General features: G+C 42.9%; 9 protein-coding genes and 1 long non-coding RNA gene across 22 annotated transcripts; 5 read left to right on the top strand and 5 right to left on the bottom strand.

The window, feature by feature from the left end:
- Positions 1-11,616: 11,616 nt before the first annotated feature.
- On the bottom strand, positions 11,617-14,877 carry LOC146274876 (uncharacterized). The gene is made up of 3 exons (XR_014766345.1): positions 14,111-14,877; positions 13,296-13,438; positions 11,617-13,099 (listed from the first exon to the last, which is right to left on the bottom strand). It is a non-coding gene; the product is annotated as an uncharacterized LOC146274876 (long non-coding RNA).
- A 2,183-nt stretch (positions 14,878-17,060) lies between these two features.
- Positions 17,061-34,580, bottom strand: LOC146274877 (receptor activity-modifying protein 3). Its single transcript, XM_084703229.1, has 4 exons — positions 34,247-34,580; positions 23,284-23,313; positions 22,975-23,137; positions 17,061-18,787 (listed from the first exon to the last, which is right to left on the bottom strand). Exons 1-4 carry the CDS (start codon positions 34,296-34,298, stop codon positions 18,532-18,534), a joined length of 501 nt encoding a protein of 166 aa, XP_084559355.1. The 5' UTR covers positions 34,299-34,580; the 3' UTR covers positions 17,061-18,531.
- Positions 34,581-35,004: 424 nt separating this feature from the next.
- Positions 35,005-38,070, top strand: hus1 (HUS1 checkpoint clamp component). Its single transcript, XM_084703284.1, has 8 exons — positions 35,005-35,164; positions 35,433-35,560; positions 35,672-35,848; positions 36,190-36,297; positions 36,690-36,764; positions 36,884-36,983; positions 37,169-37,297; positions 37,435-38,070. Exons 1-8 carry the CDS (start codon positions 35,113-35,115, stop codon positions 37,515-37,517), a joined length of 852 nt encoding a protein of 283 aa, XP_084559410.1. The 5' UTR covers positions 35,005-35,112; the 3' UTR covers positions 37,518-38,070.
- A 5,096-nt stretch (positions 38,071-43,166) lies between these two features.
- On the top strand, positions 43,167-84,023 carry ahrra (aryl-hydrocarbon receptor repressor a). Its single transcript, XM_084703745.1, has 9 exons — positions 43,167-43,431; positions 43,896-43,988; positions 44,650-44,831; positions 72,281-72,393; positions 75,754-75,843; positions 78,180-78,318; positions 78,619-78,752; positions 79,339-79,544; positions 81,218-84,023. Exons 2-9 carry the CDS (start codon positions 43,927-43,929, stop codon positions 82,377-82,379), a joined length of 2,088 nt encoding a protein of 695 aa, XP_084559871.1. The 5' UTR covers positions 43,167-43,431; positions 43,896-43,926; the 3' UTR covers positions 82,380-84,023.
- A 3,817-nt stretch (positions 84,024-87,840) lies between these two features.
- pigm (phosphatidylinositol glycan anchor biosynthesis, class M) lies at positions 87,841-90,461 on the bottom strand. Of its 2 annotated transcripts, XM_084703254.1 has the most exons (7): positions 90,401-90,457; positions 90,013-90,086; positions 89,267-89,859; positions 89,014-89,117; positions 88,755-88,909; positions 88,484-88,585; positions 87,841-88,316 (listed from the first exon to the last, which is right to left on the bottom strand). In XM_084703254.1, exons 2-7 carry the CDS (start codon positions 90,076-90,078, stop codon positions 88,149-88,151), a joined length of 1,188 nt encoding a protein of 395 aa, XP_084559380.1. In that variant the 5' UTR covers positions 90,079-90,086; positions 90,401-90,457; the 3' UTR covers positions 87,841-88,148. The 2 variants fall into 2 exon arrangements, with proteins under 2 accessions (XP_084559380.1, XP_084559379.1); XM_084703253.1 differs by having other exon boundaries at positions 90,013-90,461.
- Positions 90,462-90,970: 509 nt separating this feature from the next.
- LOC146274881 (leukocyte elastase inhibitor-like) lies at positions 90,971-157,058 on the bottom strand. Of its 7 annotated transcripts, none has more exons than XM_084703791.1 (22): positions 156,507-157,058; positions 156,195-156,302; positions 155,466-155,690; positions 155,011-155,122; positions 154,891-154,914; positions 154,733-154,776; positions 154,415-154,648; positions 154,162-154,302; positions 153,724-153,957; positions 153,509-153,622; positions 153,136-153,372; positions 152,898-153,038; positions 152,530-152,766; positions 152,214-152,318; positions 95,141-95,320; positions 93,819-93,926; positions 92,947-93,087; positions 92,631-92,748; positions 92,390-92,532; positions 92,137-92,292; positions 91,838-92,018; positions 90,971-91,593 (listed from the first exon to the last, which is right to left on the bottom strand). In XM_084703791.1, the coding sequence occupies exons 1-22, from the start codon at positions 156,942-156,944 to the stop codon at positions 91,370-91,372; spliced, it is 3,645 nt and encodes a 1,214-aa protein (XP_084559917.1). In that variant the 5' UTR covers positions 156,945-157,058; the 3' UTR covers positions 90,971-91,369. The 7 variants fall into 7 exon arrangements, with proteins under 7 accessions (XP_084559917.1, XP_084559919.1, XP_084559915.1 ...); XM_084703793.1 differs by having other exon boundaries at positions 95,141-95,323; positions 153,274-153,372; positions 156,507-157,057; XM_084703789.1 differs by having other exon boundaries at positions 95,141-95,323; positions 156,507-157,057.
- Positions 157,059-157,347: 289 nt separating this feature from the next.
- LOC146274882 (inositol monophosphatase 1-like) lies at positions 157,348-160,655 on the top strand. Of its 2 annotated transcripts, none has more exons than XM_084703801.1 (9): positions 157,348-157,589; positions 157,953-158,033; positions 158,302-158,473; positions 158,764-158,868; positions 159,197-159,242; positions 159,365-159,473; positions 159,568-159,676; positions 159,864-160,015; positions 160,133-160,655. In XM_084703801.1, the coding sequence occupies exons 3-9, from the start codon at positions 158,340-158,342 to the stop codon at positions 160,249-160,251; spliced, it is 774 nt and encodes a 257-aa protein (XP_084559927.1). In that variant the 5' UTR covers positions 157,348-157,589; positions 157,953-158,033; positions 158,302-158,339; the 3' UTR covers positions 160,252-160,655. The 2 variants fall into 2 exon arrangements, with proteins under 2 accessions (XP_084559927.1, XP_084559926.1); XM_084703800.1 differs by having other exon boundaries at positions 157,349-157,589; positions 158,340-158,473.
- A 258-nt stretch (positions 160,656-160,913) lies between these two features.
- Positions 160,914-167,440, top strand: LOC146274883 (leukocyte elastase inhibitor-like). 3 transcript variants are annotated; one of them, XM_084703799.1, is made up of 9 exons: positions 160,914-161,687; positions 161,886-162,295; positions 162,610-162,792; positions 163,112-163,252; positions 163,447-163,564; positions 163,653-163,795; positions 163,899-164,054; positions 164,173-164,353; positions 164,813-167,440. In XM_084703799.1, the coding sequence occupies exons 3-9, from the start codon at positions 162,622-162,624 to the stop codon at positions 165,034-165,036; spliced, it is 1,134 nt and encodes a 377-aa protein (XP_084559925.1). In that variant the 5' UTR covers positions 160,914-161,687; positions 161,886-162,295; positions 162,610-162,621; the 3' UTR covers positions 165,037-167,440. The 3 variants fall into 3 exon arrangements, with proteins under 3 accessions (XP_084559925.1, XP_084559923.1, XP_084559924.1); XM_084703797.1 differs by having other exon boundaries at positions 162,613-162,792; XM_084703798.1 differs by lacking the exon at positions 160,914-161,687 and having other exon boundaries at positions 161,796-162,295; positions 162,613-162,792.
- Positions 167,441-204,584: 37,144 nt separating this feature from the next.
- Positions 204,585-253,687, top strand: LOC146274884 (cadherin-7-like). The gene is made up of 11 exons (XM_084702534.1): positions 204,585-204,851; positions 218,670-218,964; positions 224,780-224,899; positions 231,936-232,103; positions 234,445-234,632; positions 235,721-235,974; positions 237,524-237,660; positions 239,456-239,577; positions 246,763-246,880; positions 248,548-248,796; positions 253,164-253,687. Exons 1-11 carry the CDS (start codon positions 204,585-204,587, stop codon positions 253,685-253,687), a joined length of 2,442 nt encoding a protein of 813 aa, XP_084558660.1.
- An 11,786-nt stretch (positions 253,688-265,473) lies between these two features.
- Positions 265,474-282,315, bottom strand: cdh19 (cadherin 19, type 2). 3 transcript variants are annotated; one of them, XM_084702532.1, is made up of 14 exons: positions 282,119-282,315; positions 277,842-278,022; positions 277,623-277,723; positions 277,201-277,495; positions 275,752-275,871; positions 274,972-275,139; positions 273,814-274,001; positions 272,946-273,199; positions 271,433-271,566; positions 270,907-271,028; positions 270,383-270,500; positions 269,866-270,117; positions 268,163-268,707; positions 265,474-267,726 (listed from the first exon to the last, which is right to left on the bottom strand). In XM_084702532.1, exons 2-13 carry the CDS (start codon positions 277,984-277,986, stop codon positions 268,169-268,171), a joined length of 2,436 nt encoding a protein of 811 aa, XP_084558658.1. In that variant the 5' UTR covers positions 277,987-278,022; positions 282,119-282,315; the 3' UTR covers positions 265,474-267,726; positions 268,163-268,168. The 3 variants fall into 3 exon arrangements, with proteins under 3 accessions (XP_084558658.1, XP_084558657.1, XP_084558659.1); XM_084702531.1 differs by lacking the exon at positions 265,474-267,726 and having other exon boundaries at positions 267,754-268,707; XM_084702533.1 differs by lacking the exons at positions 265,474-267,726; positions 282,119-282,315 and having other exon boundaries at positions 267,754-268,707; positions 277,623-277,995.
- Positions 282,316-288,358: the final 6,043 nt, after the last annotated feature.

A 288,358-nucleotide genomic window follows, 5' to 3' on the forward strand; every position in this document is an offset into this window, starting at 1 on the left:
CAAGACCCTGTTCATCTGTTATGATTCTCAGCGGTGGATAAATATTCAGAGGGGAGTGATGCAAATTCAGGAACTTTGGATGAATTATTGATGCTCTTTTCTGAGCAAAAAGGTCAAAAGGGTTTCACACAGCCTATGGACCACACATTGCTGCTAACCCCGAGGACTGAACAGGTTGGCCATTGTTGCCTGTGTAAGTTCGTAGTAAACAAACGTTTTCTTCCCTCAGACATGTCTGTTCTCGGAGTACAAGGTTATATTTCTTAACGTGTCAAGAGTCACAACCCTTCGTCAGAACATCTGGAGACATTTCCTCTTCGTACCCTGTTGTCGCAAACAGCAGAAATCCATTTTCAGAGTGTGACAACCAGCAACAGAAGAAGCCAAGAAACATTCAACGATGAGCTTGAAGATTAGCCTTGGCTTGACAACATCCCATTATATAAAAAGGAAGTTGCTCAGAAATTGGGTTATCTTCATACACAGTCTTGAACACTCTCATAATAAGTTTACATATTAAACAGATGCAACGTTGTCAAAACCTGCATAAAGGATGGCAATTAAGTGCATGTACTGTGGTATATCTCTCATTGTACTCAACAATTTGGTTCCGAATTGCAGTTATGATTGGAACAATGAGAAACCCACTGTCTCTGGAGACAACACTTAACACCATTCAGTGTAGACAGCAATTCTAAATGTTTCTGTATTGTTTTATTGACAAGCCAATTCCAGGTCAAGTGAATGAGTGACTAATCAGAAGACACAAAAGAGCAGAATGTCAGCTGTGTGTTTATAGAGGGGCCGCTGTGATTCAATTCCACATCCCAAAGACACATCACTGAAACAGAGCGAGGTAGCCAGTCTAATTGGAATAACATAGGAATGGACAGGCAGGAAAGCTGAACAAACACCTAAGGTTACGTTCCTTCATAAACATTTACTGTCAAATAAACAGGAGCCGACCACTTAATGAACATTATGTTTGTTCAGTACAGTGTGAGGATTCCACAGCTCAGCCAAACACATACGGTATCTGAGTGACTGCAGGGCCGCAGGGTGTGTGATTGGCAGACCGGTGGGTCTGTTCACCGGGTGCATACACATGGTAAATCTCCCCCCGTGGACAAAACAAGAGAGTGGGCAGCGAGATAACAAACATTTCCTGGTGGGGCGTTTTCAAACATGGACCTATTATTACATTCATGTGCAAATGAGTCCCTGATGGGTTATATTAGCTGTCCTGGTTTTCAATCTCTCTGCAGGGACGACTGGAAAATGAACAGGGATTGATATATTTCCATTGCAAACAAACAGGAGAAAAATCTATTTTATATTCAGGTGTAGATGTACTCTGAGGATTATTGTGTAACACAAGGTTAACCTAGTTGTTGTGCAGTGGTTGTTATTTATTGATCAGTGGAGGAATTTCCTTTTCAGACCAACGTGGGAAGCTGTAGGGATGTTTGCCACATTTTCAGTTCACTCAAGAGAACGTAACAGGGAAATACATTTCTCTTTGCATTCTTGTAACATAAAACAATTTCTGAGAGACTGGTACATCACTATCGTCAGTGCAACATAAAGAGACTTGAAAGATGAAAAAAGAGTGAGATGGAACAATGACTACATATGATGAAAAACCTCAAAGTAACTTTTTAATCACTGAAAAAATACACCATTTTCTTTATAGCCTCCTGAGACAAATGTATAAAACGCATGTGTAGGTGTTCATACCGCAAATTACGCATAATTACGCAAATCCCAATGATGAGAATGCTTCGGTATGTTCAAGAACTCAAACTCATGTACTCAAGCAGTCGCCTGGAGGAAATGTTGCTCTTTACAGTAAATAAATCAATTCACGTCCATTTTGGTTTATTTCTATATATATGAAATGCCAAACAACTGACAGCTCCCTGACTAGCCTTCCACCTCCTACACTGCCTCTGCTGGCAACCTCTGCTCCCCTGCTGAGGGAATGTGTGTGTGTGTGTGATTGTATGTGTGCGTGTGTGAGAGAGAAAGGGACAAGCAATTCTGCTACTCTGTCAACTTTCAGGCCCAAATTAAAGGCACAGCTTTCAACTCTGGAGAGACCACATAAATCTATGAGTCTCTGCTCTAGTCTACTCTGTAGGTGTTGTGTAAATGTATTACTTTTGTAGCTATGAACAGAACAGCGTAAATCATAAAAGCTATGTGATAAGAAAGGTAGGCTACGATAGAGATCTGTACAGTATCCTACGAGCTACAATAAGTCAGTAGAACAGAACTGCTGATGAAGGTCTGAATCTTTACGACCTCTATGTCCAGGTGGAAAACATCTTCTTGGGTGCTGGGCTACAAGTGAGAGACACTGGGTCTAAATCAACTTCTTATAATCCCTGTGGAGGAAAGCCTCAAATCGTGGGAAACCAAACAAATGACAAATCGGCTTGGGTGGAGAGGATTTTCTTCATTTTTGTAATTAATGGCGCATGTCCAGAGTTCTGCTGAGAATCCCCTCTCTCTGACAAAGAAACAGATTGCTGCAGACAGAATTGGCAGACCGTGTCTCCGCATTGTGTTCTGAGCATCCTGTTGCATCCTAAAACTCCCCGATTGTCCAATCCTGTCAGCTCCCCGAAAGTAGGAAATGGTGTAAACACAAAAAGAGCAATTCATGGCTCATGAAAAAACTCAAAGGATTCACTCGCAGGGGCTCAGGAGCTGCGAGGGCTTCTGTTCTTCCTACGGTAGGGTAGGGGTGCAGGATGGAGAGATGCTCTAAAATAGGGCCACAGGACCTCAAGGGAAAAATAGGGGCCATAGCAATGTATTGAACTGAACCCCCACTCTTCACTGAGACTGAATGCTTTGTACTCACTGTTGACTTTTAAACAAAAGCCAACCAATTCAATCTGTTGTAGATAAGGGGTGTGTGTGTATGAGTCTGTGTCGCTCTGCCTGTGGGTGCATGCATGTCAGTGTGTGTGTGTGTGTACTTTTGTTTCTATTTTTGTGTTTATGGCTGCAGGGCAGGCCCGACCCAATAAACAAACATAACATTTCTTTCGGGGCCCCCCAAAAAACATTGGTAAAAAAAAAATTGCCAATTAAACGGTCCTTATACATTATTTTTGTTTAAGGACCCCAAAACCCTAGGGCTGGCCCTGTGTGGCTGCATCTGTGGCTGTGTGTTTGGTATGGTTTGAGTGTGTGAATGTGTATTTGCTCATGTGTATTGTGAGGACCTTATTAGCTTCTCCTCTGAAGGGAAAGGCTGAGGCTGTTACAACACGCTCTGACTGTTACAACACGCTCTGACTGTTACAACACTCTGACTGTTACAACACGCTCTGACAGTTACAACACGCTCTGACTGTTACAACACGCTCTGACTGTTACAATACGCTCTGACTGTTACAACACGCTCTGACTGTTACAACACGCTCTGACTGTTACAACACTCCGACTGTTACAACACTCTGACTGTTACAACACTCTGACTGTTACAACACGCTATGACTGTTACAACACTCTGACTGTTACAACACACTCTGACTATTACAACACTCTGACTGTTACAACACGCTATGACTGTTACAACACGCTCTGACTGTTACAACACTCTGACTGTTACAACACTCTGACTGTTACAACACTCTGACTGTTCCACACGTGGAAGAAAGAGCAGCCAGGCCTGATGCCACATCATACTTTTTGGAGAGAGAGAGAGAGAAAGAGAGGGAGAGAGGGAGAGAGGGAGAGAGAGAGAGAGAGAGGAAGTGACAGAGAGAATGGGAGAGAGAGAAAGAGAGAAAGAGAAAGTGAAAGAGAGACTTATCTTAGCTTTTTAGATAGTAAAGATAATTGAGTATTGAGTGTATCAGCCACAGCCAGCTAAATCTGTTCAAATGTAAAAGTGCTGCTTTTGTGAAGCTTGTTCTCCAGGTTGTTCTCTCAATCTTCATCTGTTGCTCTGTTTAGTTGGAGATGTTGAAAGTCTTTAGGAAATGTTGCCCAGTCGCATTTTGGTCCATCTATAGAATCCATCAGCATCCATCTGAGAACAAAACAATAAGGAACTCCTCCTTGTCTTCCTCCTTCCTCTCCCTTCTCTCGCTTCTTCTCCTCTTCTTTTCTTCCCACCTTCCAGTTTACCCTCCACCAGCGGAAATAAATTACCACCCTGTAAAGCACTGTGACAGACACAGTAATTGCACATTAAAAACAGATTAAGCAGAATTTGATGCCGTTCTCTCTTTCTGCTACTATAAATATAACTGAATATGTGTGTAATTTTGTGTGTAAGTGGTTCTGTGTCTGAATTTGTGCACCTGCATGTGTGTGCATGTGTCTGAGTGTGTGTCTGAGTGTGTGTCTGAGTGTGTGTGTCCAGACTGGGATGAATGTGTTCGGTGCAGGCTCTGAGGTGAGGAAGGGGCTGAGCGCTAAGCTTCTGCAGATGAAGTGGCGTGTTCCACTCAAGACGACAGTTTCATTAACCCAAACCCTGTACCCTCGACATGACTGATCACAGCCGCCCCAAACTCCCCTGTACACCTCCCCACGACTTTCACAAGTTAAACTAGATGGAGGACGAGAGAGAGAGCGGGGGAGAGAGAGAGAGAGAGAGAGAGAGAGAGAGAGAGAGAGAGAGAGAGAGAGAGAGAGAGAGAGAGAGAGAAAAAGAGAGTGAGAAAAACAGAGAGAGAAAAAGAGAGTGAGAAAAACAGAGAGAGAAAAAGAGAGGGGTAAGATGCAGAGTTTCCTCTGAAAATGAAGGGCACTTTTATGGACTTAGCATTTATGGCTCCTCTTTCAGTCTCCATCGAAAATGTTATGACGATGAGGAACATTTATTGTGTTTCTCATTGATTAAGGCCTCACCGCTGACCTGCTGTCCTTGAAGCAATGCAGAACTTTGGCCATCAGCCCACAATCTGTCAGTCTGCCTGCCTGTCTATTTTTCTGTGCTTGCCTGTCTGTCTGTCTGTCTCTCTGTCTGTCTGTCTGTCTGTCTGTCTGTCTGTCTGTCTGTCTGTCTGTCTGCCCACCCGCCGGTCTGCCTATGTCAGATATTGATATTTGGGGACCTTTGGGTGACATCATCATTTCCGGTGACAAATCCTCATCCTCCTTTACGCCCACCTCCACTTTCTACCCCTATTCCTATTTCATGTTCTTTTCCTCCACTTCCATCTCCTCCTCCCCTTCCTCTTTCTTCAGCAGTTGAATGTTTGACAGATAAATGCATTTCAATTAGAGAAGGTTCATTTCCTAAATGGGTTTTTACAAGGTTCAAACTCAACCCCTTGTAGTTACAGTATTTATGGGTTGTGTGTGTATGCATGTGTGTGTGTCTGTGAGTATATAGGGGAGGGGGGGTTGGAAGTGAGGGTAGTGGAGGGTATTTATTACAATAGGCAGACAAGCATGCATGCAGTGATTTGGTGTGTGTGAGTCTGTGGGAGTCTGTGGGAGCAAGTCACTGTGTCACGTTTGGCAGCTGTTATCATTCAGAAATCTCTGAGCTGCAGGCTATGTGTTCTTCTTCCACATTCTGAGTACTAAGGTTCTTTGCGTGTGACATGTCAGTATTTCTCTACTTGCAGGTAATTGTACGCTCTACAATGGGTGGGGAACAGATTGTTACCGTAATGGATATCAAAAGACCTACCCGAGAGCGATGCCAAGTTGTAAATTGCCAATTGAGACATTTCCCTCTTCAACAAACAGAACCTAGATAATGTGTTTTTGTGTATGGCCACTCTGTGTCTGTTCACACTTTGTGAACACATTATACACATTATAGTCTTAGTCATGACCTGTGGGATAAATACGACAGATAGTGTTTCACAAAAGACCAACCTTCCCTTTCAAGACAAAGCTTTTAGCAAACAGTCCTGCTTGTTTGCCGATGCTTTGAGCGTATGGTACTGAGATGTCCATTAACATCCTGTATGTCTGAGAGGCTGTAAGGTTGTGTATTGTACAGTACATCATCTGTGCTTATGCTGGCAGTACCATTAGTAGTAGGAAGAATCCAACAGAAAATGACTTGGGTCACTGACATGGGTTCTGAATATGGATGATTTCCAGAAATATCAGACTGGTCCTACACTCTATGACAATTACTGTAAACAGAGACCTCAGACACTGACTCCTAAGTATACAGGCCTATCAAACAATCACACAATACAGAGATCGTTCTCTCCTTTTGTCTCGGGTGGACCCACCTACATAGAAGCCAATCTCTTCTCAGGTAATGAAGTATTTCCCCGTGGTTCCGTGGTTACAGGCTCCCCTACTCAATCTCTCCACCCCCACACACAGTAATCACCATCTTCCCTGACTTGCCTCCACCCACCCGCTATGCCATCTTGCACAATCACAAGGAGTTAGACATCCCATAGATCACTGTTCTGAGAGAGAGAGAAAGAAAGGAGGCAGACAGAATGAGAGAGTGACAGAGAGAGACAGAGCAATAAGGGAAAGAGAAAGATTGAAGGTAGGTTTAAAGGAGCATAAAAAGCGAGGATGGAGAACATAAATGTTTTAACTGTGTAGTCAGATTAAACTAAAGACTACCAACAGATTAGTTTAGATTAACTGTTGAGTTACAGTTCAGGAGAGATATTCAGCCCACTCTTTTACCTTGCCAGATATACTCCTCCGGTTTACCACCTCTGTTTTTAATCTGTGTTCTTTGGGGAGGAGGGAGGGGGGTTGGGGGGGTCGGACACTTCATTAGAAAGTTGGGGAGGATCAGCAGCAGTGAACGACCTTCTGCGGAATTCTACGGACGCACATGACGTTCCTTAGCTAGACCTCCCCTGCCCCCACCCCCTCCCTGACAGGAAGAGAAATATAAACAGTCCGTGTGTCTGTGTGTGTGTGCTTGTGTCTGTAATGTTATGGGAAGAAGATGTCATGTGGGGAGTTTCAGGGGCTAGGACCCAGGGGAGAGGAGCTGGCAGGGCAGATTACTCATCTGTGAGAGGGGGCAACATTATGCGTCCCACACATACATTCACTTCTCTTGCTTTCTTATCTCTCTTACACACACAGCCCTGCAGGGCCACCACAGCTGGGGTGAGTGGGGGATGAGGGGTGTGTGGGTGCCACGGGAACAATGATCAAACACCACCTACTTCCTGTCACCCTCTTGTTGGCAGGTTCTTGCTCCAGACCAATGGGTACAGACCCAGAGCACATCACGTGACAACTGTGAGCCAATCAGAAAGGTTGTGATGTGATCTGATGTTCATTTCTTTGTAAGCTGAGATAGTATTATCCCCCAGTCATCTTTTGATTGACAGCTGGTCTCAGATGGAATTTGACCTTCCTGTCATGAGGGAAACCTTTCTGTCATGTGTGTGTGTGTTGGGGGGGGGGGGGGGGGGGGGGGGGCACAGCCCAGACGACTGGAGAGGAATTACAATGACAGACTTAATAATTATTCCTATCAGATCACTTCATGGTGGACATAAAAGCCCTTAATTTATCACAACCATCGTGGAACACATCACGGTGGAGAACACATCCTTCTGCTTCCCATCCGCCCTTCCTCCCAGGGCAGCCAGGAGCAGCGCCCAGGGGCCAAGTCCAAGTGCTCACCCTTATCCTGGCCAGGAACATGGGCAGGAGAACGGTCTGTTCTGCATGTTTTTATATCCTGATGAGCACAGGGAAAACATGTACGCTGTACACAGAAGGGCCCGAGAGACACCTGAGCACGGAACAAGGCCCCATGCAGGAATTAAACCCTGGACCTTGTTGTTGAGAAGCGACAGTGCAAGGCACCGTGCCACATGGGATCATTGTTACCGTCTTCTTGAGTGCCGACTTGGCGTGATGAACCTGAATTTGCTCAGTCTAAGAGGAAATCCCTTCTTGCGCACAGAGCTTGGTACTCACAGCCTTGGAATCATAAGAGTTTGTGTGTGTGTGTGTGTGTGTGTTTGTGTGTGTGAGAGAGAGAGAGAGAGAGAGTTAGAGGGAGCGAGGATTGAAACAAATAGTTCATGTCAACAACCTGATGTAAGACAATTTCCCTCTTTGTTTCGGTCAGGATGTATTACCAGTGAGCCAAGACTCGCTGTCCTACCAGCCGTCCACTGGTCAACAAGGATTTCTACCATTACCCTCTCTCATCCTCAACCTTTCCAGTCAGCTTAGTTTCAAAGTACCTTACGTGGAATCACAGACCAAGACTCCACTCAAAAGTAAACGTTTAGCTCTTCTCCTTCAGTGTTATGGGACATTCAGCCTTATTCTGTGTCACATCTTGCTTCTCCCTGCGGCTCCTCTGTTAATGGGTTCCAACACCTGCAAACAAAACTATTGCATTTATGACCATTGTTATTCAATGGATGAGTTTAACCAAAATTGGTGACCGGTGACCGAAACGTAGGCCTAGATGAAACCGCCAGGGATTGAACCACAGACCACCCACCGGCTGGAGGCCCATTAGGCCAAAGCAACATTCCTGGACAGGCTTCATGTAAGGTCAGGAGGTGATGGAGACGTAACGTGAGAAAATGCATCATCTACAGAACCATCATCAGTCACTACTCATCACGCATGGGATATGTCAAACTAGAGAGAGATGTTCACAGTGTCCGTACATGTGTGTGAGAGAGAAAGAGAGAGAGTGTGTATGTGTGTATGTTTACAGTACGTGTGCTGTTTGTTTTATGTTTTGGCCCAGTATTTAAATTTTCCACTCTTACAACCCATTCTCTGGTCAGAAATGGAAGGATCGTCATGATTTCCGAACATGACCGGAAAGTTTAATCCGTGACCAGAACTATTGAACTGTGTGACGTTTTTAAAAGCAGGTCAAGAAAGTAATTTTCCCCTCTGATGCTGCTGTCATCGTGCTGGGCTTTTGCAACAGAGTTCTGCGTAAGAGACTTTCTGCACTGTCCACACTCTATTTCACAATGTCTGACCTATGAAATTGGGCCAAAATCTGTCTTTAGCAGCCAAACCAGGCTTTTCCCTGTCCCCTGTATCTCTTATACTATTGACACTGCTGAGTCTGAACAAACTTGGTCGGAGACCGGAATAAATTGATTATTCAATGTAAACTCCTGATCATACAGCGATTGTTCCGCCACCTCCGTGTTTGTGAGGAAGGCAAGGCCACATCTGTGTTGAGTCTGATGCTGTGTCCAACAAAGACTCACTAAACAGACACAAAGGGATTATAGTGCTAGCGGGAAAGCTGCAGGCATAGCTCTCATTCTGCACAGGCAGATTCAGCTGTTTGTTGATCCACAGATGGGGCCTCATTACATCTCTCACATACGCATCTAGTGAAGATAGCAACCCAAATATTTCTGTATCATCTTGCACGATCCAAAAAATGATAGAAAATTGCCTGTTGGGGTAGTCAATATTATTGTATGTGCACTCAAGCCTTCACTGATCAAAGCAGCCTAACAGTTAGATGCTCGTCAGAGAGCCTGGAGGGAACAGCTTGTACCGGCTGTGGACAGGCTGAGAGGAGAGACTGCGTTTAGCTCCACTGGAAGCCAGTGGGTGGGTGACAGCAGCCAATAAACCTATTCTAGGATACCAATGGAGTGACTGAGCAAGGAGACCCGTCTATATCCACCCTCTGTTCAGATCCACATCTGAGGGCCCTGCTGGATGCCCCAAGGACATGCTGTCAGAGCACACACGTGTTTAGAATGGCACCACATTCATCAACATATCACATGAAGTGTGCCAGGCTGGATGGGTCTCCGATCTCTCTGTTCCTGTCTACCCCAGGCTCTTTCTCCTTTCCTCTCTCCCTGGACAGGCATGCCCTTTCCTCTTCTTCACCTTTTCATATCCTTTCCTCTCCTCCTCACTGCTTCTGCTCTTGGAACATGTTCTGGGTATATGAGCTGGGACAGATGACTGATGTGTTTGTACCAAACTGCTGAGCTTCAGCTATAGGAGAGTAGAAGAGAGGAAAGAGAGAGGAAAGAATAGGAGAATTAGATATAAATATGCATGTTTACGGTTATTATTCTAGTAATCAAACTTGAGACACCTGCCAGGTCAAACATGCACATGTTTATCAAAACTAGAGACATTTAGAAAATGTTAATGCAATTAACTATTTATCTTTTCTCACCCGTCTCAGTAAAGTGAATCAACTCTCCCTGTAGACACATATTTGCATATTATGATAAAAATGGACATGGCTCAATAAGGAGCTTTGCATTTCAATTCACTTCATTTCAATTCAATTAATGTGCTTCCTCCATGTCTGCTTCTTGGTTTCCATTTACCTCTTTGGAGCCGTATTCGGCTCTGCCAAAAACTTGTTTATCCAAAACCACCCACCACATACAGTCACATAAACACATTAACATCCAAATGCACAATCACACAGTGAGTGCCATTTGAAAAGTGGTTAGAGACAGCATCTGCCTCCTATATTGTCTCTGCACTCTGTCCTCTTCTCAATCCTTCTGATGTCTAGAAACATACTATAAACAACACAAAGGGACTGGAATTATGTTTAACAGTAAAGTCCCTTGAAGTCCATGAGCCCTCCTGTCAGTTCTATTCAACAGTGTAAAGTAAGATGGACAACTCTTTCACCTTGCAACAGAAAAGCGTGACGGATGAGTGTGAGGCTGAGTGGGAGTGAGGATGACGCTCACCTGCTCAACTACTGCTGATCCTGGTTGATAGGACACAGGAAGGAAACTATAATTGACAGGTGGATTTACCAATGAGCTGAGGTTAGCCTTGGCAAAGCCAAGGGCCACCGGCCCAGAGGGAGGGCTGTCAGTGTGAATGAAGTGGATGAAAAGTGTGGGATGTTGACAGGAAATCGTGTCTCCCATTCTGCTGTTAGCTGTAGGTGTCTGTCTGTGTCGATCACCTCTATGTCTACTGGCTTGTTTCTGATGCCGTTTCCTTTTCTTGGTTTGACAGCGCTGGATTTGCCTTCTCTTCAGCCTTAGAAACCTCTGACAAAGTTAATAACAGAAAAAAAAGCCACAATATATCTCATCCTCCCTGCTGTATTCTCATCCTCTCTCATCTTCTCTTTTCTACTCTGTTCTCCTTTCCTGTCTTCTCCTAACTGAAAGTGTTCTGTGGGATGATTGTTTTACTTCCCCAGGATCCCCATTGGCAGGTGGCAGCCCAACTTCCTGTGGTCCCTCAGTCAGGCTGGTCGATGACAGGTGCCCCTCCCAGGCCGCAGGCTAGGCCGACCTCACTGTCCATTTACAGCACACCCACAGCTGCTCAGAGAAGGCCGGCAATTCTGCATTTGTTGACAATAAATACCCAGATGGAGCAAACGCGATTCTTATCTCTGCAATAAAAGTGTGTCGAATTGAGCAAAGAACACCTGTTCACTCCTCTGGCCTAGATCGGGTCCCACCTGGGGGAGGGGGTGTAGCTACACAGGAGATAAATGTGTACAATTTTAGAAAAGGAGGGATCACTACTCCATTTTGTGATTTAAAGTGAGCAAATGTTTACTGAGGTGCTATGAATCTCTGTATTCTGTAGATTAAGAGACAGAATGCTGTTCATGTGGAGGTGAGGAAAGAAGACGAGCGACAGGAGAATTTACTGTCTGGAACAAATCATGTTGATTCACCGAAGTTGAATGTTTTTTTTTCTCAGTTCACATCAACAAGCCATGTCTGTCTGATGTCTCTTATCCCCTTCCTCAGCCCCACGCACCACCTAGTTTTTCTCTCTCTGTCGGTGCTTCTCTCCATGTTCTGGTCGATTTTCTTGCCCTTTAGATCATAGTTTATTTTCCGTTTTACTTACAGGGATTAGTTGCTAATATATTAAAGCTAGAGATTGTATTGATCTTGTGAGAGGTGGGTGTGTCCAATCACCTCATAGCTCTGCATCCAGTAATTACATAACAACACAAGAACTGCCAAATGATCCTTCAGCAAACTGAGAATTAGCTTATTGCTCAAAAAAGCAATTTAAAACGCATAGTTCATGTGAAGAGACTCGCAAACCAGAAAGTTGCCAATCTTCTTCCTAACAGTTTCGGTTGCTTGGTAACATCCTCTGATGAGGATCTAATGAGGGTGATATTGGAGGTAAATGGAGAGAAGCCACCTAAAAGGCCATTCCTGTTCTCTCTCTCTGGCACTGTATTCTCTAGAGAGAGTACAATCATAGAGTCTTAATAACTAGGAAATGTACACAAACAGACATTATTTTAATTAAAGGTACAGTTTGTGATTTTTAACCCTGATTGTCCACAATTTAGCTCTACCCTTCATAAAGTCAGATTAAGGAGTAAAGTTTGGGAGAAAGATAGCGTACCAAGACTCCTCATTCACTCCAATCAACTAATACACATCAGCCCAGAAGAAGCACGGAAGAATGAGACCAAACTCCACGTTTTGAATTACGAGGTCTGTATAAAGTATGTTCAGTTCCTCTGGTCCCTGTGCTAGCATGTTATGGTCACTCTCCCACCCTTCCCTTTCTTCTCTGCTTCTCCCGGTCATCTATCCAGGCTTCCCGGGAGGATCTGCTCCAGCTGCTGCTTGGCCGTGACACACTAGGACTCTCCGCCACACCCCGAGTTCATGCCAGGACCCCAGGCCTGGCTCTGCTACCAGCCCCGCTTCAATAAAAGCATATCTATTCAATCACTGGTGTGTTACTGAACTTGTGAACTAAGCACTGGATTACTTGCCATTTACTCCATCTGAAGTTGTTTGTATCAGCTAACAACTGCTATGACCTCTAAAACATTTTATATTTGTCCACGTAATCACAAAACTGTAGTTTTCTTGTTCTGTATGTGCTAATGCCTGTCATTTATGCATGAAGGTATACACACTATCATAAATCATTCAGTTACGGGACTTCCTCAGCAACAAAGTGTGGGGATCCGGTGGGGATCTCATTTGGTGACATTAGTGGCTAAAAAAAACACAAAATTAACACCACTAAATAGGTTTCTTGTGTTTCCTTTTGTGAACTGTTTCATTCTAAAACTTCAGTAAGCAGTTAAATGGAACCATTTTGACAATAGAACTGAGATTCTGGAAAGAACTGTTCAGGTTTGCAAATTGCAAAGATCCAATTGGAAACCTGTCCAAGGTTCCTAAAAAGTGCAGAAAGAAACTGTTACTGGAAATAGTCCAAACCTGCTGTCATAAGCTTCAGCTAATGCAATAAACAGTTTAATAGTATATAGAGCTTTCATTGTTTGAGAAAATACACTGGAGCCCACCAACTAGCAAGTTTTCAGAAAAAACTTCTTAGTGCCACTGGAGCTAATGAGCTGAGCAGACTCTGACCTCTCATGTTCTGCTCATCTCAGGTCTGTCTGCTGGATAGCCTCTTCGGTGGAGAGGAGGGAAATACAGGGTCCAGTGATGTCACAGGATATCCTGTTTAGAATAGTCAACAATGCAGTGGTCTGAGGTGCAGGTCGTTTCTCCTTCAAAATGAATAAACTGACAGTTAACAATGAGCACTGTCTTGACAACAAAATGCTTCAAGTTTATCAGACAAACATCTTAATAGTTTTGTTAAAAACGTGTACAATGGGAAGAATTCTGTAAGAGCATCATTGAGTACAAAGTTGTTATTCAGTATTTTTTGCATAACTTTTGTATCTTTAGAATTAATGTTGGTTGGATCTAAGTGTATTTGAAGCCCTAGAATGAGCATTATCGTTGGATTTGTCTGAGTGTGTTTGTCCTGTAGCTTGCTTGAGCACTAGCATAGGTTTTGATCTCAGAGCAAGTTTGAGCTGTTTTTAGGTAGCATTAGCATGGGTCAGATCTCAGTGTGGGACTGACTTAGAGAATAAACAGGAACCCTACTGGGTTTCTGCTTATAGAAAAAAGACTCCTTTGAAACCGGCCTCGTTTGTACTCTGCAATCCGGTGCAGGATGGAACGCCCAAAATATCACCACACACCACGTCAAATGGATTGTGTGTGTGTGTGTTTGTGTGGAGTACAAATTCCGAGGGATGTACTTGGATATACTATATGGATTACATTTATTTAGTGTTTAGCTGTTAATTCCACTTGCTTCTTATCATATAAGGGTCCTGTACAAGCAATCTCAAACATGTGGAAATGCTTTAGTGACTCCATCTTACCACAGAAGCATACCAAGCCTGAGGGTATTCCCTGTTGAGATGAATGACATTCATCATTGTAAGACATGTTTTTGTACGATCAATACATTAAATCTTAAATGATAGTTATGTTTGTGATGGTGCCAGAGAGAATCTAACATTTTGTACACATGCAATAAAATGTAATTCGGTATTGATGCTACAAAAATACTTTTTATATAGAGAAAGAAAAAAATCCTCCCGGGATGTTTCAGTCAGCAAGGCCATTACAAATGCAATCATAAAATGATGCAAACAGTTGCAAGATTCTGAATTATGTCCACCTGCCAAGTGAATGATACACACACAAACAAACAAATGGACACACACAAACTCTCTCGCACACCCACAGACACTCACACACACAAAATGAATTTCTCTCCTTTTGCTACAACACACATGCACTCTCTGGCTCTCTTCCGGGTTTTCTGACATTCACACACACACACACACACACACACACACACACACACACACATACATACACACACAAACACACACATACACAGAGAGACTCATGAATTTCATTATGAAATGGTGTGAGTGTAAAGACTCCCTTGTGAAAGTCCAGTGTGTCTGATAGCCTGATTTGTGGCTTTGTAAGTTGTGCTGGTGTCTGTGTCTTGTATCACTAACAGAAGACATACCACAGACCTCTACAGTCAACTGGGGTGGGGGTTAGAGAAGATTGAGGGGAGAAGTGAGGGATGGAAGAGGGATGAGCGTGTGGTGGGGGGATGAGGGGAGGAGTGAGGGATGGTGGGGATGAGGAGAGGGGTGAGGATGGAGGGGGATGAGGGGAGGGGTGAGGGATAGTGGGGGAATAAGGGTGAGGGGGGTGAGGGATGGGATATGCCTAGGATGAGATGGGAGAGAAGAAAGTTGGAAGAAGCATGACAGCATATAGGGCAAGGATGAGGAATGGGTGAGAGAGAGAGAAATGGAACAGGGATTGGGGACGAGAGAGTTGGGCAAAGGGAGTAGAGTCTGAAGGATTACAGTAAGAGGGAAATGGGGAGATAAGGTGTCATTGCAGTGGAGGACCTGGAGGGAAGGAAAGAGAGAGTGTAATGAGGATGGCTGAAAGAGGTGGGGCAGAAGGGAAGAAACAAGGAAAAGGTAGATGCGGAGGAGTGGAGAGTAGGGGTTGAGATGAGGAGTGTGAAAGAGGGGATGATGGTGGGGGAGGGTGAAGGGATGTCCTGTTTGGGTCATGTGGAAGAGAGCCTGTTACTGTGGGAAAGGGGAGACAGAGAAGTGTGTGTGTGTGTGAGTGTGTATGTGAGAGAGAGAGAGAGAGAGAGAGAGAGAGAGAGAGAGAGAGAGAGAGAGAGAGAGAGAGAGAGAGAGAGAGAGAGAGAGAGAGAGAGAGAGAGAGAGAAAGAAAGAAAGAGAGAGAGAGAGAGAGAGAGAGAGAGAGAGAGAGAGAGAGAGAGAGAGAGAGAGAGAGAGAGAGAGAGAGAGAGAGAGAGAGAGAGAGAGAGAGGGAGACTAGTTTGGCTAAATGAGAGTAACTGTAATTGGCAAAAACCCAGCCAGTACAGGTGGCATGTAGCTTACACACACACGCACAAACACATACACGCATACACACAAAAATAATAACAACAGCAATGCATCTATGAGTGGAAGCAATGAATTGTGGGTAAATAGGTAGGTGAAGGGTGAAGCACGGATGGATGGAGGTTGAAGTGAAAGAGTGAAGGGTGGTTGGTGTGATGGGTGAGACGGTGGAGTGTGGTCTCTCAGGGAGGGGTGAGGGAGGTTGATTTTGCTCCAGGCTCTAGCTGAATTGGTGCCACAGGCCTGACCAGTCATAACAATGCACACATGCGGAAGTGTGGCACTCTTCACTTCCTGTTCTGCTTTTGGTCAAAATCATAGCCAGCCCCACTTCCTGTAATTCTTCTGCCTACTCTGGGAAAGAGCTTTTATATCCTTCCTGTTGGAGCTGGCGGGGTGTTTTCGTTTAACAGCTGAAAGCTCTCAGAGTCATCCTTGAGGGCACAAGGCAGAGCGGTACGACGGTGCTCTCTGGGAACAAACTTTTGTCTGTGTTGTTTGTGTATGGAACCTCACTCACAATGACAGGGTCTCCTCCTCGAGATAAATCACATGGTCCACGTTAAGTTTGTTTATCCTTCAAATGGTAACAATAATGATCGCACTTCTCATTGTATAGACGCCGCGATTCTCTCAAACCGGAGAGCCCAAAAGCGTCAATGTCAACATCATTCAGAGCTGTTGTCTAAAGGGCAATGATGAAGATGTCCATATATGCCCGAAGGGTCTGTACCAGCTGTTAGGGAATCGGGCTATTACGTAATCAGAAGGTTGCCGGTTCGATTCCTGGTGACCCTCTGATTACTAGCCCAATTCCCTAACCGCTCAGCCACCTGACTTCCTAAAAAGGAGGATATTGAAAGGAGAGATCCTGCTTGATGTGTAGTTTCGGAAATGAAAATCCTCTGCTGACAGTTCTGTCTTCTTATAACTCCTTGTAACCTACCGATATGTCAGCCCAAGATTGCCATGTGTTAGCCTACCGTACTCCTTATGGGGTAAAGATTTATAAGAGAGAGAGAGAAACAGAAAGAGACAGATAGACAGAGAGAGTGGGAGAGAAAGAGAGAGAGAGAGAGCCAGAGCAAGATCCAGAGCCAGAGAGAGATGGGGTAAGGATTTTTCAGACTTTGACAACAACACCGCAACCACAGGGGATGCCACCTGAAAAGACACGTCTCCAAAGGAAAGAGTCGATACATGCTTCCCTCTCCACACACATCTCTTTCATTATGGAGCTAAGCCTTAAATGAGAGGAAAGACTACACTATCAGTGCTGTCATTAGACGACAGAGACATAAAGGCCCAGATAGGTAACAAGGCTTGACAAGCCCCTTACACTGCAATGAAAATCACATCAAACATAAGATCTAATTCTAGATCATTTAATTAAAACATTAAATAGTAATATAAGTAAATACAGTAATCTCAGTTCTCTCCACGCCAAAAATCCTTTCCCCTCTGAAAAGCTCAAACGCTGTCTTTGAACGAACAATTTTGGCTCTGACGGTGATGGATGCTTTCTCTCTTCCACACGCACTCACGGAACGATTTAACAGATGGATTAAATCACAATTAGCGTCAGAGAAATCTCTGCTGAGGTTTATGGAACAGGCTCTATGGGGCCTCGGCTAGTTAGCTGACAACAATCCAGACAAAAGACTAATCATAAAGTCAAGCTCAGGGCTCCTAGGTCTGCATGTCTTTTTTCTTCTGTTTTTTCATATCTGTTTAAATTTTTTGAGCCTGCGTTACTTTCTTTGACTCTAACCCCTGTGTCAATATAAGATGGTGACAAGAAACAGCGGGATAACATTAATGGCAAAACATTTGTTTACATTACTTTTGTTGACTATGACTTTTGCGTTTCACATTTGACCTGTACAGAAATATACATCAGGATTGGATAAGCAGAACATGAAGCTGTGGGCCAGTCTGATACACCAGCGCCAGGATGTCATCTACTACAAGGATATAAGGGGAATTAGAGGTGCTCCGAATGGACAGATTTGGCTCCAGCTAGATTGACCTTTAGATGCATGCAGACAGTAGTCATGGTACTTGGATACAGCCTTTCCAGACACATGGTCTGGCTGCTGGACCTGTGAAGGAGTTGGCAAAGACAGCATCAGAGAGACAGAAAGAGCATGGTGTGGAACAACAGAGAGGGGGACAGTGTGGTTGATACAGTAGACGGCACAGGTGAGGTGAAATAACTGCACGAGGCAACTCTCAATGAGCCTCAGTGAGTCTGTTTCTGTAGAGAGCTCTGCCAAAGAGAGTCCTGTCTCAGAGGCCCATCCAAGGGTCTTGTTCCCACTATGTCAGAGAAGTTATGAAGGTGAGTCCGTTCCTATCGGATCTCTGGTACATCACAACACAAAAGACAGAGGATCCCATTGTCTAACCCCATGCCTGTGGGGCAGAGGTTATCCTTTATACTGTACAAGTCTGGCTCCATCCCAAGCAGTGTAAATGTCATAGTGATGGATATCATTGGACGATGTTGTTGAATAAATGTCATTGTTTGATTGGTTGTGTTTCTCTGTGGTCTTTCAGCGCTGTGGGCCGATGAAGAGCTCCTTCCGTCTTAGGAAATGTGTCTCCTGGTGTTCATGGTCTGTGGTGTCCCACTTTCTGTTTAACTCATTAATACATATTCATGTTCTAGAATGTCAGTGGTGTTTTTAAACAAGTGGTTCTAGAACGCCACAAGCAGCTCTGGAACCAGAGAGAGAGAATGAGAGTGTGAGAGAGAGAGAGAGAGAGAGGGTGTGCTTCATCCTCATTCACCCTCACCTCCTCCCCTTCCTCCTCCTCCTCCCCTTCCTTCTCCTCCATCAGGCCATGATGTCACTGCGCTTGCTACACCACACCACCAGGGCGATCATAGCCAGCGTGAGGAAGACTGGTATTAGGATGAGGATGGTGAGGGTGTCGTCCGGGGGGTCCACCCAGATGATCCTTTCCAGGGTGCAGTTGGAGAAGAAGTGCTTGTGGATGCGGATGATGTAACTCTCGGCCAGAGGGTTGGGCCAGAAGCAGTTGATCTTGACTGCGTTGATCTCCGTGCACTGCGTGAACATGTGGTACTGACTGTGGAAGCAGAGAAAGAGAGAGAGAGAGAGAGAGAGAGAGAGAGAGAGAGAGAGAGAGAGAGAGAGAGAGAGAGAGAGAGAGAGAGAGAGAGAGAGAGAGAGAGAGAGATGATGATGGAATGAAAGAGGGAGAGAGAGGGTTAACATTATGTAACAAAACTTGTCATTGGAATATGGAACTGTGTTCTATGATTCTTTCTTTCTGCCAGTCATTCACCTGACCAAGCCAATACCTTAACCAGCCATTCAGGGCTCCTCTCTCCAAGTCATAGTCTTCAAACCACCTCCGCACCAGGGTGAATTGAGGTCAGGGGGCAATATTCAAGAAGTCTGTATCTCAGTAAATAGATGTCTTATTTAAGGGATAATAGAAGAAAAGAGCCTATTTGTGGGATTTAGCTGCTTAGCAACTGAAGCCGTGCTCTATGTTTCAACGTGCCTGAAACGAGCATTGCAGTGGCAGATATCAGCAATGTTCTTACGCTGCAAGAAGGAACTTTACAGATAGAGTATGAATTCATTATGAATTTAGAATGTTTATTTTCTCCAGAGTATTAGAACCTAGCTGTACTCAGTTTAAATAACGCTGTTTTGCTCTGCAACAGAGGCATCCTGAGTGAAACGTCTTTATTAATATAATATACGCAACGCCCCCAAAAAATAAACATTTATATTAACTGCCGTCTATACAAACTGCCTGAATGGTGAAATCTCACCATCAAGAGCACTCTATTGGTTCCCAATGTCACTCATTCACACCTCATTGGATTATACTTCAGAGCTCTCAAATCCTTCACAACTCATTGGACAGTCCCATAAGGATCCAATTTTGCATTTAAACAAGGTGTGCACTTAAACCCATTACATCACACACGGTACACAAACCCATTATACCCTGAAACACTTTGTCCTGTTTTTCACACTAGACTGACATGGAGCCTTGCTTTGGTCACGTTAGGAGCTAAGCAAGCTTTTAGAGAGCATTACATCGAACCAGAAGGTGATAAGAAAGCGAGTACAACTGTGTGCCAGATTAGGGGTGATGTTAAATCCTCAAGCTGGTAACCTGTGTGTTTGCCTTGCGTTCAACCTCTTCACCGTCTAAGCCATTTGTGTGGTCATAGAGTGCCAGTTTTACGCAAGACAGCATCAATCAGTGTCGTCAATCTCCATCCATGCTACAAATGACCTTTGGCTAAGTGCTGCAAATCAAATAAACTAAATCTAATGTATGGACTCTCCATATGTTCACTTGCCACAGTGACGGAGGGGGGTGGAGATTCATTGATTTGGGGGGTTTCTGTGAGTGGTTTGTGGACAATTCTGGAGACTTTGGATGAACCTATTGAAAACAAACGACTGAAACTGTAGCGCAGTGAACTTCACTGAATGAATAAAATGACTGAATTTAGTTGCTTTTTTATGTGAAGTGTTGCTCAGAATTTTCGTTAAATCACCCGATTTTTTCATTATATGGGCTTATAAATCTGGATAAAAATGATGTTGGCTGTTGTGTAACAATGGTCTGCTGATAAATGTTGAGTCAGAATGCAATGTGGAATCTCCAGAGGAAATTTATAAGTAAGAATCTAAGCAGGGAAAATTAATGTTTCTGCAGTTTCACATATGAAGGCTCTGCCCAAGAGGATCTTGGGAAATAAAATGGGTGAGAGACAGAGAGAGAAAGTGTGTGTATAATAATGAAAAAAGATTGTCATATGGTAAAGTGAAGAAGCTTGGCAAGAGACATAGATGTAGACAGAGAGAAGCCAAAAAAAAGAACATGAAAATAAAAGAGAGAGATGGAAATAGAGATAGAGAGGCTGGTGGTGGAGAGGGTCTCGCAGCCCTAGATACTTGGTGTCTGGGGTGCTGTGGAAAAGAGCACTGGGAATAGTTGAAACCCCTTTGAAGTGTGTTCTCAGCTGCAACAGTCTGTCTGAGAGATAAACACACACATCCCCTTGCCATTGGCTCATGTTGCCCGCACACACACTAACAAGTAGTTTTAGAGGGGAGAGAGCTGATTTTAATATGAGTAAATGTACGTTTATAAAGATCATTTCATTTCAGAAATAAACACCTTTATAACTTTGATGGACTATGGCAGAACAATCTTTAGATAAACACCCCCTTAAGATAAGTCCGGAGGGTCTAGAAAAAAAAATCCTCTTTTAATTTACAATCAATTGATTTAACCTCTCGAGCCAGCCCCCCACCTCTGCACTGCAACTGGCTCTGCAGTACTATTGTTGAGACTTCACTCTGCTGACAGTAGATTCTCATTTTATAAATGGCCACTGTGATGCCATTTTGGGCCAATTCGACATACCTCTGATGACCTTCAGTTGATATTTATTGGTTGGAAAGGCGGCGGGTGGGGGGGGGGGGGGGCTAGTAAAGGAAAGACAGAGGTAGAGGGAGAGAGAGAGAAAATTGGAGGGAGATAAGCAGATAGACAAGAGTGTGAGGGAGGAATGGAGTGACAGAGGAAGAGAAATAGAGAGATAGTAAAAGAGAACAATGGGGTGAAAGGGGGATTTGTTGGGACACAGTCACCATCAGTAATGACCATCAGTTAATGTTCGTTGGAAGGGGAGAAGCCATGCTGGCTGAAGCCCTTGCTCGTGCGCTACTAACCATGACCAAAATACACACATTTTTCCCGGCTTCTCTCTCTTGCTCTCTTTTAATTCCTGTATTTTTCTCCCTCTGTTATCAGACTCCCCAGACACACAGCAGAGTAGGGAAGTCATGAGCAGTAATGAATAAACATGTATATTTTAAGAATGAACATGAATATGACCATGAAAAGGTCCACATACTGTATCCCACACATGCTAATAAAGGTTGTGAGGGAGATGTGGGCAAAAGGAAAACTCAAAGCAGCGAGGCTCAAAACATCTCCATGAATCTATATCTTAAGCACATTTGTACTTCTGTTTCTAACATATTTCTCTAGACATTTTCATAATAAAAAATGAAGCATCTGGTGAATGTAGCATATGTGTTCATATCTAAATATATATATAATATATATAAAAAGTGGTATGTCTGTTGTGTGTATATCGTTATTGGAGGGTCTATTCTATCCTTGTAACACGAGGTTCAGAGAGGAGCAGAGAGGGACAGACTCTGATCGTTATACCCCCGAGTTTGTCAAAGGTTGCTCACAGTCCATTTTAGGAGAACTTATTTATCTTCTTCTGCCCAGCTCCCACTGGCCCTCACCCTCACTGACCTCAGCAGGAAAGAAACTAACACAGCTTTTGGGAAGCTCGCCTCCATGCAGTCAGCTCAGACAGTGACTCACAACGGAGCATGTTGTAATGGTGAAGGAGCATGCAGGTGATGCCATGATGGTCCTTTCCCACACAGAAGCACACACACGTTGATGAAATGGGGATGGGACTCTGTCTGTCGAAGCAGTATTCACTGCCACAAAAATACCCAGAAAAACTGTCTGGCTACCTGGAAACTTCACAGCTTGATGTGAGAAAAGCCACCGTTTGATGTCTTTGTTAAAGGCTTAAAGAGTGTTTGAAGACATCTGGCCCTTGAGACTGGTGGTGAGGAATGATTAAATCATTACAGGATACAGGATGAAGTGACATTCATGGCAGAGAACTGCCATACACATTCCTCCCTCAGATGGAGACAGAAACCATGGTGGAGGCTGGGGTGGTGGAGGTAGCAAGAAACAAAACAATGAACATTGAACATTGTATACTATGACAGTATTCTAAGTTCTGCATCTCAGTGAGCTGTTCTCAGAGTCCTAGCTGAGTAGCTTTTAGTCTCTCTTTCTTTGACACCAGCAACCCTGGTGCTGGGAAGATATCTAAACTCTCTGTCACCCGGGCTGTGTAGACTTGGGATTAGCAGGATCTGGGAGCAGCCATTCATGCCAACCCCCCTGGTTTCTTCACTCATGGTTTACACAGATAGTTCAGGGAGTGGAAGGGTAGGGGAAGGTCTCTATACAGGAAGGGAAGGGGGGGTGCTAATAGGGGGGAATACATACGAGTTCCGTCCTGGTTATGTCTAGGCTTGTCTGTGTGTGTGTGTGCCCTGGATGTTCTGTGCTGTGGAAGACACTGACACACTCAAACACCAATACAAACCAACCTTTACCCCTACATGCAAACACATACACACACACACATACACATCCTCATTGGTTACCTGATGAAGTGTGTAAGGTTGCACCAATTCTGGGGGTCTATGTGGGCCATCTCCCTCTTGAAGCCTTCTCCACACACCTCCATATTCCACAGCAGGTGGGTCTCGTTGCACAATGGCACCATGGACCTATGAGGGAGCAGCTCTGCGCTCAGGTTGTCTGTGGCTGAGCAAGGGAGGGGTGGAGGAGCAAGGGCATTGCAGGGAAGAGGGAAGGAGAGAGGAAGGTTAGGGTTCACAGTAAAAAGCACTCTCTTCCTCTTCTTCACAAACATCAACCCCCCCGTCTCCTCATGCAGTCTGCTTGCCTACCTGACAAGCCCCTTGCCGTCCAGCTGTTCACTGTCGAAACAAACACAGAAACAGTGACAGTTAGTAGTCATAACAACAATCTCAGTAAAGAGGTATTCACGGTATTCTGAGCCTTCTATATCCTTCTGACATACTGTATATAATATATAATGTATATAACACTTCCTTCCTCGACTTACTCCACTCTCCCCACATTTCTTTCCCTTCCACTCTTACTATAACTCTTTGCCCTTTCTCATCTCCCCTCTCTCTCCTCTCCACTGCCTCTCCTCTCTCTCTCCTTTTCCTCTCCCCTCTCTCTCCTCTCCTCTGTGCTCCCTCCCCTCTCATAGGGATAGACATGAATATTTACCACTGTCGTTGCTCTGGTAGAATAGTAATTCCCAAGCCACATCTGATTTTATCCCAGGGAGTGGAGAGGAAAAGAGAGAGCTGTGGGCTAATGGGGAGTAGTGGAGTTGCCAGAAGGGATAGGAGAAGACAGGGGAAGACACAAGAGGAGATAGGGGAGATGAGAGGTGAGGAGAGGAGGTGAGACAAGGAGAGAGGACAGGAGGAGAGGAGGAGAGAGGAGAGGAGAGGAGAGGAGAGGAGAGAGGAGCGAGGAGAGGAGGAGAGTAGGAGAGAGGAGAGGAGGAGAGGAGGAGAGAGGAGAAGAGGAGAGGAGGAGAGGAAAGGAGAGGAGGAGAGTGGTGAGGAGAGTAGGAGAGTGGTGAGGAGAGGAGGAGAGTGGTGAGGAGAGGAGGAGAGTGGTGAGGAGAGTAGGAGAGTGGTGAGGAGAGGAGGAGAGTGGTGAGGAGAGGAGGAGAGTGGTGAGGAGAGGAGGAGAGTGGTGAGGAGAGTAGGAGAGTGGTGAGGAGAGGAGGAGAGTGGTGAGGAGAGTAGGAGAGTGGTGAGGAGAGGAGGAGAGTGGTGAGGAGAGGAGGAGAGTGGTGAGGAGAGTAGGAGAGTGGTGAGGAGAGGAGGAGAGTGGTGAGGAGAGAAGGAGAGTGGTGAGGAGAGGAGGAGAGTGGTGAGGAGAGTAGGAGAGTGGTAAGGAGAGGAGGAGAGTGGTGAGGAGAGGAGGAGAGTGGTGAGGAGAGGAGGAAAGTGGTGAGGAGAGGAGGAGAGTGGTGAGGAGAGAAGGAGAGTGGTGAGGAGAGGAGGAGAGTGGTGAGGAGAGGAGGAGAGAGGTGTCCAGCCTCTGCCTGAGACCCAGTACTAAGGGGCTTGAAACATACAGCAACACAGCACAGCATGACACCTGCAAGCTAACCCCATGCTATGTGCTTGTTTGTCACGGGAGAAAGGACACACACACAGAGAGAGACACACAAACAGTAAATTCTCACTGGATAATACACTCCTAGTGTGTAGAATACACATGAGCTTGACCAAAACCATGGGAAAGCCCCTCTGGAGGGGGAGTGTTGTTGAACCAGCTAACGCTAATTTTAACAGCTTCCTGCTGCAGGATACCATCCTGTTCAAAGCAGAGGAGTCGGAGATGGGCCAGAGTGATAAGTTCAAACAACGGCAGGTAGTCATGTGACAATAGGACTTGATACTTGTTTTTTTCTTCTTCATGCAACTATAGCTTTTACAGTATGTCTATAACACATATGCTGCTGTGACAAAACACATGTGCTGCTGTATGTATAAGGTAAGATTCATTCTAATCTCAGTCTTATTACACAATACTAAATAGAGGGGAGAAGGACATGCATTCTGAGTGTTGGAGAAACCACCCAGGATGCTCCTCCTGCCGTTACACCATGTGGTGGAGGTGGTTTGGATCCACTCCCATGACCCTCAACACCCCCGGTCTGGACACACTGAGCCCCCTTGCAGAGCCAGCAGACCAGACAGTTTCTTCCTGTCGAAACCAGACTGCCACACATTGCTTCAACGATGTCACATTACACAAGGCTTCACCTTCTCCACCTCAGAGTTTTTCACTAGACAGACAGTCCATATTAACATGTATCATCCCAGTATGAGTGGAATTCAGTATGCCATGACAACATGACAATATTATCTGTGAAATGCATGGTAAACTATGGATTTCTGTGTTTGTGTGTGTGCCTGTCTGTGTGTGTACAAGGGTGTGTGTGTGTTTAAGAATGGGTGTGTGTTTAAGTGTGTACAGCATGTGATTGTGTGTGTGGTTCTAGGCCTTCTAAAGGATGCAAGGTTCTGATTCTGATGTGTGTGTAGATGAGATGTGGGTGAAGCTGGCGTTTTCCATCTTGTGACACATCCCAAGCCCCCGCTGACTCACGTGGCGGTGTCCCCCCCTCCCCTCCAGGTTTGGCGAGGGCGTTCGCATTGCAGTGTTGATGACAACATCCGAGAAGAAGACAGCGCTTGGTCACACACCAGCAAACTAACGAGCAGCCCTCAGAGTCATGTGACTGCTTTACATGCACCCAGCCGGGTGTGTGTGTGTGTGTGTGTGCATTGTTGGTGGGTTGCTTCATTAGACTTAGGCTTTGACTGTCTCGGTTTCTTTTCCCCACCACTGGCAGAATTCACTCTGAAATTCAACCAAAGGTACTCGAGGACTTTGATTTCTTAATTTGTCGTCTCTCGAACAAAACCCAGCAAGAGTTCTCCAAGAGGAGGACAGGAGTGTGCTACAGAGAATAGTTCCTTTCTAGTGACCATGTAATCCACTTAGGACCAGCCTCTATCAGCAGCTCTCTGCCTCAAAGTTGGCACCAGGTATCTGAACATGGCTGGGTTGGCACCGGAGCTGTCGATGGATCCACTTCCCCGTGCCAAGTTGAGCACAGAGACGGACGTTCCACGTGCCTCCTCATCCTTCACGTGTGGCTCCGGACTCATCCAGGATGCCCCTCCTGCCGTTACACCATGTGGTGGAGGGGGTTTGGATCCATTCCCATGACCCTCAACACCCCCGGTCTGGACACACTGAGCCCCCTTGCAGGGCCAGCAGACCAGACAGTTTCTTCCTGTCGAAACCTCGCCTCACTGTCCTCTCGTCTCCAAAGAGAGAGAGCCTCTCCTTGAGACATGAATATTCATACTCTCCAAACTGGCAATCACTTCAGGCTGAGGATGTGAGTGAGTCTGTGTGTGAGCATGTTGAGTGCAGAGCAGGCATGTGTGTGTTTATTGTGTGCTGTGGAGCAGGCCTCTGCATGAGTGGTTCGTGTGCTGTGTAACAGACGTGTGTGTGTGTGTTGTGAACAGGAGTGAACGGGAGTTCACAACACACACACACACACACAGTGTTGCAGAGAGGCTGGTTATATCAGCTCTGAACTGACACAGAGGAGGTGGATAGTGAGGTATTGGAATAGGTGTTTGACAAACGCATATGCAACGGAACAATTCAGCACATAACTGAAAAATACGTCATTCTGTATAAAATAATGAAACATATTTTTTAATATAAAAGTGCTCACAAAAGAAAGGGGATATTGAGGCGAGTGAGTTCAGTCTGGTCAGTCTGATAACTCTCTCGCTTTTCTCTCTCAATATCTTCCCCAGTAAAGAACTCAGTGACAGTGTTTTAATATTCAGTGTTCTCTCTGTTAGCAAGCTTCATTAGCCCAGCTAATTCCTCCAGAGTGAAACTTCTAATCTGCTATGCATTTCCTGCAAGACTGGCAGGGTTAACCAAGAGCTGGACCTCTAAAAGTAATCAGCAAGGGACAGAATGTCCAGATGAAGAGAAAGAGAGAGAGAAAGAGAGAGATGGTATGAATATGTGTAGATATGTCTGTATGTGTGTGTGTGTGTGTGTGTGTTCGTACGCATATATGTATGTATACTGTACATTATGTTTGTTTTGGCAATTTTCAAAATATCTCTTCACTTGCCAACTAAATTTAGATTTCAATTGATAGGGAGGAAGAGATGGAGAGGGAAACAGAGAAACAGAGAAATAGAGCGACACAGAGAAGGACAGAGGAAAGGGGGTATAGAGAGAGACACAGACACCGGAGATTTCTGTCACAGAACTTGATTAATCTGCGCTTGACTGAGCTTGCCTGAACTTGCCATGTGAAAAGAGACCAGTGGAAAAGGCTCAAAAGTGCAAATTCCACCCATCCGAGATCTCCCAGCAAACTTAAGCAAACGCTCATAGGATTTTAGGTCAGGTCAGACTTCTCTAGAGTCTACAAAACACCCCCCTCTCCCCCTCCGCCACAGAGTCAACAGATGAAACAGTTGTTGTGGTCTTAGATGTGTATCCATACGAAGCAGCAAGTTCACCTCTCCCTATGCAGAGATATAAGACCACACACTCACTATTATATTTTGAGATTCAGCTATTTTTGTACGTTGCCACCTTGAACAGATGTTCACTAAAGTGAGTGACTGACAACACCTGGATCTGAGACAAGCAGATGCCACGTTCCGTTGGCCAAAATCTTTGAAAAGGTGTACAGTCCCGCTGCCAAAAATGTTATAAAAAATACACATCCTAATCTTAGTTGTTGTTGTTTCTCCTTGCTGTCGGAGGGAACATAACTTTGATCAAATGTCTGCTATCATCAGAACTATTTCTCAGGCTAAAGAGTACAACTATTCCTCTCTGGTGTACAGGGAACATTGCTTGGCCCTGTTAAGTCACTCAGCTTTAATTTATCTCAGCGAGCCCTTTAATGTGCACTTGATTTAGCTTCTGCGCTATTGCTGGGTAGGCAGGCTGGCACTTAGTGGCCCGTTGAATTGGCTCCACTGCGCCAGGCATGGCGAATCAATCTATCTCCTGGCTATTGTGAGTGAAGATGAAAAGGTTTTTTGTTTCACCTACTGTAACCCCTCTGGGGCCTACTTCTCTCTACCATAACCTTGGCTACCCTTCACCCTCGTGCTGTGAACAAGTGGGGAGGGGGGGGGGGTTGCCCCTGCCTGTGTTCAATGACCAGTGGCAAAACTCAAACCTGGAGGAAGACAACCAGAGAGGATCGATAACAACATACCTATCCAGGAGACACAAGAATCTGGTTGGCTCGGTGTACATGGGAACATTACAGAGGAGGGTACAGAGAGAGAGAGACAGAGTGAGAGAGCATAGACCTGACTCGACAAGGCCATGTCTCCCACAGAAAATGATTTTTTGACTGACTTGCTAAGTTAAAGCCTTTGACTTTTGAGCCAGTGTATGTTTGCAGATCTCGGAGTTTGCTACTCATCACACAAGCGCTTGTCATCAAACCAGCTTAAGCCCTGAGCACAAAGGATCGGTTGACAGTTATTTAAAATCTCTGTGCAACAGCCTGGCAAATAGTCTGTCCTCACTGGGTGTCACACGACACAAAATGACAGGAGCGTTCAAAGTATTTTTGAAACGTGAATTCCTCTTATTGTTGCAGTTCAGTTCTTGCCTGTCACCAGAATGAGGGAGAAGGTGAAGGTTTGGGTGAGGAAAAGGGTGAGGGGGTCTAAGTGTTTTGATATTTTGATATGTTCTTATTGGCTGTCTATACAGAAGCCTTATCCTCTCCAGAAGTCCTGTCTGTTCTTAGATCTCCTTCGGAGTCAGTCTTTCCAGGGCCCTTCCACAAACGCAGAACCAAGACCTCAACTAAAGACAAGCTCAGGATGAGGTCACTAGGGCTGCTCAAGGAGATTAGTCTTGGAGGGGATCATTTTAGATTTCAAATACAGCTCATCCTGGAGATAGCTTGATGGTATAGGAAGCAGATTATGTCCGGTAGATGGTCAAAGTACGCACAAGGCACAATACGTTTTTACCTTCTAAAATTATATTGGTTCTTTTTATGATAACCTTAAATATAATAAAAATGGGAACAGAATAGAATTGTACAGTCTGTTCAATAAGAAGTGAGTGTAGAGTGCTTTAGAGTGCATTGAGAACATGGATAAAGTGTACTAATAACCCAGGAGGTCTCCTCCCCTTCCCTCTCAGACACACCGTTGTGTTACACACACACTGTAATTTTCTAAATGGTATCCCACTGAGAAGCTGGGAAGAATACCTCATACTGTGACTCACACGTAGCAGGGACAGTATTCTGTTGTGATAGCAACAGTGACTGATGGATCAAGGTCAGTTGAAGCTGCCCAAGGTCTTTGCGATGACTGGTGGCACCTGGGTGACACCAGGGACGCCTGAATGTCAAGTCAAGCAGTATCTACTGTTAGACAAAGAATACTCCGTCGACTTGCAGGTCTGAAACAAGGCAGCCTCACCTCTCAGCATGTGTGAGCATGTGTTTGAGTGTGTGCATTTTGTGTTTATACGGTATACAGGATGTCGATTGACAGACTGACTGACTAAATCACTTGCCTGGACAATTTACTGACCGACTGTTTGAGGGTCTGCCTGATGTATCAAATACATATTGTATTATGTATACGAGGAGGAGGGTCAGCTCAGGTGGACATCATGATTGACACCCCACATCCAAGGACAGAACGGAAGATTCCACTGAAGTCCCACAGAAATGGAAGGGTCCAAGTGGGATACTGCATGAGGGGAGCAGCGGAGGGGTAGGAGGGACTGAAGAGTGACACGGATGTGACAGACAGAAACAGACCCTGGCCACTTGGCAAACAAACACCGGAAAAGGGGTTGTGATGGAGGGAGACAGAAATAAACTACATAGCCGGAGGAGGGATAGAGAGAGAGAGAGAGAGAGAGAGAGAGAGAGAGAGACAGAGAGAGAGAGAGAGAGAGAGAGAGAGAGACAGAGAGAGAGAGAGAGAGAGAGAGAGAGAGAGACCGAGAGAGACAGAGAGAGAGACACTTGAATGAAGTCATGTGAATGATGGTCACATACTGCAGGAAGGGACTTTCCAAAAAGAGTGATGGGCCATTTTTAAACAACAGCTAAAGACAGCTTGTGTGTTTGTGTGAATGTGTATGTATGGCCTAATCAATGGAGACTGTTGAAATTCTATAAATACAGATAAATAACGTGGTGATAGCATGTTGAGTTGGCAGGAGAGACTCATTCTAAAGACTTGTTCTAAATCTCCCATGGTTACATTTAACAGGCCCTGCAGCTTTACACCAAAGGACAACTATTTAATTCATGACAAAAGAAAAAAATAAAATATATCTTGCAGCTTCATTTGTGTGTTCTTTCTTTTTTTCCCTTTTTATTTTCTTGGTTTTCGCACATTTTCAAACACCCCTAAATGAAACGAGTGGACTGATGTTTCAGAAAACAAGCCTTGCTTATTTGAATCAACCAAGGCAGAATGTTTACCAGCTACGTGCAGGACGCGAGTAGAACAACTTCAAATACCAGACAAGACCCTTTAGCAATGGCATAGTTACATCAGACAATGGCAACACTTCCCCTCCCAAAACTGTAATGAATCAGGAGAGGATATCCGTATGAATCCTTATACTTGTACTTGGATATAGTTACAGTAAGACATGCGTTGCTGTTGTCATGGCTTTGCTGATGCAAATAGATCCTTATGACCTGAAGTCAAAAATGATGGTGGACGGAGTTACGCCAGGTAAAATCCAACTATTGATAAACGGCCTCCGTCTTGGCTGGTCTATCTGGACTGAACTCTCTGGAGTGTAACTCTGGCCTCCAAAACTTCTTTCCTGCTGTCAAGGAGCAATAGGGGGTAGCAAGAAAGAAAGAAAGGCAGAAAGTGTGATAATGAGGAAGCAAGGAGACAGAGGGGTAACAGGGAGAAAGATGGAGAGGAGAGGCAGAGAGAGGCAGATGTGAGGGGCAGAGAGAAGAGAGAGAGACAGGGAAGCTAAGAAAAGAATGAGGGAGTGGGAGAGACACATAAATCAGAGAGAGAAAGAGATCCATAAGAGGAGAGAGACATGGAGGAGAGTAACAGCGAGAAATAATGAGAGAAAGAGAGTATTTGAGAGGAATTAGATTAATTAAATAAAGATTTGGTGTACCGGTATTTCCTTTACAAATAGCCGCTCTGTTGAGGCTGTAAAAAGATCTGTCATCTCTATGAGCTGTCAGGAGCGTGTCTGCAGTGAGAGACTTGGTGGAGAGACTTCTGCTCTGCTGTTTATCTTTAAACTGATAGCCCTCGACTTTTGACACCGACCCAGAGACAGAGAGAGAGAGAGAAAGTGTACCAGAGAGAGAGAGAGAGAGAGCTGGAAGCACTATCTCTGTTTCCATGCCTCTCCGTTCTGCATAGCCCTGTCACAGATTATATTTTGCTATTGTGGCTCCTGGTGCTGTAACTGAACAGGTGGATGTAAGACCAGTGACATGGGAATCTTCTCTGCTGTTAAAGAACTCTGCTCCTCTCTGCTGTTCTAGAATGCTACTCCTCCCTGCAGCTCTCAAACCCTGCTTCTTTCTACTGTTGTAGAATGCCGCTCCCTTCTGCTGTTCTAGAAACCTGGCCTTTTTTAGCTGATACAGCCTATCTGCTCTGTTCCTGCTCTCCGGCGGTGGTGCGTGGGTTTACGTCAGATGGATGAGCCCTCCTGCTGTGCTGCTGGGAGTCTGAGAGGGGACGTCTGACTTCCTGCAGGGCTGCTCTGGTCAGACACATCTCATTATCAGAACAACGCTGACCCATTAACTCTCACACACACACACACACACACACTGCACACTCGCCTAGCGTTCACACACCTGCTCACCCATGCCCACACCAAGCGGATCTCTTGATTTATAGCCCCTGTCATGCCTGGAGGACACACCTGGGGCACAGAAGAAGAGGGGGTGGACAGGACTGTACTCGGACACTGTGACCGTGACTAAGGCTGAAGACTATGAAGAGGAGGACAGGTGAGAGCAAGGAGGAGTAGGAGGAGAAGGGGTAAGACATGCAGGGAGGAGGAAGGAGAGGAGGGGTCACAGCCTGAGGGGAGGGCAATGAGGGCGAAGATAGAGGACCCAGTTCTAAAATGACAGGGCTGGCAAGGAGAGTCCGAGCACTGCTCCCACAGTCATGAAGTTCAGGGAATAGGGACAGTCTTCTAGCCATATCTAACATCAAGTGTGTCACAATCAGTCAATCACAAACCTTTCTTCAAAGCTCTGCAGCAGATGCTTACTTGACAATCAAATTACCCAGAGAGCAGGGATTCTTGTTGTTCTTTCTGACAAGACGAAATATCCTGCATGAAAGGTTAAAAAGGTGTCTTGTCTTCATGGGACTGAGGTAAGAGTTTCCTGACAGTCCCAGGGCATTCCGTCAAGGCAAGACAGGGGCCAAGTTCAAGCGGTCAGAAAGCATGAAAATTGAATGAGGTCTTTGAAAGATGAATACGGGATTTTTCAGGATTTTACCTAAACTTTCTGGGCTAACTACATGGAGGAGTCAGTCAGCAAATCCATCTCCAGAAAAAACTAACTGAAGAAGATTGAATAAAAACTCCATCCAACAAATGGCCGTAGCATCCAAGTTTAAATGTTTTTGTTCACTTTTTTTCATTTTTTATTTATTTAACCTTTACTTAGAGGTTTGATGGACAATCATAAAACAATAACAATTAATAGATGAATATATTTCACCAAAGCTCTGCCAGGGATTGCTAAAGAGAATTTTCTGCAGTTCCGAAACCTACTAAGAACAAATAAGACTTGTTCTTTCATGCAAACTGGACCACTTAATGTTATCATATCACGCAGTTGTGGTGCAATTACATCATGTAATATAACATGCGCAATAATAATAATAATATAATGTTAAAAATAATTGCCCTGTGTCCCAGTTCTTGACAGTGAGCACATCCTCACAGTGTGATTGTTGACAGGGCTCTGTATTTAGACATGTCTTCTGGCAGCTTCTACAGGACATGGCTTGACTCCAGGGGAGTATGGGGCAGGCTGGACCCCGACAGTAGAACTGTGACCCATGCTTCCCCGATCAGCCCTGCTCTCATCACTTAGGGGTCTTACACTCTGGATATATATATATATATATATATATATATATATATATATATATATATATATATATATATATATATATATATATATATATATATATATATACCATTTACAGTACTATGGAAATATATATATATATTTCCCTGGTACTGTAAAAACAAACTGACTAACTACTTAAGGGATGTTGTATATCCGATCCTTTTGTTTTTAGAGGTACCATGTGTTTTTGTTTTAGCGGTCGCAGGATCAAATCCCCCCTGTTATGTACATAACTTTGGATTAAAGCGTCTTAAATGAACACATTTTATTGTTATACTTTTCTACAGCCTTCCTTGAGGTAATTCCTGATCTGGCATGGCTGAATTGGTGACAGCGTGTTCCTTACTAGACAGCTGTGAAGGTTCTGGGCAGGTCAAACTTGTGATTTCCCAGTTCAAGGAAGAGAGAAAGGATTGGTAAGGAAAACGTCTAAGTCTGTATATACCAGAGATAACAGTTTCCTTCCCCAAGGAACAGTCAAACCTCTGAGAGGTAACTTCCCTGACGGTGATTTAAACATAGACTGTGTATCATTTATAATGGTATATGTGGTCCAGCAAATGCATATTTTATTGTTTTGAGAACACAAGTCTTCAAATACTCTTCATTCCCTCTGCATGGGAATTATCACCAAATCCACACGAACAATCCATGTGTGTTCTGATAAATATAAACGCTTACCTACGCATAAGTGTGAACGGCTTTAATTACAGCTTCACACTGTCAAAATAATCACATTACAATTCACTTGTCAGCTACATGTCAGCTACCTCAGCCCTGTCACACGCGCTCTGTTGCTCCTTATAATTCCTGTGATGTACTGCTTTAAATACTATGAAATCAAAAGGGAATGTTACATTAGCAACTTGACTATGTAACCAGTCCGGCAGGACCTATTTTATTACATCCTCAAAAAGCATAAAATGACTTACTAGCCTTCTGTATAGCCCACGTAAATTGATTTTAAGGCCTATGACAAGAATACGTTCCTTTAAAAATCGTTTTATCCAGTAACTCAAACTCACTAGCCTATGTCAAAATAAATCAAATGTCAAGTTTCATTATTCAAGAAAAATAAAATGGAGAGAAATACTCACCCAATACTGCAATCATAAAAAGTTTGAACACCGCGAATGCATTTGTATCCATCACGTTGAGAGAGTAAAGCCCTGCACAATCGGATGCTTAATGAAACCTCAGCTTGGAGACCAATGTCTGTAGCAAACCATAGTTATCCAAATTAACTGGAAAACCGCACGGTAAAGTTTCTCACATAGTTTAAGTGTTTTAGTCTTGTCTCAAGAACCAATGACTTGCTCCGGTCAGAGAACTCGGGTCGATCTCGGCTGTATCTTTCTTGCCCCACACAGACCTCCTTGTGTGATGCGCGTCCCCACGGTCCACGGTCCTTATGCAAGCCTTCACGGTAGAAGTCTATTGAGCTCCCTTGCATCCTTGCAGAGGGAGGGGAAGACGTAGAGGGAAAGCTAGGAGGACAGAGGACAGGAGAGGGAGGCGTTTAATTATTACTTTTTTTCGAAATCAAGTCTGTAGGTAAGCTTATTTTATATTTTAAATAATTATATGCCTTTTCTGATATCGTATTTCCAAGCTGACATCATTATAATTACTTAAAAGCGCCAGACAATTACAATTGCATGATACTAAATGTATAATAATATGACTTAGGTGATGTCATTACTTTTTTTACAAATGTATTCTGCATTAGCATAATCCATAGTTAAAACTTTCAAAAAAATGTGCTTGGAATTCATTCAGAGTCGAGTGAGCGCCATCTTCTGGATTTCCAGAAATGGTTTAAATACACGCGGTACTAAAGATAGTTACTTGTTTCCGCGGGCTGTTATTAAAGACGGATCATCGGCGGTCAGAAACGTTTTATTTGAAATTACAGCAGGACGCACCAACACTAGCCATATTAGGAGAACTGACTAACAATACAATGAAGTTCCGATCAAAAATGATTGATGTTGGGTGTTTGAATCATTTCACGCGTAAGTATGACAATGTTTGGTGAGCCTCAGTGGTTCAAGCTAGGTACTGTAACTGCCACATAAATACACTTTGACGTCACTTAGCTAGAGTTACTAGTAGCTAATAGTTCTGGTATCTGTGATGGGTATAGAAATGTTTCTTAAGTTCAGATACATGGCTCTGTGGCAACTAGATGTTTGTCGAGAATAAACGACTGCTTTAAGTATTGTAGATGTTGACAGTCACTCAGCTAATTATGTTCACGAGTCCTTGTTGTTATTCCACCAGGAGTGGTTAATACCATATCCAAACTAACGAAGACATGCGTCCTGCGACTGACGACTGACAAGCTCTACTTCGTCCTCTCCGGCAAAGTAGCCAGTGGAGGAGTTGGGATGTGGTGCGAGCTTTCACAGGTGTGGATGGAAAGCCAGCTCTTTCGCAATGAAGCTTTGGTCTGTATTACAGGGTAATACAGTAATACTATTCTAACGTGTGTCAAAAACTGTGTTGGTCTCCATCCTCAGGCCAACTTCTTCGATGAGTACCAGCTGGAAGGTGTGTCCGCTGACGCCAACGAGATCTGTCTGGAGATGGCCCCAGAGAACCTGTCCAGAGCCCTGAGGACAACGCAGAACGCCAAGACTGTCAAGATCAAACTGACCAAGAAGCACTGTCCCTGCCTCACCCTGGCTGCAGAGCTGGTGAGACACCTTGACATGCGATGAGATCTGTTTCACCCAAAAGGGTCAACTGGAGCTTAGCCGTCTGTCTGTGTGAATAGTGTATACAAGCTCCCAGTCTACCAGACATGGATAAAACCTAGTGCTAGACTAAAAACTTTTTTTCAATGGAAATCTTCATAGAATGTTTCTCGTACTTTAGGACTAGGATGAATCCATGTCTGGGAAAGTATTTTGCCTCCTTTCTCGACTCTGCTTTCACACCTCTCCTTCCATCTCTCTCACCCTCCACACAAACCCCTTTCTCTTTCCTTGCATCCCTCTTTCATCCTTTTTCTACTCCTCCCTCTCTTATTTAACAGCCAACACTGTCCAGCATCAGTAGAGTAGTCACCCATGACATCCCAGTAGATGTGATTCCCAGAAGATTGTGGAATGAGTTCAAGGAGCCCAGTATGCCAGACTTTGACGTAAGTACATCATCAAACCTTCTCAAAGGCTAGTTAAATTGACTGAAGCAACATTGAGCTTCATATTATTGTTGCTTGCTTTCCCACAGGTACACTCTTGCACTTTTGAGGTTGATGTTGTTTAATTGTAACTTGTTTAACTACATGCTATTATGTTTCTTCCCATTGGCACTTATTTGCTTTTAACAAGGTAGGCTTCATGTTTTGGCTGCCCACAATATTTTGGGGGCTATCTTGTTGTTCATGATCATTGACCTATGCACTTTTGTAAAGCTCTCTCTTGGAAGTCGCTTTGGATAAAAGCGTCTGCTAAATGAATACATGTAAATGTACATATGGCTAATAACAAAAAAGGGTTGAGATCATTGATGATGTATGTGAATTCATCTCAGGTCAGTATCTACATGCCACCACTGAAGACTATGAAGAATGTTGTGGACAGAATGAAGAATCTCTCCAACTTCCTGGTTAGTGAAGCACAGCCACATATATGATCATATAATTAAGCTAAATATGGGTTGGGTTTCCCTGTCAAGAACAAAGCATATTGTCCCCTGTAAGGTATGCCTGATTGTCTGTCTGTCAGGAGATAGAGGCCAACCTGAGTGGAGAGATGAACCTGAAGATTGAGACAGACCTGGTCTCTGTTACAACCCACTTCAAAGACCTCGGGAACCCACCCTGGGGTAAGAGGGCAGTGAGGGTGGTTCGGTGACTACCGTTCAACCCTCCTAAGGAACAATGGAGCCAATCGAAATCACTCTGAGAGATTCCTGCTCAGGGCACAGAAACACAGTTAGAACCTATGTGGAAGTTTAAGCCATTCAGATCAGTTAAATGTGGGTTTGTTTATTTCGGTTTCCTGCACCAGGTGAGGACGGTTCTCAGGAGCGGAGCCAGAGCAGGGATCCAGAGCTGATGGCCCGCACACGGGTGGACATCAGGAAGCTGCAGCAATTCCTTATGGGACAACAGGTCAACCCCAGCAAGGCCATGTGTAGTAAGTGTGTGTGTGTGTGTGTGTGTGTGCACCTATTTTGATGGATTGAAGAAAGCTCCTCTAAAAGAGAGCGAAGGAAGGAAACAGGGATATATTTCAAGAGGACTGAAACATTGTTTTATGCTTCTTCCTCCAAGACATCATCCATAAGAGGATCATCCACCTGATTCTCCTGCATGAAGACGTGTCCCTGCAGTACTTCATCCCTGCCGTGGCCTGAGCGCCCACACTTCTGGCTTGCCCCCAGGACACTCACTTGGCCTGATCAGATGGTCCCGATGCCCAAATGTTACACTTCTAGTTTGTCATACTAGCACTTCTAAGACTAGTTTGTTTGTCTTATATTTCTGGGCTTGATAAGTATTCGAAATGTTGTTTCAAACTGTCATTGACAGAGGTCTGCTTCTAACCATAGGTCTTTTCTACTGAAATTAATACTTTAATGATGTCATTCCAACAGTATTTTTTGTTACTATGGGAGTGTTTTGTAGATAAGATATTTAACAGTTTTATGTTCCTATGTTGTATTTTAAACACTTTCAATGAAATGGGCAATTGCCGTATCACTCTACATGTCCGTATTATGTATTTTTTATATATACAATACATTGCATAATTATTATTAATGTTGTTGATCGCAATTTGTCATTTGACTGGCATTCAATTGGTATATCAAATTGATACAATAATTAATTAATGCCTCTCCAACTTGTCCACCAGATGGTGCAATGTGATCAAATAAATATAAAATATTTTCTGTGGCTGAGAACTTGGCATGTGTCTGTGTGCGTTTCCTGGGTTTGAGTGTGAAAATGGTTTTGGAAAGGCATGGCCAGGACTGAAGAGTCCAATCTCCCCCTCACAGTTTGAATGCAGTGATCCTGTAAGGCTTTAACCTTGCATGTCTGGATTGAAGGTACTCTATAAGCTGTGTAAGCAATTTTATGCATTTAAAGCAGCTCGAAGTGAATCCAGCCTTTTATCCCATTGATGCTTCTGTTTTTGGAGCTTGTGAGATTGCTTCTGCCAAACTATAGTTCCTTTATGTCCTTCCTAAATGTCCTTCCCAGTTCAAGAGACAGAATCACTTAAAAACTATTGAAAAACAGAGCACATTCTGTTGCAACCTGACAGAAGTCCTCACGGTCAGTGAGCATCATTCCCCACAATGCATCTTACATGTGTCTGATTATCTGGTGGACCATGTTGGGTCATTACTTCACGTGTCCTCATAGTCAAGTTGGGTTTGCTTAGTAATAGCATAGTTGTGTTTAGCAAATCTATTTGTATTGCTAGTTATTTTTGACAGTTTCCATAGTGACTGGCGCGACTTTCAGGCATCACAGTTCCTGTTAATGCACCATGTGGTTATCTTTATGACTGTAGTATTTAATGATGGCGACTATTCACTGTCAGAAGTCACTTCCTGCATCCCCAATGTTGTCTATGGTCTATGGTTTCTTCTTGAGAGCTTACAGGACCATGTTGGAAGCCTGAAGACATTTGGACTTGGTTAGTCTCTTCCTGACATGTGGGGGACAAATGGAGTATTGAGTCACTCATCCATATACATAAAATATTCCAACAACTGTATGATAATCATGTATATGAGGAGTTCTTGTTACTGTTGTAGCTTATCCAGATTTCAATTGGGCCTAACACTTAATGCTCACAAGGTCTCCTCCTCTCCTCTTTTCCTCTCTTCTCGTCTTCTCCTCTCTTCTCCTCTCCTGTCTTTTTATTATTTCTTCCCCTCTCTGGTCATCAATCTGTCACAACACAGGAACAACAGTAGCCTGACAAACAAATCATCCGTATAAACAACAGACGTGACACCAGATGACAGGAGAGCGAGAGAGAGATTGGTGGAGGCTGAGACCCTCATGGAGACTCCCAAGCCAGCCAGAGAAGAAAGCTCCTTTCCAATCCCCTTTAATCTGTGTGTTCTTGCTCCGCAGGTGCTCCACCATGTAAAGGGGTTAGGGGTACATGCAGAGCATATCACAGCCTCCCAGCAGAGGGTGGAGTGGTGAAAGCTATGTCAGACTCCCAGAGAGGTGCCCAATGGGTTGGCATGGTGAAGGTAAGATGTTTGCTCTTTAAAGCTTAAAGAGTACAGTGTGTGTGTGTGTGTGTTCATATGTGTGTAGAATGTAAATGTATGCATTCTAAAATGGGTGTGTACAAGAGCTCTAGAAAAATTGTTTGCAAGAGTTCTAGAAAGTGTACAGTATACTCATTCTAGAACAAGGGGAAGAACAAGTACCGCAGGTGATAGCAGCAGAGGTTTCAGAGTGAACCCACTGACCTTTCTTCTCTGGCTTAACATTCAAACACTGACAGGTCTGGGAACACTACTTTCATAAACCAAACGGTCTGGAAAGAAGGGTTCTTTTGTCTCATGATATGAACGATATGGTTGTGAGTGTGTGGGAGGGTCTGTCAATTGCTAACTTGGTCTAATCTAAGCAGCTTGACTGTCATCTGACTCAGGAGCCCATCCTGGAGGTCATTCAGAGTGTGTTTGTGGTCTTGTTTAACTTCCCTGATAGTAAACTAAGAATAATTGACACTGTGGGGGGCTTTTCTTGGCCCCCACAACTTCTAGGGGGGTTTGGGGTTATGGTTAGAATTACAGAAAGGTTAGGGTTAAGATTACATGAAGGTTAATGTTAGGGTAAGGATTACATTAAGGTTAATGTTAGGGGTTCAGGTGAACATGATTTTGAATGGGAGTGAATTGTTGTTGCTCACTAGGATAGTAAATCAAACCTGCGTATGCATGTGTGAGTGTTTCTAGGTGCGCTACACATTTCTCTGTCTCTCCCTGGTCAAATCTCTGGATGATAGAAAGCTTACCCACACTCTAAGGTCTGACCTCTTAAGCTGTAGAACAGATAAGAGGTTCTATGTATTAACCATGGCTCCTCACCTCACCTGACCTGACCCCCCCAGCCACACCGTCACTCCCCTCTGCTGCCTCTTCCTGCAGATTTCTGGGTGAGAGTTCTGCTGATTTCTTTTGTGCATGTTTGAGTGTGACTGTGTGTGTGTGTGTGTGTGTGTTACAGATTAAGTGTAGGAAAGGAAGGATGGGGGGAGAGGAAGCGGTCAACCTTTTGCTGACCTCACCGTGACTGTAGAACCACCTTGAAAACTCGTAGGCAGCAGTCTCCAGACGTCACATGACCACACTGCATCAGGATGGATTTTTGTTGGCATTAGGGGTAGTTTAAACTTCAATGGTTTATAGTCTAGAAAGCAGTTTTAAGTGTGGACGGTAAGCAGGTAAGGTTAGGAGGTCAAGTTTACTATCAGAGAATGTGAGAAATGCAGACTATTATGTTGACTTTGTAAATTGTCAAAGCCTTGAAAGTCAACTGCTGCATGGGAGTGGTTTGAGGTGGTCATTGTTCAATGGAAGACCACCGTCAGCCATAAGGTGTAGCTTCAACAGTCTGTTGGAGAGGACCAGGACCCAAGCAGTCACCATGTAGAAGCCCCCCCTTCCCACACACCCACTGGAGCACGGTAGCCTGAAGCGGCGGAGCTTCGATCCGCTCAACAGAGACAACTGATGAGCGGAGCTGGGCTCACGTGCAAAGGCTCGCCTCAGCCACAACCAGTGGGGCTTACATCTGGGCTAAGGCCGGGCTAATCTATATGGCTGTGGAGAGGGATGTGATAGGATTTACATCGACCCTGAAGGCTTCTGTGTGAGCAGCTGCAGCAGCAGGGCAGGGATGGGTCTGACAGGACTGTGCGGTTGCGCTGCGACTTCTGCCCCCTCATCCCCTGGCGCAACTCGAAATCTGATAATTACCAAGGAAACATATCAAACAAATGGATGCGAGCCATCTGGTTGTATTGGTCGTTTTTTGTAGACTGGGATGTTCGTTGACCGAAACCACTGCTGTCCTGCTCTCTTCACAAAGGCTATACTGGTCACCTTCCTTCATGTGTAGGATGAGTTGTACTAGAGAAGATGACTTAAGAGAAAGGATCCAAGCCATCTGCTTTCAACAAGTAAACCCTAATTTTATTACGTGAGATCCTATAATTATAAATACATTATACATTTATAAGGACATCAAAGGTCTGTATTTGAAATAGTTGGAAGCTTTGATTGATTTGTGATGTTAAGATTGCAACTTGTTCTAATGTGAGGTACTTTATGGAGATTGTTAGAAGCATTCACACAGATGAGTTCAGTTTGTGTGCTGTCGGTTTCTCACTTTTGTACCCATCCACATTATTTGATGAATAAAATCTCTTGGTCTCTCTTTTCCTCTCCACTCTCTTCTTTTCCTGGACCCGGACACCAACCTGAAGAGCTTAATTTCATTTTCATTATAATCTCACCGACCCAGATGCTTGAGGAAATGTGTACATTGAGACATGTGAACCATGGAACAGACAAACACTGTCAGATTGATTGGCTGCCTGTTTGTGAATGGCAAGCTGGTTGGCTGGCTGGGTTGGAAGATGTATCACATAGTGGAAGAGAATATAACTTTCTTATACATACACACACACATGTACACACACATACTGTATATACAACACCACCTTCCAACCCAGTCCATGAATGTCCCCAACAAGACACCCTTAACTAAGTCCCTGATCATTGTGATTTACTGTCTGGATCTGTCTATACAAGTCACGCACTCTAAGTATTCTAAGTATTCTAACTGTAATCTGTGAAATGATCATCTAGCCCATACATACGTTTGTAAAAGGGTGTAGGCGTACACGAGGGGGAGCGCGCGCGCGAGAGGACTTGACAGAATTCCATGACAGTAACCGATGAACAGATGAATCACTATGTGAGTCCCTTTTGAAGAAAAATTTCGTTTAACTTGTCAATATCAATTTGAAATCATGCAGACCTTGGCTCGAATAAGGAAAGACACCATATGGAAAAATTGTATAATTTTAATATTCTCAGGTAGGCTTATAACATTCAAACAACAACAAAATAATTGTAGGCTACACAAAAATGTATGTTGTTTAATGTAGGAATGTCGCTATAATCAAACAAATGATTACTGACATGCTTCTCCGAACAGAAAAATGTATTAAAAGATTAACAAAGAGATTAACCTTTCCGAATGAAAAGTGCAACAAATTTAATGATAGCCTAATTGACTGATGTAGGCAACAGTTAAATCCCTCCAGCATCTGTGCATAAGGGAATCCCTCTTAATTTGACCGCCGGATGAACTCGACTGATCGGATTTGCTCCCCATTTCAACTCCAAACGTTTTTTTATTATTATTGAGAACTAGTAACCTTTTCACCGGTTTTTGTTGTTTCAACTCGATAACTAGCCTAGCCTATATAAAACTATAGGCAAACTGTGTTAAGAAAGACACAACAACACATTAATCTGTTGGCTAGCCTACTACATTTTAAAGCCCACATAACGTACACAATAGGCCTATCCTGAAATAGAACGTGTCTATTTTTAGATATTACACGCACCATTAATAAAAAGACATATCCAAGTAAGACGTTTTCAAGAATCGCAATAAGTTCCATGGAAATTATCCGCTGACATTTCTTTTAGAAATATAGGCTAATATTACAAAGGAATCGTAGGTTGCTCTTAAAATATCCTTCCCGTTTTGGCTGTTGCGTTCATCTCCGGAGCGGTGTTCCTACCAAGAACAGCTACAGATTTGCTGTGCCGTACCTCGCGTGTGATCCCTCCCCTTGCCCTACAGAAATGGTGTGTGTGTGTGTTTGTGCGTGCGCGTGAAAGAGAGAGAGAGAACTGCGTGGCTCACTTGCCGTGTGTGTGTGTGTGTATATGTGTGTGTGTGCGCGCGCAGACTGTTTGCGAGGCAGTGGCGTTGCGTGCGAAGAGCTCGACATGTCATTCAGAGGAATCCGCCACCTGAAACGCAAGGAAGTGAAGGCGACTCAATTGGGTATAAAGCATCAACATCTGCCCTGAGCAGTGCAAACTGATGAAAACATCAGGTCAGAACTCGGGTCGAGCAGTCGCTATACTTTCCCGAGGAATAATAACAAATATCACCGTTTTATATAGTCTTATCCAGTCATAATATCTCAATTCAACTGAATGACATTACCAACACTATACTGGAATTAAACAGTACACCTGCTTGGTAAGTGTTTCATTTTAATAATTTAGATTAGTTCTTTGAATTGGAAATGGGCAACTTTTCATTAGCCTACATAATTTGTTTACTTAATGTGAGGAATACTTTATTTATGATTTGGCGTGGCTTTTGGTTGTGTTTTGTGCTGTTTACTGCTGCGAAAACACATTTGATTTACTTACAGCGCTGTTTTGATAAATCGCCTTATATTTTTTATGTGTAGCCTACCCTAGGATTATAGAATAGGCCTAGGTACCCTATTATTTCTCTGTATTTTAGCACGAGACTTCTCTCCTATAAACGGGGCTCTTAAGGGCATGCCATTTTATTCTTAGCCTAAGACAGTGTTTCGTGTTTCGTGTTTCGCTTGATGTCACTAGGCTACGTTACGTTTATCTGTGTTACTAATGTGTACAGTGTTCAGCTCTTTATCGTTACGGTGAAAACTTTTCTCCATCCTCTATCTGTAGCGCACCTGTTACCTACACGGAGCGCAAGACCATGATTCCGCCCGGCGACTGCATGTACGCGGGCCGGAAAAGAAGGAAACCAGTCCAAAAACAGTTAAGGATCTTTTCAACTTTCTTCTTCTTTTTCGTCTTTAGCATTATCTTATCTGTTCATCCTAACTGGATGGACGTCTAGTTGTTAGTATGAGCTCCACGAGATCTGATTCAACACTTCAGTATTCTCCTCCGTTCTCTACCAGTTACAAGAAAAGGCTTTGTTGGAAATGCATCCCAACGTTAACATAACATCTCCCTTCAGAATCGTGTTGTTAGATGGCTTGCATATGTCATATGATCCTTATGAACGGTAGCGTGCGTGAGGGGCGTGGGAGGTCACTGCATGAAAACCGAACCCAGAGCACATATGGACAGACAAACACAGTGGATAGACAGACCCAGTAGTGTAGTCCTGGGTATACTGAGGTACATGGATGATACCAACTCCTTTTCACAGATGTACACTACACACATATTTGTGGACACAATACCATCTGAATAAATAAAACCTTACATAACATTAATAAATCAGTGGTTGGAATATAGAGAATTCTCCAGTTACCACAGCACCAGGAGAGACCAGCAAATCTCTCCTTTGCTTTTGTCATTAGTAGCCAGCAATTGGAAATTGAGAGATTTCAATTTATCGAGAACATATTGCAAGAGGCTGAGAAGCATGATTTGGAAAGGAATTAACAAAATACTTTGTGCTCCTCAGGAAACCGACGTCTGTGAGTGAAAAGACCAACCCGTCGAAGCGCCACCGAGACCGCCTGAATGCCGAGCTGGACCGCCTGGCCAGCCTGCTGCCCTTCTCCCCAGACATCATCTCCAAGCTGGACAAGCTCTCCGTGCTGCGCCTCAGTGTCTCCTACCTGCGGGTCAAGAGCTTCTTCCAAGGTAGGAACACCCCACCCTCTCTCTGTGTGTGTGTGTGTTTGAGAGAGTGTGTCTCCGCAGAACAATTCTCGTGTCGTGATGTGTGTGTGTGTGTGACTGTGACAGTGTACTGATGCTGTAGAAGTGGTGTGTTATCTGGAAGACTTTAGAGCAGCCTTAAGGTTTCTGTTTGTGTGTCATTTACAACTCACAACAAAGGGACAGACAACAATCCACAAACACACCCTGAGGCTTAAATGTGTGTCACAACAACAACTAATACCACAACAGCAATATTAGACTTCTTGTCAGACTTCCTGTCTGACCATGGAGCCATGGAGTTTTCTGAGTTGAAAGGAAAATGCTGCAGATGTTACAATGAGTCCGTCAGTTATGGAAATCTGTTTTTAGTGCCTCGTAGTTTAATGGCTATTTTAACATTCTGGAGATCTGAAGAGACTCGTAACTTTCTCAGAAGTCGTCATGCAGCCCAGCTGAGCCCGAGTCCTGACACAACCCTAGCAGATGAGGCTGGAGCTGCAAGACAGTTTGACGATTTACTGTCATCTTACCTTGTCAACAACGGATTACAAATGATTCCTTTTCCACCCCTTTCTTTATTTTATCTTGTCTCCCTCACTTTCACCCCAGTCTATGCCTTTGTCTCTCTCTCTGTCTTTCTCTTTCTCACTCCTTCTCTCTATCAGTCTCTTTACCTGGCTTGTCTCCCTTTAGCTTTATGCTCTGGATTTTGCAGTTACATGAGTTGAATGATGTAATGGCACTAGAAGCTAGCTAATGGTCTAAAACACTCAGGAACAGGATGGTTGTTATCTTACACTCCTGGGCTGGGTTCCTTGGTGCAGCCCAGACTGACCCAAGAGGGAGGAGTCGGCACAATGCACAGCAAAAACAGATCAGACCTGGGCTCAGAATGTCTGGCTTCTCTTTCTCTGGCTATCCTCTTGCTCTCTCTCCCTCTCTCTTTCTCTCTGTCTCTGTCTCTGTCTCTGTCTCTCTCTCTCTCTCTCTCTCTCTCTCTCTCTCTCTCTCTAATCCCCTCGCTGTTCCCTCCAACCACGTTGCAGTCAAATATTTATGGGGCACTTCAGAAAACATTTTGCAGTGCTCAGCCTCCATGGCACATGTGTCAAAACAGAGTTGTCAGGAGCAGCTGGATGAGAGGGAATCTGGAGGTGAGCTGGCTGTGCTACCCTCCCCCCTCCCTCCCTCCCTCCCTCCGTCCCTCTATCCCTGCATAGGCTCTACTAAAAGCTGAAAGGTTACATTCTGAGGGGCACTATGGGGCAAAGTAGAACATGTAATACACATTACAGAACTGAATAAGGATTGTTACTTTGTTTTGAGAATGAGCAACACAAAGATCACTTCTCCCAGCCTGGGCTTGACTGGTCATCCTCGTATTCTGACACACACACACACAAACACACACACACACTCGTAGACAGACACACACATACACAAACACAGCAAAACAGTGTGAATACATTACTTTAACCTCGTGGGAGAGAGCCATCTTATCCATCACAGGTAATCATGAGGCAAGTTAAATATGTCTCTTTTAGAGGCAGGAGAACCTTGATCGAGGAATGAGAGAAGGAAAGGGATGAAAGAAGAGGAGCAATGGGGAAAAGTCGTAGGCACAGGAATGAGAGGAAAAAATGAGAGATGAGAAAGTCCAGTCATTATAAGATGGATACTGTTTAGAAGTGAAGGGAGCAGAGTGGAAGTCGTCAGCAGTGGTCTGCTAATCTGAAAGTGGTGACCAGATTAAATCATTAACGCATGTCTAAAAAGATCAATTGAGCACATTACATGAAGGATCTGCATAAAGGATCTGAGCATAATGTCTGAATAATCCTTCTGAGTCTAGTCTGGTCATACTTTATTAGTTAGAGGTTCTCTCTCTTTCAATGCAGATTTATTGCAGGTCCAATTACAGTGTTATCGTTTTTTTTGCTCTCCACCAGAGGTGAAGTTTGAATTTTGACCACTAGAGGGAGAACAAGAGAGAGAGCAAGTGTAAGAGAGAGAGAGTGTAAGACAGAGAGACATCCACGATGTTTTATGATATTTGGAGGCTTGCGTGAGAGTCCCCGGGTGGAGCACGGGGAACTATGTGTACAACATAGTATGGAAATATAGCCAGAGGCCGTGTGTGTGACATAGAAAGAAACTGAAATACAGAGAGAGAACTAGGAACCAAGGCAAATACAGGGACAGGCAGAGTCAGAAGATAAGGCAGAGGGTGAGGCAGAGTCAGACAGAAAGGTAGAACAAACTGAAGTGAATGAACATGGTGAATCAGTTATTGATGTGATGATGATTATGGAGACAGTCAAATAAACTGTCTAGAGTCCAGACATTATTCTGAAAGCGTAGATGCCTGCTATTTGAACTTGAGAAATGTTCTGCTTCATCCATCCATCATGTTCAGCACTAAGTCCACAAGCCATCCTCCAGTGTCCAGAGCAGCTGCTCGTCTATGGACTATAAACCGTGTTAGGTCAGGATTGTATAAAATATGGATTGTCTGAACTGGCATCCAATACAGAGTGCAGTTGTAGATCCAGATTGTACATTACCCTGAGTGAAGGAACTTGATCATTGTCCAAGTGTATCCTCCTTTGAGCCTTCGTACTGGTCAGTGACGGTGGGGATTTACAGAGGATGTCAAAGTTTTAAACCAAAGACAGACCACAATCTCAGCCGACTTTCAGCAGACCTGGAAACAATCAAACATGTTTAGGGTTCTCTACACTGTTCCTGGAAACAGACCTAGTGTACTTTGCAGTAATGTGGACATGCTGTATGTGTATGTGTGTGTACCCTACAGTATGTGTGTATACTGTGTGTGTATTTTACAGTAGGTGTGTGTGTACTGTAGGTACATATCTGTGCTGGTGTTCCTGCCAGGCGGTGTTATCCTCTCTCATTTAGTGTAAGGTCACTGTCATGGCGTTAATTAGGGTCCTGGTTAAATATTTACAGGCTGGATTAGGTAGCTGCCTTCCTTTGTCTTTCTGGCCCACTTCTTTTGATGCTCCAGCTTCACTCCCCACTGTCTCCTCAGCACCGCAAAAACACACAAACACACTTACACACTTACACACACAAGCACACACAGGAACACACACACACACACACACACTGCATGCTTCCATCACTCAACTTGAAGCTGCTTACAGTGATAGTTTAGCAAGGATCAGCTCTTTGGAGACAAAACCTTAGCTAAAGACAATCAGAGCAGAAGTTAAGAACATAAATGGCTTGGTTAAAGACCACATGGGGTCTGGAGCTGGGGACCTGAGGGTCTCCACAGCGTCTGAGATGTTTACTTCCTGGAGCTAGGCTGGCTACAACCATCTAGGGTATCTGTGAAACCACTTAGATCCTTAACATGTTGAATGTATGTATAGTTATTCTGTATTACACACCAGAATGCTACTGTTTGAGCCATTCTCCTTTATTTCTCCTCATCCTTCATCATCCCAGCCTCTCTGCTCTCTCTCTCTCTCTCTCTCTCTCTCTCTCTCTCTCTCTCTCTTTCTCTCTCTCTCTCTCTCTCTCTCTCTCTCTCTCTCTCTCTCTCTCTCTCTCTCTCTCTCTCTCCTCTCTCTTTCTCTCTCTCTCTCTCTCTCTCTCTCTCTCTCTCTCTCTCTCTCTCTCTCTCTCTCTCTCTCTCTCTCTCTCTCTCTCTCTCTCTCTCTCTCTCTCTCTCTCCCAACATCTTCTCTCCCTCCCTGCATCCTGACATGAGGCTGCTTTTCCGTTATCAGATCTTCTTTTCTAACAGAGCCCAGACGTTTTACTGTGAGTTGGAATAAGGGAGGGAAGGAAGGAAGGAAAGAGTGTGGAAGGAGGGAGTATGGAAGTCAACAGCGCTTGTGATGAGGATCAGATGGGTTTTGAAGCCTGGCCTGGCCTGGCTGGCTAACACAACACAGACCTCCCTATCAGTCGTGGAGATCTGGCCTAATGCTAACAGCTAGCAGCTTCTTGAAATACTGTGTGGGTTGGATTCAACAGAATACTAGCTTCCCTACAGTGCATCCCCTTGGGAACTGAGACATGATATCGGAATGCTAGCTGAAACCTCAGCTGCTGAAGTGTTTCAGAGAAGGGAAAGAAGATACAATATGAGTAGGCAAAATGGGAGAAAGAGAGAGAGAAGGAGGTAGAAGGAGCGTCAAGGCTGAATAGTGGGGATGGCGTTACAGACTATTTTGACTGCGTGGTCTGAGGATGTGTAATGGAGGCTCCGTTTTGACAGTCGTCCGGTACCTTGTTTGGCTGAGCCGTGGTCGTTGCGCCACTAATGTCTGATCTATCATGTTTCTCTCTGCTTATCAACACTCTGGGGCACAGCTATCTCATCTTCCCCTCTCTCTCTTTCCATGTGTATCTCTCTCTCTCTCTCTCTCTCTCTCTCTCTCTCTCTCTCTCTCTCTCTCTCTCTCTCTCTCTCTCTCTCTCTCATATATATATATTTCTTTATCCCTATTTGCTTATCTTTCTCTCTTTCAGTCTCTCTCCTTCGTTCTCTGTCTCTCTATCTATCTGTCTCTCTCCCTCCCTCTACCCCTCTCACATTCTCTCTGTCTCTCTCTGTCTCCCTACCCCTCTCACAGTCTCTCTCTGTCTCTCTCTCTGTCTCTCTCCCTCTTTCTCTTGATCTGCTGACATTGCAGTGCAAGGAGCTGACAGTCAGAGTCACTTTCCAACACTTCTCTCCAACAGAGAATGACGTACATTTCGGGTGGTCATTTCTATTTGAGAGTCTAATCTCTTAATCCGATCTCAGAGAGTGAACACCCCATACACCCCATACACTCTGGATTGGATATCCATGTTCCAACTTCAGTCTGACTGGACCCATTCAGAATCTGATCAGACAGATTGTAATAGTCTTGTTGAATGTGTGAGTGAGTGTGTGTGTGTGTGTGTGTGTGTATATATATGTGTGTGTGTGTTTGTGTGTGTTTGTTGTGAGGTGACATGGCGTGCAAACTCACTTCCCTCCTGTAATGACATTGTAATCTGATTCTCTGCTGTGGTCATGAGGTTTATTCAGTTAGAAAGCAGGAAGACATGAGAGATGATACATATGACTGAGGTAGGAAAGGAGGGAGGGAGTATGCATATTATAGTACACTCCCCCCCCCATGGCTGTCCATCATCATGGGTGCTGATATGAGGCAATGAGAGATGAAGGAAGTGCATGCAACACTGCCAAGATCACTAACCTAGCCTCACAACAGCTCTGGGTACAGGGGGTAGTGTGTTTGTTATTTGTAGTTCAATAAAATCTTGCAAATAGAAGCTGTTTCTTTGAACTAGTGTCCAAGCTTGACTGGAGACAAGGTACTGCAGACTACTTACACAGGAACAAGGAAGAGAATGGAGCAAGATGAAGAAGAGGAGGAAGAGGAAGAAGCGGAAGAGGGGGCCCTCTCCAGGAAGGAACCGTCTCCTCTCCTCACACTGCATCCTACGTCAGTGCTACGTCTAAAGCCAGACAGAACACAGTGTTGTAACTTCCTCCACACACGCTATGCTATATTAGCTACCCAGACACAGCAAGGACTGGGTTCAATTCCATTCAAACCACATTCAGGAAAGGAATTTTAAAGTGGAAAACCAAAATTCCTTATCCAGGAATACCAAACACACGGTTGTGAGGGACATGAATTTGCAGAACATCAAAAATAAATAAGTGGACATGATTTGGACAAATGGACCTTTTTATCAGAAGTACTGGACCCGTTTGGAGGGGATTCTGAGCCACTGAGACACAATGACGCCTTAGCGAGGCTGTGAGCAAGCTGTGACCTTGTGTCCAGTGAACTGTGTGTGACCATGAGCTGGCCAGTGTGTGAACCCTGTCCCCTCTGTCTGGAGAGAAGTGGCCCAACTCTACAAGAGGGAGCGACGCAGCAACACACTTCCTGTATGGATGCATCAGGAATAAATTAAATGTAAACACCTTACGCAATGTAAAAAAGAAACACTGTCTTCACTCTGTGCAAAAAAAGATCTTCAACTAAGTTAACAAAGATTCTACTAATGTACAGAACTGACGTATTTGCTTTACTTTGCATATTGTTCTACAACTAACTGTTGCATGCATGTGTGAGTGTGTGTGGGTGTAAACATCCAGCTCTTGTGATGAGATAGACCTTCTATTACAATTTGCTAAATGCAATGCATCCTGTATGCCGGGTATTAGGGTCCTTATGTGCTAATAGTTGTTTGGGCTGGTGAGTGAGGCAGTGGATGGAAGCACTAGATTATAATGTGTTGTAGCAGCAGAGAAGGAGAGGGGTAAGGGGATGTTGCCCTGTAGGTACAGCTGTCACAGTGATTCTCTGTGAAATGGTCACCTACTCTGAAGGCAACAGACAAAGCCGATGAAGGCTAAACCAATTGACCTTTCCTTTGTTGCTCGCTGCCTGTTTAACATCCAATCACAGAGGCACGCAACCGGAAACCAACCAATGGGATCACTGTTTGGTAACATGTCCCAGTTCATCACTATCACATTACATATAAATGAGGTAAAGCCACTATAGTAAATCCTACACTCTTGGAACAAACAGGATTTTCTCCCACTGAGACGAAAACATATTTGCATAATTTATTATACCTTTCCTAAATGTAATTCAGTGTTTCTAGAACTGTCCAGTATAGACAGAAACTCACACTCACATGCACGTAACCTCAAATGCACACACAAAGACACACACACATGTACAGTTGTGGCACATGACGCTCTGTTCCCAAGGGAGGCTTCAGCGCACACACAGTTGAATGTCAAATGTCACAACAAAACAGGCCTGTCAGACCTTCCACTATGGGATGTCAAGGGTTGCCTCTGGTTACACGCCCCGCTCCAACTCTCGTCATGTCGGATTTTCTGAACGCTTTCATCAGAGAGGTCACTCTGGGAAACAGCACCATTTTTGGGGGGAATGAAATGTGTACTTATTACAAACAACAACTTATAACAAAATGTGTTATTTTGATGTACAGTAATGTCTAATGTTTAAGCATAGACTGGAGTGTTCCCTGGGCCAGCTTTGTATAATATTATTTATCTAATACCCAACCATTGCTATAAGGAAGTACTGACAAAGGCTGTATTGTAATGTAGCAGTGGTATGATACACTGTATCGCAATCATGGGAGACAATTCAGAAAACAACGGATAAGTGCGTCCGTGTATAATGTGCGTGTGTGCATACAGGGCCCTAACAGCTCTCTCATTTGGGTTGTGTCAAAGCTGTGATGCTCCCTTTGTCTTCCACGACCCTTTATGCCACGGACAGAGCGCTCGCTTCACTGAGCATGCTCAAGGAGGGTCGCTGGGGCCCCTGAGGGCCCCAAAGGGCCATAAGTTAGAGTGGAGCCTCACTCAGGCGCCTCTGTCCCAACAGCAGATGCCTGACTCTAACAGTTGATGATGGGGGAAGCCGAGAGCCCGACATGGGGAGGTGTGTGTGTGTGTGGAGGGAGGGAGGGAGTGGGGGGACAGACGTCTTTGTTGGACCAACACTATTGTTGGAGACTGTCATCTATGATCAGGGTCTCTGCAGCCCTCGACTCTCTCTTCCTCCCTCTCAAGGGAAAGTAGAGAAAAGGAGGGATGGCAGGTGGGAGAGGGGTGGAGGAAGGGAGAGGAGAGGAAAGGAGAGAAGAGCAGAGCAGAGGAGAGTAGAGCAGAGTTTTAATGAATGCTCCAGTTCTTCTGTGTAAGGCTGGTTGCGTGACTAGGTCTTGGCTGGGCCCTCCTGCCCCCCAGGCACTGTTAGTTATCCACCAGAGGAAGGTATGTGTAAAGTATTCAACGGTAAACATTGGTGCTCTGCTCTGCATGGAGACAAATACAAACACACACACACACTCACACAAACATACTGTACGCGTACCATATACATAGATAAACACACACGCAAACATACATAGTGTACACACACATAAACACAGATTCTTACACACACAAACACATATATACAAGGTCAGTAGTGGGGAAGGGATTTCCAGCCCCCCCCCCCCACACACACACACACACCCCATTGGGCTTACTGATGACATCATGTCCCCAGGACCACCAGGGAGAAATGATTGTGGGGTCGGGGTTAGGGGGAATCTTTGGCCTCCAAATGGTTGACACCAGCATGGGGGACTGCAGAACAGAGATATGCACAGCTACATTGTTTAAAACACACACACACAAGCACACACACTCTGTCACACACAAACACATACCATACGGTTAATTTGAGGCCACGGTTCCCTCTGTGGAGTCCATGCTTGTGACTCACTCACAGTCAGAGATAGACACAGAGTGAGGGGGATGTCTATAATAGCTTCAATTGACTGTTCCAGTTGTGTTTGAAGTCTTATTAGCTGCTACAGTAAATACAGCCTGTCTGCTTTGGCTGTACACCACAATCAAAGAACACATTCATACTCAGACACACACACACACACACACACACACACTGCAATTAGATCTACTAGAGAGCCGGCTGTTCGCACGCAAGCTTGTGTAAATGCTGGGAAAATTAGCTAGAGTATGTCATTAATGGGTTAAGCTTGGAGATCTATGTCCAGTCACGTGGTGCTGGCATGATGCTGACACACATGCAGACTCGCACACACACATGCACACCCATGCAAGTTCACACAGACACATGCGCACATCCACACAACCAAACATGATGGCATTGGGAAGCATACACTCATATGATGTTCCTGAAACTTGGGCCTAGACATATACCTGCTTTTGGGCCTGGGCCTGGGCCTGGGCCTGGGCCTGGGCCTGGGCCTGGGCCTGGGCCTGGGCCTGGGCCTGGGCCTGGGCCTGGGCCTGGGCCTGGGCCTGGGCCTGGGCCTGGAAGCGACATGGGCAGACCACAATCACCATGGTTTTTCCATGTTACGCTCCCACTGATAATAAGATGTGACAGCAGCCAGGGAGCTTGTGTGCGAAGCTGCCATTAAATTAGAGTGTTTCAGAGAGCCCACAAATGAGCCGCCCTCCAAGAGTGAGGACACAGACACAAAGACACAGAGACGCACAGACACACAGACACACAGACACACAGACACACATACACAGAGAGACACAGACACAGAGACACAGAGACACAGAGACACAGAGACACACAGACACACAGACACACAGACACAGAGACACAGACACAGAGACACAGAGACACAGAGACACAGAGACACACAGACACACAGACACACAGACACACAGACACACAGACACAGAGACACACAGACACAGACACAGACACAGACACAGACACAGACACAGAGAGACACAGACACAGAGACACACAGACACACAGACACAGAGAGACAGAGACACACAGACACAGAGACACACAGACACACACAGATTCATATTGAATTAAAGCCAAAATCTTGACTTGGCCGCATGTGACAGACTTTTATCTCAGACGCAGGTCTTTATTTCTCTCATTGTAGAACCTCTCATTGTAGAACCTCTCATTGTAGAACCTCCCATTCTAGAGCCATTATTTCTCTCTCTCTCTTAAAGCTCTCTCTCTCTCTCTCTCTCTCTCTCTCTCTCTCTTTCTGTATCTCCATCTTTCTTATTCTTTCTCTCTGTCCCTTTCTCATTTCCCCTCTCTTTCTTAGTTATATGTGCCCATTTTTGGAAGGGCACGGACGGACAGGATCTTTTGTGTGTGTATACAGTAGTGTGGACAATGGTGGCCTTTGTCTTATTGGCGCAGCCAGAATTGTAGCAGCCCAGACAGTCATTACCATGTCATACCCTGTCTGACCATCACACGAGAACACACACACGGCCCTGTGGTCACATGGAACCCGTGGAAATCCTGGAAGAGAAAAGAGTGTAAACAGCTCCAACACAGCCATTAACCATCAGAACTCTCTCTCCCTGTCTCTCTCTGTCTCTCTCTCTCCCTGTCTCTCTCTGTCTCTCTCTCTCTCTGTCTCTCTCTCTCTCTCTCTCTCTCTCTCTCTCTCTCTCTCTCTCTCTCTCTCTGTCTCTCTCTGTCTCTCTCTCTGTCTCTCTCTGTCTCTCTCTCTCCCTGTCTCTCTCTGTCTCTCTCTCTCTGTCTCACTCTCTGTCTCTCTCTCTGTCTCTCTCTCTCCCTGTCTATCTCTCTGTCTCGCTCTGTCTCTCTCTCTCTCTCTCCCTGTCTCTCTATGTCTCTCTCTCTCTCCCTGTCTCTCTCTGTCTCTCTCTCTGTCTCTCTCTCTGTCTCTCTCTCTCTCTCTCTATCTCTCTCTGTCTCTCTCTCTCCCTGTCTCTCTCTCTCCCTGTCTCTCTCTCTCTCTCTCTCTCTCTGTCTCTCTCTCTCTCTGTCTCTCTCTGTCTCTCTCTCTCTGTCTCTCTCTCTCCCTGTCTCTCTCTGTCTCTCACTACCCACAAGCTGAAGGGACAGGCTAAGGCTATAGAAGTCTGGTTGAGTGGTAGTATGTGTGTGTGTTACTGTCACAGAGAGTAGAAACCAACAACATTCTTAATTCAGAAGTGGTTTCTGAGGTAACAACAGAAGAATTGCCTCTTAATTATATGCTGACCACACACACACACCAACTACACACTGTCACAGACACATATCTTTTCTGCATAGCATTGTGCTGATCAGCCTTACCTGGTAGAATCCCATCTCATATATCTTGTATTTGAATTAATTTCACGCAGTGGGATTCATCTTACCACCAGCTGCTTCCCTGAGCTGAAAGTATGTGTGTGTGTGTGTGTGTTGGGCTGATCTGACAGTGGCATATAAGATATTCTGACTAGCTTTTGGCTCTTTAAGATAGTGTGTGAGTGTTAATGTGGGTGTGTGTGGGTGTGTGTGTGTGCCGGAAGATTGCGTGACTGTAGCAGACTAAGGCTCTGACCTCAGTGTAGTGGTTATGAAAACGATGTGTGGAGCAAAGCAGAGCCGCGCAGAGCAAGGGATAGAAGAAGAGAGAGGCGAAGATCAGAAGAGAGGAGACCAGTACTGCAGAAATTAGAGGAGTGCTTTCCTCTAAACACACAAAGGAACATAGAAGCACACACACACAAATATTTCCCCCCAAAAAAACGATCAGCTGTACGGTAGAGAGAAACTCCACCACACACGCACCATCAGTGGCAGCCCAGAGGCATCCAGAGGGAGGGTGAGGTGTTACTGAGCAGAGCTGATGTGTATCTCAGGGTGTAATGGACTAGGACAGGAGGAAGACCCAAACAAAGTGATATCCACACAGACACGGGGGGAAATACGAGAGAGATAACGTGCTTGGATGGAGGAGGATATAACAGCAAGTGAGCATAGGATTATTATAGAGAGAGGGAGTGGATTCCGTTTCAGGGAATCACAAAACTCTGAATATCACGAAGAGATTTCACAGCATCTGTTTTGATGGCAAAAATTAATGAATGGTTGAATGAACAGATGCCACACACAGCCTGATGACATATTTAAATTGCGCATTTTATAAATGTATCAAATCTAATGCTGTGTTTATGTGCATGTCATATCAGCGAATAGAAAATATTGCATGTCAACAGCGATGATCAACTCTCAACAGTGGCACGCTCAGTACCTTGAGGGAGGAGGAGGGGTGGGGGTGGGGGGTGAATGAATGTAAATATTGACAGTGACATAAAGGCCAAAGGAGAAGTCCCCAAACCACCGTCATCTCTCTCTCTCTCTCTCTCTCTCTCTCTCTCTCTCTCTCTCTCTCTCTCTCTCTCTCTCTCTCTCTCTCTCTCTCTCTCTCTCTCTCTCTCTCTCTCTCTCTCTCTCTCTCTCTCTCTCTCTCTCTCTCTCTCTCCCACTCTCTCTTTTTCTCTATCCCTGACCCGCAGAGGGATGAGCATGCTTCCAGCCAATTAAAGCTACAGTCTGCGAGAGCACTGTGTTTGCGTGTGCATGTGTGTGTGTTTGCATGTGTCTGAAGTACCCAGTGGAAGCAACACATTAGAAAGTGAGGTTGTGCCAAGGCGTGCTGTGGAACCTTCTGTGCCCGGGCCTCTGTGCCTCCCGTCAGTCAGAAAGCCGCTGTGCAGGGTTGGCTGCTTCGCTGGCTGTGACACCAAATGGGCCTCTACAGCTGGCTCCTACTCAATAACTCATGCCACGCTTTCTATTTTCCCCAGCCCCAACATGCCCAACTGAGCTTTCTGTGGAGCTGTCGAGTGGGGCAATGGGATGTGCTGGTGCTGGTTTGGAGCAGGGACGTGCACAAGTGAGGAGAGACTCACTGGTGTCCATTGGTGATGACATCACTGAGTCATGCACTGTCGTTACAGAACTCCAGTCCGTTCTGGGCCATGGGCTACGCTTGGAAGGGTGTGCGCATGTATGTGTGTGTGGTTATGGTTGTAAACACAAAACAATAGGATTCTCTCCCTTTGGTCTAACACAGGAAGTGAACGTCGCCAACTTTCTATCCCCAGAATGGTTCCGTTGTGTCTATCTGAACAGAGAACAATGAGACCGACACACATGCTTCTCCCATTGGCTCTCAGACAGGAAACTGCACCAATATTATTTTGGAGGTGATAGCCCACTAAAGCCCAGCTGTCTGTATCCTCAAGTTTCATTTCAGATCAGGGCTCTGAAAGGAACAAGCTGTGAGAGCTGATAAAACGCACCGAGGGGAAAGTCATTTTACATTATCTTTGATTGAATTTATAGTTTCTTTATTAGCCAAATCTTTCTCACACTGGGAATATTCTGTGCAAACAACATAAAGAACCAAATCCCCGATCAATATGGACTAAACTATGTTTAGACCTTCTGTAGAATTAGGGGTGAAACACATTTTTCTTCAAACAAAAAGATTACAAATAAACTATATAATAAATGTTGGAAGCCAGGATTTTAATAATAAAATTGGAGTTAGAAGAATCAGTTCTCTAAGCCAGCCTGATTTTTGATCCAATAGCTCACCACAGAATGCTCACTCCAGTGGAACTTGGGCTGTGATTGGTTGGTGGTCGAATTAATATGTTTTTGGACTGTGTATGACTGTTTGTCATGATTGTTAATAAAGGACATGAGAGGAGAAGGGAGGAGAAGAGAGAAGAGGATGAGAGTAAGTCGGAGGGGAGCGGAGAGAGTAGTAGAGGGGTAGTGACCTTGCTTGCGTGCCTGGTCTTGTTTTCGATAGAGACCACATGTTTGGACAGTGTACAACACCCTCTGTATAGCGGTTTGTAAATCATGATGTATCATGTATTTTATGTATTTTTGGAGGTGTGGTGAGTTAAGTTGAGATGCATGTGGATGTGTGTGTGTGAATGTGTGTTTATCGTCTAGTATAAACACCACTGCCTTCACTGGACATCCGGGTAGATTTGGACAGAAGCTGTACTTCTTAGAGAGTGTTAGAGAGTGTTTATTAGAAAACAAACTGGTAATGCTGATTCACAAGTGAATATAGGAAAGGACGAGAAGGGAGGGGAAGGGGGTTAGGGGCAACAATTAATACCCATTCATAAAACTCTCCAGTATTTCCAGGCCTGTTCTGCCTGGGTGGATCTCCATGGCAGCTGTCTGCCATCAGACTCAATTAAAAGCCAATTAAAGGGGCATTCCGCTTGGAAACAGGGATGTCTTTGTAGTGATGTTTGTACAGGTGCTGCACATCACATGCTGTAATGGTATTAGATTTACACCCAAGGACTGGCGTAGCCCACGCCAGTTTCTATACCCTCCACACACACACACACAGACACACAAACAAAACACCCGCGCACGCACACCAGAAGCAGCCTGACGGACTGGTTCTGTGGGTATGGACGCTGACATTGGCCTGTCCTCACCTCTCCCTTCAAACCATCGAGCTGCATCCTCAGACCTTGAGAAGAGCTGGCTTCATTCGGATGTTTGCTCTGACTTGTTCTGACAGACAGAGAGATATCCTTCAGGATCAATAAAGTGAGTGAATTGAAATGAGTGGAGAGAGACAGAGAGGAGGATGGAGAGAGAGAGAGAGAGAGAGAGAGAGAGAGAGAGAGAGAGAGAGAGAGAGAGAGAGAGAGAGAGAGAGAGAGAGAGAGAGAGAGAGAGAGAGAGAGAGAGAGAGAGAGAGAGAGAGAGAGAGAGAGAGAGAGAGAGAAGAGAGAGAGAGAGAGAGGAGAGAGAGAAAGAGAGTAATAAAACATGGACATGAGTAGCAATGCAGGTAATGTGTGTCAGAGGACAGCGGGGAGTTAACAGAAATGACAGGTGAATAAATGGTTAATCTCCATTAATGCTGTCACGCCATGAGATTGAACATTCTCCAACCCAGCCTCAGGCTTTGAAGTGAGGCTCTCCAGGGAGCTGGGATTGGGATGTGTGTGTGTGTGTGTGTGTGCATTTGTGTTTATGGTTGAGGCACTGCTATTGGATACTGTGTATGGCTGTGGTGTTTATACAGAGTGGGCGGGGCTGGGAGTATATAGCCACGCCCCCTTGCACGCGATCCCTGGGAGATCCGTGCAGGTGGGGGATTTACCCAGCACGCCACACACACACACACTTGATATAGAGCTGTCACAGATAACACAGATCAGCTGACATCACAATGAGACACAGCACACACACAAACACAAACTCATTCATGCTCACACAAGCATACGTGCACTCATACAATACACATTCCCATGTACTCATACCAACACACACACACACATCCATACAAACACACACGCACACCATCTGCACCAGAGGGAATTGACCGGCAAGCAAGTGCATGCTTCTTCCTCCCTCCCTCTCTCGCCCCTTCCCCTCCCCTCTCCATCCAGGCTGTCTAACAGGGTATGGCTCCGCCCCTCCTCCCACCACCTTGTCAGTTAGACCCAGAAAGACAAGATTTGATTGTGTTTTACCCCCTTGAATTATTGAATCACCCTTGGGTCACGATTATGCCCTCCAAGAGTGAGACTGAACTGACTTTAAAAAATAAAGCCGAATGATGAGAGCACTTAAATGACAGTGATATGGTCGTGGTGCACTTTAAAACCAATGAACGGTGAATCTAAGATCCCTATCAGCAGATGTGAATGGTACTCTAGTTGTCATACATTATGAAAGAAAAAGACCCGCCCCCCCCCCTCTCTCTCTCTCTCTCTCTCTCTCTCTCTCTCTGTCTCTCTCTCTCTCTCTCTCTCTCTATCACACACACACACACATACACACACACACACACACACACACACACACACACACAGCAGCACCATGTCTCAGCTTGTTAGCATGATAGGTGGGGACTGTCTAACCACCTATTGTGACAGCCAGAGCTAAATATTAAGACATACAGAAGCTTGGCTGTCTGGGGAGTACAAGACAGGCGGGCAGAGAAGAGGAGAGGGAAGGAGAAAGGGAGGGGTGAGGATGGTAGAGGGAAGGAGGAGGGGAGAGGATGGAAGAGGAGATGGAAGGAGAGGAGAGGGAAGAAAGAGCGGAGAATCTCCGGATTCGAATGTGTTTTATATTCCTTTCATTTTAAATTCAAACAGGTTGCATTGAGATGTAGCCAGCATACGCTCACCATATGGTTCAGAGTGTTAACTGGACCGGTCCCGCCCTTCCGTGTTTAATAAGAACTGTGGGCCCGCTGCACTAAGACCTGCCAAGGGCTCTGTGAAACCTGAGTTCACACCCAAAGGGACCCACATGTGGACACTTCCCATTCAGGTGGAATCATTCCATGACCGCTTGGGTCTGAAGTCTTTTCTTTTTCTCTCGTAAGCTTTTATATTCTGAAGTTGGGTATGGATTCCAACACAGGGTTTATTGGTTGGGGGAAAGAACAGGCCTTTTGTGTCTTCCTCGTGCCTGCCCTGGCCCAGATGTCTGCAGTACGGACAGCAGGATTAAAGTGTTCTGAATAAAGACCAGGCCATGGAGTCTGATGGTAAACTGAGGAGAGGTGGAGGCTTCAACAGACCACACACCAGGACAGCGTGACTAACCAATGTCCATCTCGAGCAAGAGAATTGATACAGTCGCTGTGTAAAACAGCGTCCTGTTCTCAGATGGTCGGCCTGTTTTTTCCTGGTGTAGGTCTACTTCTGCCTGGCTTTCCTAATCAAGTGTGCAGATGTGTGTGCGTGTGCGTGTTGGGGGCGAGGGGGGTGCTTCCTCTATGGCTCTGTGGTTCTGTGGCGGTAGATAGACGTCACTGGTGTCACAGGTGAATGATTGTTTCCATGGTGACAGGGCATCACAGAGGATTGTGGGCCTACTGGACTTCCTCTAGTGAAGTATCATAATCAAATACAAAATAACTTCCTGTGTTGAGCTATGATGTCATAGGGGAAGTGTGCTGTATGTATGTTTAGTAATTCAGATATAAGTTAAATAAATCCAGTTTTACAGGATATATTCTACCAATGCTTCTTCTCTTTGTTACTTTACACAACTCTGTTCCACTCGTCTCTGCTACTCTGTTCTGCTCTGTTGCAGTGGAAAAGCAGCCTATGCAATTAATAACTGAAACTCAAGACAGACCACAGCAAAAAGAAACAGGTTTCAGACCTCTCAACATGTAAAGCATGTAAACTTGGCACGGCAGAAAATTGTTGATTGTGGGCTACTGATGTGACCAGTTTGAGGTTTAAACGTTCCATTAGGTCTTCGCACGCTATCCCTCTTGCCCCTCCCACTCCTCTCCCTTCTCTCCCTCCCCCTCAGTACTCCCCTAGTCACATGAGGAACAGTTGCACCAGTGTTGGGTGAGGATGTGGGTATTTGCAGCATGTGTGTGTGTGTGTGTGTGAACCTCTTGCCAGCACAGGTGGTGGAGCACTGCTATGATGTCAGCCAGATCAGTAATGCTATACCATACCGTTTCTTTTTTTTTTCTCCATCTTTCTTTCTCTTCCTCTTTATCAGTCTATCTCTCTCTTTCTCTTGGACTGTTTCTTTCTTTTTTTCTCTCTGTCTTGGTCTCTCTCTTTTTGCTGATCTGGTTCCTGCAGGGTAAGAAAGACAATAAAGATTATAACACATGTTACATCCCCCCTCCTCCTCCTCCCCCCTCCTGTTCTTTTTTCTTTTTTTTTCTTTTCATCTCTTCTTCTCTTCCTCCGTTTATGGAGCGTCTCTCAGGCCCAGCCTCCCAGGGATTGCGTGAGTTTCCGGAGTGACACAAGCTGTATTTTTGAATTGTTCATACATCTTTGCGAAATCAGCAATGTTCCCTTCTCCTGGAGACACACTGAAGTGATTGGGGAAGAAATTCCTGTGGTCTGGTCGTAAATCAAACTTCCGCATAGAAGCTACTAGTGGAGTGACATACTGTGTAGCAACTCACCAGAACAGTAAACACACATTCTTGTTCACGTGCTAATTTCTCTCTACACAATTTAAGTAAATATTAGATCTGGACACTCCTGTTTGTAAGTCTTTCAACTTTTATACTTTCCTGAAAACCAAGTAAAGGGCATTCTTTACCATGTTTTATCCTGTCTGTCAAGCTAATTTCTTCAAATGATGCATCACTTTTCAAAACCATTAGGCTTACAGTGCCATGACAGACTTAAGATGGTTGTATCATCTGTAACAAGTCTGCATGTTATTAGTCAACAACATCAAGAGTATCAGCTGTAGCTTATTTAAGCCTAGCTTTCATTTCCCTTAGGTGTCAAAATTCTGTTTTCAAAATAGCTTATCTTAATTTATTCCTACTTGGCGTGCCAGGTCACACAACCTAGCTGTGTGTAAGATAAGCACCCAGTTAGCTGAGACTAACCATAAGTCTACCCTTTTCTGCCCTTTCTGCCCTGCCATGGGCCTGCATTTGCCACTGATGGGAGAGTTAGCCAACCAACCAGCTAGCATAGCCCAGCCCTGGGCTCATAATGGGCCCAGTTCCAGTTCCAGAAGCCACAAGCCTCTGCTTCCTTTGCCTCCAGATGCCCAACAACACGGCTGTTTATTTGCGCAGGAGGTTTGCTGAAATTCATTACCGCGGTAGTGATAATTACCAGTGTTGTCTACGTGACACGTGCCGTGCGGTAAAACCCTAGATAAATGTACCACTTATCCGTTTCCCCTGTTGCCTCTGTCGCAGTGTAATACCAGTGAGGTCCCTCAATCCTTCCTGACATGATAACTAAAGATGTGTATACAGTGGGGATCGAACCCGGGTCTCCGGCTTTGATCCACATGTTCCTAGTGGCCTGTTGGATATTCTAAAGGCAATAGGAAGGTCTAAATGTGTCAAGTATTACCGTATTATTGTGTAATTTTTTACTTTTCATCAATGGTTAAAGAAAAAACACCTGAGACAAGTGGAATAAGAGGTGACTCACACATGCACCGCACTGCATTATCATGTAATGGTTCACCTCCGCTTTCTGCCAAGCCCAGTCAAGGGATATAAACGTCCGAGGGAGGGAAGGGGGGGAAGGCGTCCAGCTCTTAGAACTGTGGCGGGCTTTGCCAAAAAAATCTTAATATTAAATTCTCCTGGTAATTGCTCCATTCACTGTTTTGAGAGACTGGGGGATGTGAAGCGGAGAGCAGCTGGAGGCTGGAAGGCAGAGCCAGGTTTCCACAGGGCTGCGGGGGCCATAGCGTGACATGAGGCGGGTGGAGAGGGCAGAACAGTGGCTGCTCAAGGTTACTCCTACAAATACAACCTTGACACACAGACATGCATACACACACACATGCATGTGCACATGAATACACTGTCCAGGATACAGCTGCAGGCTATAACAACTGACAGGCCTTGAAGTGCTTATACACACACATACTCACACACACACACACACACACACACTCTAGGCACATGTCCGCCCTATATGCCCAAACCAACTTCTAACTGGTATGTTTTGGCTTGTAAGAGTGTGTGTGAGAGTTTGTTACATGATGGAGGGTGTCAAGTGGGTGAATTATTATGGTTCAGTGCAGAGGGCTCCCCTCTGCAAACTGACAAGCTCACTGTCATAAACCAGGCCAACTCTGTCAATGGCAGGAGACAGGATCAACCTCACACCGTTGCCAAGCACCACACAGCCTGACTCATTAGCCGTTCAACCCGGTTTAAATAAACAACCGTAAACAATAAAGGAGAAAGAAAGGGAGACGGAGGAGGAATAGAAGGGGGGAGGGGACAAGACTGACACTGAGAAACCAATCGGACAGAGAACTGACACTGAGAAACAGAAAAAGGGGAGAAAGAGAGAAGAAGAGATGAAAAGGAGTACAGATGTGTGTAGGAGGCTGTCTATTGACCTCTTGGGTAACAAGCCTCCCCAGGCACACACACACACTGACACACACACAGACACACACACACACAGACACACACACACACACACTGACACACACACAGGCTTCCGTGAGAAGAAGGGATCGTCTTCTTCGAGTGGCCGAGTCAACCATGTGGCAGTGAGATCATCACCAGGCTCAGCCGCCTTGCACCACCAAAACAATACCTAAATCCCCTCGTCCTCCCCCTCTTTCTCCTCGTTCCTCTCCTCCTTTTCCTTCTTTCTCTCTCTTCACGTCCCATCTTCCCTTTTTCTCAGCCTCACATCTTTGAAGATTAGGATTGTGTGATTATTTGATGACTTTAAAACTTTAAAAGGCTCCTTTAAACACAGATTTAAGAAAAACAACTCAGAGATAAGACTAAGGAGGCGTTTTTGTTGTGGAAAATGTCCATTCAGTTTGGACTGACTTGATCTTTGGGTTCAAGACAAGTGGTTCTGAACAGAGCATGTGGCAAATTCCTCAGTTTATTGGCTGGATAATAAATACAAACACAAACCAAAACAAACAGCTCCTGACACAGTCACACTCTCACATGCTAGCTCCAAATGCCTGGGAAAACATTAGTGTAATTTAGTGTGTGTGTGTGTGTGGTGACTGGGGCTTCGTGACTCTCTTGAATTTTCCCCTTTTAGCGGGCTTGCGTGACCTGATGGTTGCTCTGTAAAGTGCCCCCCTGCCCCCAACCTCCTGCAGGAACATCACACCAAATGGAGGGGGGGTTACAAATCCTTTCATGCCCCCCCCCCCTTCCTCCCTCTGCCTTACATACTAATGAAGTGATCGGCATGAACTGGAAAACTGTGTGTATAAATAGGGATGAAAAGCAACATGCAATTAACATGTTTAGATATCTGACACACACTGGAGAACATAGGAACCCCGAGGCTCTGTATCATTTACACTTCCGAGTTCCATCCAGCAGTTGGACTGGAGATCTTCCACGGTGATTTAAGGAGTGTAGGTTCCGACTGTGAATACGTCGTGGGACATTTTCGGACAGATTCAACGTTTGGCAGACCTGTCAGATCTTTTACATTTGAAGTTGAGTTTCAGTAGAAGCAGCCTACTTCACACACACACTTAAACACACTAACCCCAACCCTAGGAAATGTAATTAAATGGGTGCAAGATGGTTGATACGTGTCCAGAGTTCGAGGATCAAGTGATGGCGATGCTCCGGATCATGTGTTATTCATGTTAATCATTAGTGTCAGTCAGCCTGCTTCATCCTGGGTGTTGTGTGTCGGATGCATTGTCGCCCAAGTCTCCACTGCAGACCTGTGAACTAGGTAATTCAGGGCGCTGTAACTCTGCTAGATGCCAGGCCCTGGTGGTATCTGTTTCTTTGTATCTCTCTTTATCTTTGTCCTCTCTCTGTCTTCCTCCCTCTTTCTCTCCATCCTATTTTCTCTCTCCTATATAATTGATCTAGGTCATGTTGCTTACTCATTGGAAACCTGGGTCAAAGACAATTACTTTAGGTAAGCTGGATTTGGACCATGGACAACAGAACTAATACAAAGTATTGCAATTGCAAAGTTTTGTAATATCAAAATGTAAGTAGTGTAGTGTAATGTGGTGTCCTAGGATAAACCCCTAACCTTGATCACCTAAGAATAATTCAAGACTGACCCCAAGTTCAGATCAGTAGTCATAAAGTTGTATTTATCAACTTATTGTATATCATGGTCTTGTTGGCTGACTGTGGCTGTCATTGAGAATGTCACGCAAACAACATGATAGCTGACAGTGCTAATTCATTAAGCTGTGCGCTAACACGCTAACCCTGGAATATCTGATTATCCTTGGCCGGGCTCCCTCTCTCTGCAACCTCAGCCTATTAGCACCCCAGCGGGCTAACGGTTGACACTGATGTAAACATACAATGCATGTCATGCAACAAGCCTCATCCCTTTTAATGAATGAAACTAAAGGGACAACAGTTCTCTTTTGTTTTTATTTGCTCTGTGATAGTGCTAAAGGAACTGGAGCAGGCTGCATGAAGGCCAATTGACAGAAGTCTATTGAATGCTAACATTATGGTTAGCATTGCGTCTTGAAACTGCATTAGCACGGGTTCTAAAAAGAGGTTCAGTGTTAGCGGTTAGCATTGAACATTGCGTGCTGTGGCAGCATTAGCGTAGCTCCCCTCGCTCACCCATATCTATTCACCTCAGAAGGACCATCTGTCCTGTATTACTCCCCTCAATGGGCCGAAACGAGACTATAATCTATTTAACTGATTTTCTCTGTTGCTTTGCAGGCTGACTGAAAAATAATATCCAAATATTGCTCCCTGTTGTTGCTGCACCTCCTAGGCTTGCGGCCAAGGTGGGACTCAAACCCAGCATCAAAGACATTAGCTAGCTGGGTAAGCCGAAGGTGCGTAAGCTCAGGGAGTCAGCTAATGTGTTTAGGCCTTAGGCAGAGTTAGTGATCACGCAAGTCTGATGTTGAGCAGTGAGTTCAAGAATCCTGTTCTGAAGTCATTGCCCATTGAGGATTTTCACAAAGTAAACATAAACTTATTATTCTCTTTTCTGTAATTCCCTATGAATCCCCAGCTATTTGTCTCTCTTTTTGTCTTTTCACTCTCTCACTCACTCTCTTTAGAGATCTCTCTCTTTCACTCTCTCCGCTCATGCTCTTTCGTGCAGGAATGCGGCTAAGCATTTCTGCAACCAAAATAGAGGGCTTCACAACTAATGATTATTTCCAGAGTTGTTTGACTTGTCTGACGTGTTTCCCGCTCTCCTCTGTGGCCTCTGCAACCCCCAGATCACAGACCTCCAACACAGAGGGACAACCCAACCTGCAATAGATTTCCCCCTAGCACCACCCCCACTCTTGAGAACTGAAAGGGGGTGGGGAGTCTGGGATACCATGTCAAGACAGCTGTCAAGATCCACAGACCTGTTCATATTGGGAAACCTTAGAGGACCGCTTGCCAGTTCCTACTTAACAGTAACCGTAAATATGGGTACAGTAGGTCAGATGATGATAGTGCTAAGACTTTGAGACCGTAGCCCCCCCCCCCCCCGGCAAGAACATGTGTAAATAAGTGTTCACGCAACCCGTTTGGAAAAACATCTGTTTCAATCTGAAGAGGGCGGGGATTTGTTGGTTTTTTAAAGAATCTGTATAAAAATAGTTTTTCATTTCCAAACATTGCTCTAATTAAACTTGAAATCAATTACATTTGGGTTTATAGCTTCACAACCACAGTGTGGCTTGCACATGTGTGAGTACAATGTGCTGTGCTGATATTAAAGACCTTTTATTGGGATTATTTACAGTCTGTTCAATCCCCTTTGAAATAATTAAATAAGCTGTGCTTTGTTATGTTAGCACATAAGTAAGTAGAGAGTTACAGCTGTAAATTACTTTATTGTGGCCAGTGGTACAACAATGTTGCAATTTAAAGACCATTAAGATTTGAATTTGAACCAGTGAATGCAGCTCCACCACCACTCTGAATCAGTATAAAAGCTTAAAATATCTTCAGTTGGGAATTTAGCCACACACAAATATTGTACACAAACTAGGTTAATGGAAGTTTATGGTTGATGGTAGATGGCTCAGAGACAATACAACGTGTGAGGTCTTAAGCTGGTTTTATACAACTGTAAAACCTAATCTCTGTCTTTCTTTCTCTTTCTCTCTCTCTCTCTCTCTCTCTCTCTCTCTCTCTCTCTCTCTCTCTCTATCTCTCTTTCTCTCTCTCTCACACACACACACACTCACACATATCCTCACACACACTGGACTAGGACCATAATTCCTTGACCCAATGTGACATCCTCTACTCTGTGAAATGCAAATGACCTGGGTTAATTCTTGCCTGTTGATCGGGTCTTTATCTGTGTCCTGCAGTCTTTGAGTCTGGACGCAGTGGAAACCAGAAACAAATGATTCATGAGAGGATGTTTGAATGAATGCATCAGAGGAAGACTGGCTTTACTATTAGGTTAAACAGTCCCACTACTACAGCCTATAGCAGCCAGTCAGAGTGGCGTTGTGACAATGGGCTTTCAATTAGGGGAGGCAGATTTGAGTGTGTATGTGTGTGTGTGTCTGTGGGTGTGTCACACACTGGGCTATCCTGATCTGACCTGGGTAGTAAGGAGCAGCCATAATTGATAAAAAAAACTGTTTATCCTTTTACAACGTATCGGTACCCATACCAGACCACCACACTATCTATACAAGGTTAGAATATGAAAAATAACTGTTGACTTAATAAACAAACACAAAATGACTGTCCCAGTAATAGGGGTAATTTGACACAAATACCAAATATGTGGTCGTCACCCACATATCCTTAACTGTGCCTAAGCTATACTGTCACTTCTAAAGTCGGTCTTGTTTTTTATTCACCCAGCGCAAGCATTTGTCACATTTAATAAGTAATAAAAAAGATGAATTATGAGGCGAGATCTGTTTGGGGAACAACAGCTGAAATTTGTGGTATTGGGTAATTTGACATTACATGGTATTCAGTTCCTTAGATGCTCCTGTTATCCAGTTGGATCTCATGTCAAACAGCAGTTTCAGTAACAGAAGTGATGTAGCATCAACAAGCTGTTAACCAGCAGTGCCTGAGGGGATGACCTGACAGCACTGTCAGGTAACTCTGCCAGTCTGTGCCAAGTGAAACAGAGCGAAGGAAACAATCGAGGTTGTAGCCCAATTCAAATGTTTATACACTGATGTTTTCCATGCCATAGGATCCCTTGCCTGTGCTGCATGATCTCTAGTTACAAATTGTGCTCTTGTTTCAATCTTAGAAAAAAAAGAGAGACTGAGAGAGACATTTGGAGCTGTAGCTGTGCTCTCCATGTAATCACTATTGATGATCATCTGTAGTGACAGATGAAAAGTGGAATTTCCTTTCAACACAACTCCGTTTTTCAGACATCCGTTAAGTGAGCAAGATGTGGGACTCTACTTTTGTTTGACTTTTTATCTGGTCAAAGAGAATGATGGATCTCCAATTTTGTGAAAACAGACCATTTAGTTAAATGTATTTGATATAGTCATACTAAGTATGGCTAAATCGCACATCCAAAAACATATGTGCATCCTTTTCCTCCAGAAATGTAGTCAGATATGGGGATTATAGTTTCATCGTTCCAACCCCAACCCTTGGCCTCAGGGTGATGACAGAGTTACAGAAAAGATTACATTGTTGTGTCATTAAGATGCAATGCAGACTACAGCTTCCGATAAAAAATATACAGAGAAGTGGAACAAAAACTGAATTAGCTGCTTCTTCTTCTCTCTCTCTCTCTCTCTCTCTCTCTCTCTCTCTCTCTCTCTCTCTCTCTCTCTCTCTCTCTCTCTCTCTCTCTCTCTCTCCCTTTACAGTAAACCCATACTTTATGTCACCCCCCCACCCTCCACCAAAAAGTCAGAGAAGAGTTTTGGATATTTGATACGAGACATAATGAAGAATTAGGTTCCATTACAGACCAGGCTTAACCTTTGCGCAGCACATTGAGCCCATGCCAGCAGTCATCAATATTTAACAGCTGTTGTTATTATGAAATTCTTTATAGACTAATGTGGCTTGCCGGCTTGCACGCAAGGCTTTGGCTGCCTGCCAGTGCTCTGTCAGGGGCCGGGCCTGAGATTGACAGACGGTTAGCTCGCGTGACAACCAGGCTTTGGTCAGCCAGCTCCCTACACACTCCATGGCTGGCTGCCATGTTAAGACACACACATGTGCGTGCGCACACAGACTCTCTCTCTTTCTCTCTCTCTCTTTCTCTTTGGTGTTTCTCTTTCTGCAGTGGATTTCCTGTACAGGGGGGTGTGGGGGGGTGGAGGGGGTGTGTGGGGGGGTGGATAGGCCAAGGAGGTGGCTGTCAGCCAATCCAGGCTCTTTCCCTCCCTCCCCCTTCCTCCCCTCAGCCCATTGCCTCGAGTAAGGATATGTGTGCTCCCTGTGCTCACGCAAGCTCTGTCAGGGAGCAGAGCAGGGTGATAGAGAGAGAAAGAGATAGAGATATTTATACTTTGAGCACAAATAGTAGTGTGAAGACTTGCACAGGAAAATAGCTCTGCTTTCCCGTCCTGTCTGAGTAAATCTACAGCATGTATCACCAACTGTGAACCACAGTGTCAGCATTGTATTATTAGTCTCAGGAGATCCATGCGTGATCCACACAGATGGAAGCAGATTTTTGCCTGGCTCGCGGCACCATCTAAAAAGGATACCCTTCTTTGTCCAACCTTCCAAACCAATCATTCTCACCCTAATGTTACAGTATTGTTATGGAGTCTTGTCTGCAACACCTTACATTAAAGTGTTGTTCAACCCTATCCCTTCTCTCCCCCAATCCTGTCCTCTCTCCACACACCCATCCCTCCATCCCTCTCGCTCCACACCTCTCCTCACATCATTCTCCCACCCTCCCACCCTCACTCCACCCTTCCATCCCTCCCTTTCCATCCTTCCCGCTCCTTCCCGCTCCTTCCCGCTCCTTCCATCCTTCTCCCTCCATCCCTGTCTCTTCACCCCTTTATATCATCTTGTTATTTGTAGTTTGTGTGTTGTGGAACATTTCTCAGTGCGTGTTAAATTGGCCATTATCTCCAGAAAAAGAACATGCCACCCGGGCAACGCTCGAATTCCCCGCGATGGAATATCATGACATATCACGCAATCTCTCTCTTTCCCTCTCTCTCTTTCTCTCTCTGTCTCTCATCTGCTTCCTGGTTGCTATTGGTTAGGAGAGGAAGTGGGTTAGATAGCGAAGGGTGCGTGACGAAGAGTTCTTCCTACGACACGCTCCGCTCGCTTTGTGGCTCCACACATGAGTTGAAGGCAGTTCCATCATCCTCCCCCCGCCATACTCCCTCGACCCCTCACCTCCTCATCAGTACCACCCCTCCCTCCCTGCTCCGCACTCTGACCCTAATGCACTCAACCAGCACGACCCCACCTCACCGTTCAGTATCCCCACGACACCCCCTTGTCCTTTTCTTTTTCTTCATCCCTCCATCCCCTTGTCTATCTCTCCATCCCCTCCTCTGTCACCCCCTCTTTGTTAGACAGGAGCTACTGAGACCAAAAGGGCTGTCTGAGGTTAACACCCCACTTAGCACAGTCGACTCAACAGATGCCACCTCCAGCACGCACACAGTACACACATACACGGTTCACTGCTCATCATTTGTGTTCATTGACAGCCCTACATGGGGACTTCTGTCAGACCTTATATATCCATGAAACATACATGGGCCAGATATATAGATGGGTAGAAAGAAAGACAGACAGAAGATTTAACTTGATGGTCTGTTCATGGTCTGACTGTAGTGTGTACTGTAACAGAACAGGCACTGACTCCTGCAGTACCAGACTCAAATCTTGCTTTTTATTGGGAGGTCAGGCTTCTCCTCTGCCTTCTGGCCCTTGTCACCTCACACTAAACACACACACACACACTTCGCCATTAGCCTCTCTGTTTTCTTATAGAAAGAGTGAATAAGAACAGTGTTGGCTGGATAGGAAGCCCCGTCTCCATAATTAATCATCTGTATATTTGTCTTTCCTGAGCCCAAAGTCCTCTCCAAGTCTGTCGTCAGAGCAGTGTGTATGTGTGTGTGTGTGTATGTGTGTGTGTCACTCAGGTAGAAACTTGAATTTCATCCTGTGGTTTCCTTTAGTCGGAAGAATACAGGTGATTATAAGGAACAACCCTGTCTCCAAGTGCTAGAATATGCTGACATAATACTGTGGGTGTGTGTGCTTGAGTGGGAGAGAGTGAGAGAGTGGGAGGGATGGGAGGAAGAGAGAGAGAGAGAGCAGTTTACAGGGTACTTATCTGGATCAGGTCTTGTCCATGTTATTATGATTGGAGAAAATGAAGTGAATGATAAAGACCAGGAGTAAGGATGAGATTGCGTGCATCAGCAGGAATTAAGCTGAGAGTGAACAGTGCAAAGTCACGGAAGCTTCTGCCACTGTTCAGCAGAGAGGAACGAGAGAGCGGGGAAAGGTGTGAGGGGGAACAGAGAGGTAGAGGAAGGGAGGGGGAAGGGGGGAGGAAGAGGGCCTTCTAACACCCTGCACTCTCTTTCTCTTTTTCCACTGCTCACCTTCTGGGACAATTCATTGATGTGACCATGTCTTCTCTCTCTCTCTCTTCGTATTTACAGCTAATCATGAGAAAGTTCCAAGGAAGCACACCGGCGCATCTGCCAACCCTGAGCCCAGGAAAGAGAGCCTTCCCCTGGGTAACAACATCACAGAGAGTGGCCTCGTCCTGGAGGTAGGCATGGCACATGGGTGGAATGGGTGAGGGAGGGTGAGTGCGTGAGAGTGGGGTAGGATTGGGGTGTGGAGTTAAGGTTAGCTCTCAGCTCTCTGCCCTGGGTCTTGTGGCCAGAGAGGAGAGTTCTATGAGACTCTGGACTCCCTGTCGGGATGTGTAGCTGAATGGACATTGTGGTCAATGCAGAAACAAGAAGACTCTGGCTCTGTCCAAGAACCACCAGCCATACACTTCTGTGGACCAGACACAGACACACACACACACATATGGTCATACGCACACACACACACACACCGCAGCATCGCCTCTGAGGATAATGAGTCAGTCCGTAAGTGCCCAGTGGCAATAAAGGCACCCGGGTGACCATGGCGACGTGCCGCCTCATTGCGTGACTCGAGAAGCGACCGATGCCAGGGGCGTCTGCTGAGCGTGCAGTGATTACCATGGCGATGAAATCCGCAGGGAGTGGGGGGTTGGGGGGGGGCATCAGGCGTGGAGTGTTTTCCTTCTCATTCTCAGAACGAGGTGCAGATCTGTGTGTGTGTGTGTGTGTGTACCAGGAAGGTCTCAATGTTCACTGGGTTGTGACCCTGACATACTGGCTTTGATCTCTGCCTGAGAATGAAACAGGAGAGAGTGGACAGGAAAACATGTGATGTTTGGAAAGAAAGATGTGTTTACGGTCTCTCTCTTTACTTTTTCTCTCTCTCTGTCTCTCTCAGTCTCTCTGTCTTTCTTTTGTTTGTTCTTTCCCCCCCCCCCCCCAATTCTCCTTGTTCTGTGAGTGTATTTGGGGTGATGCGTGCAAGCTGCCTCTTAAGGGCTGTAAGTCAAAGCTTTTACCCCCCACCTCCACACCCCCAGTCTCAAGCAGACGATTAGGGGACACAGGGAGGGGCTGGGTGTTTGAAAGCCGTCGGGGCTGTGCTAGGCTCCAGACCTGTCCAGCAGCCGCTGTTACACTTTCCATGACCTCACCCTCACAGACAGGTTGAGGGGCAGATAGGCAGGCTGGGGGGCAGACAGGCAGGCTGGGGGGCAGACAGGCTGGGAGGCAGACAGGCAGGCTGGGGGCAGACAGGCTGGGAGGCAGACAGGCATGCTGGGGGGCAGACAGGCAGGCTGGGGGGCAGACAGGCTGGGAGGCAGACAGGCAGGCTGGGGGCAGACAGGCTGGGAGGCAGACAGGCAGGCTGAGGGGCAGACAGGCAGGCTGGGGGCAGACAGGCTGGGAGGCAGACAGGCAGGCTGGAGGGCAGACAGGCTGAGGGGCAGACAGGCAGGCCGGGGGCAGACAGGCTGGGAGGCAGACAGGCAGGCTGGAGGGCAGACAGGCAGGCTGGAGGGCAGACAGGCTGAGGGGCAGACAGGCAGGCCGGGGGCAGACAGGCTGGGAGGCAGACAGGCAGGCTGGAGGGCAGACAGGCTGAGGGGCAGACAGGCAGGATGGGGGGCAGACAGGCAGGCTGGAGGGCAGACAGGCAGGCTGGAGGGCAGACAGGCTGAGGGGCAGACAGGCTGGCTGGAGGGCAGACAGGCTGAGGGGCAGACAGGCTGGGGGGCAGACAGGCTGGGGGGCAGACAGGCAGGCTGGGGGGCAGACAGGCTGAGGGGCAGACAGGCAGGCTGGAAGGCAGGCAAGCAGAGGGGCAGACAGACGTTCGTGCAGACACCACAGAGACTTGTCACGCACAGGCGGCAGTATTTCTGCTGAGCAGTACTGGGTTACTACATCGCTGGGGGAGAGGAGGGCAAGGGGGAAGGGGGAGACAAGGGAGGGGGAAGAGACAGGAGGGATGGTTGAGGCTAAAAGGGGGGGGGCTGTGAGAGTTGCAGAGACAGGGGTGTATGGGATGCAGACAGGGAGAGAGAAGGCAGAGAAGAAAATGTGTGGGTGAGACGGAGTTGGCGAGGGGTGGGGAGAGGGGAGAGGGCGTGGACGAGAGGGGCATGTAATCAGAGAGGAAAGGGGGAGAGGTGGGAGTGGGGATCAGAGAGGAGACTTTGTTTACTGGGTCATGGCCCCTCCAGCCTTCTGAAGGGTGTGCCGTTTTAACCTGTCAAACACTGTCTGTGTCCACACTGCTAGACTGTAGGCAGAAGAACAGAGTATTCGTTGCCCACACACATACACTCGCCTTTGCACACACACAAACAGGCACACACATGCACATACACACAAGCGCACACACACGCGCGCACACACACACGCTTGTCTCAGTAGAGGTGCCTGTGTATTAGTGGTGAGTATGCCTGATTAACCAGGATGAGAACAAGCAGAGAGGGTGAGCTCACTCATAGGGTGTGTGTGTGTGTGTGTGTGTACATGTGTGTGCATGTGTGTACATGTGTGTGCTACTGTGTGGTTGGTTGAATGACTGACATGGTAGGAGTGGAGAAGAGGAGTGTGAAAGCAGACCAAGTTCTAAGCCACAGTCAACTACCACACCACACTATTACACTGCCTATCCATCATATACCATACTACACCCTACACCCTACACACTCACAAACACTGGCCTCTCTCTCACTCTCTCTCTCTCTCTCTCTCTCTCTCTCTCTCTCTCTCTCTCTCTCTCTCTCTCTCTCTCTCTCTCTCTCTCTCTCTCTCTCAGACCTGTAGAGTATCAGTGTAAAGTGGAGGTGACAGCTTCTGGCAGCACAGGAGCAGCAGTCACGCGATCGGCAGAGACTTGGAACTAGCTCAGACACAAACACACACACAGACACATGCACACAAACACACACACACAGCTGGTATATTGATGAGGACGTTAATAGCTGTTTAAGGAGCTCGCTCCTTACTCCTCTCTCTTTCACTCCCTCCCTCTGTTTCACTTGTTCTCATCCCCCTATCTGCCTCTCCCTCTCCATTCATTTTTCTTCTTTCCTTCTTGCTTTACCTCTCTCTCATCTCTCCATACTTCTCCTCTCTCCCCCCCCCCTCTCCTCCCCCTCCCTTTCCATAGGTTCAGATGATATCAGTGTGTCGTTTGAAGCGTGCTCCTTCCTAATCTCAGCTGTGTGTGCTGGAATTTTTTATTGGTACACTTTGTTAATGTCGCCCTGTGTGTGTGTGTGTGTGTGTGTGTCCTTTGTGGCTCATGAAACCTGACATTGTGGGGAGTTCAAACCATAAGCCTTAATGAATCTTACCATTGCCTTCATGAATAATAATGTATGCATTTGAAATGATTCTGGTTGTAATAGATTAAATGTAGATTGTAATGTCTTTGTTAAAAGTACTGTTCAGCGGTGTATCAACATCTGCACTTCAACGGAATCTGAATCTTGAATAAGACGAAACTGAAGTGAACTGAATCTGAATCTAATCTGGTTTTGATTCCCCCTCTCCAGTCTCTGACAGGCTTTGCCCTGGTGGTGAGCAACGATGGCATGGTCTTCTACGCCTCCTCCACCATTGTAGACTATCTGGGCTTCCATCAGGTAACACTCTTCTCTTTATCATGCATCCATCCATCTATCCATTCATCTATCCATCCATCCACACATACAAACATGTATCCCCTTCCTCTCTCTCTTCCTCTCCATCACTGAGAAAATGCCATGTGGCAATAACCAAACCGTATATATTCATTTTTTTCCCAAGGCAGAGGCCACAGGGCAACCAGCATTACCATATTTACATTGCACACGTTACCCACAGTTCAATGAGTAGGCCTCCAGGTCAGCAGGTAGTGACCAGGGCAACAGTCAGACCCCCATCCTCCTCCTTTCTCTCCCCTCATCTTAATTATTGATGCCGTCTGTCGTACTCTGCTTAAATAATTTCCCATCACAGCCATGAACAAAGAGCTTCACACTGATACACACACACACTTACCCCATGCCAAAGAAAGAGAGAGAGAGAGAGAGAGAGAGCGTTTAAACATAGAGAGGGGAGATTATTCTGCAAGAGGTTTTCCATTTGCCTCACCAGACATTAAAATGAAATGAAATCTAGAGGTCTAAAGAGGCTGCTGTGAAGCCTGGCCTGCCTGTCTGTCCATCTGCGTGTCTGCCTGTCTTTCTCTGCTTGCCTGTCTGTCTATCTGCCTGTCTGCCTATCTCTTTCTGCTTGCCTGTCTGTCTATCTGCCTGTCTGCCTATCTCTCTCTGCTTGCCTGTCTGTCTATCTGCCTGGATGCTTGTCTTTTATGTTGCCTCTCTGTCTGCCAAACTGTAGTTTCAGCAGGATTTTACCACTCAAACAATATATATCTGTAAGAAACACACTCACACACACAGAAACAAACACACACTCATGACATTCCCAGTGCCTTTGCACCACAAGAAAGCTGAAAAGCACAAGGCAGAAACAGCCTGTAGCCTTTGATCCCGTTTGTTATGCTGTCATTATCCTTTACAGGGAAACACACAGGGGCTAGGGAAAATATCACTTATTCTCATTTTCTTTTATGAGAAAATCTCTCACGCACTCACACGCACAAGTCACCCGATCCGTCTGCCGAACCGGGTTTGGGTGGGGGAGTGGGTGGGGGTGGGGAGGGGGTGGTGAAGGAAGGGGGTGATAGAGGGAGGGGGTGGACCCTGCATGGTAGGAAGACAATATTGTTTTGGGAGGCAACCGTTCAAGAACTCTCACGTGTCTCCGGTATGGAAATTATATAGAGGGGGAAATAGGAAGGTTGAATATTTTAGTGGGAAGCTGTCATTCCTTTGACAGAGAGCAAAGCTATTGCTGGAAAGACAGCAAGGCGCTGTGAGGGCTGTGTGTGTGTGTGTGTGTGTGTGTGTTGAGGGCTGTTCAGCTGGTCTAGGCTCAGTAGCTCTTCAGGAGCTGGTGTCACGCGATGTTTGGAAAACAACACTGCTCCCGTTGGCCCCTAGGCCCTGGGACTGTGCATGAACTGTAATCTGCCTGGAGCACAGAGAGGGAGAGTGTGTGTTCAGATAGAGAGGCAGAGGATGTGAGTATGGGAAAAAGAGAGAAAAGGAGGATGTCCATGTAAGAAAAAAGAAAGGGTGTGTGTGTAAAAGAAAGTATAAGAGAGAGAGAGAGAGAGAGAGAGAGAGAGAGAGAGAGAGAGAGAGAGAGAGAGAGAGAGAGAGAGAGAGAGAGAGAGAGAGAGAGAGAGAGAGAGAGAGAGAGTAAGATAAAGAAAGATTGTGTGTGAGAGAGAGAGAGAGAGAGAGAGAGAGAGAGCGAGAGAGAGAGAGAGAGAGAGAGAGAGAGAGAGAGAGAGAGAGAGAGAGAGAGAAAGAGACCTTGAGGAATTCCAGAAGGGGTATCTAAAGAAAGAAGATAATGTTAAGATCATGCTATAGCAACCGTCTGCTCTCTGGATGCCCTAGTGTAACATGACACTGGTTTAAAGCTCCACAGTGGATAGGAATCTGAATGTATGAATTCCCCCAGCCTGAGTCAACGTTTCCTGTTCCGTCATTCATTCAGTAATTCTTATGAATTTCATCAGAAGATAGTTTTTTACAAATTGTACAGCTACTGATGGCTTTGTTGATTACACCGAATGTGGGTTTGAATGTCGTCCTGTTGAACAGGAACATGCTCCTGTGCGTCTTAGCTGTCTCTGTGGTGGGGGGGGGGGGGGGGATCAGGCAAACTCAGGGAAGGGGTCAAGTGGCGAAGCTGCCGTTGTTTGCAAACACAATAGAGTGGACCTTGATCCAATTTGCGGTCGGCACAGCAGGCATCTGTAGTGGTGTCTGTGTCTCCTCAAGGCTTTCCTTTTGATTATGATCTCTCTTAATGATGTGAATTTATCTCTTTCTCTCTTCTTCTCCCCCCCCCACCCTCTCAGACTGACGTGATGCACCAGAACGTGTTTGACTACATCCACGTGGACGATCGCCAGGAGTTCAGGCGTCAGCTGCACTGGGCCATGAACCCTCCGCAGCACAGAGGAGACCCACAGGACCCCCAGATGGCAGCAGGCACCGGTGGGTGAACTACCGAGGGGAGGGGAGGATGGGGGGGTTCTGGGGGGTTCTGGGTCAACTCAGTCAGATAAAGACGCCTTGTCATCTATGTGTTATTGCATTACCTTATGGTGATTAAACCTCATTGGGTCTGGTCTCTCAACTTATTTTTTTCTCTCTCTCTCCCTTTCCCTTTTCATCTCTATCTGCCTCTTTCTCTCTCCCTCTCTCTTACTCTCCATCTCTCAAACCTTCCATCTCCAAATATCTTTCATGCTCTCTCCATTACTCTATCCCTCCAACTCGCTCCACTCCCTCCAGGTGAGGACTATGTGGTGAACAGCCTGTTCCATTCTCAGGAAGCAGGGGGGGTTCCTCCAGAGTTCTCCTCCTTCCTCAACAGGTGCTTCATCGCCAGGGTTCGCTGCCTGCTGGACAGCACCTCTGGCTTCCTGGTGAGTGGGACTGTCCTGGATGCCTGACTTGACTGAGCTGGACTGAACTAGATGAGACTAGTGTCAGAACCTGGTCTTGATGTTAGAGCTTGGTTTGAGTCCTGAGAACATACTACCCTTAATTAGCTTGACTCTGAAGGACCCATTTGGCAATATAATAATATATGTTTTTAATTGCAGTCAACATGACTATCTTTAGCCCACGTCCTTGTATGCTAGAGTTACCAGGGCCTTGGTTTATGGACATAGGACCAGTCCATTTCCACTTCTGGTTCTGGTCCAGTTTTTTAGGCTCCCTGAAGGGATTCCAGCGTGACCCGTCGTTCTGACCAGAGTGGTTTGGACAGTTGGTGGATAGCTGCAAGGCCCCACATTAGCAAGCTCAGAATCTCCCGGTTCCGACCGCGATGATGGATCCAGAGAGTCTGGTTAGAACAGGGTCAGGGAGGTCCTGCTGTCATCAGACCCAGTCACGTGCTGGGCACAGGGCCCACATGGACCCAGACAGACACAGAAACCTTGTCAGATTTTAGGATGATAATTTCACTATATTCTTTGCCTCTCCATCTTCCTCCCCTCCTCCCAGACCATGCAGTTCCAAGGGCGGTTGAAGTTCCTGCAGGGCCAGAAGAGGAGGTCTGTTTCGGGGGCCCTGATGCCCCCCCAGCTGGCTCTGTTCTGCGTGGCCGTGCCTCTTCTGCTGCCCTCCATCACAGAGGTGAAGATGAAGACGATGATGATGAGGGGCAAGCACAAGGGGGGGTCCGGGGGGATCATGGCTCTGGAGCAGGGGTAAGGAGATGGAGGGGATGGGAACACACACACACATACACTCATAAGCACACCCAGGCACACACAAGTTTAGACAGACATTTACCCCAATCTCTCTGTTTTGTCACACACACGTGACACATTCCTCACAAAAACAGTCCCTGAACTTCACACGCCCCCTCAAAGCAGCTCTGGTCAGTTACAACTGTCAGTTGATGTTCAGTTCGAGGAAGACGCTGATTATCAACTGAAGCGTCATGCTTCCACACTGAGGGACTACAGCACTCACAAAAGTTGATTTGGAAGGCTGTCAGCCAGTCAGTCAGTCAGTCAGTCAGTCAGCTGCAACAGAAACAAACCATACCCACTGGTGTACAAGTGTGTTGAAAATGTAAGATTGACATGAACACAAACCAAAGCGCAAATCTGAACAATGCAGGAGAATAGCGTGTGTCTTATAGAGCCCAACAGAGCTCCAGCTGTATAGCAAGTGACCCACAAAACATAACAGTCAGTTAGATTGAGCTAATATGAGTGGACTGGTTTACAATGTGTTGTTACACAGACTCAGAGGGACTCACTGAGAGGAAATACCATCCACCAGACTTTGATAGAACTCCAAGTGATATTCAATATCAAAAATATTATGTGTAGTCCCTGTTGTTGTTCTACCGTACAATCTGAATCAGTTTTACGGCTCAGAAGAGACCTGACTCTTCAGAGGACGGGTCCAACAGACATGACTCAAAACTGGGTGAAATCCCCAAACAATGATAAAAAACAGTTTCAGAACTGGATAGATTCAGGCTTCAGTGAGATAGCCTCATGTTAAACAGGTGCTTGTCGTCAGCTCTTGGAACTGTAAAAAAAACAGTGTCTGTAGCGATGATGTGTGTTAGAAGTGAATCATTGCTCAGAAGAATCCCTAAATAGGGCTGGGTGGATGACATAATGTTCTCCCCAGGGCCTGACCGTTAAGCCAGAGAGAGAGAGAGAGAGAGAGAGAGAGAGAGAGAGAGAGAGAGAGAGAGAGAGAGAGAGGGGGGGGAGGAGAGAGAGGTGGAGAGAGGAAGATACAGAAACATAGAGGAAGACAGGGAGAGATAAAGAGAATGATTTAATGTTGATTCCTCTCAGTTTTATGTTGTGTCCGTCAGTCCTCTAGCCAGAGTGAAACTCATCTGCACTTTTGGCTTTGGACTGATTCCCCAACAGATCTGGCTGGCAGCTTCTGCTGCTGAGAAAGATTAGTCCTTGAAATAATCCACTGGACTGACGTTAGGGGGTTGTTCTGTTAGTTCTCTGGTTCTGGGAAATCATGGTCAGTTAAAGAAATTGTTTACGTGCGGATCACTCCAATAAAAATATTTACAAGGGATTAAAAAGATAAGGTCTTTTAATACAGAAGGGCAATGTCAAGAGGTTAACTGGCATGAAATACTGACCACGAAAGGGATTATCCAGATACAGTATTGATTAAGAAAACACAAATGATAAAGGTGATGATGATATCTTCATCTGCTGAGAAAAGATGATTCTAGAGGAATTACAGAATACATTGGACATTACACATTAACATAGGGTCTGTGTCTAATGTGTTGTCTTTCTCTGTCTCTCCCCTCTTTTTCTCTGTTTTTGCTTTTCACCATCCCTTCTCCTTTTTCCTTCCATCCATCCCCCTCCCCTTTCTGCAGCGAGCGAGAGGAGCACCTCCAGAGACACTCTGTTGGCGGGGGAGGGATGGAGGAGGGAGGGGGCGATGAGCTCCTCTCCTGCTCGACTCCCGGGGGGGTCCAACGCGGCCACCACGCCCCCTGGACCCCCCTCTCCAAAGACAACCTCAAGTACAAGAACGAGGGCTTCTACAGCCAGGAGCAACCCCTCAATTACTGCAAGTCCTCCGTAGCAGCACACAAAGGCCTCAACCCAGGCCTGGAGAACGGTTGGCCACTCAGGCCCAGCTCGGGATCCTTACGTGGGGGGCAAGGAGTGGGCTACGTCCCCTCTAACCGGTTGGGGAAGGTGAGCCACTACGGTAAGCCCTACCGGTTGTCCCCGGGGTGTCACGGAGGCGCAAGGGGCGGGGATGTCTATGTGCCTAAACTGTATGGGAGCCTCCAGAGCCCGGAGTCGGACGGCGGTTACTGCGTCGAGGTCATGAAGAGCGAGAACGACTACGGAGGCGGATGTTACGACTCCCGGTTCATGCCTACGGAGATGCCCATCAAGGTGGAGCAGGACTCGGACTCTGAGAACGGCTGCGACACCTACGGGCGCCCTTGGCCGTGTCGCGAGCCCGTGGATCGTCGCTACGGTAACGCCGGCCATGAAGGCAGCCTCCAGATGAAGGCAGAGGCAGACTTCTACGAGCAGTACTCCCCCTGCCAGCGTGCCAAAGCTGGCATTAGCCCGCAATTCAACAACGGGCACTACCACAATATCTGCAGCAATGGTGTTGTTAGCGCTGGTGGGCGTCCGTTGAAGTGTGTCCTCAACAAAGAGCACAGCTCCCAGTTCAGCCCCCAGAGACTGTCCCATCCAGACCCCCTGTGCAGCAGCCAGACCATCAACCTACTGGAGGCCCATCTGTACACCGGCGCCCCCTTGGAGTCCCCCCTCCACAAGGCCTACCAGGAGGACTACAAGTCCCAGGACTACAAGATGACTTACCAGGAGTTCAAAGGTCACGGACTGGTTCACACCATCAAGCGGGAGCCAATGGACTCGCCACCCTGGTCTGATGGTGGCCATGACATGTGCGGGAACATGACAGGACATGCTCAGCGGAACGCTATAGCCACCTGTGTGATGAGCGCAGGCCAGCACAAAGCCAACCCTTACGCCTATATGCAATAGATAAATACGCAGCTATGTCCTTGAGGAACACAGGTCCAGTTTCTTAGGAGAAATCGCTGATCTGACATCACTGGCTAAGCTGATGTATAGACAATGAGATATTGTTTCAACCATCCACTGGTGTTAGATCAGAGATTACCTCAAGGAAGGAAGGAAGGAAGGAAGGAAGGAAGGAAGGAAGGAAGGAAGGAAGGAAGGAAGGAAGGAAGGAAGGAAGGAAGGAAGGAAGGAAGGAAGGAAGGAAGGAAGGAAGTTGTAATCAGGGTAGACAGTATGAACTGTACAATCAATCCTTGTTCACCAGCATTACACCAATTAAGTTAAATCCACTAACTACCAATGTTGTCCATGGCTGATATTGTGTTTTAATCTGATACATTAATTAAACTAATGAATTAAGTGGCCCATGCATTAACGATTACATGAGGTGCGGTAATAAGTACAAGCTTGAAGGGACAGGCTGGAGGTTTTAGGCTGAAGAAAAATGCTTCTTTTTGTTTAGAAGGTCTTCAGGACAAGACTCAGGTTCAGAGACGTTCAGTGTTGACACAATCACAGAGCGAGGTGGGAGGGGTTGGGGGTCAATCGATTTTTTGTAATTTTGTTTATTGTTGCTGAGCATAAACTGTAATTACTATTCAAAGCACTTTTTGATATAGTCATGATGATGCAAACATTTTCTAGTATCACGTTTAGTTTTATCTTTGTGTTTGTGTACACCTGCCGTTCTGTTGGCAGTACAAACATATGAAGGGCATACTGTACAAAGTTTGGTGTTGTGTGTTATATTCCCATCGGTCAGCCACATTTTAAAAATAAATTTATTTTAACACAGGTCTTCCCCAAAGAGGGTTTTGCATGCTTTTATTGAACAATATTGAAGGACATGGTACCTGTCGGATAGAGAAGAGAGTGTGTGTGTGTGTGTGTGTGTGTGTGTGTGTGTGTGTGACTGTACAGTCACCTGAGATCTTAAGTATTTTTCATGTTTTAAGATTATTTGAATTCATAGTCTGAAATCTATGCGCACAAAACCGTTCCGTGATCCTCTGTCACGTTCTTGTCTTGTTTGTTTGTAATATCATGGTGATTACATTAACAAATGACAGATTACATTTGTACATTTTTTGCGTCTTTGCCATTTTGTCATTGGATTTACAATGCAATAGTTATCATGGGGCATCTTTGAGCCACTCCTCAATTTCTTAGTGATAATAATCAATCACTCATCAACAATCAATACGTAAAAACTACTGTTCAGCCATCGATTATGATGTTGCACTATTGGGAGAGAGTTATCAGTACAATAGACCTATCTTCCTCCAGACATGATGTCAATTTGACACGCACAACTGTACACTTTTGACAATTAAAAAATATGTAAATACATGTATTTTTTGTGTGCATTGTTTATTAAATTCAGTCAATGTCCAATGATGGTTGCTATTTATTGTCTCAGGCAAAAGTGTATATTTAAAGCAAAAATGTGTCTGCGTGCTACATTCTTTTTCTGCTCTCTTTTTTGATAGATATTAACAAAGGCAAAGGAGTTCTCTTGTGAACTGTGTAGCTGCTAGGCAGCCATCTTGTCTTGCTTCTGTATGTTCTTTGGAAAAAAATAATCATATAATAAAAGTATTTCCAGAAGAGTCCATACGTCTGCTCTCCGTCTGTTTTCTTTGCTTCATTGTTGTTAGAAGCAGTACAGCAAGGAAGATTGACTGCACCAGTGGGTTAGCTAAGATGTCTTGGTTGACAACCCTGCAGGGGATTAGGGATTCATAGTGACCTTTCTGTGACCCCTGGTATGGTGACCTGCAGTTGACCTATGACCGTTACTAAGACACTGGTAATGCCAGTGCTTACACATCAGTTCAGTCAGTTCCTTTGACCAAAAGCAAAAGTGTTACAGTAAATGTATAGATGGAACAAGCCATGTTACTGTTCTCTTGTTACTTGATGTACAGTAATTACTTGACATAACGCATGTTATGTGTGACTACCACGTACAGTCAAACTTCCTTAGCGGTGGATTTATGTGTCTAAGACATATAGTGCACCACCACTTCAAATTAAACATCCTTCGGAGAAGCTACGTAAGTCTTCCTGGTTGATAGATTAACACTATGATTAACCAACCAAATCAGATGGCTTCCAGACTAAATCTGAGCCTTTGCCCTCAAAATAAAGCAGGCCCAGGACCAATGAGAATAACATAGTGACCTTGTGAGACACTTCCAGAAGACTTGAGACACAGGGGCCTCGCTGATTCCTGTGTAGAAAGGATGACAAAACGAGGGGTCAACAACAGTCTATTTTGATTCTGAAAGTAGCACTTGACTATAAAGCCAAGGGAAAGCTGTGTGTATTACTGTCATTATGGTCTGTTGAGGTTACAGCTTTGTGAGTCGGTTTGCAAACTGCTCCAGCTCAGCTATTAATAAATGGAGGGAAATCCTCTCTAACCCTAGCTTCACCCCTTGACCCCAAGGCTAACATTAAAGCACGACCTCCATTCACCTAAACACCCACAAGGGATTTTCCGGGTCAAAAGGTAACTGCTGGAGTTCACAAGGAAATATCTTGAAATGAATGAACACCTTCATTTTGCTGTTGCCATTGCAAGTGCATCTGTTTATCTATAACTTGTGTAAAAACTTTTATGCAAGTAGGTAAGTCCACTGGGGGGAAAAATCTTGTTCAATGAACACCGACCTGGGAGAGAGGTTTCCATTGTGCTACAATGTAGATCCATCTTCCAGAGGACAAGCAGGCTTTTCTCACCATACAGGACTTAAATTAGCCATCCAGGCACCCTGGCCTGAGGAAAACAGGTTTATGCTCTTATCGTAACAGACTGGATACATCATTTAGCATAAGTTTAGCATGGCTGGCTACATCACACTGTAATACCTGCTTCTGAACAGACCCGTATCATCTCCCAGTGTCACTGAGGTAGGAAGAGGATCAGTCAATGTGATCAGAGGATTAAACACACACACTCACATGCCATGCACCCACGCAGGTACATGTGTAGACACACACACACACATACATACTTCATTTGTATGTATGCACTGTGAACACACAAACCCTCTCAGCCAATCCCCTCTGTTGTTGCATGCTAGAGGCTATTCAGACAGCTTAAAGCTGTGTTACCAACCTTCGCACTCAGTCCCATACCCTTCCAGGAAAAATGTCCTGCAGGAGCCATAATCCAGGACCCCTGGTGTGCCTACACTCTCTCTCTCTCTCTCTCTCTCTCTCTCTCTCTGTCTCTCTCTCTCTCTCTCTCTCTCTCTCTCTCTCTGTCTCTCTCTCACAAACACACACACACACACACACCCACCAGGGAGGTACAGGATGTCACCAGCGTTTTGGTTAGGTGACGGAAGAGTTCTGGGAGTGTTGGATGTGTGTCATTGAAGAATATGGAATATACGAGATGAAGAGCCTTCTCTAAAACCTCTATTGGGTTAAAACATTCTCAAACAAAGGAGCAACAATCTCACAGGAGAAAAACATTTCACAACGACCGGGGTGCCAAGATATTGTTTTGAAATACCCAGCAACTGAGTGCTGTTCATCTGTCTGTCACAGAAGATCTTCACAGCATCTGTGAGACAGGGAGAAGTGCTCCCTGATGTGTTCCCCCAACTGTGTAGTCCTCTCCACTATGTCGGAGGAGATATCAGTCACACACACACACACACACACACACTACTCCCTGCCGTGGTCTATGTGAGTATCATCTCCTCTGTATGTAAGTGACTATATGAGGGTAAATGTGAACGTGGTGGAAGACTGTAGCGTTGTTTTAAATGTTTAATCTTTGTCAGCACGCAGGCAGCCAGAGAGCACGCCATCAAAACAGTTGAACATTGGAGAGAGGGATGGGGAGAGGAAGGAGGGAGAGGGATGGAGAAGAAGGGGGGAGAGAGAGAAGAAGGGGGGGAGAGGTTTAGGACTAAACCATGGTGCAAAAGGGAGTGTCTGATGTGCACTGACAGCTGGATAACAGAATGAGGAGCAGGAGGGGGGGGGGAACAAGGGCCTGAGTTGATCTACTAACAGACCCATCCATAGTCCTTTAACAGGAAGGTTGCGTGACCAGTCATACTCTTTCATTCTCATTAACGGTAATTGGTCACACCCACTTCCTCCTTGGCTCCAAACCCCCACACTTCTCCTCGCCCCTGCCTCCACCCCTTAGCCCCTACCCTACTATCCGCCCCCTAACCCCCACCCTATTCCTGAATTGATAATCTGGGACCTTAAGGGTGATGATGGCTGGAGCAGACCTGCCTTTCCCCACAACATACATGCACCATCGACGAGCAGATGGACAGTAGTCTAGTAGTCACGCAACCCCTTAACCATACCCCCCCCCTTGCCCGCCCAAGAGATTTCCTATGGAGTGTTTACTGTATGCTGAGGTCTATGGACACTGTGTTGGAGGTGTACTGAACAGAAGTGGCAGTGTGTGTTTGTGTGTGTGTGCGGCGTGTTGGGTGGCATCAGATGGCATATTAAATAAGGGTCCTCAGAGAGGGGGTCGAGGACAGTAGTGCTGCGCATACTCGGGACATCTAGGCCACGGCTGAAACACACACTCTCACACACTAATGTAGTAGGTCAATTCATGCCTTAGGTCAGCACCGCTGGAAGTGATTCATAAGTTCCTTAAAATAATGAAGCATACTAAAAAAATCTATAATTCAAAAGTATGGAGGAATCACTGCGTGTTAATCTGCAGCATGGATTAAGAGAAGCTGCCGTGTATGTTTCAGTGTTTTGGGTTGAGTGGATGGTCCACTAGGCCGATTACACTGTGGGGCAAATAAGGACAAAACAGCGTAAATCCCATCCAACTAAACAAGGCTGGTCATTATGACACCTACTGGTCATCACAGGTAACTGCACCTTCAAAAGTAAACAAAACAGCATAAAAAAACAAAAAACTTATACAAGCATATATATTGAGAAATGTATAGTTATCTCTTAAACATTGATAGTCAATCCATAAAATATATATTTTTTTAATATAGGTGGTTACTAATCTTATTTGCATCTTGACAAAAGCAATGCAAGAAAAATATATTTATGAAAATAGGGCATCTTGATTTAGAGAAATAAATGCAGTCAGGAGTACAGGTGGTCCATCCAATAGGATTGGGTCAGATGTGCTTCTGTGCTTTCAGGATTCAAATAAACCTGGGTCATGATTCTGATTATTTAGCAGTGTACTCTGACCCCATGCTTGAGCAATCCCATAGAAGGCAAAACAATTGTGCTCCACTCAAAGCTTCAGGAGCGGAGGAGCAGTTGAGCAAAGGATCTCTGACCCCCTGCAGAGGGGCATCAATGTCAGAAGCTACAGAGAAATGCTTTGGGAGACAATCATTATTTTGTGTTGATGCAGTAAAGCAGTATTGCCATGGAGTACATCAAGAGGCTGAGCTGTAGTATCAAGAGTTTATTCAAAAAATAAAAACCTTTTCGCATTCTCACATTGGAAAAGTTGGTTTGTTTTGTCCATGTTCATGCTATACCACCAAGAACATATAGCTAAAGTGTTACAGTGCAGACAGAAAAGAATATGTCACTAGACTTGTGTGCAACATATGAACCCATCCTTTTTTAAAGATCCTCCCCGTTTAGTTCTGCTCCTGCAGGTTCCATTCTCCTCCTCCAGGTCAGATCTATAATCTTCTACAGGCAGGCATGGTGCTTGAACTGACCCAAGCTGGTGCACTAAGTATGACATCATTAGTCAGTCTTCTGTCTCAGAGCAGAGTGCTTTGCTTGGTAGTGGGAGATAATCTGGTCCATGATGAAACAGTTTATAACCAGGAAAAGCAGTCCAGCCAGCCATATCTCCCGGAACGTGTTGTAGCCCTCAAACTCCAGGAGGTATGCCGGAGCCAACCACATAGCCTGGGGCAGACACAGAAAGCACTCGTTTCACACAATCTAAAGATGAAGGAGTCGATAGCTGTCTTCAGACTATAGAGCCCCAGAGAGCTCAAACAGGCCCTTTCAATGCAGAGACATGATATACATCTATAGTCTCTATACATTCTATATTTGTCATTAAAACAAACCTGTCCAGCAAACCAAAGGACCAGCAGCCCAACTCCCTGCTTTACGGACATCCTCAGACGTGGGATGACCACAGGAAGTAGACACAGGTACCACAGGAAGTACTGCAACAGCATGACACAATACACAATCATCATGCAGTCATCCATCAACATCTCCATGTTGAGGATATCACGAAGCATCAAAAGGAGCCTTTAACATAATAGCATAGTCAATGTGTTAATAGCGAATTTTCATCAGGTCTATCCAAGCATATAGAGGTAGGAGTGGTACCTGTGAGGTGCAGACTTTGTTGAAGGACACAAAGATGGCGGTGTGCAGGAAGAAGCAGAAAGGCAGGTCAGAGTAGAAAGCCAGGGAGACCTGGAAGAGGAGGAAGACCTGGGGGATGAAGGCTGCCAGTCCCAGATGCAGGCTCCAGGGGCTGTCTGCAAAACAAAACAACAGGGGTGGAGGGCACCACACAACAGGTTTGTCTAATAAAAGTCTGAAATTTGGAAAAAAAAGCTTTAAAAAAAAGCCCATGTCAAACCTGCAGTAAGGTACAACATGTAGAAATATGGGGAGAAGTTGTGGCGGATGTCTCTTCTGGTCAGGTGGTACAGGTAGGTCTCAAAGAGGAAGTTCCAGCCATACCTGTACAATAGAATATAACAAGTAGGAACAGAGTAGAAACTGAAATGTAAATAAATGATGCTGCTTCTGTACCAGCAGAGTTCATCTACCATATCAGTCAGTCTAGGAGGAGATCGTCATGGATGGAGGGGATAATGATGGATACTCACGTGTAGTAGAACAAAGCAGTCAGCCCACAGAACACTCCTCCAGCTATACCACTGAAGAGGAGCAGATCCTTACAGAAAAAAAGTCTGAGCAACCCCACCCCTCTCCTCCACCTGTTCTTCCATCTCCCCGCTGTCCCAGTCTCCTCTCCACCCTTCCTGATGCCCCATTCCTTCTTGTCCTGCCCTTTTCTTGCTCCCAGAGCTAGAGAAAGAGCTATAGGCAGGGCATAGGTCACCGGGTAGATCTTCATATGTACCGACAAGCCGTACAGAGCCGCCGCAGGCCCAAGACGCCTTCGCTCCAAGCAGAGCAGCGTTCCCAGAACCAGGGCTGCCAGGAGCGACTCGGCGTTACCTCGGGTCGACACCCCGGCGGGCAGTGGATTGAGAAGCCAGAGAGAGGTGACACGACTGGCAGTCTCGCCATCGGACCCCCGTAGACAAAGGAGGTGGTGGAGGAGGAGGCCGGAGAGGAGGTCACAGGCCACGAAGATCAGCTTCCCGAACATGGGGTTGAGGTAGATATTAGGGGTGAGAAGCCAGGCTAGCAGGGGTGTGTAGCGGTAGGTGGGACGTCTGTACGGAGATTCACCCTGCACATCAGAGACAATTTAGCATCTTTTGACACAGGTTATTTGGGCTACTGGTCGGCACAATTGTGAAATAGCCATTGCCTAAAAATAGCGTTCATCCAGTGAGACGCCACAGAAGACATTTCATGTTGGTGACATTAGTTAGCTCCTCACCTGAGTGATGAATCTCGCTGCATCCGTGAAAACATGGTAGTCTATATCAGTGTACTTGACCACCATCGTCTTGTCTTGATACACGCCATAAAAAACCAAGACCAGACGTACAGCAAGGGAAACAGTGAAGAGAACATGTTTCTTCATGAGAAAGGATATTCCTTTTTCCACAACTGAAGCCATATTCAGCCTTCTGACAGATAAGACTTTTACTGTACACTGGCGGAGGGGTCTGGCTAGCTAGCTAGCTAGCACTGATTTCAGCCACTGCCTTCATTTGTAATTTTCAGATGATAATTTGGTTTCGTCAAATGGACAAATATAGCTAAAAACAAGCAGTACACTATAGGTGTTCATTATAAATTCGACATACAATAACGGTGTTCACATTTTAAAAAGTTGTTCAAAGACTTTCTTGTATCCACCACTAGTTGAAATCTCGCTAAATGGTGAGCCGAGTCAGGAACTATTTATACGAGGGACGAGGAAGCGCCACATGAACGACCAATCAGAATTACATTCCTAACAGTAACTTCCGCTCTTAAACAACAGGTGAAATAATAGATAAAAATATATATGATAAAAATCTTATATGAATCTTGGTCAGCGTCTTAGAAAAAGCTTACTTTAAAAGAAAACGGTCAAGTATTTTGGTTTTTGGGGGGTGAATTAGATATGTTAACTTTGAAGATGCCCTTTTAAGATGGTGGGTGGTAGTATTGTGCTACGTAAATGAAATGTACAGAGGACCACATACCGTAGAATGTAGCTTAAGTATTCATTAGTATTCATTTCTATAGGCCTACTGTTTGTATACTTATAAAAACATAAAAACCTAAAGTTTGTACAGATTCATGGTGACAACTTGTAGTAGGACAAAACAAAACAGAAAGACACAATTACACCTCATTCACTATTTACTTTTATAATATTGCATAAACTGATTTCAGACACACTCTCAGGTTCTTCAGAATACAAATGAGTAAGTTTATTACAACTAAAGACCTTGCGAGGATAATTGCACTTTCGTCATAGTAAAGCCAGTAATAGTAAGGCAAATCTGATAACAGTATAGTGTAACATGATGAAGTGTATAGTACAGCTTCAGACCAGTTAAGGTGACATAACTAATTACTTTTGGTTATATTATTGTTAGATGCAGCAAAAAATCCATCAATATAATAATATATAACACTTCACACTATATTTTATATTTGACATATTCTTATAACTGACATGGTAAGAATGCAGTGCAAACACATATCTGAAATAAACATCTCTGCCTGTCATCAAATGGTTCCTTCTACTGACAATCATTGCAATACACCCCTCGGAATTGTTCCATTCTTTTCAGGGTCTAGGGGGAGCAGTAGCGCCCATAGAAGAGGACACTGTTGGTGGGGTTGTGTCTGATGAAGAAGAGGAAGGGGTGGTCAGCGATGAAGGAGGCTGGCATCATGGCACAGCGCAACATCATGATAGCGGCCGTGGCAGCGGCAGCTTCTGTGCCTTCCTCGTTGACCTCAACAAAGGCTTTGTGGATGACTTTGGACAGGACAAGGTCGTTGCTAGGGGACATGCCTGTGGGGAAATGGGTAGAAACAGGATGTTATCATTTGAATAATCCACTTGGTAAAGTGCAGGTTTCTTACCTAAATCCATGTATAGTTGATTAAATCGTCAATAATGAATCCATTCATTTATAATGTTTAAAAGAACAGAGAACGTGCAGAGAGGAAAACGTATAAGGAAGGAAGAAAAAAAAGAAAAAAAAAAAAAAAAAACAGAAGGAAGAAAGAAAGAAACACAAAGGCGTAGGCCCTACCAGAGAAGTCAGCAAGGCCCTGGTCGAAGGCATCTGTCATGCCCATACTGGTCAGTTTGGCTCCCAAGTCCAGGGTCTGCTCCAACTTGAACCTGGGCAGGCCCACCTGCACTTCCTGCATATCCATCATGTCTGGTCTGGTCCATTCTATAAAGTTCTCATAGCTCAGATTCTTCTCAAGCTGGGGGGAGGGAGAGGCTTTCATTGATACAGGTTCATTACTGGGGAGGGAAATCATTTGTGAGAGTATTCAAACCGAGTTCAAGGCAGCTTGTAGAGAAAGTGATTGTTCTTCCTACCTTCGTTAGACCTGTGATCTCATTGGGCAGCATGATGAGCATGCTCAGATCTTTTCCAACATAAGGTAGCTCCAGGATCTGACAGTTGGCCTCAGGGATGAAAGTCAGGGGGAACTTTGTCTTCTGGTACATCATCTTCACTGGCTTGCTCTCATTCTGGAGGACAACACCAGAATGATATGGATGGTGTTAATAACAGATTCATGCAAAAGAGATAGAAAGAAAATAATACAAACTCAATTTGTGGCCTTACTTGGTTGAGCTTGAACTGGGTGTCTTTTGTGTTAGTGTCCTTGAACTTCTTCTCCCAGCTGCCTTTGAAGTAGATGGCGTTGACCAGCACCAGCTTGGTCATTTCATCCAGAGTGCCCTCCTGCAGAAGGTTCTGGATCTTATCTAGGGAGGAGAAAACCATAGAATCAGACCCACATTTTTCATGATAACTGGCTATTCGGTAGAGTAGGGTACAGTGAATACAGCTACATCCCAGTCACCTTGCGTCTGTTTCTCTACCCAGCCGTTGATGTTGAGTCTGGCCCCCTCATAATTCTTCTGGAAGTCCACAGTCTCCAGCTCTGCATCGTAGTGTTTCCTGGTGTCTCCTACAAACTCCTGACAAACACAAACACACAGTAGTGAGAGAAGGTTCATAACGTTCTCTCTGAAACCTACACTAACGTTATCTCTGAAACTCATTTTTAACATGGACAAGTTGAATCCCTGTGTTTATCAAACTGCATATTTCACACATTCTCTTGGGCTCTCCCTCCCTGCTCTCCCTCCCCTCTAAATCAACACATGGGACGTTACCTTGACAAACTGGTAGGTCTGCTCTCCGTAGAGCCTGTTAGCCAGGCTGAGGGCATAGGGGGCTTCTTTCTTGTTCAGCTGAGCCATCAGCTTACTAAAGGCCACGTGCACATCATCCTTTGTCTTGTGAAGGTGCAGGGACTAAGTCAGAGAAGGAATAGGAGTCATCTTCAAAACGGCATATATGTTTTTGAAGATTAGAGGTTTGGAACTCTGTGTGTGTGTGTGCACTTAAGTGGATGTAAACAGCATAATAATTGCCAGCAACGTCCAACTTTTAGAGAATGTATATTAATAGAAGAGATAGTGTACAACACATTTCCTCTTCATGGGTGATAAGCAACGTACAGTGTGCCGCATGACAGGCAACAATTCCTGTTTATCAAGCCACAGCTCTCTGATGAAATGCCAACGGAACAAATAGCAGGCGGCCATGTTAAAATGGCTGAAAGAAAACGTAAAGAAATAGGGTACACATGCAGTCCCAGTCGACCTGTTAGTAGATGTTGTTTCCTGAGAAACCTGAAGAAGAACAGCACAGAGGGAGATATTCTGGACTATTTGTCCAAATAAATTAGATTAAGTGAGCAGACGGTGTCCTGTGTCTGAGACGCTTGGCAAACAGCCATGGAAGAACCAATCCTCTCTGTGTAGCCATGACAACATGATATGACAAAGATGTTGTAACCTGAGAGACACTTTGAACAGCTTACCTTCACCAAGAACCCCACCCTCACCTCAATGTTAGACACACATGCAGGCCCCCCTTAACGCACACTTCAGGCCCCCCTTAACGCACACTTCACCTTATCTCCCAACGCCCTTTCTCCCCTGGTTAGTCATAGCTGTACTCTATTTTGTGTAAAAGTTACCATATTGACCAGAGCCTGAGGGAGCTGGGCTCTCTGGACCTGCTGTTGCATCATCTGCTCTGGGCCTGCTGCATGTTTAGCCTGCTTTGCTTTGCTGAAGCAGAGCACCTAGTGGTAGAAGGGTTATGATGATGTTATGGCGATTTTGAGTATTCAGTCATTGAAATGTATCTTGGACAGTAGACATTGTTCAATTGTGTTGGACATTAACAGGGTGTTTGGGATGTGTGTCTGTTTGTGTGTATGTACATGCATATTGTGTGTTTATAAGATCTGTGTGTGTTTGCGTTTTAGAAATAGAAACCAAGGCCTTTAAAGTTGAGTTGCTCAACAAGTAGCATGATGGTGTGTGACACCTTCCATTGAAGTGTATTCAAAGGAATCCACTCTGCCCCACCATACCTTCCCTGGCCTCACCAGAGACACTCCTTTTACAAGTCACACCCACAACATTGCCTCACCACAGCTGGGTGTGTGTCATTGTGTTCTTTGATGGGAAAGAGGTTTGGAAATATGACTCTCTGAGAGTGTGGCTCTGCCAAAGCATGTACAAACACACAATTCTACCCATTTGCAGAGTTTGAGATATAGTATTTGAGGGTGAGTAGTTAGTGTTTTTATAATGCTATCTTTCAGGATCAGACTTAAGTACGAAGGTAAACCGACAGTGAGGAGGAACAGACAAACTGATAAGGTTTGATTGGTTTACAGCTTGTAGCTTGGCCTTTATAGCAGGGCGTTGCTATAGTAACAACTGCCCTCTTGTTAAAATCACATTTGAAAGAGACAGGACTATATTTGCTGACGGAGTGACTCTACGGTGAGTCATAAGGGATAAACAGCACTGCATGTCTATCTGTCTTTCTCTCACATCAACTCTACAGTAGAAGTGGAAAGTTTCGAAAGACTTGTGTCAGGGTTGGCCCCATTTCTGGTTTCTATAGTGACTGAAACAACAGAGGGACGCCCATTGCTGACATGGCAGAGTGTTATAACGTACAGACCTGTGTGAATCTAAAACATTTAAAACCTTCCTTACTTATGATGAGCACACCTGGGTCAATGCCATGACCTAACGGTCCATGGACCAAATACTTTTTTTAGGAATTGGGGTCCAGTAGACTTCACATAACAATCTCTGCATGCCCTAACACACAATGTTGTAATAAAGTAGGTCCAAGCACCACAATAGTCACGCTAGATTTTGTTGTCATAACAAACATATTATAAGAATAAATGTTGTGGCCTATCCTTAGATACCTACACATTGATACAGACATGCTGTTAGACTGAAACAGACCACCAAAGCCTACCAGACCCACCTCGGACATTTGTGTGGCCGTGTTGCCCCTGGCGCCGAGTAGCACCATGGCCAGAGCTGAAGAGATGCTGAGGGGAGAGAAAAAGACGTTTCCTGTTGGGGATTCCTCTGCAATCTTCTGGAACAGGGCCAGGGAGAAGTTGGCATTTGCCTCAGACAGGGGTGATGCCATGATGATGGGCTGCTGATGGCAAGGATGGAGAGGGGGGAGAGAGAGAGAGGTTAAGGGTGAGGAACCATAATACTACACAGGATCTGAAAAAAGTGTAAAGACGTTTTTAAACCATTCAGGTTTCAAATTGAGATAGTTAGACTGCAAAAGCAAAAGGCTAAAAATAACAAGTAACATGTTTTTATATATATTGAAACCACCTTTGTTTTACAACTTAAATAACTATGTTCCGTTTCTACAGTTTGATCGTGGAATGGCCGTAGTCCTACTGTTGCTCAGCTATCTATTTGAACAAAGTTCAAGCACTGTGGCAAAAAAAATGTCCGTCTTGAATACTCACGTATGAAAGGCTGTCTTTCTTAATAAATGTCAGAGAAGCTCTTTGGTCCAGAGGTTGCTAGTGTTCTTTCAAGAGTCTGGTACAGAATATGTAGTACAACCAGCTACCCATCTGATACTATTTACATCATGGGGGACACGCCCAACGCTATCATAAACTTGCTTCCGCATTCTCATCGTGTGCGTTCGACGGCAAGCATAGTGTATAAAACCGTACTGTGAACTGGTGTACTGGTTTTTATTATACCATCATTACAACACTCTGGGGCCCTGTGGCTTTTCATTAAATAATCAAATCAAAACATAAAAATAGCCAACAACCAGAAATACATTTTATACATTTCATAGGAACAATAATGTATCTACTCTTAATGCTGCGTTCAGGTTCTTCTTTACTGCATCAACACTAAATAATGGTTGTCTCCTTAAGACTTGCCGAGCAGAGTAGTTTATTCAGTCAGATCTGGAAGGACCTCCCCAGGTTAAAAAAAAATGCTAAGTATACTAAATCTTAGCATACTTGAGTATACTTTAAGTCTTAGAGCCGTTACCACAGAGGTCACCATTTCTGACGGCCGTCAGAATGTGTGACCCATAACAACAACAAAATATTTTTAAGAATGTGTGTTCCCACCTTAACTGCTTCCCAAAGAAATTAAAACTTCGAACGATAATTTTGGGTAGTTATTTCATCCCTTCACATTAATCTGGAGCGATGTTTTCTGATTTGGAGTAATCACAGAGCAAATACAACACCATTTCTGACGGCCGTCAGAATGTGTGACCCCCCCAAAAAAACGTTGTATTATTTGGAGCGCTCGAGGGGGCTCCAGAATATGTGACTCCTCTGTAACTTCTTGAGAAAGTAATTAACACGATTCCGTTTGGTAAGGCTTAGGCTAGGTTGGATCAGACCACGTATGTTGATTCTATGATTTAGGTTTACAGGGTAATAATTATCTTCGAAAGATGGTTAGGGGTAGTTATTTAATCGATTCACACTAATCTGGAGTCATTTTTTCATATTATGAGTCGTCATAGCGCCATTACCATAGACTCATAGAGGTCACCATTTCTGACGGCCGTCAGAATGTGTGACCCAAAAATATATATATTTTTAAGAATGTGTTCCCATCATAACTGCTTCCCAAAGGTATTCAAACTTGGAAAGATGGTTTGGGGTAGTTATTTCATCCTCCATAGAGGATACCATTTCTGACGGCCGTCAGAATGTGTGACCCATAAAAAAAATGTTTTAAGAATGTGTGTTCCCACTGTAAGTGCTTCCCAAAGGTATTAAAACTTTCAAAGATGGTTTGGGGTAGTTATTTCATCGATTCACACTAATCTTGAGCCGTTGTTTCTGATTTAGAGTCGTCATAGAGCCAATACCACACAGGTCACCATTTCTGACGGCCGTCAGAATGTGTGACCCACAAAAACTACGTAAAAAATATTTTTTAAGAATGTTTGTTCCCACCGTAACTGCTTATAAAATGTATAAAAAATTCGAAAGATGGTTTAGGGTAGTTATTTAATCGATTCACACTAATCTGGAGCCATTGTTTCTGATTTAGAGTCATCATAGAGCCATTACCACATAGGTCACCATTTCTGACGGCCGTCAGAATGTGTGACCCACAAAAAATATATGTTATAAGAATGTGTGTTCCCACTGTAACTGCTTCCCAAAGGTATTAAAACTTTCAAAGATGGTTTGGGGTAGTTATTTAATCGATTCACACTAATCTTGAGCCGTTGTTTCTGATTTAAAGTCGTCATAGAGCCATTACCACACAAGTCACCATTTCTGACGGCCGTCAGAATGTGTGACCCACAAAAAATAAGATGTTTTAAGAATGTGTGGTCCCACCCTAACTGCTTCCTGAAGGTATTACAATTTCGAAAGATTGTTTGGGGTAGTAATTTCATCGATTCACACTAATCTGGAGAAATGTTTCTTACTTAGAGTCAGCATAGAGCCATTACCAACAAGGTCACCATTTCTGACGGCCGTCAGAATGTGTGACCCACAAAAAAAAAAGATGTTTTAAGAATGTGTGTTCCCACCGTAACTGCTTCCCAAAGGTATTAAAACTTTCAAAGATGGTTTGGGGTAGTTATTTCATCGATTCACATTAATCTGGAGCCGTTGTTTCTGATTTCGAGTCGTCATAGAGCCATTACTACACAGGTCACCATTTCTGACGGCCGTCATAATATGTGACCCACAAAAAAAAAGATGTTTTAAGAATGTGTGTTCCCACCGTAACTGCTTATAAAATGTATTAAAAATTCGAAAGATGGTTTGGGGTAGTTATTTCATCGATTCACACTAATCTGGAGCCATTGTTTCTGATTTAGAGTCATCCTAGAGCCATTACCACATAGGTCACCATTTCTGACGGCCGTCAGAATGTGTGACCCACCAAAAAAATAAAACGATTTTGTAAGAATGTGTGTTCCCTCCTAACTAATTCCCAAATGTATTAATACTTCGAAAGATGGTTTGGGGTTGTTATTTAATCAATTTAACACTAATGTGGAGCCATTTTGCCGATTTAGAGTCATCATAGAGCCATTACCACATATAGGTCACCATTTCTGACGGCCGTCAGAATGTGTGACCCACCAAAAAAATAAAACGATTATTTAAGAATGTTTGTTCACTCTGTAACTGCTTCCCAAATGTATTAACTTCGAAAGAGGGTTAAGGGTTGTTATTTCAACAATTTAACACTCATCTGGAGCCATGTTTTCCGATTTAGAGTCATCATAGCGCCATGATCACAGAGGTCACCATTTCTGACGGTCGTCAGAATGTGTGACCCACAAAAACTACATAAAATAAGAGTTTTAAGAATGTTTTTCCCACCTTAACTAGTTCCAAAATGTATTATAATTTCGAAAGATGGTCTGGGGTAGTTATTTCATTGATTCAAACTAATTTGGAGCCATTTTTTTAATTTAGAGTCGTAATAGACTCTTTACCATAGAGGACACCATTTCTGACGACCGTCAGAATGTGTGACCCACAAAAAAAATACATTAAAAAAAAGGATTTAAGAATGTGTGTTTCCACTGTAGCTGCTTCCCAAAGGTATTACAACTTCGAAAGATGGTTTGGGGTAGTTATTTTATCAGTTCACACTAATCTGGAGCCGTTGTTTTTGATTTAGAGTCGTCTTAGAGCCATTACCACACAGGTCACCATTTCTGACAGCCGTCAGAATGTGTGACCCAAAATAAAAATAAAAAGATATTTTAAGAATGTGTGTTCCCACCGTAATTGCTTCCCAAAGGTATCAAAACTTCGAACAATAATTTGTGGTAGTTATTTCATCCCATCACATCAATCTGGAGCGATGTTTTCTGATTTGGAGTCATCACAGAGCCAATACAACAGAGGTCACCATTTCTGACGGCCGTCAGAATGTGTGACCCACACAAAAAATAATATTTTAAGAATGTGTGTTCCCACTGTAATTGCTTCCCAAAGGTATTACAATTTCGAAAGATCCTTTTTTTGTAGTTATTTAATCGATTCACACTAATCTGGAGAAATGTTTCTTACTTAGAGTCAGCATAGAGCCTTTACCAACGAGGTCACCATTTCTGACGGCCGTCAGAATGTGTGACCCACAAGAAAAAAGATGTTTTAAGAATGTGTGTTCCCTCTGTAACTGCTTCCCAAAGGTAAAACTTCGAAATATTCTTTTTTGTAGTTATTTAATCGATTCAAACTAATCTGGAAAAATGTTTCTTACTTAGAGTCATCATAGAGCCATTACCACCGAGGTCACCATTTCTGACGGCCGTCAGCATGTGTGACCCACGGAAAATAAATGTTATAAGAATGTGTGTTCCCACTGTAACTGCATGCTTCCCAAAGGTATTAAATCTTTCAAAGATGGTTTGGGGTAGTTATTTAATCGATTCACACTAATCTTGAGCCGTTGTTTCTGATTTAGAGTCATCATAGAGCCATTACCACACAGGTCACCATTTCTGACGGCCGTCAGAATGTGTGACCCACGAAAAATATATGTTTTAAGTATGTGTGTTCACTCTGTAACTGCTTCCCAAGGGTATTAAAACTTTCAAAGATGGTTTGGGGTAGTTATTTAATCGATTCACACTAATCTTGAGCCGTTGTTTCTGATTTCGAGTGGTCATTGAGCCATTACTACATAGGTCACCATTTCTGACGGCCGTCAGAATGTGTGACCCATAAAAAATTTTTTTTAAGAATGTGTGTTCCCACTGTAAGTGCTTCCCAAAGGTATTAAAACTTTCAAAGATGGTTTGGGGTAGTTATTTCATCGATTCACACTAATCTTGAGCCGTTGTTTCTGATTTAGAGTCGTCATAGAGCCATTACCACACAGGTCACCATTTCTGACGGCCGTCAGAATGTGTGACCCACAGAAGATGTTTTAAGAACGTGTGTTCCCACCGTAACTGCTTATAAAATGTACTAAAAATTCGAAATATGGTTTGGGGTAGTTATTTAATCGATTCACACTAATCTGGAGCCATTGTTTCTGATTTAGAGTCATCCTAGAGCCATTACCACATAGGTCACCATTTCTGACGGCCGTCAGAATGTGTGACCCACCCAAAAAAAACAACGATTTTGTACTATTGTCTGTTCCCCCCATAACTACATCCCAAATGTATTAATACTTCGAAAGATGGTTTGGGGTTGTTATTTAATCAATTTAACACTAATGCAGAGCCATTTTTCCGATTTAGAGTCATCATAGAGCCATGACCACATAGGTCACCATTGCTGACGGCCGTCAGAATGTGTGACCTACCAAAACTACATAAAACATATTTTTTAAGAATGTTTGTTCCCACCGTAACTGCTTATAAAATGTATAAAAAATTCGAAAGATGGTTTGGGGTTGTTATTTTATCAATTTAACACTAATGTGGAGCAATTTTTCCGATTTAGAGTCATCATAGAGCCATTACCACATATAGGTCACCATTTCTGACGGCCGTCAGAATGTGTGACCCACCAAAAAAATAAAACGATTATTTAAGAATGTTTGTTCCCTCTGTAACTGCTTCCCAAATGTATTAACTTCGAAAGAGGGTTAAGGGTTGTTATTTCAACAATTTAACACTCATCTGGAGCCATGTTTTCCGATTTAGAGTCATCATAGCGCCATGATCACAGAGGTCACCATTTCTGACGGTCGTCAGAATGTGTGACCCACAAAAACTACATAAAATAAGAGTTTTAAGAATGTTTTTCCCACCTTAACTGCTTCCAAAATGTATTACAATTTCGAAAGATGGTCTGGGGTAGTTATTTCATCGATTCAAACTAATTTGGAGCCATTTTTTTTAAATTTAGAGTCCTAATAGAGCCATTACCATAGAGGACACCATTTCTGACGACCGCTAGAATGTGTGACCCACAAAAAAAATACATAAAAAAAAAGGATTTAAGAATGTGTGTTCCCACCGTAGCTGCTTCCAAAAGGTATTAAAACTTCGAGAGAGGGTTTGGGGTAGTTATTTAATCGATTCACACTACTCTGGAGCCATTGTTTCAGATTTAGAGTCATCGTTCCATTACCATAGAGGATACCATTTCTGACGGCCGTCAGAATGTGTGACCCACAAAAACTACATAGAAAAATATTTTTTAAGAATGTTTGTTCCCACCGTAACTGCTTATAAAATGTATTAATACTTCGAAATATGGTTTGGGGTTGTTATTTGATCAATTTAACATGAATGTGGAGCCATTTTTCCGATTTAGAGTCATCATAGAGCCATTACCACATATAGGTCACCATTTCTGACGGCCGTCAGAATGTGTGACCCACAAAAACTACATAAAATAAGAGTTTTAAGAATGTTTTTCCCACCTTAACTAGTTCCAAAATGTATTATAATTTCGAAAGATGGTCTGGCGTAGTTATTTCATTGATTCAAACTAATTTGGACCCATTTTTTTTATTTAGAGTCGTAATAGACTCTTTACCATAGAGGACACCATTTCTGACGACCGTCAGAATGTGTGACCCACAAAAAAAATACATTAAAAAAAAGGATTTAAGAATGTGTGTTTCCACTGTAGCTGCTTCCCAAAGGTATTACAACTTCGAAAGATGGTTTGGGGTAGTTATTTTATCAGTTCACACTAATCTGGAGCCGTTGTTTTTGATTTAGAGTCGTCTTAGAGCCATTACCACACAGGTCACCATTTCTGACGGCCGTCAGAATGTGTGACCCAAAATAAAAATAAAAAGATATTTTAAGAATGTGTGTTCCCACCGTAATTGCTTCCCAAAGGTATCAAAACTTCGAACAATAATTTGTGGTAGTTATTTCATCCCATCACATCAATCTGGAGCGATGTTTTCTGATTTGGAGTCATCACAGAGCCAATACAACAGAGGTCACCATTTCTGACGGCCGTCAGAATGTGTGACCCACACAAAAAATAATATTTTAAGAATGTGTGTTCCCACTGTAATTGCTTCCCAAAGGTATTACAATTTCGAAAGATCCTTTTTTTGTAGTTATTTAATCGATTCACACTAATCTGGAGAAATGTTTCTTACTTAGAGTCAGCATAGAGCCTTTACCAACGAGGTCACCATTTCTGACGGCCGTCAGAATGTGTGACCCACAAGAAAAAAGATGTTTTAAGAATGTGTGTTCCCTCTGTAACTGCTTCCCAAAGGTAAAACTTCGAAATATTCTTTTTTGTAGTTATTTAATCGATTCAAACTAATCTGGAAAAATGTTTCTTACTTAGAGTCATCATAGAGCCATTACCACCGAGGTCACCATTTCTGACGGCCGTCAGCATGTGTGACCCACGGAAAATAAATGTTATAAGAATGTGTGTTCCCACTGTAACTGCATGCTTCCCAAAGGTATTAAATCTTTCAAAGATGGTTTGGGGTAGTTATTTAATCGATTCACACTAATCTTGAGCCGTTGTTTCTGATTTAGAGTCATCATAGAGCCATTACCACACAGGTCACCATTTCTGACGGCCGTCAGAATGTGTGACCCACGAAAAATATATGTTTTAAGTATGTGTGTTCACTCTGTAACTGCTTCCCAAGGGTATTAAAACTTTCAAAGATGGTTTGGGGTAGTTATTTAATCGATTCACACTAATCTTGAGCCGTTGTTTCTGATTTCGAGTGGTCATTGAGCCATTACTACATAGGTCACCATTTCTGACGGCCGTCAGAATGTGTGACCCATAAATTTTTTTTTTTAAGAATGTGTGTTCCCACTGTAAGTGCTTCCCAAAGGTATTAAAACTTTCAAAGATGGTTTGGGGTAGTTATTTCATCGATTCACACTAATCTTGAGCCGTTGTTTCTGATTTAGAGTCGTCATAGAGCCATTACCACACAGGTCACCATTTCTGACGGCCGTCAGAATGTGTGACCCACAGAAGATGTTTTAAGAACGTGTGTTCCCACCGTAACTGCTTATAAAATGTACTAAAAATTCGAAATATGGTTTGGGGTAGTTATTTAATCGATTCACACTAATCTGGAGCCATTGTTTCTGATTTAGAGTCATCCTAGAGCCATTACCACATAGGTCACCATTTCTGACGGCCGTCAGAATGTGTGACCCACCCAAAAAAAACAACGATTTTGTACTATTGTCTGTTCCCCCCATAACTACATCCCAAATGTATTAATACTTCGAAAGATGGTTTGGGGTTGTTATTTAATCAATTTAACACTAATGCAGAGCCATTTTTCCGATTTAGAGTCATCATAGAGCCATGACCACATAGGTCACCATTGCTGACGGCCGTCAGAATGTGTGACCTACCAAAACTACGTAAAAAATATTTTTTAAGAATGTTTGTTCCCACCGTAACTGCTTATAAAATGTATAAAAAATTCGAAAGATGGTTTGGGGTTGTTATTTTATCAATATAACACTAATGTGGAGCCATTTTTCCGATTTAGAGTCATCATAGAGCCATTACCAGATATAGGTCACCATTTCTGACGGCCGTCAGAATGTGTGACCCACCAAAAAAATAAAACGATTATTTAAGAATGTTTGTTCCCTCTGTAACTGCTTCCCAAATGTATTAACTTCGAAAGAGGGTTAAGGGTTGTTATTTCAAAAATTTAACACTCCTCTGGAGCCATGTTTTCCGATTTAGAGTCATCATAGCGCCATGATCACAGAGGTCACCATTTCTGACGGTCGTCAGAATGTGTGACCCACCAAAAAAATAAAACGATTTTGTAAGAATGTGTGTTCCCTCCGTAACTACTTCTCAAATGTATTAATACTTCGAAAGATGGTTTGGGGTTGTTATTTGATCAATTTAACACTAATGTGGAGCCATTTTTCCGATTTAGAGTCATCATAGAGCCTTTATCACAGAGGTCACCATTTCTGACGGCCGTCATAATATGTGACCCACAAAAAAAAAGATGTTTTAAGAATGTGTGTTCCCACCGTAACTGCTTATAAAATGTATAAAAAATTCGAAAGATGGTTTGGGGTAGTTATTTCATCGATTCACACTAATCTGGAGAAATGTTTCTTACTTAGAGTCAGCATAGAGCCATTACCAACAAGGTCACCATTTCTGACGGCCGTCAGAATGTGTGACCCACAAAAAAAAAAGATGTTTTAAGAATGTGTGTTCCCACCGTAACTGCTTCCCAAAGGTATTAAAACTTTCAAAGATGGTTTGGGGTAGTTATTTCATCGATTCACACTCATCTTGAGCCGTTGTTTCTGATTTCGAGTCGTCATAGAGCCATTACTACACAGGTCACCATTTCTGACGGCCGTCATAATATGTGACCCACAAAAGATGTTTTAAGAATGTGTGTTCCCACCGTAACTGCTTATAAAATGTATTAAAAATTCGAAAGATGGTTTGGGGTAGTTATTTCATCGATTCACACTAATCTGGAGCCATTGTTTCTGATTTAGAGTCATCCTAGAGCCATTACCACATAGGTCACCATTTCTGACGGCCGTCAGAATGTGTGACCCACCAAAAAAATAAAACGATTTTGTAAGAATGTGTGTTCCCTCCTAACTAATTCCCAAATGTATTAATACTTCGAAAGATGGTTTGGGGTTGTTATTTAATCAATTTAACACTAATGTGGAGCCATTTTGCCGATTTAGAGTCATCATAGAGCCATTACCACATATAGGTCACCATTTCTGACGGCCGTCAGAATGTGTGACCCACCAAAAAAATAAAACGATTATTTAAGAATGTTTGTTCACTCTGTAACTGCTTCCCAAATGTATTAACTTCGAAAGAGGGTTAAGGGTTGTTATTTCAACAATTTAACACTCATCTGGAGCCATGTTTTCCGATTTAGAGTCATCATAGCGCCATGATCACAGAGGTCACCATTTCTGACGGTCGTCAGAATGTGTGACCCACAAAAACTACATAAAATAAAAGTTTTAAGAATGTTTTTCCCACCTTAACTAGTTCCAAAATGTATTATAATTTCGAAAGATGGTCTGGGGTAGTTATTTCATTGATTCAAACTAATTTGGAGCCATTTTTTTAATTTAGAGTCGTAATAGACTCTTTACCATAGAGGACACCATTTCTGACGACCGTCAGAATGTGTGACCCACAAAAAAAATACATTAAAAAAAAGGATTTAAGAATGTGTGTTTCCACTGTAGCTGCTTCCCAAAGGTATTACAACTTCGAAAGATGGTTTGGGGTAGTTATTTTATCAGTTCACACTAATCTGGAGCCGTTGTTTTTGATTTAGAGTCGTCTTAGAGCCATTACCACACAGGTCACCATTTCTGACGGCCGTCAGAATGTGTGACCCAAAATAAAAATAAAAAGATATTTTAAGAATGTGTGTTCCCACCGTAATTGCTTCCCAAAGGTATCAAAACTTCGAACAATAATTTGTGGTAGTTATTTCATCCCATCACATCAATCTGGAGCGATGTTTTCTGATTTGGAGTCATCACAGAGCCAATACAACAGAGGTCACCATTTCTGACGGCCGTCAGAATGTGTGACCCACACAAAAAATAATATTTTAAGAATGTGTGTTCCCACTGTAATTGCTTCCCAAAGGTATTACAATTTCGAAAGATCCTTTTTTTGTAGTTATTTAATCGATTCACACTAATCTGGAGAAATGTTTCTTACTTAGAGTCAGCATAGAGCCTTTACCAACGAGGTCACCATTTCTGACGGCCGTCAGAATGTGTGACCCACAAGAAAAAAGATGTTTTAAGAATGTGTGTTCCCTCTGTAACTGCTTCCCAAAGGTAAAACTTCGAAATATTCTTTTTTGTAGTTATTTAATCGATTCAAACTAATCTGGAAAAATGTTTCTTACTTAGAGTCATCATAGAGCCATTACCACCGAGGTCACCATTTCTGACGGCCGTCAGCATGTGTGACCCACGGAAAATAAATGTTATAAGAATGTGTGTTCCCACTGTAACTGCATGCTTCCCAAAGGTATTAAATCTTTCAAAGATGGTTTGGGGTAGTTATTTAATCGATTCACACTAATCTTGAGCCGTTGTTTCTGATTTAGAGTCATCATAGAGCCATTACCACACAGGTCACCATTTCTGACGGCCGTCAGAATGTGTGACCCACGAAAAATATATGTTTTAAGTATGTGTGTTCACTCTGTAACTGCTTCCCAAGGGTATTAAAACTTTCAAAGATGGTTTGGGGTAGTTATTTAATCGATTCACACTAATCTTGAGCCGTTGTTTCTGATTTCGAGTGGTCATTGAGCCATTACTACATAGGTCACCATTTCTGACGGCCGTCAGAATGTGTGACCCATAAAAAAATTTTTTTAAGAATGTGTGTTCCCACTGTAAGTGCTTCCCAAAGGTATTAAAACTTTCAAAGATGGTTTGGGGTAGTTATTTCATCGATTCACACTAATCTTGAGCCGTTGTTTCTGATTTAGAGTCGTCATAGAGCCATTACCACACAGGTCACCATTTCTGACGGCCGTCAGAATGTGTGACCCACAGAAGATGTTTTAAGAATGTGTGTTCCCACCGTAACTGCTTATAAAATGTACTAAAAATTCGAAATATGGTTTGGGGTAGTTATTTAATCGATTCACACTAATCTGGAGCCATTGTTTCTGATTTAGAGTCATCCTAGAGCCATTACCACATAGGTCACCATTTCTGACGGCCGTCAGAATGTGTGACCCACCCAAAAAAAACAACGATTTTGTACTATTGTCTGTTCCCCCCATAACTACATCCCAAATGTATTAATACTTCGAAAGATGGTTTGGGGTTGTTATTTAATCAATTTAACACTAATGCAGAGCCATTTTTCCGATTTAGAGTCATCATAGAGCCATGACCACATAGGTCACCATTGCTGACGGCCGTCAGAATGTGTGACCTACCAAAACTACATAAAACATATTTTTTAAGAATGTTTGTTCCCACCGTAACTGCTTATAAAATGTATAAAAAATTCGAAAGATGGTTTGGGGTTGTTATTTTATCAATTTAACACTAATGTGGAGCAATTTTTCCGATTTAGAGTCATCATAGAGCCATTACCACATATAGGTCACCATTTCTGACGGCCGTCAGAATGTGTGACCCACCAAAAAAATAAAACGATTATTTAAGAATGTTTGTTCCCTCTGTAACTGCTTCCCAAATGTATTAACTTCGAAAGAGGGTTAAGGGTTGTTATTTCAACAATTTAACACTCATCTGGAGCCATGTTTTCCGATTTAGAGTCATCATAGCGCCATGATCACAGAGGTCACCATTTCTGACGGTCGTCAGAATGTGTGACCCACAAAAACTACATAAAATAAGAGTTTTAAGAATGTTTTTCCCACCTTAACTGCTTCCAAAATGTATTACAATTTCGAAAGATGGTCTGGGGTAGTTATTTCATCGATTCAAACTAATTTGGAGCCATTTTTTTTAAATTTAGAGTCCTAATAGAGCCATTACCATAGAGGACACCATTTCTGACGACCGCTAGAATGTGTGACCCACAAAAAAAATACATAAAAAAAAAGGATTTAAGAATGTGTGTTCCCACCGTAGCTGCTTCCAAAAGGTATTAAAACTTCGAGAGAGGGTTTGGGGTAGTTATTTAATCGATTCACACTACTCTGGAGCCATTGTTTCAGATTTAGAGTCATCGTTCCATTACCATAGAGGATACCATTTCTGACGGCCGTCAGAATGTGTGACCCACAAAAACTACATAGAAAAATATTTTTTAAGAATGTTTGTTCCCACCGTAACTGCTTATAAAATGTATTAATACTTCGAAATATGGTTTGGGGTTGTTATTTGATCAATTTAACATGAATGTGGAGCCATTTTTCCGATTTAGAGTCATCATAGAGCCATTACCACATATAGGTCACCATTTCTGACGGCCGTCAGAATGTGTGACCCACAAAAACTACATAAAATAAGAGTTTTAAGAATGTTTTTCCCACCTTAACTAGTTCCAAAATGTATTATAATTTCGAAAGATGGTCTGGCGTAGTTATTTCATTGATTCAAACTAATTTGGACCCATTTTTTTTATTTAGAGTCGTAATAGACTCTTTACCATAGAGGACACCATTTCTGACGACCGTCAGAATGTGTGACCCACAAAAAAAATACATTAAAAAAAAGGATTTAAGAATGTGTGTTTCCACTGTAGCTGCTTCCCAAAGGTATTACAACTTCGAAAGATGGTTTGGGGTAGTTATTTTATCAGTTCACACTAATCTGGAGCCGTTGTTTTTGATTTAGAGTCGTCTTAGAGCCATTACCACACAGGTCACCATTTCTGACGGCCGTCAGAATGTGTGACCCAAAATAAAAATAAAAAGATATTTTAAGAATGTGTGTTCCCACCGTAATTGCTTCCCAAAGGTATCAAAACTTCGAACAATAATTTGTGGTAGTTATTTCATCCCATCACATCAATCTGGAGCGATGTTTTCTGATTTGGAGTCATCACAGAGCCAATACAACAGAGGTCACCATTTCTGACGGCCGTCAGAATGTGTGACCCACACAAAAAATAATATTTTAAGAATGTGTGTTCCCACTGTAATTGCTTCCCAAAGGTATTACAATTTCGAAAGATCCTTTTTTTGTAGTTATTTAATCGATTCACACTAATCTGGAGAAATGTTTCTTACTTAGAGTCAGCATAGAGCCTTTACCAACGAGGTCACCATTTCTGACGGCCGTCAGAATGTGTGACCCACAAGAAAAAAGATGTTTTAAGAATGTGTGTTCCCTCTGTAACTGCTTCCCAAAGGTAAAACTTCGAAATATTCTTTTTTGTAGTTATTTAATCGATTCAAACTAATCTGGAAAAATGTTTCTTACTTAGAGTCATCATAGAGCCATTACCACCGAGGTCACCATTTCTGACGGCCGTCAGCATGTGTGACCCACGGAAAATAAATGTTATAAGAATGTGTGTTCCCACTGTAACTGCATGCTTCCCAAAGGTATTAAATCTTTCAAAGATGGTTTGGGGTAGTTATTTAATCGATTCACACTAATCTTGAGCCGTTGTTTCTGATTTAGAGTCATCATAGAGCCATTACCACACAGGTCACCATTTCTGACGGCCGTCAGAATGTGTGACCCATAATTTTTTTTTTTTAAGAATGTGTGTTCCCACTGTAAGTGCTTCCCAAAGGTATTAAAACTTTCAAAGATGGTTTGGGGTAGTTATTTCATCGATTCACACTAATCTTGAGCCGTTGTTTCTGATTTAGAGTCGTCATAGAGCCATTATCACACAGGTCACCATTTCTGACGGCCGTCAGAATGTGTGACCCACAGAAGATGTTTTAAGAATGTGTGTTCCCACCGTAACTGCTTATAAAATGTACTAAAAATTCGAAATATGGTTTGGGGTAGTTATTTAATCGATTCACACTAATCTGGAGCCATTGTTTCTGATTTAGAGTCATCCTAGAGCCATTACCACATAGGTCACCATTTCTGACGGCCGTCAGAATGTGTGACCCACCCAAAAAAAACAACGATTTTGTACTATTGTCTGTTCCCCCCATAACTACATCCCAAATGTATTAATACTTCGAAAGATGGTTTGGGGTTGTTATTTAATCAATTTAACACTAATGCAGAGCCATTTTTCCGATTTAGAGTCATCATAGAGCCATGACCACATAGGTCACCATTGCTGACGGCCGTCAGAATGTGTGACCTACCAAAACTACATAAAACATATTTTTTAAGAATGTTTGTTCCCACCGTAACTGCTTATAAAATGTATAAAAAATTCGAAAGATGGTTTGGGGTTGTTATTTTATCAATTTAACACTAATGTGGAGCAATTTTTCCGATTTAGAGTCATCATAGAGCCATTACCACATATAGGTCACCATTTCTGACGGCCGTCAGAATGTGTGACCCACCAAAAAAATAAAACGATTATTTAAGAATGTTTGTTCCCTCTGTAACTGCTTCCCAAATGTATTAACTTCGAAAGAGGGTTAAGGGTTGTTATTTCAACAATTTAACACTCATCTGGAGCCATGTTTTCCGATTTAGAGTCATCATAGCGCCATGATCACAGAGGTCACCATTTCTGACGGTCGTCAGAATGTGTGACCCACAAAAACTACATAAAATAAGAGTTTTAAGAATGTTTTTCCCACCTTAACTGCTTCCAAAATGTATTACAATTTCGAAAGATGGTCTGGGGTAGTTATTTCATCGATTCAAACTAATTTGGAGCCATTTTTTTTAAATTTAGAGTCCTAATAGAGCCATTACCATAGAGGACACCATTTCTGACGACCGCTAGAATGTGTGACCCACAAAAAAAATACATAAAAAAAAAGGATTTAAGAATGTGTGTTCCCACCGTAGCTGCTTCCAAAAGGTATTAAAACTTCGAGAGAGGGTTTGGGGTAGTTATTTAATCGATTCACACTACTCTGGAGCCATTGTTTCAGATTTAGAGTCATCGTTCCATTACCATAGAGGATACCATTTCTGACGGCCGTCAGAATGTGTGACCCACAAAAACTACATAGAAAAATATTTTTTAAGAATGTTTGTTCCCACCGTAACTGCTTATAAAATGTATTAATACTTCGAAATATGGTTTGGGGTTGTTATTTGATCAATTTAACATGAATGTGGAGCCATTTTTCCGATTTAGAGTCATCATAGAGCCATTACCACATATAGGTCACCATTTCTGACGGCCGTCAGAATGTGTGACCCACAAAAACTACATAAAATAAGAGTTTTAAGAATGTTTTTCCCACCTTAACTAGTTCCAAAATGTATTATAATTTCGAAAGATGGTCTGGCGTAGTTATTTCATTGATTCAAACTAATTTGGACCCATTTTTTTTATTTAGAGTCGTAATAGACTCTTTACCATAGAGGACACCATTTCTGACGACCGTCAGAATGTGTGACCCACAAAAAAAATACATTAAAAAAAAGGATTTAAGAATGTGTGTTTCCACTGTAGCTGCTTCCCAAAGGTATTACAACTTCGAAAGATGGTTTGGGGTAGTTATTTTATCAGTTCACACTAATCTGGAGCCGTTGTTTTTGATTTAGAGTCGTCTTAGAGCCATTACCACACAGGTCACCATTTCTGACGGCCGTCAGAATGTGTGACCCAAAATAAAAATAAAAAGATATTTTAAGAATGTGTGTTCCCACCGTAATTGCTTCCCAAAGGTATCAAAACTTCGAACAATAATTTGTGGTAGTTATTTCATCCCATCACATCAATCTGGAGCGATGTTTTCTGATTTGGAGTCATCACAGAGCCAATACAACAGAGGTCACCATTTCTGACGGCCGTCAGAATGTGTGACCCACACAAAAAATAATATTTTAAGAATGTGTGTTCCCACTGTAATTGCTTCCCAAAGGTATTACAATTTCGAAAGATCCTTTTTTTGTAGTTATTTAATCGATTCACACTAATCTGGAGAAATGTTTCTTACTTAGAGTCAGCATAGAGCCTTTACCAACGAGGTCACCATTTCTGACGGCCGTCAGAATGTGTGACCCACAAGAAAAAAGATGTTTTAAGAATGTGTGTTCCCTCTGTAACTGCTTCCCAAAGGTAAAACTTCGAAATATTCTTTTTTGTAGTTATTTAATCGATTCAAACTAATCTGGAAAAATGTTTCTTACTTAGAGTCATCATAGAGCCATTACCACCGAGGTCACCATTTCTGACGGCCGTCAGCATGTGTGACCCACGGAAAATAAATGTTATAAGAATGTGTGTTCCCACTGTAACTGCATGCTTCCCAAAATCTTTCAAAGATGGTTTGGGGTAGTTATTTAATCGATTCACACTAATCTTGAGCCGTTGTTTCTGATTTAGAGTCATCATAGAGCCATTACCACACAGGTCACCATTTCTGACGGCCGTCAGAATGTGTGACCCACGAAAAATATATGTTTTAAGTATGTGTGTTCACTCTGTAACTGCTTCCCAAGGGTATTAAAACTTTCAAAGATGGTTTGGGGTAGTTATTTAATCGATTCACACTAATCTTGAGCCGTTGTTTCTGATTTCGAGTGGTCATTGAGCCATTACTACATAGGTCACCATTTCTGACGGCCGTCAGAATGTGTGACCCATAAAAAATATTTTTTAAGAATGTGTGTTCCCACTGTAAGTGCTTCCCAAAGGTATTAAAACTTTCAAAGATGGTTTGGGGTAGTTATTTCATCGATTCACACTAATCTTGAGCCGTTGTTTCTGATTTAGAGTCGTCATAGAGCCATTACCACACAGGTCACCATTTCTGACGGCCGTCAGAATGTGTGACCCACAGAAGATGTTTTAAGAATGTGTGTTCCCACCGTAACTGCTTATAAAATGTACTAAAAATTCGAAATATGGTTTGGGGTAGTTATTTAATCGATTCACACTAATCTGGAGCCATTGTTTCTGATTTAGAGTCATCCTAGAGCCATTACCACATAGGTCACCATTTCTGACGGCCGTCAGAATGTGTGACCCACCCAAAAAAAACAACGATTTTGTACTATTGTCTGTTCCCCCCATAACTACATCCCAAATGTATTAATACTTCGAAAGATGGTTTGGGGTTGTTATTTAATCAATTTAACACTAATGCAGAGCCATTTTTCCGATTTAGAGTCATCATAGAGCCATGACCACATAGGTCACCATTGCTGACGGCCGTCAGAATGTGTGACCTACCAAAACTACGTAAAAAATATTTTTTAAGAATGTTTGTTCCCACCGTAACTGCTTATAAAATGTATAAAAAATTCGAAAGATGGTTTGGGGTTGTTATTTTATCAATATAACACTAATGTGGAGCCATTTTTCCGATTTAGAGTCATCATAGAGCCATTACCAGATATAGGTCACCATTTCTGACGGCCGTCAGAATGTGTGACCCACCAAAAAAATAAAACGATTATTTAAGAATGTTTGTTCCCTCTGTAACTGCTTCCCAAATGTATTAACTTCGAAAGAGGGTTAAGGGTTGTTATTTCAAAAATTTAACACTCCTCTGGAGCCATGTTTTCCGATTTAGAGTCATCATAGCGCCATGATCACAGAGGTCACCATTTCTGACGGTCGTCAGAATGTGTGACCCACCAAAAAAATAAAACGATTTTGTAAGAATGTGTGTTCCCTCCGTAACTACTTCTCAAATGTATTAATACTTCGAAAGATGGTTTGGGGTTGTTATTTGATCAATTTAACACTAATGTGGAGCCATTTTTCCGATTTAGAGTCATCATAGAGCCTTTATCACAGAGGTCACCATTTCTGACGGCCGTCAGAATGTGTGACCCACAATAACTACATAAAATAAGAGTTTTAAGAATGTTTTTCCCACCTTAACTGCTTCCAAAATGTATAAAAATTTCGAAAGATGGTCTGGGGTAGTTATATCATCGATTCAAACTAATCTGGAACCATTGTTTCTGATTTAGAGTCATCATAGAGCCATTACCACATAGGTCACCATTTCTGACGGCCGTCAGAATGTGTGACCCACCAAAAAAATTAAACAAATTGGTAAGAATGTGTGTTCCCTCCGTAACTACTTCTCAAATGTATTAATACTTCGAAAGATGGTTTGGGGTTGTTATTTTATCAATTTAACACTAATGTGGAGCAATTTTTCCGATTTAGAGTCATCATAGAGCCATTACCACATATAGGTCACCATTTCTGACGGCCGTCAGAATGTGTGACCCACCAAAAAAATAAAACGATTATTTAAGAATGTTTGTTCCCTCTGTAACTGCTTCCCAAATGTATTAACTTCGAAAGAGGGTTAAGGGTTGTTATTTCAAAAATTTAACACTCCTCTGGAGCCATGTTTTCCGATTTAGAGTCATCATAGCGCCATGATCACAGAGGTCACCATTTCTGACGGTCGTCAGAATGTGTGACCCACCAAAAAAATAAAACGATTTTGTAAGAATGTGTGTTCCCTCCGTAACTACTTCTCAAATGTATTAATACTTCGAAAGATGGTTTGGGGTTGTTATTTGATCAATTTAACACTAATGTGGAGCCATTTTTCCGATTTAGAGTCATCATAGAGCCTTTATCACAGAGGTCACCATTTCTGACGGCCGTCAGAATGTGTGACCCACAATAACTACATAAAATAAGAGTTTTAAGAATGTTTTTCCCACCTTAACTGCTTCCAAAATGTATAAAAATTTCGAAAGATGGTCTGGGGTAGTTATATCATCGATTCAAACTAATCTGGAACCATTGTTTCTGATTTAGAGTCATCATAGAGCCATTACCACATAGGTCACCATTTCTGACGGCCGTCAGAATGTGTGACCCACCAAAAAAATAAAACAATTTTGTAAGAATGTGTGTTCCCTCCGTAACTACTTCTCAAATGTATTAATACTTCGAAAGATGGTTTGGGGTTGTTATTTTATCAATTTAACACTAATGTGGAGCAATTTTTCCGATTTAGAGTCATCATAGAGCCATTACCACATATAGGTCACCATTTCTGACGGCCGTCAGAATGTGTGACCCACCAAAAAAATAAAACGATTATTTAAGAATGTTTTTCACTCCGTAACTGCTTCCCAAATGTATTAACTTCGAAAGAGGGTTAAGGGTTGTTATTTCATCCATTTAACACTCATCTGGAGCCATGTTTTCCGATTTAGAGTCATCATAGAGCCTTTATCACAGAGGTCACCATTTCTGACGGCCGTCAGAATGTGTGACCCACAAAAACTACATAAAATAAGAGTTTTAAGAATACATTAAAAAAAAGGATTTAAGAATGTGTGTTCCCACCGTAGCTGCTTCCAAAAGGTATTAAAACTTCGAGAGAGGGTTTGGGGTAGTTATTTAATCGATTCACACTACTCTGGAGCCATTGTTTCAGATTTAGAGTCATCGTGCCATTACCATAGAGGATACCATTTCTGACGGCCGTCAGAATGTGTGACCCACAAAAACTACATAGAAAAATATTTTTTAAGAATGTTTGTTCCCACCGTAAATGTTTATAAAATGTATTAATACTTCGAAATATGGTTTGGGGTTGTTATTTGATCAATTTAACATGAATCTGGAGCCATTTTTCCGATTTAGAGTCATCATAGAGCCATTACCACATATAGGTCACCATTTCTGACGGTCGTCAGAATGTGTGACCCACCAAAAAAATAAAACGATTTTGTAAGAATGTGTGTTCCCTCCGTAACTACTTCCCAAATGTATTAAAACTTCGAAAGATGGTTTGGGGTTGTTATTTGATCAATTTAAAACTAATGTGGAGCAATTTTTCCGATTTAGAGTCATCATAGAGCCATTACCACATATAGGTCACCATTTCTGACGGCCGTCAGAATGTGTGACCCACCAAAAAAATAAAACGATTATTTAAGAATGTTTTTCCCTCCGTAACTGCTTCCCAAATGTATTAACTTCGAAAGAGGGTTAAGGGTTGTTATTTCATCCATTTAACACTCATCTGGAGCCATGTTTTCCGATTTAGAGTCATCATAGAGCTTTTATCACAGAGGTCACCATTTCTGACGGCCGTCAGAATGTGTGACCCACAATAACTACATAAAATAAGAGTTTTAAGAATGTTTTTCCCACCTTAACTGCTTCCAAAATGTATAAAAATTTCGAAAGATGGTCTGGGGTAGTTATATCATCGATTCAAACTAATCTGGAGCCATTGTTTCTGATTTAGAGTCATCATAGAGCCATTACCACATAGGTCACCATTTCTGACGGCCGTCAGAATGTGTGACCCACCCAAAAAATAAAACGATTATTTAAGAATGTTTGTTCCCTCTGTAACTGCTTCCCAAATGTATTAACTTCGAAAGAGGGTTAAGGGTTGTTATTTCAAAAATTTAACACTCCTCTGGAGCCATGTTTTCCGATTTAGAGTCATCATAGCGCCATGATCACAGAGGTCACCATTTCTGACGGTCGTCAGAATGTGTGACCCACAAAAAAATACATTAAAAAAAGGATTTAAGAATGTGTGTTCCCACCGTAGCTGCTTCCAAAAGGTATTAAAACTTCGAGAGAGGGTTTGGGGTAGTTATTTCATCGATTCACACTAATCTGGAGCCATTGTTTCTGATTTAGAGTCATCATAGAGCCATTACCACATAGGTCACCATTTCTGACGGCCGTCAGAATGTGTGACCCACCAAAAAAATAAAACAATTTTGTAAGAATGTTTGTTCCCTCCGTAACTACTTCTCAAATGTATTAATACTTCGAAAGATGGTTTGGGGTTGTTATTTTATCAATTTAACACTAATGTGGAGCAATTTTTCCGATTTAGAGTCATCATAGAGCCATTACCACATATAGGTCACCATTTCTGACGGTCGTCAGAATGTGTGACCCACAAAAACTACATAAAATAAGAGTTTTATGAATGTTTTTCCCACCTTAACTGCTTCCAAAATGTATTAAAATTTCGAAAGATGGTCTGGGGTAGTTATTTAATCGATTCAAACTAATTTGGAGCCATTTTTCCGATTTAGAGTCATCATAGAGCCATGACCACATAGGTCACCATTTCTGACGGCCGTCAGAATGTGTGACCCACCAAAACTACATAAAAAATATTTTTTAAGAATGTTTGTTCCCACCGTAACTGCTTATAAAATGTATAAAAAATTCGAAAGATGGTTTGGGGTTGTTATTTTATCAATATAACACTAATGTGGAGCCATTTTTCCGATTTAGAGTCATCATAGAGCCATTACCAGATATAGGTCACCATTTCTGACGGCCGTCAGAATGTGTGACCCACCAAAAAAATAAAACGATTATTTAAGAATGTTTGTTCCCTCTGTAACTGCTTCTCAAATGTATTAACTTCGAAAGAGGGTTAAGGGTTGTTATTTCAACAATTTAACACTCCTCTGGAGCCATGTTTTCCGATTTAGAGTCATCATAGCGCCATGATCACAGAGGTCACCATTTCTGACGGTCGTCAGAATGTGTGACCCACCAAAAAAATAAAACGATTTTGTAAGAATGTGTGTTCCCTCCGTAACTACTTCTCAAATGTATTAATACTTCGAAAGATGGTTTGGGGTTGTTATTTGATCAATTTAACACTAATGTGGAGCCATTTTTCCGATTTAGAGTCATCATAGAGCCATTACCACATAGGTCACCATTTCTGACGGCCGTCAGAATGTGTGACCCACAATAACTACATAAAATAAGAGTTTTAAGAATGTTTTTCCCACCTTAACTAGTTCCAAAATGTATTATAATTTCGAAAGATGGTCTGGGGTAGTTATTTCATTGATTCAAACTAATTTGGAGCCATTTTTTTAATTTAGAGTCGTAATAGACTCTTTACCATAGAGGACACCATTTCTGACGACCGTCAGAATGTGTGACCCACAAAAAAAATACATAAAAAAAAAAGGATTTAAGAATGTGTGTTTCCACTGTAGCTGCTTCCCAAAGGTATTACAACTTCGAAAGATGGTTTGGGGTAGTTATTTTATCAGTTCACACTAATGTGGAGCAATTTTTCCGATTTAGAGTCATCATAGAGCCATTACCACATATAGGTCACCATTTCTGACGGCCGTCAGAATGTGTGACCCACCAAAAAAATAAAACGATTATTTAAGAATGTTTGTTCCCTCTGTAACTGCTTTCCAAATGTATTAACTTCGAAAGAGGGTTAAGGGTTGTTATTTCAAAAATTTAACACTCCTCTGGAGCCATGTTTTCCGATTTAGAGTCATCATAGCGCCATGATCACAGAGGTCACCATTTCTGACGGTCGTCAGAATGTGTGACCCACCAAAAAAATAAAACGATTTTGTAAGAATGTGTGTTCCCTCCGTAACTACTTCTCAAATGTATTAATACTTCGAAAGATGGTTTGGGGTTGTTATTTGATCAATTTAACACTAATGTGGAGCCATTTTTCCGATTTAGAGTCATCATAGAGCCTTTATCACAGAGGTCACCATTTCTGACGGCCGTCAGAATGTGTGACCCACAATAACTACATAAAATAAGAGTTTTAAGAATGTTTTTCCCACCTTAACTGCTTCCAAAATGTATAAAAATTTCGAAAGATGGTCTGGGGTAGTTATATCATCGATTCAAACTAATCTGGAACCATTGTTTCTGATTTAGAGTCATCATAGAGCCATTACCACATAGGTCACAATTTCTGACGGCCGTCAGAATGTGTGACCCACCAAAAAAATAAAACAATTTTGTAAGAATGTGTGTTCCCTCCGTAACTACTTCTCAAATGTATTAATACTTCGAAAGATGGTTTGGGGTTGTTATTTTATCAATTTAACACTAATGTGGAGCAATTTTTCCGATTTAGAGTCATCATAGAGCCATTACCACATATAGGTCACCATTTCTGACGGCCGTCAGAATGTGTGACCCACCAAAAAAATAAAACGATTATTTAAGAATGTTTTTCACTCCGTAACTGCTTCCCAAATGTATTAACTTCGAAAGAGGGTTAAGGGTTGTTATTTCATCCATTTAACACTCATCTGGAGCCATGTTTTCCGATTTAGAGTCATCATAGAGCCTTTATCACAGAGGTCACCATTTCTGACGGCCGTCAGAATGTGTGACCCACAAAAACTACATAAAATAAGAGTTTTAAGAATACATTAAAAAAAAGGATTTAAGAATGTGTGTTCCCACCGTAGCTGCTTCCAAAAGGTATTAAAACTTCGAGAGAGGGTTTGGGGTAGTTATTTAATCGATTCACACTACTCTGGAGCCATTGTTTCAGATTTAGAGTCATCGTGCCATTACCATAGAGGATACCATTTCTGACGGCCGTCAGAATGTGTGACCCACAAAAACTACATAGAAAAATATTTTTTAAGAATGTTTGTTCCCACCGTAACTGTTTATAAAATGTATTAATACTTCGAAATATGGTTTGGGGTTGTTATTTGATCAATTTAACATGAATCTGGAGCCATTTTTCCGATTTAGAGTCATCATAGAGCCATTACCACATATAGGTCACCATTTCTGACGGTCGTCAGAATGTGTGACCCACCAAAAAAATAAAACGATTTTGTAAGAATGTGTGTTCCCTCCGTAACTACTTCCCAAATGTATTAAAACTTCGAAAGATGGTTTGGGGTTGTTATTTGATCAATTTAAAACTAATGTGGAGCAATTTTTCCGATTTAGAGTCATCATAGAGCCATTACCACATATAGGTCACCATTTCTGACGGCCGTCAGAATGTGTGACCCACCAAAAAAATAAAACGATTATTTAAGAATGTTTTTCCCTCCGTAACTGCTTCCCAAATGTATTAACTTCGAAAGAGGGTTAAGGGTTGTTATTTCATCCATTTAACACTCATCTGGAGCCATGTTTTCCGATTTAGAGTCATCATAGAGCTTTTATCACAGAGGTCACCATTTCTGACGGCCGTCAGAATGTGTGACCCACAATAACTACATAAAATAAGAGTTTTAAGAATGTTTTTCCCACCTTAACTGCTTCCAAAATGTATAAAAATTTCGAAAGATGGTCTGGGGTAGTTATATCATCGATTCAAACTAATCTGGAGCCATTGTTTCTGATTTAGAGTCATCATAGAGCCATTACCACATAGGTCACCATTTCTGACAGCCGTCAGAATGTGTGACCCACCCAAAAAATAAAACGATTATTTAAGAATGTTTGTTCCCTCTGTAACTGCTTCCCAAATGTATTAACTTCGAAAGAGGGTTAAGGGTTGTTATTTCAAAAATTTAACACTCCTCTGGAGCCATGTTTTCCGATTTAGAGTCATCATAGCGCCATGATCACAGAGGTCACCATTTCTGACGGTCGTCAGAATGTGTGACCCACAAAAAAATACATTAAAAAAAGGATTTAAGAATGTGTGTTCCCACCGTAGCTGCTTCCAAAAGGTATTAAAACTTCGAGAGAGGGTTTGGGGTAGTTATTTCATCGATTCACACTAATCTGGAGCCATTGTTTCTAATTTAGAGTCATCATAGAGCCATTACCACATAGGTCACCATTTCTGACGGCCGTCAGAATGTGTGACCCACCAAAAAAATACAACGATTTTGTAAGAATGTGCGTTCCCCCCGTAACTACTTCCCAAATGTATTAATACTTCGAAAGATGGTTTGGGGTTGTTATTTTATCAATTTAACACTAATGTGGAGCAATTTTTCCGATTTAGAGTCATCATAGAGCCATTACCACATATAGGTCACCATTTCTGACGGTCGTCAGAATGTGTGACCCACCAAAAAAATACAACGATTTTGTAAGAATGTGCGTTCCCCCCGTAACTACTTCCCAAATGTATACTTCGAAAGATGGTTTGGGGTTGTTATTTTATCAATTTAACACTAATGTGGAGCAATTTTTCCGATTTAGAGTCATCATAAAGCCATTACCACATATAGGTCACCATTTCTGACGGCCGTCAGAATGTGTGACCCACCAAAAAAATAAAACGATTTTGTAAGAATGTGTGTTCCCTCCGTAACTACTTCCCAAATGTATTAATACTTCGAAAGATGGTTTGGAGTTGTTATTTGATCAATTTAACACTAATGTGGAGCCATTTTTCCGATTTAGAGTCATCATAGAGCCATTACCACATATAAGTCATCATTTCTGGCGGCCGTCAGAATGTGTGACCCACCAAAAAAATAAAACGATTATTTAAGAATGTTTTTCCCACCTTAACTGCTTCCAAAATGTATAAAAATTTCGAAAGATGGTCTGGGGTAGTTATATCATCGATTCAAACTAATCTGGAGCCATTGTTTCTGATTTAGAGTCATCATAGAGCCATTACCACATAGGTCACCATTTCTGACGGCCGTCAGAATGTGTGACCCACAATAACTACATAAAATAAGAGTTTTAAGAATGTTTTTCCCACCTTAACTGCTTCCAAAATGTATAAAAATTTCGAAAGATGGTCTGGGGTAGTTATATCATCGATTCAAACTAATTTGGAGCCATTTAAAAAAAAAATAGAGTCGTAATAGAGCCATTACCATAGAAAACACCATTTCTGACGGCCGTCAGAATGTGTGACCCACCAAAAAAATAAAACGATTTTGTAAGAATGTGTGTTTCCTCCGTAACTACTTCCCAAATGTATTAATACTTCGAAAGATGGTTTGGGGTTGTTATTTTATCAATTTAACACTAATGTGGAGCAATTTTTCCGATTTAGAGTCATCATAGAGCCATTAACACATATAGGTCACCATTTCTGACGGCCGTCAGAATGTGTGACCCACCAAAAAATAAAACGATTTTGTAAGAATGTGTGTTCCCTCCGTAACTACTTCCCAAATGTATTAATACTTCGAAAGATGGTTTGGGGTTGTTATTTGATCAATTTAACACTAATGTGGAGCCATTTTTCCGATTTACAGTCATCATAGTGCCATTACCACATATAAGTCATCATTTCTGGCGGCCGTCAGAATGTGTGACCCACCAAAAATATAAAACGATTATTTAAGAATGTTTTTCCCTCCGTAACTGCTTCCCAAATGTATTAATACTTCGAAAGAGGGTTAAGGGTTGTTATTTCATCCATTTAACACTCATCTGGAGCCATGTTTTCCGATTTAGAGTCATCATAGAGCCATTACCACATATAGGTCACCATTTCTGACGGCCGTCAGAATGTGTGACCCACAAAAAATATATGTTTTAAGAATGTGTGGTCCCACCTTAACTGCTTCCTAAAGGTATTACAATTTCGAAAGATCGTTTGGGGTAGTTATATCATCGATTCACACTAATCTGGAGCCATTGTTTCTGATTTAGTCATCATAGAGCCATTACCACATAGGTCACCATTTCTGACGGCCGTCAGAATGTGTGACCCACCAAAAACTACATAAAATAAGAGTTTTAAGAATGTTTTTCCCACCTTAACTGCTTCCAAAATGTATTACAATTTCGAAAGATGGTCTGGGGTAGTTATTTCATCGATTCAAACTAATTTGGAGCCATTTTTTTTAAATTTAGAGTCCTAATAGAGCCATTACCATAGAGGACACCATTTCTGACGACCGCTAGAATGTGTGACCCACAAAAAAAATACATTAAAAAAAAGGATTTAAGAATGTGTGTTCCCACCGTAGCTGCTTCCAAAAGCTATTAAAACTTCGAGAGAGGGTTTGGGGTAGTTATTTAATCGATTCACACTACTCTGGAGCCATTGTTTCAGATTTAGAGTCATCGTGCCATTACCATAGAGGATACAATTTCTGACGGCCGTCAGAATGTGTGACCCACAAAAACTACATAGAAAAATATTTTTTAAGAATGTTTGTTCCCACCGTAACTGTTTATAAAATGTATTAATACTTCGAAATATGGTTTGGGGTTGTTATTTGATAAATTTAACATGAATGTGGAGCCATTTTTCTGATTTAGAGTCATCATAGAGCCATTACCACATATAGGTCACCATTTCTGACGGCCGTCAGAATGTGTGACCCACAAAAACTACATAAAATAAGAGTTTTAAGAATGTTTTTCCCACCTTAACTAGTTCCAAAATGTATTAAAATTTCGAAAGATGGTCTGGGGTAGTTATTTCATCGATTCAAACTAATTTGGAGCCATTTTTTAAATTTAGAGTCGTAATAGAGACATTACCATAGAGGACACCATTTCTGACGACCGTCAGAATGTGTGACCCACAAAAAAAATACATAAAAAAAAAGGATTTAAGAATGTGTGTTTCCACCGTAGCTGCTTCCCAAAGGTATTACAACTTCGAAAGATGGTTTGGGGTAGTTATTTTATCAGTTCACACTAATCTGGAGCCGTTGTTTTTGATTTAGAGTCGTCTTAGAGCCATTACCACACAGGTCACCATTTCTGACGGCCGTCAGAATTTGTGACCCACAGAAAAAATAATATTTTAAGAATGTGTGTTCCCACTGTAATTGCTTCCCAAAGGTATCAAAACTTCGAACAATAATTTGTGGTAGTTATTTCATCCCATCACATCAATCTGGAGCGATGTTTTCTGATTTGGAGTCATCACAGAGCCAATACAACAGAGGTCACCATTTCTGACGGCCGTCAGAATGTGTGACCCACGGAAAATAAATGTTATAAGAATGTGTGTTCCCACTGTAACTGCATGCTTCCCAAAGGTATTAAAACTTTCAAAGATGGTTTGGGGTAGTTATTTAATCGATTCAAACTAATCTTGAGCCGTTGTTTCTGATTTAGAGTCATCATAGAGCCATTACCACACAGGTCACCATTTCTGACGGCCGTCAGAATGTGTGACCCACGAAAAATATATGTTTTAAGAATGTGTGTTCCCTCTGTAACTGCTTCCCAAAGGTATTAAAACTTTCAAAGATGGTTTGGGGTAGTTATTTCATCAATTCACACTAATCTTGAGCCGTTGTTTTTGATTTAGAGTCGTCATAGAGCCATTACCACACAGGTCACCATTTCTGACGGCCGTCAGAATGTGTGACCCACAAAAAAATATATGTTTTAAGTATGTGTGTTCACTCTGTAACTGCTTCCCAAGGGTATTAAAACTTTCAAAGATGGTTTGGGGTAGTTATTTAATCGATTCACACTAATCTTGAGCCGTTGTTTCTGATTTCGAGTCGTCATAGAGCCATTACTACATAGGTCACCATTTCTGACGGCCGTCAGAATGTGTGAACCATAAAAAATTTTTTTTAAGAATGTGTGTTCCCACTGTAAGTGCTTCCCAAAGGTATTAAAACTTTCAAAGATGGTTTGGGGTAGTTATTTCATCGATTCACACTAATCTGGAGCCATTGTTTCTGATTTAGAGTCATCGAGCCATTACCACATAGGTCACCATTTCTGACGGCCGTCAGAATGTGTGACCCACAAAAACTACATAAAAAAATATTTTTTAAGAATGTTTGTTCCCACCATAACTGCTTATAAAATGTATTAAAAATTCGAAAGATGGTTTGGGGTAGTTATTTTATCAGTTCACACCAATTTGGAGCCATTGTTTCTGATTTAGAGTCATCGAGCCATTACCACATAGGTCACCATTTCTGACGGCCGTCAGAATGTGTGACCCACCAAAAAAATAAAACGATTTTGTAAGAATGTGCGTTCCCTCCATAACTAATTCCCAAATGTATTAATACTTCGAAAGATGGTTTGGGGTTGTTATTTTATCAATATAACACTAATGTGGAGCCATTTTTCCGATTTAGAGTCATCATAGAGCCATTACCACATATAGGTCACCATTTCTGACGGCCGTCAGAATGTGTGACCCACCAAAAAAATAAAACGAATATTTAAGAATGTTTGTTCCCTCTGTAACTGCTTCCCAAATGTATTAACTTCGAAAGAGGGTTAAGGGTTGTTATTTCAACAATTTAACACTCATCTGGAGCCATGTTTTCCGATTTAGAGTCATCATAGCGCCATGATCACAGAGGTCACCATTTCTGACGGTCGTCAGAATGTGTGACCCACAAAAACTACATAAAATAAGAGTTTTAAGAATGTTTTTCCCACCTTAACTGCTTCCAAAATGTATTAAAATTTCGAAAGATGGTCTGGGGTAGTTATTTCATCGATTCAAACTAATTTGGAGCCATTCTTAAAAAAATTTAGAGTCCTAATAGAGCCATTACCATAGAGGACACCATTTCTGACGACCGTCAGAATGTGTGACCCACAAAAAAATACATAAAAAAAAGGATTTAAGAATGTGTGTTCCCACCGTAGCTGCTTCCAAAAGGTATTAAAACTTCGAGAGAGGGTTTGGGGTAGTTATTTCATCGATTCACACTAATCTGGAGCCATTGTTTCTGATTTAGAGTCATCATAGAGCCATTACCACATAGGTCACCATTTCTGACGGCCGTCAGAATGTGTGACCCACCAAAAAAATAAAACAATTTTGTAAGAATGTGTGTTCCCCCGTAACTACTTCTCAAATGTATTAATACTTCGAAAGATGGTTTGGGGTTGTTATTTGATCAATTTAACACTAATGTGGAGCCATTTTTCCGATTTAGAGTCATCATAGAGCCATTACCACATATAAGTCATCATTTCTGGCGGCCGTCAGAATGTGTGACCCACCAAAAAAATAAAACGATTATTTAAGAATGTTTTTCCCACCTTAACTGCTTCCAAAATGTATAAAAATTTCGAAAGATGGTCTGGGGTAGTTATATCATCGATTCAAACTAATCTGGAGCCATTGTTTCTGATTTAGAGTCATCATAGAGCCATTACCACATATAGGTCACCATTTCTGACGGCCGTCAGGATGTGTGACCCACCAAAAAAATAAAACGATTTTGTAAGAATGTGTGTTCCCTCCGTAACTACTTCCCAAATGTATTAATACTTCGAAAGATGGTTTGGGGTTGTTATTTTATCAATTTAACACTAATGTGGAGCAATTTTTCCGATTTAGAGTCATCATAAAGCCATTACCACATATAGGTCACCATTTCTGACGGCCGTCAGAATGTGTGACCCACCAAAAAAATAAAACGATTTTGTAAGAATGTGTGTTCCCTCCGTAACTACTTCCCAAATGTATTAATACTTCGAAAGATGGTTTGGAGTTGTTATTTGATCAATTTAACACTAATGTGGAGCCATTTTTCCGATTTAGAGTCATCATAGAGCCATTACCACATATAAGTCATCATTTCTGGCGGCTGTCAGAATGTGTGACCCACCAAAAAAATAAAACGATTATTTAAGAATGTTTTTCCCACCTTAACTGCTTCCAAAATGTATAAAAATTTCGAAATATGGTCTGGGGTAGTTATATCATCGATTCAAACTAATCTGGAGCCATTGTTTCTGATTTAGAGTCATCATAGAGCCATTACCACATAGGTCACCATTTCTGACGGCCGTCAGAATGTGTGACCCACAATAACTACATAAAATAAGAGTTTTAAGAATGTTTTTCCCACCTTAACTGCTTCCAAAATGTATAAAAATTTCGAAAGATGGTCTGGGGTAGTTATATCATCGATTCAAACCAATTTGGAGCCATTTAAAAAAAAAATAGAGTCGTAATAGAGCCATTACCATAGAAAACACCATTTCTGACGGCCGTCAGAATGTGTGACCCACCAAAAAAATAAAACGATTTTGTAAGAAAGTGTGTTTCCTCCGTAACTACTTCCCAAATGTATTAATACTTCGAAAGATGGTTTGGGGTTGTTATTTTATCAATTTAACACTAATGTGGAGCAATTTTTCCGATTTAGAGTCATCATAGAGCCATTAACACATATAGGTCACCATTTCTGACGGCCGTCAGAATGTGTGACCCACCAAAAAATAAAACGATTTTGTAAGAAAGTGTACAATTTCGAAAGATCCTTTTTTTGTAGTTATTTAATCGATTCACACTAATCTGGAGAAATGTTTCTTACTTAGAGTCAGCATAGAGCCATTACCAACGAGGTCACCATTTCTGACGGCCGTCAGAATGTGTGACCCACGGAAAATAAATGTTATAAGAATGTGTGTTCCCACTGTAACTGCATGCTTCCCAAAGGTATTAAAACTTTCAAAGATGGTTTGGGGTAGTTATTTAATCGATTCACACTAATCTTGAGCCGTTGTTTCTGATTTAGAGTCATCATAGAGCCATTACCACACAGGTCACCATTTCTGACGGCCGTCAGAATGTGTGACCCACGAAAAATATATGTTTTAAGAATGTGTGTTCCCTCTGTAACTGCTTCCCAAAGGTATTAAAACTTTCAAAGATGGTTTGGGGTAGTTATTTCATCAATTCACACTAATCTTGAGCCGTTGTTTTTGATTTAGAGTCGTCATAGAGCCATTACCATTACAGAATGTGTGACCCACAAAAACTACATAGAAAAATATTTTTTAAGAATGTTTGTTCCCACCGTAACTGTTTATAAAATGTATTAATACTTCGAAATATGGTTTGGGGTTGTTATTTGATCAATTTAACATGAATGTGGAGCCATTTTTCCGATTTAGAGTCATCATAGAGCCATTACCACATATAGGTCACCATTTCTGACGGTCGTCAGAATGTGTGACCCACCAAAAAAATAAAACGATTTTGTAAGAATGTGTGTTCCCTCCGTAACTACTTCCCAAATGTATTAATACTTCGAAAGATGGTTTGGGGTTGTTATTTGATCAATTTAAAACTAATGTGGAGCAATTTTTCCGATTTAGAGTCATCATAGAGCCATTACCACATATAGGTCACCATTTCTGACGGCCGTCAGAATGTGTGACCCACCAAAAAAATAAAACGATTATTTAAGAATGTTTTTCCCTCCGTAACTGCTTCCCAAATGTATTAACTTCGAAAGAGGGTTAAGGGTTGTTATTTCATCCATTTAACACTCATCTGGAGCCATGTTTTCCGATTTAGAGTCATCATAGAGCTTTTATCACAGAGGTCACCATTTCTGACGGCCGTCAGAATGTGTGACCCACAATAACTACATAAAATAAGAGTTTTAAGAATGTTTTTCCCACCTTAACTGCTTCCAAAATGTATAAAAATTTCGAAAGATGGTCTGGGGTAGTTATATCATCGATTCAAACTAATCTGGAGCCATTGTTTCTGATTTAGAGTCATCATAGAGCCATTACCACATAGGTCACCATTTCTGACGGCCGTCAGAATGTGTGACCCACCAAAAAAATAAAACGATTATTTAAGAATGTTTGTTCCCTCTGTAACTGCTTCCCAAATGTATTAACTTCGAAAGAGGGTTAAGGGTTGTTATTTCAAAAATTTAACACTCCTCTGGAGCCATGTTTTCCGATTTAGAGTCATCATAGCGCCATGATCACAGAGGTCACCATTTCTGACGGTCGTCAGAATGTGTGACCCACAAAAAAATACATTAAAAAAAGGATTTAAGAATGTGTGTTCCCACCGTAGCTGCTTCCAAAAGGTATTAAAACTTCGAGAGAGGGTTTGGGGTAGTTATTTCATCGATTCACACTAATCTGGAGCCATTGTTTCTGATTTAGAGTCATCATAGAGCCATTACCACATAGGTCACCATTTCTGACGGCCGTCAGAATGTGTGACCCACCAAAAAAATAAAACAATTTTGTAAGAATGTGTGTTCCCCCGTAACTACTTCTCAAATGTATTAATACTTCGAAAGATGGTTTGGGGTTGTTATTTGATCAATTTAACACTAATGTGGAGCCATTTTTCCGATTTAGAGTCATCATAGAGCCATTACCACATATAAGTCATCATTTCTGGCGGCCGTCAGAATGTGTGACCCACCAAAAAAATAAAACGATTATTTAAGAATGTTTTTCCCACCTTAACTGCTTCCAAAATGTATAAAAATTTCGAAAGATGGTCTGGGGTAGTTATATCATCGATTCAAACTAATCTGGAGCCATTGTTTCTGATTTAGAGTCATCATAGAGCCATTACCACATATAGGTCACCATTTCTGACGGCCGTCAGAATGTGTGACCCACCAAAAAAATAAAACGATTTTGTAAGAATGTGTGTTCCCTCCGTAACTACTTCCCAAATGTATTAATACTTCGAAAGATGGTTTGGGGTTGTTATTTTATCAATTTAACACTAATGTGGAGCAATTTTTCCGATTTAGAGTCATCATAAAGCCATTACCACATATAGGTCACCATTTCTGACGGCCGTCAGAATGTGTGACCCACCAAAAAAATAAAACGATTTTGTAAGAATGTGTGTTCCCTCCGTAACTACTTCCCAAATGTATTAATACTTCGAAAGATGGTTTGGGGTTGTTATTTTATCAATTTAACACTAATGTGGAGCAATTTTTCCGATTTAGAGTCATCATAAAGCCATTACCACATATAGGTCACCATTTCTGACGGCCGTCAGAATGTGTGACCCACCAAAAAAATAAAACGATTTTGTAAGAATGTGTGTTCCCTCCGTAACTACTTCCCAAATGTATTAATACTTCGAAAGATGGTTTGGAGTTGTTATTTGATCAATTTAACACTAATGTGGAGCCATTTTTCCGATTTAGAGTCATCATAGAGCCATTACCATATATAAGTCATCATTTCTGGCGGCCGTCAGAATGTGTGACCCACCAAAAAAATAAAACGATTATTTAAGAATGTTTTTCCCACCTTAACTGCTTCCAAAATGTATAAAAATTTCGAAAGATGGTCTGGGGTAGTTATATCATCGATTCAAACTAATTTGGAGCCATTTAAAAAAAAAATAGAGTCGTAATAGAGCCATTACCATAGAAAACACCATTTCTGACGGCCGTCAGAATGTGTGACCCACCAAAAAAATAAAACGATTTTGTAAGAAAGTGTGTTTCCTCCGTAACTACTTCCCAAATGTATTAATACTTCGAAAGATGGTTTGGGGTTGTTATTTGATCAATTTAACACTAATGTGGAGCCATTTTTCCGATTTACAGTCATCATAGTGCCATTACCACATATAAGTCATCATTTCTGGTGGCCGTCAGAATGTGTGACCCACCAAAAATATAAAACGATTATTTAAGAATGTTTTTCCCTCCGTAACTGCTTCCCAAATGTATTAATACTTCGAAAGAGGGTTAAGGGTTGTTATTTCATCCATTTAACACTCATCTGGAGCCATGTTTTCCGATTTAGAGTCATCATAGAGCCATTACCACATATAGGTCACCATTTCTGACGGCCGTCAGAATGTGTGACCCACAAAAAATATATGTTTTAAGAATGTGTGGTCCCACCTTAACTGCTTCCTAAAGGTATTACAATTTCGAAAGATCGTTTCGGGTAGTTATATCATCGATTCACACTAATCTGGAGCCATTGTTTCTGATTTAGAGTCATCATAGAGCCATTACCACATAGGTCACCAGTTCTGACGGCCGTCAGAATGTGTGACCCACCAAAAACTACATAAAATAAGAGTTTTAAGAATGTTTTTCCCACCTTAACTGCTTCCAAAATGTATTACAATTTCGAAAGATGGTCTGGGGTAGTTATTTCATCGATTCAAACTAATTTGGAGCCATTTTTTTAAAATTTAGAGTCCTAATAGAGCCATTATCATAGAGGACACCATTTCTGACGACCGCTAGAATGTGTGACCCACAAAAAAAATACATAAAAAAAAAGGATTTAAGAATGTGTGTTCCCACCGTAGCTGCTTCCAAAAGCTATTAAAACTTCGAGAGAGGGTTTGGGGTAGTTATTTAATCGATTCACACTACTCTGGAGCCATTGTTTCAGATTTAGAGTCATCGTGCCATTACCATAGAGGATACCATTTCTGACGGCCGTCAGAATGTGTGACCCACAAAAACTACATAGAAAAATATTTTTTAAGAATGTTTGTTCCCACCGTAACTGTTTATAAAATGTATTAATACTTCGAAATATGGTTTGGGGTTGTTATTTGATAAATTTAACATGAATGTGGAGCCATTTTTCCGATTTAGAGTCATCATAGAGCCATTACCACATATAGGTCACCATTTCTGACGGCCGTCAGAATGTGTGACCCACAAAAACTACATAAAATAAGAGTTTTAAGAATGTTTTTCCCACCTTAACTAGTTCCAAAATGTATTAAAATTTCGAAAGATGGTCTGGGGTAGTTATTTCATCGATTCAAACTAATTTGGAGCCATTTTTTAAATTTAGAGTCGTAATAGAGCCATTACCATAGAGGACACCATTTCTGACGACCGTCAGAATGTGTGACCCACAAAAAAAATACATAAAAAAAAAGGATTTAAGAATGTGTGTTTCCACCGTAGCTGCTTCCCAAAGGTATTACAACTTCGAAAGATGGTTTGGGGTAGTTATTTTATCAGTTCACACTAATCTGGAGCCGTTGTTTTTGATTTAGAGTCGTCTTAGAGCCATTACCACACAGGTCACCATTTCTGACGGCCGTCAGAATTTGTGACCCACACAAAAAATAATATTTTAAGAATGTGTGTTCCCACTGTAATTGCTTCCCAAAGGTATCAAAACTTCGAACAATAATTTGTGGTAGTTATTTCATCCCATCACATCAATCTGGAGCGATGTTTTCTGATTTGGAGTCATCACAGAGCCAATACAACAGAGGTCACCATTTCTGACGGCCGTCAGAATTTGTGACCCACACAAAAAATAATATTTTAAGAATGTGTGTTCCCACTGTAATTGCTTCCGAAAGGTATTACAATTTCGAAAGATCCTTTTTTTGTAGTTATTTAATCGATTCACACTAATCTGGAGAAATGTTTCTTACTTAGAGTCAGCATAGAGCCATTACCAACGAGGTCACCATTTCTGACGGCCGTCAGAATGTGTGACCCACGGAAAATAAATGTTATAAGAATGTGTGTTCCCACTGTAACTGCATGCTTCCCAAAGGTATTAAAACTTTCAAAGATGGTTTGGGGTAGTTATTTAATCGATTCACACTAATCTTGAGCCGTTGTTTCTGATTTAGAGTCATCATAGAGCCATTACCACACAGGTCACCATTTCTGACGGCCGTCAGAATGTGTGACCCACGAAAAATATATGTTTTAAGAATGTGTGTTCCCTCTGTAACTGCTTCCCAAAGGTATTAAAACTTTCAAAGATGGTTTGGGGTAGTTATTTCATCAATTCACACTAATCTTGAGCCGTTGTTTTTGATTTAGAGTCGTCATAGAGCCATTACCACACAGGTCACCATTTCTGACGGCCGTCAGAATGTGTGACCCACAAAAAAATATATGTTTTAAGTATGTGTGTTCACTCTGTAACTGCTTCCCAAGGGTATTAAAACTTTCAAAGATGGTTTGGGGTAGTTATTTAATCGATTCACACTAATCTTGAGCCGTTGTTTCTGATTTCGAGTCGTCATAGAGCCATTACTACATAGGTCACCATTTCTGACGGCCGTCAGAATGTGTGAACCATAAAAAAAATGTTTTAAGAATGTGTGTTCCCACTGTAAGTGCTTCCCAAAGGTATTAAAACTTTCAAAGATGGTTTGGGGTAGTTATTTCATCGATTCACACTAATCTGGAGCCATTGTTTCTGATTTAGAGTCATCGAGCCATTACCACATAGGTCACCATTTCTGACGGCCGTCAGAATGTGTGACCCACAAAAACTACATAAAAAAATATTTTTTAAGAATGTTTGTTCCCACCATAACTGCTTATAAAATGTATTAAAAATTCGAAAGATGGTTTGGGGTAGTTATTTTATCAGTTCACACTAATTTGGAGCCATTGTTTCTGATTTAGAGTCATCGAGCCATTACCACATAGGTCACCATTTCTGACGGCCGTCAGAATGTGTGACCCACCAAAAAAATAAAACGATTTTGTAAGAATGTGCGTTCCCTCCATAACTAATTCCCAAATGTATTAATACTTCGAAAGATGGTTTGGGGTTGTTATTTTATCAATATAACACTAATGTGGAGCCATTTTTCCGATTTAGAGTCATCATAGAGCCATTACCACATATAGGTCACCATTTCTGACGGCCGTCAGAATGTGTGACCCACCAAAAAAATAAAACGAATATTTAAGAATGTTTGTTCCCTCTGTAACTGCTTCCCAAATGTATTAACTTCGAAAGAGGGTTAAGGGTTGTTATTTCAACAATTTAACACTCATCTGGAGCCATGTTTTCCGATTTAGAGTCATCATAGCGCCATGATCACAGAGGTCACCATTTCTGACGGTCGTCAGAATGTGTGACCCACAAAAACTACATAAAATAAGAGTTTTAAGAATGTTTTTCCCACCTTAACTGCTTCCAAAATGTATTAAAATTTCGAAAGATGGTCTGGGGTAGTTATTTCATCGATTCAAACTAATTTGGAGCCATTGTTTCTGATTTAGAGTCATCATAGAGCCATTACCACATAGGTCACCATTTCTGACGGCCGTCAGGATGTGTGACCCACCAAAACTACATAAAAAATATTTTTTAAGAATGTTTGTTCCCACCGTAACCGCTTATAAAATGTATAAAAAATTCGAAAGATGGTTTAGGGTAGTTATTTCATCGATTCACACTAATCTGGAGAAATGTTTCTTACTTAGAGTCATCATAGAGCCATTACCACATAGGTCACCATTTCTGACGGCCGTCAGAATGTGTGACCCACCAAAAAAATACAACGATTTTGTAAGAATGTGCGTTCCCCCCGTAACTACTTCCCAAATGTATTAATACTTCGAAAGATGGTTTGGGGTTGTTATTTTATCCATATAACACTATTTTGGAGCCATTGTTTCTGATTTAGAGTCATCGCACCATTACCATAGAGGATACCATTTCTGACGGCCGTCAGAATGTGTGACCCACAAAAACTACATAAAAAAATATTTTTTAAGAATGTTTGTTCCCACCATAACTGCCTATAAAATGTATTAAAAATTCGAAAGATGGTTTGGGGTAGTTATTTTATCAGTTCACACTAATTTGGAGCCATTGTTTCTGATTTAGAGTCATCGAGCCATTACCACATAGGTCACCATTTCTGACGGCCGTCAGAATGTGTGACCCACCAAAAAAATAAAACGATTTTGTAAGAATGAACGTTCCCTCCATAACTAATTCCCAAATGTATTAATACTTCGAAAGATGGTTTGGGGTTGTTATTTTATCAATATAACACTAATCTGGAGCCATTTTTCCGATTTAGAGTCATCATAGAGCCATTACCACATATAGGTCACCATTTCTGACGGCCGTCAGAATGTGTGACCCACCAAAAAAATAAAACGATTATTTAAGAATGTTTGTTCCCTCTGTAACTGCTTCCCAAATGTATTAACTTCGAAAGAGGGTTAAGGGTTGTTATTTCAACAATTTAACACTCCTCTGGAGCCATGTTTTCCGATTTAGAGTCATCATAGCGCCATGATCACAGAGGTCACCATTTCTGACGGTCGTCAGAATGTGTGACCCACAAAAACTACATAAAATAAGAGTTTTAAGAATGTTTTTCCCACCTTAACTGCTTCCAAAATGTATTAAAATTTCGAAAGATGGTCTGGGGTAGTTATTTCATCGATTCAAACTCATTTGGAGCCATTCTTAAAAATTTTTAGAGTCGTAATAGAGCCATTACCATAGAGGACACCATTTCTGACGACCGTCAGAATGTGTGACCCACAAAAAAAATACATAAAAAAAAGGATTTAAGAATGTGTGTTCCCACCGTAGCTACTTCCAAAAGGTATTAAAACTTCGAGAGAGGGTTTGGGGTAGTTATTTCATCGATTCACACTACTCTGGAGCCATCGTTTCAGATTTAGAGTCATCGTGCCATTACCATAGAGGATACCATTTCTGACGGCCGTCAGAATGTGTGACCCACAAAAACTATATAGAAAAATATTTTTTAAGAATGTTTGTTCCCACCGTAACTGCTTATAAAATGTATTAAAAATTCGAAAGATGGTTTGGGGTAGTTATTTCATCGATTCACACTAATCTGGAGAAATTGTTTCAGATTTAGAGTCATCATAGAGCCATTACCACATAGGTCACCATTTCTGACGGCCGTCAGAATGTGTGACCCACCAAAAAAATAAAACAATTTTGTAAGAATGTGTGTTCCCTCCGTAACTACTTCTCAAATGGATTAATACTTCGAAAGATGGTTTGGGGTTGTTATTTTATCAATTTAACACTAATGTGGAGCAATTTTTCCGATTTAGAGTCATCATAGAGCCATTACCACATATAGGTCACCATTTCTGACGGCCGTCAGAATGTGTGACCCACCAAAAAAATAAAACAATTTTGTAAGAATGTGTGTTCCCTCCGTAACTACTTCCCAAATGTATTAATACTTCGAAAGATGGTTTGGGGTTGTTATTTTATCAATTTAACACTAATGTGGAGCAATTTTTCCGATTTAGAGTCATCATAGAGCCATTACCACATATAGGTCACCATTTCTGACGGCCGTCAGAATGTGTGACCCACCAAAAAAATAAAACGATTTTGTAAGAATGTGTGTTCCCTCCGTAACTACTTCCCAAATGTATTAATACTTCGAAAGATGGTTTGGGGTTGTTATTTGATCAATTTAACACTAATGTGGAGCCATTTTTCCGATTTAGAGTCGTCATAGAGCCATTACCACACAGGTCACCATTTCTGACGGCCGTCAGAATGTGTGACCCACAAAAAAATATATGTTTTAAGTATGTGTGTTCACTCTTTAACTGCTTCCCAAGGGTATTAAAACTTTCAAAGATGGTTTGGGGTAGTTATTTAATCGATTCACACTAATCTTGAGCCGTTGTTTCTGATTTCGAGTCGTCATAGAGCCATTACTACATAGGTCACCATTTCTGACGGCCGTCAGAATGTGTGAACCATAAAAAAAATTTTTTAAGAATGTGTGTTCCCACTGTAAGTGCTTCCCAAAGGTATTAAAACTTTCAAAGATGGTTTGGGGTAGTTATTTCATCGATTCACATTAATCTGGAGCCATTGTTTCTGATTTAGAGTCATCGAGCCATTACCACATAGGTCACCATTTCTGACGGCCGTCAGAATGTGTGACCCACAAAAACTACATAAAAAAATATTTTTTAAGAATGTTTGTTCCCACCATAACTGCTTATAAAATGTATTAAAAATTCGAAAGATGGTTTGGGGTAGTTATTTTATCAGTTCACACTAATTTGGAGCCATTGTTTCTGATTTAGAGTCATCGAGCCATTACCACATAGGTCACCATTTCTGACGGCCGTCAGAATGTGTGACCCACCAAAAAAATAAAACGATTTTGTAAGAATGTGCGTTCCCTCCATAACTAATTCCCAAATGTATTAATACTTCGAAAGATGGTTTGGGGTTGTTATTTTATCAATATAACACTAATGCGGAGCCATTTTTCCGATTTAGAGTCATCATAGAGCCATTACCACATATAGGTCACCATTTCTGACGGCCGTCAGAATGTGTGACCCACCAAAAAAATAAAACGAATATTTAAGAATGTTTGTTCCCTCTGTAACTGCTTCCCAAATGTATTAACTTCGAAAGAGGGTTAAGGGTTGTTATTTCAACAATTTAACACTCATCTGGAGCCATGTTTTCCGATTTAGAGTCATCATAGCGCCATTACCACATATAGGTCACCATTTCTGACGGCCGTCAGAATGTGTGACCCACAAAAAATATATGTTTTAAGAATGTGTGGTCCCACCTTAACTGCTTCCTAAAGGTATTACAATTTCGAAAGATCGTTTCGGGTAGTTATATCATCGATTCACACTAATCTGGAGCCATTGTTTCTGATTTAGAGTCATCATAGAGCCATTACCACATAGGTCACCAGTTCTGACGGCCGTCAGAATGTGTGACCCACCAAAAACTACATAAAATAAGAGTTTTAAGAATGTTTTTCCCACCTTAACTGCTTCCAAAATGTATTACAATTTCGAAAGATGGTCTGGGGTAGTTATTTCATCGATTCAAACTAATTTGGAGCCATTTTTTTAAAATTTAGAGTCCTAATAGAGCCATTATCATAGAGGACACCATTTCTGACGACCGCTAGAATGTGTGACCCACAAAAAAAATACATAAAAAAAAAGGATTTAAGAATGTGTGTTCCCACCGTAGCTGCTTCCAAAAGCTATTAAAACTTCGAGAGAGGGTTTGGGGTAGTTATTTAATCGATTCACACTACTCTGGAGCCATTGTTTCAGATTTAGAGTCATCGTGCCATTACCATAGAGGATATCATTTCTGACGGCCGTCAGAATGTGTGACCCACAAAAACTACATAGAAAAATATTTTTTAAGAATGTTTGTTCCCACCGTAACTGTTTATAAAATGTATTAATACTTCGAAATATGGTTTGGGGTTGTTATTTGATAAATTTAACATGAATGTGGAGCCATTTTTCCGATTTAGAGTCATCATAGAGCCATTACCACATATAGGTCACCATTTCTGACGGCCGTCAGAATGTGTGACCCACAAAAACTACATAAAATAAGAGTTTTAAGAATGTTTTTCCCACCTTAACTAGTTCCAAAATGTATTAAAATTTCGAAAGATGGTCTGGGGTAGTTATTTCATCGATTCAAACTAATTTGGAGCCATTTTTTAAATTTAGAGTCGTAATAGAGCCATTACCATAGAGGACACCATTTCTGACGACCGTCAGAATGTGTGACCCACAAAAAAAATACATAAAAAAAAAGGATTTAAGAATGTGTGTTTCCACCGTAGCTGCTTCCCAAAGGTATTACAACTTCGAAAGATGGTTTGGGGTAGTTATTTTATCAGTTCACACTAATCTGGAGCCGTTGTTTTTGATTTAGAGTCGTCTTAGAGCCATTACCACACAGGTCACCATTTCTGACGGCCGTCAGAATTTGTGACCCACACAAAAAATAATATTTTAAGAATGTGTGTTCCCACTGTAATTGCTTCCCAAAGGTATCAAAACTTCGAACAATAATTTGTGGTAGTTATTTCATCCCATCACATCAATCTGGAGCGATGTTTTCTGATTTGGAGTCATCACAGAGCCAATACAACAGAGGTCACCATTTCTGACGGCCGTCAGAATTTGTGACCCACACAAAAAATAATATTTTAAGAATGTGTGTTCCCACTGTAATTGCTTCCGAAAGGTATTACAATTTCGAAAGATCCTTTTTTTGTAGTTATTTAATCGATTCACACTAATCTGGAGAAATGTTTCTTACTTAGAGTCAGCATAGAGCCATTACCAACGAGGTCACCATTTCTGACGGCCGTCAGAATGTGTGACCCACGGAAAATAAATGTTATAAGAATGTGTGTTCCCACTGTAACTGCATGCTTCCCAAAGGTATTAAAACTTTCAAAGATGGTTTGGGGTAGTTATTTAATCGATTCACACTAATCTTGAGCCGTTGTTTCTGATTTAGAGTCATCATAGAGCCATTACCACACAGGTCACCATTTCTGACGGCCGTCAGAATGTGTGACCCACGAAAAATATATGTTTTAAGAATGTGTGTTCCCTCTGTAACTGCTTCCCAAAGGTATTAAAACTTTCAAAGATGGTTTGGGGTAGTTATTTCATCAATTCACACTAATCTTGAGCCGTTGTTTTTGATTTAGAGTCGTCATAGAGCCATTACCACACAGGTCACCATTTCTGACGGCCGTCAGAATGTGTGACCCACAAAAAAATATATGTTTTAAGTATGTGTGTTCACTCTGTAACTGCTTCCCAAGGGTATTAAAACTTTCAAAGATGGTTTGGGGTAGTTATTTAATCGATTCACACTAATCTTGAGCCGTTGTTTCTGATTTCGAGTCGTCATAGAGCCATTACTACATAGGTCACCATTTCTGACGGCCGTCAGAATGTGTGAACCATAAAAAAAATGTTTTAAGAATGTGTGTTCCCACTGTAAGTGCTTCCCAAAGGTATTAAAACTTTCAAAGATGGTTTGGGGTAGTTATTTCATCGATTCACACTAATCTGGAGCCATTGTTTCTGATTTAGAGTCATCGAGCCATTACCACATAGGTCACCATTTCTGACGGCCGTCAGAATGTGTGACCCACAAAAACTACATAAAAAAATATTTTTTAAGAATGTTTGTTCCCACCATAACTGCTTATAAAATGTATTAAAAATTCGAAAGATGGTTTGGGGTAGTTATTTTATCAGTTCACACTAATTTGGAGCCATTGTTTCTGATTTAGAGTCATCGAGCCATTACCACATAGGTCACCATTTCTGACGGCCGTCAGAATGTGTGACCCACCAAAAAAATAAAACGATTTTGTAAGAATGTGCGTTCCCTCCATAACTAATTCCCAAATGTATTAATACTTCGAAAGATGGTTTGGGGTTGTTATTTTATCAATATAACACTAATGTGGAGCCATTTTTCCGATTTAGAGTCATCATAGAGCCATTACCACATATAGGTCACCATTTCTGACGGCCGTCAGAATGTGTGACCCACCAAAAAAATAAAACGAATATTTAAGAATGTTTGTTCCCTCTGTAACTGCTTCCCAAATGTATTAACTTCGAAAGAGGGTTAAGGGTTGTTATTTCAACAATTTAACACTCATCTGGAGCCATGTTTTCCGATTTAGAGTCATCATAGCGCCATGATCACAGAGGTCACCATTTCTGACGGTCGTCAGAATGTGTGACCCACAAAAACTACATAAAATAAGAGTTTTAAGAATGTTTTTCCCACCTTAACTGCTTCCAAAATGTATTAAAATTTCGAAAGATGGTCTGGGGTAGTTATTTCATCGATTCAAACTAATTTGGAGCCATTGTTTCTGATTTAGAGTCATCATAGAGCCATTACCACATAGGTCACCATTTCTGACGGCCGTCAGGATGTGTGACCCACCAAAACGACATAAAAAATATTTTTTAAGAATGTTTGTTCCCACCGTAACCGCTTATAAAATGTATAAAAAATTCGAAAGATGGTTTAGGGTAGTTATTTCATCGATTCACACTAATCTGGAGAAATGTTTCTTACTTAGAGTCATCATAGAGCCATTACCACATAGGTCACCATTTCTGACGGCCGTCAGAATGTGTGACCCACCAAAAAAATACAACGATTTTGTAAGAATGTGCGTTCCCCCCGTAACTACTTCCCAAATGTATTAATACTTCGAAAGATGGTTTGGGGTTGTTATTTTATCCATATAACACTATTTTGGAGCCATTGTTTCTGATTTAGAGTCATCGCACCATTACCATAGAGGATACCATTTCTGACGGCCGTCAGAATGTGTGACCCACAAAAACTACATAAAAAAATATTTTTTAAGAATGTTTGTTCCCACCATAACTGCCTATAAAATGTATTAAAAATTCGAAAGATGGTTTGGGGTAGTTATTTTATCAGTTCACACTAATTTGGAGCCATTGTTTCTGATTTAGAGTCATCGAGCCATTACCACATAGGTCACCATTTCTGACGGCCGTCAGAATGTGTGACCCACCAAAAAAATAAAACGATTTTGTAAGAATGAACGTTCCCTCCATAACTAATTCCCAAATGTATTAATACTTCGAAAGATGGTTTGGGGTTGTTATTTTATCAATATAACACTAATCTGGAGCCATTTTTCCGATTTAGAGTCATCATAGAGCCATTACCACATATAGGTCACCATTTCTGACGGCCGTCAGAATGTGTGACCCACCAAAAAAATAAAACGATTATTTAAGAATGTTTGTTCCCTCTGTAACTGCTTCCCAAATGTATTAACTTCGAAAGAGGGTTAAGGGTTGTTATTTCAACAATTTAACACTCCTCTGGAGCCATGTTTTCCGATTTAGAGTCATCATAGCGCCATGATCACAGAGGTCACCATTTCTGACGGTCGTCAGAATGTGTGACCCACAAAAACTACATAAAATAAGAGTTTTAAGAATGTTTTTCCCACCTTAACTGCTTCCAAAATGTATTAAAATTTCGAAAGATGGTCTGGGGTAGTTATTTCATCGATTCAAACTCATTTGGAGCCATTCTTAAAAATTTTTAGAGTCGTAATAGAGCCATTACCATAGAGGACACCATTTCTGACGACCGTCAGAATGTGTGACCCACAAAAAAAATACATAAAAAAAAGGATTTAAGAATGTGTGTTCCCACCGTAGCTACTTCCAAAAGGTATTAAAACTTCGAGAGAGGGTTTGGGGTAGTTATTTCATCGATTCACACTACTCTGGAGCCATCGTTTCAGATTTAGAGTCATCGTGCCATTACCATAGAGGATACCATTTCTGACGGCCGTCAGAATGTGTGACCCACAAAAACTATATAGAAAAATATTTTTTAAGAATGTTTGTTCCCACCGTAACTGCTTATAAAATGTATTAAAAATTCGAAAGATGGTTTGGGGTAGTTATTTCATCGATTCACACTAATCTGGAGAAATTGTTTCAGATTTAGAGTCATCATAGAGCCATTACCACATAGGTCACCATTTCTGACGGCCGTCAGAATGTGTGACCCACCAAAAAAATAAAACAATTTTGTAAGAATGTGTGTTCCCTCCGTAACTACTTCTCAAATGGATTAATACTTCGAAAGATGGTTTGGGGTTGTTATTTTATCAATTTAACACTAATGTGGAGCAATTTTTCCGATTTAGAGTCATCATAGAGCCATTACCACATATAGGTCACCATTTCTGACGGCCGTCAGAATGTGTGACCCACCAAAAAAATAAAACAATTTTGTAAGAATGTGTGTTCCCTCCGTAACTACTTCCCAAATGTATTAATACTTCGAAAGATGGTTTGGGGTTGTTATTTTATCAATTTAACACTAATGTGGAGCAATTTTTCCGATTTAGAGTCATCATAGAGCCATTACCACATATAGGTCACCATTTCTGACGGCCGTCAGAATGTGTGACCCACCAAAAAAATAAAACGATTTTGTAAGAATGTGTGTTCCCTCCGTAACTACTTCCCAAATGTATTAATACTTCGAAAGATGGTTTGGGGTTGTTATTTGATCAATTTAACACTAATGTGGAGCCATTTTTCCGATTTAGAGTCGTCATAGAGCCATTACCACACAGGTCACCATTTCTGACGGCCGTCAGAATGTGTGACCCACAAAAAAATATATGTTTTAAGTATGTGTGTTCACTCTTTAACTGCTTCCCAAGGGTATTAAAACTTTCAAAGATGGTTTGGGGTAGTTATTTAATCGATTCACACTAATCTTGAGCCGTTGTTTCTGATTTCGAGTCGTCATAGAGCCATTACTACATAGGTCACCATTTCTGACGGCCGTCAGAATGTGTGAACCATAAAAAAAAAATTTTAAGAATGTGTGTTCCCACTGTAAGTGCTTCCCAAAGGTATTAAAACTTTCAAAGATGGTTTGGGGTAGTTATTTCATCGATTCACATTAATCTGGAGCCATTGTTTCTGATTTAGAGTCATCGAGCCATTACCACATAGGTCACCATTTCTGACGGCCGTCAGAATGTGTGACCCACAAAAACTACATAAAAAAATATTTTTTAAGAATGTTTGTTCCCACCATAACTGCTTATAAAATGTATTAAAAATTCGAAAGATGGTTTGGGGTAGTTATTTTATCAGTTCACACTAATTTGGAGCCATTGTTTCTGATTTAGAGTCATCGAGCCATTACCACATAGGTCACCATTTCTGACGGCCGTCAGAATGTGTGACCCACCAAAAAAATAAAACGATTTTGTAAGAATGTGCGTTCCCTCCATAACTAATTCCCAAATGTATTAATACTTCGAAAGATGGTTTGGGGTTGTTATTTTATCAATATAACACTAATGCGGAGCCATTTTTCCGATTTAGAGTCATCATAGAGCCATTACCACATATAGGTCACCATTTCTGACGGCCGTCAGAATGTGTGACCCACCAAAAAAATAAAACGAATATTTAAGAATGTTTGTTCCCTCTGTAACTGCTTCCCAAATGTATTAACTTCGAAAGAGGGTTAAGGGTTGTTATTTCAACAATTTAACACTCATCTGGAGCCATGTTTTCCGATTTAGAGTCATCATAGCGCCATTACCACATATAGGTCACCATTTCTGACGGCCGTCAGAATGTGTGACCCACAAAAAATATATGTTTTAAGAATGTGTGGTCCCACCTTAACTGCTTCCTAAAGGTATTACAATTTCGAAAGATCGTTTCGGGTAGTTATATCATCGATTCACACTAATCTGGAGCCATTGTTTCTGATTTAGAGTCATCATAGAGCCATTACCACATAGGTCACCAGTTCTGACGGCCGTCAGAATGTGTGACCCACCAAAAACTACATAAAATAAGAGTTTTAAGAATGTTTTTCCCACCTTAACTGCTTCCAAAATGTATTACAATTTCGAAAGATGGTCTGGGGTAGTTATTTCATCGATTCAAACTAATTTGGAGCCATTTTTTTAAAATTTAGAGTCCTAATAGAGCCATTATCATAGAGGACACCATTTCTGACGACCGCTAGAATGTGTGACCCACAAAAAAAATACATAAAAAAAAAGGATTTAAGAATGTGTGTTCCCACCGTAGCTGCTTCCAAAAGCTATTAAAACTTCGAGAGAGGGTTTGGGGTAGTTATTTAATCGATTCACACTACTCTGGAGCCATTGTTTCAGATTTAGAGTCATCGTGCCATTACCATAGAGGATATCATTTCTGACGGCCGTCAGAATGTGTGACCCACAAAAACTACATAGAAAAATATTTTTTAAGAATGTTTGTTCCCACCGTAACTGTTTATAAAATGTATTAATACTTCGAAATATGGTTTGGGGTTGTTATTTGATAAATTTAACATGAATGTGGAGCCATTTTTCCGATTTAGAGTCATCATAGAGCCATTACCACATATAGGTCACCATTTCTGACGGCCGTCAGAATGTGTGACCCACAAAAACTACATAAAATAAGAGTTTTAAGAATGTTTTTCCCACCTTAACTAGTTCCAAAATGTATTAAAATTTCGAAAGATGGTCTGGGGTAGTTATTTCATCGATTCAAACTAATTTGGAGCCATTTTTTAAATTTAGAGTCGTAATAGAGCCATTACCATAGAGGACACCATTTCTGACGACCGTCAGAATGTGTGACCCACAAAAAAAATACATAAAAAAAAAGGATTTAAGAATGTGTGTTTCCACCGTAGCTGCTTCCCAAAGGTATTACAACTTCGAAAGATGGTTTGGGGTAGTTATTTTATCAGTTCACACTAATCTGGAGCCGTTGTTTTTGATTTAGAGTCGTCTTAGAGCCATTACCACACAGGTCACCATTTCTGACGGCCGTCAGAATTTGTGACCCACACAAAAAATAATATTTTAAGAATGTGTGTTCCCACTGTAATTGCTTCCCAAAGGTATCAAAACTTCGAACAATAATTTGTGGTAGTTATTTCATCCCATCACATCAATCTGGAGCGATGTTTTCTGATTTGGAGTCATCACAGAGCCAATACAACAGAGGTCACCATTTCTGACGGCCGTCAGAATTTGTGACCCACACAAAAAATAATATTTTAAGAATGTGTGTTCCCACTGTAATTGCTTCCGAAAGGTATTACAATTTCGAAAGATCCTTTTTTTGTAGTTATTTAATCGATTCACACTAATCTGGAGAAATGTTTCTTACTTAGAGTCAGCATAGAGCCATTACCAACGAGGTCACCATTTCTGACGGCCGTCAGAATGTGTGACCCACGGAAAATAAATGTTATAAGAATGTGTGTTCCCACTGTAACTGCATGCTTCCCAAAGGTATTAAAACTTTCAAAGATGGTTTGGGGTAGTTATTTAATCGATTCACACTAATCTTGAGCCGTTGTTTCTGATTTAGAGTCATCATAGAGCCATTACCACACAGGTCACCATTTCTGACGGCCGTCAGAATGTGTGACCCACGAAAAATATATGTTTTAAGAATGTGTGTTCCCTCTGTAACTGCTTCCCAAAGGTATTAAAACTTTCAAAGATGGTTTGGGGTAGTTATTTCATCAATTCACACTAATCTTGAGCCGTTGTTTTTGATTTAGAGTCGTCATAGAGCCATTACCACACAGGTCACCATTTCTGACGGCCGTCAGAATGTGTGACCCACAAAAAAATATATGTTTTAAGTATGTGTGTTCACTCTGTAACTGCTTCCCAAGGGTATTAAAACTTTCAAAGATGGTTTGGGGTAGTTATTTAATCGATTCACACTAATCTTGAGCCGTTGTTTCTGATTTCGAGTCGTCATAGAGCCATTACTACATAGGTCACCATTTCTGACGGCCGTCAGAATGTGTGAACCATAAAAAAATTTTTTTAAGAATGTGTGTTCCCACTGTAAGTGCTTCCCAAAGGTATTAAAACTTTCAAAGATGGTTTGGGGTAGTTATTTCATCGATTCACATTAATCTGGAGCCATTGTTTCTGATTTAGAGTCATCGAGCCATTACCACATAGGTCACCATTTCTGACGGCCGTCAGAATGTGTGACCCACAAAAACTACATAAAAAAATATTTTTTAAGAATGTTTGTTCCCACCATAACTGCTTATAAAATGTATTAAAAATTCGAAAGATGGTTTGGGGTAGTTATTTTATCAGTTCACACTAATTTGGAGCCATTGTTTCTGATTTAGAGTCATCGAGCCATTACCACATAGGTCACCATTTCTGACGGCCGTCAGAATGTGTGACCCACCAAAAAAATAAAACGATTTTGTAAGAATGTGCGTTCCCTCCATAACTAATTCCCAAATGTATTAATACTTCGAAAGATGGTTTGGGGTTGTTATTTTATCAATATAACACTAATGCGGAGCCATTTTTCCGATTTAGAGTCATCATAGAGCCATTACCACATATAGGTCACCATTTCTGACGGCCGTCAGAATGTGTGACCCACCAAAAAAATAAAACGAATATTTAAGAATGTTTGTTCCCTCTGTAACTGCTTCCCAAATGTATTAACTTCGAAAGAGGGTTAAGGGTTGTTATTTCAACAATTTAACACTCATCTGGAGCCATGTTTTCCGATTTAGAGTCATCATAGCGCCATGATCACAGAGGTCACCATTTCTGACGGTCGTCAGAATGTGTGACCCACAAAAACTACATAAAATAAGAGTTTTAAGAATGTTTTTCCCACCTTAACTGTTTCCAAAATGTATTAAAATTTCGAAAGATGGTCTGGGGTAGTTATTTCATCGATTCAAACTAATTTGGAGCCATTGTTTCTGATTTAGAGTCATCATAGAGCCATTACCACATATAGGTCACCATTTCTGACGGCCGTCAGAATGTGTGACCCACCAAAACGACATAAAAAATATTTTTTAAGAATGTTTGTTCCCACCGTAACCGCTTATAAAATGTATAAAAAATTCGAAAGATGGTTTAGGGTAGTTATTTCATCGATTCACACTAATCTGGAGAAATGTTTCTTACTTAGAGTCATCATAGAGCCATTACCACATAGGTCACCATTTCTGACGGCCGTCAGAATGTGTGACCCACCAAAAAAATACAACGATTTTGTAAGAATGTGCGTTCCCCCCGTAACTACTTCCCAAATGTATTAATACTTTGAAAGATGGTTTGGGGTTGTTATTTTATCCATATAACACTAATTTGGAGCCATTGTTTCTGATTTAGAGTCATCGCACCATTACCATAGAGGATACCATTTCTGACGGCCGTCAGAATGTGTGACCCACAAAAACTACATAAAAAAATATTTTTTAAGAATGTTTGTTCCCACCATAACTGCTTATAAAATGTATTAAAAATTAGAAAGATGGTTTGGGGTAGTTATTTTATCAGTTCACACTAATTTGGAGCCATTGTTTCTGATTTTGAGTCATCGAGCCATTACCACATAGGTCACCATTTCTGACGGCCGTCAGAATGTGTGACCCACCAAAAAAATAAAACGATTTTGTAAGAATGTGTGTTCCCTCCGTAACTAATTCCCAAATGTATTAATACTTCGAAAGATGGTTTGGGGTTGTTATTTATTCAATTTAACACTAATGTGGAGCCATTTTGCCGATTTAGAGTCATCATAGAGCCATTACCACATATAGGTCACCATTTCTGACGGCCGTCAGAATGTGTGACCCAAAACAATAAAAAGATTATTTAAGAATGTTTTTCCCACCTTTACTGCTTCCAAAATGTATTAAAATTTCGAAAGATGGTCTGGGGTAGTTATTTCATCGATTCAAACTAATTTGGAGCCATTGTTTCTGATTTAGACTCATCGTGCCATTACCATAGGATACCATTTCTGACGGCCGTCAGAATGTGTGACCCACCCAAAAAATAAAACGATTATTTAAGAATGTTTTTCCCTCCGTAACTGCTTCCCAAATGTATTAACTTCGAAAGAGGGTTAAGGGTTGTTATTTCATCGATTCAAACTAATTTGGAGCCATTGTTTCTGATTTAGAGTCATCATAGAGCCATTACCACATAGGTCACCATTTCTGACGGCCGTCAGAATGTGTGACCCACCAAAACGACATAAAAAATATTTTTTAAGAATGTTTGTTCCCACCGTAACCGCTTATAAAATGTATAAAAAATTCGAAAGATGGTTTAGGGTAGTTATTTCATCGATTCACACTAATCTGGAGAAATGTTTCTTACTTAGAGTCATCATAGAGCCATTACCACATAGGTCACCATTTCTGACGGCCGTCAGAATGTGTGACCCACCAAAAAAATACAACGATTTTGTAAGAATGTGCGTTCCCCCCGTAACTACTTCCCAAATGTATTAATACTTTGAAAGATGGTTTGGGGTTGTTATTTTATCCATATAACACTAATTTGGAGCCATTGTTTCTGATTTAGAGTCATCGCACCATTACCATAGAGGATACCATTTCTGACGGCCGTCAGAATGTGTGACCCACAAAAACTACATAAAAAAATATTTTTTAAGAATGTTTGTTCCCACCATAACTGCTTATAAAATGTATTAAAAATTAGAAAGATGGTTTGGGGTAGTTATTTTATCAGTTCACACTAATTTGGAGCCATTGTTTCTGATTTTGAGTCATCGAGCCATTACCACATAGGTCACCATTTCTGACGGCCGTCAGAATGTGTGACCCACCAAAAAAATAAAACGATTTTGTAAGAATGTGTGTTCCCTCCGTAACTAATTCCCAAATGTATTAATACTTCGAAAGATGGTTTGGGGTTGTTATTTATTCAATTTAACACTAATGTGGAGCCATTTTGCCGATTTAGAGTCATCATAGAGCCATTACCACATATAGGTCACCATTTCTGACGGCCGTCAGAATGTGTGACCCAAAACAATAAAAAGATTATTTAAGAATGTTTTTCCCACCTTTACTGCTTCCAAAATGTATTAAAATTTCGAAAGATGGTCTGGGGTAGTTATTTCATCGATTCAAACTAATTTGGAGCCATTGTTTCTGATTTAGACTCATCGTGCCATTACCATAGGATACCATTTCTGACGGCCGTCAGAATGTGTGACCCACCCAAAAAATAAAACGATTATTTAAGAATGTTTTTCCCTCCGTAACTGCTTCCCAAATGTATTAACTTCGAAAGAGGGTTAAGGGTTGTTATTTCATCAACTTAACACTCATGTGGAGCCATTAAAAAAAAAAATAGAGTCGTAATAGAGCCATTACCATAGAGGACACCATTTCTGACGACCGTCAAAATGTGTGACCCACAAAAAAAATACATAAAAAAAAAAGGATTTAAGAATGTGTGTTTCCCCCGTAGCTGCTTCCCAAAGGTATTACAACTTCGAAAGATGGTTTGGGGTGGTTATTTTATAAGTTCACACTAATTTGGAGCCATTGTTTCTGATTTTGAGTCATCGAGCCATTACCACCGAGGTCACCATTTCTGACGGCCGTCAGAATGTGTGACCCACAAAAAAAAATATGTTTTAAGAATGTGTGTTCCCACTGTAAGTGCTTCCCAAAGGTATTAAAACTTTCAAAGATGGTTTGGGGTAGTTATTTAATAGATTCACACTAATCTTGAGCCGTTGTTTCTGATTTCGAGTCGTCATAGAGCCATTACTACACAGGTCACCATTTCTGACGGCCGTCAGAATGTGTGACCCATAAAAAAGATGTTTTAAGAATGTGTGTTCCCACTGTAAGTGCTTCCCAAAGGTATTAAAACTTTCAAAGATGGTTTGGGGTAGTTATTTCATCGATTCACACTAATCTTGAGCCGTTGTTTCTAAATTTAGAGTCGTCATAGAGCCAATACCACACAGGTCACCATTTCTGACGGCCGTCATAATATGTGACCCACAAAAAAAAGATGTTTTAAGAATGTGTGTTCCCACCGTAACTGCTTCCCAAAGGTATTAAAACTTCAAAATATTCTTTTTTGTAGTTATTTAATCGATTCACACTAATCTGGAGAAATGTTTCTTACTTAGAGTCATCATAGAGCCATTACCACTGAGGTCACCATTTCTGACGGCCGTCAGAATGTGTGACCCACAAAAAATATTTGTTTTAAGAATGTGTGGTCCCACCTTAACTGCTTCCTAAAGGTATTACAATTTCGAAAGATCGTTTGGGGTAATTATTTAATCATTCACATTAATCTGGAGCCGTTGTTTTTGATTTAGAGTCGTCTTAGAGCCATTACCACACAGGTCACCATTTCTGACGGCCGTCAGAATGTGTGACCCAAAATAAAAATAAAAAGATATTTTAAGAATGTGTGTTCCCACCGTAATTGCTTCCCAAAGGTATCAAAACTTCGAACGATAATTTGTGGTAGTTATTTCATCCCATCACATCAATCTGGAGCGATGTTTTCTGATTTGGAGTCATCACAGAGCCAATACAACAGAGGTCACCATTTCTGACGGCCGTCAGAATGTGTGACCCACACAAAAAAAATATTTTAAGAATGTGTGTTCCCACTGTAATTGCTTCCCAAAGGTATTACAACTTTCAAAGATGGTTTGGGGTAGTTATTTCATCGATTCACACTAATCTTGAGCCGTTGTTTCTGATTTAGAGTCGTCATAGAGCCATTACCACACAGGTCACCATTTCTGACGGCTGTCAGAATGTGTGACCCACAGAAGATGTTTTAAGAATGTGTGTGCCCACCGTAACTGCTTCCTAAAGGTATTACAATTTCGAAAGATCCTTTTTTTGTAGTTATTTAATCGATTCACACTAATCTGGAGAAATGTTTCTTACTTAGAGTCAGCATAGAGCCATTACCACCGAGGTCACCATTTCTGACGGCCGTCACAAAGTGTGACCCACAAAAAAATATATGTTTTAAGAATGTGTGTTCCCTCTGTAACTCCTTCCCAAAGGTATTAAAACTGGGAAAGATGGTTTTGGGTAGTTATGTCATCGATTCACACTAATCTTGAACCGTTGTTTCTGATTTAGAGTCGTCATAGAGCCATTACCACACAGGTCACCATTTCTGACGGCCGTCAGAATGTGTGACCCACAAAAAAAAAATAGTTTTACGAATGTGTCATAGAGCAGTTACCACATGGGTCACCATTTCTGACGGCCGTCAGAATGTGTGACCCACAACAACTGCTTCCCAAAGGTATTAAAACTTAGAAATATTCTTTGTAGTTATTTAATCGATTCACACTAATCTGGAGAAATGTTTCTTACTTAGAGTCAGCTTGGAGCCATTACCACACAGGTCACCATTTCTGACGGCCGTCAGAATGTGTGACCCACAAAAAAAGGTATTAAAACTTTGAAATATTCTTTGTAGTTATTTAATCGATTCACACTAATCTGGAGCAATTTTTTCTTACTTATACACATTCGGGGCTTAACCCAAACCCAGGACAGGATCCTTCACACCAAATTTTTGGGCATTCATTTGAGCGCAAAATAGTTTTTTGAGCTCTATGTAAAATAAACCGCTGCTGTTTTCCAATTGGTAAAAACTTTGTCTATGAATGTGATGTCTTTATCATTTCTGGCTCCAAATTGTCGACAGGGGAAGCAGAAACATGCATGTAGCTTGACTGAGTATTCTAACCAAGTTTGAGAGCGATGCCTAGGACCTTGGATGAAAATGCGCATGGGGTACGTTTGCAGAACAGGCCGCATTGGATTCAAACCATGCTCGCCTTTCACCCAGCAGCGGTAACGAAACTAAGGGGTAAGGGCTACATAGCCCTATGAAATGGGACACCACTTGGTTACAAGTACGTCATCTAGCACGTATCGATGTCTCCAAAGCAAGTAGTGTTATGCACTGATATTAAACGAAATTCGCTGCTAATGGAGTTTAGTTTAAACTGTAGACATGCTAGTCAAAGAAATGCGGGACTGTTGTGCAATTCAGCACTGTAATATTAGCGTATAGCCCTAGGTTTCAAGTAAGCTCCCGACCTCACTTGGTTTTAACCCCTTAGGCCGAATCCCCCTTCCCCTTACCCCTTCCCCTTCGTTTTGCGCGTTCCCGTGAGAGCTAGTGGTGTCCCAATACTCTTTTTGAGCTAGGGGAAGGGCTAAGACTAAGGGGTATACACCCCTTAAAACCAAGTGAGGTCGGGAGCTTACTTGAAACCGAGGGCTATGTGAAAACTGCGCGACCGGCAACAATGGCGGCCAGATCATCCAGAGAGTCCGCTAAATATAATATTTTCGGCTTAATTAATTGATAAAAAAATTATGACAGTCTTGTTTTGTGTTATATACAGTCATGAACATATATATTTGCAACCATTTTCCTAATTGAAACGTTTCTAAAAATGGCTAGTTTGGTACGCTAATATTACAGTGCTGAATTGCACAACAGTCCCGCATTTCTTTGACTAGCATGTCTACAGTTTAAAGTAAACTCCATTAGCAGCGAATTTCGTTTAAATCAGTGCATAACACTACTTGCTTTGGAGATATCGATACGTGCTAGATGACGTACCTGTAACCAAGTGGTGTCCCATTTCTTAGGGCTATGTAGCCCTTACCCCTTAGTTTCGAGGGCCAAGGGCTAGGGGTAAATTAAGGGGAAGGGGGAAGGGGGAAGGGGAAGGGGTAAGGGGGAGTATTGGGATTCGGCCTTAGTCTTAGCCCTTCCCCTAGCTCAAAAAGAGTATTGGGACACACTAGCTCTCACGGGAACGCGCAAAACTAAGGGGAAGGGGTAAGGGGGAGTAGTGGGATTCGGCCAATACTAGACTTATACAATACAATACTGGTCTCTATTCCTCCAAATTTCCTGGGAAAATTAGGAACACAATTATTTTAATGAAAATAATTTACCTGTTTGGTATATTACACAGAAGAGTGGAATTAATGGAAAAAAAGTAACTATCTTAAAATGTGACATCACACATGTGAAGGATGGCAAATTAAATAATGCCAAAGTCACAAGAGCCTGTCTTCAGAGAATTGTAGACAAAAATAACTCTTTCATAAACAAATAGGCCTGTACTTTGTACTGTACAGTTTTGATACCTGTCTAATTTCCAGCAACTGTGTAAGCTCATTACAAACGTGGGGTGGGATCTTCTTGTCCTTGACAATCTTCTCAATTAGATTGTAGTACTGATCCATTCTTGGCTGTGGGAATATACATGGACATAATGAGTCATTTATTTGTATGGACTGATAATCATAATTTATTATATTTATAACATGCTTTTCTCAAACCAAAGCACTGATGGATTGACACACAAAGAACATGACACACATATATAGGTGTCACTGTACATGCTCAGACACTTAAAACACATACACAAACACACAATAAAAAAATTGTAGACAGCCTTACCTTGGACTTGTCATGGTCCAAGTCCTTACCAACAGTGGACAGAATAGTGACCACACAAGAAAGTGCTATGTTTTCCTTGCATTTCAGTAGTTTCACAATGCAGTCGTGGATGATAGCTTCTGTCACCATCTTCAGCTTAAACAACTCAGAAATGAGTTTGACGTTTCCTACAGCCTCAGCTTGAACCTCAGATGTTATCACTCTTATTTCCTCTCTCAGTCGTATGCGGTCCTTATTCTTGATCAGATCAGAAGAAAGTTTTAGTATGCAAAGAAATTAGTATGTTTTAAAGTCATGTATTATTTCATCAAGTATTATTTGTGCTAGACTGATTGTCTAATGTGTACTTATGCAAGGTGATGTCATACATCAACAGTGGCCTCCAACTCTTTCTGCTTCTCCCTCAAGACCTCTGTCTTGTCTTTGTCAAAATCCACCTGGCAACGGTTTAGCAACAATTTGCGGAAATTCAATGTCTTTCCTGGATTGTCTGAACTGGGGACTTTACGCTGGGTGAGAGACAGAAAGAGAGAGCAAGAGAGAGAGAGGATTAAAATATAAAATGGGAACACATGCACACACAGATAGCCAGAATAACATACCTACCCCCATCTGGGATCTGCACATGTTGGCATACACCTCTGAGTTGTCAGGGTCTGAAATGGCCTTTTGATAAATCAGGTCTATGATGCCTTTCAACCTCTCTTCCGTGTTAATAGGCAAGGTCCCAACTTCTTTCATCACCTGTTGAAAGTTCTCTCTGTTCACGTGAATCAAGATGTCTTCCATTTTGGCAAACATCTCCTGTGTCTTCACCAACTCAGGGTTCTTGGGCTCTTCCTCCTATACGGGGCAAAAAACATGCAGGGAGTTTGCCATCAATCACTTTTTGCCACCAAGGTGGGAGCCAAAGTTCAATCAAAGTTGTTCAAATAAACCAACATCTGTAATCCACCCGTCTGAGGCTTTCCAATGTTACCTGTCTGTCTTTCAGCAATTGGTGAAGCTCAAAGAGGACATGCCTGTCAGGCACAGAGGAATTCTTTTCCTTGACGATTATCTCAATGTGCTTGTGGTACTGATCCATTCTGGGCTGTGGGAATATAAAGACATAGCTGTCTTTTGTTGACAAGCAAGGCACACACATGTACACACACCAACAATGAGTAGACAGACTTGTCTTTAATGTTTTACCTTGGCCTTTCCATGGTCCAAGTCCTTTCCGATGGTAGAGAGCATAGTGGAAAAACATGCAATGGATATTGCGTCCCTTCTCGTCATCAGCTTTAGTAAGAATTCATGCATTTGGGCCTCTGTCATCATGTTTAGCTTGAAGAACTCACAGATGAACTTGATGTTTCCCACTGCTTTGTCTTGAAGCTCAGCAAATGCCTCTTCCAGTTTCTCTCCCTGCAGGCTGCGTTGCTCCTTCCGAGATGACATAGATAAAGGCAAACTTTTTATATTTATATAATACTGCAGAACTACTTTCTAGTTCTTATCTGTACTTGATTGATTATGCTTGACACTAATGAGGCATGATTATCAAAATGTAAACCAGTCTAAGGGTTTAAAGTATTTTAAAAACCAAATACATGGGAAAAAATAACAAGCATATGCACAATTCCATACATCAGTGGCGACCTTCATCTTGTCAAAAAACTCTTCAAAACACTCAGTGTGTTTCCTCTCAAAGTCTACAAGGCATCGATTCAGCATCAGCTTGCGGAAATTCAATGTCTCTCCCGGTTTGTCTGAGCTGGGGACTTTACGCTGGGTGAGAGTGAGAGAGACAGGGGGGGGGGGGGGGGGGTTACTCCTGGAAGCAAGACATACTATAACACATGACATAGACATGGAGAGACAGCCACAGTATCAGTCTAACCAGCTGCAAACATTTGCACATTTGTGCGTAAGCCTCAGAGTTGTCAGGGTCTGAGATGGCCTCCTCATAGATGAGGTCTACGATGCCCCTCAGCCTCTCCTCCGTGGTGATGGGAAAGGCCGCCACCACTCTCATTAGTTGCGGGAATCTCTCAGGCGTCAGACGGCCCAGGATGTCCTCCATCTGTGCAAACATCTCCTTTGTCCTCACAGACTCTATGTCCTTGTAGTCTTCCTGAAACAAGCCAAGAATCGCATGAATAAGGATGCTTCAGAGATACCCCAGATTCATTACAATATCTTGTCACTGTTTTTTTACCAGCTCATGTTCCTCCACTACTCTATCAGCAAGGGAAGACAGCGCTAAAGAGAGAGGGACAGAATCCAAAGATCTCTGTCAAACTGTGTAGTGTTGTGTTATGAATAGGAACCTATTCATGAGTAGATAGTAAGAATGGTGTGAATGGGGATGCTTACTGTGAGGTTCTAGCAGATGTTTAGCTGTTGAGGAAACAGACAGATAAAAGTGACTGTGAAGGAACCTCCCTCAAACTCATGTGTACTCACACACCTGCAAATAAACACACTCACACGCACCTTCTAAGAAGAAATCCTTGAGTACAATGTCGAAGCCCTTTTCAAGTTGCTTTTGCAGTTTGTAGACACTTCTTTGCACCGTGCCAAAGGCAGAGGTGATGCTGGGTATCTTCTACTAGCAGTCACAGACAGAAAGACCAACCACTTAATTGTACGACATGAGTAACAGAAGTTTGTCACACATACAAAATGGCACTATCTGCTTTACTGCGCCTGAGTAACCAGCCAGGGACAAACCAACAACATTCTGAAGAAATTATAATTCAGCCTTGCCAAAAATACTGCCAAAATAAGGCCTCCCTGCTTGTTTGGGGGTATACCACCTGAAGGAGTTGCATTTATGAGAGGTTAAAATACCAAACTTTTGGGGTAAAAAATCTTGCTCCACCGGCAGGAGAATATTTTAGATAAAGTAAATATATCTCTTCAAAAGAGGCCTCTGCACATGCACGCACCTGGAAGAAGTGTGGGCGTTCATCTAAGGGAGCCAGTGGCTTATGCTCCGCCTCTGCTCTTCTCAGTTCTACAATCTCCGCCTCCAGGGTTTGCAGGTGACCCTCAGCCTCCCTCAACATGGCCCCCTCCTGGGCTTGGATACGTTCTCTCAGTTCAGAGGTCGTTCTCTCCACCAACTCCGTCAAGAACTTCTCACAGTCCTCCACAGTAACTTGGGAGGAACGCTGTTTGGAGAGAAATCCAACTGTTAGAGACCATAGTGGTTCATCCTTTTAGCAACTGTCGAGTAGAGAGCCGTGTGGATTATCTGTTTTGTGTTGGTGCCCTCTAAACCATTATAGATTCCTTGACAAATCACTGATCTAACATGGATGTTGTTGTTTTTATTATTGTTAATATCCCACCACCACCATCCCTTTTTGGAGGAATTTTGTATTTATTTCAAGTACTAATTCAATACAGCAACATGCTGTATTGATGCAAGATGCAAGCTGCAGCATGCCAGGCACTGTCAGAAAGTACGGCAAATGAATGAACTGCTTAGAGGCCTCTTGTAGAGAAATGTATGTTTTTTGCAAATAAAGCATGACTGGATAGTTAACAGCTGTCTAGGGAAAGTATGCAGTCAGCTGTTCAGTTATGTTAGATCGAGATTGCCTTCAGGAAGGGAGTGAAGGGTGCATTTTCATAACTCATACAGAACCACACCTTCTATACACAAGTCTGACCTTCAGAGATTCCATCTCATCTTTCAGGTTCTTTAGCTCGTCCTCTCTCTCTTCAATTATGTCATTGTACGTTCTGGGGGGGTCACTCTTTTTTTTATGCCGGTGACCCTACAGTGGAAGGGAACAAGTGATTAGAATTGAACTTGGCAATAGCATGGTCTAGGTAGAAATTTGAATACATTTGACTCACTAGCTATAACACATTGATGCTCCCACACAGAACAGATGTTTTATTCTGTTCATGGAGTGGACTACAATACAGTTCCAACAGCTTTCGCTGTTTACAGATAATGCACCACAATCTAACCACACCTTTTTAGACTTCTTTACTGAAGCGGGTCCTGAGTTGTCCCCCTTGGGGTGACCATCAGCACACTCTGTGCGAACATTGAGCTCGTCCCTGAGGACAGGGGGACAGACACTCCTTTGAGTCAAAGGGCTGCCCTTCCCAATGACTGGTGGTTGGTTGTGAAGGTATAAGTCGGTTTTTGAGCAGAGCTGAGTATCATTCTTTGCAGGGGATACACATTTTTCTCTTCCAGTCTCTTCAGTTACCTTGGTGGCAGGTTGTAAAGTGGATTCCCGACTGCACTGAGGGCAGCAGCTGTCACTTTGATCAAGCTGAACCCAGTACTCATTGAGACAGACCTTACAGTGAGTGTGTCCACACTGGGTTGTTTTAGGATCCTTCGGTACATCCAGACAGATAGAACACTTCGACTCATTTAAAAGCTCTCCTACTTCAGCCATTGGGCTGCAGAAACCACTAGTTTACCTTATCGTCAGGGGCAGCCTACATACAGTCCAGCCTGTGGTTCTGTGAAAGGCACACCATATAAGTTTCAGTTTTCTTTCTGGGAAGATGAATGTCTTAAACAGACAGTGCACAGTGGCCTAGCCAAATCGCCTGTGTCAAAATCATAGTCAAAATACGAGATTCAAGAAGTTAATGTTTGAATTATGATCTTCAATTCTAAGGAGAGAAACAAGCAAGAGTGATCAATCAGCTTTGTTAATATAAACACACTAGACACCCTGTTACCATTTTTCTTTGGCGTAATCATTTCACACATGCCGGTAATTTTTTGCGTAATTATTCAACACATGCCGGTATGTCTAATAAAGGCTTACCAGGCTCTGGAAAAGCGTTCGTAGCCTGCCGTGGCGAGCGGTCTTAATTTATTTTGTTTACAGTAAGCTTCCTGGTGGTAGGTGGGGCTTGATTTCGTTTAATCATATTTTACCCAATGATACATTCGCTTCTCATGTCACCGACGTTGGTGGACCAATAACAGAGCCTGTTTAATATATTGGACATTCTCTGCCAATAATCTATTCGTTATACTCACGCCTAGCCTTGACCCCAACGCACAGTAGTCATTTACACAAAGTGAAGTAAGTTGTCTTGAATTATTGTAATTTTCACAATCGTTGTCACTTACTGTTATTACTTAGCTTTGTTGTACGGAAGTGCGTTTTGCATGTAGAAGCATGACGATCTTGCAAAGTAAATTAAGCTAGCGGTATCAGGGTTATTACTGGTATTTAGTATATTTGGCTAGCTACTACAGCTGATTAGCTTCTGCTGTAGGCTAGACTAGTACCAGAGCCTGTTTAATGACATTCTCTGCTAGTATTAGAGATTCGATGTCACAAGTACCTATCTATCACGTTAACTCGTTCAGTTCAGCTGACAATATTTCTCATGTGTGTGCGCTAGTCTAGACATATCCTCAGTTGTTAGTTGTGTGGCTTCAGGTTACGATTTCTGTCACCATGGCTGACGAGTGGAAGGAGTGCATGGACCACTGTTTGGAAGTGACCAAAGAAGCGGGGAAGGTTAGTTCGTTTCAAGTCTGGGACACTGAAATGCTACTGAGACTAGACTCACACAGTACATCCACCGTGTTATTCCAACATGTTTCTCTCAGCACATAAAGGTTGAAGATTGAGTTGAAGCCTAGCTAGATGCAATCTAAATGGTACGTCTGTGTTACAGATACCTCCATTTAATCAGCATTCAGCAACGTAGAGTGCATAGACTGCATTAGTCAAATTGTAAGATTCCCATTAATCTGAGCAACACCTTTCCAACACTAACCTACAGGCTGATGCCACTATTTCCTTCACTTTGCGGCTTGTCAGATGATCCGCGCAGCGCTCCAGAAGGACATAGCCATCATGCAGAAGAGCTCTCCGGTGGATCTGGTGACTGAGACGGACCAGAAGGTGGAGAAGCTCATCATCTCCTCCATCAAGGAGAAGTATCCCACACACAGGTATCCCAGACCCTCAACACTTCAGCAACACTAGAAAACACCACAGTAGAACATGCTCACTCATGGTTCTTCCTGTGTTTCTTACATTTTGAATTGGGGTAAGGAAGGTGAGGTGGGAGTGATTACTAATGATGTATTACTTAGTCGTTGAGCATTCATTATCATAAGCATACAAACAAACATTTTTAGCCAGAAACAGATGTTTTAAAAAGGAAGCCCTCTCCCCTGTATGTCTGCCTAAAGTGTCTTTGGTCTCTGATGCACTTCCCCTCCTCTCCTTCTTCCTCCAGTTTCATAGGGGAGGAGTCAGTAGCCGCTGGTGCCCCTAGCATCCTGACAGACAACCCCACCTGGATCATCGACCCCATCGATGGGACCACCAACTTTGTACACAGGTGGAGGAGGGTGTTATGACTGGTTAGGCCTTGGACATTAAGTACCCTCATCACTATCTGGGGCTCTTCAGTGTGTTCATGTGGGCATTAGCAGCACTGCGGTGTGGCTATCTTTAATGAAGCTCCCCTTAGAGCTGACCCCTAGGTCTGGGAGGAAGAGGAGCCGCTAATAGAAATGGATTCTGACGCTGCCCTGATCCTTAAGGAGTTGTAGCCTACCACCCTCCAACTTCTTGACTATATATTCTCTGTGGAGGATACACCTATTCCATTTCGTTTTATTCTATTCCACCTTGCAACTTTGCGTTACCCTTCTTGTGTTTCTCAGGTTCCCTTTCGTGTCTGTGTCAATTGGCTTTGCTGTGAAGAAAGAGGTATGTTAAGCATTTATCATGTGTGAGGACATCAGTCCCCATTGACTGCTTCTAAAAGTCACCCCTTGGTAAAACTGTTCAAGTTTTTGACTCCAGGCTGTTTTTGTGTTGGTGGAATTCAGATAGAGTTTGGTATCGTTTACAGCTGCATAGAGGATAAGATGTACACTGCTCGGAAAGGGAATGGAGCGTTCTGTGATGGAGTCCCCATCAAGGTGTCTGGGCAGGAAGGTAGGGTGTACAGTAGTCCTGTTTTAAAAGAGAAAAATACATGTGTAACTGAGGCGTTGTGTAAGTAAGTTGACTGTTTTACTTTGTTGTGTAGACATCACTAAGTCCTTGGTGCTCACGGAGATGGGTTTCAAGAAGGACCCTGAGCACTTCAAAACAATGATGGCCAACATCAAGACCATCCTCTCCATTCCTGTCCATGGGTAAGCAGGGCAGAGCTGCACACCTGGGACCTGTATCATAATTCATTCATTGAACGTAATGTTAAACTTAATTTATTGTTTCTGGGGGAGTTTGTGTCAATTTGTGGGCTGCCATGATCTCTTTCTGCATGATCTTTCAATCAGTCAACCCATCGACCAATAAATACATTGATTAATACAATCCTAGGATTCGTTCACCGGGCAGCGCAGCGGTAAACATGTGTCTGGTTGCGTGCGGCGCGGCGGACGCCTACTACCACATGGGCATCCACTGCTGGGACATGGCAGCCGGCGCCGCCATCATCAGAGAGGCAGGCGGAGTCATCACGGACATCTCAGGTGAGCAGTCACTTTGATTCAGTTTAAGATTCACTTAAACTCAATACCTCTCCTAAATGTTTCCTGAGTCGAGGAGCTGTGTTCATGAGGATCTCTCTGTGGCCTGTGTGTCCACAGGAGGGCCGTTTGACCTGATGTCCAGGAGGCTGATCATCGCTAGCAGCAGGACCATCGCAGAACACATCGCCTCTAAAGTTACTGTTTTCCCCTGTGGACGGGATGACTTGGAGGACTAGAGACACACACACACACACTATATGTATGTTTACACGGTTTGTGATTGGCAGGTCCGGATTCAAGTCCTGCATAACTTAAAGTTGTGATATTGACCTCTTGTTAGATGCTGTGTGCACTTTTGGGAACATGTCAGTGTTTTCAGGTTGTTACAGTTCATATATCAGCTGTACCTCCTAGTCGGCTACTCCAGGGCTTTGACTTGTTATTTATATGTTTTGGGGCTTTTTCTTAGTCAATCTTTTGTCTATGTCAATGATGTCAGAGGTGACAAAATCACCTCTATCCTGCAGAGCTATGTACAACTCATACTGTACTTCAACAAGATATCAGTGAAACAAAGTAATCCTTGCAATTCTCCACTCCTGTGGCTCTGGAAATGCACTCTTAAATCAATGTTTTAGTATTGAAATTGGTTGTTTCTTACTCTGGATTCCTGTGTATGATAGAGTGAAGTATATTCTTAACTTATTGCAGCCAATTGCTTTTGTGTTTGCAGGAAATGAAAGTAAAATGAAAGTTCAGAAAGCCATTTTAGTTTTTCAGGTCCGATAATATCGGTATTTAACAGCAGCTTCCTTACCTTGTAACAAACTATGGTTTGATTGAAAGAAATATTGATGAGTATTCTATTCACACAAGGGACACCATGGGGATGGGCTGCTGATGGCAAAGACGGAGAGGGGGGAGGAGAGAGAGGTGAAGGGTAAGGACCCATGACAACATAACTACAGGATCTGAAAAAAGTGAAGACGTTTTTAAACCATCCAGGTTTCAAATTGAGATAGTTAGCCAGGGAGTTAACACTTCTCACACGTAAACAATCCTACTGTCAATGTTTGCATTAGCAAAAGGCTAAAAATAACGAGTACAATTTATATATATACTCTGGCAAAAAAAAAAATCCGTCTTGAATAGGTGACTCACGAATGAAAGGCTGTCTTTCATAATAAATGTCATGCTCTTAGGTCCAAAGGTTGCATGTTGTTCTTTGGTCCAGAGGTTGCTCATGTTCTTTCAAGAGTCTGGTATAGCATACGTTGTACAACCAGCTAGCCATCTGATAACAGGGGCGTTCGACTTCATGCAGCGCCGTCGTCGCCTGCAGCCCGGCTGACTTGAAGTAGCCAATAGGTGCGTTCGACATGGACTGTGGCTGCATGAAACGACTGGCGAGAGTAGCCGATTGCAGTCGGGGACGAGTTCAAATGGCTCTGTGAAGTCTGACATTCTTCTCGTGATTTGCTGCGTTGACTTCATCATTCCCTGGGAAAATTGGGAACAAAATATTTTTTATTTTACTGTCGTATACTATACAGAAAAGTGGAATTACTTGAAAAGTGGAACTACTGGAAAACTGGAATTACTGGAAAAATTGAGTTGCATACCTGCAGAGCCGGAGAGCTGCAGTTTCAAGACCGGGGAGTTCGGTGGCATTGTATGTATGTATGTATGTATGTATGTATGTATGTATGTATGTATGTATGTATGTATGTCTGTATGTCTGTATGTCTGTATGTCTGTCTGTCTGTCTGTCTGTCTGTCTGTCTGTCTGTCTGTCTGTCTGTCTGTCTGTCTGTCTGTATCATGAATCATTTTGACATTTTATTCTACTTTTCTTCTTTTTATGTTGCAGTCCCACTGTCATCCCGGCCTCCAAATTCCTTGGGAAAAAGAAAAGTGGAATTACTGGAAAAGTGAAATTACTGGAAAAATTTAGTTGCATGTACTTGCAGAACCGGAGAGCTGCAGTTTCAAGACCAGTAGTTCGGTCGCATTCTTCTTTCGCTGGGCTGCGTATTTATTTGATTGGAGTTTTGGTGCGCATTACTCGCTGCTTTCACTGGGCTGATGCGTGTTAGCTGATTGGAGTGGAGAAGTCTTGGTGCGCTATCTTCCTTCCGAACTTTAGTTAATCTAACTCCATATGGTTAGCTGGTTGTATAGTCTACTACTACGTCTTCTATACCAGATTCTTGAACGAACACTAACTAGCAACCTCTGGACCTTCTCCGACATTTTATTAAGAAAGACAGCCTTTGATACGTGAGTATTCATTTTTTGCCAGAGTGCTTGAACTAGTTAGCTGAGCAACAGTAGGACTACGGCCAGTTATTTAAGTTGTAATAAAAAGGTGGTTTTAATATAATCATTTTACTCGTTATTTTTAGCCTTTTGCCAATGCAAACATTGAGTGTAGGATTGTTTACGTTTGAGAAGTCTTGACTCCCTGGCTAACTATCTCAATTTGAAACCTGGATGGTTTAAAAACGTCTTTACACTTTTTTCAGATCCTGTGTAGTATTCTGGTTCCTCACCCTTCACCTCTCTCTCTCCCCCCTCTCCATCCTTGCCATCAGCAGCCCATCATCATGGCATCACCCCTGTCTGAGGCAAATGCCAACTTCTCCCTGGCCCTGTTCCAGAAGATTGCAGAGGAATCCCCAACAGGAAACGTCTTTTTCTCTCCCCTCAGCATCTCTTCAGCTCTGGCCATGGTGCTACTCGGCGCCAGGGGCAACACGGCCACACAAATGTCCGAGGTGGGTCTGGTAGGCTTTGGTGGTCTGTTTCAGTCTAACAGCATGTCTGTATCAATGTGTAGGTATGTAAGGATAGGCCACAGCTTTCATTCTTACATGGTTGTCATGACAGCAAAATCTAGCGTGACTTGTGGTGCTTGGACCTACTTAATTACAACATCTATTCTAATACACATTCTCTAAAAGTTGAATGTTGCTGGCCATTATTACGCTGGTTACATACACTTCAGTGCACACACACACACAGAGTTCCAAACCTCCAATCTTCAAAAACATATATGCTGTTTTGAAGATTACTCCTATTCCTTTTCTGCCTTAGACCCTGCACCTTCACAAGACAAAGGATGATGTGCACGTGGCCTTTAGTAAGCAGATGGCTCAGCTTAACAAGAAAGAAGCCCCCTATGCCCTCAGCCTGGCTAACAGGCTCTACGGAGAGCAGACCTACCAGTTTGTGAAGGTAACGCCCCGTGTGTGGATTCAGAGGGGAGGAAGAAGGGAGGGAGGGCCAAAGGGATTGTGTGAAAGACACAATTTTTGATGCACGCGGGGACGCAACTCGTTAAAAATGAGTGTCCGTTTCAGAGTTAACGTTTGTGTCCGTTTCAGAGATAACGTTATGAACCTTCTCTCACTACTGTGTGCGTGTGTCAGGAGTTTGTAGGAGACACCAGGAAACACTACGATGCAGAGCTGGAGACTGTGGACTTCCAGAAGAATTATGAGGCAGCCAGGCTCAACATCAACGGCTGGGTAGAGAAACAGACGCAAGGTGACTGGGATGTAGCTGTATTCACTGTACAAAAAGCCAGTTATCATGAAAAAGGTTGGGTCTGATTCTACGGTTTTCTCCTCCCTAGATAAGATCCAGCATCTTCTGCAGAAGGGCACTCTGGATGAATTGACCAAGCTGGTGCTGGTCAACGCCATCTACTTTAAAGGCAGCTGGGAGAAAAAGTTTGAGGCAACAAGCACAAGAGACACCCAGTTCAAGCCCAACCAAGTACGGCCCCAAATTGAACAAAGTTTGTGTTCTTTTCTGTCTACTTCTTTTGCATTCATCTGTTATTAATCCCATCCATATAACTCTGGTGTTCTCATTTCAGAATGAGAGCAAACCAGTGAAGATGATGTACCAGGAGACAGAGTTCCCCCTGACTTTCATCCCTGAGGCCGACTGTCAGATCCTGGAGCTACCTTATGTTGGAAAAGATCTGAGCATGCTCATCATGCTGCCCAATGAGATCACAGGTCTGACGAAGGTAGGAAGAAGAAAAACCTTCTCTACAAGCTGCCTTGAACTCTGTTTCAATACTCTCACAAATGATTTCCCTCCCCACTAATGAACCTGTATCAATGAAAGCCTCTCCCTCCCCCCAGCTTGAGAAGAATCTGAGCTATGAGAACTTTATAGAATGGACCAGACCAGACATGATGGATATGCAGGAAGTGCAGGTGGGCCTGCCCAGGTTCAAGTTGGAGCAGACCCTGGACCTGGTCGACAAACTGACCAGTATGGGCATGACGGATGCCTTCGACGAGGGCCTTGCTGACTTCTCTGGTTGGGCCTACGCCTTTGTGTTTCTTTCTTCCTTCTGTTCTTTTAAAATTGTCTTCCTTCCTTATACGTTTTTCTCTCTGCACATTCTCTGTTCTTTTGAACATTATAAATGAATGGATTCATTATTAATGAATTTATCAATTAGAAATTGATTCAGGTCAGACACCTGCACTTTACCAGGTGGATGACTAAATGTTTGCTAAATTACTAAATGGATGATTTAAATGATGGGAGTCAGGTGGCTGAGCGGTTAGGGAATGGGCAAGTAATCAGAAGGTTGCTGGTTCAATTCCCGGCTGTGCCAGATGACATTGTGTCCTTGGGCAAGGCACTTCACCCTACTTGCCTCGGGGGAATGTCCCTGTACTTACTCTAAGTCGCTCTGGATAAGAGCGTCTGCTAAATGACAAAATGTAATTTAAATGATAACATCCTGTTTCTACCCATTTAACCACACAGGCATGTCCCCTAGCAACGACCTTGTCCTGTCCAAAGTCATCCACAAAGCCTTTGTTGAGGTCAATGAGGAGGGCACAGAAGCCGCCGCTGCCACGGCCGCTATCATGAAGTTGGAGTGCTGTGTCATCCCAGCCTCCTTCATTGCTGACCACCCCTTCCTCTTCTTCATCAGACACAACCCCACCAATAGTGTCCTCTTCTATGGGCGCTACTGCTCTCCCTAGACCCTGAAAAGGATGGAACAATTCTGAGGGGTGTATTGCAATGATTGTCAGTGGAAGGAACCATTTGATGACAGGCAAATATGTGTTTATTCTGGATATATGTTTGCACTGCATTCTTACCATGTATTCATCAGTTATATGCACATGTATAATATAACATATAGTGTGATGTGTAATATTACAGCTGCTGCCAGAATATACCACTATTTGATTAATGGATTTTTTGCTGCATTTAACAATAATATAACCAAAAGTAAGTAGTTATGTCCCCGTAACTGGTCTGGTCTGAAGCTGTACTCAACTGCACCAACAGTATACTGTTATCAGACTTGCCTTACTATTACTTGCTTTACTATTACTATGAAAGTGCAATCATCCCCACAAGGTCATGCGTTGTAATAAACTCACAATTACACCATTTGAATGAGGTGTAATTAATATTTACATTTAGCAGACACTCTTATCCAGAGTGACTTACAGTAGGTACGGGGACATAACCCCATGGCAAGTAGGGTGAAATGCCTTAAAGACACAACGTCATTTTGCATGGCCGGGAATCGATCCGGTTTTTATCTAACGTATACAAACAGCAGGCCTATAGAAATGAATACTTACATTCTACAGTATGTATACTGTGGTCCTCTGCACATTTAATTTACGTAGCAAAATACTACCACCCAGAATCTTAAAAGGGCATCTTCATAATTTAGATCTGTTTTTGTTGGGTCACACATTCTGACGGCCGTCAGAAATGGTGACCTTTGTGGTAATAATAATAATAATAATTATGAGTCTAATAACTCTCCGTTGGGCTGTGAGTATGGGGCGTGTTTCAACCAAACTCGTAAAACGAATGCCTCTTCACTCAATTGGATAGACCTACAACCAATCAGAGCAACGTAATATGTTGTTTGTTGAAATCAAATTCAACCCAAGCGCTCTTTGGTGACGTGGTTGATTACGTTACTGTTGATCATCTGTCCATCATCGTATAAAGCCCGCCCTGACAATTTCATTGGTCCAAACAGCTCCTGTTCGGGAATAGTTTTTCCCGACCATTTTTTTGTGTGGGCGGGGCTAAGTTGGGCTGGCAGCCAGGCTAGTCTGTTACAGTAGTGGTAAAGGTGTTGGCTAAGGTGAACGCCTCTAAAATTACTGTGTTTCTCTGTGGAAGGGATGACTTGGAGGACTAAAGTACAAGACAGACAGACACACAATATATATGTTTACACTGTTTATGATTGGCAGGTCTGGGAAGTCCTGCATAACCTAAAGTTGTGATATTGACCTCTTGTTAGATGCCTCTTGGATTTTTGTTGAACATGTTAGTGTTTTCAGGTTGTTACAGTTCATTTATCAGCTGTACCTCCTAGTCGGCTACTCCAGGGCTTTGACTTGTTATTTTTATGTTTTGGGGCTTTTTTTTTGTCAATCATTCGTCTGTCAGTGATGTCAGAGGTGACAAAATCACCTCTATCCTGTAGAGCTATGTACAACTACATACTGTACTTCAACAAGATATCAGTGAAACAAAGTCATCCTTGCAATTCTCCACCCCTGGGGCCCTGGAAATGCACTCTTAAAACTACATTTTAGTATTGAAATCGGTTGTTTCTCACTCTGCGTTCCTGTGAAGGATGTGTATAGAGTGAAGTATATTCTTAACTTATTGCTTCCTATTGCTTTTGTGTTTGCAGGAAATGAAAGTAACATGAAAGTTCAGAAAGCCATTATTGTTTTTCAGACCAATAATATTGGTATTAGCAGTAGCTTCCTTACCTTGTAACAAACTATGGTTTGAATGAAAGAAATATAGATGATTAGTCTGTAAATAACAATGTGTAATAACCATGGTATATTATTTCAGTCAGTCATCTAATGTACATTTTGTGTTTGAAAATCAGGAAAAACATTTCATTTTGTATTTGTTGTCTTCTATTTTTAAAGCATATTGATGTTTTTTTAGAACCAACTTTGCTGCCATTTACAGGGGTGTGATTCTGTTGTGGTGGTGGGAGGGAGGAGAGAGGAGTGTTAAAGTGTTGAAACAAGTGTGGATGAGTTACGCAAGGTGGGCGAGACTGGCACTGGAATGTCAAAATGAATCTTAATGTTGAATTGATCTCTTTGTCTGATTCCTACCATCACTGCTTTCTTCTCTGTTCTCAGGAAACTGAAACAATGATTCAATATGTTTCCCTCTGTCCCCCAGGAGTCACTGCATCTCATGTCTGTAAACACGCTCCTAAGCCTTATGTACAAAAAGGAGATAATGCCACTGTTGCTGCTGTATCAAATGTGAAGGCGGCATACTTGCTCTACAAGTCCCAAATTATTTTATTAGTCAAACACATACTGCAGAAGTGGATTTCCTCCTCAATAAAGCATACAACCTAAATATGAACATATGGTGAGAATTATTCCAGTTGTTTGATCAAATTATTCCTGTCCAATTCAGCAATATTTAATGACGATATATAATTAAAGATAAATGACACTACACAGCTTGGTATAACATTTACATTTAGTCATTTAGCAGACGCTCTTATCCAGAGCGACTTACAGTAAGTACAGGGACATTCCCCCCGAGGCAAGTAGGGTGAAGTGCCTTGCCCAAGGACACAACGTCATTCAGCACGGCGGGGAATCAATCCGGCAACCTTTTGATTACTTCCAGCCATCTGATTCCAGATATAACTGTATTCACATCTTGTCAATCAACATAGCCAGGCTTAAGAGAATATCGATGATTAGAACCTAGATAAGATATGGTATTTGTGTGTACACAAGTGTTTATGTGTGTTTCTATGTGAGCTACAAAAGAAGTACTCCAGAAATCCTTATCATTCAGGCATGATCATTTAATGGGTTTTGAGAGTCTAATCAATTATTTTGTTCTTCTTCAAGTTATCAATGTGCAATCATCTGTGTAAACACATGAAATTAAGCGTGTTTCCCCTTATTCTAATATTACATTATTATATGTAGTGTGTCATAGGAGAAAATATATCGAAATGATGGTCTGATGATTAGTTTTATTGTGAGCTGATTTGGATTTGAAACATAAAACACACAGTGAACAGTGCAGAAATGTTATGCTGCAGTGAGATTCCTACTTTTCCACAAGAGGGCAGTAGTATATCACTTAAAGTTGATCTTTGCCAGGAGAACTAAGGCTCTAATCAGTGAGTTTGCAGGCCGTTTAAGAAATGTAAATTTTAACCATTATCATCGAGTTATTATTAGTTGGAGTCTTTTTCATTGTAGGAAAGTGACGGAGAGAAATACTTTTAATGCTCGTTATTGAGACGTTCTAAAAACACTTGATACAGGAAGAAAGAAATAAAGAGAGAGAGAGGGTATGGAGTGAGAGAAAATGAGAGAGGGAAAGGAAGGGAGAATAGACTGAGAGTCGGAGTGAAAGGGAGAAGGGGTGGTATTATCAAGTTACATTACTCACAACAGGAGACTCACATATTTTTCCTGCTCAAACGTTTTTCAAAAACTATCCTGGACGCAGATATTTGATTTTAATCCGACACACTGTGTGATGTCAATGAACGCTTTGAAATATTTGCTTTTCAAGTATGAACACATCTTCCACTTGTCGGCATCTCTCTGTAGTGTAGATGAAGTCTGTGATGTTGCAACAAAGATGTTGCATGTCTTTTCGATGACACATCCAGTTACTCTGATCAGAGGCCATTCCTCATCCTGCAGCTCTCTGCTCATCCACACCATCAAGAGACTTAGCCAGGTATCTGCTATAATCAGGTGCAGGTGCTTTATTCCCAGTCAAAATGGAAATTGCTTTTTTTAGTCAAAAGGTATATTTTTTGATTAAGGCAATTGAGTTGGGTAATTTGTTTTATATGAAGCACCTGAGTGTTGGTGGGAGGGGTAATTGTTCATTGAGCATGGTTTACCATTGACTGCATAATGAAGACAATATCTACATGTGAGTAAATCTCAGATAAGCAATTGAAGGATCAGGGACTTCCATCAAGAGGAGCAGCAACAACAGTGCCTGAATCAAAATAACAAAATGGGTGATGAGGAAAAAAGGAGAGAAGGCAGGGGAGGAGGGGGGAGAAAAAAAAACGAAAAACAGGCATTCCGACTCGACGCCAAGCAACAGAGAAGTCCAAGAAAATGTGCAGAGTCCAACTTTCTGGTTCAGTGGACCCAGAACTAAAGCTGACTGAGGGAGCTGCAAGTCCTAGTGGGCCTACTGTACTCCAACAGTGTAAACATAGCTCCCCAATAATCAAGGGGATGTGTGAGAGCCAATTAACGATGTTATTCTTGTTATCATTATCCATTATCATCAGTGCTGCTACTCAGCGTCCCGCCAGGGCCCCTGAGATCTACTGCGTACATACTGTGCTCTGCCTAGATCAACCCGGTTCCCATGCAGTACATTTGGGAGCTTATCATTGGGCTTACAGGGCAGCACAGTGACTTGAACCCAGGAAAACCCTGTAGCTTTTTAACTTTTTTGTGTCTTGTTAGTTTCTTCCGACTTTGGCCAGTGTCTAAAGCCATTGATATGCAAAGTACTAGCCTATCTGAGACCAAGCCAAATAAATGAGCTTGTCCTGGCCACCAGCCATGCTGACTTTGGGCTTGAAGTCCCAGTTGTTTTGCTGTTTGTTTTCTCTGAAAGCTGAGCAGATACATATTAGTTACAGGCTGATTTATGCAAGGACTTGGTCAATATAACTGTCCCTGAGTGTGAGTAAACAATCAATAAAGCCACTATTAATCAACTTCAATATTTTTCTTACTTGTTGAAATGTGTTTCCTATTCATATCTGTATGCTTTTATTACGCTAAACCTGACTGAATCACTCAGACACCAAATCCAAATATCACTATGTTAGTGATCCTACCCGCATAAGAACTATGTTAACTCCCTTTGTTGCTATGAGATGTCTGTGACAAGCTAATGCATGTCTGTTTGCCTATGTTTGCCTAAGTGGTCCATTTTGTGAGAACGTTGATGAATCAGTCTCCTTTGTCTTGTCAGTCCAGTTCCATCGACCCATTTAAACAAACGCTGCGATTCCGCTTTTTTAAACCCAAGATTTAATTATCTTTATTGGACCTGTGACTTTACCCCCCCCTCTCTCTGTTCCGAGAGAACACGTTTTTTTACACGGTTGAACTTTCCCTCCCCTTTCATCGACTGTCCCCCACCCGCAATCTCACAAACCCAAGCTGTCCAATTCATTAGGGACCGATACCTGGCATACTAGCATCAGCTGAAGGTGCACCACACACCACAACAGAGGCTGCTATGCTGCTATCGGAAGGCATGGGTAGGCCAACGTTATCGACGCTCTAACGTGATGCCCTATCTCCATCGATCACTGCGTCATTCAAGCTGTCTGAAATGTGAGGATGGGGAATCAATACATTTGCCGGTGCCGGTGGGAGCGTTAGTAATAAGGCTTTGAGACTGGTAGCGGACAGATCCAATTCTGTAGGGAAGTAGGCCTACCTCATCTAAGCAGAATTTTTTTTTCCTGATAGTTGATCTAATTATTTACAATCACCCTGAATTTGCTATTTAGGTTTTACATTTGATTAAAACTATAATATATAATTCAGATTACCACAGAGTAAAGATACAGTAGGGTTTTTTTGCACATCATATCATGTTTCAATAAACACAAGAACCCAACCTTTTTTTTAAACATTAAAATAATGCTTTGTGATTGTTCAGGGCAAGGCCTTAATCATAATACATATAGGGGGGGACACATCCCCCCCCGATATTGAAATCTGGTCAAAATGTCCCCCCCAATATATTGATACAAAAATATAAATGTCCTACGCTACGACAGGTAACCATGCATGCTGTCCGAAATGATCATTAAAAAAAAAAAATCGCCCCCCCCCCCGAATGTTGACTCCATGGCTACGGCCTTGGTTCAAGACATCCGGAACTCAGTCCTGTACAGTACTCATCATGAGTATGGTACACCAGTCTACCATATTTTGGTTCTACCATTACATAGATAACAGCTGTGTTTTCTTTAAATGTATTCACAATTGTTTATGTTTACATCAAGAATGGAGTCCACCAGTGCTGGATGACAGTTTTAACCATCGCTGGGAAGATACAAAGCACCCTTGGCTCTGACAACAAGAGAGATCTGCATGCGGTACAGACGTGCATCCCAGACTGACACATTGTGCTGAGTGCAGTGTGTTTAAAATATGTCTTTAACTTATCTCGAGCAAACAGTAGCACACACAATACCAAGACTGACATTATGCTAATACACATCCATCATGCCAAAAGGTGTTTGCTCTCATCTCTGTCAGCGATGAATTCTCCTGACGTAAAGAAGTCAGCCATCAACTCTGGTTGTGAGTGGGAGGCCTGTGAGCCCATGGGCTAGCTAGACCATGTCATTGTTTTCCTATTCCACAGTGTGTTGAGACAACCTGTTCTCCCCAGCCCTGGGTGGACACACACCAGAGGGGGTTGTTACACATGGGGACGTGGGCACAACCGGCCGATAGGGCTGCCCAGGGTTTGGAAGCAAAGCACCCCTTCATTTGCATAATCTGCTCATCCCAATGCACACATTTGCTTGTTTGGGATTTTTTCCAAAGTAGTCATTGGTGTATTTCACGTGCGAATCATCTTACAAAGTCAGTCTACTTCCTCAGTGTGGGCTCAGAACAGAGGCTCAGAACAGAGTCTCAACATATGTGGGTGAGAATAAAAATGGCCGTTGTCGCAATGGCAGAAATTCAGAGTGAGTTAAAACAGAAAATTACTGCATCAGTAATCAGGACTCAGTGTGCTTTAACCTCAAACGATATCAGTCATTCCTCATCCAAGTTCAAATGGATGCTTATACAGATGGTCAATAACTTGATAATAGCGTAAAGTGTGACTTCCCCAGTATCTCGTGGGTAGAGGGCATGTGGGTGATTGTGCAGCGGGGCATCGTCCAGGGCACTACTTCTGCTTCTTCCTCTCATAGATCCCCTAATGGATACTGCTGCCGTGGGATTTAGGGATGGGCAGGTTGCTCACCTGGTAAATAGGCAGCGCTTCCTAAGTCCATCCTCCCAACCGATCTTGTCTGCCAGAGCATGTCCACTCTACCGCCAGCAAACAAGCACAGCAGGGTTGTTTTTCAGCACTCTGTTCCAGTCTCAGATGATGTGCTGTTTCGAGGTGATTAGGAAGACTCCTTTTCAACTTTACTTTGACTTTACACAAAGAGCCAACAACAGAAACAAAAAAGCATTACCTGATAATCAATGTTTATGACTTTAATGAAATATAAATGTTTTTGTCCACCATCAGGCTGGGTGGATGCCACAAATCCAGTGAAAATACGGTTTCAACTTAAAACGACAATCTCTTCACACACACACACCAAGGAACACATACACATACTCATAAACCTGTTTATGCTATTAATTGGAAGTAAAGCCCAGAGGGTATAAGTGACAGGAAGCAGACCTGCCTATGGCCACTGGCCGGACCGGTGCTGGAGAGAGACAGCCTCAGAGAACCAGTATGACTTTGTGCCAAGCTTTGGTTGCTTGGATACACAGCAAGCCCTGTAAATTCTAATTAGAAATAATGTGATTCACACCCTCTCCTCCTCAACTCTTTCCCTCAAAGTTGCGGTACTCACAAGAGTTTATGAGGTGGAATGCAGAACACATTTAAAAAACATAAACCCGGATCAAATTCAATAAAAACAATATAACAGAAATAACAAGAGAGCATTCACAGCTATGAAGGCCCCACGTCTGTGGGAGGAGCAGCCATGAGGTCAACCTAACAAACTCTCTATTAGTTTGTTCTCCACAGGCACTGCTTGTTAGGGTTCAGATCATATTCCAGAGTTATTAGATAAATTGCTCGTATGAATTTGTAGACCGCCCTTTAAACAAACTGTGATAAAACTCTCCTTGAATTTTTTCTGAAAGCTGGAAAGGCACCCTTGGGATGGTTGTTCTCCCAATGATTAGGGCAGGCTGAACTTTTCAAGAGAACGCTCCTTGAGTTAAGTCCCCCTCCCTTTCCAGTACAGAGTGCGCTAGGCTGATCTTGGAGGCTAATTGGCCCCGGGGTTGGACAAGCAGTGTTTACCAGTGGTCCTTTGAGAACGGGATGAACTGGTGGAGGGAGAGAGGACGGGTGCAGACACGCCTGTGTAAGCTTCCAACCCCAAGCCCACTGTGAGGCCCCCTGCTGTGTACCTCACCTGGGTGAAGAGAGAGGGGGGGGGGGGAGAAACAGTCTCTGAGGTGTTTTTGATGCTTGCTTGCTTGCTGCAATTAGACAGGACTTATGGGATAAATGTTGGAATTTTTGTACCGACATGGTCACTGTCCAATAACTGTCCACTGTACCCCTCCCCCCCCCCACAATATACATACGGTTCAAAAAATCTTCCTGTATTCTTGTTCATAGCATTGTATGTGTTTTAAAAAAAAATATTTTATCATAAAATAGACTAGACTTTTACCTAGGATTTAGTCAAAATGTCTGTCTTGACTTGATTGCTAGTTGTAGTTGAGGTCAAGGGTGGATAAATGTCTTTTTTCACAAATTCATTGGACTCACATCTGCTGTAAATTTTCCAGCCGGCTCTGTTTTGAAATGGAGCGTTCATTTCAATTACAGAGCCTGAGTTCGAAGCTACTGAATTCTTTGCTTGTCTTGCATCTTTTCCGATTGGATAGGGAAGCAGGTGAGAATACACAGAAATGGTGTGGGCTCAAGGCGCATGGCATTCACAACCTATGAGAGACAATCAATTAAAAGCAAATGCCAGGAGCACCAACTGAATGCTAAATGTCTCCAAATAAAGATAGGGTGAATTCGGGTAATCAGGGACACCTAAACTCCAGAGCGTTTTCTTACCTGCTATGACAATCTCTAGTCCACAGAACTTTACCCCTAGGTTTAGCATGGATGTTATGTGACTGAATTCACAAAACGTGATTGGTGTGGTGTCACAGAAAGGGTCAGGGCACCGGAAGCTCCGATGAGAAAAAGCATGCACAACACGTCCCAGATTACCCAAATTCACCCTATTAGTTGGGAAAGTCTGTTCATTTTAGGGAATCAATGTCTTTGTAGAATTATGATAGAAGTATTCAATGGAAGCAAGTCATTTCTGCTTCAAAGAAGCAGAATGAAACTTGCATTTACTTCTTTCTAAACCTAAACAAGGTCATCTAAACCTTCGCTTGGCAACTAGATGGCAAGGTAAGTTTATTTGTAAAGCACATCTCACAATGGCTATTCAAAGTGCTTAAGAAAAAGTTTAATTGGACAAAAGAAAAAAAATAACTTTCAAAGGAATAGATTACAAAATTAACGGGAGAGAAACATGAAAGATGAAACAATGGTGAAAGTGAAATGCTTTGTTAGTCAAAGGTATGGGGTTTCATTCTAGATTTGAATACGAATTGAACCGGCAACCTTCTGAGTAATAGCCCGATGCCCTAAACGCTCAGCCATCTGACTCTGACTAGGATGTTCAGGAGCTGGCAGTGTCCTCAGACTGTCCTTGTTCCTGTATCGGTTGTCGGACATTTGTGGGGTGAAAGAAAAACAGATTGAAGTGCACCAACCTTGATTTACATTGCAAGCAAACAAGTCCAATACCCTAATTTGCATAAAGAGCGAGACAACAATGGTTGATAATGGACAAAAGCTTGGCAGCTTAGCTGCTGGATACTTTTAGACTTTGTTTGTTTGTGTGGCGGGTTAGTCCACTTTCCTGTTGCTAATACCTAATTAGGCAGATGAATATTGATCGAAGTGTTGAAAGTTGACCACTAATCTCCCATCTCTCAGGATGGGTAAGATCAATAGTTGAGTGTAATGAGAAATTCAGGTTGTTTACCGATAAAAACAACAGAATTCATTTTAGGGTGGATGCATATTTGAATTATGAAAGGAATAAGAAAAGACAGATATTTTAAGTACTTCTATAAAATGAGAATGAAAACTATTAGTCGAACATAGATTTTTAAAGCCATGGGTGTTCTAGAGTTTCTACCTCTCTTGTTATCTCTTCAACCAATAACATGAACACATGTACACATACACACCTACACACTAACAAGACTAATGTGACTTAATTCCAAAGTCAATTACCACATTCCGTACCCAGTTGCCACCAGTGTATAAAACTAAAGGACGTAATTCGATCAAATGCTAAACTGGAATAAATAAAACGACTTCTATCTTCAGACTAACCACCAACTTGAACCATGAACTCATATCCTCGAGGGTATCAAGGACTGCGGGTTCTGTGCTTAGAGAAACATGGGAACTAGGATGGGGCCATTTGTTAGAAAAAAAAAGCTAATGTAAGGGGGTGTAACAGATGTGGTCTTGCTCCGTCCTGAAGGCTTTATGGACCCTGCCTGGTCCCGAACACGCCACCACTGACTGCCAAGCGCAACCATTACCAGCTACGCCAAAGAAAAGCTAGCTGTTTGTTGATGCGGGTGGCCTGTTACATACCTGAGGAGTGAGTTTAACTGATTTACACCGGTTACACAAACAATAAAATGAACACAAAAAATTGACTCTAACCTTAGAATACTAATCGGTCTGATAGCATGTCAAACTCCAGAGCCTTAAGTCTTTAGCAGAACATTGTTAGACCCTTTTTACTGGGGCACTGCCCCAAAAAAACATTACAAAACTAAAGAAAGTTTCTACATGATAGGCCTACCAATTTTTTGACTACAACATAAAAACAATTTAACATTAAGCTCAAAAAACAGTATTTGCAAATACTCAAATGAATGCGAAAGAAATGCTCACTTGCATTAACTATTGATGTCCCTGCCAAAGCTGATACCAAACTTGCGTCCCTGAACTATTGTATAGAGGGTTGAGCAAGGAGAGTTTATATAGCCTAATTAATAGTGCATTGTGTGCAGCAAGTTTGGAAGAAAAAAACGGATATGAATAGGGGCCTGTGCCCCAGTAGGGCTTTATGTCTAACAACGCCCCTCGTCTTTGGTAGAAGCAATTACAGTGAGGGGCTTGTAGTTTCGCGCCTGATACCCGACATACGGTTAGCATACGGTTAGCATGCTGCTTAAAATGTTTCTTTCAGATCTACCCCCCAATCCGTATGGACCTTTTTTTGTTCCCGAAGGTTTAACTTTTGATTAAACGTGTCTCTAAGCAACCTCCTTCTTTGTTTAACACATAGATTAGACCTTTGTTTATCTGACTAGGTTTGGTCACGTAAATCATCATATCACTCTTTAGATTTCCTATGCAACAGCATGTGCCATCAAGAGCTGAAATAGGCTCAGTCTCGAATCTCACATCAACATTCCTAAATAATAAATTCCTACATTTAGGCCTACATCACAGGAGGAAATAAACGCCAGCATAACCAACATACTTTATTTACTGAGTTAGTAACTTCCTCTCACCTGTTCTCGGAAGACAAGCTCTCTCCTGGCCCTGGCCTCGGAGGAGGAAGCCTTCCACAAAACAGATCTACTTTCCCCACTGCTAATTTGCACAGCTAGGTTAAGCTTATGTAAAGGAGATGCATCGCAAGTACTTCGGAGAGCCCCCGGAAACCAACACTTTCCCCTCTTCCCTCCCCTTTGACAGGCGAGTGACAGCTTTTTAAATGCAAACTGTCATTAACACACACAACCCTGCGCGACACCTGCTTTAATCACAGCAACAAAGGCTCAGCGAGTGGCCGCTCAGGAGCCCCCTCTCCCTGTGATATTGAAATGACGGGGGAGGTACAGTGCAGGAAAACAACAACATCAAAGAATGCGCTGCATACAGGGAGACGTGGCGCCGCGCGGCTCCTTCCACACAGTGTTAATCAGCCTAATTTTCAAAGTGATTAAAGAAGAAGACAGCAGGGAAAAAAAGGAAAAGAGAGAAGAAAAAAAAGAATGGCGTGGTATAAAAGTTGGTGAATTCACTTATAGTTGTGTGTTATTGACTCCCCTGTCCAGAGAGTACAGTCTACCTTGAACTAAGCAACCATGCATGCAGCTGCCAGCTGAGTGCTGTCTAGATGGAGGATGCACTCACTAGGTTTTGGGCACGATCCTGTGCTCTGGTTTCAGGGCAGCGTGCTACCCTCCACCCCACCACCAGCACCACCGGCACCATTCATTACATATTTGACTCATACGTCCTCTGGCATTGTGGGTAATTTTTCTCAGCAGTACAGCCCTGGCCGGCGAGCAGAAGTGGAGGGAGGGAAAGAGAGAGAGAGCGAGAGATAGAGAGAGAAAGGGGAAGGAAGGGAGAACTGAAGCAAGATAGAGGGGAGAGGAGGGATTGCAGAAAAAGACGATGAGAGAGACAGAGTTAGAGCACAGAGAAAGAGTGGGGGAGAGCAGAGAAAAAGAAAGAAAGAAAGAAAGAAAGAAAAAGAAAGAAAGAGTGTTTGTGCCTGTGTGTGTTTTTGTGCAAATGAGTTTGTGTGTGCGTGTGAGTTGTTGTTAAGTCGTGTTACTATAACTTTGGGACCAATGTAACTGCAATTATTAGACATCTGCTGCCATCCCCCGAGAGAATAAATCAACAGCCACTCTGAGTAATCAAATTTAATCACCCAGGCACCAGTCTACTGGATGTAATTAATGGACACAGCACATAACATATATCTGTGAATGACTGCCATGAGTCCTCACCCGTAAATAACGTAATAAAATGTCACAGCATGTTCTGAGGCTATCCGTGGACTTCCACAAGCCTCACTGCAGGCAAAGCAAGAGAAAAACAGGGCTTTTATATAAAACCAAAATGGATTTGGAATACAGAGCAAAGTTCAAAAGCAGAACCATGCAGATATTGTTGCTATTGTTTGTGCCAGCTTTCAAACTTGCTGTACCTGTCCTTCAAAACTTGGTAAAATGCATATCTGTTGTGTTTTTATTTGAAAGAAGAATCAATTCAGGCCTTGGAAACGGAGTTGATTTTTACTGCAATTCCATTACTTTTTCGTGTTTCATCCAAAACATCTGAGTCCTTTCTCAGTTCAGATCAGATCTTTATCTACCACCAAAGTTCATGCTAGCTAAGCCTTGAGTCATTGCAATGAACAATATTCACATCTTTATCTAACACTGAAGTTCATCTTTTGTGCTCGCTAAGCCTTGAGTCATTGCAATGAACAATGTTTATAGTAGGAAATAGCCACGTGTTTTTGTGATGAGGTAGATGATGTCATGTCTGAGACGAGCATCTAACAAAAGACAAATCTCGTCTTCAAAAAACTTGTGAAACATGATCAAGTATTCACTTCTATGTTAATTAGATTCCCTCAGGTGTTACTGCAGATGTTAAACCCAACAGGACATTGCTGGTACTGAGCGAAGAGAACAAACAGGCCTTTCCTGTGCCTGAAACATGGTCTATTTCAGCTGGGCACACAAATCCCCACAGACTTTCATCAGATGAGGATTTTGTGGATTTTCTGCAGAGCGGATGAGGAGAAATCCCCAAATCCCTCAACAAGACGATCCTGATGACATTTATGAATGGATCTGGGCAAACATACCCGCACGAAACAGGAAGTTAGTTATTAGCAAAATCGGAGGAATTGGTGCAGTTTTCTTTTTAACATAAATAACACAGTTCATTGATGCATTTGATGAAGCATGGAATGTGACCCCCCCCCCCCCCCCCCCCAACACATTCTGCATACTAACAAGATGTTAAACACATGTTTTTGCATGATGAACTGACTGAAGATACCTCCTGTTGACTACAGCCTTCACCATGGGGCTAGCTACTTAAGTGACCCGATGGGCCACCAAGCGTTTCTGGAAGCGGCATTGATGGGGAGTATGTTCTGCCACAGGGAGACATATCTGGGTTCATACCAACACGTCTACTCCTTTGGGCATTTTAATATTAATGAGTTGATGTGGCACAAGTCAAAGCCACTTAAGCAACCAGTCTGTACGCATGAGTGACACTGCAGCTTGACATGAGCAGTGAAACAAGGGTGTGGGTGAAGGGGTTCGGCTCCCCATCCAGGTCACGGGACCGTGGGCTGACGCCGAGAGACAGATCCACATAAAATATGTAGAATGATTCATGGGAGGAAGGGAGGAGCCCTCTGGCTGTACATCATGCCCAAGTCACCTTGATCAAGACCCCCCTTCCTTCTTTCCCTCTCTCTCTCTCTCTCTCTCTCTCTCTCTTCTCTCTCTCTCTCTCTCTCTTTCTCTCTCTCTCTCTCTCTCTCCCTTGCTGTCCAAAACTCCACTGTGGCCTACCTCCATTAGTGCTCATGCTTTGCACTCAGAGCATCTTAAGAACGTTCTAAGAGCGCTCTAGAACGCTCTTAGAACGTTCTTATGAAGATCTTAGCGTTAAGAGCTTCTTAACAAATCTGGGAAACCCGGCCAAGGTCTCTTCATCTCCACCCTGACATCATCCATCCTCCAGCCTCCTGGCCAGGGTTCAGGACCGGTCCGGACGCCCTCATCAATGTCGCTTGGCTGAATAATCTGGATGTCAACAGTCTGGGTACTTGCTCACTTTTTTCCAGGCTGTTCTGCAGATGGATCCGCTGTGATGTTCATGTCTGTGCCAGCTGTACCCTCTAGCTAGAAGTTGTGTACAAATGCACAGTTCACGCACAATGTAAGTAAATAAGCACTTTGCATTAAATTTGTATGAACCATGCGTGGGGTTGATTTGAGTTCGCAATGATCCTGTTATTATGTTAAATTAGGATATAGTTCATGCATGTTAGAGTGAACATTTCATATTCCCCCTCTAGTCCTTCAGCCTTTACTTCTCCTAGAAAGCATCAGGCTTACTCCGAGTCTTTGTTAAGGAAACACAGTTTCTCTCCTGGGCCCCTGTTTACAGTTTTTAGCAACACATTATTATGCATCAAAAGATTTTGTCAGCACATTTATAGTTGTTATTTATTCAGTTTAGTTTTACATGATGTTATTTTTGGATGGAAGAAGAGGAACGGCAGTTTCCGATCTGGAACACAAAGGGAGATATTTTAATGATAGTACACAGCCATGGGTCAGTATCACTATGGTGGCACGTATTGAAGTCTTGGTCCGTTTCTTAGCCAAATGCAGCGGTAAGCAGAACACACCATACTCCTCCCCAAGGTTTAATTGTATTATGTTCCTTTTCACCCGCTCTCCACGCACTTTATACAAGTGCTGCGGATGACAACCATTTTACTTCATTTTCCCTTTTTGGTGATTGATAGGGCAGAAGAAATGATGATTAATGTCTGAAGTAAACGCAAAGCATTCATTGTCTTCACATGAGCTCCTCTCTCCCCTCAACCTCATCTGTCTCTCTGTTCCTCTTTGTTGTTTTCGTGGTGAACTTCTAACATTAGAAAACTCCAGAGAAGCAATTACTGTCTCCCAGCATTTCAGCTTTAGCGTCAAGCCCTCCATGTGTCAATTATAAAGAGGAAATTGTCAAAACGAAAAAGGAAACATGGGCCACAGGGCCTAAAGAAACCACTGAGAAGAACTGAAATTATTAGTAAAATGTACCTACATATGGATCAATTAAGAAGTTTACATGTTTATTCCTTCACATCTCAAACCGTTACCGCTCAATATCATTACCAGAATTCATTACTTCCAGATGGGAACCAATGATATCGCCAATTGTGGCTAAATCATCTACTTGGCCTTTGAAGGAGGAGAGTTCAATCTAAGGAAATACCCTGCGAAATGAAATTAACAGGTGAGAATTACGCAGTAGTCGTTAGTAGACATCACCTCAGGACATTCTCGTCAGATTTATGTGAAATTATTTCGGTGATAAAACCAGGATGTGCCGCAACTCGGCACACACTTGTCCATTCATGTAATTAACTTGAGCGTTCCTGTTAGCAGTGGCGGCTAATAAGCTCCGGCGGGAACACGGGGCGGCAGGTGAACCCATGGCCCAGGAGATGTTAAACACAGATGAATAGATGCCATAGCACACGCTAGTACCACTAAATCAGACAAAACGAGCCCAGGAACAGGACGCAAATTGCAGTGGCGGTGAGAGCCTGATAGGAGGGTAAATGGACAGGCTTCTTATCGTTATTGGAAACTCGTAACCTCTCGCATGCGAGTTTACCTCTCCAATCTATCACCCTGTAGCCCGTCGTAGGCTACATTCATGGAGTTTCTGTATTTGGAGAGGTGGCGTGAGGTTAAACACTGACATCTTTACATGTGAACAAGTACCTGCTGTTACACAATATCTTTGATCACTATGGTTCTATGGATGGTCAACCAAAGGAGAATTATTAGTTTACTGTACACTTCTTTTTTTTTTTTACCTCTGCAACCATGCTGACATGACCATTCAGAGTATGAACTTAGTGATTATAACTTAGTTGCGTAGTGACTAATTGGTTGGTAAGTATTTGGAAATGGGATTGAAGTTTCATTGTTGTGGAACAAAGATGTAACCCTGAAACCCCAGAAACTTCATAACCACTCAATTATCTGTCTTTTGACTCAAATAAACTGATATAAAACTATCAGTAGACAGTAGCAAGATGAAAGTGTTTTTTTTTATTTTTTACTTGCGCAAAAACACACAACTCAAGATCATGAGGCAGTGGCAGGTGAGTGTGTCAGAACAATCCCTTTGTATATTTCATGGAATATTGCCAGTAACTTTGGTAAGTCAACCCAATCGTTTCGCTTTTTTCACTGTCTTTTTTCTCTTTGATGTAAATAATAAAAATGTTAGATGTTGCCTTCCAGCTGCCCCTGTGTTTGTCTGAAAAACAAGAAACAGATTTTGGAAGGTGAAAAGATGGAGAAGAAGAGGTGGAAAGTATACTTGATGGGACTGTATGTCTAACCTTAAGTCCCTGCAGGAGATTCTTTGAAAAGAAAAAGGTTCCAGGTAAACTCCCTCAGGTAAACTCACCTTCTACAGGGTTTTTAGAACCCCAAATTCTATGTAGATGTCTCATTTTTATCTACACTGGAAGTTTTTCTTGCACGTAATTAATGTGAAATAATCAACACATTGCCATGTCTCTGATCTCTACAGCAGCATGGTGTAAAATATAAATCGTAATAGTTCATAGCCTTCGTTCCCTCATGACTCTCATGCCTTTACCTCTGTAAAGGATCCGTCCTGTTATTTTTCCTGATATCCTCCCCTTTTCGCTCCTCCTCTTCCTCCTCCCTCTTTCAATCTCCCACCGTCCTTCAGATGGACGGTCTGCAGGCCCTGCTGCAGTAATTAAGCTGCAGCGGTATATCTGGGGAGATCCTGGCAGCGACCATGGAAAATTAGACTGTGGGATAATGAGGGGTGAGGGACATGTACTGACGCTCCACACTGCTGCATTAAAATCAAAGGACTTTCACAGCTAATTGGAGATGGGTTAAACTGCTTGGCCCGCCCCCCCCTCACCCCCCCCCCCCCCATTTCACCCCTAGGATACAGCTGCCGTGCTTGGATTGTGGTTCTGTTGGCCTTTTTCCTTATCAAGTCAGTATTTTGTCTCTATTCTGGAGATCTGTCGTGGATAACACAAGGTGGCTTGTTCTCAACGCATCATGGGGCGAATGTATACATTACATGTATTGTGCTGTAAATACTTCTTGCAACGTTCACCCCCTCCCCCCCACCCCACCTACATCTCATTCTTCCCTTATATAAAGGGGTCAGACTGTGGTCTTATACTGGTTCTGTCTCATGAAAAGGAGATGGATAAGATTCATGCGGTGTTGAACAGGTTGGCTCTTTGGGTTTAAAAAACGAATCTTCAAACCTGGTGTTTTTGTATGACAAGACTGAGAACACCCACTGAGAGTAGGATACTGAGTTAGTCTTCCTTGCTACATGAAGGGGCCCAGCAAGCTGTCAGATCCTAATGTAGAGACATCTAACCTACTGCATAGGAGGATTAGATCCTCAGGATGAGGCTGAGAATTAAGAGATTCAGTCTTGAGATCTTTTTTGAGGACATGGAGACGTGCAATGAAACAATACCTTGTCACCCTGAGATGATGCCTCTTCACTATCTTCTGGATCCGTATTCTCCATTCTCAGACTAGATTCTCCTTAGGATGTGTCAGTCAGCGCTAAGTTATGGTTATATATATTTTTATACCATGCTACTGAACGCACTGGACTGGTCATTGCTTGGTTCACGTCTCCACAAGTTTGAATTCCAGCACATAACATTTAGACCCACTATCAAGAAGTTGTCATGACTCCCATTGGTAACGTTGATATTTAACTTTTCAAATTAACGCCAGTCTACCAGTGTGTTTGCCTGCTGCTGAGCACGTAACCCGGAGTCTCAGTCAAGCATCTACCACTGCCGACACCGTCAGTCATTAGTGATGAGTACAATAGGTTCTGACAGATGAAAGGAGCCAATTACTGCAGGAATGATATTAAAATCGGAGGTTTTGTAAACCTTGAGTGTGTTATGAGGTTGACTCCGGGAAACCTGCACATTCTGAGGAAAAAATATGTTTTAGGCATTCTCAGGTTGGTGACAGCTTTATGAATAAACTATTTCAGTTTTAGGAAAGGCTCTTTTTATTCACACCTATCCTTCTTTTATTCTGTCACACAATCAAAGTGTACATCAAACACACAGAGAAATAAGCCAGGTGATTTTTTTTCATTTGTTAAAAATGACGGCTTTGCTATATTCTTTTACCAATGTTGGTTTCTGGAGGATTCTTGAGAGGATGGAATTATATTCCACATGTCAAAATATCTTACAATCAGGACAAACGCTTTTGTATGGATAGAGAACACTATTCATTAGACAAGCCAGAATAAGACTTTCATAATATAAACAAACCCCATACAAACAAAGTCCATACCCTTTACTAATGTGCTTCAATGTGATTAATCAATTAGTTTATTTCTTTCCTCGACAACTATATTGAACAACGAAATAAGTAATTTCTTCCGATTTTCTCTTCAAAAGTTCCACTCTAACCAAGCCCTATTTTTCAATATTATTTCCAGTTTTCAGACCACAGAGTTTCTGGCGTGTGAGAGAAGCTTGGCTTGTGATAGTTAGGCTGAGGCAGGCATGTCCACTGGGATGGGCTGGAGAGGACAGAAGCACAGAGGAGATCTGAGGGGTCTTGCTGCTGTTCACAAACCAAATAAAGCTGGCTAGTAGATAATATTATACTTCTTGGTTCCTTCGGCCATTCAATGGTGGATTGTTAAACCCATAGCAATGATTTCTTACAGTACATGGTGTTGTTCTTCTGTAACATAAAAACAAGGGATTTCACTTTCAGTGTCTTCAGAGAAGTGACCCTGCTACAAGAGATGGATGGCCAATGTCCCTCTTTGAGAGTAAACATGTCTTGCTATTGATGTGTGTGTGTCTGTATCTGTTGATGCCTGTGCGGACTTTCCACCCAGAGGGAACTCCTAACAGCAGCATCGCCGTACAAAACACACACACAATAGGCCCAGACTATCCATTAACCCAGCAAAACCATCTTGTTGTGTGTGGCAACGATAACTTCTGCTTTCCATAATCACACTCATGGAAAAACGGAGCAAGAATTGATGTTCAAAAATCTGAATGAGACAAAAAAGGACAGCAACTGCTGTTAGTCAACTCCCTTCAGCTGCATTGTCTCTGGTAATGAAATTTATGAGACTGAGAGAAAGAGAGAGAGAGAGCCTTCCGAGACCAGAGATCCCTCTCTGCCAACAGATGTTTGTGGAATGAAAGGCCTAGTTGAAAGGAAAAGAAAGCTGGTTAGGGAGAGAAAGAGAGAGGGAGTGAGAAGGAGAGAGAGAGAAAGAGAGAGACAGAGAGAGAGAGAGAGAGAGAAAGAGAGAGAGACAGAGAGAGAGAGAGAGAGAGAGAGAAGGGGGGGGGCAGAAAAACAGCAAAATTGCAATCTTGAGATGGAAGGAATGTGGTTGAATGCATTCTTTATTTTCGACAAGGGGTACAGGGACAAAGGGACCGGGGCTGATTTCTACATTGTAAATGTATTAGAGTGCCATCTCGCCAGCCCAGGAACGCTGCGTCAGGATCTAGAGTTAAACAATGTCGCCCGCCCTTTATCTCTGTGCCACACTCTCCGGAGGACCCCGTGGAATAGACTTGTTAGCGATCCCCAGAGGAGAACAGCCCAAGAAGCTACTCTCATTCAAGTGCCAGGGGTTGAATCCTGCTTGAAATATGCTCAAATCCAAGTTCACTCCAGTGTGACTACTTGTCACTTGGCAGAGACCTCCACAGTCTGCTGGTTTGTGGAAGAATGAGGAAAAGAGCTGCTCCTCATTTAGATCCTTTAATCCTTTTAATTTTACAATGTTATTTGCACTATTGTGCCCTTATACACCTTCTTCTACACATGAGCCAGAGGTAGGTGCGTGTATTTGTTTGTATGATAGAGTGTAAAGTGAGTTCTTAGTTCCTACCTGACTGACTGAATGTGTACTAAGCATCCCTTGTTGATCAAATACTGTAGCTATTTTTTTCATTCACCTCACACTGAAATGAATTTGGCATCAACAACATGACTTTGAATACCTTATTCTAGACCAATAGGCCTACATTAAAAAAATGGTTTTGGCATTAACATGCCTCACGAGATTACTGCTTAGTCTACCTTTGTTTTGATTAAAAAGACAATAAAATACACTTGACTACACTAAAAAGAGTATGAACATGACTAAAACTAACAAAACTCAAATGACAGCTTTACACAAAGACTAGACTAAAACTAAAATTAAAACAGGCAGCCAAAAACAACACTAGTGAACAACCTTAACTGGAAAGCACATTGAATAACCTACAGCACAAAGAAACAAGGACACAGAGTGCAATACCTCCAAACCAACGTTCTCCTGTTTGGAAGCAGATGTCCTTGTCTTCAACTTCATTCACATACCCCGCACATTGGCCATGTCAGGGTTGGGTGAAATTGGGATTTTTACTTTTAATAAACTGACTAAGATGGCTTCCATCGACCTTCAGGTAAGACAAAACATCAGCGTGGACAAGAATCGAGGAGATAAATGGCTACAAGAGGTTGAGACAGCGTCATTCTCTCTTCTCAGCTCTTGCCTCTGTATGGACACTAGTTAAAGAGCCTTTCTTTGCGGCGCCTGGGGTGTCTCTTTTGATCAAACTCACTGAAAACACAGTTTGTTCCCGCAAGGGACAGACAAGTACAGGTGATTGACATTGCCACAGCTGTGTGACACTGTGAGGCACTCTTCCATCATCTCTGCGATGTTATTATCACTTAATAGATGAAGCAAATGAAATCCGACCACTCTGTTTTCAACACGATCCACATCTGCAGAAACACAGACGCCAGAACAGCACTAGTGGCACGCAGCGATTTATTGAATACAAGTTACAATGACAGTTAGATAACACACCCAATCGACAAGTGAACAAAATACAATTTTGAAAACGTAGGCGTCTGGGAGAGAGGAGGTGTATAAAACAAGAAAGAACACATCGGGGCTTTAATTACAATAATGAAAAAGCTGAGGAACAACTGTGGGTTTCAGTGTGGAATCTGGAATGAACACATTAGCGGCCTCTGACAGATGAGTTCTAATTGTTACCTCTGGCAAAGGAAGAGACTTCACACGAGAGAACAAAAGACACCCTTCCAGCACCTGGCTTGATGCAATGTGAGGATGACCTTGGTGCATCGCTCTCTCCAGAAACATCCTTAAAGAGTTCATCCTGACCAACTCCCCAACTGCAGTCTTCTAGGTGTCTGGCTGATAGACTGATTCATTTACCTCTGTCACGATTTCAGGCTGCCGCGACGGTCGCTCACACACAGATAAATGTTCTCTTGTTTCTCTGTCCCTTTGACTTCGTGCACTTTGCGAGTCTCTTTGTTACGTCCTCTCCTCCTGTCCTTGAGCGATTTCCTCATCACAGTTATCGTTTTCATGAAACAATTACTTTTTGGAGGTGACTGTGGATTTTGTATTCAAATAGATGCACTGCACCTGAATTGTAGGTATTACTTGAAAGAAGATTTGGAAGTTTGTGCCATAATTGTCACCACTTTCGTCAAAGGAAGATGTGTTTATGTGTCCATGCCTGTCAAGACGTAAAACAACATGAAATGTTTGTCTTCAGAATGTGTGTAAAGTAATGTCTGTCACTGTTTCTCTTCTGTCCTGTCACCATGGCGACCTTGTCTGCACCCAGCCCATTGCCCTCCTTGCCCCCGTTGCCCCTGTGGCATTCTGATTGACGTCTCAATGATGCAAACAAACAAACTTGCAGAGTCAAGAAACCACGACTGTCTGCCTCTCCGCCTGAAGAAATACTTAAGATGGGATCTCCTTATTTCCTCACTCAACATGTTGACACACCCCCGCCCCTTCTCTCTGTGTTTAGAAGGATGGGTGGAAGAGGTGAAAGCTTCACTCTTGTCAAGGGGAGGGAAATAGAATCAGTGGGCAGTCAAGTCATCACTCAACACGGTCAAGGTTCCCTTTAGCCAACCAAGGCCGGAGCCAGATAAAAAAAACATCCATTCAGATTCAGTTAATGTGAATCCTTGACTTCTTCTCTGATGCTTCCTCTCTTTGCTGTTAATGACAATGCATTGATGGTCTTCTCTGTCTGTTCAACCCATTAAAAAGGGGTGTTGTTGAAGATGAATTTCCCTGATAGACCTTCCACTATCAAAGGACATGAACAGTTATCCCTGCACACGCTTTATATGTATATATATATATATATATATATATATATATATATATATATATATATATATATATATATATATATATATATATATATATATATATAAATACTGTACATATATATTCGTATGTTTGAGATTTGTTAACAGAGTTAACCGGTTAGCAAACCTTAAATTGCTTCCATGTTGTGAGTATAGTGTGAGATGAGCTTGTCTGTGTTTGTGTGGGCTTGGGTTTGGGGGGTTGAGTTGGGGGGGGTTGTGCTAGATGAGCCATTGATCCCTCCCAGAATGCTGTCCCTCTGGGTCCCCCCTCCCACACCTCCCCTCTTTCTCACCTGCCCTCTCTCCCCCACCTCCCCTCTCTCTCCCACCCCCCCCTGCCACCATTGACTTCCTGCCCAGACGTTCTGCTGTCATGGCAGGCCCTGACATTTAATGATCCTTTGATGGAGTAACGTCACATTTATCACCGGTCGCAGCCCTACGTGAGAGAGCACTGTCCGAGCGGTGAACACACGCCAGGAGAACAAACACAGCGAGGAGAGCTGCCAGGAGGGGAGCTACCGTGTGCTGAATGACAACAGAGCTGAACCCATCAGGAGTAACATAGAACTAACCCAGTCTGGAGTGATATAGAACTAACCCAGTCTGGAGTGATACAGAACTATCCCAACAGGAGTGATATAGAACCCATCAGGAGTAATGTAGAACTAACCCATCAGGAGTGATACAGAACTATCCCATCAGGAGTGATATAGAACTAACCCATCAGGAGTAATATAGAACTAATCCAGTCTGGAGTGATATAGAACTAACCCAGTCTGGAGTGATACAGAACTATCCCAACAGGAGTGATATAGAACCCATCAGGAGTAATGTAGAACTAACCCATCAGGAGTGATATAAAACTGATCCAGTCTGGAGTGATATAGAACTAACCCATCAAGAGTAATATATAACTAACCCAGTCTGGAGTGATATAGAACCAACCCTGTCTGGAGTTATATAGAACTAACCCTGTCTGGAGTGATATGGAACTAACCCTGTTTAGAGTGATATTGAACTAACTCTGTCTGGAGCAAACACTGTATTCCATGTCACAGGTGTGTCTGAAATGAATTTGATTTGTTTTCTAAACACTCAAGCTACTTGGACTGTATACCAGTGTCCACTATACTTACATTGGCCTAGGACTGATTTGCCTATGAAAGGGTTTTAAATGCCTCAGCTAACAGGATAATGTCCAACAGTCAGCTGAAAGCCAAGCCCATTATCTGAACCCTTCTCAGTTCATTATCTGAACTCTATCCTCTTAGCATAGGAATAAAAGTAGCTCATTACAGAACCGAGGGTTACACCTTAAGCACTGGCGAGTACAAAGACATCCAGAACACTCTTTAGCCCAGAGCGCCCGGCGCGTGTCGCCCGAGTGGTGGAAACTGCTCTGTAAGTTAAAACAGGGACTACTCTGAGTTGGGGTAATTATGCATCGCTCCCTGTGACATATCACTGCACAGAAAAAGCTGCTTCTCTAATTTTCCATTTTCTCTGCAAAAGAGAAGGCGAGGCTAAACAGTGGAGGGGCTTTGGAGGAGATGTGTTAATTTACAAAAGGCTCGAGGAAGACTTAATTAAGCCAGCTGCGGGATGTGGAAAAAAAAAACGCTGAGTCCTGGAGACACAAAATATTTATTCATCAGCATATTAATGTTTAATTCCTTTTTTCCTATTTTTAAATGGAGGGAGAATGGAGGAAAGCTTTGAACATTTGACCCTATATGTAAAAGTATAGGCTCAGTAAGGATTGCCTTAGGGAGATTCATAGTCATAAAAAGTCCATTAGGAACTGGCGGGGAAGCAATGCACCTATGAATATGTAGCACATCTCTTTTAAATCCTCTCAAACACCTCCTCCTCCGCCGTGTAATGGTCAATCTGAAGGAGCGGTTTTAATCTCTTCTCCATTAAATATGAGTTCAGGAAATTGAAGATTAGGTTAGTCGGGAGCTAGCACTCTTTCTTTCCTTTGTATATTTCTCTAAAGCCTTTGATTGTATGTTGGCGTGTGTGCGTGTGTGTGACCCTGTGTCCCAGACTAGTTTTCCTCATTGTGGATGGGTGTGTTTGCAGTCCACAGATTTCTTCAGACTTCTCAGGATAACCATAAAACCACCCATAGTCCCAATCTGGAACAAAGACGATACATCGAGATGGTTATCAGTCACGTTTGGCATTTGACATGAATTACAGCTTTACCAAACCCTGTGGTGATCTCACTCACTTAACCCTCCAGTTGATAATTGCTCGACATGAGGGACACATGACATTTACCATCAAAGTTTCAACTGGACTGAACTCAGAAATGCAATACTGATATTGGAAGCTTACGCTAATTACATTCTATATCTCACAGCAATGCACTCCTGGCACTGTTGGAGCCATAAGAATGGGAAATAAAGATAAATAGATGGTAAGAGATGCCTGATGACAAGACTAAACTGAGCCAGTGGAAATAGTGTGTTTTGTTAGACTCAAGCCTAATTACATAGCAACAAATGAGTTGTCAATCCTGAGAATGCATTGTGTGTGTGTATCTTTGGAACCCATCAAGTCCACCCAATTAGAAGCCACGATGAAAGAGAGAGAGAGAGAGAGAGAGAGAGAGAGAGAGAGCGAGAGAAAGGAGAGAGAAAGAGAGACAGAGAGAGAGAGAGAGAGAGAGAGAGAGAGAGAGAGAGAGAGAGAGACAGAAAGAGAGAAAGTAGAGAGAGACGGAGAGAGAGAGAGACAGAAAGAGAGAAAGGAGAGAGAAAGGAGAAAGACAGAAAAGAAAGAGAGAGAGAGAGAGAGAGAGAGGACAGAGATGGCAGCAATGAACGGACCCCTCGTTCAGCTAATTCATGATTGCCAATTAAAACAGAATAGCGAGCAAAGTTGTAAAGCTGTCAGGAGGGGGCCAGATGAATTACCCTCTTCCTCTTTGAATGATGGATGCTTTCATTTCTCTACCTTATCTTATTTATTCTCAAGGTGGGGGGAGATGGGGTGTAAGGGAGGATGTGTGTGTGTGTGTGTGTATATATATGTGTGTGTGGTAGGGGGAGCTGCAACCATTTAGTGTGTGTCGCTAATGAACAAGGCGTTGAAACTCTGACAGTAACTTTTGCACAGAGTTTGTTTTCTTCCCAGTCACCTCTCAGATGATGTCAGCTTGCCTAATTAAATCACTGATCTGAGTCCCACGCTGCACCGTACCTGAGACGTGCACTCTTAAACGCCCTCCTCTGAACTAAAATAACCACCTGCTGTAAAGTGGCCACCATTACTAGTCACCTAACCAGTTCAAATGATGGATACATTTATTTATTTCATTGCTGGCTGAAATATCATTTGTAGGGCTATTACAACCAAGTTTTCAAATTGTCACAGTACTCCAGAACATTGTGTGTTCATGTACCGTCCATAGCCTTCCCAGGAGAAACAGCAACCAGCTATACAATTAATCTTGTCATTTCTGAGAAAAAAAAGTCACCCACTGGCCCAATCCCCCCCCCCCCCCCCCCTCCTTTGGATAATGTTGGAGATGACAGCAGTAAATGTTGTGTGAGAACAATAGTGAAATGTAGGCAAGGTATCGTGTCCTGACAGTGTCTTCTGCCCCATTAGTCAGTGTTGCCTCACTATTGATGGTCTAATTAAAACACGTCAGCATGAAGCACTGAAATATGTCCCCATCTTTTAAGGCTTGAATTGATAGCTTACATTAATTTCCACTTTCTCAATATGACTTTTAATTTCACTGGCAAAATGTGAACTTGTGTCTTCACATGCACTCCCCCCCTCCCACCCTGCTCACAGGACCATACATCAAAGTCCAACCATGACAGTGTTCATCACCTTTGCCTTAGTGATGCTTTCCACAGACATACACACCCACACACTGGAACTTGGTGTTCAGGGAATATCAAGTCTATGTGCTGCCAAAGTGCGACGCAACTGATGGTTTGTTGGAACGGTTATTTCATAGCATTGCGTTCTCTCCTCCCTCACTGTCTCCTGCAGGTCAAAGGGCCAAACCAACGAGGCCCCTCCACTTAGAAGTCTGGCTCCCCCCGTGTTTCCATTAAAACCCTGTTGTATCCTCTAGATGAGATCGCCCCCCTGGCGGATTCATGAAGCCTAAGATGAAGACACCTTGCTGACCTCATTGGCCAGATTTATTTATTCTCTATCCATGTGAGAACGCCCCCCCCCCCCCCCCCCCCCCCCATCCTCTCAGATGGTACGACTGTGACCCTGCTCTCAGGGAGATACCCAGGGAGAGAGAAACAGGGATATTTCTCTATCCTGTGGAGAGAGTCTGGCTCCAGAGGACAGCTAGCTTGTCTGGATGCTTCAAGGGAGGAAGGGGGGATGGGGGCTCGGTAGGTCAAGCCTTTTGTAGCAGATTAAAAGAGGCTGTCACCAATGTCAGCTGTCCCGGGAATTGATGAAGTGGCACCGGAAATGAAAGCTGTGACGGACACGGACCACCCAGTCAAGCCGCCCCTCGTCCTGCCGTTCCCCGCTCCTGACCGCGGCCTCATCCAACCGGCCGCGTGGGAGCCCCAGGAGGCCCCAAGTCAGCCTAAGCCAGTGTGGCCCACACACACCCCAGGCCCCCTCAGTGGGAAGGGGGCTCTGAGCCAGGCGGAGGTCCTCTACCACAGCACCCCTGGGGGCCCTGGCTCAATCAAGTGCTGCCAGCCTGGAGCGCTGATCCACAGCTTAACTGCTGAGGGAAATTCTGATGTGGAGAGAGACAGGAAGTGCTGGACCCCTGTCTAACGCTCTCTTTTGCTCTCTTTCTCTCTCTCTGTCTTTTTCTGCTTCTAAATTGACTTTGCCCTCTAGCAGCGCATGGCTTTTGACATATGTGAAAGTTACTGTTGGAGTTTGATTTAAGAGGGGTTAGAGAGACAGAGAGGGAGAGTGAGTGAGTGAGAGAAAGAGACATTGAGGGAAAGGATTGAAAGGGAGTGGATGGCGTTGATGCTATGAGTTAGAAGCACTGTTTGGCTTTGTTTGAGAAATGCTATGTTATTCCTATTGACACCCAGAGATGCTAATCTTTGTGCAATTCCTGTTTTGTGTCTGAATTGCTTCCATTCATCAGGGACAATGTATTAATGAGCATGTGTCACCATCCTGCTAGGAATAGGCTGGTACATACTGATGATAATAATGCATCCAAACATCTCTCTCTCTCACTGTCTCGCTGTCTCTCTCTCTTTCTCCCTCCCCTGCAGTCCAAACAAATATGATCCTTTCTTCGTTTCACAGATAAATATAGAACACGTTTTCATTAAAGAGAATCACGTTTCCCACGAGAAATGGGAAATGCTAACGTATGAAACCCTCGCAACGGTCTTTACTCTCTCATGACATCTGCAAAAGAGAGTTAGTTGGTGCTATGTGTCATCCCTGGCCTGACTCCTTCCACTCATTAGAACCAGTCATTCATCCTGCCTCCACCGTCTTCTTCAAGTTCATCAGAGATCCTCGACTACCTGTTTTGCTCTGGTCCCTCTGTTGACACCACAATCATGTCACGGGGAATTGTGCCTGCAGACTTGTATGGGACACAGCTCTATTTGGTGTCAGATTGTATCCAAGGGGGTCTTTTGTGAGGCCAGAAGCAGCAGGATAGTTGGAGCTCTGCCTCCGGGCCTGTTTGTTGTTCTCCTTTGTCCCAGAGCGAGAATGAGAGACCTTGTTAGTTTCCTCTGCGCTGCGGTGGCTGGAATCCCTCTGTTTTGTCCGTGCATACAGTGCACAGGTGTCTGTGAGGCTGGGGAGGAAGGATGTGGAGGGAGGAAATGGATGAGAGGATGGGGAGTTGGGAGGTGGGAGGAGGGAGGGGGGTGTTAACAAGCTCTTGGCCAGCCAGGCAACCATGAGGACCGAGGCCCAGTGAGGTGAGTGTGAATGCTACAGGCCTCTGTGTTTTTCAGCCCGACCAGTGAAGCATGTGAACACACATTTCTCCTCCTGGGAAAAGAGTCTTGAATGACAAAGGCCCGATATTTCAGTTGTTTCTCTCGTTCCCCCTCCTCCACTATCTCTCTCTGTCTCTGTTCTGGCTCTCTCTCCTCTATTTTTCTTCTATTCACCCCGCCTCTTGAATAACGCTTACCTACAAAACACATCATTTCTCTCCTCTCTCACAAAGGGAGCGTCTGGAGGTGACACACATCAAAGGCCTGCTGTCAGAATCTCTGGAGCATCTGTTGCGATGTCTCTCTGACACGTCCTGATGGAAACCCCGAGCTCTGCAACGACCCCAGCGCCAAGCACAACAGGAGGATGAAGAGAGCAGCAGATTGAATTATCATAAGCTATAAAGGGAATAAAATGTGTTTGAAACCCCCACCTGAACTCTGAACAGTTCTACTGTATATAGTTGGTGGGCAAACATCAGGTTTCCACTGTGCAAATAACGATATAACCAATATTTACATTCTCCTGGCAGGCGGTATTTCATCCTTTTCTTCAATTTTACAAAGTCAAGTTTTTTTCATAAGATGCAAATCCCATTGTCTATTTGGCAAGGCATGTCAGAGCATTACAGCATGTGAAATTTAGACTTTAGAGGCAAGTTTTGAAAAATGTGCCATTGGAGAGGTGTGCAACTTTAATAACTTCTAATTCTTCATAAACTAAATGTTTACTCTCACCACTTCCTTCCTATGGTGTCTTGTTTCTTGTGTGTTCAGGTAGCTCACTGTTTTGTCAAGTATGTGAGTTTTACTCAAGCTGTCACAGCCATCCATCTCTGTGACACACACGTGAGGGCACACACAGACCCACATGATGCACGCATGCAAACTTACACAGGCCTACACACCCAGACGCTCTCACACACACACACACACACACGTCCCCACACAGGAGCAGAGACAGCGCTGCTCTGTCATTAGGATTCGGATCAGGATCCTGTCTCTGCCGACACAAACAGAGGTGAATGAACACGTCTGTCCTCCGCTCTGGGTGATTCTCTGTAGCTGCTTGCGACGCTCCGCCTGGGGGAGGGGGACCAGTGGATGACCTGCTATCTCCACGTACCTCCAGACTATCTCAACCATTCATCAACTTTCTCATCAACTAATTTCCATGATGTCAATACCAGGGGAAGTAAGAGGGTGTTGGTTTTTGTGTGTGCGTGTATGTGTGTGTGCGCGCGTGCATGCATGTAGTGAAAAAGATTATCTTGAGTATCAGAAGATGTTGACATAACAACTATTAACTATGTAAACCCCATATTAAACAAGATTGAGCTTTCCATGGGTAAAGAATGTCATGGGTTCACATCTTACATAGTAATCTTGCAACACTCATTTAATACAAATGAGCAAGATTGTCCTTGAGGAGAGTTTGTGCTCATATGTGATGTTAACAGCTGTGGTCACCAATCATATTAGCTGGAGACTGAGTCATCAGTTTGCTGGCGGTCATGTACTAGGCTTGCCATCGGCTGTGGTTTGCTGTCCAACATTTAGAGGGACCAGCATATCCACCTTAAGGCAGGGTAGAGCGCTCGTCATCCAGAATTTCATGATGCCTATTCAACATTTTAGATTTCAGTCAAGTGATTAAAATGGAAAAATAATACGTAAATAAATGTATGGATCCTTAACATTTTTGTCTTTGTATTTTCCTGTACATCTAAGGGTGTAGGCAGGTCAGCAGCATGGTAGAGGATGTAGGCAGCATGGTAGAGGATATAGGCAGCATGGTAGAGGATATAGGCAGCATGGTAGAGGATATAGGCAGCATGGTAGAGGATATAGGCAGCATGGTAGAGGATGTAGGCAGCATGGTAGAGGATATAGGCAGCATGGTAGAGGATATAGGCAGCATGGTAGAGGATATAGGCAGCATGGTAGAGGATGAAGGCAGCATGGTAGAGGATATAGGCAGCATGGTAGAGGATATAGGCAGCATGGTAGAGGATAAAGGCAGCATGGTAGAGGGTGTAGGCAGCATGGTAGAGGGTGTAGGCAGCATGGTAGAGGGTGTAGGCAGTTCAGAAACATGGTAGACAGAGTTTAATGCCTCTCTAACCCAGTGTGCTCGCCGGCCTGAACATGTCATTTGAAATGAGGACATCAAATATCTCTGGATCGTTCTCTCTGTCCAGAGCTTACACAGTTTGCACCAACCCATCACTCTGAGCCCCCTTCTGCAAGTCAAGTCCTGAGCTGCAATTCAGCAAGATTTCCAGACCTCCCTTAATCTATACGAACCCGAGGGGAGGAGGAGAGGCCAAGTTAAATGAGTGTAATCTGAATGAGTTTTTTTCTGGAACTAAGGAATGGCGGTTGGCGCACGGGGGAGTGAATGATCGTATCCTGCAGCTACCGCTGCCTCACTGACAATGAGGACATGACCATATCGATCAATATGCTGAATCCACTTTGATTAGATCCACCATTAGAACATTTGATCCCCTGAACCTCTCACAGAGCATCTTATGAAAATGTAATCGCTCAATATTTAATGGATGGACGATTAGTCTCGAAACCACCCGGTTTCTGAGAGCTGACCAGGAGTTTTTGAGGCCTGCTTCATGCAGATGCGTTTAGGTTCCATGTTTTTGCGTTAATGCTGTCTGGTGAGTAGAAGAGAGGGGGGAGGTTTTCCTGTCGGGGGGGGGGGGGGGGCTTTGGGGGGCAGCTGTCTTTGTCTCAAGAACATCAAGGTCCAAGGCTGCCTCCCCTGCCTGTGAGCTTCACAAAGCAGCTGAGAGACCAGTCGCCGACAGACCAGCACTGTGAAAGCAAGCCCCGTCTGTCCATCCTTATTATGCAGACACCAAACACCTTCTGATGTGCCTTCACATCAATAGGAAAACAATTAAGCGGTTTTATATCCACAATTTGTAACAGGCTCTGTGTGCGATTAGTACTGTCTGGAAGGTCCACCATGTTTAGGCATACGTGGAAACAGGTGCCAGCCTCGAGTTTGTAACATCAGATGAATAATTATCTACATGTGCAGAAAATGCCAAGTCTCTTTACGATGACATTTTTCTTATCAGTGGCAAACACTGAAGGAGTTATGGGGCAGTCTCTTTTTTGGAAAGTATGGAAATAAATAAACAACCGTGAACCTGTTCCATTGAAGATTTTAATTATACCAGACTTTATTATCTATGATAGCAGCTGATTTGTCTTGTATATTTCCAGTGTGTTGTCATTCTAGTTAGTAATAGAGTTATTCCAGACATTACTGGCGCATAAATGACGGTTTCCATGCAATTGGAACAGTTGACTGAAAACAACCAGAATTTAGGAAAATCAATAAACTATTTAGTTTTGAAATTGTCCAATCATTTCAACAATCATCTGTTTGAAGCAACAGTGAGAAGTGTTTATTAAAAAAGGAATTCCAGCCTTCATTTAGATAGCTAATAGTCATATGGATTGTGTAGCTTTAAAATGTCTTTGTCTATCTATCCATCCATCCATCCATCCATCCATCCATCCATCTGTTCAAACCATCCATCCATGTATTGCCAGTTTTCCTACCTCTATCTCTTTCCTCCTGGTGTTGTTTGTGTTTTGCTCTCGTCAGACTTTGAACAAAGAGACAAATCAGACGAGTTCTCCTGGAGGGGGCTGGTGTGTGTGTGTGTGGGGAGGGTCAGGGGGGTGGGGTTAAGAGTGAAGGGAGAGTCAGCTGGGCAGGAAGAGGCGGGGTGGCCCGGGGGGTTGGGGGAATGGGTAGTGGCAGGCCGAGCACCACATCACTCTGGGCATCTCCTGACCCTGTGTGAGTGATGGGGAAGAGCTGACTAGTACAGCTCCCAATGTCACTCTGCAATTAAATAACTCCCACTGCTGACCTGCCTCCTCCCCCTCCCCCTCCCGCTGCTCACACTCCGCCCTCTCCCTGTTTCCCTCTCCTCTCTTTTTCTTATCACTCTCTCTCCCTCCCTTACTGTCCGTCCTCTCCGTCGCTCTGGCTCGCCCATCTCGCTCTGTCAGTCTCTCTCTCCTCTCTCATTGTTTTTAGTACAACACTCTCTGATCCCTCTCGCTTTCTCTCTCCATCCAACTCTGTTTTTTTTCTTCCCCTTTTGTCTTATCATTGCTCAACTTCTGTTTAGCGACAATATCCAACCTTGACTCCTTTTTCTGTTCATCTTTAGCAGTCCATCCTTTCCCAACACACACACACATAAACGCGTGGGTGTTGTTCTTTCTCTGTCTTTATTTACCTCCAGTTTATCTATTCTCCTTCACTGACTCACTCCTTTTACGGGCTCTTCCTCCTGGTTGCGTCTTGATTCAGGCTGCTGTCCCCCATCTGACAGACAGGGGCTGCTCTTTCTATTAGTTAGGGTCACCTGCTTCACTATCCATACATCACAGAGCACAGCAGAAGATTCCAGAAAGAAAAGAGTGACAAATAGATGAGTACGGACTGCCACGAATATTGTAGAGCAGGGACAGGAATGTCCTGGAGGCTGCCAGCAAGCCTGCAAATAGAAAAGCACCGAACAAAATGCCTTAAATATAATAATTGTTCTGTTGGATAAACATTTAGTTTCTTTCACAATTGCTTTGAGGTTGACCTTTTGATACTTTACTACATTCAGTGAGTCCGTGGAAACTTAAAAACGTGATTGCAGGTGTATTTCAAGAAACGTCAGTTCAGTGCAAGTGACAAAACACATACTAATGACACTTAACTCCCCAATTTTCTTTTCACTTTCCTGGAAGCTGTTCTCTCCTAATTGGACATGCTACAGTAGGCTACTTGCAAAGCTACTTTCTCTGAAACAAAATATTGTTCTTGTTTCGCACATTTAATGCCCCCGACCTCCACCCCAACACCCCCCCCTCCGATTGGACTGCGACATCTGGGCTTCATTAGACTACGTTCACATAGTACGTAAACTGCAGTACTGTACCAAGGTTATATTTAATTGGAGACAGTTCTGTGTATTCATTTACTGCATGTTAACGAGGGGTCTGGAACAACATTGTGTCTAATATTGGATTATTTTAGAAGATGAGCATTGCATCAGCAGGGTCAGTCTCCTCCCGCAGTATCTGCAGCCCAAGGAGATGTTTTACTAATTGGATAAAAAACAAACCTTTGTTGTGACACAACATATTTATAGTTTGGAAATGAGGGATACTAAAAGGATCAATTTCAAATCTCTGAGACAGGCCCCATAGGTCAAACTGGAGGTGCAATTAATGAAAATGTAGGAGGATGTTCTGTTACAAATGTATGTTTCTGTTGTCCTTGTACATTAATCAATAATTTTAAGTCTTGATTAAAATTCAGTAAGGCAATCTTAAAGCCAATTAGACAAATAGTCAACACTCCACTGCAAGTGAGTTGAAACTGCATTTTTAAATAAAATGACATTTTGAAAATAGGAGCCATGCATTTTGGCTAGGAGTTATGATAGTTGTGATAGATGGAAGCGAGAAATTGGTAAAGTAAATGTTGATGTCCTACCTTGATTTTCAAGGTCATTGATGACTTTGTTCAACTTTGTGCATTTTATTGTAAATAAACACATTTTATTTCAATTGATTGTGGCAAGGTCAAGACCTTCCTATAAGAGTCTTGACTTCATGTTTCATACTATAGGCCTACATTTCAGAAGAACTCTCGTTATGACTGCATGTTGCCATGTCAATCTTAGCCTGTTGCGTATGTTAAGCCATTGCTTTGAGTTAACACGATTGTGCGTTACCAGCTGAGGTTAAAAGTAAACCACTGAAGGTGTCAGAAGTATGCTTCCTCGGTGTTTGGTATTTCTAGTGGTTTCTGGTGTTCTTCTGGGCTTTTCTGCCTCAGTGTTTGGTGTGTCCGCGTGTGTGGGAGTAGCCAAACACCTCGCAGCTGGGTGCCACCGAACGGAGCAAGCACTGGTCAGATACTAGCGTTCGGAACAACTCAGAGAGCATCGGCTCGTTTGAGTGAGTGACTGTGAGAGGGCGTGTGTGCAAACGAAAGAGAGAGCAAGAAAGGGACAGAGTGAGAGAGAGTATAGCTGATCGGACTTGAGCGCGGAGTGACTGCGCCGCATCTCACTGCTCGTGCTTGTGTGCGCATTTACGCGCTGTTTGGTTCGTAGTTCAGTTTCGTCCTAATTACTCTGTATGCGACCAGGAATAATTCCTACGATGCTCACAAGTGGTATGCCGCACGCATTTGAGGGACGCGGTGAAACCTCAACTTTTATCACTCAAAACCAACCTCGGCTGCCAAATGTGTGATGAAGTTGAATCCTTTCTACTCAGTGAGTACATTCTAAACATATGTTAGCATGTGCGTGCAGTTGCTGCTCGCAGCAGTTGCGTTTCAGCGATAGATCAGTTTCCCATAGAATTTACAGAAGTTGTTGTATGGTTAGTTCATGAAAAACGGTTTGGTCGCTAATTCTGTAATTAGTATTCAGAAGAGGTTTCCTGCAGCGGTCGGTCGTTAACTAAGATGTTGACTAAGGTTTTCTGTGGAATGTTTTGCCATCATGGGTCTTTGAAATCATATATCCAACTCCCCTTTCCTGTACGATTACCTTCCAGCTGACCCTGAGCTGTTATGTTGATAAAATGTTGTCAGTCTAGTGGAGGATTTCGAATGGAACAGTCTAGGTTGAATATACAGTAAGAATGAGGTTGATCGCTCTACGCATGCAACAAGATGATCTTGGAAAACAGGTGCGTCTTTGTTGTATACTGAAATAAAACAGTATTACATACAAATTGAATGACAAAAAAACTTTTTTATAACGGTGTATGGTTTATTTTGTACTCCGCCCAATGGCATTTAGTATGATCAGGCGTTCTTGATACTTACAGAAGTATGAAGGTAGCCTAAGGGGGAGGTAGACGCTTTTTGAGAGGCTGAGAGCTATTTGAATTCTGCTCGTCTGTTGGCGGTAAGATAGACTAGAATTGAGTTCCCAGGTATCCCAGCCTTGATGCTTCCGTGGGGCACTCAAGCATGACAGGATTGTGTGCAAAACATCCTGCAAACGTACCAAGGACTTATTCTGTCTTCGTTTTGGATTAGAGAAACTATACTGCCTTTAAGGGGAGAGCTGAAAGTAGATCTAGATGGGTGTTCAACACGGAATAGTTACAGCTCAGATTTTAAGATATGATATTAATGTACGTTTTCATGCTCTCCAGCTATAATTGATTAATTTCTTCGCCAATAAAGGGTTGAATTAATAAGCAATGCTTTCATAATTGGAAAATGAATTAAATGAATGAATGTCGCTTGAGATTGGAATCTTTATAGTGTCATGAATCAGCAGTTATTTTGCCCTACCAAATTAATCAGCTAATTTTTGATTAGAGCAATGCTATTAATCACTGCAAAACCTCATTTCAAACGTTGTTTACTGTTGCAGGTGGACACATTACAATTTAAAAGATTAATTAATGAATTCATTTATTTGTATTTGTTTGTATTGGCTAATAATGTATTCATTAATTCATATGGTAGGTTGCACCTGACTTTTAGATTTTCTTTATTTGTACTGGACTCACTAAATACTTAATCTCTATGTCTTCACTTAGGCCAATTGTTATATGTATTAGCTATCATAACCACCTATTGTATGTTGCCATGGTCAAACCAAGAGGATCACGGAACTCGAATTACAGTAAGAGCTTGGTTATAGCACACCTCGTCATGTACCATCAAAAATTGCTCACAGACCGCACCAAAACTTTAGTAGTACTAAAGTCTGAGTCATTCAGGGAGCCTTCTTCCTTGGTTTGAATTCCCATATTGAATTGGGGTGAGATATACACTATTTTGAAGGATATGAAATAAATAAAGTGAATGATTGGTTACTAAGCAGTTGCAATCCTGTTTCTGGTAAATGGGATTGGGCCCCTCAGTGAGAGACGAAGGGATAGAGAGAGGAAAGAGAGAGAGAGAGAAATTGAGAAAGAGATAGAGAGAGAGAGAGGAGAGAGACAGATGGAGGGGGAAAGAGAGAGCAATATAAGGGAGAGACAGGCAGAGGGGGAAAGAGAGAATGTGAAGTAGAGAGAGGGGGGACAGAGAGAGTGGGAAGGAGAGCGAGAGAGAGACAGAGGGGGAAAGAGAGAGTGGGAAGGAGAGAAATTCAGAGAGCTATGAGAAAGAGAAGGTTTTTTGGTGTTGCTACGTCTTTGCAAGGACAAATAAAACAAATCAAACTCAAAATTAAATAAGTTTAGAACGCAATTCATCGTATCGTCTTTTAAAAACCTCACAAGATGAACACAGAGAAGGAAGTCTCAAAGCTAAAGACTGAATACAGCTGCCGAAATCCCCCCCCCCCCCCCCCCCCACTCCCCACCTTCCCTCCTAGTCTTCAGTGATGCAGATCACATCAAGCTCCTGACTCCCCGGACAACTCACTCCCAGTTCCCATCTATATGGCTATGGGTTAAGCACAAACAAGGGGCATTAATTCTAGACTCCACCTCAGCCTCACCCTTTGCCTAGCTTCTCCGCCACGGAGTTATCATCTAACATAGCCCACCTCCACGGGCTTGACTCTGCCTCAAGGTGGACGTGCTCCACTTTCTGCTGCTTCCATTAACTTGCCATGCAGAGGCATACTTGTGTGTGTGTGTATGTGTGTGCGTGTGTGGGTGGTTCATTTGTGTCCGTCTACTGTATGTTTGTATGTCCAATTTGTATGTTTGTGTGCAACGTGTGTGTATGTAGGTATATCATCTGCCTGTGAATTTCGTGTGTGTGTGTGTGTGGGAAGAGTGCAGACCCTTTTTTTATCAAGCACAAAGGCAGGTTACCCTGAAGGTTTTCTTGTCTAATGGTTTGTCTGTGTGTGTTTGTGTGTTTGCGCACACACCAGCTGGGGACAGACATGTCAGAGAGGTGGGAGGGGTCTTCAGAAAAAATGGCCAATGCTGTCATTGGGTATTTGAGCATTGTTGTTAGAGTTATGGTTTTCAAACCTAGATGAAGTAAGACGTCTTCCTGAAATGATTTGTTGAACTGTGACATATTTCTAAAATGCAAGCCATACATGATTCAACCCCTTTTGTAAATCTAGAGTACCTATGGCAAAGCCTGGTGCATGACTTCCACAGGATTTGATGGTGACACATTTTGCTTGGAGGGGAAGAACAGACAGCCAAATGAGTTTTTCGAGAGTGTGTGAGGGAAAGAAGAGGTCACAATGTGCCAAGGCTATTATCTCCATTGCCCAGGCACCTGCCAATACTATTCGTAGAGGATAGGAAAAAGAGAGGTCAGTGAGGAAATAAATACATGTGCGGTCAAGCTCTCAGTTTCTCAAGAGTCTGTTTTCAGCACCTTCCCTGCAGACTGTGTGTGGTTTCTGACCCCAGCACATCCTCATTCAAAGTCATGACTGGAGCTGCGATCTTGTTACCCTCCCATGTTTCCTCTGCTGCAGTCACCTGTGGATTTAAAATGATACCCAACATACCGCTATTGGCAACACTTTCAAATGATCTGTTACCTAGTTACTCTTCAGTATGGTTATTGCACAAGTGGAAGTTGGTGTGGGGGTGTTTGGAATTTGGAGGGGTAAAATGATGAGTCTACATGCTTTGCAGAAGAACTGTACATAAATCACCCCAATAAAATAAGCTTTAAAAAACAGAAATCGTCCTCTGTCATGCTGTGTTGTGACTACACCTCATCCTTTAAACATGATATGAACCAGTTGGATCCATGTGTCTCACTGTGCTCTTCGTTGAACCAATGCTTGTGTGGCTGGTGTCTGAGAGACAGCTCTCCTAGCCTCGTCCTGGCTAGTGGGCCCCGGGGTCAGGGGTCAGGGGCGCTTAGGTCCATCATGTTGCTGACGGCTCCGATTTATTTTTAATCTGGGGGATGTTGAGGTCTCGCCACGCAGATCCTGTGGCTTGTTAGGTGTTAGTGGTGAGCTTTCCTGCCCCCTGCTTTGCACTCCCATATAAAAGAAATGTGACAGAATAGCGACCTTGGTGGATTTGCAGGAGAGGTGATGGGAGCCCTGCAGAACGACACTAATTGATATTCCAAACACCTGCTATTGTTACCCTCTACGGGGGAAAAACTCTGCTTGTGTGTGCATTGAAAAGGCAGGCCAGCTCCCCCCACTTATGTTCTAAGTAACATTTGACCTTATTCAATTTACTTGATTTATGCATGCAAGGGTGTATACAGTCAAGTTCCCCAAAGGATGTGTTGATTGTATTTACTATATTTACTGTCTATTCATTTTTTGCCAATTCCTTTTATCATTGCCGAAAAAATGTCATTATCGATGCATCAGCAAGCACATTACTTGCTGTCGAAAGTGGCTGCGGTCACAGAGGCAATTTTGCTGACAGAGATTTCTCCCTCTCTCCCCTTCTCTCCCTTTGCTTCTCGTTTTCTCTCTCTCTCTGTTCTGATAGGTGTCAATTACTTCACCTCTACAGTGAAGAATCAAGCTTGTCCATTGCCATCGACCTCCCCAAAGCAGCCTTCAATGTCAACCTTCTTCAGAGTGGAGGGAGATACCACATAGTCTTTCAAGTTGCCACACCGAGGACCACCAACCACCACAGCCGACAGTACAGCTGGACTTCCTCCTCCAATCCCAGCTCTCCAATCCCAGCCCTCCAATACAGTCCTTCAGGGTTGTATTCTCTCTGAGTCATCTTGTTCTCTGGAGAAACTGAGATTCACTACATGTGTGGATAAGACTCGTTTTTTATCCTGACGTTTGTACTCCCCCGTTTGTTGTTTTTTTTTAACCGGTTGATCTGGAACTGGAGCAGCTTTTGGGAAACGGGGCCCAGATGAGGTGGTGTGGCTGGGGTGTGTGGAGAGCCTCCGTGACTCTCCTGGTTCTGCTGCTCCCCCTGTGGGAGAAGGCCTGCTGGGGGGTGAGCTCCATCTCTGGGGCCCTGGAGGAGGGGGAGTCCCCTGAGGATAAGCCCCACAGGCCTTGGAGCTCTTCCCTAAACCAGCGGGATGGCCTCCGCAGACAGAAACGCAGCTGGGTGTGGAATCAGTTCTTTGTGCTGGAGGAGTACACTGGCAATGAGCCGCTGTACGTTGGCAAGGTACGTGTTCACATCCCTGTTTTGCTCGGTAATCACATCTCAGTGGATTTGCAGCTTTGTCAAAACATGCCGTCGATACTGTTGCCTGTGTTTTGAAATCCTGAACAAATTTGGAAGATTTAATCAGAGAAATCACTGAGAAGAACCTGCAACCCATGCAGTTAACTCTCCGAAACATATTTACATATTTATTTACAGAGTTCAATTCAGCAGATGGTACATATTAGCAGCCCTGTTTGCGCTCTTACATGCCTAACTTTAGATTTTCTATTTTAAATTGTTACACGCAACATAGCAACACATTGGACATATGTCTCAATACAGCCACTATCTACTGTATTGTACTTGGTGTGCCACTGTAACAATAACACCTGCTGTGTCATATCAGGAACAAGCAGCACAATGTGAACCTATTTATCCATTACATTATTTATTACACATACCGTTCATTCACTTTCAGGTCATACAGAACAGGTTTGGCTTCCAAACTGCACATTGAATGTGCAGTTTTTTTTACATGGATGAAAAGTTCTGTTGATGACACAGAAGTGGTTCTAGAATGTTTTTGTCATTGGCCTCCTCTCGACAGACGCATAGTTCCACATAGAAACATTGGTTCCTCAAAGTGTTGTTTCAGCACCACGTAGCAGACGGACAGCTCCTTCACTCAGAGTTGGCTGGTCTCTCAGTGTTGGCCAGATGGGTCGTGTGTGGGCTCTTGGATCCATGCATCCTTGAGGAATTTTCTAGTGTTAATATCAGATCAGATCTCATCTTCCAGCTCATGTGCAGGATAATCTTCCAGGCCTGGGTGTTATTTACTGGGTCTGGACTCCAAGACACATTTGCTCCTCGATTCTGAACTAGATTACCGCCTGCAGCAGGAGTTTAGAAGGGGGTTGGTTCTCACAATACTCTCCAGTCTCTTGCCTCCTATCTCTGTATGCTGGAGCAGGAAGCAAACCAACATTAGCATATTTATGAACATTGTTATGGAGATAGTTATAGACATGGTTAAGGATTGAGGCGCCGTCCCTTCCTGAGTAAGCATCTAATGATGTCAACTCAGTTGCAAAATATTATTGATGTGTTTTGTCATGTATATTGGTGTGCACTGCATCAACAATCAGGCTGAATCTGCATTTAACCTTTGAAAGAACTCCTTTTTTATATACATACACTTTGAGGTGTTCTTGTGTAGGCCTTATTCTGACATTTTAAATTAGCATGGGGAGGTAAACCAAAGGTACGACTGATCAGGCTCAGGCTATTCCGGCAGGTTCTCGTCCCAAGAGGCAATGTTGAAGATCCACTTCCATTGCTGAACTCATATTGAACAGTTACAACTAAATCTCACATGCAGGGATGTGAGACAATTACAACACCCTGATAAACCTTTCCCTCAAACACCTAACATGTAGGGAGTCAGGTGGCTGAGCGGTTAGGGAATCGGGCTGGTAATCAAAAGGTTGCCGGGTTGATTCCCGGCCGTAATGTTGTGTCCTTGGGCAAGGCACTTCACCCTACTTGCTTCGGGGGAATGTCCCTGTACTTACTGCAAGTCGCTCTTGATAAGAGCGTCTGCTAAATGACTAAATGTAAATGTAACATTCCAGATGAAAGTTTTAAAATAGAACAATGTTGGTTCTACAAGGTTTTTTAGAGTGTTATGTCGAGATACAAAAGTCCAAACCATTCTGCTCCTGCACATATTTGATACACTTGATATTACTGTGAATTTATTGGTGTTGGGTGGCTCCGCCTCTTCCCTGGCCCAAATCCCCCCTCAGCTCATGCTGACCCTTTCACACCCCTGACAGATCAGATCTATTTATTCCCAGAGGCCGTGCGAGTTGCCTGGGAGCTGTCACATTACTCGTCCTCTAAGATCGCGCTTGTCACACGGCGTGTGTGGCATGGCAACAGCACAGTGCTGCGGAGGCTTGTATGCCGTGACCTCATGGCGTGGAGTGAGGGACGAGCTGACCCCGTGTCTTGTCATAGAGAGGAACTTCCTGATACGCAAGATAGTTTGATATGTGCTTTGACTCGGGAGCACAGAATAGCAATTCCAATTCAGATCATTTATAAAGTGTTATCTTGGTTGGATTAATCCTGCATGTCATCGACATTTTGTTACAGAGTTTCACAAGACTGCAGTAGTTTTGTCTGTCCAAAACAGTATCGAATGTAATCAATAATCCATAGTATAATCTTAATTCAAGGACTAAACTGTATCTAGCATGATTCCCTCAGCTTTTTTAGGCCATTTGTGGGAATGAAGAAAAAAAACGAGTAACGATGGAAATCTCAATTGCAATCTGGCATTTGAGTGCAAACAATGTAACAGCCACCACATGGATCCGGCCATTTGTGTAACCAGAACTGGAGGGAAATATGATGTAATGGGTAGGAAATGAGAAGTCATCACTTTGGCCTGGCTGCTCCCTCTGCATCTGCAGTCTGTTGGGCTTTAATGCATTCTGTCAGATTCCGAATTTCACAACCAAATGTCTCATTATGCCTTGGCTCTCTGCCTGGGGTAAGTGCACTGGCCTGAAATCAGCTGCAGTCACAGTAAGCCAGAGAAAACATACATTAAAGTCTCACAAACTACACAGACTGAACTGAAAATTGGTGACACATTTTTTTGTTGAGAAGTGACATGGCAGAGTTGCTCATCCTCTTAAGCAGGCATACGCTGGTAAATACGACTTGATTATCATTTTGCGAAGGGTGTTCATGTGACAAAATATTTGCGACAGTTTGAATGAGACGATCTGTAGCTGGTGCCAAATTAGGGATCTAACTATGCATGCTGTGAAAGACAAATATAAAACAGCACTTTTTGGCTAATTGACTTATCATTTTTTTCAAGATTTTATTAGATTTGTTTTGCCTCAGCTGCATTTCCAAACACAAAAAGTGTTCAGAACCTCTGGCTTCTCCAGAAACAACTTTCAATGACGTCTATGTGTTATGTTGTGGCTCTGTTGACAGCAACCCACTAAGACTGCTTCAGCCATCCTCGTGGCTCTGTTCACGATTCACTGAGTACAGAGATTTTCCCATCATGCCCGAGGCAGAAGATCTCCTCCTTCAGATCAAATGGTTGGCCGAGGAGCACATCAGACCGGACCCTTGTGTTCCATCTTGTGCTTCTTTACAGAGCCATGTCCAAGACTAACCGTCCAATTAACCGACATACTTATTTTTACTGTTCATCCTCTAATGGCAGTGTTTGGGCAGCAGAGAATTTTGTCTTCCTGCCTAGCACGCAACATCATGCCCCATGCTATAAAGAAGCATTAGATTACATTAACTTTACAATAAGTACAGGGACATTTCCCCGAGGCAAGTAGGGTGAAGTGCCCAAGGACACAACACCTGACTCACAATGAAGCACAAGATTATGTGTGATGGTTGACTTGGTCCATTATCGAGTGCCCCAAAAACGTTGATGCCATGCTTGAAGAGTTGTTGCATGTATAGTTAAATGTGGCTGCCACATGAATGACTGGTCTGGTTTCTATGGACAAAATCTGGTAATTGGGTCACAGAATCATGTTAATAAATCATTGGTTGACAAATGTTTTCCCTTCTTGGCCGTGCTTTTCCCATCGGGTGTCTGACACTGTGTGCTGTAAGCCTATAACGACAGTCATTCAATTTAGATGGGAATGAAAAAAACAAACTAAAAACATCCTGCAACATGTGTCACAGGCATTAAGTGTGGCCCTCGCAGGCACTAACATCGGAACATGCAGTTCCTGTACTAGCGCGCCAGCTAGCTAACTCATTAGCATTCTGTTAGGGGGTTCTCTTTCAAATGGATTAGCATCAGCGCACGGCGCTACCACAGAGGGGGTCACTCTCAATAGCTGCTACTCACTCTCCATACCTAAGCACAAACAGACCAGCACAGCTGGCGATTGGGCAGAGAGCAGCATGGCTAGGCTGGGAGGACTGGATGCAAGCTGACAGGGGGGACAGTATACACGAGGTACCCAGGTAGGAGATCAGGGGTTGGGGGTAGCTCAGTGCTGAGGACCCCTGGGGACCTGGGGAGGCCTATCTGTGGAGCAAAGCATCAAAGTGGATGAAGACGGAATGAAGACGTGATGCAACTGGCAATCAGTCAATTTTTTCAAAACAGAGAAAACATGTTTGCATGATGTCTAATTGCAAGATTGGACATTTGCATTGTAACCTCTTATTCACGATACAGTATGTCAGTAAGCACTTAGCAGTTAAAAACTCTAGCAAACTCTTTGGAGTGTCAGGGTAGGTTTGATCTGGTCATAGTGGGAAGGTTTGATCTGGTCATAGTTAAATACAATACTTTATGCCGAATGACCATATTATCATGTTTGGGTACATTGATTGAAAACATTGAAGGGTGCAGACTTCAGTTACGATTTAGATTCTTCAGTTAAGTTTGAGTAGTTCTTGGAAATGTTGATGATGTCATTTCTCTGCCTTTGGTACAGTCCTCTGGGTTTATTTCTCTCACTTTATTGTATTCTTTGGGTGGGTTGCTAAGAAACAGAGGTATGAAAAAATAAGTAAAATCATTGTTGAAATGATTGTACCATTCGGGTTTGTTTGATGCCCTTGTTAACAGTGTTTCCTCATACTGCATGGGTGCAGCAGATAGACATTCATGGTGTTAATGTAAAATAGCTGCTTGTTAATTCATCACCACACACACACATTTCAGTTTTCAACTGTGTTTGGAAGTTTGTTTTAGATGTTAGGGTATTTCAACAATACAGATCTTTTGAATTATTAATAAGGTGGCCTCAAACAATGTAGAAATGATTGTTTGAATGAAAATGTTTTTTGGGGGTACAAACACACACACTCCACCTTTTGTTTTCCAATACAAACGGTTTGGATTTTAACAGACTTTAGATAAAGAGTCATGGAAGAGATATGATGATTGTCTCAGACCTGCCTGTGGAAATTAGACTGATAAAGTAATCTGATCCATTTATATACATGATCCAGATAGTATGAATTAGAGGGAGTCAACCTACATTGTCAACTGTGTGTCTAACTTAATAGGACAAGTCAATAAAGGAGGGCGTCCATTTTCATGAGAGCAGTAATTAGATTACAGTATTGATGTAGAAGAGCTGATGAACGTCTTTTTCTAATGAAAGCAGTCAGATCTGGGTGTATCGAATATCAGTTAACTGGTAACTATTTTCATTTGTTGTCTAATTTACCATATTACAGAAGAGACTCTGGAATAATGATCCAATTATTTAAAAGGAAAAGGATTTAAGGCAAGATGCTACTGTACTCTGTGGTGCACACAGCGATTCATACAGGTTTTCAAAATACAGTAATGTATAGTTTTGACAGTTAGTCTAGTTTTACTCAGCTGAAGACAAACACACTTTCATTCTAAAAGGTTCCTGTATATTCTTTAGGAATCCATCGCTATGAGTTATCATTTGATCCTTGTAGCTTAAATTCAAATATGCTCCATGGTTGTTGGATATATTTCTGAGAATTCATTCTATTCTTAGCTCATTCATTTTCAGCTAAGGTGATGACTCTCTAGTCTTGACAGTGTTAAATTATGCCCCTGGCTGACACAGTGCAAAGACTACAAAATGATTCACAGCTGGGATGGCCTGTAGTCCACAGTAAGGTGCTTTGAGCATATGTGCTGGAAATGCATCAGAAAGGATGTGGAAGTGGAGAGAATGATTCACTGTGTTTGTGTGGACAGGACTGAATGTATTCACTTCTGGTGGTAGTGTGTTCTCTCCCAAAGGCGCTCTCAAGCTGAGGTTTAAGGTAGTGTATTGTTTGAAGTGCTACTGCTTTTGTGAGACGCTTTTAATCCCCTCAGCTAGAGCCACTGTACTTGGCACCAGCACTGAGAGACTGGCATTGTCCTTACATCCACATCACTACACCACAGGTATCAACTTTCACCAACATTCTCTAAGTATTAGAGGTTCCGAAATGAAACATTTCACCCAATTTATAGTCTATTTTCTCTGAACGGGGGAACGTCTTCTATCTCAGGACAAAAGACAGATATGGATTTTAAGCGAACTTGATTGGATGGAGGCCCGTAGTGTTCTATTGCCACCTTGTTCTAGCCCCCCCGCCCCCCTATGTTCCAGTACGTTAGTCACAGTGTGGCTCATGCATGTGTTTACCCCTGGGGGATCTATGATGGTAATGTATGTATTGGATTCTCCGCCGTGCCTGGTCCATACGCACTATCCAATCAATATCTTGTTTCAGTTTCTATTTGACAAATTAGTGACTTAATGAATCTAATACAAGCTGGTTGAAATTAGACTGAGCAGAAGTCATTGATAGAGTACAGTACATACATTACAGTATTATATGCACGCAATGAGAGGATGAACAGGAGTTCAAGTTGGTTCTACCTTGATAAAAAAAGAGTTGAGTTAATGACGGCAATGTCTGAAACCTCTAAGTTATTTTGTAAAGTAAAGTAAGTACTTGCACAGAAGTAAGAATGTGATCTGAGAATGTGTTTTTAATCTTTTCAAATACTTAAATGTTGATTTAGCTTTTTGCATTTTGACCATTGGGCTAGTCCCAACACATCAGAATCAGCTTTACTCGCCAAGTAAATTTGCATCGACAAGGAATTTACTGTGGCCGGAAGGTGCATACGGTAAACATATACGAGTTTTAAATATATAATATAGAAAATATAAAATGTAGAAAACTGACAATAGTATCTGAGATAATTCTAACCACTACTATACAATGATTTTTTATAATTTTTTATATACAATACAAATAAAATAAGATATAAAGAAGAGTGCAATGTGGAATTTGTGGAATGCACAATGTGATCCAACATCCACACTCACTGTCCCGGCAGATTCAAATAAACACAGAGTATTTGAAAGGATTTTTAGTACTAATTGATTGACGTTGTTCTTCCTTCCACCTTCCACAGTATTGTAGGAGAAGGCCAGCCTCATCTCCAAACCTCTTCACGCCTCAGCTATGACTTTTACTAAAGGCCACTTTCAACAAATGTCAATCGCCACCGAACATTGGTAAATAGTTTTAGTTCTGACCAAATTTCAGAGCACTGACATACATGCTAAGGTTGCCATTAGGGTAGAAATACCACAGTTCACACCTGAAGAAAAAGGGCATTTTAAAATGGAACATGTCTCCAGTGACTTGATATGTTTATTCAGTTATGGGTTGATGTTTTTCCAAGACTCTTGTTCAAAGTTGTGTAAATGTTGACAGTCTTGACTTCTGACAGTCTTGACTTCTGGTGAATCAATCACCACACACCGATGCAATGAAATTTGAAGTGTAAAGATAAACAAAAGCAGAAATGTGCTTCTACAGTAAATGTGTAATGGCATGCAAAACTAGATACCTAAGTTGGTACAATTATTGAAGATATACTTATTCTTTTATAAACAATTGTTGATAGGTCCATGTTTAACTTTTGTAATGTTTTGCAAAGACCCTGCACTTTATACAGTTCCATTGAGTACAAAAAGTAATGTTCCAATTCAAGGCTTTGTATTTCCCTTCGATTAGGAATTCCCTTTTTCAACCTCATGACATCCTTCCCTCACAAATACTCGTCTGACAAAATGTTCTCTACGTGGATGATAAAGTTGCCTGGCTCTTAGAGGAAACTATTGATATAATTGCTGTCAAGTGGTTACAGGGAAGTTCTTGTCGACACAAGAGCCCTTCAATGAACAGGTTTTTAATCTAAATAATCTGTGTCAAGCTTGGCTATCACAACATGTTACCTATGAAGAGCACTCGAGAGACTGTGTGCGAACGCCAAGTGTAAACAAACACCGGCAATTATATTTTAGCCCTTGTACATATGTAGATACATTATTTACATAGAACACAGAGATTGTTTGTATTGCCTGTTGAAGAGAAGGATTGAGTAGTTGAAGTAGTCCTTTTGGCAAGGACATTAGCGTTAGCAGATTGTAGCTACGTTGTTCACATATATGTTGTTAACAAAGACAACGACTACAGAATTCCTTATATCAAAACGGTTAGAAATGTTTTAGTCCTTTTCATTGCATTTGAAAAGCAATGTATGTTCCAAAGACCCATTGTTGTAGATGTGGCTTCTTTCCCTAATTTGAATGAATGGAGCCATTATAAAAAGTGTCAAAGGTCTGTCTAGACAACTTACATTTCACCTTGCCAGATGCAATGAGATGATGTTGTTCACGTCTGAAGGAGTGGCATGGCCAGTCATTGCAGCATAGGCACTCTCACACACACCTACACATGCACATAAGCCTCCACATGCACACACACACACACACACCTACACACTCACACACACACACACACACACACACACACACACACACACACACACACACACACACACACACACACACACACACACACACACCTGTATCATCCATTGCCTATCTCAGCCTTCAAATAAAGACTTTAGAGTAAATCTCATCTCATGTTTTCACAGCAACCATCTGGCTGTCTTTAGAGTTGCCCTTGACATGTGTTTGTTAATTAAAGACATGTAGGAGTGGGTGTCTCCGAGGCCTTTAAATCCACCTCCCCCCATTCCCCCCCCCTCCCCCCATTCCCCTCCCCCCTGTCGCCTCAGTCTTGTCATTATTGCCACCGTGACAATTCGTCATCGCCGCCAATGAAAGTCATCAAGCTGGCTTTCCCTTTTTTCCTTCCTCACAGTATCTGACATTGGGCTGACTGCCCCCATCTGTACATGCTCACACACAGAGGACATGAATAGGCGTCAAGCTCAAAGGGGGAGGGAATCAAAGCTCTTTCCCTCACTAACAGGCTCCTTAGATACAATCTTTGTGACCTTTGTTCTGTTCTGGGAGCAATACGGGTCCCAAACTGACAGCTCACTGACATACACTTTTTGAGTGAGCCTACAGAGCGCTTCCATGAACAGAGTTGCAATACAAGAACCTGGAATTTGCATTTATATTATTTTCCTCTATTGACAAACCCTCATTCTGCTCCAATAGTAGGAGCATCATGTGCTAGACTTCAAGTGGATTAGGAGGAGATGAGAGAAAAGGAAATTTCAGAACAAACAGCTCATGACACCAAACAAACCACCAGAGTAATGAGAAGACCTGAGAATTGAATCTTGGAATTCATTTTATGGACACAGTTCATGCCTCCCCCCAAAAAGCCTTCTGCTGATGGTGTTGCAGGTAAATGATGGATACATGGGACAACTCAAAACCTTCAGTAACATTCACTGGGCGCACTGTGTTGTGTAAATACCCTGCTTGTGCTTCCGTGTTTGGTGGATATTTTCTCAGTTTCTCATTGTCCATGATCCAAGTTTTGTATTTGAAATCTTAGCTATATATTAACACCCTCCCTCCCCACCAGCCAAAATTTCATATTCATTTCTTATTTATTTTTTCCCTTTAGTAACTGGGCTGTGTTCCTGAGTTATTAAGAGGATGCCAGCAGGTGCACATACTGTATGAACTCTTCCGAGGGAGAGGGAGAGGAGAAAAATGCATAAATGGCAATCAGAATAGTGAAAATCATTGATTGAACGTTGAAACGTTTTGACGTTGATTGAAAGGCGATTCGCTCATGTGCTCAGCAGCAGAGATCAGTGAGGCTTGCATTACCCTCACTGGGGGGCTGGTTGTGTTTACTTCCCCATGTATCCTGTGAAAGGAGTCATATCCAGATTCTTTGTAGCTACTGTCAAGCATTTATTCACATGGTGGAGCCAGCCACATGGAGTCAGAGGGCTGATAAACGACCTTTTAACTCACTTGAATCGGTTTATTCAGAGAAGAAAGTCTTTTTTTGTGTTTGCTTTAGAGAGAGGGAAAAATACTTTTTTGTGATTCTGTATAATTTTTGGTACAGTGTGAATTGAAATGTAATTTTAAAGTGTCTGTGTTGGTGTGTGGTAAGGAACATGTGACCAGGCTGACGAGTGACTTTACAGTTTGACATGAAGTTAGGTAACACTTAATAATCCATCTTGATAGCAATCTTTCCTCTGAAGAAGGGCGTTAATTGGTCTAATCCTAAGAATTCCCAATAAATATTCTCTCTCTTGTTCGGACAATCGAAATCAGACACATTTCTCAACTCACCTCAGCTTTCTGAATCTTTGCCTAGTTTCATTTGCTAGTCAAATCAGTGTTTTACATCTTTAAGCCATGACGAAGAAATAGGTGGACTAACACTAAAGGAACTGAATGCACAGCCTCTTCATTAAACACTCGGAGCTGATGGCTGGTGGCTGTCCCAGATAACTCAGCCAGACAAACGGCTTGTCTCTGTCTGACACGTAGAATCCCTACACTAATTTACTTGATGCATCATAGAGGCAATATGTTCCTCATGATAACCTTGATGGTACTGTTTGATGGATATTACTGCAATTGTGACTCTCTGTGGCCTTTCTCTATTACCGCACCTCGGTGTCTGGAGCGACAGGTCACTTTATTTGAGTATGAACCTAATTCACCATGAGATTCTATGGTGTTATCCCTCACACCCAGAGAGACAGGCCCGTTTCTCCACCTCTCCATCACACCTCAGTCTTATAGTGGGAATGTGCCATATGTTGCTATATCTCTGTAATGACTGGGTGTACAGTAGCAGTCTGATGGATTACTGATGGATGTTTTTGTGCAGTAATGCTCTAAAAGGCTTTGGTTGGTATTGATACAATCAATAATTAATACAATGATATCGAAATGAAAAGCGATGCTGGCTTCAAGTCAATGCTGGTGTCACAGTCCTCGTCATCAAACAAAAAATGATGTTTACATGAGGAGACTCAGAGCACATAATTGGAAATTAACTTAATTACATTCTAACTGCATGTGTCTCCCAGATTGAAGAAACATGGGTAGGAAACAGATGTGCAGTGTGGTTTTTGGCTGAGGAGATATCAGCATCCTGGTGGTATGTATTTGTTTGTGTGTTTGTGTGGGGGTGCATGTTTGTGTGTGTGTGTGTTTGGAGTTATTGAGCATAAAAGACAATTGCCTCTATAGATCCCGGCAGAGTAAATAGGAGAGGATGTTGTGACTCCCGCCACCCCGACTCTTTCACTGGGCCTCATGCTTATTTGTAGACTCCACTTTGACAGTGGGTGACTACATTGGCATTGTTGTATTGTAATCGCTGCAACTATGTGACGAGAGGACAACAGGAAAGCCTATACCACTGGTTCACAATATTGCTTTCTCACCCATACATCTGTTTGACACCGTAGAGAGACAGAAATATATTTTGAGTGACAGCGGGGGAGGCTGTTTCTGTTTGACTCTCCACCTTCAAAACGTTAAGCTCTGCAGCGGGGAGAGGCACCGGAGCACACCAGGGCAGCATCACAGACGCTGTTTCTTTTAAGGTTTTTATTTTGGGGTGTTTGTGAAACATTTTACAATTCTTGTGGAAACCCCATTACACTCGACCGTTCGAACCGTGCTGCGAAATGTTTCTTCAGGGCGATTGTTGATTAAAGGCCTGTGAGCAGCAGTGGAGACTGTTTGGCTGTACTGGAGCCAGTGTTGCTCATAGGATGCTTCTGGGTATGGACTTTGTATCTGTGCTTGGCTCAAAACTGTGTACACAGTCCACTGAATGGAAGAAAACACTGCCTCCTCCTGAGAGGGAAATGATACAAAAGCTGAAACAAGTATCCAGCCTTTTTTATTTGTTTTTTTATTTATATATTCAGTTTTCCCCTTTTTTATTGCCAAAGGCCTCCTTTCTTTCTCCATTTCTTTGTATCTGCACCGTAAAAAGGAGAAATGCATCAAGTGCAATTTTACTTTAAGTACTGTCAGCCATACTAGATTGCTAACAGAGACATTCTTACACACATACTTCTTATACACATATTAACTATAAGACACTGAAAATTGCATCCATCGGGACCAAATTTGCTGAAGCAAAATAGGTCAAAAAGAGGTACAGCAGTGTTCCCCATATTACCCAGAATACATTGCAGTGGAAGTATCATTCTGTTTATCCCTGAAACGGGATTTAATGAATTCTCTAGAGAAGTGCCAATCATTAGGGCCAAAAATATTCAAAAAGGAAAAAAATATTATGGTTTAAACTTTACATTAGCTGCTGTCTTTTTTCAGAGTATTACGGTATCTCCTGCTTCTCCTACAATCTGACACAATTTCAACAAATTCCAGGCCCAGTCCCGTGTAGACAACCACACTCTAACCTAGCTAAGAACATCACATAAATAGGACAGTAAATCATACTTTCAAGTCACGCACCGCCATTCAACACCACACATTGCCTTATCGTTATCATGATGGGATGCGTGCCCCATATTATACTGTGCACAGTAACCAGGTGCAGCATTGAAGTTCTATCAGGCTGCTCACCTGTACAGTTTCCGCTTTCTTATTCCACGCCCCCGAGGTAAACAACACAAACACAAAACCAGTGTGATTGTCCCGAGGGAGAGATGCCTGAATACAGATTGACGATAAGTGTCAGCCTTGATTCCACTTCTGGTTTCCTCTCAGATCTGACTTGCTCCAGCCCCTGTGCTCTCTGGCGTGTTTTTTAAGCAAGGCTCGCCACTACGGCCCACTGAGCTATGCTCCCCTCCAGGGAGGCAAAGAGAGGAATTATAGAAAAAGCTATTTACATTTTTGCAAGAGAAGCAACAATGGTTCTAGATGAAAGTCCAGCGTAACGAGAGAGGAGGTTTCAAACACCACCTGTAAATGAGCAGCGATGGTTCAAAAACGGGCGAGATTAAGGAAAAGGGGTGGAAAATGTTCAGCTTGGGTATTCTTTAAATAAGACGTGCTGGGACATGCAGTTTTTCATATGCTGCTCTTACTGTTGATTAGATCTGAATATAAAACTCTGGAGGGCAGTAGTTTCCACACTGTATCTGACTGCTGTACTAACATAGTGGAGGAACTGAATTACAAAGAGCAAAAAAATATAAATTATACAGGCAGCTGAACCCAGCGAAAGCCGTCAGAAGACTACATATAATCGTAGGACCTCTGACCCTCAGTTGCGTGCTTTGTTGGCTGACAGCTTTGTCCTCCGTGGTATTTACCGGGACAAACTGCCACGGTTGGCTTGGCCGAGATTAAATGTTGACTCTCGCCACCGCAAGACAATTTGCCTCAAGTTTTCTCCTGACAGCAGCATTAGGTGAATAAACATACTGAGGCCATTTTAAGAGTGGCAATTGAAGCAGTTTGAGGCATGAACATGAAACTAGTACTGTCATTATGCCAGCCAACCTGTAATCTATTAAGAGTCTGATGGATTTCTTTAAAGACAAATGTGGGTGATCTAGGAATAGTTTCCATGAATTAAAATTACATACAGAGTTGAGTGACTCACAGACAATCTCTTTTTATTCAAGACATTGAAACAATGTTATTGACTGTCTGGTTTTGGCTGCGGTAGCATCATTGACAGCGTTTTGTTTGAGAGAACAACCTTGAACATCACCAACTTCGGAAGCATTCAACCAGACAGCAGTTTACTGGACAACGTTGCTGTAAAGTATGTCTCACACAATACTTCTTTTCACAGCACTGCCAATCTTCATCTCGGTTGTGAAAAAATGCAATATTTTGTATTAGCACCGATGAATGAACAATGAATTCATTTACATTACAAAAAATATGACTTCTGTTTAGGACAACAACAACACACTTGGCATGTCTTTCTGTCATGACAGAATGTGTCAGTTCGTTTGACAACACCAGCCTCCAGGACATCTGTCACACCCGCTTTCTTTTGTGCTCTCTCTCTTTGCAGCTCCACTCAGATGTAGACAGAGGAGATGGCAACGTGAAGTACGTCTTGTCAGGGGAGGGCGCTACGTCCATCTTCACTATCGATGAGAACACCGGTGACATCCACGCCACTAAGCGTCTGGACCGAGAGGCCCAGGCCTACTATACTCTACAGGCCCAGGCGGTGGACCGCATCTCCAACATCCCCGTTGAGCCCAAGTCGGAGTTTGTGGTAAAGGTCCAGGACATCAACGACAACGAGCCAAAGTTTCTGGACGGGCCGTACTTGGCTGGAGTGCCGGAGATGTCTCCCCTAGGTGAGCCTGTGTGACTCTCCCTCTCTTCACCTCCACTCTCGTCTTTCTCTCTCTCCCCATCTCATTCTCTCACTTCCTCCCTCTCTTCCTCAACCAGCGTCTGTACTGTCTTGCTTTTCCCCTCAACAAATCACCCCTTGTCGCTCTCCTTGTCACATTCTATCTGTTCTCATTTCTCTCTCTCCGTACACTTCACATGTTAATGACTACTGAGACGGCAAACTCTGTCTCGCCAAAAAATGAAATTGCAGATGATCGTGTTTCGTCTTTCAGGCTATGATATCCGTTACCTTGGTCACAGTAATAGGAAGCAAGATTAGCACTGAAGAGGTCATCTCCCATGCTGTGCACATCTCATTTTATCAACCATACTTTCTATTTACATACATATGTACGTATGCTGTATATATATATATATATATATATATATATATATATATATATATATATATATATATATATATATATATATATATATATACATATGTATATCGATTATTTATTTTTTTCACACAAGTTGATTGTTAAGTTTTCTATACTTTCAGATTTGTTGCTATTACACATAGTGTAATTAATAGCTTTGAAGATCAACTACTTGTCCTGTTCAAACAAATACAACACCTCAACAGTGCATAGACTGTGAGTCCAGAGATGCTAAGATAGTTTAAATCCAACAGGACATGTTTGGAGCACCTCCTTAGGTATTTCACCATGGAAACAAAAGCTTAGCTCATGCAGCCGAGGGACCCTGGGAGCCAATCCTGTCAGAATGGAAAATGTGGATTAAGGCTTCATTTAAAATGCATGTGACAATCTGCCAGGAATGGAAAAACAGCCGCCACATGCCCAGTGGCAGACAATGTCTCCCGATCTCAGGGTTAAGTGATATGACAGCTGCAAACACATCCAGGCTCAATATTAGACACAACAAGACGCGATGAGGGGAGGAAACATCCCGGCCCTACGTCCTCCCCTCAGTACAGGATGACATAGGCCAAGATGATGGGAAACTTAAGGGACATGGGTCGATTGTGGCATTTTTCAGTATCTTTGCTCATTTGAAATGAAAGCCATTCCAGACTGGAGGAGGGTGGCAGATCCAGGGAGTGCTTTGCTTGTGATTTCGGCACTGAGATCTCATAAGGATTAAAGCGCCTACAGCAAACGGATGGAGTGTCTGTGTGTGATGGGTGGGGGTGGGTGTGGGGGGGGGGGGGGGCAGTACAAGGACTCAGGCTTAAGGAACTCATGGATTAGAGTACAAGGGCTGGAGAATCTTGTGTCCAACCGGAGATAAGAGAGAATCTTAACGCGTCAACGCCACAGAAGAACGCCAAGGGAAGCAGACAGAGCAGAGCCCCAGGTCGCTCTGGCGGGGTTATTTACTCAGCCCAGCCCTTTGAAGGTCTTCATCTCCAGTTGTTTGAACAACACGTGAATAATGCATGTTTCGCCTTTTTGTAAATATCTGCTCAAAGCAATTATCAGAGCGGTAAAGCACAGAGGGGTCCTGGAACCTTGTGTGCTCAATATCTCCTTTATAGATGTCTTTAAATCATTAATGGGCAAAGACCTGGACTGTTGATGAATGGCTTCAATTTAGAGGAAATCATGAATTGAATTAATTAAGTAATTAGGTGGTGCTCGTCCACACACACGGAGACCTTAAGGCCTGAGGATTTTGGAGGGCTTTTGTCTTAATCACGCCCGGGATGTCAAATAAAAGACAAGAGGGCTTGAGGACGGTTGGCTGTGTGACAACCCTGAGCCTGGGCATTCTCCTGTTCCAGGGAGGAGGACCCAGGGAGCGGATTGAGGGCTCATTACAAGAATAGGGAATGTAATGTCAACCCAAGGCCACAGCTTTTGAATTTACTACCCAGAAGTCCTCTATCCACCTGTCATTGTTCCTGTCTAATTCATGAGGCCCCCCCAGATCAAGGATGGAACAGTCGTTTAATACCGGGAGAGAAAGGGGGTGGGGGGTGTTTTGCTGAAGTTGACAGACAGACGAACTCCAGAAAGCCATGGTAATGCGACAGTTGATTCCCATTATTATTTTCTTGTGGTTTGAAATTCGGATGTGGTAAATGTAATATTTGAGTTAAACTTTTAGATAGTGTGTTGATTTTGGAAATGTTTAAGTGAAGATTATGAAAGTATTGCCACCCTTGGAACAAAAGAACCCAAATCTCGAGCACAGCAGGCAATTATGAACTCTAATGGTAACAAAAAGGTGAATTTTGTCATTCACTTCCACTCAGCAAATACTGTAACTCGACTCAGAGCAATAATCCCTGCTTATCTGAAACAGGGGGGCACTGGTGTGTGAGCGTGCATGAATGTAATCAACTTATCATGTATGGCAGTGTTCAATACTCATTAAAGCCTTGCAAAATTGGTGAGCTTAAATGGCTTCCTTGATAGAGCTTTCTTTAAATAGGCAATTATCAGACACAACTACACGTTGAATACCCTTTTTGTTATTACGTTGAAAGTGAGTTTGTTTAAAAGTCGCTCTTCAGTGGTCTCAGACTTTGCTGACTGTTATGTATGTACAGTTTTTTTGTAATAAACAATACGGTGCAGACTAAACATTAAAGCTTAAAAACATGACATTAAATAGTCTGAAAGAGATGACTAACAAGTTAAAACTTTGGAATGTGCAGAAACGAGAATTCAAAATGACAGTTGTGTCTAGCGGTTTCTATCTGTGAGAACATCGCTCTCCAATTCAAATGTGATGTGGTATATTTATTTTCATTACTGTCAAATGACAATTGTTCTCCCAAGAAGCGGAATTGATTAGGAAACACTTTTGTTGGCATTCTCTGAAAATAAATGAAAATATGAAAATTTGATCAATCATAGCAATGAAGATGGACAAATAAGGAAGTGACACGGACAGGAGAAATGCGTAAGTGGAAGATGGTGCTAGACTGGAACCGTGTAATGGATTCATATGTCAGGGTATTTATCAGTTTGAGACAAGCACAGATACTTGATGCCTGTCTTTTCTTATATTACTGTTTCTGTCGAAAACCCGGAGCAATCTTCAGTTACTAAACAGCACATAAGCCACACAAAGCATAAACACAACCACAACACAGAAACCTTGAGCAAGCCATAATCCTCATCAGAGTCTAGATTTTGTGATAAATCCAAATAATAATTGTGAGCCTTCTGTAAAACATTTTCAGGTAACATACTGTACGTCAGTGGTACGCTCTTTAATACCTTACTGTAGTCAATCGTTAACCTTGATTGTTTCAAAATGTTGTCAGAAATGTAGGCGTTAATATAATCTAAGGCTCCACATGGAACCAAACCTGTTTAAACTTCTTCTGGTATAAAAGGCTATTTCCTACTACCTTCAGATTCAGGGCCAAGCCTGTTAATTTTGGTTTATAGCTCCAACGGGGGGCCCTAATCTTCAATTTCCATGATCACTTCATTCTGTAAAAGCTTGTAAAATACAGCTCAAGCTAGAAAGAGGGATTTTTTTATTAGGGTGTTTGCCACAAAATAAAATATAACCTACTTATAAGACGGCACTTTCCTTTATATGCTTCAGTGTAGGAGATTGCGTAGCTTGCATGAGTGGCTAGTTATTAAAGTGAAATATACAAACATAAAGAACCTATTCATCTGATAATGTTCCAAAAAATGTTTTTATTTCAAGGTTACTTCACCAGTGATGTCTACCAAGGATAACGACACGTTTTGATAAGCAAAGGGGCGTCAGCTTTTATACGGCCGTTGACGTCAAGTCTGAGTCTTCCTTGGCTTGATTGTCTTCCTCAATCTATTAGACAGCAGGTCTTGTACTAAAACAGCTCAAGAATAGATCATCGTTTAAAAAATATTTTAAAACAGAAGAAAAAGCATAGAATAGAAAAACATTTTGACTTTTTGGTCAGACATTTTATTCTTGTGATCTTCGTCAGATGTTAAAAAACATCACATTTCTAATAATGTTGATTTTGGTTAACCTGTAAAAACACTTTATAAGCTGAATGCACTATTGCACTAACACCATATTCAGCTTTTTTTTTTTACCATGTTTTCTCATATTAGCCAAGTAGCCAGTGGCCAGTGTCAAATGCCTCTGCTGTGCGGGATGGTTGAAATGGACCTGTATTTTTGTATAATGTACCATGAGTATAAGCATATCACATACTAAGGCTAAGACTATAACCCTGTATTCTATTGTTTTGCTTACAATGCCTTAATGAAGGTCCTCCTAAGCCTTTGAAAAATCTTCAAAAACTATAATTCAATCCGAGTGGCAACTATGCGTTTCTATAGCCACTGCTAAACTGTGGCACTGAAGCCAGACCCTCGCTCTAATGGTTCCCTTTATTAATGCTACAGGTGAATAGTCTGATTAGGTTGATTAGCAGAACTGTTCTAGGTGGGATTTCACACAGTACTTATGCCTCTGTTCCCTCTAGACTGCACTCTTAACCTCAATCATATCGGCTGACATCCTGCTGAGTAAATGGACGGAAACGAAAGACTTGAGGGAAAAATATTAGATTTTTCGGGTTGGAAAAAGTCCTAATCAACAATCACTTCAGAAATCAAATCCCATTGTGCTGTGTTGATATGGCTAGTAGGACAGTCTTGTATATTAGTGCAGATGAACAAGGACAGAGTGACTCAGACCTGTGCAGTATCAATCTACATAAAAACTGGTTTAAAGTTCTGACTGTGGGTTGCCAGAATGCTGAATTTCAGAAAGATAATGGAACACAATAGTGAAGAACATCCTACACTACTTCCAGTGCATCCCTCGCCTTCCTGGTTAGTCAACATCCTTCACCACCCAACATAAGCTTATATTGTTCTACATTGTTCTTCACAATACTATATCATTTGTCAAATTGTTCTCTGTTATGGGAGATCTAAAACCCTCCCCACTTGTTGGGATGATATCAATCAGTGACCGGAATGATGAATGACACCTTAAAAGTGTTGACTTGATTTATTAGAGCGAGCTCGGATCAATCAACCATCAACATATGAACGGAGCTAGTTCAGGCATGGCACTCGGGCAGCGCGCGTCATCCGCTCGTTAACTACACCTGTGTTAGCCAACACAGTCATAACGTCTGATAAGGCGGCATTAAAAGGCCGCTTGGATATGCACACACTAACCCCCCGTTGCTGTATGATCTGTGCTACTGCCGCCCTCCCCCACCCCCTTCTCCCCCTCGCTGTCTGTATGTTCTATCATCAGGGGGATTATATCTCTAGTGCTTACATCTCTATTGCTTATATCTCTAGTGCTTATATCTCTATTGCTCCCTGCCTCATATTTCATGTATGTATGTGTCGCATCGAGGGGGCAGGGAGTGCTTCCCTTAGATCATCTACTCAAGTCAAACCTATTTCTATGTCATGGTTATCAATAAATGCTCTAATACGTGAGTGTTTTGACTGAACTAGCACTTGGTGGTCAAATGAATGAAATGGGTTGGTTACAGAGTGGCTAATATACACTGGAGTTCAGTTTGAACATAGGTTCCATAGAATAATTCCTTACTGGGCACAGAATGTTGTCAGCATATTCGTATTCTTGAAAGGTCATTCCTGACAGCATCATAACTCATTAATGCCTTGTCTAATACTCTCTCCTCCCTTGCTCCTGTCTGTCTCTATCAAGAGGGACCCCAAGTTATATATGGACCTTGTGTAAAGTCCCCTCACAGACTAAAGCCCTTCTTACACAGAAACTGCACATCAACACTAGAACCCTCTCACTAGGTATGATGTTGTCTTGTAAACTAAAAAAGCCCCTTCTGTTACACAGGAACCATGGTGGTCCAAGTGGCAGCCACTGACGCAGACGACCCCACCTATGGGAACAGTGCCAGAGTGGTGTACAGCATCATCCATGGCCAGCCGTACTTCTCTGTGGAGCCCAAGACTGGTAGGTGCAGCAGTGATGACCTCTAAGCAATGGATTTTTGGGGGTGATTTTCTTCCAAGGGAGAAGCCTGACATTCTACTTAGTCTGGTTTCTTGTATGTTTATCTCGAGGGCCACAGTGGGAGTGCACCCATTTCCAAGCCCTGTAGATAGAACATTCAGCTTAATTATGACTCCAGGCTAGCTTCATTTCCATCCCTGATCGACAGTATTGATGGTGTGAAGTCATGTCCTCAGTTTAGAGTTTGGAGATCTAGTACTGCAGCACTGCTGTCGGTGGTTTATTAATTACAGGTCTGTTTGGCTTCTGGACATGCTCAGGAACACCTGCTGAACTATTGTCTTGACATTTTTGCTTGTTTTTCCAAACTCAGTCAAGCTGTTTTTTAACACCTGGCTTCTTCAGTGAAAATATTTCCCCGGAAAGCAGTATGGTACCATTTATTGTGTTTATTTATTTTTTACCATGGCTGCTATATGAAAGCAGGGTCTTTGTTCCTTGGTACAAAGTGTGGAAAATGGTGGGAAAATGCTTTTTCAAAATGCCCAAGTGCTTCTCTCCAGGTATTAAAGAAACATGAGGCTGGGAAAGAACTCTGGGGGTGATACAAATATGAGTTGGTTTTAAGACTCTTGGGGTGGTTGGTGTATAGTGTATGCTGGTGTGTGCAGCTGTTGTCCCCCCCCCCCCCTATATCTTCCTCCCTGGCTCATTAGCCACTGTCCCGCTGCGGCTTGTCTGCTTCATGCAAAGCCCTCTGAGAAGAAAACTACGAAAATATGGGCCATCCCATAATATTTGGCTGATCGCCGTCCGTTTCCGTGGCACCTCACACACCAGAGATCTGACCACATGCTGGGGTTGTATAACAACTGTTCCGCCTCTAAGACAGTTAGTGTGTTGCAGCATTGATGAACCATTATTGCTACACGGACCTCTTGTTGAGTGAGTCTTTGAGATTATTATTACTCACCTGCAGATGAGTTCTCATGCACTAAACACTTTTAATAAGCTTTTAATGCTTTATATCAAGTGCACTGTATTACTATGTAATTAACTTCTGTTCCTGCCCAGTACTCTGCATAATGCAGCATAGTTACATGGCATAGATGTTACTTTGTTTTGTGTTTGGACCTGAAGTTTAAAGGCTTGGTCTACCTTAAAAATAACAGATACTAGTCACAGAAAACTTGTAACTGTATTTGAAGAAAGGCTTATGACTGACTCCTGATAATGAAGTGAAACTTTATTAAAGTAAAGCCACTTCTTGTAATTAGCTTAAGTTTTCCATTAGCTCATGAGCCACTATTATAATTACATAGTTCCATATGCTATTGTAGGTGGCCTTCCCATTCTGCTGATTCTTTGACTTGCAAACACATTAGTTGATAGCAGAATATGCTAGCTCGAGACTGTTTCGTTATTCGGCCTGCTGTGAGGCCACTCATAATACTGATTTGAACACTTTAATGCTTCTTTTCAATGATCTTTAACTAAGTTACAGATATCAATTTAGCTCAGCAATGACGCTCAAGTGAAACCCCTTGACGTTAATACCAGCTGGAGTGAAGGTGTATGTTCAGGTTAAAGATGTTTCACCAGCATGTCTTCCTCACAAAGACCCATTACTCTTACAGAGTGGCTAAGCTAAGCGATGAATGCTTCAAGGGACTTGCCATGCTCTTCACATACTTTTCATTTTATTAGCTGAGTAGCATTCAGTAAATGATTAAATCTTAAGTGCTCAACCTGTGCCTGTTATTAGTAATGCAAGGTTTTAGGTTCACAGCAGTAAGCATACCCTTCTTATGTTTGTCTTATGTTGTTTAAAAAGTTATTGTGTTAGAAACTGAAGCCAATCAATTGAAAGTTGCAATGAGAAGAATGAGAATTCTAACAGTCAAACCATTGGATAATGAATGTGTCCTTTTACATGGAAAGAGGATATAATCAATGTACTTTGTGCTACGCTTATCTTCCCATGTTCCTCGATAATCCACGTTGGAATATCAAAATTCCACATTGGAATATCGAGGAGAGAATTTGACTAAGTACCTTCTCTGAGGCACACCCTATAAGCTCTGCACTACCATACTGCACTGTCAGTTAAGTGTTTAGAAGTAGTGGACAGGGAGCTGGACGTGACACCTGGAGTTTGGGTGTGTGGGTGTGTGGGTGTGTGGGTTGCACCCTGTCTCACATTGGTCCAGCAAGTCTCTTTACTGGGTTTCTTAATCCCAAATTGAATCCGCAAGGTGCCCTTGGGATGGATGCTTAATCCTGAATAGCTCCAATAACTTCCAGGCGGTAAACGTAATGAATAATGTTGTGAACAACATACATAGGTTGCCCTTAGTAACCTTGTATGCCTCCATTTTGCAATGTGGAAACTCGTGGAACAGAAGCACACATTAGTGGCGAAAAGTGAAATTACAATGTATGCACTGGTCGCTGCTTGATAATGGATGAAAGACACTGAAGAATGAAATGGTGTGTGTGTCATGACACCCACTCAGAGGCACACACACACACACACACACACACAAACACAATTTTGAGGCAGATATGCCCAGTGAAGCATATCAGCCTGGATAGAAATGCCTACCTTTCCACAGAACCTGCACGTCCCAAATGATGAGCGGGAGCAAAAAAGCCAGACGCCCGAGTGAGGATTAATGATGTTTTGAGGGGCTATTTAAGACAGAGTCTGCGTGTGTCTCCGTGTGACGTACACGGCACTCCTGAGACGGCTGCCTTTCTGGATCCAGCCACATCTCGTCTGTCTGCCGCCGGTCACTAGAAAGGAGATCATTTAATTAAAGAAAAAAAAACACGCTCAAATAAATGAAAAGGCCAAATCGGGTCTATTTTCCAGGTGCTCCGTCAGCTCATTGTGTAGCATGCCGAGATACCGAAGGGACGGTGTGGACACCTGTAATCCCATTCTGATTAAGATATTGGCATGGCCTTTACAGAGCTTTACGGTGGGGTGTCGTCTAATCTGTTCAGATCAGAATGTTTTTTTTTGCTTGAACGCCACTCTGAGCTGAGCGCCTCGTCCCTGGACTGGATCCTGCGTCTGCACGCTCCAGTGACTGAGAGACACTGCAGCAGATAGGAACATGACCTAACACCATCCAGACTGGTACACTGCTCCGCTATGTGTCTGAGGCCCCAATCAGACTGAGATACCGTGTACAGACAGAGAGATAAATAGAGATTTGTCACATCACTGGGTTGTTTGATGTACTTTCGAATTGGAGGATGGCTGTATTAGCGCCTTTCATTATCACATGAATCACTTAGGTCAGTTGAGATGGCACACTTCACTACTCCACTTTGTACCTTTTTTATACATTTATGCAACAGTAGCCAGCCCTGGAGAGAGGGAACTCCTTTGCGGCAAGCGCAGCACAGCCAAGTCTGAAACTTCCCAAGTTAGCTCTGCGGGTTACAATTATGTAAGATGTTCCAAAAATTGGCTGTATTTGAAAGACAGGCCATTTTGGCATTGAATACAAACTACCAGGTGCCAGTTATTTCTTTCCATATGGTCCGTTTCCACGGTACCACAGGATCTTGTTCTATGTAAGTGGGCCACCTGGAGGTTCAGGAAAACACACTGCTCTTGTTTAAGTGTCCATCTCCCCTCTCTACTACCTCTCATACGGCTGCCTGGACACAACAGCCAGGGGCTTTCTCCAAAGCTCCCCCCATCCCCCAACCCCGCTCCCATATCCCAACACACACACTTTTATTTCCTCTTCCAAAGACAAATGTCAGGGATGTAGGCTTTAGCAGGGAGCGTGGCCCACTCTTCTGCCGCCAGCATCGGGAAGACAGCTAGATAAATGCGCGGCTACGGCGCGTCTGCCTCCCTCGCACCGGAGGCACCGGGAGTTGCGTTGCAGCGCGGGGCCGTGCCGTGCTGGCAACAGAAGGATTTTAATCATCGCCTCTCCCCAGGAATGACACCAGCGAGGCACGGGGTACAGAGATAGAGAGCAGAGGGGGGCCAGGCACCCAGCAGACAAACAACAGCCCTGAGAACATAGCCGCACGGATTAGCCATGTCTCTCTGTGAGAAATATGTGTGCTTCTGGCCAGGCGGGGAGAAAACACATTGCCGTTATTTTTTTTTCTTTCTTTCTTTCCTTCTTTTCTTTTTTTTTTTCGGCGCCGGAATCAGGATTCATGGCATCATTAAACAAGACAATATCTCCCAGGCTCCAAACGCAGAGCTGATATTAAATAAGTATATCAATTGTATGTGAAGCCCATCTTTGGTTAGTGGGATCATTCATTTGTCTCTCTCTCACTGCCGGCTGCACCCCCCCAACAACTCTTCTGCTGGCTTGATCTCAAGTTTGAGCCTGTTTAGTTGCTGGAGTTGTTGTTGTTTAAATATCAACCATTAGGCAACTTTTCTCTGGCAGCCTTTACTCCGAATTTTTAAAAGACTGCTCTTTCAACCTCTCTTTCACTCTCTTGTTTTTGTCCCTATGGTGATGCTGTGTGAAGTTGAAAGGAGAGAAAAGCTGTGTTCGTTTTGTACCTTACCGGGATTGAGGGACCTCAGTTGGAGTGAAGACTTGAAGCATGCTCTCTCATGCATGTCAGTAAACAGGGTTCACAGGTGTCACAACAGCCGACACTGTTGATGCTCTTTAATTGGCTGCGAGGTTGCTCTGTGGAGGAAACATCCCCCTCCCAAAAAACAAGGGATGAATGGATGGATGGAAGGAAGGATGGATGGATGAAGGGAGGAGAGGACGCCTGCTACAGCAGAGGGCTGGATCTGCACATCCACACAGACCTTCTGTAGACAGATGCTTTGATAAATCACATGAAGGGTGCTGGCTTTAAAAATAACCCGACTCCTGGCCTGACATGTTGTGACTCCTTGTCCTGAAAGAGCAAGCAGAGGAGTACGCAGGCAGCTGAGCCTTCACCCTGCTGCATCTCAGCCCCCCTGCTGTTTATTAGCTTCAGCCATATGGAAATGACATGTTTTTGAGGACAGCGACAACACTGCTTTATTGACAGTTGTTATCCAGTAGCTGGCATGTGACAAAGGCCTTGGATAAAAAGAGGCGGACAGCTCGCTCTAATTTCTCTAATTGAACGATTTAGTTAGGCTGGCCAATAACACTTTTCAGCTCGAGGGCTTTAATGGTATTGATAAAGACAGACAGAGAGAGAAAATGAAACACTTAATAGGATGGTTTATTTTGCTAGCACAACACAGGTTTCTTGTCAAGATAACCAGGTACTTCGGCTCCTTGTTCCTCTTCAAGCATTTAGACCTCATTTAAGAGATTTATTTGTCCTTCTTTCCGGGTATCCAGTTTGTTTCAATTACAAAACCTTGTGAAAGTGTTGCCTTTTCAGCATTTTGCCTTTTGAACTGCAAATGAGTCAGTCCATTTTAGGATACGAACATCAGAGCTCTGAATAAATATGCCTTTCTGATTTTTTTCCCTCCAAATTCCATTATATTTTGGAAAGGAATCATAGCATACCTACCGAAGTCCCAACATCAGAAGTGGCTATGAGCCTGCTGCTGTGGACAATACAACACTCCTCTACTCATCTCCTTTAAAACATGGTCTTAGAAGAGAACCTTTGTTACGTAATTCAACCCAAATGTACTATATCTTACCCAGTTACATTTATTCATTTAGCAAACGCTTTTATCCAATGTGACTTCCAAGAGAGAGCTTTACAAAAGTGCATATGTCACTGATCAAAAACATTGCGGGTAGCCAAAATATGAAACATACATTGTGAAAAGCAAATAAGTGCCAATGGGAAGAAACATAAGAGCATGTATTTAAACAAATTGCTAATTAAACAGCATGAACCTCAAAAGTGCAAGAGTGTACCTGTAGGAAAGCAAGCAACAATAATATAATTCCACCATTGCAAGGCCAGACAGGGAAAGTGCTGGGATTGGGAGCGGGCGCTCTTGAGAGGTGGGACCACCAGACGGTTGTCAGAAGAAGACCAAAGGTGGCGGGTGGGGGTGTAAGGCTGGTTAAAAAAAGACATTTAATTTTGTCACGGTTGGAGGAGTTACAGAAATCCCTTGGCATCCTTGACTTATAATCACACCTCTGTAAATAACCACAACTCTGTAAAGCACCAGACATGGACTACTGGAGTCAATCACCAGCTAGGTATTGTAGTAGCATGTGGATCATGTATGGTGGTCCCAAATATCTGGTTTTCCTCGTATTTTGCTGTGTTGAGTCAGACACCCAAAAATACTAAATTGTTGTGCAGTCTTTACTGTAAAAAAATTATTTGCACATTTTTATAATGACTTTAGTCACATTCCTATTTATCAGCCAGATGGTCAATTATGATAGTGGTTTTATGGTTCTTTCTGGACTTTTTCCATTGAAAATAATCACAGACATAGTAATTCTGGAAACCCGAAAGATCAAAACAGCTCTATATACAACTTCAATCACAGAGATCCTTACTGGGGTCCAATTCAATTTTTCCTAAGATTCTGAAAAAGGATAAAAGTTAAATAGAGCAAAAGAAAACTGATTCATTTCGACAGGAACTCTGATTTGTATTGTGAGTTATTTAATGGGTAATCCTTCATGTTCTGCAGGACTCCCCAATAAGTGCTTTTAATGAATGAAACAGAAATGTGTTGTAAGCCATTAACTCTGAAAGCAACAGCAATTCCACAAGAGGGATAAGGACAATTTATTGCATAAATGCTTTGTAGTAATTTAGTGGGATTATTTTGATTGCCATCTTTTGAATTGGGGAGATAACATTTTGATTTCCTTTTCATTAGTTGGGATATTATTTCAAAAGCAATCAAAGAAGTGTGTGTGTGTGCATGTAAATGTGTGTGTTTACTTCTCTCTAACTTAACACAATGTATTTCTCTCTATCACTCTCTCCCTGTCTCCTCTCTCTCTCTCTCTCTCTCTCTCTCTCTCTCTCTCTCTCTCTCTCTCTCTCTCTCTCTCTCTCTCTCTCTCTCTCTCTCTCTCTCTCTCACTCTCTCCAGGCATAATCAGGACAGCTCTGCCCAACATGGACCGTGAGACACGGGACCAGTATGTTCTAGTCATCCAGGCCAAGGACATGGTGGGGCAGATGGGTGGTCTGTCGGGCACCACCTCTGTCACCGTCACGCTCACGGATGTCAATGACAACCCACCACGCTTTTCACACAGTAAGATCACCCTCTCTCCTCCTCATTAGCCCTTTTGCTGTCTCTCTTTCCGTCTCTCTTCCCATCTCTCTCTCTCTCTCTCTCTCTCTCTCTCTCTCTCTCTCTCTCTCTCTCTCTCTCTATCTCTCTCTCCCCCCATTATCTCTTTTGTCTATGTGTGTGTCTGTGTGTGCATGCAAGTCTGTTCGTCTATCTGTCTGTTCATCTGTCTGTCTGCCTGTCTATATGTCTATCTGTCACTAAGGTTTCTCAGATTCCTGTGGACCTCATCTGACTGTTCACTCTAACTGACCTTGACAAGAGGTTGTCAAGAAGCTTTGACAAGAAGTAGACAGCATACATGCAGTACATGGTATGAGGAGCACATGTACCGTTAGAGCAAGACTAAATCACCCCTCAAACACAGTTCATCCTTTGAAGTGTGCCCTATGTGTAATATCCCCTTCAACCCTTCAACCTTTTTCCAACTTATCTATTTGCTGGAGTGTTTTCAGCAGTTTTTCGCAGGGTAGACTTCAAATGTAGTCACCCAGGGGTGTTTGCACCTTTGCCCCCACCCACCCACCCACCAAACCAACTCCCTCATTGCCCAACCACTCCCACCCCCTCCCCACAGTATCTTCCCCTTGCTCTCATGGTCAGAGAGGGGTGGCAGCAGTGCAGGTGGATAAGCTAGGATCAATCAGGCTACTTTTTTTGTCATCAGCCTATTTCACGGACTGCTAATGGGTTCCAGGGCTGGCTTGGGGATTCAAAGGAGCGAGGTGCTTCCCATGATAATCGCTTTACTACTGATAGCCCTCACTGAACAACCGACCTGCTGCTGCCTCTCTCCCTGCCTCTCTCCCTGCCTCTCTCCCTGCCTCTCTCCCTACCTCTCTCCTTGCCTCTTTCTATCTGGCTTCTTGCCTATCTTCTTTCCCCCCTGTCTCCCAGCATCCTCCCTCCTTCCCAACCTGCCTTTCTGCCTCCCTCCCTCCCTTTCTCTCTCCCTTTCTCTCTCTCCTCTCTCTCTCTCTCTCTCTCTCTCTCTCTCTCTCTCTCTCTCTCTCTCTCTCTCTCTCTCTCTCTCTCTCTCTCTCCATCCCTCTCTCCTTCCTTGCCTGTCTGCCTGCCTGCAGCACTCACCACTGGACTGCATTGAAGTCAAGTCAATTTGCAGGACCCCGGGGGGTGAGGCAGGTTCAACATTTCGCACAACAAGTCGTCAATGATGCTTTAACCCAGCACCATCACGCTGGGAAGAAAGAGGCTTTAGAGGAGCGCAGCCCCCGATGCCTCTCTCACACCCCCCTCTACCGTCCTTACGAGGTTATAGGTCAGAATCGATAGAGCATTACAGTGCATCTCAACTGATAGACTGTAGTGGCGATATCACTTTCTCTCCCTCTTTTTCTCTCTCTATCTCTCGGATGAAAGGATATAGAAGGAAAGACAAGGGTGAGGGCATTGGGGGGCCGGGGTGGGGGGGCGGGGTGGGGGGTGGGGCCGAAGGGGGAAAGGACTGAATTGGGAGGGAAGAAGACAAGCGCACAGGTTGAAAATAGAGGCTGGAAAGCAATTTTTGGGGGATGGTTGGGGTGGGTTCGGGGGGGGGGGGGGGGTCTTTTAAGGAACTGCTATTCCACGGTGAATTAAAAAGCCATTACAGAGATTACACAGACGCAAACAGTGTCAGGCTCATTAGCATTTAGACGGCGAGGGAGGGATCTACTGGGGTGGGGAACACGGAACATTCTAGTAATGAGCTTCACCATGATGATTGGGAAGATTATGATTATGAATATGATTCCTTTATTCTTATGAGAGGGCTTTAACATCAGAAGGTGCAGACAAAAGCTTTGGAAACATTTTGTAATTTTTTTTGTTGCGTTTAATAGAATCTTACAGTGGACATTTCATCCAATGAAACATTATTACTCTGGAATCATTGATTTGTATTGTTCTTGGTTTAAAATGTTTTCCATAGATATTCATATTACTCCAAGAATTTTCAGGGGCTCTGATAGTGTTCATTTGGATGTGAATGCATACCATTGTCACTAAAACTAAATTGTGCTAAAAGCTGATTCAAAAGGTTGTTATAAAGATGCTGAATTACAGTTGTCATTGAATTATGGAATGCCTCACAATTTTTTTTGTAATTTACTGTATATACTTTTATTATTAATCCCTTTTTTGTTTAGTTCTTTTGGAAGAGATCCAGCTCAGTCACCTACGTCTGTCCCCCAGTGTGTATGGCAATGTAACACTGAATTCTGAGAGATGCTGAACATGGCTGAGGTGTATGAAGACAAAGGAAAAACCACAATCTGTAACTTGAATCTCTCCTCTCCTTCAGAGAGCTACCAGTACACAGTACAGGAGTCCCTCCGCGTGGCGTCCGTGGTGGCAAAGATCAAGGCGGTGGATGCAGACATTGGCACCAATGCTGAGATGGACTACAAGATAACGGATGGCGACGGCCCAGGCTTGTTCAACATCACCACGGACGAGGACACCCAGGAAGGAGTCATCCTTCTCCTCAGGGTACAAACACCTTCTCCTTCCACATCTGTCACACCTACTCTCTAGTTCTTCAGGCACCTGTGGGCGAGCGACAGGGGCCACACCCTGGACTGAGAGAGGAGCCAACACACTTCAGGAGTTGTGTTGATTCTGTGTGAAATTTGTGGTGTCCAGTCAATCATTTCTACTGGTGCTGGTAATCAAGGTTTTTTTTGGTTGTTGCTTCTTGTTTTTCAAAGGGTTGGACCGGTCTTCTCAGTGTTTTGACATTTTGTTCTCCTCAACTGAGAGACTATTGTTAGCTATCTGCCCCTATTGTCAGGGATTAAACATAGCATCTATTGTGTGCACTGAACTGCTGGTTACTCCCTGACTTTACAAAAGAGAGGCTAGTCTCAGACAATGCATGTCTCATCAAAGTCCTTCTGCATTGGCCACAACATATCAAGAGTCCAATAATCCAAACAAATAAGAGCGCATTATGTCAACACTTTCTCAAAAAAGGCCTTTGACAATAATGTGTGCCTTTTCTTGCAATCAATAGTTTGCCTTCACACCACCACAGTAAGTCAATATAAAAATGTCTGGATGAAAGATGTGTTTGGTGGGTTCTGATCATGTGCAAGTCAAGGTTGCCTAGAAGCTTTGGATTCTACAGTCAACATCATTTTTATTTGTTCATATATATTTTTCTTACTGTTTTCAAGTTTGAGTGCATCGCAAGGCCACAAGAATGGTAAACACATAGACATGTTTTTATGACTTTGTCCTTCCATTCTACTGCAAATAGTGCCATTAAGCTGCACTCTGAACTGTCCAATCAGTGGGTAGCATAATGGAAAGTTAGTGAATGGATCGCTTAGGAGCCAATCATGTCCTCCCTTACGCTTTCATGTGATCAGGTATAAATATTCCTCCAGGGGCAGTCATGAGTTTTTATGGGCCCCTTAATAATCTTTAATACAATGTAGAGACAAAGGATCAGAAAAGGTTAGATTTGTTGAAGAATCTTCTATTGTCTTAACACTACATGTGTTGAGGAAAAAAAGCCAACTGTTGTTGACACATTACTTTTTTCTCCCCTTCCCCCATCTCAATGCCGTTTGCAGCCATTAGACTTTGAGACAAAGAATAGCTTCTCCCTCCGTGTCGAGGCCACCAACCGGCACATCAACACCAACTTCTTGAGTGCGGGTCCATTTAGCGACACCGCCACTGTCAAGGTGATCGTCGAAGACGTGAATGAGCCACCACTCTTCTCCTCACCACTCAGTAAGATGGTGGTATCTGAGGATGCCAGAGTGGGAACATCCATCGGGAAGGTGTCTGCTCATGACCCCGACAACTCCAACAGTGCCATCAGGTAATCCCTGTACTTCAGGACTTGTGGAGTAACTCACCATTACAGGCACCATCTCTCCGTTGTAACTGTTATTTTGATCTGAAGTGGCTGACTTAATGTTTTGTGAAGCAATCTAGCGGCAGTTGACTTTCCTTCAGCAGCTTAGCAAAACATTCTACCTGTATACTAGCCCGCTGTGTTTCAACATATACTTTTCTACTATGTGTTCTTGACCAAAAGACACCACCACTTACAGAAGTACTTCTGACAACGCTCATTTGCTTATATTCAGGCTTTTCTTTTCATCCATAAGTGGATTTGTTCGTTTAACAGTGCCATGGGAGTTAGAGTTATCTACAAAACACAGAGACAGACAGCCAAGATCCCTAGATCCCTCTGTGACTGCCATGAACCCAGGACAGATGGTGTGTGTATTCTGAGCTCTGCAACATGAGCAAAAGTAAAATGCCATCTTCAACAGGAACAGAGCCTCCTGAGGGTCAATACTCACAACTTGTGCTTTGGCATTTCAACCACAAAACAAGCCCTCCAAGAAGCAATATGTGGGGTGTCTTTCACAACACTCCTGGCCATTATGCATTAATTGAAAGAATAGTGGGGCTGTATTCACGCCTGGACCGTACGGATTATTCGTAATCTTAATCAGAAAATCAAATTACACCACCATTGTGGTTGAAAATTGCTTCTTTTTTCTGTCGTGACTGCTATCAGCTTCTGCAGTTCAAGCCACTACTTCTGTTGAAATTAACATTATTGTGGAACTAATATGCAACCCTGAGTCAAATTACATCGAATAATACCCCTTGGATATAGGCTAATTGAAGATGTCATTTTCTCCACAGAAATGGGAGCCGCACAGTGCCTAAATGGTGTTTGTTTTGTATTCAGGAACTTATAAAAGTGGATGTAGATCAGTTTCCATCACAATTAAAAGTTTAAATTTTTACAAAGGGATTTTTTTTCCCTGTCAACCCAACCCACACACATTCTGCTAATCTGAAATGAAATAATGACACTGAATATTAGGTTGCACCTGGACTTGATGATGATGAGATAATAGCCTGAGAAACTAGCAGGAATCAGAAATGATAGAGAACAAACCATGATGGTGCATGTTAATACAATCCACTAATGGTGCTGATGAACTGGATCCAAATGTTCTCCAAATTGTATATTTGGCTCATGTTTTAAAAGATAAAAAGGGTCATTGATCTAAAGAATGTTCAGAAGGTGATGCTGGGATTGTTAAATCAATAGTTTTGTGCTCAAGCCAAATATTTCATACACCCTTATAAAAAAGAACAAGTTCTTAAAGTTCTCTGATAACACTGGCTTACTTTCAGTTGAACCCATTTGGGTTCTTTATAAAACCCCTTATTAGTTTCCCTTTTTTTTATAGAACCTTTGTTCGATTAGGCGGTTCCGCTTGTGATTCCAAATACATTGACATGAGTTTTTTGGAGGGTTATGTATTCTGTGGAACCCCTTCATGATTCTACGGTAGAACCTAGTTTTGATGCTGACGTGGTGTCTCTCCATCGTTCTCCAGGTACTCAATAGACAGGAACACAGACCTGGAGCGGTTCTTCAATGTGGACGCGCTCAGCGGGGTCATTAGCACTGCCAAACTCCTGGACAGAGAAATCAACTCAGTCCACAACATCACCATCTTTGCAATGGAAAGCCGTAAGTCCAGAAGATTCTGTCGTCCCCTTTCAATACATGAACTGGAGAGCAAACGATCGCTCTTTTCGATGTACAGCGCGGTGGCACAGTGTTAGCAGCAGACCCATCCAGACATACACAGCCATGCCTCGTGTCAGGTGGCCCTAGTCACAGTTGTCAAGTTGTGACTCCTCTGTGTCATCTGGTCTGGATGATTCCAGTCTTCTCATCCTGCCATACAGACAACTCAGTCTCCCATCCTCCCATCCCTCTGTCCCTCTGTCATCCCCCCTCCCCCGTCACACTCCCCCCACCTCTGTGCTTACATTAATACAGGCAGGCGTGCGCCCAGGCATGGGGGTCATGCGGGGGCTGCTGGGGAATGTTAATTTGGAAGCGGAGGGGGAGGGAGAGGGGAGGGAGAGGGGAGGTCGCCCTAACCTCCGGGTCTCCCTGAGCCGTAGTGTGTGCTAGGTTGGGAGGTGCTGACTAAGGCCGGGCCAGCTCACCCATTGGTGAACTATGCTAATGTGACGTGGCGAGGTGTCACCACATTTCGCCTTTGACTCGACCCTTCTCCGCTTCAAGGACGAAGACTGCTCCTCTCTGTGTCTCTCCCCCACCGTGTCATTTCACAGCCATGCAAGCACACATGTCGCTACCCGGACCATAAACCCCCAGGCCCTTGTCTCGAGGCACCTCAGTGTGCCTTAGAAAGGGCCTAATGTCACAAGATCAGCGATTCCCCCTCAATGCCTGTCTATTGGTTTAAATTAAGTCTTGTTTGTACCATGAGGTAAACTCAGCACATAGATCTGTCATCGTCACAAATAGTCCCCTGCTCTATTTTGTTCTTGCATTTCAAGTAGGATACAACTTTAAAAGACTCTTCAGAGAATGGCACGCTCTGATGCATGGAGATCTTCCGTAATGACTATGTGGAATGTAGCTGTCATTCACAGACGAGGTGTGGCCTCTGATACACACAGTGACACTTCTATCTCAGCGAGCAACTTAAAGGTCCAGAAAGTACACAGCCGTTTTCCTCTGCTCCGAAAGTCATATATTTATAGAAAATTGGCTGTTAATGTTCCTAAAGAGGGCATGAAGGGAGAGAGAGAGACGAAGAGGGAGAGAAGGAGAGAGAGAAAAGGACAAAGATAGACATTGCTGCTGGCAGAGGGATGTTGTGCACTTGCGCTGTGGTCGCTCAGATTTCACCCCTTCTTCCTCGAGCCCCCACGCCAACCACAACAAGCCTATGGCCCGGGGGCGTCACGCGGGCTTTTTATTATCGTCAAATCAGCCACCCCCGAATGTCAGCGACGTGTCAGTCCTCGTCAGGCAAGGCAGGGACGCCAGGCCAAATCATCATCCTGTCCTCCCAGATGAAGCTGCAGCCATTTTGGCCATCAGTGTGTGTGAGCCAGGGTGCCCAGCCCCCAGGGTGCTGGATGGCTTGTTCTACACGGGCAGCTTCTATGCCGCATCAACCAGGCGACGGTTCTAATAAGCTGCCTGATCACTTTGGCTCCTCGCTCCCAGGCCCGCCAGCTGATAGCAGAGAACATTGCATATTCCATCAGAGCAGCAGTTTTGGCTTAATTTGCCTCGTTTCGCTCGACCTTTGTGATTAATTAAAAAGGCATGAGGAAGATCAATATCCCGGAGAGTGGATGAGCACAAGCAAGAAGTTAAGTCAGGGGACGTTTTTGTATTGGGAAATTGGCTGAAATGCACTGATTTGAGCATGTCTCTCTCTGGCTCTCTCCATCTACCTCTCCTCCTCTTCTCTCTCTTTCCATCTCTTTTTCAGAGGATCCAACCCAAATTGGAAAAGGTGTTGCTGTCATTACTGTACTGGACATAAATGACAACGCCCCTGTGTTCGCCATAGAATATCAGACCATTCTCTGTGAGAATGCCATTCCTGGGCAGGTAAGAGGCTGTCTGTCTTATCCAATATGGTGGTGGGGGGACAAGGGGCTGGGGGATGGGAGGCTGGTAAGAGGCTGTTTCCTATTATCCAGTATGGTGGTGGGGGGGGGGGGGGTAATGGGGTGGTGGATTTATACTGCATTCACAAACATTACTGCTGCACTCTTCGTGTTCATCCTCCACAATGAGCAAGATTTATTATCCTGAGCGTTTTCCCCCCCACCTCCAAGGAGCTCTGCACTACTCTGCAAAAATCTCTGAAAGTTTGTCGCTCGCCTTTATCCGAGTATGATGCCAGTGTTTCAGGCCACCTGATGTGGTCTTAAATAGCTTGTGATTTCTCTCCTGCGCTGGAGGTCATGTCAGGGAGACAGAGTCATTTGTTTGAGCCACGTAGCGCAGATCAAATTGCAGGTATCATCTGTGTTCGTACACTTCGTTGGAGATGGTTCCCCCTCATCTCTGCCAGATGAATTAATGTCTGTGTTTGAATTTCCCTGTGGCTCGACTCCACAATGCTATCACACACCAACATGATATTTCATGGCAGGGTGGCATTGAGTGTCTGCCCTGGTCTGATTCCCTATTCGCGGAGTGTGTGTAATTAGCGGATCTGTGTGCTGGGCACTGGGGTGGAAAATGCATCATAACAGCGTACGAGGCGAACGAGGAGGAGAGGGAAGAAGGCACTCAGAATTCAGGTTCTCTAAAGAGAGGCGTGTCGGGGCTCCCGTGAGAGGTGCCCCCTCCCTCTCCCCCCTGTGTTTAGCCCTTGGTCTCATCATCGCTACATGACTCGTGCGTCCTCTCTGCCTATTTGTCTGCTCCTGGCATCTGGAAAACACAATGAGACGCAGCATAGGAATAACCAAAATTGATTAGGATGATGCATTTGTATTGGAAATTGGAAGTCAGGGCCCCTTTTAAGTATGTTATTTGCCAACTGCCCCACTTTGTTGTTAGTCATCTTGTTCACGGAAGGCTGCACCTGAAAGGCGACATGATGTCATCTGCGAAATGAGGGGTTTTTTCCAGGCGGCCATGTTTCTTCTGAGCCGCAGGTGAAGAGGCAGAGTGGAGGGTGTACACCCCTCTGGACTGCACGGGGACTCATCTTGACCTGATTTGCCTTCAGCTCTGTCATTTTCACTGCAGGGGGGTGGTGCTCTGCTCGTGGTGTTTAAACTTCTGCCTCCAAGCTCCCAGAAAAAAAAAAAAACATCTAGTTTAGCCAGCATTCAAAGCCGTAAACTGTGGACTCCAACTCTGTAGACCTTTACAATGGATTGCCCACAGCTTGTTGAATTTCCTCAGCCACATCTCTTGGGGACTGTGTGTGTTGTGTGTGTAGTGTGTTTGTGTGTCATGTGTGTATGTGTATATGTGTACAATATTCTGCAACACTCCACGTGAGGATTTGTTATATTTTTTTGTTTCCATCTCGTTACCCCGGTTGTGTTTCTAGTATTCTGTACCTTTTATAGGAGTCTTGCATCACTGTCCTACTACCCTTTTATCTTCTGCTTTTAATAGAGAGCTTTCAGCTGCTCTTTTAACCCAGCCAGTATATCATATACATATGTCCTTGTCACTTGTTACACGGTGAAATTGGTTTGCTTTTACACACTATCATCTCCTTCACTGGGGTCAAGAGGGTGAAGTTGTAAACCCTAGCGATAGAATTTCCTCTGAAGGGAGCTGACGATGGTCCCACACACGCGTCCCTGGGAGAGATGCTGTGTAAGAAGGGTGGCTGAAGGTCTGAGCTTCCTGGGTTGTTGGACCCAACTCTCGGTAGTATGGTGAAGTCACATGCCAAGCTTAAAATCAAAAGGGTGAAACTTTGTTTTCCACTGTTCAAGTGTACTCTTTCATAATACCACCATGGTGATGGAATCAGTTTGTTTCATAACCGCCGTCTTGGATATTTCGGAAGTTCCAAGATACGACATGACTGTCGTTGTGTCTGAACGAGGCATGAAGGACAAGAATGGCAGACATCTGTCCTTCCACTTCACATCATACTCTGAACCCCTGTGCAACACTGTCTACCACACACATGACGGTCTGCTTAAGACCCTGCCTTGTTTTGCCTGTGGCGTTATGTAAATGTACACCTAATAAACACTCAGACACACATTCAAGAAACAGAGAAAAAAAAGCGTTGACATTTTGAGTGCAAAAAAAGCATTTGAATAACAACTATACATCAATGTGGTAAAATGGGTGGACTGGGTGAGACTGTCCGTTGTCCTATCTCCCCTGCTAGACCAAGACATCCTCATTAATGTGTCTTTCTCTCTCCGCGTTCACTTTGGGGATGGGCCGCAAGCTCCAACCCTTCCCACAGACGGCTCCACACGCGAAACATCCTCACCTCGGCCAGCTCAGCTCCAATCCAGGACCGCCCACTTACTTTCCATGGCCTGGCTCGTTGGCACAGCTAGCTCGCTACGGCTCGGATTAAATAAGAAAGGCAGATATTTCAGGTGGGGGGGGGTCAAGGCGGAGGGTGGGGTTGGGGGGGGGCCCAAGGCGGAGGGTGTGGGCCGGCGCTGCGGCGCTGTACGGGCAGATTAACAGGGAGCACGGAGGTTGGAATAACCTGCCATCTTTCTGGCTTAATTAGGGCCGTCTCGTGGCGCTAGCCCTCTCCTGAGACTCCACTTGTTACGGATCAGCGCTGCGTCTGTCTCCTGCCATAATATTAATTGATATTAAAACAGTGGGGGGAGGGGGCAAAAGGGAGATCGGGGGAGGGCACAGGCACAGGGGCCGAGGGAGGGGGGAGGTGGGGTCGTGTAGATACAATCATCCCCATCAGTGTAGCCATTACATACATGAGTGGATTTTCCCTGGCACTATGATGGCCCCAATCTGCCACCCTGCCCTTCATGCTACCCTCCTCCCCTTCTGCTACCACCTAACCCGCCCCCAGTGGGTCCAGCAAGGACTCTTGGTCAGCATTTAGTTGAGATTAGTTTGTTAGTATTTAATGTTACATTTAAGATTATTGTTCCAAATAGGTGGTTGGAATACAGGTACATATTGGTTTGTCAAAAATAAGACTGATGTCAAGAGATGTGTGTTCCACGTTGCCCCCAACCCTTCTTTGTAATTATCAGTTCATTCTAGGTGTTTTTTTGAGGTGGGAAATGAAATCAACAATCATACCACAGGCAATGGGGGGGGGGGGGGGGTTCAGTGGGTGGTGATTGTGTAAACTTGTGTGTGTGTGTGTGTGTACTTTTGGAGTGTGGGTGTGAGGGGGGGGGGGGTGAGCAGATGCGTGAGTGTGTGTGTGTGTGTGTGTGTGTGTGAGAGAGAGTGGTGTTCTATATAAAGGCAGCACCTGGGTGTAGGATCCATGTTCACCCTGTGACAGCAGGAGATTCAGCGCTGCAGTGCAGGTGCTCCAGAACCTCTGCTCAGGGCTGTTCTTCATTAGTATTTGAGGTTTCATCTTGGTTCTAGACCAACTCTGACATCATTTTAGATAATCAATAGAGAAATCCACGGAGCTGACAAATAGAAATGAACGGAGATTGAAAGGCGACATTTGTTGAGAGCTACGTATTGATTGCAATCAAACCCAGCATCTGTCAGAATTAGGGTCCTCAGCGGGGGGGGGGGGGTAGGTTGTGGGCTCTGCTCGGTGATTTGTAAGTGCTGGCTGCCACTGATGTGCTGGGTGTTGTTGTGGGTGTTGATGTTGCCCATGGGGGCATGAGAGACACAGACAGCAAAGGGTGTGAAAACCACAGCACCCCCATCCTGAGCCCCCTGCCCCCTTTGACAACATCACGCCCCCCTCCCCCCAGCTCTCCTCCAAACTCACACCCATCACCGCAAGCAACTTGCCGCCCCCTCCGCGTCTCCATGGCAACAGCCGGTTGTCACTCAGACACTCCGTCGCTCACTCGGATTCGATTATATTCACACTGTCAATCTAACTTTGAATTACTGTGCCCGTTATCTTGTTGTGGTGCGCTCCCGTCAATAGACAAACCCTTTCAGTGTCCAGCCTCATCTATATTTGGAGAAAAGAGATTGCTGTGAGGTAAGGCACGTCAAAGACTTTTGTGCTGACCGATCCTGTCCTGATCCGTCTGTGGTTAACGCCGGGGTCATGACCTCCCACAGAGAGACATGAACGGCACATAGATTAAACATACCAACCTGGTGCTACGTGCCGTGTCCAAGAGGGTCCAAGACAATGAAACCACCCCTTCCTCAAGTTCTGGGGGAACTTCTGCGCAAAGAAACAACAATTACTGTACTTATTGCAGCTGAAAACGAACCATGCAGTTGGTTTAGAGCCAGATCCCACTCTATAAGTCTGGAGCCCCAACCACACTTAGAGTGCTCATGTCCTAACACTAGCAGATAAGGGCCTGCTTTGCCTTATCTGCCTTTGTTGCTCCAGGCAAACTGTGAGGTCATCCTACATTATGGGAACCAATTTATCTGTCATTTCTATAAGTATGTTGGGTAGCAGCAGTATGACCTATATGTGTGTGTGTGTGTGTGTGTGTGTGAGTGGGTGTACTCTGTGAGTGCATGCTAGCCAGTGAACGTGTGCTCCCATGAGTTTATGCTAGCGAGAGTGTGTGTTAGTTATGTGTGTGTGTGTGTGTGTTCTGGGCGCGGGTGTGCAAACAGCCCTCAGCTTTCCCACGTGTGTTTACTCACTTCTCTTCCAAAAAAGTAACAAATGAAACCACGGCCACCCCTTTAACATCTATTACATCTGACACCCAGACTTGTGTAAACTCAAAACCCCTTTAATTCTCTGATTTATCTGGCTGCTCTGTCTCCTGGCTGACAGGCGCCATTCAGCTGGTGCCGTTAATGTCTCTTCATGGGAATTTATGTTCACAGCCCTGTCTTTCTCCTTCCGTATCCTATTCAGCCCATTAGAGGATTCAGCGACCAAAGCCCCATGAAAAGGGTTTGCCTGGAAGCGCCGCTAATGAAAGGAATAAGATGTTACAGAGTGGTTGAAACAAGGTTGGATTTACGATTTTCGAGCTGTATGAACTAATTTGTTCATAAGGTCAGATGCAGTCTGTATCAATAGATACATGTGTACACACATATACTGTATGTGTGTGTGTGATCTATTGTTAATTGGTGAACCTTGGTGAGGCACACCCACCTGATGCTAAACACACATTGCACTGCTCAGGCAGGGGAAGATGGGAATGAATTGTCTGTTCAGTATGTTCATCTGAAAAATAGCATCTTTTATGATGGACTGCATAGAACATGTCCATCTGCTCTAATGATTCACACAACATGATCAACAGCCCAAAATATGTCAGTTATGTGGGATTAGTCAGGAGGAATGCGTACATATGCTAGAGCTAGTGTAGATAACATGTGCTCCGTCAGTCCATGGAAAATATTTGAATCTGACAAGAACTATGTGGAGCCAAGAAAACCGGCCCGGTTTCTGTTTTGTTGATTCATTTATGTTTTTGTTGAGTATTAGAGTGTAAATTATTCATCAAATTTCACTGGATTTTGCCAGTTTTAATTGGCAGACAGTCTCCCCAACCTACTCAGAGTCCTCCTACCTGACAGTCTATAGACACAAGCATTTAATCACAGATGGCATGTGATAATCCTGGTCGACCACTGCGATGCACTCTGCATGGAAGCCAGAGTGTAGCCATTGAAGACAAGGCTTCTGTATCACGTCTACTTTAAATGCAGGCCTGAATGTTGTGACTATGTGATAATTAACTGTGAAGGGCTTTTAAGATAGCTCTTGGACGCTCTCCCTGGGTTTTCATGGTCTTGGGAGAGGTTGGGGTTCGACATTCTCTACATTTAGAGTGTGTGATTAGAAGAACAGAGGGACAGCTGTTAAGTCTGTGAGATGTGCTGGCATCATACTGGAACAGTATGAAACAGTGTGTTTTTGACTCTAGCTGTGGCCTGGATGTTTGTTCAGAGGTTATTGGTTCTGGAGAAACAACTCTTTGCACAGATATGTGCCAGCATTGAGATATTCAACCATGGTGGATTTGCTACTGGATGTTGTTGTCTAGAAGTATACTTGTAAGGTATAACATTGCAGCTAAGAGATTCTTTAGCAGTATGATCAATGAATGTAATGGGAGTGTTGAAGGTCTCTCATGGCCAAGCTTTTCCTTACGATTTTTAGGACTTACTTTCAAAGCAAACCTATTAAATCTTAAAACTACAGTATTAGTTGTCCAAAAACACTTACTTCAGGCTGTTTAATTTGTGTGGCAACAATTTAAACATGCAGTACATTATACATGTAAAAGGGAGTGAGAACACAATCCACAAATAGGGTTTACTCCACATTGAATCTCCCATGAACAAGTTACCAGAGACGTTCTTCTGTTTGGCCTGCAGCAAGCTATAAAGCACAGCTCATCACAAGTCAATTTAACAATATGAATTCTGTACAGTTGCTGAGTTGCCTGGTGCAGTTTTTATGGTAAATCTTCATCATGAATAGATTTCTGTGTTTCTGAGCCTTATCGGGAAATAAACCTCGCCTTTCAGCAACAGCAAAATCTGTATATTTATGACTCTGATATTGTCCAGCAGTCTGCTGATGAAGTGCATAATGTCAGATGGAGAAACATTTATGTTGAGCTGTCTCTTGTGTTCATTCTATGTTGAAGACCATTGGTAAAGAGTGTAACATCACCAATAGACAAACATATTTGACTCCTACACATCCTGTGTCTTTTAGAAAGCGTTAGATTTGTAAAAGGAAATGTCATCCTTAAGAGCCTCAGTGGTTCTTGCCAAATAAGCACTTACTGCAAGTGATAAGTGATGTAAAACCATTGCCAATGTCATAAAATAAATCTTTTCAATAAATCAAATTCAAGTTGATTTGCTCCATTTTACTCAGGCTATTACCTTGACTTGGTGTTGGGAGCGATTTATATGGGTATGTGCATTAGCCTATACCAGAATAGAACCAAGTCACCCAACCATGTTTTTTCTAACATAGCTTATTTATACCGCCACCAACAGAGAAAACATGTCCTCGGCTTTAGATTTATGGCCAGAAGATAATCAAGCCATTGGGGTTGGATTCAATCAATCAACCGGCCAATCAGAGGCCGTAATAGCCAATTTGAAGAACAGGGGGAGCCAATCAGGAGTGATTCAGCCTGTCCTCTGCGTCCCCAGGTGATCCAGACCATCAGTGCGGTGGACAGTGACGAGCCACTCAGCGGGCATCGTTTCTACTTTGCCCTCGCTGCAGCGGTCGCAGGAAATCCCAACTTTACCCTGCGAGACAACAAAGGTACCGCTAGTGTCATACATGTGCATCCTCCACTCACATGTGCATCCTCCTCACACACTCCCAGTGCCAATCAAGAACCACACAAGCATATTCATAGTCCCTACATTCAACAACACACACATTCATGGGAGTCAGATGGCTGAGGGGTTAGGGAATCCGGCTATTACTCAGAAGGTTGCTGGTTTGATTCCCGGATGTGCCAAATGACGTTGTGTCCTTGGGCAAGGTACTTCACCCTACTTGCCTCGGGGGGAATGTCCCTGTATTTACTGTAAGTCGCTCTGGATAAGAGCGTCTGCTAAATGACTACATGTAAATTCACAGTCCCTACATTCAACAACACACACATTCACAGTGCCTACATTCAACAACACAAGCACATTCACAATGCCTACAGACACACACACACATCCAGTGCCTACTGTTTCTCTGCACAAACTTGATACCACCATACCAACTAAGTCTCCACTGTAGCTCTTTAAGATCACATTTACTAGCTCTTTAACCTTGCATGTCATTTACTTGCAGGTAATTAAGTTCCTACCCCTTCACCATAACAAGCCAATCACTCACACCCTGACCAAGTCCTAACACACACTGAGAGAAGAACGATTGTAGTTCAATATTGAGCGGTTACCTAGCACCTGGCTCTGCTGGGTGCTGTGTAGTGACAGTGGAAGTTGCAGGGGTTTCACATGCTTTCCACAGCAACAATACCCTTGAAGCCGTACAAGGACTTTGTCTGTCAAACTAAGCTATAGATTCTTACAAATCCTCAGTCAAGGGTCAATGCTGAATGAGTATTTCTGTACTTGTTTATTGAAATGTACTCTATTATTGTTATTATTATTATTATTATGTTATAGCTAATCAAGGGTTTACGTTTACTGTAATGATCCCAATTGTGTTTAATCTGCAAGAGTATCAAGCCCCTTTTACCAAAGAAAAGTAATAATTTTTGTGACAGTTGAGTTGGTAGTCTTGTTATTTTATTGCTGTTCACATGAGTTAAAATTTCAATGTTGTTTGAATGTGAATGTGGTTGTGGAACAAATGGCCAAACGTACTCAATAAATGGTCAATGGAGAACTCTGATGGCCTCTTCATATATGAGATTGTATTAAAGACCAGTCTACAAATGAGTTGGCTGCTGCAACATTAAACTTTATAGAAATTACTCTTCCTGACCCTGCAAATCTCATTCTGTTTGTGTTAATGAAAACTATCAGACAGCTGTTCTCATCCATCCCATTAGTGAGACTCTTATGTCTATCTAAATATGTGCTGTTGCAGTGGCGCGTACAGCAGCTGTTGATGAGATGTTACATAATGATTGACATTTTTCTCCTTAGTACACCTAGGTTGAAAATGCTAACAAAAATAATTTCTAGTATGTAAGTAAATTTAATGCGTCTTGTGTGGCACAATGGAAACCCCAAACCACCTCTCCCGCCAAAAACTCCACCCACCTGGCCCTTCAGGCAGTCATAAACAAACAGACCAGTATTTTAGTGGGATTATAAACAGTTAGTGGGATTACTAGTGGGAATATAAACAGTATTTTTGTGGGATTGATGTTCCTAAACTGTCATGGCGCTAATACAATAATGCTAGGAAGGTTCTTGTTTTCCTCCTAACTTCGTTGTTTTCCTCGCACTCCCTCGCAGACAACACGGCGTCCATCGTGACGAAGCGAGCCGGGTTCAGGAGGCGGGAGCAGTCCATGTACCGCCTGCCAGTGCTGATCATGGACAGCGGTAGCCCCGCCCTCAGCAGCACCAACACCCTATCGGTGAGCGTGTGTGACTGTGACTCGGACGGCGAGGCCCTATCGTGTGGAGCGGTGGCGTACACGGCGACCGGCCTCAGCACCGGAGCTCTGCTCGCCATCCTGGGCTGCATCCTCACTCTGCTGGGTGAGATCACACGCATGCACACTTACACATATACTGTACATATGAACACACACGCATACATGCACACTCACACACTTACACGGTACACATAAACACACACACACGTGAATAAATTGACATCATCACATTATCTGTCTGAAATCTGCTTATTTTCTATGAAGTTCTCGCAGTTATAGTGGTGTACTTATCTCCTATCTAAGGGCCATCAGGCTAGGTTGTCTGCAGATAGCGAGGTGGGGGTCAATTCCCTGTCAATTCAATTTGTTCCAAATTTTAATTGACTTTGGCAGTTCAGCTTAATTGAGGTTAGTCATAACGTCTAATGATTTACATGATATTAATGATTAAGAAAAAAACGTTGGGAATTTATAACATTTTCCCGGGAGTTGCGTTCTTAATGAAGCACCCACCCTGACCCTTCTATGATAGAAGTAGATCTGTTGGATTGATGACAGGTGATTGGTTAATTAACTCTCTAGAGATTTCTTAGTTTCAGGGAATAAAAGTCTCTATCTTAGTCTACTTCACTCTTATTTTTTTACTTAATTTAACCTTAATTTAGGCAGGCAGCTCCTTTGAGAGATAGTGTTGTGTTTGTGTGTGCCAGTCTCACAGTGATAACCGCATCGTTTGGTGAGCTATTTGTAATAATGCTTTGAACTTTTTAAATGAGATTTAATTAACAAAGTTAAAGTAAGATGCAGCATCGAACAATCGTAAATGGGGTGTTTCATAGCCAATAAAACCCACATCCACAACCTTCAACCACACAGCACAGGCAGCTCCATTGTTGTATGCACTGGTACACTTTACTGGAAGTTGAGATGGAGTCTAAGCAGAAAAACACATTCTAACGAAATAAGTCTATCTGAGAGGGTCGAAGGTCACTTTTGTTTCAGCTCTCAAAAATGTGCCTCATTCACTGCAACAAGAGAATACTTTGGTGACGAATGAGAATTTCAAAGGAGCAGCAGGGAGGAGAGGGAGTCCGTGGAGCTCTGAACTCAGCATGGATAATGGAACACAGGCTCTGTGCTGCTCTCCATGGCCCCAGGCCACATTAGAAGAACTAATGGCCTCTAGTTTAATATACCTCCAACCCTGTGTGTGTGTGTAGGTGTGTGTGTGTGTGTGTGTGCGCACACCTACACCTGCATGTGTGTACCTGCTCCAGCGTATGCGTGTTCATCTCTTAAACTGCCCTCAACAGTGGCTCCAGTGTCTCAGACAGTTGCATTCTCTTCACAATCCTGCAGAAGTTCCCTCCTTTCCTTCTCCTCCCTCTTCCACTTTTTTCCTCTGTCCTTTTTTCTCTCCCCTCTCCTTTCTTTTTCCTCTATACTCTCTCTTTTCTTACATTCCTGTTTGCCCCTTCTTCTCTCTGTCCCCCTCCCACACCTACACATACACACACTTTCACACACATACACACACCCACACACACACACACTCTGGTGCATTAACACCCCACGCACAGGCTACTCTCCCTCTTCCTGGTCCGTCAAGACCTGGTTCAATCCGCCATCCTGCAATTGTGCCTGTGATTGCATGTGATTGCATTGTTTGGCCTGCAAGGAAAGCCTTGAATCAGACCTGTGGAGGTGTTGCAGTCTTCCTCAGGTGCTGTCAGCTGCTCAGACCTGGTCTCTCATCACAGCCAACGCTGCAGGCCAATCCAGCCCCCAGCCCAACCTGATTCCAGTCATCTTTCATCATTGTAGTCTAATAGCCCCATAGGATTTCCTTTTGAAACGGAGCAGTGCCTCTCAAGTCTGGCCGCCCCTGAACTGGGCTTGGTGTTTATTAGGAGGCACCAGGTAGACCTCCATCTGGAACCTAGCTTAGCTGCTGTAGCTTACTGAACCACCTGTTGCAAGAGGTCCTGTGTCTGTTTAGATCTTAGTGAGTGCCTTTCTGTGTGTTCAATTGTGTGTGTGTGTTGTGTGTTGTGTGCCTGTGTGCCTGAGTGTGTGGGTGAAGGCGAGAGAGTATATCATCGCACACTTTCACACAAAGCGGTCGTTAGTCATAGTTTCATTCCCCACCGTGACAATGGATTTGATTGTCCTCCCTGCAAAGTTTTCACCTGCGTGCACTACTAGACAATCCTCACATTCTCCATCTTTGTTTTATTCAAATGTCATTTACTTTTATTCTGCATGAAAATGCACAAGGTTACTGCCACATATTCCACAGAGCAAAGCTGGTTGACACATCATTCATTGATAAGACGTAGAATGTCTCTCCAAGCCTGAGTGCAGGTTAGGGAAGGCTTCATCTCAGAAATGTCTCATTAAAACAGTTGCCATGGACCGCTTGTGCTGTCATGGTGGCATCGGTCATTAGCCTTTTATAGAGACTTGAGTGTTCAAACTGCAGGGCATATTCTTGTTGCCTCTGGGGAGGTGAATTGTAGTCCTCTGTTTGTCTGTCTGTCTGTTTGTTTGTTTATCTGTTTGCCTATGTGTGTCTCTGTATGCCTGTCTGTCTCCCTGTATGCCTGTCTGTCTCCCTGTCTGCCTTCCTGGCTCCCTGGCTCCCTGCCTGTCTGTCTACCTGCCTGTCTTCGTGTCTGCCTACCTGCCGGTCTGCCTGCACTGTTTAGTGTGCACACATTCAAATGGTAGCATAGCCTGAAATGTGTGGCATAGCATGTCCTATAAATCACTAAGTGACTGTCCTACCAAGTAAGCGATCAGCCTTGGGTTTGCATGAACTCAGCATGACGTGTCCAGACGGCCTGCATTCTGCCCCCGAGACAAGACTGCATGCTACACTTCATTATAATCCTGTGTACTGGTTAGGAGAGCGCTGCAAAGAAAACCATCCTTGCTCAGCATTGATTGTGCTTGATGGATCGTTTAAACAATTCAATTACTGCAAATCCAGGATAACACCGAATTGCTGTTTTATTTTCCCCTTACACGGTTTAGTGTCTTCAGTGTAAATCCAACATGAAAAGCGTATTCACTGTGTGATAGTGCCGGGCTTTAGTGGAAGAGGCTAGTGTGTGGATATCATACAGGCCTCTTCATGGCTGTCACGGTGGGGTAGTTCGTATGCCCGGCCACGCTGCTTCCCTCTCTCAATTGGCAGTTGGCCGACACCCAGCATGTGACATACGGCCCCCAGCTCTGAGGTAAGGCACCAAAACGGCAAAGAGCTTAGCTGGAAAGTACCGGAAATGTTCAATTTGAACATGCCACGTGCCCCATGATTCACTCAGCCTGGCGGAATGGAATGATTTGGAAATTTTGAACAAGAGCTACTGCGAATGCTATGAGAGGTGACCCTATGTCTATAGATTCCATGCAAGAATGCTTTCTCTCAGAGGCAACATTTACCACAGCCCCAGGCACAGTGCACGTTCACACTAGGAATGAGCTGAGGTGAACAGGCAGCACTGCCAGGCACTGAAACTCTAAGTCAGGGGTGTCAAACTCCGGTCCTCGAGGGCCGCTGTCCTGCATGTTTTAGATGTTTCCCTGCTCCAACACACCTGATTCAATTAAATGGGTTGTTACAACGATCATTCATTAGAATCAGGTGAGCTGGATCAGGGAAACATCTAAAACATGCAGGACAGCGGCCCTCCAGGACCAGATTTGGACACCCCTGCTCGAGGTAGACTGACCACTCCGGTACTGACTAAGACAAGGCTGAGTTCTACCTACATACCACTGCAGCAGAGTACAGCCAGCCAGCCAGTCACTAACAGCAGCAGGAAGAGGGCTATCCATTCATCAGCTTCTCCCCCAGCCTTTCATGTGACACTGCCTCCCCTCCTCCTCCTCCATTTGCTCTCTTATTATGAGGTGTGAAGCGGTGTTTGCCTTCGGTTCCACGGTCTCTCTCCCTTGCCCGTGGTGCCCAGACACGGCTAAGGGAAGAAATATGGGGCCATGGAGCGATATTTCACTGGCACCCGCGTGACAGTGATGGATGGAGGATCATTAGACATTTGCCAGTTTGCGAGGGTGCGGAGAGTTATTTTGAGAAATAATATATGGGAGAGGGAACAGGGATTGGAGGAGGGGTTCACGGAACTTCTGAGAAGGCCCAAGATTCCAGTTTGGGGAACTTTCCCACCAGTTAGGAAGTTCTGTGCAAAATGGAGGAAGGTGGAAGTAATGGAGTATATTACTGTTGTGCAAGGGTGTCTGTAAAAATGTTTCATATTTGTAAAATGAGAGTCATGATTCTTATTTCAAATCGAAACACGGATTAGTACTCCTCCCATATCAATATTCCCTTTGTTTTTAGTTAATAGTTGCATCAGTACATATTTTGTATATATATATATATATATATATATATATCAATATTTGACGTGTAATGTGAGGTTGTGCTGCTGCTCTGGTCCTCAGTGATGGTGCTGCTGATTGTGAGCATGAGACGGAGGAAGAAGGAGCCTCTGATCCTGGAGGAGGAGCGGGACATCCGGGAGAACATCGTCCGCTACGACGACGAGGGAGGCGGGGAAGAGGACACCGAGGCCTTCGACATGGTCACCCTCCGCAACCTCAACGTCATCCGGGACCCCAAGGTCCGGCGCGACGTCACCCCAGACACGCCCACCTTCTTCCCGTACCCTTCCTCCTCCTCTTCCTCGCGCCCTGCCTACAAGGCGCTGCCGGACAACGTGGTGTTCCGAGAGTTCATCTGGGACCGGCTGAAGGACGCCGATGTGGACCCGTCCGCTCCGCCCTACGACTCTTTGCAGACGTACGCTTTCGAGGGAAGTGGCTCGGTAGCGGAGTCCCTGAGCTCACTGGAGTCCCTAAGTACAGACTCAGAGCACAACTACGACTATCTCAGCAACTGGGGTCCACGTTTCAAAAAGCTGGCCGATCTGTACGGCAACAGCGACAGCAGCAGCGTCTTCTCATAGCCGAAACTTATTTTCCTCCACCCCCACCCCACCCTCCACTCCCGAGTTCGAGCCGAACTTAGAAAAAGCCAACAATAGGTGTTTATTGTTACAGTACCTGAGGATAAAATGATCTCTTCTGCCATAGTGGAGCAAGCTTCAGTGACAACAAACATGAGATTGATAAGCAAAAAAAAGAGAACATACCGATCTTGACTTCAAAGGATGTGGTTTGTTTACTTCCCTTGTTAGGATTTTCAAAAGTGTGACACCGCAAGTTCTGAAATGGACTTCAAAAGGGACATGACTGAAGGCAAAACCTTGTGAGCAGAGACATTAAAAGGTTTTGTGATGCTGGGCCGGGGTCCAGTCATTGACAGCAGATTACATTCACAGTACAGTACACTTTTTAGAGAAGGCACCTGCTCTTTCATTACAGCAATGGGTACAGACCCAGCACTCAGACCCAGCACTCAGGCCCAGCATTCCTGCTTTGATGGGTTTCTTTGCTCTTTTGGCAAAACAAACGAAAAAAAACAAAACAAGAAAAAACTAATCCCACAAACTTGAACAGAAGTACTGGGCCACTTGGCTAATTGGTAGTCCCTCGCCCGTTCCTTTTTCAAGTCATTGAGTGTGTCGATGTTTTGTTCCGTTGGTCAATTTGAAACAGATCTGGAAGACAATCGCCTTGGACTTCCAGACAAACAGCTTATCAGGTGGTTGAACATCTCAGAGTTGTTTACAAGAGCCCATTGCCAGCCACACACACTGTACCTACCTGTTAGGGGGGTGTATTCACAGAAAAATAATGACATGTTGCTAGTTTGTTTGTCTCCTTTGGTATGGAGGTAAACATGCATTTTATTCCTCTTAACAATACATTTTTCTGATATTACCGTGTGGTGTTTGCCTTTCAATCTCTTATCCTTAGGCCGGACTTGTTCTATTGCCAAGTGGAATTTTGTGTAACAACAATGTGGTAATGATGTAAAACACAGTACCAAGATATTTTTTTTCTTTGCCCTTGTTTGCCCTTGTTTGCCATGGAATTATTCATGGTCAAACCTGTTACATTTGGAGAGCTTTGTTGAAAGGGTTGGCATCAACGCTGTGCAGGGTCCTGAAAGGTTCCTGGAAACAAGACGCTAACGCCTGGAGAACGTCTTTGAATCTGGGAATGATTCGCTTGAGTGATTTAACTGGACAAAAATTCCCTGGTATTTGAGAGAGCGTATCAAATCTTTCTTTCAGAGATGTGGTTGGCACAGTTAGATGAAGGTTGTCTGTGGTTCTTATTGTGTTTATTGATGATAAAGGACACACTGTACGACAATGGTATTGTGACAACAAATTTGTCATATTTTCAAACAAAATTGGTTTTGAACTGTTACCACTGGACGTCAAAATGTTAATCGAAAATGTATTCTTATTTATTTAGCAGAAAGCAGAAATATGTGACAGATCTTTTTATCCTTTTTGCTGACAATAAAATGGACATTCAGTTCCTCAAGAGACTGGCCTGACTTCTTTCACTTCTTTTACTTTCACAAAACGAAACAAAACCCATTTCCCTTTCCTCAAGAACCCAGACGGGAGGGTGGGGAGGGTGGGGGTATGTGGAAGAGGTAGGGAAGAAAGGAGGAAGGTTTTCTGTTTATTTCACGTCTCCTTTCGATGGGGCTTTGTAGTTGAAAGGCCCGTGTGAAACAAAGTGTCAGCCTTGGCGCTATGCAGAGGCATGTGATGAATGTCTGCTGCTCTGCCAGTCACCATAACTAGCCTTTTGCAAATTAGGCAGGTTCTGCCCCTGTGGTTGGTGAGGCTCTAGGTCAGGGCAGATACCTCTGCTGGGGGCAGGGCACAACACACACTTATTGTAGTGTATTTGTGTGTGTAGTGTATTTGTGTAATCCCTGTTGTTTTTCCAATTGGTTGTGTGTGTGTGTGTGTGTATATGTATACCTCACCCTCTTCAAGGTAATGACTACACACCAAAGCTTAAAGATGTGTTCTTGACCCCAACAGGAATGCAATATCCTTATAACCTGAGTAACCCTCAGTCAATTTGCCAAGTAAAGAAAAGGAAAACATATATATATATTTAAGGGGATTTTATGATTGGACTGTTACAACGAACACATTTGAGATAGATGTTGGTTAATTGGTTGGTTTGAATGCTATCTTTAGTGCCACTGTCAACATTATCGTGGCCTCTGAATTCTCACTTTAAATCAACTGAATGTGTGGGAGTTTCTTTTACAAGCCAATTCCACACTTTTGACTGCAAGGACTACTACTTATTGAAGTGTAACCTAACATTTAACCTCTTCTATATCACAGGTAAAGAGCCTGTTAGATGTAATTGAAATGCACCATAACCAGTGTTTTCTTTAAATCCAATTCACTTCCATATCTGTCCCAACAGTTTTTAGTGAAATAAAAGTATTGTGATTATTGTGTATAATCCCAGACAGTGTTCCTCCTATATTGATAACAGTAAGTGATGCAACACTGAATACAATGCCTGCTCCGCCTCTCTAACTCTCCCTCAATGGCTTTGAGTCGTATGAATACAATTGACGGTGCTGTAATTCACTGTGATGCAACAATCAGCAATGAGTCTGTTATGCATGCTCGCCCAGGCAAGGTAAATATGCAGTCTTTCTTCTTACAGGTGTTGACATAGTTTGCTAAGCTTTGAAGAAAGGCAAAAGCAGAGCATCAGAAGAGTAGCCTGTGTAGAGGACCCCCACCCCCAAAAAGTAAAAGGCCGCTATTATGTTCATAATGGCTGGGGAACAAAGAGGGCTTCTTTGACTGGACACAACTGGAAAAAGTTTTTGATGTTAGCAACAAGGAAAGTTAGTTGTCTTCTCCAAAGACTTCAATGTCAAATGCCTTTATATTGTCAAGTATTGTGTATTCTCAGATTCCAAAAGATGCTACTGTGCACAAATAATTAATAAACTTAACATTTTACAACTTTAACGTTTTGTACCAGGGATAAAGTATGGTTTGAGCAAGCACAATCAATAATCCCAACTTTCTGTTAAGCCATGTACTTCGGCAGCAATGTTACAGTCACACTTCAACATTGATTCTGTAGGTTCTCTCGCTGGATAAGATCCAGTAGAAATTATTTTAAACAATGTTCTGGGCTACAGACTGTTTTCCAGGATCCTTTGTGATCTTGTGTGCTGCAAAATCTGAACAGGTGGTTAGAACAAGAATTATAGTGAAGCTTTGTACTGCGCTTTTTGTCGGGAAAATTTAGAAAATAATGATTAATTAACGTGTCTCATAAGTTCATTACCAGGCTGTGCGCCCGTCCTCCTTGATCTGGTGAAGAATGTTTTCAGTTCCAGGGCAGGAAGGTTCTGTATATCAATCACACAGTGGTCTCCTGTCCCAGGGGCTTATGACACAGATCCAAGTTTTTGTATTTTATATTAGGGAGCTGGTCTGAATCAATACACATCGAGATCTTGCTTTAGCCTGTCTGGGGCTTTCAGGTTTTGAACTTCGCAGACTACTTTTAGAGGACCATTTCATTGTAGATACAGATAGAAAACTTTTCTATCCACAATAATGAAGATGGCCTTTTATCCTGGCACCAGAACCAGCACATTTGGAATCCAGCATTCACCTGTCAATCAAAATCAGAAGAAAGTGTCTTGGAAGCCAAGGGCTGGGGGGTACTTAGTAGCAATCAGGACACTCTGGTATCACAGGCTCAATCTGAACCTGGGCAGATTAAGCTTGCTGGCCCGGGGGCTGGGTAGGCATCAGACCTTTCACTCTGCCCTTATCATAACCATGCATCGGCAACAGATTGTTCTGAAGGGGCGCTGGCCATTTTTAGAGACAAGAGAAAATAGACATCCCCTGCTCCAGACTGTCAGGTGGAACATTGCTAATAGAGTCTGACCTCCCTGTATTCGGCTGCAGAAATCACTTGTGTCTAATAGCCTTATCTTCTGGCATGAAGATAGACTGAGGACTGGTGGAGGGGAGAACGTTCATCTGGCAATCACTGCTGGGACGCAATCATTATTCCAAGACTACTCCTGCAAACACAAATGTATCCAAGTGCATCTTTACTTTTGCGTATTTACCAAAACAGCTGTGATGTCTACCGATGGTTGGCAGGTGTTGTTTCTACCTGTCAGGATATTCTGGCAAAGTGAACATTGACGCTGTCCAAGTGTGTTTCCTACCGGTGCAGTGAAAAGGACAATTTAATGAGATACCACAGAAATCCCTGCCATCATCTGAGATGTACTGGATAGCAACAATTAAACAACTTCAACAGCTATTTCTGACCTAAAACTGTCTGATGACTTAACCCTTGTGCTGCCTTCGGGTCACATGACCAAAAGGTTCATAACGAACCATCGTTGTGTTTACCCAATTTTACCCAATACAAAAGCAAATAAAAATAATTTTATTTTAACCTTGCCCAATTTGCTTGCCCAAAAGAGCAGTCAAATATGATATGATATACTTTTTCTGTGTGTATATTTACCTTCTCTTCAAATCTGACCTGACAACAGCCCGTACAACACACACCACATTGCTGTGGCCTATGGCTGAAAATAGATAAAAGCTGGTCTCAGCCTTCACAAACCACATATTGATGCATGTGCCTTCAAAGATATATTCAGAAAATAAACTGCCAAAACTGGGCGAGTTCAACTTTTTGTCCTTCTCCACTGATAGAAAACTTGCCAGTCTACCCCTGGCCATCCACGGGTGCCTGACGGTGGCAGGTGTGTACAGGGAAGACAGTCTGGGCTCGTCTAGGCCACACCTCTCCCCATAGCACAGTCTTTTGAAAAAGAGAAAAGGATGGAAAGGAAGATCAAAGGGGCCTGCCAGCACCATGTTTTATTCTCTCTCTCTCTCTCTTCTCTGCTGCGCACACAGTTCAGCCAGTGCCTTCAGCCTCTGGAGTGTTAGACCGCAGGGCGCTGTAAGGTTCCACTCAAATGAGACCGGTCTTGGACCTGGGCAATATAAATAATTCTCTTGTGAGGTGTGAATAAGCAACATCTTATCCTAGGGCACCCAGAGAGGCTTAAGGACTGTGAAAGTAGACCAGCAATGGGAGAAACGAAAGAATTAACGAGAATTTTAATTTGCCCAAAAAATAAACTTCAATTGAATTCACATTGGATTTGTTATTGAAATATCCTTGTAGCTTGGGCCATGTGGTGATTAATTTTAGATGTAACTATTTATCACAGAACAGAGTAGAAGGCATTGAGGAAGGAGTCAGACAAGAGGCTTTCAGTGTATACTAAGGCTCAGCGAACAATTCTATTATCAGTGTTGGCACAGCATCAAAAGGAAACCAACAGTTTGAAACAAGATGTTTAAAGACAATTCTAACTTGTCTCCTGTGTAAAACCACAGACAGTTCCGTGAATATTTCCAATTACCTGTTACCGGTTTGACTGTCCAATCTAAAACCCCTCTCAAAACTCAGGGTAAGTATGTCGAAATGTCCCCTGCTAAATTATATGTTGAAAGAAAGGTCGGGAATGACCAATTAAAAACAAACAAGGTATTAAAATGATTTTGTGGAGTTAACCAGAACCTGAAGATGAAGTCAAATGACCAAGCTTATTTTTATTTGGCAGTAACTGTAGAGAGTCTGAAACACAACATAATAAACATAAAGGTGCTGGACGGTCTTAAGCAAGCCAATGTTGTTATGTTGTACAAACTATAACAACATCGAAACACGAAAAACAACGAGACTTAAATAACATACCTTAGTGATGATTGACAAAAGCCTGTCAAAGTCCTGTCAGTACTTAATGAGCCTTAATGGACCAAGGCCTAATTAGCAGAAGTGTATTCTCTTACATATGTTTACTGTGTTATCATTAGCCAAGCTTGGTGAGATACGTGTGGGTGGTGTGTGTGCTTGTTTATCCAGTAGACATGGAAAACTGTTACACGCTACAGAGCAAGCATCTCGTCAGTGGGACCTGTTCTGTATTAATGGGTACGGACTTCAAGACTAATTGATCCTCTACAGACTTGAGAAACGGATGCGAGTAACAAAGCAATCTTTCCAAATGATTAGATTTGGGATTTGCTCGTTGTACCTTTCGCTGTCTTTGTGTTGAATTGTAAATGCTGGATAACAAAGAGAAATTGAAAAAGGCCAGACCCAACGAGTCTTATGTCCTCTTTTAAAGCCTTGATACATTTGCTACCCTGTGAGAGTGTTCTTTTTTGAATTTTCGAATGAAAAAATATTTTCCCACAGGGGCAAGTCCTGGAACACCTGTGGTCCATAGGACATGGGTCCACTTCCCAGAGAAAAGATTGCCTCAGTTTTCTAGCACTGCAGCCCAGACCAACATGATCACTATAGAGAATACTTACTCTAACCTTTCTGCTGGATTTTCTTTATGCTATATTCGTACGCGGGTTTTGATGAAACCTGCTAAAGTGCATTTGGTTTGAACATTTTTAACCATGTATTTTGTGTAACCTACATAACTTTCGACAAAAATTCGACATTTCACCCAATCCCTCACAAAATCAACCTACAGGCACTCCTTACTTTCAATCTTCAACCAGCCTGTCCCCCCTGCCCATTTGCTGCCCACTTGAAATTCTGGTTATTTAGTTTGTAAGGAGACTGTGTAATGATTTTTGCGACATTCTTTGTTTGATTATCTGTTGGATTAAAATGTTTTATTTAATGTTCTGATTTTGGTGTAATAGTTGTGTTTGTTTAATAAATACTTAATACTATAATCAAAAGAGATTGAACCATTTTGTGCTCAGATTTACACTACACTGCACAAGGAAATGTCTGTGCTCTTTTTAGATAATAATTTAAGGTTTACATACAGAGAAACCCCACCTCTAATTGTAGTTTGTCCATCAACACCAACATTGTGCAACATTACCATCTGGATTGTACATGAAACGGTTGGGTTTAAACTATAATTGACAGTATTATCTTCCCCTGGCTGACTCTTCCCCTGGGCCAAGGAACTGCAGATATGCTGCTCACAGTGAACTTGCACACACACACACACACACACACAAACATACACACCACGCACACAAACCAAACACACAAACTCTTTCACTACATCCTCCCCCTACTACCACTAGCACTCACCCCTCTTCCTCCCTCAGTCTGCTTGGTGTACATTATTCATGAGATGAAGACCGGAGCATCTCCAGATGACCTGTCGTTTCTCCTTAGTCTCCATCACAATGGCCATACGCTGCTGACACTGGAAGCGGCCGGGGGAGATCTATCTGAGACCTGCCTGAGACAGTAACACATAAACTTATATGCGGGCAATACCCACTCACTTCCCAAATATGCAGGTGAGGCCTCTCGGGGCCCCAAGTCTGCCATGGCATATTTCAATCTTGTATCTTTTGCTATCCCTATGCCACTGTTCCCTCCTCCACTGTGCTCTCTCACAAGTAAACAGTGCATGGTTGTTACCTCAGCCCGCCTACCAAAAATGGAGTTGGTGTCAGTCTGGGTTGCGGAGTTATGAAAAGAAAACAGGAAAGAAGTGATGGGATTCCTCTATTGTTTTCAGTAATAATCCATATTTCCATTGCAGCCACTTGGATGTGAATGCTTTACTCAATATATGTGGACTTTTAAATACGAAACAGATACTGAACACCTACATTGCTGACAAAAAACACTTTTTACCAATGTTCAAAATGTTCATTGTCTTGGTTGTCTTGATGCAGCGATGACCAGTAAATGAAACAGGCAGTTGCAACAACGCAACTCTAAAAACTTTTAGACTAACAATCATACAATGCTTCTAACTTTCAGACTTTCTCTGGTTCCACCCTTGTGACATCTTGTCAGCTGCCTCGAAGACAGCCTTTTCCAGCCTGGCCTCCCACTTGTTATTTGTATTTAAGGAGTTTATTTGCGTGACAAATTCCCGCAAGGCCTTTTTCCTCTGAGGTAATTGGGATTGCTGTCATTTGGCCTCCCCATCGTCGAAGAGACGACATTAACATATCATTAGCTCTTTCTGGGACCGTTCACTCAGAAAATTAGAGGTCTCCGTGGACCCCAGGCTCCATCAGAACGGAAAAACACATGACGTCCCCCTTTCATTCCTGGAGTCAGTTTCAAATGTTCCCTTCCTCACCACGTAGGGGACAAGGGCAAAAGCCAACATCAAAAATAAAGAAGGAACTTCCTTGTTTTTTTTACAATCGATGTGGAATATATTTGTATTTTAGTTAGGTTACTTTCACAGATCCATTATTTGAGTTGCATACAAAAATGAAAGAGTGCTAAAGGAGAATTAGCTCAGGTTTGCTTATTAACACAGTCTCGAAAGCTGTGATTTACACTGCTATCTAATTAGAATTTACTGTTCTTACGTTATGTTTCTCAAAGTTAATATTGGCTAAATTCCGGTTCCTGACAGTTATCGCTTGAGAAAATGGCGTTAGAAGTTACCCCAGTGCCAAGTCGTTTGTGTTGACAAGACACCTGCAAGATAGAAAATGTGTTTTGATTAAACACCCTTTTGTGTTGTAAATCAACCATAATATCCTGTGCTGATGTGTTCATTGCCTAACTGTTTGTGTAATGTACTATACCTTGATCTCAACATTACAAGGTGTTTCTTACTGAAGCTTTGTCTAATCAGAATACATTACAAGATGATATTAAAAAGCAATACCATCAAAGGAGATAGAAAATAAACTCTCTCTTGTTGTCTATCTGCAATGTCAGCTGTACCACAAAATCTCCTCTGTGAATTACAGTAAGAGATGGATCAACGAGCTCCAGAAGGATGGAGTGGGAGTCCCTTGTCCTGATCTCTCCTCAGCTGGCTTCTAGCGAGGGGGCTCTGGGTAACTGATCTGTTTCCTCTTCCTCCTGCAGGACACAAATCTGCATTTCCTCTGCATGCTTTGATGAAGGAGCAGCCAAGCTGTCCAGCTCTGTTAGAGGCCTCTCTGATTCTGCATTGCACACTGACAAGCTGCCGAAAGAGAGAGAGGAGAGGGAAAAGTGATGGGAGGAGGGAGGGAGGGAGGGAGGGAGGGAGGTAGGGAGGTAGGGAGGGAGGGAGGGAGGGAGGGAGGGAGGGAGGGAGGGAGGGAGGGAGGGAGGGAGGGAGGGAGGGAGGGAGGGAGGGAGGGAGGGAGGGAGGGAGGGAGGGAGGGAAAAGACTGCGAGAGAAGCAGAGGGGGGAAAAAGAAACGAAGAGAAAGCACAAAAGAGAGAGAGAAAGAGAGAGAGAGAGAGAGAGAGAGAGAGAGAGAGAGAGAGAGAGAGAGAGAGAGAGAGAGAGAGAGAGAGAGAAAGACAGAGAGAGAGACTGCATGAATGTGTCCAGTGAGTGCGTGGGTGTATGAGCTTGTTTTTGTGTTTGTGCTTGTGTGTGTTTTTCTTGTATGTTTGTGAGTAACTTACAGTGAAATTCATAACCGGAGCTGCCAGCTTTCCCGATTTGGACAGCATGAAGGATTTAGGTGGAAACTTCCACCGAGCTGTCCCAAATGTTCAACATTGTAACACCACAGGTGGGAGAAAAAGTCACACATTTTCTGTTTCCCAAAATATTGAATATTCTTGTTCAGAAAACTATACAGAAGAATTTGGATGCAATTTTGACCTCTGGCATTGTGAATTTGTTTTTCCGAAAAGGAAATGGTATTTTGACATTTCATCCCACATTGGCTAATATGCCCCCTCTCACCGCAGAGCACCATTTCAAAAGTTTGAGAGGAATGTGAAAATGTCAGCAGTGTCTTGTCCCACTTCAAACAGTACAATGGTCCAAATATCTTGAAGGGCACAAGAAATACATACAATCCAACCACACCACACACACCTACACACACACACACACACAAAAAAACACACACAAACAAACTTGAGGTGTATACACAGGATGGTTAGCCGCGATAAATTGAGCTGAAATTGGGCAATGAGTTCCGATGCGCTTGTAATGTGGCTTAAATTGCCTGCCCTTTGAGGAGGGTCAGTGGACCCTCTCAATGTCAGTACACTCCCCTCACATGTTGAGTGCTTAGTTTGCCATGCAGGGCACAATCCTGGGATCTGTTTAGTATTCATTCACTTGAGTTTCCTAAAGGTTACCAAACCTAATTAGACATTTATGCAGGATCTTCAAAGGTCCTGGTGTTATTAATGATGTGTCGGCTCTAAGGAGAGCATCGATGCCTTGTTTTCTGTCTGTGAGAATACACTCCTCACAATATGTTCTCCCGAAACACTGAGAACAATCTGGAAATGTGATTCCTCACACCGGAGAGCAAGGTGGGGAGATTTGATTCTTTTATAAAGATTTAGATTGAATGTACTGAAGCACTGCTCTTTTACGTTACATAATGGAGTCATACATATCAGAATACCCTATGTGAATTATTTAATAGAATCTGATCTTGGTCGTCTCCATTTTGTCTATCCTCCACTTTTCACAAAGTATATGAGAAGTTTAAGACAAGTAAAGTTAGGAAAGTAAAGAGAATACATTGGCTGCCCTTTCAAGTGATTAACTAAATATGATTGGCAAATTACTCTGCAATTACAGGGCCATGTTTGCATCGAGAATGAGCAGCGCCTTGGGTAACAGTAAATGACAAAACATCTCGAATAAAATTACATTTCTGTTCATTATTTATATTCTGACTTTAATCAATTATGAATGGCAGCTAATTAGTGGTATCCCTGTGCCATTCCTCTCTTCAATGTCAGTTCCTTGACAGCACATGAGCTTGTGATGACATCACTGTACACCTCGGCACATGGGCGGCGAATCTTTAACTCAAGAGACTTCACTAATAACCTGTGAAAGTACAGATCTGTGCTTTTGTATGTGTGTGTGTGTGTGTGTGTCTGTGAGTGTGTGCGAGTGTGTGCGCGCAATTGTAATAAGGCAAGTGAAAATGAAGAGGGTCTGAAATGTGGGTGAGTCATTTTGCATTTTCCTGCTCCACTGCACGTCAGTGAAAGCCCTGCGTTTTGAATGATGGGCCAAACAACGCACGGTGAACAACACACCCTGTGGCTCAAACAGAAGGGGAGAGAGGGAGAAAAACAGAGAAAGAAAGAAAGTAAAGAGGGGAATGAAAAGAAAAATAAAGATAAAAAGGGTGAAAGAAACATCCAATATCAATACCTCGATAAGCCCATTGAACATAACCACAAAAGTGGAAAATAATACAAAGCAAAGATAAAAAGTCACCTACAGTTGGCACTTGGGTAGTTCTGTAAGGACCTTTCAATGGACAGATTTAATGAGGAAGCATCAATCCTTTAGCAGGCAGAAAGCCCTGACATCGAGTGAAAGTAATCTCTTCTTTATTAATGGGACTTTTCACTTTGGACCCTGAGCTTTGGTATTCCATAATAGTATTCTCCCAGTGTGAACCTCAGGTAGGAACAATATGAAATCAGATCATGGAGTTGTGAGATGAATGATGAGTAGCCCACCAGCCTCACTCAGTTTTAACAGCTGTGCTCGCAGAGACAAAATGAAACATCAATGAGCTGAAAAAGAATGAAAGAATGATGGCTATAAGGGGTTAGCTTTCATGCAAAGCGATGGTATTCAAGACACAGGTGAACCCACCTTTTTAGATGCCTTGAAGGTCATTTTTAACCCAGTATGAGTCCAACCGATAGTGGAAAGAGTATGGTGGATCATGTTATTTGTTATAGTGTTCAATTTGCTATGGCATAATATGTACTCAATGTGTGCAAACAAGAGTTTCTTGTTGATCGAAAAGTGTCTGATTATATATATTTTCCACATGTAGCAGAACATATTGGCAGGATTCCTGGAGAGAACCCCTTTCAGACAACACAGAAGTGAGTGGTTTCCATTAAAATGTTCTCGGTGCAAGCGGAAAAAAACCAGGAGTTTCATCCAATTTGAAAGTGGTTGTATCTGGTATATTTTTTAACATAGCGTTCCATCTTTCTACCATCCTAGGATCAGAAGTTAACCACCAATACACTTGTGAAGCCTCTCGTTAAATACTTGAAGGAACATGTATTCAGAACAGCCTGAAATATTCACGTTTGCATAATGTCAGACTGCATTTTCTGTCAGATTCCACTCCAACACACCGCGTGGCGATCATAGAAGTGGCACAGTACAAGAGCTTGCAGATAAAAAACTATTTCTCTTGGTACCAGTTTAGCAAAATGCAAACCAAGTGTGGTTAAATATTGATTTTTGCAATGCATATTTTAATTCCAGATATGAATATCTAAGCCTTGCTATTGACTTTATAAGCTCATCCCAGACCTTTACTGTCCCTGTTGGTGCTTTGATCAGTTTAATAATCAGTTGGAATGGAAGTGTGAATCTCCAATAAATGGGAATCTCAATCTCTGATATTTTACAAAATATCCACATACAGACCTTATTAAAGTGAACTTCAGTACAGTATTCCGTAACATTAGGTTAACCAATACATCAAGTACCATGTAACTTATTAGTAATAACTGTGGAAACAAAACGGTGGTCACACAGTGTATATATTACATAAAGTATTAACGTGTCTCTACAATTGATATAATATTGCTGTTACTCATGTGAAAAGTAAAGATGTACGCCATCAATATTTTTCCAGCACAACACAAGCATTTCAAAGCCTGATGAAATCAAAAAAGAGTTTTGTCTAAGGAGAAGCAGAGACGGCCACAGTGGTTTCTCCATAAACCTGCCTGCCATGTAAACAAATCTTCAAAAAAATCTTCAAGACCCCCCCAATGCCTCCCTCTCCCTCATGCCCCCTGCCCTCCTGGCACTATACAGACAACCACAGTGAGATTGGGAATGGCTTTAAAAAGAGGAGCTAAACTGAATACCTGGACAGGACTCTGCTGAGCCACAAGACATTTGACAGTGTGAAATCTCTCACATCCCAGTAATGGACTTTATGTAAAGAAAAGACGGCTGTTATGTTAAATTAAGCGTGATATTCACTATGGGTAGTGGCCAAAGAAGAAGAAGAAGTCTGGAAGGTTAAATAGCTCTCTGGTCTTAAAGACTCCGCTAGGAACCCTTTGGAAAATGGAATTACATGAGAGGATTCACAGGCTAATTTAGTGTGGTGACTGGTATGAAAGGATTTTGGATGACACCTGAATGCCTTCTTGGAAATCAATTGACAGTCTGCTCAAATTTCATAGGAACTCTTTGATAGATTGCCCATGTAAAAGGTTTCAAGTTCATGTTAGCCAGCAATGATATTACAACTCACAGCATCAGCTGTGCAGTGTGATGTAGCCGAAAGGACAGTCAAAAGCAGTAAAATGCTAATTGTGCTTTAGGTCAAACTCACATCCGCCCCCCACACCTCCCTCCCAGGTTACCACTTATGCCTTAAAACCTGAGGTTGCTCTCAATGCGCTAAAACAAGTTAAATAATGATTGGACAAAGCAATATCCCTGCAAATCGTCACTGACCTTCACCGACAACAAATCGACCAATTAGCGATGAGGAGGATGTCGAGGGCTGGACCGTTGCACACGCTTGCTGCCTTGAAACGTCATCCCTTCTTTCACCCATTCACCAGCTCCACACAAACACTCTCCTCTCTTTTTTGAGACACTCTTTGTGAGTAATCTGAATCACTTGAGCAGACCTTGAGTCTCCCAACACCCCTCAACACACACAGACACCACTTTTCTTCTCCTGTTTTTTTCTTCCACTTTCCCTGCCAGAGTCTTTTCACTGCTTGTTTTGCGTCTCTCTCCACTGGCAGTCTGAAGAGGATGTTTGGTGTCCAAGGCCCTCCTCTGCTGTCCGGCCTGATTACAGGTCAGACTGACGACAGGTCAGGCTGATGAAGGCTGTGTGTGACTCACAGAGCAGCAGAAGGCTCTGGCACATGCACAGTGCAGGCACGGTATCCATGTTCACATCCATGTCCTGATGGTTTGGTGTGAATGGAAGACCTGTGAGTGCCTCTCATCGGCTCTGAGGTTGGCTGTGTTTGACTTCTAGTATACAGACAATGTTTTTAGGTCTGCATAGGTCCTCTGCATGGAAGGTAATCATTTCAAAAGTATTTTAAGGATATGCTTTATATACTGAATAATAAAAACAAACTGTACTGTAAAGGGTTATCTAGAGCTTTATATGAATTAACATGAGATCAATTAACACAGCATGGCACAGCTTATATATCACAAACAAACATGAAGGGTGTTAATTAGAACATTTGCTTGAGTGTGACCCAAAACAATGCATTTAAATACTTATGTCATAACACTAAAATTAGCCACACATCCATGGCCAATGCTCCCTGTCATACATTAGCTGTATGGTACATTACATTAGGTGTATGTCCAGGAAGGTTATATGTATTCATTAAAATTCAGACCAATGCACATATGTATATATTGTAACTGACGTTGCTGTGTCTTCTACTATATGTATGTAACACTGGGACATTTCATGAAGTTATCATCATACCAGGCCTCAGAAGGTGGTCTCCTCCTCAGCCGCCCCGAACCAGGGGGTGAGTCTGACCAGGTGTGGTCTAGGGTCACGGGGACGTGCGTGCCGCTCAGCGCTAGCCTCGGAACCGTAGGACTCCAGGGAGCTGAGGGAGCCTGTGGCAGAGCCGGTCCCCTCAAAGGCGTAGGTCCTCAGACAGTCAAACGGTGGGGCGTAGGGGTCTTGGTCGGCTTCCTCCAGCCTGTCCAGGATGAACTGGCTGAAGACCTCGTCGTCGGGCCCCACCAGATGGGAGTGGCGGAGGGACATGCGGATGCTGGCGGCCACCTCCTCCCTGCGGAGCCTCCGGTCACGGCGCCGGGGGTGGGGGCGGAGGGGGACGGGCTGGCAGGACGCCATATCCCCTCCTCCTCCTCCTCCTCCGCCTCCTCTTCCTGGTTCTCCGTAGCGTAGCACCTTTTCAGTCAGTCCCGGGCCCTTCTCCTCCTCCCCCTCCTCCAGGGCCTGCTGATGCTGCTTGCGCCTGTGTCTCCTCACTCCCAGCAGCAGCACACACAAAGCTGGAGACAGACACATGGGAGGGAAGCTTCACAGTTTCAACAGCACAGCTGGAGCAGAGAAGAGAGCTTCTAGGGTCTGGATAAACCATGGCTCCGTCGTCCCACCCACCTATCCCGCCCACCCTACCCACGTACCCCCTCTCCACCCCCACCCCTGCCCCCTCCCTACCCCTGTCCCCCTCCCAGCACGGGCATTTCGCTAATGATTTGGGTCGGGCCAGAATAAATTCTATCATCTGGGATTAATGTGAAAATCTTTTAACGAGAGGACAAATTAGATGCAATTATTTTTGCAAAGAAAATTATATTTGATCTCAGTCGTCGCCAGTGCATTCCAATTCACACACACACACACACATTCACTCACAGGAGGAATTCCTCCCGAGGGTTTCTTAACCTCAGGAATCTTAAATAGCGGATTGTCTATTGTAACTCGCGAGGACTGTTGCTTATCTGAATGTTATCTGGATGTTAGCCTAGCAAGCATGGCTATTAAAGTTTCATGGCGTGTGCAGGGGGAGTACCCCAAGCAGCGTAGGTCATAATGAATCTTCACACTATGCAAACCCACCAGTGTCCCAACACAACATTGGCACTGAGATATATCTACAGACACACTCATTGCTTGGAAATCTTGGTCAAGAAGAGCGTTAAGTGTTTTAACTGTTGCGTTAAGGGAACACTGCATTTGTGGAAGTTATGCTGTGTTATTCTATGGGAGTGGAATTGTCCATCTGTTTTGGGGGCAGGCTTCATACTTGCCGTGTTGATGTGGTGGCGGAGCCTTAGCGCACACTAACACAACAGATCTGCTGAGAAAGAATAACTTATAACTTTAACTTCAGACCATAACAGTTGTATTGGCATTGAACTGCAACAACTTATGTTACGCAAACACATGATACGGACTAAAGAGATGACACTGAAGAAGAAAAAAGCTATCACACAAAAGCTTTCGTCAAGCTCGAGATTCTAACAGAGTCCTTCAGAATCTCAATTTCCAGACCATCTCTCCAAAAACCTATTGATGCTGTTGAAAAAGACCCCTTCGCTCCTACAATTTCAATGGAATGAACTTTCCCCTTTTTCTTAGGGGAATAAATAAAAAAGAAAGCAAAAATCAAAAAACGAAGATGAGTTCAAATGAAGTCCATTCACCTGTGAGTGTTGCCAAGCAGACCAGCAGGCCCAGCATGGTCTGGAGGCTGACCCCCATGGAGAGCGCCAGAGCCTCCACTCCCCCAGACGGGCAGTGCCCCCCAGCCTGGCAGCTACACACGGTGATGGTCAGGGTGCTGGTGCTGGAGAGAGCAGGGGAGCCACTGTCTGCCACCACCACAGGCAGCTGGTACTGGGCACGATCCCTACGGGTAAATGAGCTGCGACGAGCCAGGATACTGGCTGTGTTGTCTACGGAGGAGACGGAGGAAGAGGAATGGGTTTAGGGAAAAAAAGGGGTTTGGGAGTTTAGGGTTCATTTGGGGTTTGGGTTAGGGAGGGGTAGGGTTAGGTAAGGGTTAGATTTCAGTGAGTGTTATGTACTGAAGTATAACCATGTGTAAGGTAGTATTCATACACCAAAACTGTGGGCCTAAGAACACTTAGCATAAGTAAGCACTGACACGGCTCAGCTTGTTCAGACAGGAAGCCTTGTCAGGTGTCAGCAGTGCCCGACCTTGGTTGTCTCTGATGGTGAAGTTGGGGTTGATGTGCTTATCTGGGACCATAGAGAAGTAGAAATGATGTCCCTCAGACGGCTCGTCAGGATCCACAGCGCTGAGCAGCTGGATGAGCTGAGGAACACAGGGACGGTGCCCATGGAAAGGTGGGAGGGGGCAGGGGGCACAGGGGGGAAGGTGTTATTCAGAGGAGGGGGGGGTCCTGCTTGTCATATATCACCATGAGGACTTTCTTTTTATGGGGCTCAACCTTTCATGGTTGCACCCCTTTGTGAAGATGTCACATCAATACGTTTCTTATAGCTTATCTGGAGGTAAAGCTTAGCCTTAGTGATAACCACATGTCACATTTTTTTACCCATTTGTCATGTTTGGCATTTCCTTTTTAATTCACCTTAAGTGCTTCAGACATTTTAAAAAGATTCCATCTGTACACATTATCACTTAAAGTGGACTTACTGTATGTGGACAATAAGTAAACATTGTCAGACCGACAAGTGAAATAGAGTGGAGTTCATACCTCGCCAGCTTGAGTTCCCTCACAGATATATGGCTGGTATTCTCTGGCCAGCCTTGGCGCATTGTCGTTTGTGTCCAACACTTTGATGAACACAGCCACCCAGGAGGATAAATGGTTTTGGTCTAGTGGTTATGAAGAGACAAGACATTTTGTTGGAGTCTATCATAAATGCTTTCTTAAAAGCTCTTGTCAAAACCGCTGTTTAAAGTGATAAATGTAACTGTAAGGTCCATCTTGAAATATGAAATACAGTGGAGATAGAAATGGATACTGGCAGCAATGTTTCCCCCCCCCCACCCTCCCCTTTTCCCTTCTAACTCCGAAGGAAGACAGAAGTATTGAACAGACTAAAAAGCAATAAAAACATTTGAGATCCCATTAATACTTTATTGTGCTCAGCCCTGTCTTTTAACTTTGTATTTGTGCTGTTCCACCATGGTTATCAGTAAAAAATAAATGATCTGAAGCAATGCACTCTAGATCTATTATCATAATGTTATTCAGTAGAGGTATTGATTTGTCTTACTTGTTTCCTTGGCTGTGATAGTCATATTATGCCAGGCTGCTGACTCGCGGTCCAAAGGTTTCGCCACAGTGACAGTTCCATTGTTGGGGTCTATTTTGAAAACTTTCCTGATATCGCTTTTGTCAATCGAATATCTTGAAGACAGATCACCAGGGCACACATTAAGGGAGCTGTGCTGTTTAGAGCACACACAGAGCAGAGAGGCTTCATAGAGAGATGGATTAGGAGAAACATCTCATTTTTCTCGCTCTGCTGACAGGGATCTAACTAAGATCTCCACACGACCCAAGATGACAAGACTAACAAACACAACCACAACAAAACAATATGCCAACATTAATGTATTCACATCATTTTTGGGAGTTGAACACTGCTACTGTTAGACACAATGGGGTTGATCTGTTACCACGCAGTTGTTAGTAAACACTATTTCAAGTCCATCAGTATGAAGGATGATGTGGGAATTGTTTCTTTAGCCTAGCTGGGTGCAGCATTGGTGGCTAACTTTTCCTAGGCCTTATCTGAAACAAATGTTATCCATGGAAAACATTTGAAAGTTGTGTGACTTCACCTCATTTACACCATTTGGTTTGTTACTGAAGCTTTACGATTAAAGGCAGAAATGCCGAACACCAGTCTCTACCTACACTCGTTAGTTAACTCTTCCCTTACAACAACATCCCCTCTCAACAGAGCTCATCAGCCAATTTCAACAGGAGCATCGCACCATGTGACAGGAAGCCTCAGTTGATCAAACAACAATGAGGGGGGGGAACAAACAAGGCCAAATTGGACACGTAAAGTTATCTCTCACATCATTAAGCCACCAAAGGCTGATTTACTCCATCTCACCGATGTGCCAATAACTTGACCCCGGGGCCTATGGTGAGCACTGTACTCTGACGGTGAAATGCGGCAGCTGCCAGTCCTAAGCAGTTCTGGGGAGGGCTAGGGGCGACACACCGTCACCACAGCAACGTGACGCACTTGCAAATGACTGCAGATCTGAATTCCATATGCCACCTCGTACAGCTCTTTATTACATCCCAGCGTCCTGCGCCTCTCCCTTTGTGATAATACCATGGCAATAGATAGAAAAGCCTGCGAGGTATAAAAATGGCCATGATTTATTCAGCAGGCCTCATTTCCTACTAAAGTAATATAAGATAAATATGACCATGTACAGGGTATCCACAGAGATCAAGGGTAAAAATGGATGCACCAAGCCTCTAACACTATTGGAAATGGAATGATTTTTCACCGCATGGAGGAAGCTGTCTTGGGAAGTGACACAACCCAACACCCTCTCCCACACTTCAACAGCACACACACTCACACACTGACACTACCAAACATGCACACGTGCACACGCACGCACACACACACACCCACACTCCCAACCCCCTATCCCCTAAACTGATTAACCAGTGTAGTGAAACATACTGTAGGGCAACCTGATAAGCAGTTACAGGGGTTGTGACAGATTAGTTTCCAGTTGCAGACTCATATCTACCTGATAGGGTTGTTGACAGCATCATTGTCCCTGGCGGTCACAGAGCCAACCACTGTCCCTACCACCACGTTCTCCACAACCTTCCATTCATATACAGGCGAGAGGAACACGGGAGGCTCATCCACATCCTCAACCACGATCTTCAGTGTGGTCCGGTCCTGGAAATCGTTGTAGCTTAGAAAACGCGTGTCCACGATGTTGTTGATGGCCTCAGCAGCCATTACAAACCGTCGCTTGGTCTCGTAGTCCAGGGGCTGGAGAAGTTCAGAGATCAGTACAACCCACTTGACTGGAAGCTACCTCGACATTCTACTGTTCCTTTGTTTGTTACTTTGTACTCTGTTGATTGGATTTGACGGCATGCTGCATGCCACTTTAAATGAATTGGCACTGTTGACCACTGACAGGTAAATAACAGCTAAACAGAGGGGACATTTACACAGAAACACACACATAGAATTCCTACAGATCAAGAGTGAAAAATGTTTTTTCAATCAATTTAATGGGCCACCAGCTGTGAGTTTGCACTTAACTGATGCTGCCTGTTTGATTGTCAAGATGACGCTGAACTAAAAACCATTAATCCTCTCCCAAAGCAGTTATTTAGCCACTTTTCACCTTCCCTAGCGACAAAAACAATCTAATTTAGCCACTAGCGACAAATTTAGCGACAAATCTTTCCGCAACGTAAAATAAATTGTACTTCCATGTTGTCATAGCCTCGAATCATATTAAGTTACACCTGCCCCCAGACACACACACACTGGTACATAAGCAAAAAGACGTTCACATATTTGAATTCCTATTTAAGACTATATTTGTCAAAATAAGATTGTTTTTGCCAAGATAACCCAGGCCAGGTTTTTACCTTGGCCAGCAAGACAACCCCCTCCTGTGTGACTGGGTCTGTCTGGATCCTGAAGGTGGCGCTCTCCTCCAGGTCCTCCAGACTGTAGTTCATCCTGGCGTTGACCCCCATGTCTCCATCCTCCGCCATGATCCTCCCCACCGTGGTGCCCACCATCGCTGACTCGGGCACAGAGAACGTGTACTGGTCTGGGGGCACAGGCAGGGTGAGATCCCCGTCACAAAGTGGTTTTAAAACTCGCCGGGGTCTCGTACAATCTGTGTTAACCAGAACACCACCCACTTCCTTGGGACCCCGAATGTGTTCTGTAATGATTGACATTGTGAAACTAAGGATGCCTGGATATCTGTTCAATAGACTTGAGAACAGGATAACTGAGTCAGTAAGGAGAGGCTGCACTGTTGCTGAAGATGATAACAAGAAGAGAGGAGATCATTTATTTGGTGGGAGTCAATTTGTGGGAGTCAAAGATAAGTCTCTGTGAGTCTATACAATCTTGACCTGACTCTAATAAGAAGATAAGAAAATGTGATTATGTGCTCTGGTGAGGCTGTTTGGACGAGACCAGACAAACAACAAACAACAAAATATTTCAAGTCTAGTGAAACTTGAAACTTTCTCCCACAAGTTTACTTGTATACTGTGTATTGTTTACTGTATTCTCTTGCAGAGTGAGAACCCTCCTCATTCTACAAGGGATATCAGAATAGCATGCATAGTTAAGAGCCCCATCCTTGTTTTTCCATTTCTGTGGAATTGATTTCTTCCTAAGGCCTTCATTTGGAGAGGTTTATCTCTGAGAAGGCCAGGTTTGTTTCCAAAGGTCATGACAAATGTCCTTTCATGTGTGAATGATTAAATTCATCCAGCCGGCTGGCGCACGTCTCTCTCGTGCACACAGACACACACAAAACACACACACGCAACACACATCCACAACCTAACCTATACTGTTGCAGCAACACAAACACACACACACAGTACTCTGTTTTGAATTGTAGAGTGAATAACGTGGGGTGATACAGCATTGTTGGGGCATGGTTTGAACCCAATCCCGACCAGGCTCGATAGCTGCATTTCGAAGGCATTGCAGCTGGTACTGCCGGCATTTCAATGTGTTGCGTGTGCGTGTGAGTGAGTTTGATTGAAGCCACTCACTGTGCTGGAAGGTGGGTCCGTTGTCATTGACATCGGTCAGGCTGACGGTGACAGTGGTGGAGGAGGAGTATCCTCCACTGAGCCCCAGCATGTCTTTCACCTGCACCACCACTAGGTAAAGCTCTCTGGCTTCCCGGTCCATGTTGGCCCATGAGGTCACGATGATGCCTGGGCGGGGTTGGGGGTCGGACAGTTAGATTTTGATAACTTCTTTATTGTCGTCAAAGAACTGGAACGGATCCTGAGCTTATAACTCTTAGCATCTTGTCTGACAGTCTTAGCACATAACATAACCTCACAGGTAAAAAAAAATACAGCACCCCAAAGGTGTAAAAATAAAACAAACAAACAAAAAACTGACAAACTGACAGAAAGGGAGGGTGGGAAATGTTCAAACACAGGAAACTAGAGAAGGAAGGATTGAGACAGAGGTTCAGGATGTCAACAGAATTAATCTGTGGGTGGTACCATTTTTGTCTAAATGTACCTACTTTCTGGCTCACTACATGCCCAGCTCAAGTACATATCAAAAATGTGTGTGGAGAGAAAGTACTGAGTGTACCATCTTATATGTTCTTCATTAAATGCATGAAGTGAGAAGTGAAATGAGTGGTCAAAAACTATACTAAAAGAGTGCAATGGCCAAATGGTTCAAACAAGAACCTCAAGTTCATCAAGGAGCTTCTCCAAATTTTCAAAACCAACTAAAATCAAAAAGTTGAAAGGAACTCAAAATATAAATGTTTCATCTTTCAGGGTGTGTTCAGAAGTTTCAGGTACCTGTCTTAGGCTCCACAGAAAAGTAAGGCTCCCCCTGCAGGATGGAGTAGATGAGTTTGGCGTTGTTTCCGAACAGGGGATCATCTGCATCTGTGGCTGTCACCTGGGCAACAGTGGTTCCTGCAGTGGGGAGGAGGGGGGAGAACAGGGTGTGGGAGGGTGAAGGATTGGAGGAGCAGAGGGGGAGGGGAGAGATCACACGGCGCAGACTTGGCTCAGGTTGCAGTTCCAGTCGACGGGGGAAATAAAGTGATTATGCCACAGTCCCGTGGGTGCTGTCTGTCTGACTCGGGGGGGGGGGGGGGGGGGGGCATAGAGTGGGCTGCTGAGAGGGCAGTGGAGGGGGAGGGAGGTGAGGGTGGAGGGGAGGAGGGCGAGAGCAGCCTTTCACAAACCACTGAGGCTGTGCAGGTGTGCGTGACAACCTCTCCAGCCCTGCTGTGCACATCTTTCTCGCTCCCTCTCTCCTCCTTCTCCCTCCCTTTCTTTCTCTCTGCCAACCTCCCTTTATAGCCTTCCTTCATTCTCTTCCTCCTCTCTTTCCTTCTTTTTCTCTATTTCTCTGCCCTTTTCTTTGGCACTTTTTTCTCACTTCCAACGACTGACACTATCATTCTCTTTCTCTCCACTACATTCTCGCTATCTTCCGCTGTCTGTCTAGTGGTCTGTGTGTCTATCTGTGTGGGTTTTTCCAGTGACCACTCTGGTTCTCCTTTTCTATCTCTTAGCCATGGTATTACATCTATGTCTCTCTTTCTCCGTACCCCCACTCCGTTTTCTGTCTCCTTCCCTTCTCTTAAGCTTTCTTCCTCTCTCTCTTTCTTTTTCTCGCTTTCAAGTGAAATGCATTATGATTTATTACGAGTAAGATATTATTCGCCAAAAAGCAGATTACATATAAATTGAAATGGTAATGCTTGTGCTATGGAGCAGCACTGGTAATAATAACATTATTTAAGGAAAAATAAATCATACGAAGGGATTTAGAGGTGTGATACCTAAACCAATACTTTAACTTCCTGAAGGACGGACAGAGAACATTGTATTTGTGGGACAGAGGAAGCAGTTTCCTCTACTTTCTAAAAAGGATCTGATGAGACTATTAATTTTGAATTGGTCTCATTTTAAAGCTGCTGACTTACCTTCAAGCCTGAGCGGTGGGACGTAATAAAATAATTGGGTGGAAATATAATTACAATCACAAATTCCTTTGTATCTGAGTTTTATTCGAATAATTTGAATTATATTTTGCTATACATATTACAGTACTTGGTTCATTCTAACCTCCTCTGAGTTACTTTGTTAAATGTATAATTGAATGACAATTTCAACTATTGTATAAATGCAAATGCACATATTAAACTACTGTAGTTTCTTTCACCAGGGTGGCTGAATATCAGACAAGAAAATATATGTTTATAAAAGATTTGAGATGACAACTCAACGTACCGATAGGACACATCTCAGGGATGCTGGAGATGTAGGGCTCGTTCTGAAACTGCGGGACGTTGTCGTTGATGTCTTGCACCTTGATGATGAACTCTGACTGGGGCTCAACAGGTTCCTCAGTCCTCCTGTTGATAGCTTGTGCCTGGAGGACGTAAAAGGCCTTCTCCTCACGATCCAGCCTCTGCAGTGTCCGGATCTCGCCGGAGAACTCGTCGATCTCAAACACATTCCCAGCTCCCTCACCTGCCAGGATATACTTGATAGAGAACTCCCCTCTATCATAGTCAGATTTAAGCTGGGGGAGAAAAACAATTTGTATTTAAATGTGTTTGCCTAACTAATAGGGATGCAGGGCAAAATGCAGGAAAAAAGGTCCCTGAAGCAGAAGGCCATTCAGAAAGGTTCAGAGTATCGGCTGGTACCTGCCCAATGACGCGAGGAGTAGGGTCTTCTTCAGGGACGAACAGCTGCTTCCAGATCCAGCCTCGTCTGAGGCGGCGATGCGTGGAGCCTGAGCCAGAGCCTGGGGAGAGATGGTCAGCTTCCACACCCAGCAAGGCTCTCTCCTCACCCCACGCCCAGCAGGTTATCATGGACAGTATAATAACTATGGCCAGCGCTCCAGGGCTGCTCATTCTCACGGTCCATTGGTGCATTTTCTCCTGTTATTATCCCGCTGGTCCAGAGCACGGAAGTTGCAGGTGTCACTGGGCCAACACCTCCGTGCCACCTTTCAGCATCACAGCAAGGTAGCTTGAAGATGACCACAGAGGGGCAGTCAGCCATCCACACATGGGCTGGTCTCTGTGCGCGCCCATACCTCTAAGAAATAAACATTAAGGACCTGTGGTGAGTTGTTTCTTGGTCAAAGCCCTCAAATGCCAGGCATCATTGCTATTAGAGACCGCGATTAGCCACACTGAATGCGACCATACAATCTCTCACTCAGGAAGTCCTCTGCCAAAATCACATTTCACAAGATCATGAACTTCTTGTTTATATCCTTTTTTCCACCCCAAGTTTTTTGGGGGGAGGTCCTGACATCACATCCTGTGAGGAATAAAAGTCTCTTTGTTGAGGCTGAGAACAAGACAGTGCTGTCTGTCATGAGTGGGACACAGACAGCATTACTTTAGTATGGGCACCACAGCTGACTAATGGACAGCTCTAATTGAATCACCCTATGCCGAGACATGGATTATAGAGACACATGCTTTTGGAGAAAGAACTGTGATGAAAATGAATGCTCCAATTATAGACCCAGTCCAGGGTCAGAAGCATGAAGAATCCTGGTGAACAATATCCGAAAGCTGTCCAGCAACATCAGAACAACTGCACAACATCATATCACATCAAATGTTTAAATATGCAAATGAAATTGCACTGTTACACTGATTTAAAGTACTTTATGGTGGTCCGAAACTGAACTTCTTACGTCAAGTAGCCTTTGCTTGAAATTTCATACATCACATATATTAAAAAATAAGACTTTTATCTGTTCATACATGGAATTCATTCAGAAACAAATTTGCCCCCACAGCAATGAACAGAAGTAGAAATCAATAGTAACGCACTACAAAGAAGCTAGTGTATCAAATTTTCCCCCAAAATTATATAACACTATTTTCTTCTAATCCTTCCATTTTCATTCACTCAGAACTGCACACCTAAAGGTTTTTTACATTTGTTTGTCCATCACACAGACTTAATTTGTTCCAGAACTTTCATTCCTCTGCCATTTGATAGAGCAGGTGTGTGATTGGTCTGCAACGGAATCCAATAGTCAATGTTCTCTCCCGATGTAGATATTGGCCAGCATTTCCTCTTAGGTTTTCTATTTGTGGAGTATCTCAGATGGCTGGTTGAAATTAGACTCAGAATTGACAGTTAGACTTAGAGATTTAACAGCTAGCTTTGAACAGGCTGTCCAACACATTCAACAGATCAACAAATTGGATTTTGTTGTTGTTCAATTTAAATCGTAATCTTTGACTACCAACCAACCGCAAATGGCTCCCTCCCTAATATTACACAATACATATGTGTAATCCATCCATTTATTAATAATCAATTTACAATGACTGAACATAGTGATTTCACTCAATTGAAAAAAATCTTATTTTAGCTGATCTACTTTATCTATAGATTAACCATTGGTTGAGGTAGGCTACTTTTAGAAAATGTATTTTCTATAATATAAGATATGAAAATCGAATAGCTAGGATTTGTTGCAGTAGTAGTATCAGTATTCATGTTTGAAGAATGCATAATGTTCTTGTTTAATATAGTGATGTTGAATTGGCTGCCAAGCTCAATTTAAAATGATGGGATGGTAAAAATCAATTACTAATGCTTGATTTCCTTTCTGAAATTCAATTTAGTTACTCAATGTGAGTGAGTGAGAGTGTATGTGTTTGTCTCAATGCAAGTCTCAACCGAGCATATTCATATCTAGGAGCCTTGTGGAGTGACAGTCCAATTAGTGGCCAGTGAATCGTGAGCTAATGACGGACTTTCCTAGAGCTGCTAGGAAACCGCCTTGGGCCAAAACAACAGACAACAGCCCCTGACATTACAGAGAAGAACTCTCATCTGCCAATGTTTAGCATCTCACAAGTATGCCAACCGCCATCAGACAGGAACAAGGCGCCCGCCACTGTGTTTGGCACGGGTCGGCATGTTACACTGCCCGGTGGATTCTGAGATGGTCACCTGACAAAATGGGCACAAAGTGAAGGATCAGACTGAAGGCAAAAAGAGAGCTTGTGGACAAGCATCTTTTAAAGCCCTTAACATGTCTTGTTATTTAGATAGATTTACTGTCTTACTGTGAAGGCCTATGTTATTTTTTTCATGCTTAGTATCAACAGCACTGACAAGAAAACAGGATACTTTTTAACAAATAATGACCGGTTAGGGAATCGGGCTATTAATCGGTACCGGTTCGATTCCTGGTCGTGCAAAATGATCTTGTGTCCTTGGGCAAGGCACTTCACCCTACTTGCCTCGGGGAAATGTCCCTGTACTTATTGTAAGTCTGCTAAATGTAAATGTGTTTTTACTCACGTTGTATAAAATTATGTTCAAATGTATTTAGTCTTATTTATGGTTGGTAACCTGCTAGCTAACCTGAAATATATTTTATGTGAACTGAGAATATACAGTTTTGATGGGGAAAAAAATAGATGAAGTCTTATTTGAACGTTTTAAAGTACTATACATTGCATGAGGTACCACTTTCCATGTTTGACATTAACAAACTGTTATTTTTTATCAATGAAACATGCCAACATGTATGCTGTATGTACCATGTTTAAATTTAAACTGAAAAAGTAAGATAGAAGGAAGCTGGCTGAGAAATCACACTTACGTAAACTCAAGGAGTTCAGTGAAACCTGGCAAAAATCAGTCAAGAAGTGCAAACGAACACTGGGATGTACCCCTCTGAAAACTCAGAGAGGGGTCTATTTCCTTCAAAGACTTTCTCACCTCTTGGGTTGAGAACATGCCGCTCTGGGATAGCTGGCAGCTATTCATTACCAATAATAGTCTTTCCTTCCATCTGAGTATACCTCCTGCAGCCTCCACATACACTGTTCCAGCACATGACAGACTGTGAATTAGACCGGGTCTCACAGTGTTAAGCACAAGATTCAAAGAGACCAGTACTTTATTTCCTTTTATGAAGATTCTGTGGAGCTCCCTTTACAGACATATTACAGTGTGGTCATGAGATTTTAACAATGGACTGAACAGACACTTGGAATCAACAGAACAAGAAAAGTTGTCTCGGGTGTTGACATCTGTACGCAACCGTGAGGCCCTTTGAGAAATTAACTGTAAAACGAACAATATATACAACAACAAAAAACACAAGCAACACTGTAACGACAAATGCTGTCAGAGTAAAAAATGATTACAGTAGCGGCAACACAACATCGTTTCAGAAACCACAAGTGTTCCTCTGAAAAGTTTCACCTTCGGTTTTCTCGAGACAGCCTAACAATCGACACGGCACTTTGAAGGACCAACTGAAGTAACACAACCATCCAACCTCTGTTCACTACTTACTCCAGATCGCTGCGACTAAACACTCTGTAATTGGTCATTGGGGAGCCCATGTTGGGACTTGTTGTTTACAGTTCTGCGCGAGAAGACAACGACATCCAGCCCCCCTGTATCAGGACCAGGGTGAACCCAAGCAGAGCAGGAACACTGGCACGTTGTCTCCTCGTCACACTCGTTCCCTGTGATTAGAACTTTCCATTTGTTTGTTGTTTTGTGTACGGCAAAATTATCTCTGTGTGGGATTTTTGAAAGATTTTGTAAATTTCCAGGGACTTGACTGTTCTTTGGCATCTTTTCTCCTCCCAGACAGAAATATCATTTAGAGAGCCTCATTAACGAACCAGAAGCTTCAAATTTGTCCACTTGTCATGTAAATTCATTAGACTGTCAGATGGTGAGTACATTCAAATGATAATGATTACCATGAAAACTATTATTAGTGTTGAATTGCCGTGAAGACCACTGAAGTCTGTATTATCCAGGGGATTCTATGAAGAGCTATATCAGTGACGACCACTAGACAGACAATATGATGAACAGTTACTGGTTCATTGAGAAACAGTGAGGTCATTTTCCAGCAATGGAATCCACTGTGTCCGAAAGGCCACAGTGAGTTTCAGGACAGGCCGCATACACAGCATCTATTGTATTTCTCCCTGTGTATAACACATTAACTTGTATTTAAGTATTTTGTTACGTTTTACGTTGATATTAAATAAAACACACAGGGAAACTCATTGCCATTAATCTCATAACAAACTGCCAATGCATTCATTTCAAAATCTGTATGATTGAAAATGCAAAGACGTAATATTTTTCAGAAGCATCAGTCAGTAAGCACCACACCCACCTTCAATTGTGATTCTGCTGTCCCCTAAACCACTCATCCCCAGCGGCTGGCAAGGAGCATCATCATGGTGTAAAAGAAACCAAACGAAGGCTTAACTACAGGCCCTGATAGTGCTGTTCAGCCTCTCTCAACAGTAGGGGCAAATATACATGGTTCTCACAAAGTGTAATCCCCTTCACTGACATCCTCCTCTTCTTCTTTTCTGACCACTTTTCTCTCTCTCTCTCTCTCTCTCTCTCTCTCTCTCTCTCTCTCTCTCTCTCTCCCTCTCTCCCTCTCTCTCTCTCTCTCTCTCTCTCTCTCTCTCTCTCTCCCTCTGTCTCTCTCAAACATCCTCTGGAAGAACAAACACAGGGAGTATTGTCAGGGTGCACATCTGACCAATGCTGAACACTCACAGCCTTCATTGCCATGCAAATAGTCACAGCCTGGAGATACAAATGGATTTCTATCTTAGCTTTTCTATCTCAGCCTCACTCCCTCCTCCCCCCCCCTCTCTCTCTCTCTCTTTCTCTTTCTCTCTGTCTTCCTCCATATTGCTCTCACCCTCACTCTCTCTCTCCTTTTGCAAACAATCTACCTCTTTTAGGATCTCGTTGGTGTGGCAGGATGGCAATTCATCTGAGGCCTCTGTTCCTGTGTGTGATAAGAGGTCCACAGTGTGTTTTTGACATTTAAACACAAGGAGACCTTCATCATGCCTCACCTTCATATTGAGTTGTGGAGGATCACAGTTCCACGCCATTGTGAAAGGCTCGCTCTACCACAACTGTTAATGGGGCAGTTATCACCCGTGACGATGATTGAGCTCACAAAATGAAAATGGCATTTTCAAATTCGGACCAATTTCTTCGTTTTGACACAAAATTGCCAACATGTACTTGCCTGTAGAACCCTCCGCACCCATGCACCCCGCGCACAAACACAGATTTTCCGAACATCTGATTCAGGTTTTGACACGCTGACCTAACTAGGTTAATTGGATTCCTAAACCATGCTAATAGATTCCATCATTAAGACCGGCCACCGGGAGAAACTAGTGTCACCTAACAGGAGATCTCTCCATGGTGCCTCTCTCTCTCTCTCTCTCTCTCTCTCTCTCTCTCTCTCTCTCTCTCTCTCTCTCTCTCTCTCTCTCTCTCTCTCTCTCTCTCTCTCTCTCTCTCTCTCTCTCTGTCTCCATGTCTCTGTTTCTATGTCCTCTCTCTCTGTCTCAAACACAGTCTCTATGTTTCTTTGTCTCACACTGTGCACTCTCTCTACCTCTCTCGCCCCTCCCTCTCTCTTTCTCTCAGAGCCAAAGCAGGAAGTGGGTATGTCAGCTTCTGTGTTACTGGTCAGCTCCGACATGCACTCCATGACTCTTCTTTTTTTGATTCCTTATCAAACAGAGAAATGTCAAGACCTGCTCTATGACATTTCAAACCCCTGTGCTAGACTGTGTCTAATTGTGCCTCCCTCATTATAATGGGGAAGAGCAGTCTGGAGAGAAGGAGAGAGGAAATCTCAGTTCCACACCGGTGAAGCATCCTTATTTTCACTATCTTTCATTTTTTTCCCCATTGCCAGATAGCAACACAAACGTCTGTGTGACTTCCTGTCCCCTACAGAGTGACAGGCCAACCTATCAGGTTAGATGGTTCCTCCTATCACTCATCCCTGTCTGCTCCAATCAACAAGTACAATATCACTATCAGCTTGTAATGTGATAACATGACATGTGAATGGGAATTATATATTATACTATTGAATGTGAGCAGTCATGTTTATCTAAACAAAACAAACAGGCACACTGTGCTGTACAGTATGGGTAGATGTATTTTTCCTATTGGCATCATTTGGTCATTTCATCCATAGGTTGACATAACTGATGCCCTTTACAAACTTTTGTTTTACAACACAACATTTGCACAGACTGTATCCTTAACTTACAATTCACGCTGCAAAACATTGTTCCGATTGGAATCGCAAATGCGCAGAGTTCAAAGCGACAGGCAGTCTACCTCTCCTGGGTGCTGGAGGGATAGCTGCCGTTCATCCATTCCCTTAAGGCCCGCTCACTGTTTCGTTCTTTGGAGGGAAGAATGTTTTAAACGTCATTGGAATTCCGCCCATTCCGCCGTTGAGAATTTGATGAGGACGTCACATTAAAAATGCATGTCGCTCATACGTTCCGTGGCCTTTGTCTGCAGCCAAGGGAAACGACGGGCACTTATGACAAATAAGGACACAGCTGACGCCGCCTGGGGTGTGTCTTTCCACTCGACAGGATACCTCGGCGTCCTCTCTTCTTCCTGTCAGCCTCCTCTGCAGGAGCACTCACATCTGTAAACTGTCTGCCTGGGAAAGACACAGAGACAGAGAACCGGCTGTGTTACATTACATTCTTCTAGTTTTGCACTTGAACTGCCTGTTGTTACTGACATACTGCAACTGTTTGTTAATCCTACCATACTCCACGCTGTAGTAGCTGTTTTTTATTGCACACTCCGTACCATACTCCATACCATACTCCATACCATACTCCATACCATACTCGGTACCATACTCCATACCATACTCCGTACCATACTCCATACCATACTCCATACCATACTCCATACCATACTCGGTACCATACTCCATACCATACTCCGTACCATACTCCATACCATACTCCGTACCATACTCCATACCATACTCCGTACCATACTCCATACCATACTCCATACCATACTCCATACCATACTCCATACCATACTCCGTACCATACTCCATACCATACTCCATACCATACTCCGTACCATACTCCATACCATACTCCATACCATACTCCATTCTGATATACATGTTTGTTTTCAAGTAATTCACTTTAACAAGCTGACTGTGAATAAAGCTTTATTAGTTTTACTGCTGACATGTCACGTGCAATATTGAGTATATCCGTATAAATACTGATATTGTTATTATTAGAGAATGCTGTATGCATTGTTTTACAATGGACATAGCATATACAACACAAACTGCTTCACATTCCTGCTTTAGGACTGTGTGACAGCTCCATGCGGAGACAGTCTTTTCTGTTATTTAAGACAGCCAATTATTGGTGCCAAATGTGTTTTAAGAGGAAAATAATAGTCAATAATAATCCATGTCTATATAATGCAGGTAAGGCTTTGCCTGCTGGGAAGCCACAGGACGTCTTTTCTGAAAACGTAATAATGGTTTCAAAGCAAGCTGGGCTGTCCTCCAGGGAAATATGGTTTGGAGCCGGCCAAAGTGTGGTAGCCATCATACTGGTGAAACGCATAATTAATCCTCATCGTGTCTGTAATACTTCTCCAGCTTGACCCTTTGGATGGAAGAGACTGTGAACTGGCTGTAACAGTGGCCAGTTCATATGTATTGTGGCTGAGTTGTCTCCGATCAGTGACAGGGAGATGCGTATGATTAATGAACAAGGTTAGAAAGCATTTACACAAATAAGTTGAAAACAATCGATCCAACGTACCGCACTGTCATACCCGTAAGGGATGAGAATCCCTCGGAAGAATGCACAATCCCCTTGGCCAGGGTTCAACTGAGAGGCAGATTGTGTCTGATTGATCAATGAGAACCACAGCTGAGCCATCAATCTAACAGGACTGGAATAGGGGAAAGGGAGAATTAACATGTACAAGCTGCAATGTCCTCTAGCTCGCGTCTGAAGAACACACAGTATACCTTTGGGACAGGAGCAGAGTGTGTGCATTGTAAACACTACACCTGCGACAGGTAGATGTTGTATGAGTGGTACGGGACAAGCGACGTCCTTAGTTTAGCTGTGATAACAGCTCCAACACACCCAGACTTGGCTCATCAATCCAGAAATGTAATACTAACACACACCTGTCACAGCTCCACACCAGGAGAATCAAAACATACCAGTGTGACCCTTTGGTTTCTGTTTATGGATGCGAGAAACCAAAAGGAACTACCCAAATAATAATCAAATACATTTTAATAACCCTAGGCATATTAGTAGCAATAAAATCGAAGGAACCTGTTTTTATTATCGGTTTAATGGTTTGGGCCTTTTAGACTCACAAGCCTCCAATAATTTTGAATTGTAGACAATTCAGTTTATAGTGTCTTAAGTGCTTCATTAACATATTCTAATGCATATGCATGAGGGGGCATTTAAGGTATTGGGTATCATGATGATGATGAAAACTAAACAGAAAATAAAACAGGTCTGGACTGTCTCTGTGATCGCATGTGTGTGTGTGTGTGCGTGTGTGAATTAGCTTTCCTCCTGGTAGTGACTGTTATGCTGTGGGCCAAACACACCCTGTCAGACTGGACAATTGATACGTTCAACCCAATTGGAGCCTTCAATCTCCTTCCTGCTGATAAGGACAGAGAGAGAGAGAGAGAGAGAGAGAGAGAGAGAGAGAGAGAGAGAGAGAGAGAGAGAGAGAGAGAGAGAGAGAGAGAGAGAGAGAAAGAGAGAGAGAGAGAGAGAGAGATGGGGTGTTGAATGGAACTTTCTCTTCTTGACAGTCTGGTGTCAGTAACAGAGAAATGTCTATTTGATTGGTGAAGAAAACTACCGAGCCACAGTCCTGCTGTTCAGACACCTCAGTCTCAGGATGAACAGGGTGAAAAAAAAGATTAGAGTCTAATGATTGTCAGACAGAGAGAAACCTGAGCCATTGAGGCAAGGTTGCATGAGTAGACTTTGCTTGTCTTTTCTACTAACTTATCAGAAACTCCCAGTGATCAGCCCATTGATTTGATCTGACTTTCCTCGCGGCGCCCAACACAGCGCTTCAGAGCACACGGCAGAAACAGTCCAGTTGATGTTCAGTCAGCTGTAAACCATCTTTGAAAGCTCGTCTTTGATTAAACAAAACAACTAAAACCTCGTATTTGTTTGCTTGCTCTCTGAATTTAGAGGAAAAAACATTTTCACTGCACTGCTAACGTATTGGGACTTGAGGGTATGATTACGAGTATGCAGGATATCTGTCCCATCAATCATGGAGGAATGGCTTGAGGCCGGTTGGGGAATCTTAGGAGAAGCATAGATTAACCCTGCTGAGCCCCTCCCCCACCACTCACAAAGGACCCTGGGGTCTGGAGTCCAGAACACCACTGCGGTCTATAGATCTCATTGTCCCTCCGCTTATTGATCCAATAACTCATCAAGCAGGGTTTCTGGATCTGACTGGGTCAAATGACTAGGCTTTGCAAGTCCCCACCAACTCATATTTCCATTTCTGATTTGAACATGCCCCCCCCCCCCCCCCTCTGTTAAATTGTTAACATTGTGAGGGTCTTGGAAAATGGGAAACTAAACTGGTGCATCCTAGCTTAGCAAATAGCAGTGTGGTAGCTACTGCTATTTAGAACCAAACCATCCAGGTGCAGCGCTCAGGAAACAAGACATTTTGATATCCTCACAGTGGAGCACTCTCCTAAGGGGTTTTATTCTATTTGTCTGACGTTTCAAGCGAGATGGTCTCTGTCAATGTGTGGGTATTTGTTTACTGCTGGATGGCAGAATCCTCTCTGGTGTCTCTGTCTTCTCAATATGATCCAACTCTGAAAGGAAACAGAGCTCCAGCTCAGCGATCAAGCGCAGGTACCCTGCTGGCCTTATATGGGCTACTGCTGCTAATTAGATTAATCAGAAAAACCAATCATAGTGAGTCTGTATTGACAAGGACAGCTGGGATTCTAACTTAGTGTGATACCTTGCTCGTCCACCTTCTGCAACTGTTGCATCATGGATGAAAGAGCAAAAAGGATTCAACATCTTAACCATGAATTTCCCCTTGGGGGTTAACAAAGTACCATACTCTCCACTCTAAATCCGAATGATTTTTGATAATTGCAATAGTTGCTCGATCTGTGTTCACCGAGGCAATAACAGAGACTAGCGTGCGCCACACAGCATCAACCAACCCAAAGATGACAAAGATGGATAACAGACACAGGCAGCAAGTCCAACATGAAACCAAATAAAAGGGGAGTTGCCTTCTGAAGATGTTGTAAATATAATCCTTTCTCTCAATGCTCTCCCCAAAGAAAACAAATCACTGCTAACAAGGAAGCACATTGCTGTAATATTGTACACTGCTGTGGGGCCCTGTGGAGCATGGCTATCAAAGAAGAGCCTCTGACGCTGCCAATGTGTGGCTGTTTAAATCCACATCTAAGAACGTTAGTCTCTAACAAACTGAAAGAAGTCTTTCATCATTCCGACTTGCTATCTTG

This window comes from Hypomesus nipponensis, chromosome 8 (genome assembly GCF_054491055.1).
Source record: "Hypomesus nipponensis isolate SF chromosome 8, ASM5449105v1, whole genome shotgun sequence".
NCBI lineage: Eukaryota > Metazoa > Chordata > Actinopteri > Osmeriformes > Osmeridae > Hypomesus > Hypomesus nipponensis.

Excerpts from the sequence above, each read along its gene's own strand:
- LOC146274881 (XM_084703789.1), bottom strand. The coding sequence starts at position 156,944 with ATGGCTGAAGTAGGAGAGCTTTTAAATGAGTCGAAGTGTTCTATCTGT. Across the intron at positions 93,927-95,140 it reads CGGCCACACAAATGTCCGAG|GTGCTCTGCTTCAGCAAAGC; the intron begins GTGGGTCTGGTA and ends TTCTACCACTAG. Across the intron at positions 92,293-92,389 it reads CCCAGTTCAAGCTCAACCAA|AATGAGAGCAAGCCAGTGAA; the intron begins GTAAGGCCACAA and ends GTTGTCCTCCAG.
- LOC146274882 (XM_084703800.1), top strand. The coding sequence starts at position 157,971 with ATGGCTGACGAGTGGAAGGAGTGCATGGACCACTGTTTGGAAGTGACC. Across the intron at positions 158,474-158,763 it reads GAGAAGTATCCCACACACAG|TTTCATAGGGGAGGAGTCAG; the intron begins GTATCCCAGACC and ends TTCTTCCTCCAG. Across the intron at positions 158,869-159,196 it reads ACCACCAACTTTGTACACAG|GTTCCCTTTCGTGTCTGTGT; the intron begins GTGGAGGAGGGT and ends TGTGTTTCTCAG.
- LOC146274877 (XM_084703229.1), bottom strand. The coding sequence starts at position 34,298 with ATGGATACAAATGCATTCGCGGTGTTCAAACTTTTTATGATTGCAGTA. Across the intron at positions 23,314-34,246 it reads TTTTATGATTGCAGTATTGG|TGAACAGCTGGACGGCAAGG; the intron begins GTGAGTATTTCT and ends TTGTTTCGACAG. Across the intron at positions 18,788-22,974 it reads AACCTTACACACTTCATCAG|TCAGTACCACATGTTCACGC; the intron begins GTAACCAATGAG and ends CTGCTTCCACAG.
- cdh19 (XM_084702532.1), bottom strand. The coding sequence starts at position 277,986 with ATGGCTGACTGCCCCTCTGTGGTCATCTTCAAGCTACCTTGCTGTGAT. Across the intron at positions 273,200-273,813 it reads GGGTTGTCTTGCTGGCCAAG|CCCCTGGACTACGAGACCAA; the intron begins GTAAAAACCTGG and ends GAACTTCTCCAG. Across the intron at positions 270,118-270,382 it reads CACCATCAGAGACAACCAAG|ACAACACAGCCAGTATCCTG; the intron begins GTCGGGCACTGC and ends TCTCCTCCGTAG.
- ahrra (XM_084703745.1), top strand. The coding sequence starts at position 43,927 with ATGATTCCGCCCGGCGACTGCATGTACGCGGGCCGGAAAAGAAGGAAA. Across the intron at positions 75,844-78,179 it reads ACTATCTGGGCTTCCATCAG|ACTGACGTGATGCACCAGAA; the intron begins GTAACACTCTTC and ends CCACCCTCTCAG. Across the intron at positions 78,319-78,618 it reads CCAGATGGCAGCAGGCACCG|GTGAGGACTATGTGGTGAAC; the intron begins GTGGGTGAACTA and ends CACTCCCTCCAG.
- hus1 (XM_084703284.1), top strand. The coding sequence starts at position 35,113 with ATGAAGTTCCGATCAAAAATGATTGATGTTGGGTGTTTGAATCATTTC. Across the intron at positions 35,849-36,189 it reads TCACCCTGGCTGCAGAGCTG|CCAACACTGTCCAGCATCAG; the intron begins GTGAGACACCTT and ends CTTATTTAACAG. Across the intron at positions 37,298-37,434 it reads CCCCAGCAAGGCCATGTGTA|ACATCATCCATAAGAGGATC; the intron begins GTAAGTGTGTGT and ends TCTTCCTCCAAG.
- LOC146274883 (XM_084703799.1), top strand. The coding sequence starts at position 162,622 with ATGGCATCACCCCTGTCTGAGGCAAATGCCAACTTCTCCCTGGCCCTG. Across the intron at positions 163,253-163,446 it reads AGACCTACCAGTTTGTGAAG|GAGTTTGTAGGAGACACCAG; the intron begins GTAACGCCCCGT and ends TGCGTGTGTCAG. Across the intron at positions 163,565-163,652 it reads GGTAGAGAAACAGACGCAAG|ATAAGATCCAGCATCTTCTG; the intron begins GTGACTGGGATG and ends TCTCCTCCCTAG.
- LOC146274884 (XM_084702534.1), top strand. The coding sequence starts at position 204,585 with ATGAGGTGGTGTGGCTGGGGTGTGTGGAGAGCCTCCGTGACTCTCCTG. Across the intron at positions 246,881-248,547 it reads TACCCTGCGAGACAACAAAG|ACAACACGGCGTCCATCGTG; the intron begins GTACCGCTAGTG and ends ACTCCCTCGCAG. Across the intron at positions 248,797-253,163 it reads CTGCATCCTCACTCTGCTGG|TGATGGTGCTGCTGATTGTG; the intron begins GTGAGATCACAC and ends TCTGGTCCTCAG.
- pigm (XM_084703253.1), bottom strand. The coding sequence starts at position 90,195 with ATGGCTTCAGTTGTGGAAAAAGGAATATCCTTTCTCATGAAGAAACAT. Across the intron at positions 89,860-90,012 it reads CAGCGAGATTCATCACTCAG|GGTGAATCTCCGTACAGACG; the intron begins GTGAGGAGCTAA and ends TCTGATGTGCAG. Across the intron at positions 89,118-89,266 it reads ACTGCTTTGTTCTACTACAC|GTATGGCTGGAACTTCCTCT; the intron begins GTGAGTATCCAT and ends TCTATTGTACAG.